The sequence below is a fragment of the Morchella sextelata genome, assembly GCF_020137385.1.
Source record: "Morchella sextelata strain SCLS chromosome Unknown scls_2, whole genome shotgun sequence".
Taxonomy (NCBI): Eukaryota; Fungi; Ascomycota; class Pezizomycetes; order Pezizales; family Morchellaceae; genus Morchella; species Morchella sextelata.
Genome location: NW_025408617.1, coordinates 1,962,871 through 2,238,279, shown reverse-complemented (window position 1 = coordinate 2,238,279; position 275,409 = coordinate 1,962,871). Strand labels below are relative to the sequence as shown.

Here is a 275,409-nt window from a genome sequence, read left to right as displayed (position 1 = left end):
CATTTCTAGGGATAACCTCATCCTAACTGGTTTTCCCATGACCAGTGTATCATAAGGCCTTTAACTTCAACCAGAATATATTTGACAACCCTAAAATGAAAGTAAAGCAAAACAAAAAGAGAAAAACGCCGTGTCTAGCCTGCTTATCATACAGAGGAGATAGGAAGGCGAAAATCCAAACACCTGTAAATGCCTCTCTCCCCACGCTCTGCCACGAATAGTCTTCTTATTTTTTTTTCTCCCACATCACCTTAACAGATGGTTTAGAAGATAGGAAAAGTAGGAAACAGAAAAACCATGAACTAATCGCCTTGCCTGAACCGAAACCTTGTACCGATACGAAAGAAATGATGATGATAATGACGATGATGGTGACGATGATGATGATGATGATGATGATGATGATGATGATGATGATGATGATGATGAAATGACCCGATAAATAAGGAAAACAGACCCTGTTACCACACGTATTCTTATTTTTCGAAGGAAATAAAATGAGGAGCGGTATTGAATATATCGTCCATCCAGAGGAACATTGTTGCCGGAACTCGAAAGAAAGAAAAAAAGGCCTGGGTATTTTGGTGCAGCCTCTGAAATCGTACATAAGACATTCGACCGCAAAAGAAATCCTTCAAGCGTCAAGGGCATGCGAATTTTTTTGATGAGCGTATTATCTCTGCGACATCGAGACAGGTGCCGTACCCTGAAGTGGGGAGGGATAGTACGGAGACCCCCCATCTACACCGATATATGGCTCCTCATCCGCGAATGACGCTTGATCAAATGTATCTGAATCCAACCGCATGCCTTCCATATCACACCCATTACCAACTGCCCCATGCTCTGGCCATTGAGTCGAATAAAATTGATGATCTCCATAGTGCGAAGATTCAGAGACCGACGCGGTAAGAGAGGCTGTAGATGCACTGGCTGAATACATTTCAGGTGGTATACCCAGATCGACATCTGACGAATAAGCGGATTGATAACTGAATGGTAGGTTCATGCCCTGGTCAATTGAGCCCATCCGGGAGGGGGCCTGAGAAGTCCAAATGCCTTCCTCAAAATTTTCTATCGAATCAGTAGGGAGCGGTGTGTTACTGATATTTTGTTGAGAAAAGTTATTTCCAGTCATTGGGCCTGAAGTTGCCCTCCAAATTACTGAGGACAAAGAGGGATCCTCTAGCGGAGCTCGAGAGGAAAAGTCGGCAGAGGATTCGGGTTGAGAAGGTAGTTCCCATCGTGGCACCAAATCCGAATATCCTGGCTCTACCTTTACAGTTGCCGGTGTGTGCATTTGAGCCATGCTGGGTCTGCGGGAAACTGAAGCTGATTGAGAAAGCCCCATAATCCGTCCTGGTCTAGAAATGCCGTTTTGTAAAAATTGGTGTTCAAAAGCACCGGGTCCAAATTCGTATTCCGCTCCCCAGGTTGGAGTGACAGGAACGGAGACTGGATAACCGTTGGCATTTTCAGATAATTGGCCTGGTCCAAACCCAGGGGAAGGGGATGATCCGGATGAGCCTGAATCTTGACTATTAATGTCCGGCTTTGACATTGATCGTGGTCGTCGATCTGTGTTCTCCACTGGATAAAAGTTACACTCTTTCTTCAAACGAATGCAGTTGGAGCAGCGTCCATGCAGGTCATCCTTTGCCAGTAAACAGCGAATTTTCCGACGCCTACAGTGACCTGAACCACCCAGATGCACAATCGTTAGCAATTGAGTTGTTGAGTAGCAGTATTTGGATGGCCGGCGAGGCAGAGCTTTTTTTTTTTTCTCTCTTTGCAGAACATACCACATGCAACGGAGGTTCGATGGTAACCGAGTTTATTTCGACCTTTGCCTGTCGAATAGGGCAAGCCAGAAGTAGAAGAAGGGCCCTCAGCGGCCATGGCAGCAGCCTGCTGCACGTTAGGGGTGGAAAGCGAGCGTTTTACTGAAGCAGTCATTGTCGTAAGAGAGCGTGTTTTGGACAGACGACGGCGCCAGGCAGCAGATCCAGTAAACCCAGGATTGGGAGGTTGGGGAGTTGAAGTACTTAAAGATGGATGTGGGATATGCGGGATGCTCTCAGTAGCCTGCTGGGATGAGCAATGGTGTGGAGACAAAGGAGTGGATGATGGTGCTGAGCCAAGAGACGAACGGTGAGACTCGATCTTCACCTTACACTCTTCTGGTTTGTGGTTGGGTGAGGGGGGCTCTTCTAGGTCTACAAATGTTGCTACTATTCCCGGTTCCCTTGCTAGTCCGGAAGAGGGATATACAGAATGAAGAAAAGAATGTGGTGGACCTGGGGGAGCTTCTTTTTTTGAGAGTGATACTGGTTTTGGCTTTGGTACTGGTACTGGTACCTGTAGTATTGGTGGTAGTAATAGTGGTGCAGCAGATGGCAGTGAGGCTATCTGATAACGAATTTCTTGTGTGCCCAATGGTGAATGGCTAGCCTTTGACGGACTTTGCCCCGGCTCTTGGTGGTGTTCCTCAGTAGTAGCACGTTGAACGTGGTCGTTGTGGTAGTGTTGCTGGGGGTGGTTGATAATTCGAGCAAGTTGATCCTCTTGATCGTGCAACTCAAACTTAGCCTGCATAATAATACAGGTACAGTTTGAGCTTTCGTATTATTCGAGGGGGGTTTTTTTTTTGACGCACTGAAGTTTGTTAAGCAACTAGAACACTGCAGAACAAATGAGAGAGAAAGAGGGCTAGGGATTTCTAACACCAAAGAACTAGAATGAAAAGTATTGAAAGGCAAAAAAATATATATATAAAAAATAAAGGGTAAAAAACGCAATGTAACGTAAAAAGTATCAGGAGAATATCACAACTCTGTAAACAGAGTGGGGAAGCCTGTTGAAAAAAAAGCCCCAGCTGCAGTTACAGATGGGGAAAAAACAAAGAAGATGAGTTGCTGTTGAAGTGCAAAACAACACCATACCAAGACGAGAAAAGTAACCAGCATTAACAAAAGTCCGTGAACATACGTACCTGGCCTGGGGTAGTGTGATCAATTGTGATCAATCGAACGAAGTGGGACCAGCCAGCGCTCGGTGTCTTTGCTCCTGTCTCTGTTACGTTTCTGTTTCGGTGCTGACTTCGAAAGCTGGTGCCTCGATCTCTCATCAATAACTACCAGAGAGCACGCAAGCCAAATTGCAAAGCAATACAATACCTGTTCTCCCCTGCGTCCTACATGATCGTTCACCGCAGCAAGCAAGCAAGCAAGCAAGCAAGCAGCACCTCAGCAAACAAGTGCGGGCGTTTCTATCTCCGTTTGAGGCCATCGTCTCCTGATTCACGCTCGTTGGGGGGATGTAATTGAGCAAATAATAATAAAATCAAAAATAAAACAAAACAAGGTGAACAAATACAAATACAAAAATAAAATATAAGAAAATAAAAAATAAAATATAGAGAGAATGTCATAGCTAACAATGAAAACCTCGCCAACAGGATGCATCGCGAGACCAACGATGTTCCAGCTGCAAGCGCTATTCCGAAAGTGGCACGGTTGTGCGAGGGCAACATTTGAATGCGAACACCTGCCAATTGAAGCCAATCGCAACCGGGGATTTGGTAGGGTGGCCCCGCCTGCAGCCAGGCAGTTTCACGGCAAATTCTGTCCTGAGAGCTGGGCAAATTACGAGGGCATTTCCCCTTCCTCATCCCACTCCATCGTTCACGTTATATCATAAGGGCTCACTAAAGAACCCAAGTTAAACTAACGACACCGGCAGTCTGGTCCCTCTCTGTTTCCGGGTGAGTTTGAGAGTGTGGGATATCTACTTGGCTCTTGTTGTTCCCGCATAGGTAGTTGGTGGTGGACCTGGTGGTTGTGGTGGTTGTGGTTGAGGTGATAGATATCCGCGGCGTAATTTTTATCATGTATGTACCTACATATGCTTGTTCGAGTCTATGTATGTAGAGTATACATATGTGTGTTCGTGTGTCGAGGATATATGTACTCTACATGTAGGTTAACATGTATGTACACGCGACACCTATCACGTTGGGAGTTGTACCTGTCTTCTGAAATCTCTGCTGGGAGCCTCCAGCGTTGAAGGCATCTCCTTTCGTGCACCCCGAACGTCCCCAAATATTTCCTTCCACCTCAAACATAACCGCAGCTCAGTCATGTTCCGATGAATCGGTTGGCGGGGTTCCTCAGCGTGTCAAGAGTGTGGCGGATGCAGTCTCATCTTTTTTTCTTTCCTTTTGATGAAGGCCCCGAGCGGTCGTCCCTTGTTAGCGGAGTGAAGAAAACCGAACAGGATCGAGACCTCGCCCAGTAATCGACTCGCCACAGGTCCATTTTTGAACTAACAGCCCTCACAAATCCTGCGAACCAACGATCTCCGGCACTATCACAACTTTCACCTAAAAAAGTCTCCTCAAAACTTGACACCGTATGACGCCTGTCTGCATGGTCTTAGTAAACATCGCATCACAGGGACAAACACTAAACCTTCACTGGACGGTGGGCTTTAACATCAAGGCTCCAACAAAAATAAAGCCTCAGCATCATCTGGGACAGGGTTGTAGATCATCATCTTAAACACTCGTTTCTGTATGCTGATGAGCCTAAAAGCACCTCAAGAAGGGTCCAATGAGAGGCTCCTTGACATCAGGAACCATAAACGAGCTTTTCTTTGAGAAAATCGGGGTGTGTTGGTCTGTCCCTGGAATAATTACTAACGCAAGTCCATCGATCTTGGGAAATCTAACTATTTTAGCAGGCCTTTGCAACCTTGGTTGGAATATTCCAAGGTCCAGGCACGTGCAGCTGGCAGTAAAGAAGCTTACTAACTTCCTTCCTTTTCCCCGGTGCTCATTTGACCGGGGAATACGACGGACAGGGTATTTACTAGTGAGTCGCTACCAAATTCAACCAGATTCTCTAGAAGTGCTAATGATCAAGCTATTCCATTTCCGTGTGTGAGTATTTTAAGGTGTTTAGAATTGATTTTCAACTGGATAAAACCCTGTGAATCGACAGAATAAGTTTCGCCGTGAACACCTTATATGGAAAGAAACATTTGTTTCCAAGCGTTATGTTTATTGCTGTGCTTGCCATATTATATCGATTACATCCTTTCCGACCGACCCATCACGCCGTTATTGATGCGCAGCAATTGATAGGCCATTCCCAATGAGGTTGCTCAAAGGGCAGAATTATTAATGGAGAATGAGAATAGCTACATACGTGTTCACTTAGTGGGTAATGATGTTTCTAAGGCGTCTTACATATCTTGGCTTGAGAATTGAAACATTTGTCTGGGCCTCGGCCTAACGGTGAGATTTCGGAATAATGAAGCATACAGTTCAGAGGAAAGAATTGTTTCTGGCGGGGAGAGCCGAATGGTTGAAATTTTCATTGTGATACCGCATGGGTCTGGCAAAACTTTTAGAGCTCTCCCAATCCCCCACGTCGTCTCCTATTGTCCATTCGATGATCACTGCCGAGATGTCGAACGAGGACAGGAAAAGCAATAAAAAAGACATTTTTGTTGCATACTCATGCAAGTAGGTAGCCTCCTGAAGCACGTTTCTTGTCGCAAGCGACAAAAAGAAGATATGCTAGAGTAAGACTATGAAATACGATTTACCGGCGTAAAGCCAAACCCTCGGAAATTTGCCGACAGTGAAGTCTTCTGCATGGCAACAGGACCGAAGATCGCCACGAGCACGGGAAACGCCTTATAGCGATGTTTCTTCGTTGAAGCATGATAGGGTTTACCCTCTCCATTTCAGCCTATCTTTATGATTTAACTTGATTATTCCCATGTTTTATAGATCCTAGACGTTTACTGAACTCGAGTCCTCCTGACCACAGTAAGACTTCCTAAAGCTCGCCTTCATCCGAGCTTCCAATGATATTCTGGATGTAGGATCTCACCCGAATTAGTGTAAAAGCCTGTTCAGTGATCCATCAATAAAGCACCAGATTCGGCAATCTATCGGCACTATTCAATCATATCGATCCGTCCTGATATCATACGCCCATTCGGGAGGAGAGGCATTTGGCCAATCGTGATAAAGGACCTTTGGAAATTGAAGCACTGAAACATAGTACTTAATTGAAGGCCACGTGCTCTTAATTCCAAATTATTGATACTTAATTATTTCTGAGTTTCTCAAGAACCCAAGTTTAATAAATATCATACGACCTGCCCCAGAGCCCGAGGGTCCAATTTCCAGAAAAAAACTATATTTAATTTAAATACCAAATATATATAAATGGTGGGACGAAACGGGTAGATGCTTCTTTGTTCGATGATGAATCCGGCATATCCGGTAAAGTGCCGGGGATCGGGATTGGGAATTTTGCCATTTTGGAGCTGAAGAAGATGGGTTTTGAAATATAGATTTTTGAGGCTGTCCTTGAAATCTTTTTTTTTTCCGGATGGATGATCAGGTTGTGCATGTTAATACTCAAGGAATTAAATGTGCAGGGACCGCTGTGATGGCTACATGTAGGTACAAGTATGTATGTATTTACGCACATACAAGCTGGCGTGAGGGCTACCCTTTGGTTTGCCACCAATAATCGGCATTTACGCCTGCTGGCTGAACTGTCTGGCTTGTCAGTGGGCCTGTTTTGTTCCGGCCGACATCACGGATCACCCGGTGTCACTCACAGGACAGAAGTCTCAGATTCCGCTGCTACATACATAAGCTCTGTGCCCGCAAGCTTTCGGTTATCCGATGTCTCCCTCCTAGTAGCATCAGTAGCAGCTCAGGGAGCTCGCGAGATTGTTGTGATAGATGCCGGACCGGCGAACCAACTCCTTCTCCTAAGGGAACAGATTAGCGAGTTCGCTGAAATTTCAAACAATTAGTCAAATGAATTATGACAATATGGTTACACCATGCCTGCCCATACCGTATATGACCATGTCTGTTCTTTGCTCGGCCCGACATGTCACCGCCCGGTGCAGGTTGTGCCGACACGGAGTTATCCTGGCCAGCTATGGAGAGGCGTTGTTGTTGTTGTTGTTGTTGTTGTTGTCGTCGAGGGGCTGAGCTCTCGGAACACTCTGGCGCTCAGGAACCCGTTGTCAGCCCTAACCCCCAAACCCTCAGGAGCCCTACTGACAGGCGAAACACGTTTTCCGACTCTCTTTTACACCAAACAAAGAGAACACTGGTTGCCAACTTTATTTAATAGCGATTGTGCCCCTTACACACCGGATCTTATTTTCCGCAGGATCTTAGTGACGTCAGATCTACACAGTAGAGATTTTTTGAGGCTCTAGGAGACGCTTGGCGTCAATCATTTCTGGGAATAGCGCACTTGACGTCACTCAGTTATCTGTTAAAGAAGCCTCCACATCTGGGAAAGAAGAAGGTGAACGAGGTACAGCCAAAGACTACGTAACTATCACGTCGTTGCCCATACTCAACCCAACCACCAAGGCACCCAGCTTCGTGAGGGTTCACTCGAGTGCGGGCCGTAGGAGGTGAACAAATACTGACGTATTCACTGAATCCACTGTATATGACTTCTGAAAATGGATATAAAGAGAGGTCTTCGGGTCGTGAGATTATCCATCAACTCAAAGCATTCGAATAATCACATCCTCACATCACTTAAACATCCATTTTAAATCAAATCACTTTAACACACCACATCAATTAACATGTCTGATCTTGGTTGGTCATCTCTCTCTTTATTCTTTCTTCGATAGGCCTACGGTATCTAATAGAAATCCCCCATTAGGAAGGAAATCCCTCGGCGACCAGGTTGGCGACAAGCTCAAGCCTGACTCTCAGAAGAGCACCACAGAGAAGGTCGGAGACACCATGAGCGGTATGGGAGACCGTGTTGCAGGAGCTGTCCAGCCTGAGTAAGCGCTCTCTACTGCTAACCATGACAATAGAGCTATACAACTAACAGTTTTAAAGCTCCCAGAAATCCACTACCCAGAAGATGGGCGATAGCATGCGCTCCGGCTCTGACGATGCATCAAACAAGAGCAAGGGAATGGTGGAGACCGTCTCTGACGCCATGGGAAATGCTGCTCAGACTGTATCAGACACCGTGAACCAAGCTATGGGAGGAAAGAAGGACACTACCAGCAGGGACTTGTGATTTGGCAATTGAATCAGAACCGGTGTTTGGGTTGCTTATTATGTATTGAATGAATAATTTTATATGAACATTATTATCGAATAAATGTTGAACAAGAAAACCCTTTATTGATCGAATTTGAGGCGCTTTGGGGCTTCAGGGCCTGATGCTTCGCTGTCCATTCTTGCTCTTTTATTCCCAGTCCTAAACTCTTGAGGGGCAAGTTTCCCCTCTAGTCGCTCGGGTTTCCCTTTTCCTTTCTTTCCCTTAATCCAGAGCACTTTTCCCCAATAAATTCGTTCTTCCTCTCCCGATAAGATCTTCCCTGAGACCCAGTTTTCTTCGCGGAGTGCCTTTTCCCCCTTTTTCCCTTTTGTATCCTCGCCACTCCTCATGCTTCTCTTCCGTTTTTTCAATGCACGGACAATCAATGTAGAGTCTTCTGGGTTTCCCAGCCTTAAGTATGCCTCGTCCAACCCCTTCTCATAATCGATATAGCTTATGCGCAGAAGAGGAGGATCTTCACTGCTCAAGCTATTGCCCGATTTTTCCTGCTTTTCCCTTTTCTTCCGAAGGTATCTATCTACTGACCGGGTGATAAACGAATCGATAATGATTTTAGTTGTGGAAGGATGCAAATTGGAAAGGCGAATTATTAACCCCTTTTCGAAGCTTGATTCATTAGAAAAGATACGCTTTGGAGCCTTTTCTTCTCGGGAAGTGGTGTTATCTGAATTCATAATCTTGTGTTTCTCTGAATTGACTGTCTCAGGTCGTAAATGGTTATTACTCTCATTTGACGTGAACCTGTTCGAAATATTCTCACGACTTAAGGTGACCGCTCGCACTTGTGCTCTCAATAGGGCTTGATATTCCGAGTCGCGTTTTTGCCATTCTGATCTAGGATTTTCAAAGTATGTCAATGTTTGTACCTAAAAGGGCCGTCGGCTAATAGGGTAAGCTTACTTGGTTAAAACAATCCAGTCTCTGGGCCATAGTTTCTTGTTTGTCATATCATCTTCTGTTATTACTGAAGATAGCGTCACAAAAGTCCATGGTTTTTGCGTATTTTCCACAAATTGAACAGGAAAATATCTTCGGGGCAAAAACGATTCATGTAAGATCCTTGCTGCCCTCCCCGGATTTGATATTATAGTGGGGACATCTGGTTCCTGGGAGTTTGGTGGGGTTAGTAAAGCGACCGAAGTATTGCGATACGGGAACGTGATAAACTCACAATGTATACGGTAAAGAGATCTTGATTCTCGTTTTGTGAGAACAAAGTACCTTTTGCTTTACGGCGGACATTATAGCCATCGGAGCTTAGCTATTGGCTGGTTAGTGTCTGGGAGATATGTAGACGAACGGAGTCCAAGAAAACCTCAAGCACGTCTGATTTGCACGCAATAAGCGCCTTCTTAAGGCTGACCTGTGACAGGGCCGGCTTTATTGTTGAAAAGTATTGACAGTCTATAAAAGCTGAAAGGTGGAAATCTGTCATGAAACGCATTAGTCTAATTACAAAGAAGCTTCCTTATTTAGGCTCACAATCATCTTTTCCTTCAAACTCTCGCATCTTCCCCTTCAGCCAATTTCCATGCGCTTTCTCCAACGAATAATCAGAAAGCAAGATTTCGAGTGACATGACTGCCTCCTTAGCTGCCACGATATCGACATTATCCACTCCACTTAGCCCCAGATCTGCTTCAGTTCTTTTGGCTGGAGCCAGCAGTGGTGGTGGGTGTACATTTGATTTCGAAGCCGTGGTTGAAGAGGTCGGTTTGTGTGGTACGGACTTTTTCTGGAATTGCCTAGGGACAAACATAACATGGTGTGGGGAGGGGCGAGCGATGTAGGTTCTCTACTGAAGGAATGTGTGTAGCGTGTTGAGGTCAGGGATGCAGGTGTAGATTGTAAAATGCCGGAAAGAGTGTAAGTCACGTGTAGTTTAATATGTGGGATGATGTGTATTTCAGAATGTTTCCGGACTAGACTGCATAACAACCAGACGCAGTCCAGTCCGGAAGAATAATTATTCTACGTATCAGCGGGGACAAAATCTATTTTGTTAATACATTGAATGGAAAATACACTTAGTTAAATAAGAGATTTAGATGAATTGCCTAACATAGAGCGATTTATCCTAGAAAAAATGATCTAGTCTAGGTAAGGAAACTGTCTAACTGCATTCCATAAAGAAAGTAGAGCGGAAAGTACAGATTAGTCATACTCATATCGTAAGACACCATGGTCGTTGGCTGGAGTTGCTATAACGAACGAGACTGCAGGGTGAATACTGCTTTCTGATTTGCCAAATTGGCGTTGAGCCTCAATTACAACCCTCAAAGGATGGTCTTGACCAGTTCTTGAGGTACCTATATACGTACGCTTAGCAAAGCCCATTATGATAATTTAATCATGTGCGGATAATCTATTACGACTACCGTGCCTGTACTTGACGCTGTCACGTTTTCGTAAAGTATTTGAGTGGCACCTTTTAAGGGATACAACATTAGGGTTAGGGGTTTGCCTCAAGTCACTCTTCATGGGATCTGACTCGGGACTAAGGTTAGGGATGATATTAGTGCCCAGCGGGATAATGACTAAGCGATAGCTGGAGTTTTCATCCCTGCTTTTAATTAACCCTCTAGTGAAACTTTTTTTTCTTTTTTCTTATCAGATCATATCGAGATTTCGGTTCTGAGCTGCGCTAGAGTAAGGACCCAGGGGCCAGTCCCAAACCAATTCAATACTCAGCCGAGATAGCGTGAATCGGAGTTTTCTTTCAGCCGGTAAATCCTATTATTTATTTTTATTTCCACAACCTAGCTACAATTCACTTTGACAGGGTAAAGAAGTTAGTGATTTGGAGCTAGATATTGTTCTCGGGGGTCGTGCGCTGATTACGGTCTTGCAAATCAATCCAGTTTGATTTACAATGGCGGAAACATTCAATTCCAAGCTTTAGATCAACTGCACGAGTATTCAGGAATCTCCATGCATGCAAGCTAGATGCTACTCTACTCTATCCCGGGTAAATACACACCGTCATTAAACAACACCTGCACGGGTGTTTTACCCGCACGCATACGCAGTTGGATTGCAAATTCCGTGGACGCATTGTTCACCGCGCATGTACGATGTAAAGTATGAGTACTCTGGAGTAGGTACATATTATTCTCGAGCATTTTTGATCTAGTGTTAAGCAAAGTGCATCTGTATATAACGAGTCGAGATAACGGTTGCCCCTTAATAAAGCAAAAATAGAAACAAAAAGGCGGTAAAGAGAAGCTTTCGGAGAAAGGGCCCACTGGCGTGGGGTTATTACTGGTATGTACTCGTAATTTCATAGTGTTTCCGAACACGACCAATATTGCATGACATACAAAAAGGTGGATTTGGCGCTTTTTTGTATGGTATGCAATAGCAGTCGTGTTCAGAAACGTCATGAGACGTTTTCACATGTGCGTGTGGTATTTCGGATCTACAATTGCAAATCGTTTGAGAATAAATCTAGGACAGAATCATTTCACATGCTTCCTGCAAGAATCGTTAAAGTTTGGGAAATTGTAATCGTCAAGATTTGTGATTAGCAAGTTTATACATACTCTAGATCTACATGTATGCATGACATATGAGTGGTTGAGAAAAACTCTAACCTCCGCGTACATATATTTTAAAATGCCATTACTCAAAGTGTAGAAGGATACAAGTATTTCTGATGCAAAAGTAAGTCTTTTGATCCTATCCCTTGGACGGATGAAACTCTCAAATTCGCAGCCTGGACCGTGCACGCACTTAGTCAGGTAACCTTCTTGCTTTTTGTGTGCGGTAATTATAATACAGCCAATCAAAAATCAGCACGAGTTACTGGATAGGGCTAGTATTAGCTGAAAGAGGGAAGCTACGAATTTGAGAGTTTCATCCGTCCAAGGGATAGAGTAGACCTGCTAAAAGCGTTGTCATGGTAGGGTACCCAGTAGACTTCCACCCACCCCTTAAATCCATATAGGTACATGTAGTCTCTCACAAACGTTTGGTGCAATTTGGTCGCATTTTGCAGAGAGTGACAAGGGCTGTTCAGTATCCATATACATGCACCTACTTACATGTAGGTATGTGGGTATATAGATGTATCTACTTAGTTCGTTGATTTGACTACATGTAGTGAATCGACTCAGTGAAATGTTAGATCATTATTCAAATAATTGTGCTCCGCAACGATCGTACGAACCGGTATCATCTTAAGATACGCCATTATCATGAATGCGGGAGTGATGCGTATCTATGAAACCTTTTTTGAATTTTTCCACTTTTTCAATATATCAAATGATTGGAGGTACTTATTTGTAGGTACATGTAGGTGGGATCTTCGGCTGACAGATGCAAAGCAACAGGGCCATAAATTTATGTACATGTATGTAGGTAAATGTACCTACATGAGTCTCAGCGTTTTCAGCACAAGATAAAACCCAAATTTATGTATGGACGTGGTTATGTCACAGCGAGGGTTAGGGTTAGGGTTGTGCTGGACTTCTTGAGTACAGAGGGATATATCGCGGTTTGGCCTAGTATGCTTATACTTTCCGACGTTGACAAACCAGTTAACTGGTATTATGTAAGTTTAGATGTTTTATGATAATGGGAATTAAATCTTTCGTACGTAGGTACGTACCCGCCCAAGTACGCTAGTCAAAAGCTACGATGCAGGGCCAATGATATCACTACATGTAATTAACTGCATGCAGTACAAGTAATAATATGATATTTATTCGTAACTGTGATTTTTATACTGTAATGTAAATACATGCTAATGTGTACTCTTAGTGTATGCCGTTGAATGGAGTTTTAGATCCAGTCTGGTTGATTGTTTGCGGAAATACACACTGCAAGTATACACTCTTGATCATGGTACTCAAGTACGAGTACATATGTAAGTAGGTACATTCATAAGTATTTAAGTATTATACTTATATAGAGCTAGAGAGGTAGTTGGCTTGATGGTATGTTAGACACTCTTATAATTCAGCTGTACGAACATGGTCAGAAAGTTCTACACATGCTAATATCCCTAACCCTGCGACTGGAGGGCTATTTGTTAAAGTGAAATCATTTTTGCAGCTTCTGGGGATACACGTAGACTTGAACACGGCATACGCCTATCCTGAAGGAACATTTTGACAGATGAGTTTACTATGACCTCGTAGTTAGAGGATTTTTGACTTGGGGTATTTTATCATGTGATTCTATTAACCTCCAAGACAGAGTGCTTACTATGCGTTTGGAGCAAGAAATAATATCAACAGAGAAGTCTATAGATTCGGAAACCATATAGTTCGAGAGGCTATGAGTCAATGATGTCTTCATTTTACAAAACCTGATCTTGATAGTAAATCCACAAATAAGGTCAGGATAGGAAGCTAATAAAGGTAGATCAAGTCACTGGTTTCTGCAGATAAAGAATTGATAAAAATGCTATACATAGATAAAAGCATAAATGGTTTCATTCGTAAACCAACCAATCAGGTTGCATTCTCGTAACAAACGTTGAAAAACTACTCATCCTCTTCCTCCTCCTCATCATCACTGCCATCCTCGTCTGCCTCCTCGAGCCACTTCAAGAAAGGTTCTGCAGCTTTGCGAACCTTTTTGCTTGTCTGAACGTCAACATATTTTTTACTCGCCCTGCTACCCCATTTCGTGATAGTCTCTTCGGTGGCAAGATCATTTTCGTAGTAAGCCATAAGAATCGTGGGTATTGAGTTTATGAGTTTGGGAAACTCTTTGCCAACAAAGCGTTCGGTTCCACCAAGGAATGCTTTCTCATGGCGATCAGAAGTAATCATCTACAAAATGTTAGAAAATAGACGGGGAAGAGGTAGACAGAGTAACGCACCTTCTTGAGAAGGCCAACATGCTTTTTGACCTGATTATCCTTGATGATATTCTCATCAAAAAGTGTCTGGGCCAGAACCTGCAATGTCTTATGCTTCTTCTCAATTCCAAGCTCCTGGGTCTTCTTGTAAACTTCAATATCATCGATTTTCCCGTCCTGCTCCTTCTTTTGGGCGACGATCCAAGATCCAAGTTGATCATATGGGTTATCTGCACCCTCAGCGTCCTCATCATCTTCACCCTCGATGACGAGGGCTCGCTTCAAGTCGTCCGGGAGATTCTTGGCACGAGCCTTGATAGCTTCTTCAGACATATCGACGGCCCACTCATCATCCTTGATATCAGGAGTGTTCCCGTTGGCCGCAAGCTCCCTTGCTTCGGCGTTGATGCGTTTGGTAAGCTCATCATCCGATCCACCATCTGCATCGACATCTCCTTGATCCTCGGAACCGCTGTCCTTTGGTGAACCACCATTCTCGCCATCCTTCAACCCCTTGGTGCTCTTTCTAGAAGAGGTAGTCCTGACCTTCTTCTTTGGGGGATTTTTCACGATGTATGAAGAGAGCTTGTGACGCATTTCAACATCAGTGCGTTGACCACAGGCTTTGCAGTCACGAATGATGGATTCGTCCTTCTGAATAATCAGATCTGTTTCGGGATTCTTGCACTGTTTGCACAAAACAAACTTGCTGATGAAAGTGTCAAGGTATTCTTGGAGCTTTGAAGAATCATGTGCACCATTGATGATGTAACGGTCATCAGAGGGATTTGCAGTGACCTGGGCACCCAGTTCAAAACCGAAGAATTTGACCACATCTGTACTATCAATTAGAGAGTGTTCCCAAGAATTTGAGCCCAGGAAACTAGCAGGTCAAACTTACAGGCAGGATCACGGCTCAAAGAATGAGCAACACTGCTTAGGTTCACGATGACGGACTTGATGCCATTTCCCTTCCCTTCAATCTTAGATTGAAGACGTTCCATTTTGTAACGGTAGAAGGGGTCAGTGACATCGCGGCGGATATTGATGGTAGCCATGATTGTGGTTTAGTGTTCGAAAGAGCTGAAGTGAGCGGACGATGATATAAGAGCAATATCGGCGAGGTTAAACAGCATGAACTACTTTTCTGTCAAGAATCCAAGAGGATTGGGTTTCGTTTCGTGTGGCGAAAAAGATGAGTGTCGAAGTTTTATCCTCACTTTCAATGGTTGGAAGCGAATATTTAGGTGGGAGAAGGATTACTAAAAGTCCTTCTAGTCTTTTTCAAAGGCCGTATAAGGCGAGAACAGTTCGATGGTGAGTTTGCGGTGGGGGGAAGATTCATGAACAACGACGACTGCGGGAGAACTGTCCAGATGTTCGTCTGAAAAAGGTACTCTTGAAGAGTGAAAGGTGGGGGGGTTGAGGTGTTTGTTGCAGAAACGAGACGAGATTTCCTCAAGCTCGAGCGTTTGCGTGAAAGATGAAGACGATGTTGGGGGGAAATATGTTTTGTTTCAATGCTGTTTGCAAACGGGTGGGGAGACAAGAGTGCGGAGAAAAGGAAGAAAGGAAAGAGGGCAGCGGTTGTGGAGTATAAAAAATCTTTTCCTAACACAGGCCACCTGTATTCCCGATGAGTCATCCACTTTGTGATTTTTACTGGTTAGTTGTGGTGCGCACGCACATGCAAGATTGCGGGGCAATCCAGTGATCCCAGAAGTTACCCGGCCTTTCTCGGTATCGCATACACCAGTGTTCAAACGTCGTTCTACATGTAACATGTGTCGATGCAAAATACATCGTTGGGTAATTTATATATACATATATTTACCGTTACCCATTTACGATTTATATCAGCGAACAAGTATCGGAGGTACCAACAGGAAGAAAGAAAGAAAAATCCTCCTCACAGAACACCCGTTAAGCCAAAGTCTTCGCTGGAGTGATCTCTCCACTCAACGAGAACCCAGGCCCATGAGTAGAACTCAAAACTACTTCTGCAATACTCTTAGAGACTTGCGTGACTCCTGCTATGTCCTTCTTAAGCTGTACCATGAATGCCTTGATGTTTTCTTGTAGCTGTTGTTCTGTGAATGCGAGTTGGCCGATCGGCATGCGCACAACTCCAAGGCGCTCACGATAGCTAGCTTTACCGACAAGTTCACTAATTGCTGCGGTGGGGCTTTTGACAACGGTGCCCATCTTAGCGGAAGGCATAAGACCTCTAGGGCCGAGGATGCGGGCTACTTTTGACTTGACGAGCGCTTGGAAGGCTTTGTCGTGGCAGAGACATAAATCAAAATCGAAGGTCCCATTTCGAATCTAAGATATTTTTGAACATGTGAGCCCGTGTTTTAATTGTATTAAATGAATTGACTCCCCACCACAAAAAAAAAAAAAAAACAGGGTGTGTGCATACAAGATCAAAAACTTCATCGGTTCCAGCCATTGTCGCACCAGCTTTCAGCGCATCTTGAGCAACCTTTCCCTCAGCAATAACACAAATTCTGGTGTCCGTCTTCACAGGTGTCGGTAGCCGTACTCTGTCTCTCAACTGAGGACCATTTTTAGGAGTCTTGAGCTTGACAGCAAGTTCGTACTTTGTCCGTACTAGATCATGGCCAACTTCCGCCGCTCGAATGTATCGAACAGCTTCGACAAGGGAAAACTGTTGAGCGTCTTTTAGATCCCATTGTATGAACTCTGTGCGTTGTTTCCTTTTATCTTTCTTGTCTTTTTTATCTTTGGTTTTTCTCGGGGGGGTCTTTGTGTTTTTGGAAGCTTTAGAAGCGTATTCCCGGCATAGTGAAACAACCGCTGCCCTAGGAGTGAGTGCTGAAGATGAAATGAGGGAGGTTAACGAGTAAGTTGGGAGACGTAGTCGAGGAGGCATTGTTGGGGTTCGCGGGAGATCCGCAAGATCAACAATCTAGCGGTTCAAGATGGAGCAATTCGTCGATGTGTAGCGCACAGTTGAACCAATTGGGGTCGTGGTGAGTGGGCCAACTGCATGGAATCGTGAAGTTCAAAAATTTCATTGGGAGGAGCTGAGTCAGCTGCATGGGATGCTAAAACCACCAGCTGAGTCAGCTAATACCACACTTAGGATGCTGAGCAACGCACTACAGTTGAAGTACTTGTATGTATCTTTTCTATCAAACGATAGATCGCGATCGACTATTAACATCATGAACCGCTACTTTTTTCATTTGTACTTGTAATACTTTATACCGGGGCTGCACTGCGCTTAGAAAAGCCCTGACCATGAAGTAATATTAGGGTGGGTTAAAGCACATATATATACACATACAGACTAATCTCACGAACTCTGACTCGAGACTATGGTTAGGGGGTGATATTTTTCTGTGCCGTGAAGTTTGGCTCGATTGGGACTACTCCAGGGAATCTGACTATATTATTATTGTCATTATTGCTACATGTATTAAGCAACCTTTTGTTGTTGTACTTGATATTCCACTAGGCTTATGACTTCATTATAGGAGCTGGAGAGAGCCACTTGATAAAGTGATTACACATACTGTCTACATCAAAAATCACTCGATCGAGCTCGTGATCGAGACGTCTAACATAATTTAAGATTATCATCACACGTTCATTCATGAGCTAGTCAACATCTTAAAGTGGTATCATTTACATTATACAAGTACTCAGACGTTTATTAAATGGTCGGATATCGTTGCAACCAAATCCCTACTAAGGATTCCGAACGCATGAGTACAGTGGTATACAAATAAATATACACTGGAGCTGCGCTGCGCTTAGCAACGCCCTGAAACCCACGGTTCATAGGTACTCCTACTCTGCGGGGGCTCCTTTCACGCACTTGTAGCCTAGTTTAACTTCAGTTTCGCCATAACTTCTGCAAAGTAAATTAACGCTTTCCTTTCCTTAATTTCGAAAGGCAATCGATGAAATTAAAAAAGTCAAGACAGCAGAATTCTTTATTTGATACAGGGAAATATATATATATGCTTTGTTAGGTCGTATTCTTCATGTGATTAAGTTGTCTAGACTCCCGAATTGGGAACGTATAACTGCTTGACAGTCAAGTCTCTACATTCAGGCTTGAGCTACACGATGATGACTCAAGGATAACTAAGCAAATGCTAAACGACTATGCCCACTTAACCCTAAAGTAAACTTCGGGGCATTAAATGTATGTACTTCATGCAAATGGGTAATAAACATTTTTTTAACTCCATGTAATGTTCTCTAATTCACAGTACCATTGAAGCGTATTGAAGTTCACGTTTTGAGTCTAGCAGGAGAATGACTCAATAATGACTAATAACATGATGATCCCTGTTCAACTTTAGGCACACGTATCATCCACAACTCCCGTAGTTCAGGGTCCTCCTATCTATATAGTCAGGGTCCAGATCCAGTACTACGCACCCTAATCTACCTAGTTAGTACATGTACATATTCTACTCCACATACACAATCTACCGGCACCCAATAGATCGAAAACGGAGCACCGTGTCTTCATTCCATAGGTCGCCTTGGATCCGATTAGTAGCTACATAGGCTACTAAATATTCCTTGAGTTCCAACCAGTTCATGCCCTCTCCACGGCGAGTGAAATATCTTTTGCTCAACATGACTCTTCTCCTCTTTACCGCATCAGCTATGATATGTTTATTGGCCTCTATCGTGTTCCTGCTTAACCCGCAGGCCTCATATTCGTTACCAAACTCTTTACAGGGTTTACAGGCAGCGCTTCCTTCGTATCTACAAATTCACCACGGGGGTTGGTGGTCTAGTGAGCCGGATTACCAGGCTGCTTCCGGGCACACCGTTGACAAAGATGAATGGAATTTACTTTATCACTTGGGCGGGAATGGTCCTTGGGTAGAGAAGGTTGATGGTGTCGTGGAAGAGGGAATACAGGTACCGGATGGATGTGAGGTTGATATGGTGCACATGGTAAGTTACTTCTTCGCTCACCTGACGGGGGGCACCCGTATGTATGGTTGTTAATTTCTACGCTAGATGTCACGGCATGGAGAACGTTTCCCTACACAGAAGGCTGGCAACAGTATGTATCATATCCCCAGGAAACGAATAACTCTGACTAGTCAAATTAACGGAATAAATCCTACAGGAATGATAAGTCTACTTGAGAGAATCTCAGAAGTCAAATCTACTGGAAAGGAACTCAAAGGCGCGCTTGAATTCTTAAACGACTGGGAATATTTTACGAACTGTGAGTCGATAGTAATGTGGTTTTCAATATATATATCTTACTTACTAACCGAACCCTGCAGCTCCCGGCGAGCATTTTGAACAACTTACTACTACCGGCCCTTATGCTGGTGTCCTAGAGGCCTTTACAACTGGAGTCAAGCTTCACACCCGTTATGGGCATCTATGGAACGAAACTCTCCACGGCCGGACAACAGTTTGGGCTAGTGAATGTGATCGAGTAATCGATACTGCTAGATACTTTTCCGCTGGGTTTTTTGGACTGGATCCTAAAGCTTCAAAGCTTGAAATCGTTAGTGAAGCCGCCAATAAAGGAGGGGACACGTTGACACCTGGGTATTTATCCCACCTTCTTTCTTTTTTACAGGCCCCAGCCAATCACAGAAACGCAACCTCCCGGGAATTGGGTGCTGATGAAATATAAATTTCCTGGAATTGACACTGACTTGCACAGCGACACTTGCATAAAATACGCCCAGGATGAGGAAGAAGGCCATGATTATGGTTATGAAATGCTTTATAAATATCGTGCGACATACCTCAGCGATATCTCGAAAAGACTAGCAAATGACAATGAAGGATTTGATTTTACAGACTCCGAAATTTACAGCATGCAGGAAATGTGTGGATTTGAAACTACAGTGAGAGGATCTAGTAAATGGTGCGATGTCTTTACGAAAGAAGAGTGGTTCTCATTCGAGTATGCGAGAGATGTGTTACACTACTACAGGGCTGGTCCAGGTAATAAATATGCCAAGTCGATGGGTTGGCTTTGGTTAAATGCTACTGCAAATCTCATTGCCGAAGGACCAGGCACCGCAGGATCGCTTTATTTCAGCTTGTAAGTTACTTTGCAATTCCCACTCCACCTCATAATTTACATTTTAACGGTAATTTTAGTGTTCATGACGGGGATATAGTTCCTATGCTCGCAGCTCTCGGTCTCTTTGAAGATGCTGAGGATCTACCTGTTGACAGAATTTCCAAAGACAGAAAGTGGAAAACCTCTCAGATAACGCCCATGGGCGGCCGTATTATCTTTGAACGCATGAACTGTGCTGTTAAAGGTTCTGAAGAGAGGGATATTTATATTCGTCTGAATGTCAACGATGGTATTGTAGCACTTGAGGGTTGTAGCGACGGTCCCGGTAAAAGCTGCCCATTGAACAGCTTCTTGAAGCATGTCAAGACCAGAGGGGAGATCGGCGGTGATTTTAGGAAAACTTGCGGGCTGGCTGAAGATGCAGCTGACCGTCTAACATTTTTACGACAACCGATGGGAAAGATGGAAGAGGTTGAGGTAGTTGCTGTGGAGGCGGTAAAGGAAAAGGAGAAGGAGAAGAAAAAGAGATTTTGGGGAATGTAACGCAATTTCTTTTTATTTCGCAAAATACGGTTATTTGTAGGTTATCATTGAGAAACGGTCCTGACTTGTAAAAGAAATGATTTTGAAATGAGGTATCTTTTGGAGACATTCTTTGCGTACCTCATTCGAATTTTACAAAATAATTGACTAGTTTTTCACTCGTTTTCTCTGTGTCATGAAATGTCACTCGTATGTATGCAACTCTCTAACCGAAGCATCCCTTTTAGTATAATAGCTCCGCATGAAGCTACATATACATGTACTACATGTAGTATCTTCCTGACGTTTTTGAACTGGGCCATTATTGCATACACCCAAAATCATGAGCTTGGCGTATTTTTGTATGGCATGCAATATCAGTCGCGTCCACAAACGTCAGGAAAATACGAGTATGTTATGTGTTTCTGCGAGATGTGGAAATGCATCCTATTGCCGTTTACCATGCAGCAGTTTATGATGAAGGCATTTTAATTTCCGATGCCTTTCCTGACGATCGCGATCCTACCTGCAATAGCTTTACAAACGGCTTTAGTCTTTAGTGAGGAGCGGCCTCCGGCCGCATATAAAATTAAACATCAGTTCGAGGAACCGCCGATATCAAAAGAAAAGGCTGTAAAGATCTAGAAAACTCATAGCTCTATTTAGTGTTTCGAATTGAACATACAGCTCTATACAATGGTTCGAAATAAAGATCGATTCCTCACACGCAGTCGGGGCCGCCTGCCGCTGCGCGGCATGCTGGCTCCCCCCTTGCTCGCATGAAGTGTTAGTTTCGGAAGAGCTCAAGAAGAACCATTGATGGAAAGTATAAAGGTTATAATATAACATTGGTCAGAGGGGCTATTATATATCATGACAGAACTCGTGGTTTGGTGACTTAGGAAAACATGCATGAAGACATGCATGTCGTCTCCCTTAATGCACCTAATTCTTTGTCTATCGACAGCTGTAGCTCCCCGGACTATACTCTAGAAATGGGAGGTAACTAGCTAATAGAAACCTTTCGTGATGATAGAGATACCTGACTATTCTATTTAGATATATATATATATTTAATTTATTAATTGTATGTAAACCGTAGTTTATGGTAATATCGTACTATCCCAGAACTACCCTACATCCACCATCATCTTCAAAATAAAGAAATAAAGAAAAGTAACTAATGCTAACAAACAATTTATCTCGCTCTAACAAATTTGACTCTGTCTCTCCTTCCATCTTCCATCCTGGGACCGTATATAAACCCTTCGTATCCTGAATAACCGTCCAAGTAGTACCTATGTATCCAGTGGGGGAGACCGATTATGCTTGTCTTGTCGCTGATACAAACGGCTTTATATGCACTAGTACCAATTTGAAAATTGCCACCGATTAAATTTTCCCGACGGTATTTCCCCTATATCAAGTAAGTGAGTTTTAAGGATGGCCTGAAGTTAAGTTAGCTATCCCATCGTCCGTCAGTGAAATGCTGACCCCCCAGAAAAAAACAAGTTTTGTGTGGCTTTACTAACAGATCTTGTTATCTCTCTTATCAAATAATAGATCTCCCATACAAATTTAATTCCTCTATTATAGGGGGGTCAGCATTGACGAACCATGGGATAGCTAAAATAAAGCAAAATAGTAGCCTAATGAGCAAGAAAAGAGTAAGAGGGAATAAGTTTGAAAATGTTGTACGTCAATGCCATATATGATAGTCTACGTACAACAAAGAAGTTACCGGATAAAGGAGTATCGTGTAATACCACATACCTATTTGTTCCATGATGCTGGATCAATAGAGGTTTAAGAGACTCGTCCAATGATCCGATTTTGACCGATTTGATCAACAAAAGCAATCAGATAATTTTAATCATTACCTAGGTAATGATTACAGCTGGGCTTTTACTGAGAGCCGTGTTTTAATTGACTTCACTCTTTAAATACTGCTTGTAATAGTCAAGTAAAATTTAACGACGAAAGCATCATTCCTAACCTTAATCTCGAGTGAGAATTCGTGAGACTATAATTATTTGGCAGGGCTTGCCTTAAGGCTATTATATATAGCGAGTAGGGTTGAAGTTAAATACTTGTATAGAATCATTAGCTAGCTCGTTGGCCGAGCCCAACGAGCACGTAGTTTAGTCTCGGCAAAGATTAAAGATGCAATCTGTACGATATATATGTTCCCCATATATATAATAACACTTGCCCTTATGTGTTTCTCAACATTGTCCCTCGCATACACTGTAACTTTCATTATGACGAGCATAATTTCGGAGTGTTAATTGCCTTTTAGATATGGAGATGAAGGTCTTCTCCAAATCGCTAGGAAAGAGGGGGAACTCAAAGGTACGTTCAGTGCCAACGTGATTTCCACGTAAAAAGTATGGAAACTCTGGTTAGTACGAGTCTAATATGTGCATGCACATGTATGCGTGCAAAGCTCTTCATATTAGTTTAAACGTTCCCGCATCTAGGCTTCAACTAAGATGTAGCTAGTAATACGCTAAACTCCTTACTCACGCCGCTACCAAATTTTTGCCTGACTTCTCCATGTAGCAATAGTGCTTCAGGGTTCTGTTGTTTTCTTTCTTTCACTCGACTTTCTATTAACATTATTCCGCAGTACTATAGTAAGAATTAGACCTTTTATAACTCAAGGAGAGTAACGGTTCCGGTACTTACTACATGTAGTTTATTCCGCCAACGACAATTTGTCCTGCACCATTCCATTGCTCTCATTTCCTACCAGATCCTTCACTATTCACGACATCCTGGACCGGTCCGCTCCACATACTCTATATTTATCTCGAACCCGAATAATAGAAATCACATTGTATCACGATGTGTGAAAACATCAAGTATAAGGCAGATAAGGTTAACAATATGGGGAGAACATATCGTACCCAGGGGTAGTAGTATCTTAGGCCTTTGTCCCTGATCGTTTAGATTCACTCACTCATGATTGGTTAATCATGCGAGATCTTAATTTCTCATTATTAAATGACCGATTAGGTTTCAACCTAAGGATCCTTTGCAATCTAGTGTCAGGTCACAATAACACCCTCCAAAAACCGACCCAAACGAAACCAAATAACGGCACACACTATTACCATCGCTATCCGTCTTTAGACCCTAATTGTAACATTTTGTAAGTCCTTCAATAAGAAATACAAATCTCCTAACTGTATATTGCGAATCCACGTTTTGATGGTAAACTCCAACATCTTTTAGTCAACATATCTAGCAATTATAAGCATATAGCTTTCAATGAACTCGGTATTTGAAATATAGACAAGTATCAATTATAGGGAAAGGTATATATACCCAACCTTGGAGCATTCATAGTGTGTATCAGTTCGCAGTACTCTATACATCGATATCTCGATGTATCTCTAGACATATAGCCGGAGAAATACACATGGGCCCAGATCTTCGGTTCTGATAAACGTACTTCTTTCCACCTTAATCTCGATCTATGACCTGGAAGCTTTAGATCACCGAGATTCGTAAGATTCGAGCGCCATATATAGCAGAGAGTTAAACAATCATGTGCCCCCCTTGGAACTAAAATTTGACTCCTCACATAAATCAAGGAAAATGTTTCTCGATCACCAAGCATAATAGGCTAGTGAAGCTGAATGCTATAATGCATAACTTAGAGTAATAGGGTGTCGAGTTTTATTTCCGAAGAGCTGAGAGGCTATGCATAGTTGAGCATCTCGGGCATGACGATGCAAAGCTGTAATAGTTATTCAGAACTCCTTAAATCTCCACATAATCAGCTTCATCGGTTAGTAATTGAAATGATATGATAGGATATTTTCACGTGCTCTAAGCACAGGGTCTCAAATTGAAGGGACAGGCTGTCTCACGTTTATCATATATCAGCACGTACGTACTCCGACGCACGATGTAAATGATGATTGGCCAATCCTCAACACAGAGCGGTGAGGGCTCGGGAAAGGGTGACGAAAGGCCAAGTCCATTCTGTAGCAGATATGGGCTATATGGATTCCGGTAATGCAACAAATGCCCTACGTGTACTTTGGATTTTTGACATCGATGATTACGTCTGCAGCGGATGGTTTGTGTATGGACAAGTCAGCCAAAGATTAGGGCCGAGTATCAGATCGTTAATGGGTGACTATAGACAAACCTGCTCATTGGTAGCAAGCCTCTCCCGTAGATGGCCCGCTGGCATTTCTTGCCGACGGATCGGAGAGAGCCGACATTATGCAGCTTCGGCGACCTCTCCAGGTGGACAACGGCCCGAGCCGATAAGCCATTGTTTCGAAACATCACCGTTGCTCTGTTTGCTTTTGATGATCATATGAAGATTGAAATACCGGAAAGAATACGCGGGTGCCAATTTCTTGTTCTCAGTAGCTGAGGGTTCATAAGTAACTTCATATCGAGGAGATGTTGGAATATAGCCAAGAGAGCAAGTGTCTTAATTAAAACAAAAACAGGCACTGAGAAAAATTCCTCTTGGGATCTGGGCCAGCGATGATTCCTGAATCCTCTGCAGGCAGTCTCCAATGGGTCTTGACGGACATGATGCCTCCACGTAGCAACATCCAATTATACTGTCGGCATCACCCCGCTATCCCAACCCCCAACATAAGAAACGATCGAGGATTACTTCACGGTTCGTGTCTTCTAATATGATAGGTCCTGTAACACGATAGGTCATTGAGAGTTTCCTAAGGACCCTGACCTGACCCTGTTCTGTTTCGTTAGACGAGAACCTTGAGGACCAATGGATCTAGGAGATCTCCTATTTATATCAGGTTCTTGGAAATTACCATGGTGCCGGAGAAGTAGGGTCAAAAGTGAGGCCCAATAAACTTACAGTGCGTCGTGCCCTCCAAAGTAAAAGTTTTCCCTGCGAACAGAGAGAGATTTAATGGAATGTCTGCCTGTTTTGTTTTTACAGTAAACCTTGCTTTTTCTAAACTTATTCCAATTAGAGCATGGGTAAGTGATTTTTTCTTTCGGAATTACACCTTTAGGGTTATACTATAGGACCCCGAACACTCGGAGAGCGTCAATCACATCTAGGATACTACCAGATATATACCCAATGAGTCGGAGATGTTTTCTATCGATAAAAACAACCCCCCTGGAACAAGAACGTCGATTCTGTCAGCAGCACTGGGGACCGCTCAGTAGCGAGTAGGCAATGTATGAATAGAATCGAAGCACATATAGCTATCTTCAGGAAATGATTATTTAAGGGTTATCATTTATAAGCAAGTGTATACTCAATAGTATTGCAGCGATATCAAATGCGCTGTGATAAGTACTACGCTCTTCCAATGTTAGTTAGACCAGTACGGTGATAGTTATGGATAGGTTCCTCCGACCTGCGCATCGAGTGATAATCCATGAAGATCCATCACGGCGACCTAAGCACTTAACGGGCTTAATTGGAATAGTCGTCTATTGCAAGTTGATACTAGACACAAGGACATCGCGCGATCGACCGGGAGCAATACATGAGCTGGGACCGATAAGCTCCCCGAGACATTACGGTAAATCCCGCAAAAGACTAGCCACGTTCCACCCACCGAGCCTTATCAATACCGGGATTTCCCAACGGCATGTGTGTGATCGTGGCTTGGGCTCAGTGACATGGCAAGTCAAAACGGCGATGTATGTGTAAAGCGCACTACATGTAGGTCCTCTGGCTATGTAACTCCATCAGCATCTGCAACATCAATAACCATTGTTGACTCTTTACCCAGCACAATGACCTCATCTACCTTTGCAGATTGTACAGCAGAACAGATGCTGTCTCATTGCTGATGCCGCGCAAGCCAGCTGCAACACGGTGACTCTGCAGTGCCCATTCCCAGCCATAAGCCCGCCACCCGAGCTCTCGGAACCAGTCCCACAAATGATATAGCAGCAGTGCAGGCGTTCCCGAAGGACTTCGCACATCGCAATGACTGTCCGAGGGGAGTTAGGTAGGATTGACTGAAGGGTGCACTCGAGGTATATATGTGGGAGCAGTCATGAAATTTTGATTCACCACATTCGCGGAGCCTCTTGGAGCCAGGCACTTAGAGTATGTAGTTTATCCTGGATGCGCGTGCGTACATACATGGATGATGAAGGATGCGAGCACCTCGTAGATCATCCCCAACGTCTGTGCACGTGTTCGGGAAAAGGATCGTCAGATGTGAGATTGGCGGAGGTGCATGTAGGTACATCTCACCCCTGATTTGCGGGTTTCTGGGCGCGTCTGATTCTACCTACTATATGTAGATGACTAGCAAACCAATTCACCACACATGGCATACGATAGTTATCGAGTACATCCATAGATCCGGGAAGACTCGAACCGGATTATGCCCTCCGGGGTAGGCTCTGTAGACAAGTGCGTGCTGGTCTGTTTGATCCTTCACTCGCTTTTACTGGCATAACATGCGTACTCTAATATACTACTCTGGGGCAGGGCATTGTTTTGAGTGTGTTCCTACATCTCCAGGAACATGGAAATAAGGTTCCAAAATCAAGCCCCTTGGCGTTGACAGAAACCGCCCAGTTGAATTTCAAATCCAATTGCCAAGACGGAATCCTAGGACAAACGATAACCATAGAGCCTGTGCGATGTCTAACTTTCGATATGATGTATGTAGAGCACATACGAGTACAGCATAACCAGGCCAGCACTGGCTGGCCACCGCCATTCACAAGCATCGGATGTGTTCCAGACTCTTTCAAATTTTTTCTGCTTGCACATAGGTACTTCTGCAGAGTAAACAAGTGCACCACCCCATGAAGTCAAAGGCTTGCCATGGGTTCAGCAGTAATTCAAAGCCCACAAAGTGAAGGGCATAGGCTGTATATGTATGATAGGGGCAATATTGCCCCTCATATCTGAAATTGTTGTCTTGGTCAACGGCCAAACTTCCAGCCAATCTATCAAATCCAAGGGTAGATTTGTAATTGTTGCACATATTGTTGCACATACGTACTGCTTCTCGTCACCACTGCAGGCATCCCCCCTAGAAGGTGGGAAACCGCAATCAACTTTATTTGGTGGCCTACCAAACAGCGCATAGCCTCTGATGTGCGGGTAATAAAGTACCAGATACCCCAAAATTCCGGGCTGGCCCCTAATGCCGGGTATCATGAGATCTATTGCAACAAACCTCCAGATCATCTTCCGATATATCGAAAAACACACCGGCTGTAATACACACCCGTGAGAAAGAGTAGGGTTTGAACTCGAGTGTACTTTCCGCGTTATTCGGCGGCTTTACACCAGGCTCTGAACTACCCGGAGTCAATATCTGCACCAACTCCTAAATCGAGTGAACGATTCCGATTCAGATGTCTATCGGCGCCTGGATTTTGATTTTGGCTCTATCGTTTGCTCAGTGGCCGACCGTCATAGCACAGGGAGATGGATCGAATCTGGCTGATGATCGAAGGCCTGCGCTATACACCGGAGACTTTGGGAACTGTATGGAGAACTCCACCATCACAATATCCCGCTTCGATGCCGCTTACTATGCCGATAATATGACTGTTCTCTTCCACATCGATGGAAAGACCTCCTTGGTCAATGATAACCTGATGAGTAAGTATACACATGTATATATAGAACTTTTAAGGTTTTCTCCACGGGCCTAAGCTAACCTTACTGCTTACAATACATTAGTTTATCTGACCGTGGATGCATGTTCGTGGCTATAATAATCCTCAAGCACTATGGTATATGTACTGATCAACAGGGCCATAATACATCTAGATGGAGAAAGCCGATTTAGTATATTATTCAACCCGTGCAATGCAAATCTTCCTTCACTTTGTCCGGCTAGATCGGGTGTAAATATAACAGCAGCACACATAATCCCAGTATCTCAAGCTGATGTTTCTGAGATTCCAGGTTCATAATCTGATGTTTATAATATATATCATTAATAGATAGATTTCTAACTTATTTTTATTAGCCATTGCTTTTGCCATACCAGACTTTGAGGGACGGGCAGATTTACGAATATTTTCAAATTCCACAAACCGCCAGGTTGCATGTGTAACTGCTATCATTACAAACGGAAAAACCTTCTCGCATCCAAAGATCATTTCATCCATATTAGGAGGATTTGCCTTTATCGTTTTCATTTCGTCGTTTATCGCAGCTTGCAGCACGTTTGTCACCGGCGATGGAATTATCGGTTCACGATCACTATATGCTCACTCCCTCTCTGTATATATGGTATTTTCATGTTTCCATTCCATATTCTTTACTGGAGCGTTGTCGATCGATTTTCCCAGTGTCCTCATTTCCTTCTGGTCGAACTTTGCTTGGTCTGCTGGCTTGATCAAGGCGGAGTCTATGCAGGACTCGCTGGACCGAATCACCAGAAAATCCGCTCCATCCATAGATGCGACGGACCCCAGCGGGCAGGCACTGGATCTCGAAAGAGAGCTATATTCGCTCTCGAAACGGGACTTCCAGTTTGGAGTGCATCAGAAAGAGGGACTCCCGGTTCCTGGAAGTTACATAGGCTTTCCCGCGACTCTTGCGCAATTAGATTTAACCGCTACTAATGCGTTCATGACAGCATTTCTCTGGTTTCTAGTTCTCCTCGTAAGTCTGGTTGTCGTCGTCGGGGGTTTGAAATTGATACTGGGCGCATGTACTGCCGCTGGGCTGGGGAAAGATCGAGTTAAAGTGTTTCGAGACAACTGGTTAGCTTTTCTCAAATCAATTTTGTGTAGAACGGTTTGGATTCTCATTCTTTTTCTTTTAACCTCTCTACGGGATGTATGGTATGATGTAAAAAACGAATAGATACTTACGATCTTCTAGGTGCTCATTGCTTTCTTCCCCATGATGCTACTTGCAACTTTTCAGTTTACATTGAAGGTGCCTGGGCCTCAAGCAATTGCCGCAATTGTATTCATGACCCTGCTCGTTGGGGTATCTGCGGGCATAGCGCATGCATACGTTATTATCTTGCGTGGGGGAAGACTCAAAAGCGAAAAGGAAAGCCGAGTGATATCTCTTGAACGTAAGTTTGGTTTCGTGCCGTGGTGTAAGATCTCGCGCCAAGGCAGTAACGCCGCTGATCAAAAGCCATCCCCGACCCTCATACCTTGGTGGAAGCTGTCAATTGAAAAAAACCAAGAACGTGATATTCATGACGAGGAAACGCTCGTCCATCAGTTCGGGTGGCTATCTGCCCGGTTCCGAAGGCGCAGATGGTGGTTCTTCGGACCGTGGTTCCTTTACGAGTTCATCAGAGCATTGTTCTATGGCGGAGGTCAAAGCAATCCACGAGCACAGATTCTCGGGTTACTGGCCCTAGAGATCATTGCCCTCGGTGTTTCAGCTTCTGCGAGCCCCTTCCAAAGTGTGAGGTTAGTAGAAGAGGGATCTGATTATTACATCATAGTTACTATACCGCAATATCACTAACTACTTATTATCATTCAGATTAAACGCATTAATATATGTTTTCGGTATCATGAAGATTTCAACCTTAGCAATAATCGCCGCCTTGATGCTTAATACCGGTACAAATGTAAGCATTCAATATTTTACCACTTGCCAAATAGGGTAATCGACAAGCAAATCTGACATGGTGATCATAGAGGATCGTCGTAACGGTACTTGGGATTGTCATCGTTGTGTTCCAAGGGGTCACAGTGTTGGTGGTGATCATATTTGGCGCAGTCAACGTTTACACTACGTATTTCGCGCTTGCCCCTCTAGAATCCAGGATCAAACCCGAATCTTGCATACCGGTCAGGGAAAAGTACCTCAAACACATCCAAACAAGATCTGTCGACATCGATCCACCGCCAAAGGTCGAGACTGAACCTGTTGTGCCCTCATTTTCCGTCACGGATGTGCGAAGATATCCCAAAATTGACGATGAATATGATGACCAAAGGGGACCCCTGTTTTCAGGATCTTCGCGAAGGGCAAACGCCCCTTCAGGAGTAAGATTGCCACGCCGAACCTGGTCACCGAGTCAAAGCTGGACCAATGAAGGCATGCCCTCAATTCCCCATCTGGTCAGTTCACGAACCGATTGGCCTATCCTCAATCCACTACCAGCCTCTATAAATAATAGTTTTCGTAAAGAGACCCCACTCGGACAAGCACAAAACTTGCAGTCGTTAGAAACCGATGTACATACCTTCCCACAAAAATTCTAGTTTTTTTCTTTCCTTTTTCCTTTACGGTAGAGAAAACTCTTCGAATATTGGCATGCTTACTCATTTTATTGTACTCTTTTTCAGTTGAGTAACCACAAATACGATGTTTGGTGGTAACGGCTGATGTCTGATGTCTTTCCTTTGTGGTGTATATAATAGTAATAATTTATATATTTATATATATATATATATACTGGTTGGGGGCGCTCTGTCGTTACGCTTGCGGAAATAGAAATCACAACAACAGTAATTTATGTTGATCAGATGTCGGCAGCCTGACCGCAGTAGATCATTTCCTTTTTGTGGTGTTGAGTTCTTTTTTCTGGAAAAGCAACATTACCCGAACGTTTGAGTACTTCGTCACCTTTGACGGTCTGTGCGGTTCTGACAGCGGTCAACGACAGGATGGTTTTCGTTCAACACGGACCTTTCTCGGAGGTGTGAGGATACTCTAAGGAGAGTAAGTAGCTTCCCCACTGGGGTGGCACGGCTCCTAGTCTAGAGGGGGTGGTGACCGAGGGAGAGAGAGGAGCCCTGCAGCACTTTATGTACCGTCCTGGTCCCAATGTCCCAGTGTTCCAATCATCAATTTGCAATCGCTTTAGGCTTTTATCCTATCCTATTCTGTGAATCATCCGATATCGAGATGTATCTTAAATTATGATTCCGAGTGATCGACCACGTTAGATCCTTTGGGAATGGAGAGACAGGCTTTGGGTGGATGGATGGATGGATTGGGAGGAGTGGAGGAGTGCTGGAGGAGGAGGAGGATTGATAGGGTAGTTGGGATGTAGTTCTAGCCGATGCCCAGGGAAAGGGCCTACCATGTGAGCTCATCGGTCAAAAACAAATAACAGCAGGCAGCTATGATACCCTAAATGTACCTAAATGTACCTACACGGCTTCCCCAGCCGTTTTCTCCCTTGCGTGTTGTGGTTGTGTCCCAGGTCTCCTCCCTTTTCTCCGCTCTTCACTTTCACATCCCACGCACGGAGGCCCTGAGAAAGGAAGAAGGAAAGAAAATAAAATACTTACGCCATGAAACTCACCAACTGTGCAAGCGAGCCGGTTAAATTCAGGTGTGATTCCTGTAAAAGGGCGATGATTGCCACCTTTCTCGGGGAAGTCACCACGCTTCAACGCTTAATTACATCGTGGAGCGGCCAGCTGGTACAATCTGATACAGCGGCGATCAAAGATTATTAAATAAACCGCGGTAACTTCGCCATCTTAGCTTTTCGCCCCTTTTCAAAAGCCGTTTAGTAGCCTCCTCCCTCAATTAACACACCTCACACATATCACTTACTCTACACGCACGCACACACATACATCCACATACGCTCACACACCAAGGACCTTGTCAGTTCAGTCTAATATGTTGGATGTCAATTGATACCAGGAAGATTCAAGGAGTGGTGGGGAGGGGGGGCAGTTGGGTCGCCGATCAGCTGTAGCAATTGTTTATTTGTGGGCTGCATGTAGGGCGTGTAGTAGTAATAATTGTTTCCCAATCTTCTGTGCGTTCTCTTCTTCAGTAATCCTTGGACGAACCCTTTCCTCCACGCGAGGTGCGTTACCGGAGAATTTGGGAAGGGGGAGAAGTACGTCTTTGACAGGTTGACAGCCGCCCGTTTCATATATGGAAAGGGCGTTAGTTGGACTGTTCGCGACGCGACGGCCAAGCGCCTCTTCATGCGGGGACCAACGCGGTACGGTGATCTTGTACCAGGGCCCCTGATTGGTATCTTGATAAATTTCTCTGTTTGATTCACACTGGGCTGCATGATGTGGATGACGCTTCGGCACAGCTTGCGAGGGAATTCCGACTTGTGGAACGGTAAGATTTGCGGTCCCACCGGACAGGGTACGTTCATTTTCGGACCAGGATGCATGCTTGTTGTTGGTTCTTCCACCAGCGTTCCATGCAGATTCTTATAGAAGGTCATGATTCAGGTCACGAAATAGTAAGAATCCATGGGTGGATGGATGGATATAGTGGTGGTGGGTGATGGTTGATGAATATGGGTAAGTACTCTGTACTTCCCAGCATGCGTATCCGTAATCTAGAGCACTTTAGGAGGGAGTCCCATCTCTAGGGGGAGATCTACCATATTATGCCAGATTCCCGTCGATAAATGACGCCGGCAAGACAGCGAAGGCACCCAATTATCGTTCGGATATGTGCAAATACCCCTCCGCCTTTACCCAAGATAGAACGCCGTGCCGACCCCATAGGTGCGGTCGATATGGGTCGCGGGGGGGGAGTGAAGGGAAGGGAAGGGAAGAAGGGAAGGAGGGAAGGAGGGAAGGAGTCGAAGCATAGCATACGCTGCTCGTGCTCGTGCAACACCACCAAGGGCCAAAATATCATCGCCGAATGGCAAGTGTGGACTGTGTGGTGAGCCTCTTCTCATCGGCCACCATTTTATCAGTGGGGGTTTCCCTGACTTCGGGATCCACCATCTGTGATAGGCAACTCTCACCCGAGGATCCACCTTACTACCCGTCCATCCCTTGCAAATCATACAATCTTTTGCATGATGATAGCCCACACCCTGAACAACTTCTGCTTTTTTTCGATTCCCTTGTAGACTAATAACTATTTTTCTCTTGCCCTTTTTCGCGATGCTTCATGTGTTTTTTTCCCCAGAAGAAATATACTGAGCAGAGCACGAGTGCCGTATCCAAACTCCCGTTTTTACAAACTCTACTCTAACCTCTTCCCCCCTCCCCCCCCGTCCTCCATACATCTCCGTCCCCCCGTCTATCATCATCATAATCCTCAACCCCCATCAAACTGTCGTTTCGTCTGATCAAGGGTTCTAAAACCCCACATACTCCCCTTATTTCAACGAGACTCACACATACATACACACATCACATACACATCTACACCTCGGTTCCCGGCAAGAACCCATATGGCATATCGTACGATTAAGATTGATTGATTGATTACACTCACGGTTCACTTGCACACCGCTGATTCACCACTCACACCGAACACAACTGCCGCGCCAGCGCCATCTCGCTTAACGTACTTTGTAACAACCAAAATTGACCTTGACCTCACCTCACAGCAGCTCTCCCAGGCAAATTGATGCGCGCTTAGGCGAAAATTGATGGTGGGCAGGTAGGGTTGGCTGTGTCTGATTCGCTTCCGGCCACGTTGCTGCAAACTGTGACGGGCCGTATGGTTGTAGATCAGCGGAGGGGGGCGTGGGTGTGTCGCAAAGCAGCATGATCGATACGGGTCTCTCAATCATACTCGCTCACTCACCCACCTCTCGCTCTCGCTCTGGTCTACTCTGTGTATACAGACAGTGGTTAAGGCTTCGTGAATCGTAAGGTTGGGGAAATCCATGGGCGCTGCTGCAAAGATGATCTATCATAAAGAGGCGGGCAGCTATGACGGATGATAGGGCATGTGTGCGTTGGAAACTCAATTGAGAGAGAAAGAAGCAAAGCAGTAAAGCAGAGGGAAGGGTAAAAAAAAAAAAAAGTGGAGTAAACTTGGAATCTGCAGGTTTACCTCTTCTCACCGCCGCTGCACATATCTTTCCTGCTCTCGGCCAGCGCAGCGGTGCTGTTTAGGTCACTTGACTGCCTTCTGGAAGCCAGATAGAAAAAAAATTGATGGGCCCTCTTTTTAATGCGGTGAATGGGAATATCGCACTGGCTGCGTTAGGTAGGAGGGTGGGTCGTATTTGGGTTAGGAGAAGGGAAAATCCAACAAGATACCTCCTCTACCTAGGTACTCTCGACTTTACCAACCTCCAACCCCTCCCCACGAATTGCGTTCCCGACCTGTGGGACAGCGTCGTCACATTTGGTCTGCATTTTTCCCATTTTTTTCCTTTTTTCTGGCAGACGTTCGTCCCTCCCGGGCAGGCAGGCTTCTCTGGGAAAACGATCTGCGCGATGATTGTTTCGCCCCCATCTCACCCTTGGAATCGTGCGTGGATGATTATCGGGGAATCCCTGTAAATCAAGACACAATCCCGACCCTCTGTTTAGACGGTCAATCACGGTAAAATGCAGCGCGATTGATTGGTGTAATCTACCACATTTGAAACACTGACGGCTCAAAAGCGGTAAGGTCGACGCCCTCCAGGGATCCGTTGAAGGCCCCTGACCACATCCCCTGCTGCTCATCATCGTCAGCAATGATCGTTCGCGCAGCAAGCAGCAGCAGCAGCAGCAGCAGGCAGCGTCGCTCCCTCCCTCCCTTCCTTACCAGGTCCAGCCAACCAGAGTGAAGAGGACGGCGAAGCCCACTGCTCTTCCGCGCTATCAATGCTTGCTTGCACCTGTTCTTGCTGTTCTTTACTTTTTCTCTGCGGCTGGCTCGATTTGAGCGATCAGTCATGGTATGGTGCAACCGGTATGTACGAGCGCCCCAACTTCAACTCATCCAAAGTTGTGTTGCTGTAGGTAGGTGGAGCAGAATTTGTCTTGCCTTGTATTGAAGCTTTTGCCTACATACATACTGACGATGATTTCATTTCCACACACGTAAAAAAAAAAACCCCAAAAAGAAAAAAACTGACCGCCGGTACTTTGGGAATGAGGGGGAATCGTGAAAGTCCGGATGGATGAGGGTGTACATGCCAACTAAGATCTACCCAGCGATAAAGTACAGACGGACAACGCTGCCTACCAACAATTGATCCCCTATACTCTAATCGAATATATAGTTATATGTATGCGCTGCGTCATGTCACAGCACCCGTCGCATAGACCTATATTCGAGACGAAGTACGAAAGAGCATCTTGAGGGGAGGGGGGTGGTAATTCCTAATATCGTTCTGTTATGGCAGAAATATATATTACTGACGATCTTATGATGTTTGACACCATCCATCCAGGCGGTTGGTTTGAGGGTTCGAACATTGATAGTAACAGAGAATAGAGTACAATAATAGCCACTACCTGCCCTGTGTATTTCAAGGGCAATAGAGATGTGTGTATGTATATACCGTACATACTTCAGCGCCGCCATGCTTCTGCGCATTGAGCATCTTGTGTACAGTACAGGGCCCCCTGCTGGAGAACGAAATCCCGAATTTTCTACACACCCTCTCTACATGGCGAGCAGAACAATTCAGGATGAAGAAAAAGAAAAGAAACAACAAAAACAAGAGCATGAAGGGGTCCAGGAAGGGCCCGTTTTGCCGAGACCCGCCTGTACTGGAAAGTGCTGTTTCGGGTTCAAAGGGTCGTCGTTTCCACCTACGTCAAGTCAAATATGTGCCATTCGACCACAACAATCCGTGCCTCATCTACCCCGGAGCCATAAACTGCCATCTCTGAGGCATTGATTACCTCTTCTATCGAGATCGTCCTTGGAAACCAGGCTGTTGGTGTAAAAGGCACCTGAAGCGGTGGGTAATATGGCGTAGGTGGGCGGATGATACTGCTACTCAGGTCTTCCTCTGCCCAGTGAGTTCCTCCCATAGCCATTTCTCATCCCATCTTTTGCACCTGCCCCCATGCTTTTCCGGTGAATCTCAACCAGTAAAAGGATTGTGGCAATCACCGATGATTTCCCCACTTTGACTCCACGGGGCGACTCGTTCTTGTCTTTTGACGATAGTGAGCTGCTGCTGCTGCGTGAGCTTGTTCCTTTGGTTTGTGACCTTGATGAATGAACTATGTCCATGACTCTAGATTACCATTTCCATATTCTTACCCTTGATGCGAATGCTCCAGAGTACTCATAACCTTGTCTTTCCTCCTGACTGTCTCTCCCCCGCTATCAGGCCGTTACCCATGACCTTAGGTAGCTGTTGTATAAACGTTCATACCACTGTTTCCTGTCACCCCTTTTTTTTTTGGCTTCCCCCTTGTCGTGGGGGATTTCATAGATGACAGTAACAGTTACCTACAGGCAGTCGATCTTATCACGTTTACTTGCATCTCGGTATCTTTTTGTTATTTCCTTTTTCTGACTTACTTCTTCGTCTTCGTCGTCTTAATCTTCTCCTAAAACGCCATATCACAAATATTGGGGGATCCATGATCCATCCCATCCAATCGACGCATCCCTTCTTCCGACTCTCTCTCTCACTCACTTGCTCGCTCCTTGCGTCCCCTCCGTACGGTGCGCGGTGTGGAGTACTGCCGTCCTAGACCCATTGTGACTACCCTGCGTACAGGGGGAGACTTGATATACTTTCTCGCTCCACCCGTCATCCCATCATCCATCATCCTGTTGATGATCTTTCGATTTCGGCCTCTACATTCGTAGTAGCCTCTTCCCATTGCAGACGTACCGGGCATTCCCCATTTTCCCTGTAAAATCAGCACGGTCAATCAATCGGGACGTCAATCAACCCCGTTTTTCCTTTCCCTACATACATACTCTTTACCTGGGGTGGAGGGGGGGGGAGGACCTTGTCTGCCTGCCTGCGCATCCTTTACCGTTACCTTACATTTGTGTCCGAAGGAAGGAGGAGAGGAAGGAAGGAGGAATTTGAAAAGAACCAGGGGTTTTTCCTTCTACCTACTAGCTCTCGCTCTCTTTGTGTTCGCTTCGAGGATATTAGGGATTATTATTATTTATTTTTTTCATTCTCTGCGGTTACTTTTTACTTACTAAACCGCTGTTGCCTCTGGGGACCTTTTTTACTTTTGGGGCCTGGCTTCCAGTTGCTATTTTTTTTTTTTTTCTCCGTTCCCTGGCAAATATCCGACGTTAACGGTTGGGGTGCTTTTTTGGAACCTGGCCCACCACCATTACCAGCAGCAGCAGTACCACCAGCTAAGCTACCACCACCAGCACCACCACCACTACCCAGTTGCACGCTACTTACTACCATTACCACTTACTATACCCCCCTCGGCCTCGCATCACCATCCCGAACTAAATAATCCTCACCCGTCGCCTGGATTTCCTTTCCCAGGAACACAGAGAAAGAGAGGCGGTCCCATAAATACCCCCACGACGCCCTCTCCCATTAATTCAAGGTCACCCGTTGGATTAATACTTGTGTCCCCAAGCGGCTGCTACTGCTACTACTACTGGTGTATTATTATTTGACTGTCGTCCGTTCCTCGAGTCGAAAGTGTTTAATAGTCTCCAACATTCCCACGTGCTCCCTCCCTCCCACCACCCCCCCACTACCACTACCACTACCACTACCACTACCACTACCACTACCACTACCACTACCACTACCACTACCACTACCACTGCCACTGTTGCTACTACTGCCACTTGCCATTGATATAGTGGTATATCAGAAAGAAAAGAGACTGTATTTTCATCCCATCTCTTCTCACGCGCGCACAGAGGGAAAAAAATAAATATATTCCACATTACATCCACTACAACTACAACTATCCTACCAGCATACATACATACCCCATCATCCATCCATACCCCATCATCCATCCATCCATCCATCCATCCATCCATCCATCCATACATCAATCCATACAATACTCACTCCAATACTCATATCCACCAACAGCAACACCACAATACAAACCATCACAATGAATCTACCAAGCCTCGTCCACCCTTCGCATTCACAGCACCAGACCCACTTCTCACCAATGCCAGGCCACGGACACCGCCCAGAGCACTCGATGCTGAGCTCACAACACGGCCACCACCACAACCACCAGCAGCACTACTCGCATCACGAATACCACTCGCACCCCCCAGCGCCGCCTCCATCACCGCCAGTGGAGGACAACTCAAAGTGCTCACTACCATCAATTTCAACATTGCTTGTATATGCCGACTGCGGGCCTGCGAATAGCAATGGAACTGGTAAGCTTTTCTTTTTTCCTTCCTCTTCCCTTCGAGATGCATTATACATTACATATACCGTATATGGTTTCTTTCCAATATGCGAACTCTATTTTTTATTTTTTTATTTTTTTTGTACTAACAACCTGTTACAGGACAACAACCCAGCCAGTCGCACTCGCCATCCCAATACCACAGCCAGCCCTCACCGCATTCCATCTCGCGCGTAACCCTTCCACCCACGCCTCCAATGCGCCCCGACTCTGTCTTTGAGGGCAGCACAAACTCGCCCACTCTGCCCGCCCAAACCCCGTCATATTTCTACTCGCCCAGCTCCAGCCACCGCAACAGCTACCCTCCCGTGCAGCAAAAATCACCCGTCTACTCGTCGCCCGAGTCGCCGTACCCCCCGCCACACCAGTCCTCATACTACCCGCCTCCTCCACCACCGCCGCCATCACAGCAGCAGCAGCAGCAGCAGCAGCAGCAGCAGCAGCAGCAGCAGCAGCAGCAGCAGCAGTCGGCGTCGTCGCCGTCAATGGGGTATGGCAAGAGCCTGCCGCCGCACCCGCACATGATCCCCGTCTCGGTGGCACCGCCATCAGCGTCTAATCCGTGGCACCACCACCACCACTCGTCGCCGGCGTCGCATGCCGCTTTCCCCCAGAGCCAAGACCGATACATCTGCCAGACATGCAACAAGGCCTTCTCAAGACCGAGTAGTCTGAGGATACACAGCCACAGCCACACGGGCGAGAAGCCGTTCAAGTGTCCGCATCATGGGTGCGGCAAGGCGTTCAGTGTACGGAGTAATATGAAGCGTCATGAAAGGGGTTGCCACCAATAGGGGTGAAGCAATTGTATGTGCGAACAGGAACAAAAAAAAGAAAAAAGGAAACATAAAAAAAAGTATGGAACTATGGTATCATATGTGGGACATGATAATTTTTTTTTTCGGCCTGGAAGGTCCTTCAAAAGAAACGACCTGAGGTCCTGGGTAATTTATTTGTTTTACGGGTTTTTTTATTGTCTCTTTTTCTTTTGTGTATGGGTATGCGGTTTTTTGGTCGTTTATTTGTTCTATACCTGGGGGGTTTTGTCTTTTGTTTTCAAATGCTCATTAATCATCTGTCTTTTATTAACCTTTTTTTATACTATTATCATTCATGGCGGGTTAACTTTGAACTTTTTTTTGTAGCTAAAAGGGTACTACTAAAATGGGTATAGCAGCTGGAGCCATGCATCTTATCATATCCCGCTGCTGGCCGGGGAGAGCGTTGTGTATAATTCTTTTCTATTTTTTTCTGTTTACTATTTTCCTTTTCTCTATCATCATCATACTGGCCGGCGGGGTTCATTTATCATACTTATCATACTAGGTACTACTACTACTATACTACTACTACTACATTACTACTACTGTCGTTTTATATAATCATTTCTCCTCATTATTTTTATGTTTCCTTTAAATCTTTATTGTTACGGGGCCGGGATGGCATGGGCGTCAAAAACTTGCGGAATTCGAATTCGAATATAAAGTATATATATATGATCAGGTTTTACAAGGAACTAGCTGGGCGGTGTTATATTATTCATTACGATTTTTATTTTTTTCGGTAGAGAGAACTCGGACTTCTTGGGTGGTTCAACTCTAGAACTTTGTTAGTCATGTTCTTCTTATTATGACTGGAACTAAGCCAGGGGACGGACCGGCCGGGGTGAGGCGGGGGGGGTAGGTAGGGTACATGTAGGTTTAAGGTCATATCTAAAAGCAAATAAAAAGCAAAGCCAAAAAACCAAACCAAACCGAAAAAAAAAATAAAATGTATTATAGAAATACCCGCTCCTGGCGGCAGATATATATATATATATACCTATATATTATATCCTCTATATACGCAGGGTCTTAAACTCTTGGTAATTGGTACCACCTCCCGGGAAATTTCGTTCGAGAAGGAAAAGGAAAAATTCTCTGTCAAGCTTGTTTTTTTTCTTTCGTTTTGTTTCTCCGGAGTGCTGCTATTATCATATCATAGAAGCATCGTGATATGAGAGGGGAGGGGATCCGGAGGGGAATGAAATCATCATTACTCTATTGCACCACCCACCTCCTTCCTGGTAGGTAGGGAGGCAGAACAGACAGCCATGATCACCCACACGTGGTAGGGATCGATGGAATGTTCCGTTTGCTTGAGCTTTCGGTGCCGGTGCGGTGCGGTGCGGTGCGCATCAGACATTGGGGCTACTTGCTGCTGGGTAACTCATGGCAGTTGTGGTGTTTCGGAGAACTCCCTTTTGCCTGCCTGCCTCCCTGCCTGCCCTGTACCTGCCTGTAGGTAGCCTGTGGGTACGGTGCGGGTTACGGTGCGGTACGGTAGGATATGAGGTAGCGCAGGGCAGCGAGCTGCTGCAAGTCAAGTAACGAGATCGTCGTCATCATCATCTTCAGGCTGGCACCGTTGTGTTGCTTGTTGCGTGGTGTTTGTTGCAGACAGATTATATTATTAAATCCCATTATCATCTACGCTTCCTATATGTGGTGGCCATATAATAAATCCTAACTAACTACTCACTCCCGAGATCATGTAGCTATAGTAGAGAATAGGTATCCACAACATCATATAAGTAATTATAATTATAATTATAACAAGCACCACCCCCCCCCAGGGCAAGGCCAATTTCTAAATATCAAGCATTAGGGTCCAACAATCCAGTGCCAATCCAATCCGATCCAATCCGATCCAATCCAATCCAATCCACAGCCCCCAAACCCCAACCCCAAAAAGAAGCCTCGGAACCCACCCACGGCCCGGTCAGGAATATAAAATTCATGTGCAAGTCACAGAGCTCGCCAGCCAACCAGCAAGGCCAGCCCGCCGCATCGGAAACGAAACGAGGGCATGCGATTCCCGTAAGCGAGGTTGGTTGATAGATATGATGCTCACCGCGCAGGACAGGCCCCAGGGCAGGGGAAGCACGTGGGGCACCATCCCTCCCCTTCTTCTCTCTACTACTCTACCCAACCTTGCCCTGGGGGGGGAAAAAAGCTAGAAGTTACCCATTTGGCTCTACTGAAACCCCACCAGGCCCCCCAGCTGGATCGTCCGGGGAATCGTGTGCTGTTCCGAAATCTAGGGGAGTGGTTCACTTTTTCCTTTTCTTTTCTTTTCCTTTTCCGGGATCTGGCTTCTCGCTGTCTCTCTTTTCCCTCGTGGAACGGGACTGGGGATGGAGTCGGGGTCGGGGTCGGGGTCGGGGGTTGACTTCAAGGTCCATCCTGAAATGTGCGGATATCGTGGCTTGGTTGAATGTTGGGGACGATCAGGATGGGATTGGGTCGGCGGCGGTGGTGGAAGTATGTACCGTCGGTTGACTACAACATATGGCGCGGCATATAGGGAAGAGGCATGTATGTCGTAGATTTAACTGACTAGGCTAAGTATATGGGGTCTGGACTGGGTTTGGTAATGTCGTTAATTGATGATATGGATGATGATGATGTGTATCAGAGTGTCACGTCAGTCAGGCGTAGAGTACATGGAGGTTTGAGCAGTTGGAGTAGGAAGGTCGATATGGATATGGATATGTGTATATTAGCACATCGGTATATGAAGTGCGTGCTAATTGCGACTACTCTACTGCGGTACTGTGCTTGCTCCCCTGTCCTGTCCTGTCCCGTCCTGTCCTGCTCAATTCCTATTCTACTCTATTCTACTCATAACTCTGCTCATACTCTACTCCTACTCCTTGAATGTATCCACAAACGTTGGGTCAAGTATCAAACCGAACCGCACACTCGAGCTGATACAGCTGATACAGTTTCCCGTTTTGGAGGGGACCGGGCAAGCAGGGCTCGATTCTCACCGATGTTTAGAGTTGACACGCCCCGGCAGCCCGTACTGTAGGCAGGCTACATACCTACATGTAGGGTACATGTAGGCACTCGCTGCAGAGTAGGCAGACGACGACGACGACAACAACACTTGTCTGTAGGCTGTAGCTAGCATCTCTACAGTTAGTGTGTCAGATCTGATCATACCACAATTCCAGCTCTGCTCTGCCCAAATAAAATAAATAGGCAGATATACAAAAATTTCCGGCGCATTCCCAATCCCAACTCCCCAATTCTACCGGTATACCGGGGTACCGGGGTACCCGTGGATGATCCGATTTGGGCACAAAGCCGAAAACACACTCACTTCACTCAGTGTTTTTGCACTCCCCCCATTCTCCCTGGGCACTCTACCAGTTGGTTAGTTTAGTGGCCGTTTGATTATCGTGGAGGGATCAACCCTCTCCTCGTAGGTGTCAATTTGTGTTTTCTGGGTCTGCCGTCCGCATCTGGATCGAGGAGGGAAGCTTCTTTTCTTTCTACAAAATTCCCCTACGCCACGCTACGAATACGGGGGATACGGGGGGTTACAGGGAAGCTCCCTCCCTTCTCCCCTCACTCTCCCCGTACCGAGATGGTTTTCAACCCCTCCGGGCAGAGAAAACACCGAAGCACCGAACAATTTCGTATCCATCGGGACCGGCTAGTTAGGTAGTAGGCAGAGTAGGCAGAGTAGAGCAGTAGCGACGTTTTGCCAGTTCAGTCATGTACAACCATACATACAACCAGAACACGCGCGCGCAACTGCAATCCATGCATACTCTAGAACGCCGTCACTGTAGGTTATTCCTCCTATTCTCCCCTAGGCCCAAATCTCGGGATTGGAAATCATGATCATGATCATCTCAGATCACCGTTTCCACCGTTCCCATTAGGCAGAAAAGCTCCTGCCTTTCCTCGTAATCCTGATCACCACACCCACTCACTCACACACACACAGCACACACCCAAATGCAGTAAGGAAGAGTAAGTCGATCTGTCTGTACCACACTCCCACACACACTTCTTTCCAACCTAAGCTTCCCAGGGCTCAGATCCGGGTTTTCAACGGCAATCACTCGTCTGCCTATTTTTGCTGCTTTTTCTTTTTCTCTTGCTTTTTTCTTTTTTTTCTTTTTTTTTTTTTTTTTTGCCTTGTCTTGTGTTTCGTACTCTCTTCTCTGCTTTCCCCTCACTTTGGCGCTTTGCTTGATTGCTTGCTTGCAGAGAGGGCAGGCATGTGATGTGCTGCCGATGACGATATCGATACCGGCTGATTGGCCGGCGCTGCGGTTGCTTATCGTCGCGTGGGTTGGGTTGGGTGGTGGTTTGCGTCATGGACGATCACTCGGATGTGAGAGGTGCATACCAGACCGACCTGGGATGGATGGTGGATGTGGGACGCACACTGGGAAATCGGGAATGCACGATGGAGGGAAGGGATGTGTGTGATGTGATGGGAGGGAGGGTGGGTGGGTGTTGAGATTTGAGCTGCATACCCTTCTGGAGGGAAGGGAGGGAGGGAGGGCGCTTATCGATATCCGGAGGGATGAGGGTGCTTGGATGTAGGTACTCTACTTTTCTAGCTGGACGAGGTACTTGGATGCGTAGAGTACTTGGAGAGAGATGAATGCAACCCTACTTTGGGTAGCGGTTTTTTTTATCCTCACGTTCGTTTCCCGGGTGCGGGCGAGAGGTGCAGCCCTACATACATGTGTCCTGCTGCGTGTCCTGCTGTGCGGAGATACATGTGCATACATATATGTAGATGGTACATGTGCGCTGGGGCAGATAGAGTACATAGCTGAAGTTACTGGACTTTAGGAGCTGAGTACATAGAAGAGCAGGCGAGTGGTTAGAGCAAGTAGAGGAGGTAGAGCGGTACTTGCCCTAAGTACCTCTCTCTGTATCTACAGAACAGCCATTGACATCAAGACTCGTTCGTCCGGAAGATCTAATTGGGCACCACACACACACCATGGCCATACGACGTGCACGACAACGATAGACAGCGATACCCGGATCGTCGAGCTCAATTGCAACATTGGCCTCTTTTTTTTTTTTTTCTTCTTCATTTGTTTGTCTATATCTGTTCATCATTTCAACGTACGATCTTAATTGTCTCCGAGGAGGAGAACCAATCTGCGGGGGAGGAATCATCGTCATTCTGCATTATTCTTATTTCGTTTTTTTAAGGATGGCAGGCAGGCAGGTAGGCAGTGTTCAGATGAAACATTGTAAACAGGTTTTTCTCTTTCTCGATGGAGAGAGATTGATATGTGTTTGAGATATGAGAGCAAACAGAGGAGAGACTCGGCAACCGAGACGACGGTATCCAATACCGCACTCTCTCAATGTAATACCACGGTTTGTGTGTGTCTGTTTGTTTCTGGATAGCCAGCTAGCGCGCGGGTAATACAATTGCAATGCACTCCTCCAGTACAATCTCTCCATTATCTCCCATGATCCCCATTTGTTTCAATCGGCACATCCACACCCTCCCTCGCTCCCTGCCAAACACAAAAACTATACAAGAGACAGCAGAAAAACAGCCAGCCGCGGCTACCGTTAAACCTAAGACCCCAAACCAAACCAGGGAGCTGGGTGTGGTTGCGGTGCGGCTTTATCACTTTTCACCAGCGCAGCAATAAGAAGTGGCCCGTGCGGCTACATACAAACCATGTGGTGCTGCTGTGCGTCGTGAAGAGAAAAGAAATGTCTCACGTTTTTTTCTCGTTTTATTTCTGGGTGTATGTAGCTGCGCGATGATGAAATACTTCCCTATTAATTTCCTCTCTCCCCGCCTTTGAGGAGAAGGGGGAAGAAGGACAGCACATGATGTTTCTCAGATCTGAGCGCGCGGGGCGGGGCCGGGGACTATCGCACGGCCGGAGGAAAAGTGTACATTTGTGATTTTATGGATTCTCTTCTTTTTTAGGGATTGACTTTTCTTCTTTTTGTCGTTGCTTTTTTTTTTTTTTTTTTTTGCTGTTCGACTTATTCTTATTTTCTGTTCTGCTGTTCTGGAAGGCCCGCCGGCCGGCTCGTGGGCTCCCCGTATTATTCACAACGATTATGCAACCGGGGAACCTTTCAAAAGAAAAGAAGTGACTATACGGCCCGGCTAGATACGATACTTTACCTCTCTTTCCCCCAAAATAATCATAATCTCGGCAGACAGAGACACAGAGACACAGATAGATAAAACCCGTGATTCCTCCCCCTGCAGTACGCATGAACCTACGTCGCTGGTGGAGGGAAAAAAAAAAAGTGTTTCGGGTTGGATAATCGTTACCGAGTGACATTCTGTGCCGCGCCCAATGGACGCTGCGGGATGGTGTGTTTTGCTCGTCTGCCTGCCTCTCTGAGGAGTGGTGGAGATGGAAGAAGTACCGGCGTGCAGTGGAAAAGAAAATATACCATTTACAACTGCCCAGCTGGAGGAGAGGTTGCAGAGGAGACTCTCGATACTCTTGCCTGCCTGCTCTTACCGTCCGTCATTCCCTCTCCTACGTATCGTATCTCCCTCTCCATCTCTACCAATGACCCAGCCACGTGCACCACCTGCCCCGCCGTGCGCCCTGCAGCAAGAAGCTCTCCTCTCTCCTCCTCGGCCTCTCCTCTCTCTCCCCTCACCTCTCTCCTCCTCCATCACCACACATACCTACATCATCTACCCGTCCCCGTCCCCGTCCCCTTTTCCTTTTTCCAACACTCACACTCCGTCGTCATCGTCATCGCCCCCAACGCGTTTCTCACCGCAATCACTAATCTCCCCTCCCTCAGCCCATGCCACAAGGCAGCAGCTGCACTGTACTGGCTCAGGGTGCGGTCCGGCCCCCGTGGAGAGGAGAGGGGATCTGCAGATATGTGACAGCGGATGGATGGATGGATGGATGGGGATGGGTGGATGGAAGAGAGGGAGGGGTGGACCCTTACTTGCGCACCTGGACTTAATGATAGCTCACTGTCACTGTCACTGTCACTGGCTGGTGTAGTGTGGTGTAGTGCGAGGAGAGAAGAAGAAGATTAGATCTACATAGGCAGGTGAGAACTCTAGGTAGAACCCCACGCGAGCAGCTCGGCGGTGGGGGAGGTAGAGTATGTACCTCCTCTACTACATGTACCTCCTACAATATGTAGGGGCCATAATCAACATGCTGCCTGACTGCCTCCTCGCGATCAGCACTTTGGTTAGAGTAGTGTGCCTCTAGGTACTAGTTACCCGCCAGCCAGATAAGTAAAGCAAAATGATAAATGGATGGCATCATGAGATATCACTGATCCACATGTAATGTGCTCCTACATACACCACCTCCACCAACCACACCAACCACCACTACGCAACAGACAACAGCAATCGAGCGGTGAAGGAAACAGCTGCCGCAAACCCCCAGGGATAACGCGATCGCACGCACAGCCCGTGAATCGCAAAAAAAAATCCGTGATCTACTGTTTCTGCCCCCATCAGCCATTAATTGTTTTCCGCCCTGGCCCGTGGCCGGTAGGTAGAGTAGAGGAGAGTAGAGTAGGTACGGTGGAAATAGGCTATGTACGAATGCAATTGCTGTTCTGTTTTGTTTCCCGGTGTAGGGTATGCAATGTAGAGTAAGGCACGTTGGTACTGCTAGGAAGAATATGTAGTCTCTCGCATCGGCGATCTCCCGCACCACAGCTGGCGAGCTAGCTACCTAGCTAGCTCGCTCGCTGGGTGGATGGAATTGCTAGCCGCATCGTGGGAGCGTTGGTCTTTATCCCGGTCCTGGCTGGCTCTAGACCCAGCAGCTGGTCCCGGTCGGAATTGGCGGTTCTATTCGTGGAGTGTGTTGAGATGTAGATAGCGGTAGTGAGGTGCTCTATTTGGTGAGATAGCGGTAGCGGTGAGGCAGCGGTGAGGTCAGCCAGGGAGGAGACATCGATCTGACTTATCGATCATTGCGGTTGTGGAGCGGGAGAGATCTTTGTAGTAATAACTGTAATAATAAGGATGATATAACAATAACTATAATAATGAGGATGATATAGCAATAATGAAAATGATAACGATAAATTCGTCAATTGAATGAAGGGATATATAAAAATCAGAAAGTAAAAAAAAAAAAAAAAAAAAAAAAAGACATTGAAAAATCAATAAACTCCATCATTATCCTAACACAATAAAGGGGAAAAACACATCTAATTAATTACACAAAAGAAAAAAAAAACCGCGCTCTCAACAAGCAGCCCCGGCCAGCTCAGAGTCTCTTCATGCCCACAAGATCATCCATGATATACCGATACGCGCTCACCACGCCCCACCCATTACCCCCTCCTCCACCCGCCGCTCCTCCACTGCCACTGTTCCCCACCACATTCCTCGGCGCGCTCACCAGCGAGTTCACCAACCCACTCAGCCACCCATCGGCCTTTGCAAACTCCACCGGCTTCGGCACAATGAGCCTCGCGCCGGGCATAAACTCCGAATAGAGGACGCCATCCCCGCCATTACTCGAGCCCGACCCAAACTCCTCCATCCCGCCGCTCGGCGTCTTCCTCACCAGCCTCGGCGACGGCGGCGTCGGGATGCTATTCCTGCGCAGCGGCGGCGCGGGCGGCATATCGATGTCCATCTGGGTTGCGGTGAATGGCAGCGGGACATCACTCGCCGCCTCGTCCTTCCACGGCGTGATGATGATAGTGCGGCCACCAATGATGAGCTCTCCGCGGTCCGAGCCCGCGATGGCGCGCTCGGCGGCCTCGCGGTCGCGGAACGTGATGCGGACCCAGTTGCCGGGGCCGCCCTCGGCGCCGGCGAGCGGCTGGATCATCTTGAGCGTCTTGAGGTCGAGCTGCTCGCGCGGGACGATCTCGGGGTCGTGGAACTTGTTTTCGGTCGGGGGCAGGCCCGAGTAGGGCTCAAGGATGACGCCGTAGTAGCGGCGCAGGCAGCGGATGAGCTCGGGGAAGCGCCCCTCGGCGAAGTTGGCGACGCGCACTTGCGTGGGCGTGAAGGTGCACTCGGAGGGCTTCTCCGAGGGCGCGCTGTCGTATGTGAGGGTGTCGTAGATGGAGAGGAGCGGCGGCGCGTTTGTGTCGGTGCTGTGGAGGGGCGCTTCGTCCGACGTGGAGGAGGTCCGGTTACGGGTGCGACTTGGTCTAAGCTGTGAGTATTTGGCTGCTGCAAATTGGAGCAAATGAAAAAAAAAAAAAGATACATAGAAGGGAAACACTCACGGCCGGGAGCCAAACATGGACTTGGGCCAGTTTCCGCCGGGCGAGGTGGGCGGCGAGTTTGCGAGGTTCTTTTTTAGCCTGGCCGGAATGTCAGTATATCGGTATATATGTAGAAACTCTGAATCGCGGGATAACATACGCCGCCTTTCTTCGGCCTTCGAGAGGTTCATCCGCATCCTACATATTGCCATACGTTAGAAACATTGAACTACGATATATAAAACTAAGAGCGCGCGCAAGTATCGCAGGCATTCGGACAGGCGGGCGAGCGGGCAGGCAGCATGGTCTAGCACGCATTCCGTCGAAACACCACTCCCGCACTTATTTATATTCCTATAAACAACCCCCGCGCGCAAGAAGTTTCCGTCCCCGGAACCAATAGCACACCGCCCCATACCCTATTGCCCCCCCCAACCCCCCCACCGCCCCACCAAACCCCCCAAAAACAAAACCAAAAAACAAAAAACCAAAAACCAAAAGATAGTACTACTCACCATCAAACTCCTCGCCTCCCCCGGCTGCTGCGTCATAATCTTCTGGATATACGGCGTGGCGGCCGTCTGGACCTGCGGGTTCGCGGGGATGGACGAGAAGGGCACGGGCTGGTTCGCAAACAGCGGGTAGTCCTGCGGCGTGGTGATGTTCTGGCGCGTGTGCCAATTGTTGAAGCGCTTGGACTTGTTGAGGTCCTCGTCGTTTGTGGCGGTCGAGGCGCCGAACATGGTGTTGTTTCCGAAGCCGAAGGCGGCGCTGGAATTGGCGAAGGGGTTCGCGGTGTTTGTGTAGTCCATCGTGATGGTCCTTTACCGGGGGGGGGGGGGGAGGGAGGGAGAGGGATGAGTGTATGCGTGGGTGTGTATGGTTTGTTCTGGCGGCAGAGGTGAGGCCTGGCTGACTGCGAGAGAAGGCCGTGATGGGTGATTGATGGTGGTTGGGTGGTCGCGTTGTTGGCTGGGGCCGTGTTTTGGTGATGTCTCTTTGTTGGCCTTGGCGGCAACTGAAAACACTGCGGCAACAACAGGGCAGGGTAACATCACGGGGCGTCACTCGGCCATCCAATGTCAATGATAGCAGGATGAGAATCCCGCAACACAAGGTTTTTTTTATTTTTATTACCTGTCTCACGGTTGTAATTACGGATTGAGCTTGCGGACAGAAAATAGTACTCATAAACACTAATAGACTTTTTTTTTATTGGTAACTGGGCCCATCAACTACTCATCAATATAATTCATGACCCCCACTCTCTAAAGACATCAAAGACATATATATGGCCCTCCCTCTATGCTGCAATGTTTTCAAACTCAAACTTCGGGTTGCCCGGCTCCGCGTTCTCTGCAATCTGCGACAGGCTCGCCTTGTTCTCCTCGCTCACAACCGCGATGATGACCTCCTTGCACCCCGTGTTCTTCTTCAGCGTTGGCAGCACCTGCTCCAGCGTGTTGACCTCGTCGAATACCAGCTTGCGATCAAACACCGTTGCGTACGGCTCGCTCTGCAGACGCCTCTTGAGGGTCTGTACGAAGGGCATGGCCTTCTTCATCTCTCCGAGCTTCTGGATCTTGGGGTTGAGCTCCTTGTCGTTGACGCTGAGCTTGACCTCGTCAAAGGCCTCGCGCACGAGGTCAATGTACTTGTCTTGCCAGGTGGGGTAGGTGAGGGCGACAAAGATGGTGAGTTTCTTGGGCTGCTGCGGGTCGTAGGCTGTGCCCTTGCCCTTGGCTTTCTTCTTCATCTGGGCGGCTTCGGTGGAGGTAATGTTTGTGGAGATTGCGTGCACATAGTTACGCGCAGCGGTGAGTTCTAGGGAAATGGGTGCGGAAAGCTTGGGGAAGAGCTCGTTTTGGATGGTGGTGGGCTATTTAGAGCGGATGATATTAGCAAAGTGACTTGTTTGTGCCTACAAGTAAATAGTTGGATTTAGCTCACCTGCTTCAACAGATCCTGCCAGATGTATTCAGCCCAATGGGGAGCAATTGGGTTGATCATCAGAGCCTGGCGCTTGATGAAGTCGAGAACCAAGTCTTTGTGCATCCCGATAGCAACAGTGGCCTCACGGTAAGTGTCACGCGCAGACTGGAAGTCGTAGAACCCAGTCTTGAGCGCAAGCTTATAAGACGTCCTAAGTACAGGTCAGAACCCGCAAAAAATGGACGACGGCTCGCAAAGAATAATCAAACTTACGACTCGTAGTTTTCCCTTGTAGCTTGGGTAAGCTCGTTCATCTCGTTCTCAAACACCTTATCCCAAAAGTTGTCCTTAGGTCCGCTTCTCAGCTTTCCAGCCTCGGCGGCCTTCACCATATCCTCACACCATTCCTTCAAAGTGTACCTGAATATATATGAGCACAAGTCCAGGAAAAAATCAAATCTTAGCAACTTACAGTCTAAGAACCGATGTTGACGCAACCTTCTCTTCAAAGTTTGCGTCCTCAACACCATCACCAGCGTCGGAGAGGGCAATTCTCGCCGCGTCGGCACCAAATTTCTTTACCGTCTCTTCCAGCGTCAAGAAGTTTCCAGTGTGCTTGCTCATCTTTTCTCCATTAAGCATAAGATGTCCGTTCGCCCTGACACCCTGTGGCCAGTGCTGTGGCGGGAAAAGTGCAATATGGATGTACAGGAAGAACGTGAGATGGTTCTGGATGAGATCCTTTCCAGAGACACGAACATCAAGAGGGTAAAAGTACTCAAACTCTCGGCGCATCTTCTTGAGCCATTCCTCCTTGATTCCGGTGGATGCGAGGGCCTCCGCGCCGAGTTCACGGCGAGTAAAGATGTAGTCAAACACCTCGTCGGTCATCTGCTCAGCCGTGATTCCGGCAAGACCAGGGGTCTTTCCGTCAATAGAGCTATGAAGATAGTGCGCAATCGTGTAGTAGGCCATGTAGATGGTTGAATCAGACAAACTCTCGACAAGGAACTGAGGGTCCCACGGCAGCTTGCTTCCAAGTCCGTAAGATCTGGCACAAGCCCACTGGTTCAACCAAGCAAGATTTGCTTGGAAACCGTGCTTAGTCTCCTCGTGATAGGTCTTGAGCTTCTCTCCGACCAAACCCTCGGCTTGCTTCCTCCAGGTCGCCTCTCCATAATCGAGGTACCACTGATCGCACAAAGCAACAACACAAGTGTCTCCTGAACGGGACAGGACATGGCCCTCAGGCTCGCTGTAAACAAAGGCTTCCCTTTTCTTCAAGAGGATCTCCCGAACCTTGGGTTTCGCAGCCTCTACTTTCTCACCCTTGAATTCACCAATGAGCATGGTTCCCTGGTAGAAACCCTCCTTGTACGCCAGCTCCTTAGCCTCTGCCAATGGTTTAGCATCCTTTGGAGAGTTGATCTTCAATTTCTTCACTAAAAACTCAGCAGTCAAGTTCCCGTATGATGGGGTGTTGATGATAGGGACGATTTCAAGTTCAGCCCACTCCTTCTTGATTCCATAGTAGTCAGCCTTTTTGGCAAGGTCTGTGACAGTTGCATAGTCGTCTGGCGAATCTGATGGTACAGAAGTAACAACACCAGTTCCCTTGGTGGCAAGAACTGTCTCCATAGGAAGAACGCGGACACCAGCTGTGTGCACAGAAAGAGGGGCATACACAAGGGACCCAACAAGGGCTGACCCAAGGACTGTGGCAACGGACTTGTAGACACCACGCTCGGGGAAGATGCCTTGGAAAGCCATGTTCCTAGCAGAGCGCTCGGTGCAGACGTAGAACTCAGTGGGTGAAACCTGGTAAACTCCGTAAGATATCTTGGGGCCGACAAAACAGCATGTCTGGCCGTACCTGCCATATTGTTAGAGGGAGCACAATTTGTAGTTAATAGCGGCAAAAAATAGGACCTACATCGTCTCCGGTCTCAGTGTAGCGGCCACCAGGTGAACTTCTGCGCCCTCTGGCAATTTCCCCTCCAAAGCCTTCTTGCCCTCCTCTGTCCACTCCAAGACCTTAATCTTGATAGCTGTGTATTCCTGAGGGCCAACGCCCTCCCCATCGCTTCTGTCGTGGTCCATACAAGGCTGTCCATCTTTTGGTGAGTAGATTGTGTAGCGCTCTCCGAACTTGATCTTTCCAAGCTCCTTCAAACGGTTCATCTGCCAGCGGACAAAGGCGTCATAGTAGGGATTGGCATCTGTTGTGACAAAGGAGCGGCGCCAGTCAATACGGAGACCAAGAGCTGTACAGTCGCGACGGCAGATGGGAGGGAAGTAGGTGAGCCAGTGGGAGGAGTCGGCAAACTTGTGGATCTCTTCTCGGGGAATGCCCAGCGCAAGCATGATCTGGAATTGATACCGGAGCTTGACAGCCTTTGCTGCAGCCTTTCCCTTTTTCGCCGCAAATTTCGTCACATCGTCCTTAGGCGCAGCAGCACTTGTCGGAGGAGCCGGCTCGTCGTCATCCTCCGCCGGTACGTTCTCAAAGTTCTCGCCAAACAGTTCGACTTCACTAGCCAATAAATCTCGTCAGCTTACCCTTTGCGAACCTACAGAAAATGTTATAGTTTTTATGGAACGAACCGCGTGAGCTTGTCAGCACAAGCCTTGATCGGCATTCCAGTGCAGTGGAAACCCAGAGGGAATAAGGCCCTTTTCCCTGTCATTCTTGCGTATCCAGTCTGGAACTCAATTTTACTCAACGAAAATGAGTGTCCTGCATGGAGATTTCCGTTCATGTACGGGTATGCCATGCACCCAAAGAACTTTGGGTGGTTCTTACGGAGGGTTTCTCCATCATACGCAGGGTCCTCCTCCAACGTTGGTGGGTCGGTTTCGAAGATGCGTTGTTCGGCCCACTGAGCTTGGTACTTCTTCTCGATAGCGATGAGGGTATCTCTTTTCTCTGTCTGCGAGTGGACAACTGGTTTAGCTGGAAGAATCGGGAATAGTGAGTCAGCACTGTCAGGAAACACTCACGTTCTCAAGCTTCAGAGTGGCCTTTGAGGCGTTCGAGGGGTCTGTAGCATCTACGGACGCCATGATTGGAGCAATTTCACCGCAACTAAGCTTAAGGGTATGCAGATGAATTTGAGGCCTGGTGTAGCCGTGGAAAGGTGTCTTTTAGCGGGGATGATTTTAAAAAAACTGCCCCTCAATTCATGCAAGAACCAACCCCACTATTTGCCAAGACCCTGCATAATCTAATGGGCCACTATTACCCGGCCTTTTCTTTGTCCTAGCTATGTACTCACGCGCTGCAACTAAGAATTCCGAACGCACGAGTAGGGATGATCAAAAACATCGTGATACTGCCGGGTCTATGTATATTTGCTCGTTGGAATGGGTTTGAGTTCTATTTGGGTGATATGTGATGATAGAGGGAAGATCCCTTGATACACCAGCTATGCTTAGGGGATACAGTAGCTTCTGTTAATGTGGAACTTTGCAACCGCTGGGAAATGACTGGAGAGCAGGTATACACCAAGGTTCACTACAAGCCAACAAGAACCCCAGCACCTGCGGTAATTATAATTAATACGTGTTCTGGAATGGAACGTAAGCCTCTTAAAAATTTAACGATACGCAACCCAGGGAGAAGACAATAAAACCTTGTATCTTGGCCCATAAATTCTCAGTGGGAGCCTGGGGTTACCGCAAAATCTGGGTTCGTTCGGACGGTTGCCAAGAGCGGTGTTGGCTTTAATCCTGTAAAAGGCTCTGATCTCTTCCTTTAAGGGGGATATTTTTCAGCTCCTCTGCAAAGCTGTCCTCTTGGCAACCGTCCGAACGAACCCAGATTTTGCGGTAGTCAATAGTTGTAACGATACGAGCTGCTCGGGGGTTCCGGGGTTTTGAATTTGTGAATCTGCTGCTCCGAAGATGCGGAACTCCGAAACCCACGCATGGCGCCTTGGCGTAACCCGACAGTACTACTCCGTGTTGGTAGACCGTAGAGAGAGTTCTATCTATCCACCAAGGTTCTGTCATCCATACTACATGTATGTTCTTACATCAGATATCGGACATTTGTGTATGCACACCCCTTGCCCGTGTAGGTCTATTGGTAAAAACCTGCGCAAGTATTGAAATTGGTTCGTCATTAATACGGCTAGTAGATTACAGGGCAACCAATACTACAGGGGCACCGCATTTTTAAATAATTATTTCGGACACGTGAAACTTTGTAACTACTAAGTATCTTGAAGCTACTTTGGTATAAAAGAGACAATTCCCACTGCTGAAGCTTAAGGCCCAACAACATTCAGAACCATTCATTAGTACAACGCTTGAATAATACCCCGCAATCACCAGACCATAACAATATTCCCCACTTCAAACTTCATCTACCACCACAATGGCATCTGCTAGCACCGCCCCAGTCGTCGAGGACATTACTGAAGTGAACAGAAAGTTCTTCAAGTATTTATATCCTATTCCAAATAAAATCCCACAGCTTGTAGCTAACCAGTCTATACGAATCTCTAGCGAACAGGCGGAGAACTACAACAGTGTCTCGCATCAGGAGGTAATCCAGATTGTCGGAGACGAACTCCTTAAACGTAAGGAATGGTCTGGAGTGGCTTGGGATGAGGATAATACTCGTTTGCTGGACTACGCTTGCGGGACTGGACTGATCTCGAAGGTATGTTTCCCGAATTTGCAATAGAAAAACGAACCTCATAGCTAACAACACTGGCGGCCTATAAAGATTCTGGCTCCGTACACAAAGCAGCTCATTGGTATGGACCTCTCTGAGGGTATGGTGGACTTGTTCAACAAATCGGTAACACACCTCTTGTATAAGTTTTATTACTTGGATGAATTTTAGACGTGGGACTGATATTTTCCAGGTCCAAGACCAAGGAATACCAAGTGAAGAGATGCGCGCTATTGTAGCCAACCTATGCGCCGATGAGCTCGACCCAGTGTTGTCCGACCCTGATTATCATGATTTCGACGCTGCTATCAGCACCTTTGCATTACACCATTTTAGCGATGTTCCACTTGCCATCAACCGTTTAGTCGAGCGCCTTAAAAAAGGAACTGGTGTATTGTTGACTATCGACTTCAGGACGCATGATCCAGTGTCCCCTCATGGAACTCTCTCTCACAGTCAACACCAACATAGCGATCAACATGAACATCATACACATGAAAACCACCCGGATAACCAGCATCAAGGTCTCGAGGAGTCCGAGGGGAGTGAAAATACTGTGAAATTGCGTTCGGGACATCACACCGTGACCCATAACGGATTTTCTGAGGAAGACATCAAACGTTGGTATGGGGAAGCCGGTCTTGTAGACATTGATATTGTTGATGTCGGGCCTGGAAAGGGTGTAACCATGGTTGTCAAAGGCCCTACAGGGGAGGTAATTAAGATGCAGAAAAGCTTATTTCTGGCAAAGGGAAGGCGTGCTTGATGGCACATATAAATACAAGGTCGCCATACCATATATACTTGCTTTATATATCGGGGCCATGGAAACTTATAGCTATGATTTCCTTTGTAAACATTATTTTCTCTGAACACACACTATATGTATTCACCAATCTATTTTGATTTGTTCCAAACCTTTGAGCTGAGCTGCTTGTCATTTTTGAAATTGAAACATTTTTAGTGAGCTCCTTAACTAATTAATTGAGAATATCTGTTCTCGTACTTTAATTCTTTATCAGGCTCGCCGCTAGAGCGCTCCTCCGTATTGTGTTTGCAATCATCGTAGAAATGGACCAATCAACGCAAAAATCTCAAAGACAGAGCAACTATGTAGTTAAGTTGAAAAAACTTAAAAAACGAAAAAGAGAAAGAAGAAAAAATCCCCGGGAAATATCCTCAAAAGTTGGTCTTTTTTTTTTTTCGGATTGACGCTTTGTATATCTGCAGTGATCAATAGCCATCACGCAAAAACTCGGTTCTAGTCCCAGATATATTCTTAGCGAACGGGGGTTTTGACGGTAAAACAGTTCTAGCGGCCCTTTCAATGATGGACCATTCATGAACTGCTGCCTCGAGCATTGTCAGTTTGGACTTATCACCATCGCCATCCCCTTGCTTAACGTTCTTGGCGAGAGTGAAGAGGGCTGCCGGAGATGGAGAACTTTCTGTCAGAAAAGGAGAGACAGATAGCCGGAGAAGAAGAGCGTATAACTAAAAGCACAAAGTGTTGATATTAGCATCTAAATCCTATTGCTTTACGTAAGAATTTCATATAAACCTCAAGAACTCCAACATCGACCCCTGGCCTTCTACCAATTGCTTCAAATCCTTCAAGGCCCGGTATGATTCTCTCAAGCCGAATCCCTTCGGCTCCGAACTCAGCTGCTTTAATTAGTTCATATTTTTGAATATCAGTAAATCCTGCACAATTAACGCCAACTCTGACTAAACTTTTCAGCAAGTCAGAATCCAGGTTTGGCATAGATTTTCCATGTTTGATATGACGTTTAAGTATATCAGTTGCTTGAAGTAGGGCATTGAAAATATAGTCCCGTTGTTCAAGGGTGTAGATATCGACTGAAAACCAGGGAAACTTGGAGACAATCGAAAGAAGTGACTGAAATGGTCTCTGAAGACATTTCCTACTAAATGGACTCTTTAAACCCATTAGTTGAAATGTTTACTTTGAATGAATTTGAGGGTGTTAGACAAACTCTATGCGGGGTTTTTGCGTGAGCAACGATCAAGACTAGCTCTTCACGGCCTAAAATCACTGGATCCATTCCACTGAGTCCTGACTGATCCTGTAGAACAGCTGGGATAACACCATCCCAGACAATTCCTTTTGCTCTTGGAAATATCTCCTTCATAAGATCTGACGGGTCTACAACATCCAAGGTGAGATGTCTATTACCCAATACACGACTCTTGCGGCGCGCGACGCACTTCCAAGCGTCTTTTGCGTTGAGAAACTCGACAAACGCATCCATAGTTTTACCCTAGATACCCAATGAATGAGCGGATGTAACTAAGAACGAAAGGGCACACTAACAGTAGATCTATCCATGATAACATGGACCCCTAAACTGCCTATAGAATCTGGGACAATATTCGAATTTTTGCCCAAAAAGTCGGTGAGCTCTGTAGTCGTCACATTGTACGGTATCTGTTTTAATCCCAAAGACAATATATAGTCAGTATTTGAGGTTGATAATAGAGGTAAACTCCGGTACATACGTTGCCCACTCTAACACAGCTCCAGTTTTGAGCTAAAGCGTGCCTCCCCAACTCGATAAATGGCGCATTCTGTATCGCAGTCTCGGCATCTCTGAATAAGAAATGGTTGATGTTGGGGTCAGCAGGGGCGATAGCTGGAGGCACAGGAGTGATATTTGGTGTCGGATATGCGACGGGTGAAATTGGGAGAGATTTTTGAGGGAACTGCTCAGGTTGCCATTTTGGAAAGAGGTTGTAAGGCGTTGTAGATATCGATGGTAAGTTAATTGCCGGCTCAGGAAGGTAAGCAAGAATATGAGGGGCCGCAATTTGCGAAACCATATCATAATGTCTGGGAGCGTTATTATTCTTCATGGCATCGAAATTTATCATGCATGAAACTGCCTAATGGATGTAAGTCTCAACGATCGAACAATCGTCCATCAAGATAAAATAGGCGTAACTAACCTCACCACAACCACAATAAACAGAACTCCCGGATTGCCCTGCTCCCCAATACCTCCCGCCACAGTTTAAGCAAATCAGGCATCCACACGGGCTAACCTTCAACTTTGGTTGTGTGAGGCACTGCGAACAACCTAGAACAGTTTTACGCTCAAGCTCAAGCTTAGGCTTAGGCTCAGGCTCAAACTTAGGCTCAGGCTCAGGTACGACATCGTTCAAATTTGAAACCAAAGGTATATCATCCTTAGAAGACGGAGCATACCCGGTTCTGTCCCCAGAAGACCGTGGTTTCAAGGAGGAGTATTCAATCACCGGAGCCGAGTCTCTCCTCCAAGGTTTATCGATAGGCCTTGTGCTCTTATACAGCCATGAGGGGTTTCCATTGGTATCTCCAGCAGAAGTTTTAGCAATCCTTGGTCTCCAGGTTTTGTTTGGAGGCGTAATAGGATTGGAAGATTCCGTAACAGAAGTGGAATTGCAATCAGGGCTATCTCCTTGAATTTGGTCTTTATTATTTCCTGTGTGGCTCAAGTTTTCATTTGTAAGAGGTGCCTCAGAAGGAGTAGGGCTACTAGACCTGGAGATACCACCATCTTTATTGAAGAAACCGGACTCAAGATATTCAGAGCTCCTGGTCTTTCCTGAGGCCTCGTTGATCTTCCGAGAATCTGATACGGCATCCTTGATCCCAGAATTCTGAGCATCCGAAGAAGGAGCTCCATCTTGGGTGTCGAAATTAGGTTTCATCATTGTGAATGGTGTGGTTTGGCTAAGCTGTGGGCTAGGTGGGAGGAACTCGGTTGCATGGGAGTTACACTGATGCCAAAAACTCTGCTCATGAGAATGTGCTTGATCAAAACCCATTCCGAGAAAATTACAGGAGCAGTTCGGGGGAGGGGAAGGAGCAGAAATAGGGACGGTGCTGGGAGCGAAGAATGCTGAAAATGGCCAACGGCTCCTAGGATTGAAGTCGATGGAAGGCATATCAAGCAGATAAGAAATGTATTGTTTTGACTTTGAAGTAGAACTCGAACGGGTAAACGAGAGATTCAGAGTCGAGAAGGAAGATTCCCTGCCAATGTTTTCAAGAAACGAAGATCAAGATGAGGATGAATTAAGTGAGATTAAATAAAGAAGAAAGAAGAAAAAGAAGTGAGAAAGGTGGCCAAGAAAATATAGGTATATGAGGAAGGGTAGTGGTTCAAGACACCTCGCCAAAAAAAAAAAAAAGACCTACATGTACGTGTAATAACAGATGGAGAGGTGTCAATAAATAAATGACGCATGCTCGGTATATATTACTGCATGTAGTGAGAGCAGCTTCCGGTGCCGGACATCAGTAAACCTAATAATATAAACAAGGCCATGACCACGGTGTGTTTAGGTGCTCAATTGGCTTGATAGATCTATAGGCGCGTTAGATATCGTGACTCTAACCGGCCCAGCCTTATTCACTTCTACAAACCTCGCGCATTCAGAGGGTAGTGCGGAACTCTGATCCTTTATAATCCAAAGTGCTGATAAGTTGAGTGATAGTTTATGATACAGATCTCTCATGGTGTTGCAACCCGAAAGTTATGACAATATATCTAGAACTTTCCTCCATCCACCACATCTCAACATAAGGAGAAAACAATTTTGACATGTCTCTCTACCCATTTTCTCTTCTCTTGCCATATAAAAGGGCCACTATGTGCCAACTATTTGAATGCCCAATTTTCCACTGGGATAGTGCACGTTTTCTCTTTGACGTATCCTCTATTTGTACACTATTTTCTCGAGTTATTCAGGAGGAGTATCGCTTGTCGCTAGTCATGGCGGCACCGTGCCCATTCTTCACATGTGTATTATTCCCTGTTGCTCTTATTTCACTTTTCGACTTTCTCCTCTATTCCTGCTACCCATATGTTATCTTTCCACAGAAAGACAATTGATATATCTGGTTCGGGTTCAGGTGTTGGGGTGCGAACAGGGGGAGAGTAGACCGGATTCTCACTAAATGTACTTGCCAGTGGAGTGTGGTCTGGACTATCTTCGATTTTGACTTGTGATGGGCAGATCTCTCATGATATAATCTCTCGTAGATATGTATTATCTTCTGGCACTACTACATATTTGGCCGGTACTCTAATACCCCTCCGTATTCTAACTTGGCTCCCCTAACCTGGTTCCCAAAATTCCTCAAGCATCATCATTAATTGATTCCTAAGCTATTTTGTACGCAGCTCAGTACTCGTATACGTAAGAAAAAAAAAAGAAAAGAAAAAAATAAGGCTTGAGCCAGTCCACAGAAAAAGTTGCAGATCATAGGTCTACATGTTATACTAATTAGGGGATTACGTGGTCAGCATTACGGGATTGTGGGAATATGATGAATTAGCGACGCGAGATGTTCTGGGGTGTATTCGATACCGGAGTGTTACCGCAGTCTGTGTTACAATGCCGCATTGCTAGCAATACGGAGATAATTCGGCATAGTTTTCAATGCAGCATTGTTCATTGGGGTTGGGGTATTTGGAAAAATGCCGTAGAACTGCTGCAGCACTACCATAGGAATACTAGGCGTATAACTGGCTGGTAGGTTACGGTTAAATGGTTAACTGCCCGCCATACTACATGTAATGTTGTGCCCGCCGCCCCCTACTAGTACTATGTCCACCCCCACCAGCTAGGGAGCAGTTCAACACCATGTAGGTACATGTATTCGAGCATCACCACCACCACCACCACCACCATCATCATCATAATGATTATGATCTGACTATCTCCAGCTGCACGAGCCACTGACAGAACTATGATAGATCGAGATCCAGGAATGAAAGAAAAATTTATTTTAAAAAAGTATTCCCTAAATCTTTATCACCCGATGATAAAAATCAGAACTGAGTAAACTATTGATGAAAAGAATTGTGGTGATAAATTCCGTGATGCTTCATGATACATTAAACCCTGGGAAACTTTTTCTAGGTGTACATCCAAATCTTGCATGTACATCGAAAAATTAAAGGAATACTATAGCAATACCAACCTGCCACCAGAAATACCACACCAATGCTACTGCTTATCCCGAAATACCCCGCCAATGCTATTACTTATAACAATACTACAACAATGCGGTATTCAATTAAATGCGGCAGTGCTACGGTACTTACATCACACCCATTTCTAGTACTATATGTACATGTAATCTACAGTCTCATTCACGCCACCCAGTCTTATGAGCAAGAAACGAAAAGAAAAGGAAAGGAAAGAAACTATATTACCCCAATCGGGACTTGTTTTTGGGTGTGCGGGGCTACATGTACAAGTACATGTATGTAGTTTGATGTAGTTGGGTCTAGTCTCGTGCGAGCCCCCAGTCGGAGAGGACGGGCCGGAGAACTGGGGAAGACTAGAGTAGAATATGGACGAACAAGTCGAGAACATGGGCTATAAATGTAGTCATGTATGTACCAGCGGCCTGTTTTTCTGTGGTAGATACATATACTTCTTACAAGTACTTACATGTACTTAATGATGGATTTCCATCCTTTCTCCCTCCTCTGTCAACATACCTTGGAATGCACAATGCAGAGCCTAGGATAAGCGGTCATATCCATATTCAGATCAATACTATCATTTATTTACACTTGCATTTTGCATTCATATAGAAATGAGGCTTGCTCGTTACCATTTGGATACATACATTTATCCATGGTGCAATGTAAATCAAGCTGATGTCTCAAAGAATTCCATCCCAATCTGTCAACAGTTTGATGACTTAACTAAACCATAAATTCTTTAGCATAGCTGGCCTCGTGAAAGGATGCTGAATTTATTGCCTCGTCTACAGCTATATCCCGCCTTCTAGAGTTATGATTTCAAAATGAACCATAGTCGATAATGTTGATATATAATATATTCCTGTTCTTCGGCTTGCACTATAAGGATCGTTATGGAAGATCCTTTACCATCCATATTTGGAGCCAGCCTCTTTCTTGTTCCTCTTCCCTTGGGCAAAAGCGTCTTCCAAAGCACCCCTTTGCGATTGTGCGGCTACACATAAGGTCGATTAGCAAATCAATAAAACCCAGAGATTCTTCATTTATAAAGGAATAAGATTATACCATTGAGTAATGAGGAAAGTTGGTGTTTCCCTGGAGCAATGCTTCTGACAGGTTTTACTTCTTCTAGCAACCCCATTGACCTGCTAAGTTCATTATTATTATATTCCTGATCCACACTGTAATTGGTGATATTGATGGGGGCATTTCCGCGGCCTCGTCGGCCATAGAGCTGGCGCATCTACTCTTACGTTAGTGTTGAGGTTTGTTTGAATATCTAGTACACATACTGCAGCGTCATCTAGGCCAGCTTCTCGTGCAACTGTCTCTAGGTCTTGTGGTGCATTTTCGACACTGGTGCCGACTGAATTTGGTTCAGGATCTATGGCCCCATTTGTCTCTTCAAAGTAGGGGTTTTCATCTTGAGCACCAGATGTTCCCTTTGGTTTATTCGCGGGTGTTGCGGCCGTGAGCATTATTGGCTGATATTCCCCTGGGGCTATAGATTTTGTTATTGATTTCGTGGAAGACGACAGGCTTGGACCTTTTTTCTTTGTTAATTATATTTGGTCATTACGTGCAGAGAATTTCAATCATACCTGCCCCAAATAAAGAAATCTTTTGTTTTGTAGATGTCGATTTGGATGCGGCACCTTTAATAGCTCCCGAGTGCTTAAACGAGCTCGTAGGTTGAATAGGTTTCCTAGCTACTGATTGTGGAACAAATCTAGTTGATCTATTCACACCCTCATTTTCACGTAGAGATTGTTTTTTATCCTCTTCAACCCTTTCGGTTGCTCCCTCATCTACGTTTTGTGTTTCTTGAGCTACTGAAGGAGCGGATGGAGGAGGAGTTGGAGGTGGTGGTGGTGGGGGCGCATTCTTCATTACTGCTCCAGACCTTTTCGGCGCTGGTAGCATAGAACTCAAACCTGAACCCCCTCCAATCTTGGTTTTTTTCGTCGGAGGTCCATCATCGACCTCATTGTCTTTGAGTTTTGGAAGGTTGACGATTATTTTTTTAGGGCCATTATCCTCGCCACCACCCCCGGCAGCTTTTCGTGCACCCTTGGGTTTTGGAAGTAATGCGGAAAGTCCGGGTCTTTGTGGCTGCGATTGTGGTGGGGGAGGTGGTGTGGACCGTTTTTGTTCTGATTCAGAATCGCTGTCAGAGGTGTAATCGACGAGCGCGAGCATTGTTCACGAATATGGCGTGGAGCTCGGAAGCTTGTTTGTCAATAATGTCTAAGTGACGTTGGTTGTCAGGGGTTTCGGATCATCCGGGTAACTCATGTTACTCTACACCTCTAAAGCCAGTCATTCAAATGATCGACGCTATCCTTTTACCCCTGCCAGTTGGTGAATGCGTCACAAAATGTCACTCGATGACTTCGCTGGAGAGCATTATAGGACAACTGTGTCTTAGTATAAACTAACTATGGTTGTAATTATTCTATATGTTGTGTTTAGTAAAGAATTATGTAGGTTCCTTAAAATTATTGACGTAGAGTGATTGCACATGACCTTAGGAAGTTATGCCAAGACATAGGGCTTAGCCCTCACACAGTCCGAGTCTCACCCACAATCGTTCTCACACATCGAATCTTGGTCCTGCGAAACTTCAGCGAAAAACAATCCAACGACAACCAACGCCAACCGACCACCCCCCCCCCTCTTATCGTGCCCTTCGATATCGACCGTCACAAGGTATATACACGAATTTCAACCATGGCTGATAACACCGAATACGTGAGCTTCCCAGCTATCCGTCGTTTTGGGCGAAAGGAGGACGGATCTTCTTTGGGTGGTGGTGGAATTGTTAGCTAATGATTATATGATAGGACCCCGTTGAGGCTGCCGGTACGACTCCCTAGGATTTTGAAGGAGTGGTGGGGTGGTGGATTTGTACTGACCGGAACACTTTGGTCAACAACAGAGAAGAAGAAGAACAGAACCTTCCGCAAGTTCTCATACCGCGGTGTCGACCTCGACCAGTTCCGTCTCCCCATATCTATTCGCTATATACGACCTCGGCTCTAATGAACTAAATATAGGCTCCTTGATCTCTCCTCAGAAGAGCTCCGCGATCTCGTCCATGCCCGCGCCCGTAGACGGTTCAACCGTGGCTTGAAGCGCAAGCCGATGGGACTTATCAAGAAGCTTCGCAAAGCTAAGAAGGAGGCCAAGCCCAACGAAAAGCCTGACCTCGTCAAGACCCACCTCCGTGACATGATCATTGTCCCTGAGATGATTGGATCAGTCATTGGCATTTACTCCGGAAAGGAGTTCAACCAGGTTGAGATCAAGCCTGAAATGGTTGGATTCTACTTGGGAGAGTTCTCTATCACATAGTACGTGCATTCCTTAGGTGTATATGGGGTATTAGGGGGAGGGGGTGGAGAGTACAGAGACAATTAGGAAAAGTCGGAATACTGACGCGTTTACGGATTTTTAGCAAACCCGTTAAGCACGGTCGTCCCGGTATCGGTGCCACCCACTCTTCAAGGTTCATCCCGCTCAAATAAACGGCTTTTCTTTTCTTTGGGGGTTTGGGGTTGGGGTACATCATAACATGATTTCACACGTGTTGTGCTTGTATTAAATAAATAAAATTTACTTGTGGTCCCAAAATTCTTCTACTGGGTAGAGGAGGCCATGGCGACAATAGGATGTGAATATTCGGAGTCGGTCCGCTTACTTTTGGTTTTGGGGGTTTCGGTTATATAAATTTACAGTATCCAATACGCAGAGTATCCATATTATTTATTTGGTTCTTCACTGCTGAAACCTAACAAAACAACGAGCAAATTATTTGGTTTATATGAGGCCAATTTGATGTTTAATATGTGGCATCCCATATATTTCGTACTGGTAGATAGAGCACTCCCTACTAAATTATGCTATTTGATTAAAATTGGTAAGTATCGGTTTCGGAATGGTGTATGAATGACAATCAAGGTGCAGCATAATAAAGTTACTTTAGAGCATCTATATCCCCACATCTTTAGAATTTTGTTTAGAGAACATGGTCCTCGAATTCCAGGTACCGTAATGCCTGAATACAAGATACCAGTCGCTCTGGATTAAACATATTTTGAGTTAGTATTACTGGCTGTATTCGATATAACATTTGCCGTTCGATAAGTAAATGTAGGTACAGGTACCGGGGGTTAACCATAAATACCGAGAATCTAAGATCAGCAAGATTCTCTTCGTATTTACCCTCAATACCCGGTACTAGTAGGTAGCTCGCCTTCCATACTACATAACGCCACACAACCATTAGCCTCTTGTGGCGACCTTAGTGGCTCAATAAACGTCACCCCGCCAATACTCCATCTTCATTCCACTCCTTGCCAGCACCTCCGATCCTCCCTATCCATCTTCATCATTCCCCTTTCTCCATCTCTCTCTCGGCTTCGTATCTACCCCACCGAGTTATCCGAAAGAATAAGGATTTGCTATAATTCAAAATACCGAAATGAGTTCTATACCAGGTAAAACACCTCCCTTTGCTTCTTCCAACTGTCACCCCGCACTGACATTTTATCTTTTAGTTGTTGTTACCCATGCCGGAAAACGCCACGAGCTTGAAGTAGATATCTCTCAACCCGGAGAAGTTTTTAAATTCCAGCTATATTCCATCACTGGCGTCGAACCCGAACGACAGAAGGTCCTGATTAAAGGCGGACAACTAAAAGATGATACGGATCTCTCTTCACTGGGTCTGAAACCAGGGCATAAGTTCATGATGATGGGAACCCCAGCTGGTAAACATGTTCAAGCGCCCAAAGAAAAGATGAAGTTTCTCGAAGACTTGACAGACGCCCAGCTCGCTGCGTTTGGAGGCTCTACTCCATCTGGACTGCAAAATCTGGGCAATACCTGCTACATGAACTCAACTCTTCAAACCCTTCGATTTGTACCAGAGCTTCAGGAGGAGCTGCAGAAGTATCAGAGTAGTGGCCCGTCCGCAGGAGCTTTTGGAGGAGCTGGTGGATCAAGCTCTTTATTGTCTGGTTTGGGTGGAATTGCAGGTTCTGATTTGACATCAGCGTTGAGGGACTTGTATAAACAGATGGGCCAAACTACTGAGGGATTCCCACCAATGATGTTTCTTGGTGCTCTTCGGACGGCGTTTCCGCAATTCGCACAAAAGGCAAAGAACGGACAATACTCTCAACAAGATGCAGAGGAGTGCTATTCTCAAATACTCTCACAGCTTCGCCAAAAGCTAAAGATTCAATCAACAGACGGATCTTCGGGCGACGTCTCATTTGTCGACAAGTACTTGTCCGGGCAGATGGTTTCCACTCTGAAATGCAACGAAGATACCCCAGATGAACCGCCCGTTGAGACTACCGAGTCATTCGTGAACTTGAAATGTCACATTAATCAATCCATCAATCACTTGCGCGACGGCCTGATTGCTGGCTTGACTGAGGAAATTGAAAAGAATAGTCCTACCCTAGGGAGAGATGCCATTTACACTAAAACCAGTAAAATCACACGTCTACCTAAGTATTTAACTGTAGGTGGACCTATCTAGTCTCTGAAGTACTCGGTTTGTTAATATTGCTGCAGTGTCATTTTGTCCGTTTCTACTGGAAACGTGAAATAAACAAGAAGGCCAAGATCATGCGTAAAGTAACATTCCCTTTCGAGCTTGATGCCTCGGAATATTGCACCGACGAACTCCGTGCCAAATTGATCCCTGTTCGCGACCGCCTCCGCGACCTTCGGAAGGACGCAGAAGATCGTGAACGGGCTCGTAAAAGACTCAAGCGCAGTGCAGCAAGCCCCGATGATGTTGCCGGCGGAAATGCTGGCATGGGCGGCTTTGGGTCTGCCCAAAGTAAAGCTGCAGAAGCGAAAGAGGAGGCCGAGAAGACCGCTGCTGCGATAAAGGTGGCAGCAGACGATGCGAATGCCCCGAATTGGGAACAAGAATTAAAGAACAAATTGGACCCCGGTCTCGCCGCGGACGATGGGTGCAACCCCAGCGGGCTTTATGAACTTATGGGTGTTATCACACATCAAGGGGCTAGTGCAGACTCGGGGCATTATTGCAGTTACGTTAAGAAAGAGGGCGGGGACGGAAAGACCTGGTACTTTTTCAACGACGATAAGGTTTCCGAGGTTGAACAGGACAAGATCGAATCTTTAGCTGGTGGTGGTAGGTTTACGTCCCTAAAATCAAATTAGTCTGATCTCGTGAATTCAAACTAATGAGGTTTGTGTTTTGTAGGAGAAAGTCACTCCGCTCTTATCCTATTATACCGTTCCGCCCCTCTTACTGCGCCTGACTCGGAAAAGAAATAGAGTTAAATGTTCAGCTGGATAAATTATCTCATTTCCAACAGGCTCTGCCATAGCTATTACTTACAGGTTCTGCTAGAAATCAAAATTAAAACATTTGTGGGATGGTCAGTGGTGTGGAGTTTCGTTTCCTGGGTATATATGAGGGCAAGAGACTGCGATACCTTTATAGGGAAATCTTTTAAAGAATCATGTGATTTGGGGAAAAAGGCCCTATTAACTTCACCAGATATTCAGTGATTGTTGAAGCAATACCTTTGATTGATTTTTACTGCCAAGATTTATACCCATGTGAAGGCTGAGATGACGTAAATGCTTTAAAGGCGGATGTTAGGAAGTAAATATGTGTGATGCCATAGTAGAAAAGTCTTGCTAGTAGTGGAAATTATCCCCTGGCTTATATGATCTCTTTGAGTGAGTGGGTACATTTTCATATTAGAAGTGTCAACAATTAAGCTTTTACCTTATTCACTGGTCCAAATCAAACCCCACAAATTCAATACGTACAACCTAGTGCCCATGGCGAATTTCTGGTGTTATCCATAACAGAGGGCCAACTCTAATTTGATTATCGCTCTTCTTTATTTGTATGTATTATTATATCTATGTAGAGTAATGTGAACCCGTTGCTCATGTGCTAATATAAGAACGCCCGATCACGACTATATTCGTGTATGCTATTGGGCTGTGCGTGTTCCGATTCTAGTCAAAGAGGCATGAGGTTCTGTTTTGTAAAAAAAAAAAGCGTGATGCACCCGCGGCCGGTACAATTTTAGTGCAGTATCTAGGAATGATTCCATTATTCCGAAATAATTCGGTTCTGCTGCGTCTGAGTGACATCGCGGATAATTAATTTAATTCAAGTACGAAGTACGTCAAGGTACATGTAGTTACATGTAGTTACATGTAGTTGCTGTAATCCGCTGACTCGGTTATGACAGTCTGCAACAACTCATTCAAGGGATGCCATGGCATCTCATTTATGTAATGTCCGACGCATCAATGCTCCATAAATTGCAGGCCTTGCCCGTTTCACCTAGTATACTTTGATCCGCTGCGCTGCTAGCTCCGATCCTAGCCTAAACCTAATCTTAACGTTACAATGATGACTTCCTTCCGCATGCACAGCCATTCTGGTTGTGTTTGGAGAGGCCAACCAGGCTGTATATATATTCAGAATCTGATGGTGATTTGAATGATAACTTTACTCCCTAGAATTTAGATAAAAGAATCTGGGAAGGCCTCCCTAAATAACCCGAAGCCTCGAAACCTGTCATATCCATGATTGGTACCACAACACATCGTGCCCATCTAAATTTCAAAGCTTGAAACTGATAAAAAAAAGTGCATCTGACATATTCAGGAACTAAGGGCCGGCTGCACCTGGGACGATGATGAGAAGTCTTGTTTTCATTACATGTATGGATCATGATTACCAGGTCTGAAGAGGGCACTTGACTTTTAATATACGGTAGCGCTATAGCCCAAAAAAGGCAAGCGGCATATATTTTCGAGGGTCTCCCTGATGTTTGCAATTATGACACATGCATAAAGCTGGCTCTAGTATTATGAAAGCGCCTATGGCGGTTCGTCATGACGAAATAATCCTCACTACGTGTGTTCAAAATATACAAATCATCGTGTGCTGTGGGAGCCTAGGATTCAAATTGCGCTAAATGCCATGCAATTTGGCCGAGTGATGATTGATGATGACGCAGCGTCGACATCAGAGAAGAAAAAAATGTGAAAATTGCACGTATGTACATGAATCAAAATAGAACTAATTTAATCGAAATAAAGAAGAAAAACGATCTAATCATGTTTTTTTTTTTCAGGAAACCAGAAGCCCCAGCAAGCAAACAAAGAAAATAATGTCACCAAGTCCAGTATCCTAGCGCCGCCGCCTACGGGGTGCTTTGGGGAACCAGCCGCTTCCATTCTTATCAGAGAAATGGACAGGGCAAGAGTCATCGTAACAGGCTGTCCAACTCATTAAACCATGCTGCGGGTCGCGCGGTATATTTTGTATGTTCTGTGGGGGGACCGGAAGATGCGATCTTGGATCGTCTGGGTCCATAGCCTCGATACGGATATCTTCAGCGCGGACAATGGTAGGTTGTTTGGGTTTGATGTGTCTCCTCTTGCCATGTTTGGTATTATCGCTTCTGGCCCAGGGATTTATCCAAGGGCCAGGCACCTGTACCTTCGGCTGCCCTTCATTGACTTCGTTGTTGACATTGAGATTTTTCTCATCTGCCTCTCTTGCACCCGTATCTATAACAGCTACAGCGCATTAGCCTTCGCTCTCTATCCTGTAGATCTCTATACAAAACCAGGGGAGCGCTATTTCAGCCTCACAACAAACCTTTAAGATCGATGGGGCGGCTTTCCACGGTCTTAGGGACAGGAGGTGCACGACTCATCGTGTGTTCAGCGCAGAAGCCGAATTTTTGCTGACTCTTGGGTGTAAGAAGTGCTTGAGACATTGTTTTTTGCTGAATGCCGATGTTGATGTGGGATCGAAGAAAGTGGAGGGGAGCGAGTGGCTATTTGTACTCAAAACACCTGCTGGTTACGGCAATAGTATATCCAATTTCGGCGGCTTCTGAAATAAGACATCTAAGTAGGATTAGGATCTTACTTCATAACTTCGTATTCCCCACTCCGTGTTTATTATGATGAGTACTGAAAATAGCGGGCAGTGAGGTTGTAACGTCAGAGTCCAAAGCGGTTAGTGTATGTAATAAAATAAATCTGTGATGTTAATATTACTGTCATCTTGCCCTGTGTACCTTGCACTCAAACTCCGTCAGTGTGTATAGTTTTCAAATTCGGTAGAGTATCGGTCGGAGTCAGAGGGGAATTCATATCATGAAGGAGAGGGTGCGCAATATTTCGCTTCATTTGGTGGTACCAGGCATAGAGGATCTGGAAGACTAGTGGGTAGATACATATGCATGTATTGGTGGGATGGAACAGTTTACTTAACCACTTCCACCCTTTTAAAAAGGTTTCCCCCCAAACCCACTTTTGGGATCTATTTGGGTGTATCAATGTCCTGGTCATTGAATAGATACATTGTGCCGAGAAAAACTAGGTTTGAAAATCGCTGTACCAAACTCACTACCCGGTAGAGCAAATTCAATCAATCATGAAACAACTTGTTCAATTTTCATAGAAAGCCTGTAAATTACAGACATCGTTTCAGCTCAAAGAATCAATAAAGGAAATCGGAACACCCAAAGGAATAAAGTAAAAACGCGTTCTATCCTGATCAACTTCTTCAACTCCTCTCCGAAAAATAATAATAGAAGAGAGAGATCATGAGGTTTTTCCACAAGGAAACTGCCGGCGATAATTTGTGCACAACTTCCTCGAATTGCCGTATCAAATTCTCCAACTTTCGTGCAAGTGGCTAATGGGTAGTCATGTTTGTCGAATGATATATAAAGCACACAGATTATTTGTGGTAAATTCAATAGTGATATCAGACCATCGCATGTGTTTTGGTCCAATCCCTTGCTGTTCGTGTGAAGATTCGGTATTACTACAAATTCCGTTGAAGTTTGGGAGGTTTTTTGAGAAATAATCAACATACCAGTCTGTATGGCCGCCTTTTCATCCTCTTTCCATCTTTGAGCAACATCATTTGCCAAAGGATCGTCCGGGTTTGGAGCACCAAGGAGAGCCTGGATACTCAACAGGATCGTCCTGATTTGGAGAGCTGGAGACCAGTTTCCTAAAAAAAAAAAAAAACATTAGCATTCCTGTTTATATATCGTTTTCTCTCTCTATTTGTTTGGTTTGCAAGGCCTAGCCTGATCCGACTCTGACTCCGACTCCAAATCGTAGTGTCCGTTTTGGGTTGCTGGCGCTTTAGAGACACACCTTTAAGCACATCAAGGCAGATCCTCCCGAGCTTGTCAATATTTGGATGGTAGATCTTGGTCAAGAAACGGATTTTGGGAGGTGTCATCGGGTAATCTTCAGGGAGAAAAAGCTCGAGACGGAAGATCCCTCCCTCATATGGGCTCTGTGCGGGTCCGTGAATCTATGAAGAGCTATTAGCAAGGGACCAGAGAATAAGGAACGCCAGAGAGCCAACGAACAGTGACATCGAAATACCGGAGGTTGTCTTCGTGTGGAACAGCGTTGATTCCTGGAACTCTGTATGTATAGTATTATTGTCAGTTTCTCAGGCTTAGTAAACAGGGAGCCCCATGCAATCACGTGGAACACAACATGAAAAACGGATACAGTTTTGGGGAAATGGGAGTGTTGCTAAGAGCGAAAGAGACAAGCACTTACGGTTCAGCTACAAGACGTTCTGTCTCCTTGATGATGCGTTTTGGAAGAGCCATCTCGAGTGTTTTAGCGGCGGAACGAGATGATGGACGAGGGAGTGCGGGGTTGTATGGGAATGAAGATAAAGGTGGGGTGGCGGTTGACGGTTAGTGTTCAGTGAGGTGGAGTACTTTAAGCCTGCTTCTGGGTAACCTTTGTGAAACAAGTTTATCAGAGCAGCAAGGAATAATGGGGGAAATGGTCAAAGTATTTAGAGGATATCCCTAAATGAGAGAGAGTCGAGAAGTGGGCGAGTGGGCGAGTGGGCGAGTAAAGGTTAGTAGGATGTAGGTACAATTGTATCATAAAGAGAAGCTACACTAATAATGTGATCTGGAGGAGTAGAGATGATCCTAGAAGGCTACAAGTGGCATGGATGAGAAAGGGCTGCAGCGAAGAGAAATCTCTCCCACTCTAGAGCTTTGTCATAAGTGTAGGTACTCAGTCTCATGCCAATAGAGTACATGTAGTACTATCCCAACTTTTCCATCGCCTTAGAATTGACCCAGAGCTTGCCAGCCTTTGAAACATGTGCCCAAGGAAGGGTATTGTTGACGGATCGTAGATCGAAGGGTTTCTTTGGCATGTACCTACATGCCTACTGGAAGAACAGAACACATGATTACCGCTGCGGATACCACATACAAGAGCCTTTTCTAATAAAACGTAGAGGGTTTGACGGGAATTTACTTGTTATCTCTTCACTTCTTAAACCTTTATTTTTTTTGTCTGCACCCTAATTTACAGCTCGCAAGGGACCCGCGATCGGGAGATTCGGGAGTCCGTCAATCGGCTTTTCCCCCCAAATTAACTAACAGAGGTTAAAGGTACAGTGCCTACTACATACATGTACCTATCCTAAGAACGCTGGTTAAGGACCCTGAATACATCATATTCAAGTCCCCGCCACTACCGCAGTCCTCTCCTCTCTTTTCTCCCCACATGCACCATCTCGTTCGCCCATTTGCTCATCGATCACCTCACCGCCTTCTTGCGAAGATCCTTTACAGTTGCTGGTTTTCTTGCGTCTCACCTTCTTTTTTCGCTCTGACAGAAGCTTCTTCTGTTGACTCTAAGACAATTAAAAACCATCATCGGTTCTGCGGCTGCTAACGCGGTAACAACGATATCTATTACGTACTTTTACCTTTTTTCTCGGGCTCTTTTATACAAGGCCTTTTGTGTGTGTGTGTGTGTGTGTGTGTGTGTGTGTGTGTGTGTGTCTGCTTCAGCAGGTTGGATGGGCTGCTTCGACCACGGCGCGAATAGTGGCGATTTCTTGAACGATTACTTGCTTACCTCTATCCCGACGACAAGTGCTTTCACAGCTAAGAGGATTCTGCAACTCCTGTCAAGTCTACATACGGAGGGGAAGGGGGGCGAGAATCTTGCTAAGTCGTAAAGTCCGCATTCTTCCTTTTGGTACCTACTACCCTTATAATTGAATTGAGTACACTCTTTTTGAGCGCATCTATAATAAGTGCGTTCTGAACTCCCAAACAGCCTGAGACCAAGGCTCTGGTGACTGCGCAGCGCTAATCCACTGGAATGTAAATAGATACATGAGGCCCCTTTTCCCTATATTATAGATTCGAGAAGCACGATACCTCAGACCGGATCTATTGAGCGACAATCATCATGAATTCCCCGAAAGCTTCCCTGTCGAAGGGGGATACCTCCTCGGCATACGGCTCACCCACATTCAATTTGAACATGTCGATCAAAGTTGATGCGCCGGTTGGCTCTATGTGGGTTCTTGCCAATTTTTATTTATTTGTTTGGGAAAGCGTAAGTACATGTAGTGACTGGTCTAATATTTGTGAGCAGGTCCATATCACCCAGTAGCCGAGACGTCGTCTTAGCTTCGTAAGTTGCATTTTGAGCCCCAGACTCTCAATCCCACGGACTCTGGAAATTGACCTCTCCATAGTCAATTAGGGCTCCACATCGTGGACCTCGATAATCCCTACGACCCCCCTCGTTTTCTTCCACATTTAACAGCTTGGTCTGTCGCAGACGTTCAATGGTCTCCACATGCATCTCATTCGCATTGGGTAGTTTCGACCTCGAACCAAAAGGCCATAGTTTGGAACCTCGCCCTTCCATCCCGCAAGGCTATCGAATTGGTCCTACACTCCCACACTCGCGCAATCACGGACATTAATTTCTCTGCGCACCAGCCGAACGTTCTTGCAACATGCTCCATCGACTCTTTCGTGCACTGCTGGGACCTCCGAACTCCCCGTAGACCCGTCATGAGCTTTTGTGATTGGTTCGCCGGTGCAACGCAAGTCAAATATAATAGACAAAACGAGCACATTCTCGCCAGCTCGCACGACCGGTATCTATACATATGGGATGACCGCATGGGTATGCGTGCGGTTCGCAAAATCAGCGCTCATTCAACAAAGATTTACGGGGTGGATTGGAATAGGACTCGACCATCGGGGATTGTGACATGTGCACTCGATCGAACCGTCAAGTTCTGGGATTATGATCAGTGTCCAGACGACACACCTGAACGCATCATCCATACTTCTTTCCCAGTGTGGCGAGCCCGACATACACCGTTCGGGAGAGGGCTATTGACCATGCCCCAGCGCGACGATACATCCCTGTATCTTTGGGACCGCAGGGCAAAGGCAGACGAACCAGCTACGCCCGTACATAAATTCTCAGATCACACCGACTACGTCAAAGAATTTCTTTGGAGATGGAGAGGGGGCGAACGGGACGATACGGGCGACGACAGAGAGTTTCAGTTGGTGACCTGGTCACTAGACAAGGACATCCGACTTTGGACTATTGATCAAGAGATAACTGAGAAGATTGGCCATGACCCAAAGAAGAAGATGAGATTCAGGGTCACTCGCCGGGGAGCAGAATACAAGACCTTTCGTGATGAAGCTGTGATTGTTAAGGTCGTTGGTGGAAAAAAAGGGCCGGCACCAATGCCAATGGGAATGAGACATCTTCCCAGATTAAGCATAGGTGGAATGGATATCGAGAAGGAAGCATTGAAAGGCGGTTGGAGAGATAGTTTGTTCCCAGGTCAGAATCAAGGAATCCGGAGTGGACTCGTCAGCCCACAATCTGGAGGATCATTGGGGAAACAACTAAGTATGGGAAGCTTGAGTGGCGATGGTCTTGGATTGACTAGGGGAAACATGAAACAAGGAGGCTTCATGAGAGCTGGTAAAAGAAGAAGGAAAGAGGTCAATCCTATAACCTGGATGCGAGGGGTCAAAATCGCCAGAAAGATCCCAGTGAACGGTAGCGAAAGCGATGGGATTAGGAGTAGTACTGGCCGGAGTGGATTGTTTGGAATTGGTTGGGAAATCCCGGAAACCCTAGGCGATGAGATATCCCTTGTTGGAAGCAAATTTCCCAAAATCAATTTCGAGAAAGTCAATATTTCCGCAAGGTCCTGTACCGTCTCTTTGACAGGACCTTGGGGCACAGATAATAAATGGGTTTTTCTCAGAGCGGATATTTCATTTCCACATGAGTATCCTGGAGATGGGTCTAGTTTACCGAGTTTCATTCTGGAAAAAACTAACATGATTCCAGAAAAGATCTTCGATGAAATATGCATGCAATTGAAGAGGATCTCACAGGCTCACGTAGGAAAGAAGAGAGTCTGCCTGGAGCCGTGCTTATGCTACCTACTCGGCGAGAGGGCGGAGGACGCTGCGTGGGTGGGTGATAGCGACGATGCTGGTGAAAGCAGCAGTGATGACGGTGAAGGAATTGCCACACTTGGTGCTAGGGATGGCGAAGAAGAAGAAAACGTTGGCGTGGTCAATACCAACAACCAAGCCAACGTACCATTACCAAAAGCCTGCGGAGCCACCTGGTCGAATGATGGAAGATTGATTTGTTTTTTCCCACCAAAGGAGGAGAGATTTGGCACGAGAAGTCTTTTGAGCTCGCTCGCTGTCAGGGATGACGAAAGATCGATAAGATATGGAAGCAGCGGGAGACCTTGGGAGACATTTGGAAGACTGTATACTGCATCCCCTATCGGAAGGAGGGCAACTGTGGCGAGTGAGGCGGGTGAAGATACAACAGATAGTACGTACAGCACTACCAGCAGTTCATCAAGCGATGACGACAGCGATTCAATTGCGGACGGCCCGTTGAGACCAAGCCTTGGATGGAGGCTACACCGAAACATTGAAAGGCGTTTCAGAGGAGGTAGCACAGATAGGAGTACGCAAAGAAGTACCGGGACAGGGGCCAAAACGATAACAGGAAATTTTGCGAAACCGAAAAATATAGTATCCATACACGATATGCAAACTTGGCTGCCGGCAAAGAAAGAGCTTGCTCAGGACTATCAAGTTTACGGGGATAGTGCCGAAGTATGCCAATTCAACGCCGGAGTTGCTGAAAAACATGGAAACAGCGAACTTGCAGACGTTTGGAGGTTGGTTGAAATGGTTCTTCGTAATGAAGTCCCACTGGAGGTATATCAGCACCCTGGACTCAGTTCGGGGACAGGTGTCTATGAAGACAGGATATTAGTTGTAGCCAAGCGGGCAAGTCTTGTTAGAGGAAGACGTGATAGCGGACTTGGACTAGATATGAGTGATGATGAAGCAGACGATTTGATAGAATCAGAGTTTTGGGGGAGGGTAAAGTGGGGAAGCCACCCACTAGGCGGAAGATGGCTGGTAGAGGAGCTTTTTGCATATTTCGAGAAGATGGCGGATGTTCAAATGCTAGCCATGTTGAGCTGTGCGTTCTGTGAAACAGAGGAACCGTCGGGTTCGGATGATGGCGGACTGAGAGCTCCATTTGATGTATATTCTTCCTCTATTTTCTTCGTTATTCTTATTGCCTGTTTTCAAGCTGCTAATTTATCGCTTTTTGTTGACTTGACAGGAACTCTCCTTGTCTACGAGAACCTCAGCTTACGCTCGGGACTATTTCCCAAGCATTGACATGGCGCTTATGGCACATTCCTCAAACAACTCTATTTCTCCAAACTACGCCTCAGCAACGCTGACGCCAATTGGTACACATGGATCATACTCATCGACCGGCACTGTTCATTTTGGAAGCGATCCCGCATACCCATATTCAACAGGAACTACCCCACCTCTTCAGGGGTTCAGACTAGGCACTGGTGATGACGCCTTCCACAGTCTTTCATCGTCCCCGGAACTACACCACCACTCCAGAAAATCCAACTCCGGTATGGCAGCCAACCTACGCATGGCGTTCGGCTCAGGGCATTCTGGTAGTCCTCCCGGAACCAGAAGAAAGATGCCTAGTCCTGCGGAAAGTATGCTAGGTCCACCCACAGCAATATCTGGTGTAACATGGGGCCCCATTACGACTTTTGGGAGTGGCTCTAAGGAAGATGTTAATTCGGACCTTACCGAGACATCATCGGATTTTGGAGAACCATCCCCAATCCGAATTACAATGATGAACCAAGACAAATTTGACGATGAGGGTAATGTTCATGTGCCTTTCTTGGACCCCAAAAAGTTTCGTCTCTACCAGTCCTACCGCGAAAATTATGCCGACCTTCTGTTCAACTGGGGTCTTCAAATCCCACGCCTCGAAGTACTCAAGTATAACGGCTTGAAGAATGCTGCCTTCGAAGCTCTCGAAGACGAACCAGTTGGATTCTCCCGCAAACCGACTAAAGTAACAGAACCCAGTGGTCAATATTTCAAAGGATTGGAACTTGGTGGACATTGTTTCAAATGCGGTGCAATGCTCATATCAACGAAAGGCGCAAGAGGAGAATGCAAACCATGCAAGCGACGGCAGGTAACGATGAATTGTTGTGTTTGTGACGTCATCATCAAAGGACTCTATGTACCATGTCTGCAGTGTGGGCATGTTGGACACGCGGACTGTCAGGAGGCGTGGTTCTCGGAAGATGGAGTAGTTGAATGTCCTACAGGATGCGGGTGCCAATGCGCAAGCTTTGTGGAGGGCGGGTTTAGATTCACAAATCTTCCTGCCGTAAAGCCATTAAGAGAGGACAGGGTACACGTGAGGAGAGATATTAGATATGATGACTATTATGATAGTTATACATTTTGATTTGGTACGATGGGGTTTGGTGGGAATTTAAAAATACTACATCTCTTTTTAACTGTATATACCATAGCGGCCATGGATAGGAGGAGGATAAGATAAACCTCTTGTTTGAGGGGCCTATACAGCGGCTCATAATCTGCTTGGGATGCTTTTGATACTCAAGTTGATTATTATTATGTTTTTATATCCTGTTTTATTTTTTTTCCTCATGTATAAATAATACGAGCAGAAACCTTTCCTTTAGGTGTTTTTCATGGGATGGCGGGACAGGGGAGCAAGGTATCTTGGGGTCTATTTGTCGGTGGGATATTGAACACATTCTACGATGGTCAATGATATAATTTCATAAAAGTGTGCCCAGCATCACTAATCAGTTACCTTTTTCCCACATCATCAGATGACCATGAAAGTTTTCAGTTGCCTGAAAGAGTACATGTATCTATGCTTTATGTGTATAACTTACTAGTACACTACTACCGAATGAAGAGCATTGCTTGGCCTAAATCCCCTTTGGCATCTCAGCCAGGCTCCAGCCCCTTGGAACAACAAAAATACCCTCGGCCTCCATAAGGATATTGCCAAACTCATCTTCGATTGTCGCCTTCGCCACTCCTTTGCGATCGGTATGCTTTTAAAGGGAGCATTGGGTAAGGTTGTGTTACTTTAGTTTAAATATCAGAAGGGAAAATCATACCTCGATGACCCAGGTTCGTAAGATGACGAAACCGCTAGACTTTGGGTATAGATGTGCGTGTGCTGGTCGTCTATAATTGATCGATAGCCGTGCGGTCACAGCATTCCGGGTGGGTAGCACATGCATTGCCTATACAAATCGGTTTGAATTATTACCCGCAGAGATTTACATCTAGGGGCCACCGAAGGGCTTACAGTTCTTCCAAGTGCTTCATCTACTATCTTGCTTGTGGATAACATTGGTCAATTCCGTATTCAAACCGCCCCAGAAGAAGAGGTGTTAGATACCGTAGCCAAAACACCGCCATGCTACAAGCATATCCAGAGAGAGAAATTAACCTTGAACTTCTATTCCTTATTTCAAGCCCAAATTCGGGGAAGCGGAAGGGAAGGGAAGCAGAAGGGAGCTCATACAACAACGCCTGGGAATCCGCAAATTCCCCTGCCTAGACTCAGCACACCAACGGTGCTTCCATCTCTTTTAACCCAAACCTTATTGTATCCTATCTTCTCAGCACCTTGCAGCACCCCGGGGGTATATCTATGCTGCCGCTCCTCCTCAGGGATTCCTGTCCATGGTCTATGCTCCTTGTACTCTGGATCTGCCCGTAGAGCTTTGACAATCGGTAACTTAGAAGCTGATGCTTCAAGCTCCTCAATCGTTTTCTTTTCTTCTGGGGAGCCACGGATTGGTAGAGGATCCTTTAACAATGGTCCAGAGATCGGTAGAAAGTAATTTGTTAAAACCACGCCCGCCGTGCCCCAGAGGAGGACATGCGCAGCTATTGCAAACGTGAGTCGGAGAGCAAAAAACGGCTTTCGGGCTTTCGAGGCAGCTGTTGAGAACCTGCGAAAAGGTACCTGGTGGGCACGGAGCCGGGCAGATAAGCGGAGGCCACAGACGTTCATTTTCGAAACTACAGATAAAGACTAGAGTGGAAGAGTTGGTGTTGTGGCCGTCCGTCAAACCGAGGCTGTTGCTGTGCACCAGAACCTGCATAAATCTCAGGGCTACCCCGACAAGGGTAACGAGATCTGGGGAAGAAAAATGCTTCTTCAAAAGGCGCCGCCGAGAAACCCCACACTTTAGTTTGAATTTCAATACTCCGCGAGCTTGTTCTGCCATTTTTTCTTTTTTTGTCAAAATAGTCAACCAATAGTTCAAAGCAGCCGGAAAAAGCATTTGGGGGCACGATGCTGAAAATTCTGCTGAACGTCGGAGCCTTGTAGGTAATGTAAATTCTTGTACAGGAGCAAATGTATGTAGGCAACATGCATCCGACATCCCATTGAACGGATTGTCTGTTTAATCGATTATTTCAGTATATACGTAGCGTGGGGGTTTGAGCTCTGTAAAAACAATTGGCACATTGGAGATCGTAAATAAGGGTTGAAATAAAGTGCACATGAGTGTCATGGCCATGGTATTGATGCTAATGCTTAATGACCGTCCGGTATTCTCTCTCTCCCCTTTTCCCCCCTTTTTTGATGGGGGAATTGGAGAGGTGAAAATCCGATGACGGTGGTTAGTGTTTCCTGTAATTAAGTTAAGACTGACATAAACCCTTAATTACCATTCGAATCCGAACTCCGAGGCACGTCTAACTATAAAACGTATAAGGATATATGCTACATTTTCTAATTGAGAAGATCTATCCGCACCATGTCACATATGAGCTTTTATGCTTTGATTTCTGTTTACAGTCATACCATCGTTTTATATTCTGTTTATAGCCAACTGAAGGTAACTACATTAAGTAAAATACAAATAAAAGCTATTCCCTAACTGAAAGAAAAACGGATGAAAGCATTATAAAAATCCAACTACATATTCCTTCCCCAGTAAATGTCCCAAACCCCATGATTAGCCATCCAAATCCTGAGCTTGTTCTTCTTGGGGGTCATCCAAAGTTGGCTGATGAATCTCTCGCCGTTGACCGTTACCGATAGGTCCGTGATAGGGGTACATTATATGAGCATTCTGTATATTATGGATATTGGTAACATGAGGGCTATATAACATATGGGCCGCACTGACTCCCTCGGATGTAGTAGGATGTAGCGCTGGTATCTGGGTATTTGTGGGAGGGAGATCGAGACCATTTGATTCCGTTACTCCTGCAGTAGCAGAACTATCTTTATTCTAGTGATTCCAGTAGAATTGATGGGTTAGTTAAGAAGTAAAGGGAACAGATCTTTTTATCACACTGCGAATTATATTTTCAAGGGAACTTACACTATTTTTTCGTTTCCCCCAACACTTCCACCCCTTAAAGAGAGCCAAAATTCCAGCAATTGCTGTTATTACAGCAACAACAATTCCAGCAATGCCCAAGGCATCAGTTGAATTGTAACTACTCGGGGAGTTTAGATCCCGTGGGATAATCTGGACGTGTTTTAGGATCATTATGATTTCGACTGAGAAAGCGGATTCGGATGTTGATATATATGCAAGGAAGTTTTATTGAGATGATTTCCGTGTTTATGGATATGAGTGTAGAGATTTGAAAGGAAACTAGTCTCTCTTATCTTGTCCCAGGAAAAAGAAAATAAAAGGGTTAGAAAGACATCGTTACCACTCCGAGAATTATCGTTTCTAGGTCATCATAGTAGGCAGTGAATTATGCTTATTGCTGCGGATTGTCTACGTGGGGGAGTTGAAGTTCTATGTATCGGGGGCGCCCGGCCAGGCTGCTTTCGATGTGTTAACATTCTCTCGCCCTCACTTTCACCCCCACAGCGATCGAGTTTCTTCCGCTCAACGGTGTTAAAAAGTCTTTTTTTTGATTTCTAATGCACACCTCACAGCGCCGCGGAGTAAATATGTCCATTGTATGCACTTTTGACGCACGCAAGGCGCTTCTTATGTCCTTCGTCTTTGATCAATGGAACATGTCGCCATATTGAGCTGGATTGTTGTTCTCCTGGAGCGTGGGCAGCACCTTCTTCAATGAGCGCTTTTTTGACCTTACTGGCCAATGAAGTCTAGTATTCCTTGATGTGGATGGGAATTTTCTGCTCTTCGTGGTTTCCAGCCGAGGAAACATCAAGAAGGTCCACACCTTGAAACCCCAACGCCTTGTGCAATTAAGCTACAGTAGGTAGCCCAACAAGTTGCTGATATACGTCAGACCACCACCTCTTTATTGCTTTTTCTAACTAAGTGTGCTGTCTGGATTCGTTGAAAGGTGATCGGACCTTTCTTCTGACCATGGTGCCGGAGGGCGAGGTACCCGGTTTCATCGATCATCCCCCCCCCCCCCACGCACACACATACACATGTTCACCGCCGAATTGAAGTCTTTGGTACTTATTCCTGCAATGATGTATGGTTCCCCCAGTCTTAAAGGTAACATGAGAAAAACGCCAAGTCTCGAATAACTTTTCAACCACGATTGATATTAAAAATATGGAAAGACAAACTCTTCTTCATCATGGTATCCAGCTTTTCTCTTTCCATATTTTTAATATCAATCGTGGTTGAAAAGTTATTCGAGACTTGGCGTTTTTCTCATGTTACCTTTAAGACTGGGGGCACCATATAGAAATATGGCGGTTCTCACATAGGCCTACGTAGGATACGGCAAGGCTGTGAATAACACCATTCTCCACACTGCAAAATCATCGTGAGATGGGTACTGGCAGCTGACTATGACGATGACAAGATAGTTACTCGGACAAGTACGTATACGTATGAAGTCTAAGTTGGTAGTAAATAAAAGATTTCCCAGGCCGTACCTTGCGGGGGAAACAACAATTAACAGTATAACAGATTAATCGACTAAACATACGTTAACATCAATTTAGATTTCAACTGGCCCTGCCACTATTCTGCACGAGCCGCATAATTATATATGTATCTGGGGTAACACATTGGTGTGAATAGAGCCACATGATATACAAACTATCTATATCCGTTGTATCTTTTCAGTATTTTATACTTGTGAAGGGGGGAGAAATTGTACCTCCAATGAAACACGGAGGATGACCGGCCTCAACTTACCCCACGCGTATGAATTCCCGTGGATTTGTAATATGACATTTCATGAACGGGGAGACTCGTTTAGGGGTGAGGTTGGCTGGTGAGGATTATCCGTGTCTTTGAAATAGCCCCGAAGCTAGCTCCTGTTCTCTTGGCAAGGAACCTGTGGGTGTGTTTGGATCATATGCCGTCACTCGCGCTTTGAAACGAAGTATTGTGGAGCTCATGGTAGCTTGATATGGATCAAACCCACCATTGGAGGTTGAAATAAGGTTTAAGACATGTGATTTGCGTGCAGGATCGAGTTTAGCCGAGTTATTCTTATGATGTGGTAGCGGAGGAGCTCCTTCGATTCCTAGGCTGGTTACCAACACGCCTTAACCAGAGCGATGGGATCCCACCAACATTATCCACGCGACAATCTAATCTAGATCAACTCAGCAGGGGATGGTTCCTAGTTCTACTTCGCTGAAAGACGTGCTGATCTGGGTGCCGAAGCCACAAAGTTCGCATGGGGTGCTGGGAACTGTACCTTACAGAGTCCTTACCAATCGATATCGATGTAATCAAAATTTAAACTAGCTATAGGAGATGTTCTGGGAGTTTAAATAATCGACGCAATCTCATAAAGGCGGGTTTCTCAAGCGCACCACACCACTTATTCTAACTGCAGGACACGCTAGTCTCGACAATTAAGAATTGGAATTTTTCATGACCGGCTTATACGGTTTCTGTAAGCAACTGAGCTAAATTAAATTAAGGGTGAATGACAAATCAGTTACGGAACTGGTGGTACTGGAAGGAGCTTAAACGAGAGAACAGAACTACTTGTAGCTGTAGGAGAGCATGGGGCATGACCGGGCTACTACTTTATAACACATTGATATATTCGAATTTGTACACATATTGTAAAAACTTTGGACCTACATACTCCGGAATACTATAATTAATTCCATACAAAGAAGACAACGCTTTATATCTATAGAACTCTCGAATTTTAGAAATGCAATTACCTATTTAATTATGTATCTTAGATGGTTGTGAAGTTATATCTTGTTAAGAATCCGCGTAGCAACCATAGAAAATTGCCCAACTTTGAGAGTTCATAACTTCACAACCATCTAAGATCTTAAAAAGATGATTAGATTTCTAGAATTCTCACGCTCTAACGTAAAAATAGTTATCGTCGACCTCTCATCATGGCTTTAGGTGTTATTTCCAGCGTTGGTATAGCAATTGTACCTACCCGGCATTAATACACTCAGAGGAAATTGCATCACGAATGATCATTTAGTATCTGAGTAACAATATCGGTTTTATTATTTGCTTTGCCCAATGGTAATACTAGTAATTTGTAGCATTAAAAATAGTTCTAGATACCCTATCCTTCTCTACCAGGCTCTATTCCTTCGTCTCCCCCATCACCAAGCCGATCGCCCCTTACCTCACCTCTATTCTTTTTCCCACCACTACCACCACCACCACCACCACCCCTTCCATGGCCACCTTTACTACCCCTACCAACTTTACCACCTCTGCCACCATTTGCTCCGGCATAATCAATCCTAATTAAAGGGTTTTGTACACTAATTTTCCCATCCTCACTAAAATCCACGACTTTATCCCTTTCAGACATAGTCAGCCTCGAGGATTGAAAAATACCGTCAATATTTTGAATTCCCCGCAACTCGTGGACCCAATATTTAATATAGTCTCCACTGGGGTCGTAGTCATGCGCTTGCTTAACCTGGTTGAATACGCGGCTTTCTCCTCTTGGGTCATTTCCAACGCCAGCAGTATATCTACATATGATCCATTAGTTATAGGTACTCAGAGGTTTTTGAGTTACGGAGAAAAGAAGGGAGGAATAGTGGGGGTGGCGAGGTAAATCTTACTGCCAGTTCCCCCAATTACTGCTGGTATCATAATCCACCAGCATACACTCATACCACTCTGCCCCTAATCTCCAATCCATTTTCATTCTCTTAGCCAAATAACTCGCTACATTCTGTCTAGCCCGATTACTTGTCCATCCTGTAAGGTATAGTTCCCTCATGCTCGCATCGACTAAGCCCATACCAGTATTTCCTCTCTGCCATCGCCCAAAATCCTCTTTTGCAGCAGGATCTGATAACGTCTTCCAGTAGTAACTTGTGTCACCCCGATATCCGGCCTGCGAGAAGATTTTGGGTCCAAATTTAAGCATACAGAGACGGAAATAATCTCGCCACAGTAATTCAAAGCGAATCGATGCAGTGCCTTTATTTTCTCCCTTTCCATATCCTTGGGGATGTGGTTTGTTTTCACTCTTGTCATTCGGGAGCGATAGTATGGGTTTCCAAGGGCGTCCCTCTTCGAATTCAAACATGGCTTTATTAATTATCCTTGAGGAAACGCAACCCTGCGCAAGCCAGGCAGCAAACTTGCACGAGAAATCTTCGCCTAATAAGCCGTTACGGGTGTCCTTATAAGTTGTCATTGCTCCAGTGGCTAACATATGGTCAATTCGTTTCAAACCAGATGTTTCGCCGCCTTTGAAGGGGTGTGCTGTCTTTGCACCGGGTGGTGTCTGCAATGATGACCCAGGAAGATCGAGGTTCTGAAGCGGTTTAAGAAGTGAAGAAATAAGACCATCAAGAGAGTCAGGGATTGTGAAGGGCGGTTTTTGGGCTGGGATATAATGTGGAATTGGAGCGATTGAAATTGGCCGAGGGTGTGGGTCTCGAACATTATCGCGGAGAGGTTCGACAGTCTTTCGAAACTGTGTAAAAACATCCGAAACCTCGTTAGGCTTCATAGGAAGGTCATCTCTATTGTTTATATAATCAGCGCTTATTCACCCAACTCATATATCACCAGATCCAATCCAATCAACTCTAACCCACTAGGAATATAAAGGAAAAGAGGTACCGGTCAATAAGATAACTCTCATCCTCAAAAACTCTGAATTCAATCATACCCTTCCCAATTTTCTCCACGAGCTTCCTGATCCCGTTTTCTTCGCTCATCTCCTCACTACCATGATCTCTCGTCATCCAGACACTCACAATCTTTCCAGCCTCTGTGTTCTCCTTGCCATCTATATCCTCCATTATTCCACCTATAACCTCGCCGCCCCACCCAACCCTAATCACGAGACTACTCCCAAGTTTCTCCAAGCTCTCTTTTAAATCCCACACACACTCTGCAACGAATTTTGCTCTATGAGGCCCGCACCTCCAAAACCCGGCTACACGGCTACGGGCTTCGGTGTATGGTGATTTTGTATCTGGTAATAGAAATCCAGAGGTTTCGATTTGCTGAGGATTAAAAATGTAAACTGGAAGGACATGTGTGTGATCTTTTGTTTTGGAGAGAGTATGGAAAAGAGGATTATCCACGAGTCTAAGATCACGTCGAAGAAGAAGCAAACGAATTCGAGGTGCCCCGGTCATTGTTGTCTTTTCAGAAGAAAAGATTTTATTCTAATAAAACGGGGAAATGAGATGGCCTCGGCAGATGGGACTAGTTGAGATTTTATCTATTGGTGTGGTTGAGCCAGATATCTATGACGCCATGACAGACCACTTCAGGAACGCCACCGGTGCGTAATTGCTACATCCATTATTAGACAAACCGCCAAGGTCTCATGTTGACCCCTATCATAGACTATCACTCGTTTTATAGCGTGCTTTATGAAACGCCTAGTGTATGTTTGGGTGATCTGGAAAAACTTGCCTACGAGACAACGGATGTCGTTATCAAAACCCCAACAGCAACAATAGGAATCTCAAAATGATACCCATAAGCTGAACATTTGATTCTAAGGTCTTTGCAAAAACATATTCCCGAATAGTAAAAAAGTCAAACAATTTTCTGAAGCCTTGGGATGATTAAGAGTTGAAAATAGGTACTACGAACCTGTAAGCAAAGTATTCCCGAACCAACCGCCACCCATTTATTGAAAGTGTCCCTTTTAACATTAAGCACGCATGTATTCTAAAGTTATTGTTACAATGAAGAAATAAAATAAAAAGGGATATAATACGCGGTATTCGTCACAAATAACAGTAGCCCTCCAACAATACCTTTTAAAAGAGAAAGAAGCGCCTGCCTCCATCCACCTGCCCAGACAAAGAAAGAAAATAAAGTCCCATTTAGCTAGCCATAAACCCTGCCCATACCCATTCCTACTAGGCATATATGCCTTGTTGGATGATCACACTCACCGGGCGCTCTCATCTAAGAAAGAAAAATGTAACAAAAACAAAAACTAAGTCAAGGCATTGCAGGTATACTCAATCCCTAGGGAAACATAGGGGATACCTGACGAATGTGCAAACATGAATATATAGATTGAAACAAGTCCGGCTGTTGTTGCACATGTCGATTTCGTTTTCCGGCGATATGATTAATGAAAGTAGCCTCCGCTTGGTAAGGCAACGAAAATTCCGGCGATGATTGCTGAGACGATCGCAGCAATAATAATACTTTGGACAAAAATGGCATCTTGGATTTGTTTAAGGGCAGGTTCCTCGATCCAAACTTCTTTGTCAAAAATCTTTTGGATGATATTGCGGTTGGCATATTGAGCAACCCAGGGCTCGTCTTCGTAGCTATTGCTGCTGTTCTTACTATCGAATGAGGATTTGGATTCAAGGTTCATTTCGAGGACATTTTCATCATTCCATAGTTCCCAAGGATGAACATGACGATGGTGAAGGCCATGAAGTACCTGAGAAAGGAAATCATAGTTAGCTTATGAATCGGATTCATAATGAGCCGGCACCAAGAACTTACCACACACATCCCCTTTGTAGCCGCAAACAGCGTAGAAATCCCAATAAGCCATGCTATTGCCGCAAATGCCCTGTATCCTCTTGGCCTATTGCTAAGGGTCAACAGAATGGCGACTATGAATCCAGCCGCGATCACTACTGTTCCCAACCACAATGCAAACACAACTCTGCACTCGTTTCCATTTCTAACACTCCATCTGATGAAATTTGGATGAGCCTGGTGGCGGAGCGCGCTTTCAACGGCTTTCTTGAGAGGATCAAGGGCCGAAGGATGTGTTGTCTGAGCCAATGCACGTAGGGCTGCAACACGATCACGGGCCGAGACGTTAAGTTCCCGAGGGGAACCCTCAGCAACATAAATGGCAATCACACGAGTGATTTCTTCACGGAACGGTTGGATTGTGACTGTATATGGTTGGTAAAAAATGAACGAATTAAGGGCCGAAAAGTAACCAAGAAGTAAAAGCATGTTTGGGGACTAAGACAAGGAGACAAAGAACTTACAAGGTTGCCACTTTAAATCCACAGCCTGAAATGCGTCAGCAGTAACGGTTGCATGGTCAATGCCCGTAATACTCCCCGAATCCGTCTCAGAGCCCCAAAGGTTATTTGAAGAACCCTGACTGCCAGGCGGTGTGGTGAATGGGTTACCCTTTGTTTGGGGTGGCACTTTTAGATGTGCATTTGGAATTGAGAATGCATCAGCAAAAAACTTCGTTGCAAGTCTAGTGGGCCTGTTGGCAGGGTTGGTGTTGTTCGTATTGGGTCCATTTACGTCCAAAAATTGAGAGTATGGGGCTATCTCTGGAGAAAGAGCTTTCTCGTTATCGGGAAGTGCCTCAAAACGTGCGGAATAGTCGCGAAGCCAGAGATAAAATTGAAGATTCTCGGCAGAGTGTTCGACATATGTAAGATATCTCATAAAATCACGACATGTCATGGGCTATGAATTTCGAGAACATGTTAGCCCTCTTTGATACTGTATGCACGGCCTCATTTCTGACTACACAGGGTGGCAAATTAAAAGGTTGAAGCATCGAAAAGACCAGCAGGGTATATCATAATCCAAGTGCATGAATATTTCACAGGAAAATATACAGGGGAGGGTTGGTGCTACATTCGATTTCACTGCTTCATTCTCAAACAATATAGATGAATACACATACCGGACATGTTCCTCCAGCAATGATTTTGTCAAATGACAGAGAATCGGGAATACTATTGAACTTTGGTAAAGGTGAGGTCGAACGAGATGAACTTGGAGTCAATTCGTCCATGTTTTTGGTTGACAGTTTTGTTGTCGCTGGAAGACTTCCGACATACGATGGTCGAGAGTTGAAAAGGAATGTATGCACCATGTTATAGTCCGAGGGACTTTATACTGTGTGTGGCGGACAAGTGGGTATTGGAAGACGAGAATCCGAGTTCCTGGGTTGAAGGCTAGCTGTCAATTAAGCTAGTAACTAGACAAATACTCCGAAAACGATTTCAAGACACAAAAGAATTAGACCCAAGACCCCACCAGTGACGGTTGTGGCTTTTTCCCTTGTACCGGTACTGGTAGGTGTTGATTTTGTAAAAGATTCACTGGAACTCATGGAATCGACGCGGAACTTAGTATCCTTTAAACCACCACTAAATCCTCGCTCGGCCGGTGCTGAAAGTAACAGAAATAGTTTTCTTCTTCACCCTTTTGCGCTGCCCTTACTCTACAGCGGTGTGGGGGCTCAAGACTCAAGATTGACTTTGCGCAACGAACAGCACGCTGGGGAGAGGATCTAGTACAATGTAGCATAGACGGCTTCCCGTCCCTGCAACCCATATGTCGTGACACAGAAAAGGGTTAGACTAGCATGTTCATTTCGCTTCTCCAGGCCTCGCTGGGATCGAGAAGCACCAAACGACTCCTTGCAAGATCCACTGGATTGTATTAGGCCCTTGTTATCTGCCGCCCTTATCCGGAGCAGTTATATCCAAACGGACTGGTTTATGGGGCCTAGACCATTATACTTTCCATGATGTATCACCCTGGACACCACCATCGCAGTACATGTACGTAATCATTTAATCGTGGACTGGGGAAAGCAACTTCACATGTTGATTTTACTAAAAGTTCTATGCCGCTGTAAGTACATGCAATTGCATTACTGTGCACACAAAACTGTGCGTCTTCTCGACTGTTTTGCTTTTCGCTGAAATCAAGGCGTTAAAGAAGGCGCCGTTCTCGTTTTCTGTCAGACATCCACTCTAGCTTCTATTGTATGATACTAACGTGCGCCTCAGACCTTTAGTGCTGGTAGACGCATTCATGTACTCGTATTTTCCTGACGTTTGTAAAAGGAACCGCTATTGCATACCATACTAAATTGTGGACTTGGCGCGTATTTGTATGGTATGCAATAGTGGTTCCTTTTACAAACGTCAGGAAGATACGAGTATGTGTGTGTATGTAGGTAGAGTACATACCTCTAGTACCTGCTCTACTCATGTGGGTTTAAGGTACACCCGGTTGAATTGGGCCGCCGTATTGAACGATCGATATACTCGCTCGTTATATAGTTAAAGGGTCGGAAGTCGTTGCAACCAAATCACCACACAAAATTCCGACCTCTTAATTAACGCGCGGGCTACGGACAGAATGCTTGAAAACGACCTTTAAGGTTTCTGAATATAGGCACAGACTCTCTATATCTAAAGAGTACACAACTTAGAGTGTAGCTGTAGTACGTGTAGGTACTGCCTGCAAATATCCCAGCGGTAACAGATCCGAGCCATTCGGCGACGTCTGTGACTCTGTGTGTACCGAAATACTCTAAATCTTGGCCAGGAAAGAAATCTATCGCTTAAGTACAATGCAGGGTGATCCCCGCTCCTCACCGAGATCGGAATATTTTGGTTGGCTCTGGATTCTGGGGGTTAGATCCGTATTAATTACTCTAGTAGATTAAACCAGATCTGGCTAGAAAGGTTGGCAAAGGACTTGGAATGCATCATCATGCAGCCTCATCTCTGTGGTCCCTGAACCTCACGATTCAGGCTGAAATTAACAAATTTCTCAGCTTAGCCCTTAGAGATTTCATCAACACCAGCATCTGTCAAGCAGGCAATATCTGGAAAGGAGAGGCGGAAATTAGGACCCGATGTCAAAAGGCAAACATCGGCTAATCATGTAGTTTGTGTTGAGATTGAACATGTCGTACGCATCTCTCGTATCTCTGCAATGCTCCTGGTGACGGCCGCGGCTCGGTGTTAAGTTTGATCGTGTTCCGTTTATCGTGTGCCTATTGCCCACGATCAAGGGGCCATATTAATGGCGGCTGCCCCGGGAAAACTAGTACATAGGCCGCCCTCTGCCGATCTGGGGAAGGGGTTGCGAGAAGAAAAGCTAGAGTACCTGCGGTGTTCGCCGGTGTAGCTCTAAATTTAACGTAGGATCTAGGATCAAAGATTCACAACCTTTCTTTTCTACTACATATCTATGGCTAAAGGAAGGGACGAACCCACCACAACATGGCACAACAATTCTGCCTACATGCACCTAGCCCTATGATTGCCCACGACGGGCGAGGCGGCTACAACATTGGGAGACTTTATTTTCTACGCGTCTTCCGTGAACGGAGGTGCACAAGAATGCGCTGCATGGTGAAGCCCACAACCAGGATGCCGATAGATTCCGGTGTAAGTGAGAAGTGCATAAATTCCCTGGAAATGAGGCTCTTATCGCGTCACTTGAGATCAAAGTCATTCGCTCGGAAGTGTGATCCACAACTGACAGGTTGGTCAATCCTAGTCTACAACGAAGCTGCCATAAACATAAAACGACGAATAATTTTCTCCTCTCCCAAAAAGATCTCGGCATTCTAGAGTAGTAAGTAGTACGAAATAATTTTTATTCGTCTATTTAACTCTACCTACATTTAGCTGATAGGTACTACTAGTAAGAGTAATGTTGATAAATATTATTACTTACAATGTGTAATTGAGACATGCCGTTTTGATTCAGTACGTACAAGTATTTATGCAAGCCAAATACGAACGTACATGTACTTTACTTACATACAGGTCGTAATGAGATGTACAGTAGCCCTTGCTTCCTTCACGGATAATAATATTAATAGCACAAAGCGGCGCCGCTATTTGTGATAACTACATATTGCCTAGATCTAGTTGTTTAAGTGCCATGCAGTACAGATGTCTCTGTGAACAAAAGATAAATTTAACACAAACAATCAACTTCGCCACTACCTTCTTTAAATGCGCGCAATGGGCAAGGTGTAACGAGTATGTTATCTGAAACCTTATGTCAGGTTTAGAATACCGCCAGCAAGTGCTCCGCACAGGAGGGCACACCACATTCTCGGTGCATGCATGTTTTGGTCTCAGTAAACATTGAGCACCTATTGCCCCTACGTTACATTGGCAAAGGAAAAGGCTAGAAGGGTTCAGTTCAAGAATAATTACCCCACGTCTTCTACTGGCGAAGAAATGTTTTGGAACACATCCAATCGGATCAAAAGCTTGTACTGTAAATCAATGCGCGATTGTCATATTTCTGCGCTCTTTCTATCTAGGATTCACAACTTCGCCAGAACGGCTTCAGCGGCAGAGACCTGTTTTTTCCATGCAGATGCACGTTAGTCAAAGACGAGGGGTAAAAAAAAAGCAGAAAACTTGATGACCCAGATGTTGAGGAAAGGTTCCATCGACCTTTTCCTTTCTTTTTCCTCTTCTTGCATTCGGCGACTTGAAAAGACCGGAAATAGAAGTGAAATGGGGCTTACATCAACCTCCCCTTTGTTATCCTTCGCAGCATAGGTAACAATTCCCTTGTCAATGACGAGGGCATATCTGGCCAATCTGGGCCCATTTGTCCATCCGATACTCTCAGAGAACTTATTTCCGGTATCGGAGAGGAATAGAATATCATCCCCCTTCACGTTATTGGCTTTTCCCCAAGCGGCCATCACATGGGCATCGTTGTAGGCTATCACTGCAATGACATCTATGCCTTTGTTCTTCAATTCGTTATAATTCCTGATATAGCTGGGGAGGTGCTTCTCGGAACATCCGGGAGTGAAGGCCCCTTTCAATGCGATTGTGAGTCAATCTATCTTTCTAGAAAACTATACGCATATAGTTCAAGCAAGCCTACCTGGGACAGCAAAGAGAACGACTTTCTTATCCGCCCATTCGTCAGAGGCGTTGAGCTCTACCTGACGTCCACAGGTAGCAATGTCGGATTTCTCTTCGGTATAAGGAACCCAACTATTATATTATCGTAGTACTAGGTTAATGTCCAAAGCGGGGAGAAAATGGGTGGTGAGAACGAACCTGAAAGTGACGCCAGCGGGGAATTTATCACCAGGTTTTATAACAGACATTTTGGTGTTTATCGAGGTATCTGTAACAAAAGATTGTCCTGATACGTATATACGTTACGAGGAGAGGGGTTGAGGTTCAAATGCTATTGAGCTATGCATATTATGCATACCATAAAGAACCCTGCCTGTTTAATAACCCCGCTCCAGGTAAAGCCGTAACGCAACAAAGCCTCCCCAGTTCGCAATCACACTCTACAGCCTCTACTTGATCAATTGATGGAATGAAAGACTAGAAAATGATTAATTCCCAGCCCTCCCCAACGCTCTCCAAAGTCCAGGGAAATTTACAGTTGATTAGCGACTCGGGGAATAAGTATTTATTTAGCCATTGACGGTTTTAACAGATTGCCTTCCAAATGTGATGTATACTAGAAGTGCTCTCGAGCAAAGAATTTACGATCATGAAGTAGTTAAAAAAAGCTAGTTCTCAGCTTATGAACTCCCGATGTATTTAATCGTACCAAAATCTAGGGATGGTAGCTTGCATCAGCATTCAAAATTCAAGTGTTTTGGGCCAGTGCCGAACTTTGCAATTTGAGGAATAATCAATATATATTATATTATACCATGGGATGATGCATGGTTCGACTCCAACTCCAAATCTGATTCCAGCTCCGACTCTGGCTCTGGCTCTAGCTCTGGCTCCGACTCCGAATCCGACTCCGAGTGGTGTGGTCTATGAGACAGGCCGACTCAGCTTCAAGCCTGATACTCGGCGCGGTTTAAGCTAGCTCGTCTTAATATTGAGAGTAATCACGAGGAAAACTCAACCGCCCGCTTTTCAGGATAGAGATCACAAGCAGTATGCGTTGATGTTCTTCGGTTATATTTTAATGTCCTCTGGGTAGGCTCGAGCCATACTCGAATTTCAGTCGTGGACCACGGTAGCACTGGTGATACATGTAAATCTGAATCCATTGATATATTACCGTAGCACCTTAAGCCATGAAGGTTGACTCCTCGTGCGCTAAAAAAAAACCGCAGCAAATCCCGAGTTAGATCGCAAATATTGTCTCACAAAGGAGTCCGTGTCACGACAGCTCAAATATAAAATTAAGTAATTGCCTATTCCAATGCAATTGAATAGAAGTTCATTGATCGTAACTAATTTGGTTATACAGCAATAAGCTGACTTATATATATACAAAAGAAAATGCCCTTTCAAGATGTAGGCCGGCAGGATAGGAACCCACGGTTACTCGATCACGGTACTTCATCCTTCTCTTTTTATCCTCGACGCCTCGTTTTCTACTCTGGGTCTTTTGATTGGCCTTTGGGGTGAAGAATAACTTGTGCTTCCGCCAAGAGAAGATTCGTTCCAGGCTTCGTTCGCAATTCCATTATGTGTCTTTGTGATAGCCCTATATCGATCGCCCGGGCGCTCTGCTGCAGGCTGCCTAAGCGGCGCCGTGGGAGCTTGGGTTTGACCAGTTGACGGCCGAGGCGGTAGCGACGCTACAGCATATCGTTGTGATGCTAATGCTTCCTGGTATTGATCAAACTCACCCCCAGGCCCCACATGCGTATGTGGTCTCTGCAACGATGAAGTAGCTGGACTGAAAGAATCTGTCGAGGGGGCAGCTCTTTTGGACAACCTTCGCGCTTGCGGCCCTGATTTTCCTGGCTCTACACTCTGCTGGACATTATTAGAACCATCTGGGGTTCTTGTATTGAGATTCTGAACCCCTCGAACTCCATCTCGTGGTGTTACATTCTGCTGGACATTACGAGTACCCTCCAGTGTTCTTGTATTAAGATTTTGATCCCCTCGAGCTCCATCTCCTGATGTCACATTCATTCCTCCTCGGTGTATTTCGAGATCCGTGATATACTTCATAAGAGAACTCCAGGTCGAGCTGTTGCTGCGGAGATCTTGTCTTTCCTCTCTAACCACTTGACGCATCTTCAGGATATCCCCACTGAGAAGAGTAGGGTTGGTCCGATTAGGATGTTGATGGATCAAAAGCGCAGAGGCAACAAATTCTATAGGTGAATATTTCGTTGCGTGGGTGTAATTATGATTCTGGAATGTTTCTGGATGTCTCTTCAGTATCTCATTGTACTTATAAAAGACGTTTTTTACGGTAGCCCTGAAAGGTTCGTCAAGAAGCTTTGTACGTTCACAGAAAGCCTTAAGGGAAATAGCGCCAGCGCTGTATTTAGAGTTTTGATCCTCTGAATTGAGAATCTGCTTAAAAATTTGTAAAATAAGCTGAAAGCTCCGACCACGCCTATTATCCACAGCTAGTAGATTGAAAAAGTAAGTATGAATATTAATGGGGGGGGGGGGGGGGGGGGGGTAGATAATGCGCACTTTGCATGAGATCTGGATACTTCTGTTCTATTTCAAGAGCGAATGCCTGCCAAGCACCTGAGCTCGCTCGGAGTTTTTCGGCGGGTGTAAGTGGCACCCCTAATTGAACGCGCGAAAACAGATCTTCTTCCTGTTTTCTTTCCAAGGCCGCATATTCTGCACAAAGCAGTTCTTGTCCCAAGAAATGTTGTTTGAATTTCTCATTGAGTAATCGTTTGTTTTTGCCGGACGGACTGCCATTATCTTTGAAAAACCTATATAAAATGTTTTTTATGATGAGACGCCAAGATTTCAGTTGTGTGTGGAGGAAATAGCTCACCATTTACGACCGTGCTTATCTGTACAAGGAATATTTCCATTGACAAATTCTCGGATAGACGAAAGACGCTGCTTCCCGTCGATTGAGATCCGGAGAAACCTCTCCCCGCCTTCTTCTGTCTTTATCGTTTGAACATTAAATATAAGAGGGGGGATATAGTAATTGCCTAAATCGAATGTTAGCATTCAGTATTTGTCACATCCATCAGCAGTGGGAGTACGAACATATCAAGGAATTTATGAGTTTTGTCATTCTATCACTATTCCAAACAACATCTCTTTGATAGTCTGGATTTAAGTCTAAAAAGGGACTCGACATCATATCTGTGTGCACATAATCATTAGCGCGACAAATCACGTGAGGTGGAGTCATCGCGAAGAATACCATAAAGATCTGTTATTGAGCGCCGCTGCCAATGACATTCCTCAAGCTTTTCAGGAAGCTCAAAAACTCCGTCGGAATTTTCTGCCCCCATCTCTTCATCATCCTCATCGTCATCAATATCGTCATCTGATTCCTGCACGGCTACGGGCTTTTCTTTGTTGCGAAGTCTCGACATTTTGATAAGAGGTTTTTGCGAAGAGAAGCACTCTTCAAAAGAGAGTGTTGCTTTTCGGTTCTAAGGAGGGTCTGCTCAAAAAAAATGTTGAGATATCACACAAGATGTCAAAGTGGGTGCTGTAATAGGGAGCGAAAGCGTATTTTGGGAGGAGATGGGAAGGGGTTGACAGTCTGAGACAGGAAAGTTCTCAATTTGGCTGACTAACTGAGTGGACAGAGCCCCTCAGCTCCCACATTCCAACAACAAAACTACTAATAGGACACTCCTACACCAGCAACAACTACATTCGCCTCAGCCCTACAACTTAAAATGTCAACCCCACTTTTCGATCCTACCCTAATCTCCCCCGAGGTTGCTTCTTCACTACCAGATGGGTACTCTATCCGTCCAGTCCATAAATCCGATTACAGCCAGTTTCTAGATGTCCTCCGCGTTCTGACGACCGTGGGGGATATATCCGAGGCGGATTGGGCTGAAAGGTATGACTGGATGGCAGCTAGAAAGGACGAATATTTCATCATTTGTATCACGGATGATAAGGAGAAAGTTGTTGGCGTAGGAAGCTTAATTATAGAAAAGAAATTGTAGTATCCCCTTCTCGCTGCTTGGTATTAATGTCAAATCAAAAAAAAGTTCTAATAATTTACGAATAGCTTGAGAAATCTAGGAATAGTCGGTCACATCGAAGACATTGCTGTTTCAAAAGATCAACAAGGAAAGAAGTTGGGATTAAAAATAATTCACGCTCTTGATCATATCGCAGGGAAGGTTGGCTGCTACAAGGCCATCCTCGACTGTTCAGAGAAGAACCAGGGCTTCTATGAAAAGTGTGGATATAAGCATGCTGGCGTACAAATGGTGAGTTGGTTGCTACATTGATAATGGCCAATGATCACGTCGGCTTACGTGTGAATAGGCACACTATTATGAGAAGAAATAGCCAGCTGTAGGCGTAATGTGGGCTCGGAACTTCAGACGGCTGAGTGTCCATAGATTAACGGGGAAACGACTTATTTGATTGATATGGGTTTACATTGCATTGTACTACTGTCTTAGAAATACCCTGGTCTAGCTAAAACCTACAATGACTGTTTGCTGAGATTGCGATTTAAGTCCTGAAGCATTGACCAACTACAAGACCAGAGTAAAAGGAGACTCTTGCTTCCTTCCGACCCACCCGTAAGACAGCTTCAGTGGCCACATACCGGGTATTGAATTCACAAATTCTAAGCCAACAAGCCTTAGAATCTTCCAAAGCTTGCGAGCTCCAACCAAGATCACGGCGATTAGATACAAGGTCCTTATCACATTTCCAGCAGCAATTTCGGACCTCTTTATTTGACCGACCAAACCAGGCTGTAATTGGAAGTAAAAAAAAACCAGAACTATACACCAACACCACTATCCCTCTCCCTTTTAACGGGATTTGGCCTGGACTTTGGGTGCAGCACCCTTCGCACCCTGCTTTGATACCTTTCCACCGCGAGCAGCAACACTGGCGCTCTTGGCCTTCTCGGCCTTCTTCTTGCTCTCGGCCTCAGCCTTCTTGGCCTTTCCATCCTTGATAGCCTGGGCGCGGGCGGCCTGACGGGCTTCTGGGCGGAGGGAACGCTTCTCTTTAAGAACATCGAGAGAAAGACCGACAATAGCACGCTGGGACTTGACGGTACGGCGGGTACGCTTCTTGGCGACTTCCTGTATGGGTGTAAGCAGCTTGAATGTAGCGCAGTCGACGATGTGATTGCGAAAATACAAACCTCAGAGATACCCTTCTTGTGCATACGCCTGAACAAGATAGTCCAGGCAATTCTGCGAGGGTTCTTCCTCTGGAGGAAGAGTGACTCGGACTTGCCGTTCACGAATCTAAAAACCTTGGAGTCACCGCGGACATAGATCTTACCCTGTAATGGAGATATTGTGTTAGATTGTATTTCATAAGCTATTCCCGGGAATAGTAAGAGTTATCGAAGAGCATATTCGAACCTTTGAAGGGTAGATTTTGGCACCGCTGAAAGCATCAAGTTCGACCTATCGTTAAATTCCCTATTAGTACATGACCCAAGCAGTAATTCTAACGATCCTTATCCCAGAAGCGGTATCTGGACAGCTCCCACCCCACATAATTTCCCTTCATCTTTGCCCTTGCGTATTCCCTGTCCGGCTGACTATCCCATCTACTTCCACTCCATCCCTTAACCAGTCCTCCCTGCTGTCCAGACACCGCTGCCGTCGCTATCTCTCATTTTTTTCATAGGGACCGGGAACCGTAACACACCTTCATTTTTGCTGTGGTTGATCTTTAATATGTCGTCGTTTTGGGTGGGTTCGGGTGTCGTCGTTGTCGTTTGTGGTTGGCGTTGGCGTGATGAATTCGTTGGTGTTTAGCGGAAATTGTGGGGGATTTGTGTGGGTGGTAGAAAAGGAAGTCACAAAAGTTGATAGCCCTTGCACGTGATAAGACTCGCTTAGTCATTAGATCCTACCCACCACGGGGTTCCTGCCCTTTGGGGGTGAATACACAATAAATCTAGAGCCTTATACATCATACATAATAGTATAATTTCGCTATAAGGATATAAAAACGCGAAAATTTCACAATTATACAGATTCCGATAGAATTATTGCGAAAGTGGGTTCTCCGTGACCCGATAGTCCTATTGGCCCTTAAAAGATTTTTGCTACGAGCACAGCCCAACAAAATCCACTCTTTTAGCTCTGACTTTCGCAATAATTCTACCGGAAACTGTAAATACAATATATGTTCTTATAATGAGATTGCGCTGCATGCGCAAATCACAATATCTCACTCGCCGCAGCTAGACGAAGATACATGTAGGATCGACCCGCTCGCTCGTCAAAGCTGGAGCCTCTCAAATCTGGTTCGAGCATACTCGGAGAACAATAAAGCTTACATGTAAGCATTGTATGGACGTGTTACCTCAAATTAATCGTTTCCCTTTTGGCCCATGAAAAAAGGGTAGGCATGTCTTGATGGACCTTTTTCATGTTAGGTATTATATTATCCGATTGATGATCACGAGGAGAATGAAGGTGCAGGCATGGAATATATTTCACTGGGTCATCCTGAATTATTAATATGATATGTGTTATAGTAATTAGAGTGTTTTGGTCCATCCCCGTAATCCAGTATTCGGCCATATCTCTTCCACGTAAATTAGTATATATGGCGCAGTACATAGCTTCTACAGCAGAGATATAGGGACCAAAACACTCAACATCAGTATCCGTGATGCTACGCATTAATAGAACAAGGGCTGTTTCGTTAAATGGCAAAGCCCAGCCTTATATTATGCTTCACCTGATTGGCGCCACCATGATACAGCTAGTAATTGGGCCAGATATATGTAGTTGGTATATCTTCAACCTTGGGCGGATTCAACATTATTGATAAACTATGATTTGTGCTGGTTTAGAGATTTAAAAATGTGGCCAGGTACGGTTTAAATAATTTGTTTACTAACAATACTTGACAACGATTGCAAAGAGACTATGCGCTATGTCATTCTTTTGCCTTGTCTTATGAGAACCTCAAGTCACTTTAGCAAGTTGTTTTCAAAGTTCCAGAAAAGTCCTGTTCCTGCCTTCCATGTTTGCCCATGCTTTGAACCTGTTTCTCGATTCTAGCAGATCTGGGTGCAGCTAGACTCTCTAAATCCACAGCATCGCAGCTCATTAAGGTTTCAGTTGTCTCCAAAATATCGGCAATTAACCTGCATATTGACTATATTAGAACAGAAGGGTAGTTATTAGTGGAAAGGGACGACCGACCGGTCCAGTAGATCAGCAGACATGCTTTCTCGCACTACGACCCTCAAAATTTCGATTTCTTCTACACTTGGTGGCAAGTTGTAGTCTATCACGCAAAAATTTATTAGCATTTCGATATTAATGCGCTTAATTATGGGATGTTGTAGAGGCATACTTGGAATGATATATCCTTTCGTTCTCAGGAGTGTTGAAACACTCTGCTGCTTGATGTGGGGGAATGTTTTACGGAACTCATCATTAAACCTGAATGCAACAACTGGTAAACCCGAATTATAAAGACTTGGGTCGGACTCTTGTAATGTAAGATCCTTCACACCCTCAATAATCTTCGTTCCAGTACCTCCATCTCCCCATGAACCTCTCTTTCGATGAATGTCGCTCAAGCAGACATACCAACCGCTAGCTTCAAGTGCCTTTGAGAGAACTCGTGCGTTTTGTAGTGCGTTCTGCATAACTGATGTAAATCCCTCACGACCAAGGTGGATAAAATTGAAATATTGTGCAATAACCTGGTTACCAGGTCTCGAAAAATTGAGTGTGTATGATTGCTCAGTTCCACCTAAATAATGAAGTTCAAAGATGAGATCTTTCGGGAGATATTCTTCATTCCTCCATACAATCCAACCAAGTCCAGCATATACCAGTCCAAACTTATGACCAGACGTGTTAATGGAGTGCACTCTATGGAGTTCAAACCCCCACTTCCCTTGGGCACCTGTAAAGGGGGCAACCATAGCTCCGGAAGCACCATCGACATGGATGGGGATAGAGATGCCTGTGTCCTTTTCATACTCGTCGAGAACTTTAGAAATCTCCTCGACGGGCTCGAAATGGCCAGTGTATGTTGACCCAAGGATCACGAAGACACCAATGGTATTCTCGTCGACGTTTTGACGAACCAATTTAGGATCAAGACACCAGTGTGACTCTTCGCTGACTGGAAGGATTCGGGCTTCAACCTCGAAATAGCGGGCAAACCTATTTTGGAGACATTTGGTTAACCTTCTGATGAGGGATATATGGCATGGATACTAACTTCTCAAGAGCAACTTGTGCATTGGCCCCCATCAAAATATTAGGCTTTTCCGTTGATTTGCCTTCTTTCCTACGTCTATCCTGCCACCTCCTCTTCATGGCCAATCCGCCAAGATGAATAGCCTCGCTACTTCCGATCGTTGCAGTCCCAATTGCAGTCTCGCCCTTAGGAATACCCCACAAGTGCGAAATCATAGAAATACACCTTGCGTGGATAGCCATAAGAGCAGGATATTCATCCGCATCTGCCAAATTCTTTGCGATATTTTCTAGGATCAACTTATCGCATTCCGGCTCCATATACGTATTCACGAAAGAAGCTAGATTGAGGTTGGGACGCCCATCAAGGTCTAATTCATCTTTGATAATTTGGTGAACCACACTGGCATCGGCGCCTGTCTTGGGGATCCGGAATTTCGGGATTTCTTGGCTTGCAGAGTACCGAGAGCCGTATATGTAGTGATGGGTAGCTGTCTTGTGCTGGTGTTGATTTAGACGGTGTTTTGGCGCATGCTCGCGGAGAGACGCGATGAGTTCATCTGGGTCAACCTAAACCAATTCACTATGATTAGCATTAGAAATATGAATGCTGATGGGGCAGCGTCACATACGTGCTTTGAGAGCGACATTGTGATACGTTATTACTCGAAATTGAAGTACTAGAAAAACCGGGGATGTGATATATATTATAGTACACAGCCGGAGTGTTATAGCCTTATGAAGACTCAATGTGAAAGTACGAGTATTTCGACAAGATAAACAATCTCTGGGGAATAATTGCTGGTGTTAATATGTGAGGCAATCATGGCTGTCTTGGACAGTATTTGTACTCTCCTAGAAGTATTTTGGCACCTCGAAAACCGAATACTCATGACGCGCATAGTACCTGTATGATGCAGCCATCTTTCGCAGACAAATGAAAGTGAATTGTGAGATAAATGACGTGATGTTTACACATTTCCGTTAAACAGATGCGGAAATGGTCTGAGCTTCGTTTCTTGCTTGGCCTAGCCAGGGGTCTGAATGCTTGTTTTATGTGCAGGACCTTGGCAACACCATTGCGTGGAATTCTGTTCCGGGAAAAACATGACGACGCGGGGTAAAAACCCCTGACGCGATTGGATTACGCATGTAGGGTGCCTACATATGTACATGGACGCCTTCATCACTCTCAAGAAAACCTCCGTCGCAACCGGCTTCTGTGCCCCTTCTCAACCAATTACCATCAACTGACCGATTGAGGGGGATGTCCGAGTGAGTGGTTAAGGCATCTATATCACTATTCTACATATTGACATAAGGTTTGCGGGTTTAAATATCAGGTCAAGTTAATTTATACTTGGATATCAAAACCATTGGGGCGCGATTGGCTTGATAAATTCCCATGCCATGGAATTGGTGGTTCGTATAGTTATGTAGTAGGTATACGTACTAAGGCTTCGAAAGTGAGGCATTTCATTATGGAACAGGAACCAATTCTACGTGCCGTGGCTTCCGTATAAGACGTTGAATATGCGGTTACCCTAATACTCTGCGTCTTCACTTGGTCAATAGATACATGTGGCCAGGTATCATACTCTGCCAACTTATACAAGGTACTTTTGCTACGAATTCGCACTACCTATAATTCAAATTGGATGTATCAAACAAACGGCCATACCTAGAACACAGTGCTCTAGCTCATGCATCTACTATTATTTACGAAAAGAGACTGGTCAGACACCACTGGTTGGCTTGGCAACCAAACCTGTCATCAATTTCTATTTTTAATTTTATTATTGCCGTGACGATGGTACCTACATGTTCCAAAAGGTAGGCCACCAAAACGACGTAGGGAAAAGAATTTAGAGACCTTACGCTCTCTCTAATACGAATGGAAATACATCAGGAAATGCATCAAATTTCATGCGGGGAATGTCGCCGGGAAACGCATCAAGTCTTGTGCGGCGATACTAGTGCGCCTATGGCCTGGGGGAAAAAAGGCTTTAAGTGCAATGGGACGAATTTACATCCATTTTCCACCCACTAATTATCCCCATTTCCTCAACCGAATTTTGTCCAAAAAAAAAACCGAAAAATATATGGATGCCTACTGACATCATTACCTACGTGTAGATAAGGGCTATATCAACTATACTAGCTGAATTGATATTGATAATCGGTACAGAACACTTATAAAGCCAAGAATATGTGTGGTAATTTTGTAAATGGAGGATAAAGGAGGATAGAGGGATGGTAAAGGGATCGAAAAGGGAGTGAAAATGGAGGGAAAGGGAAGAGAAAATGGAAGAAGGGAAGCGGGACAGAAAAAGGACCCGAGAGATGGGAAGTTCGAAAAGGCACAGGAAAAGGCATATAATGGGACGTAAATGGGGTCCGTGGGATCGACATGGGAAAAGACACAGGGAAAGCCACAGTAAAAGGGAGATAAAAGGAAAAAAGTACATATTTCCAACAGACGTACCCCTGTAAGTACATTTATATGTGCCTTTTCCCGAAACTTTGTGTGGGAAATGTGCTAATTGATGCATTTCTACTCGTAGTATAGTCTCAGGATTTAGCAATCACTGCTCTGGACGGGTCGCTAATAATCGCCAGGAGAGGATAAAAGGATTTCTTATAGTTGAATAAAGTTGACCATATAGCGTGACAGGACAATTATACGGTATGCCATTAAGGTAGAAACGCGCCGAGGCAAATAAATAACGGGGGTAAATATAATAGGGGGGCGGAGAAAGCGGCGGGAGAACAAGATAGGATTAGCTCAAAAGCTTCCCATATCTCCAGTTTATCATGATGATAATCGTTTCGCACCCACCTACCATCCATGGATTCATCTGCATATGCCTTAGAGGGGAGAGACCATTTATCGGAATTTAGCTGTATGACCTACTCTAGTGAGCCTAGTGATGAAGACAACTTGAAGGTACTATTGATGAAGAGTTGGTAGAAATCAACTAATAAAGTGAACAGAAAAATTAACAAGTGGCGATAAACAAATTATCATGAGATGCTTCATTATAGCCCTAACCATTCAGTTAATGGATTTTGCTCACAATTGGCATACTATACTGTTTTTAAGGCCTATCCGGAACATAGGTACATAAATACATGGAGTCTCGATCAACTCAGGGTCCCTGTGTGGTTCACGAGGGCGCTCAAGGCGAGGTTTGAGAATATCCTTGAGGCGCCTCGTTCTCGTTGACCTCTGCCCTCTCCTGTCCTCGAAGTCGGGCACTCCTGTCCTCGAGGACAATAAAATGTTATTCCGGGTGAACAAAAATCTGCATTTCTTAATACAAAAAGCATTGTACACCACAGGAAAAAAGTGATGAAACAACGAGTGAACACAAACGCGGTTAAACAACAACCATGACTTTTGAAGGGAGGCCGTACAAGGCGTCAAATATGTGAATTGGAGTGTGGGAGAATAGACGACTTGAGGAGGGTTTGAACACGTGACCTTTGTGAGGAATATGTTTATAGTGCAAAGAAGATACTATTGCGCCGCTGAGTTCCAGCGACAACTATGGGAGTTTGTTGCTCCTTATATACAGATAGTTCTTAGTACCACGTGATCCCCTGATTACATAATCCTAGCACTAAGCCTCCTTGTTCCAACTATGAGTCATCCCTTATACATGAGTAATTACCATACATAACCGATGTCGCAATGCCATATTTTTACACTTCCCCTCACTTGCCACATCGTATCAATTCTGACAATTTTTGGTGAGCTGGTTTTGGTAGTCCTTTGGTCATTATGTCTGCGACATTGTCTTCGGTAGGGACGTAGAGGATTTCGAAAGTTCCGGCCTCGAGTTGTTCACGTGTGTAGTGGTAGTGAACGTCGATATGCTTGGACCGGTCGTGGATACGTGGGTTCCGACAGAGTTCAATAGAACCTGTGTTGTCGGCGTGTATGAAGTACTGGTATTGTTGTTGGAGTTCGTGCAAGGCATTACGAATCCATACCAGTTGTCGAGCTGCGAGGGACAGGGCCATGTATTCGGCTTCTGTTGTTGAGACTGCGACTGATTTCTGCTTCCGGCTTCTCCAGCTGATGGCTGACTTCCCTAGTCTGAACACGTATCCTGAGAACGATTTTCTGTCATCTAGGTCTGAAGCATAGGAACTGTCTGAGAATCCGTCGAGTGTTCTAGTATTCCCCTTCGGGTAGAACAGGTTCCAGTCTTTGGTTCCGTTGAGGTATCGGAGAGTTCGCTTGGCTGCTCGTAGGTGGTCCTCGGTTGGACATGAGGAGTACTGGGAGAGAGCGGTAACGGCATGGGTGATATCAGGTCTGGTAGCTATACTCGCGTACATCAGTGATCCTATTATGGATTGGTACTCAGTTGGTTTCTCGATTTGGTCTTCCGGTTCGCCTTTGTGAAGGTTAAGGTTCGGTTCGAGTGGTGTACCAACTGGTTTGCAGTTACTCATTCCAAATTTATCCAGGATCTTATTGATGTATGCGCGTTGTGATAGTGTGATACCGTTGTTGGTTACCGTTATTTCTATTCCCAATATGAACTTCGAGTTACCGAGATCCGTACATTCGAAATCTGCCTTGAGTAGTTGTCTGATTTCTTTTCTGAATGGGGAGTCGGGTCCGAATATCATGATGTCATCTACATACACCGATATGTATAGATGGTGGTTCTTATGTATGAAGACACATGGGTCGAATTTGGCTGGGACGAATCCTTTCCGTTGAAGGGAGTCTGCTAGGCAAGCATACCATTCACGGGGTGATTGCTTTAGTCCGTATATGCATTTTCGAAGTTTACAAACCTTGTTGTCCTGCCTGTAGCCTTCAGGCAGTTCCATGTAGATTTCCTCCTTGAGTACACCATACAGGAAGGCTGACTTGACGTCCATTTGTTGTGGTATCCAACCGTTGTGTGCAGCTAGTGCCAGTAGGAGCCGTAGAGAATCATATCGTGCAACGGGGGCGAAGGTCTCATCGTAGTCTTGGTACTGTACTTGGGTGAAGCCTTTAGCAACGTACCTTGCTTTGTACCGCTCGATTGTTCCGTCCGCGTTGTGTTTCACTTTGAATACCCATTTTCCTTTGACTACTGCTCGGTTGGATGGTCTGTTGACAATATCCCAGGTATGGGCTTTGTCAAGGGCGTCTTTCTCAGTCTGTATCGCCCTTTTCCATAGGTGTTGATCGTCGCTCTGCATAGCTTGATTGAAGGTAGAAGGTTCTGTTACGAGGTGTATATGGTAGTTCGGGGGGAGTTTGGATACGTCTTGATATTCCGTGTCTAACTCAGCCCTATAACGTCTGAAGTCTTCTTTGTATTGATCGATTAATTCTTGTTCAGTGGCTTTGTTTCCTGGGCCATTTTCTTTCACATCTTCGATATAACTTGTAAGTAACTTCTGTTGTTCTACTACCTTCTCGTCATACTCCTTCCTTCGTACTTCTATTTCAATTTCTCTATTTTTTCGCTGGCGTATTCGATCTGATCGTTTTGGAGGTTGTGGTGGTGTACCTTTGGGTGTCGTTGACACAAGTGGTTTTCCTTTGAAGCCTTTGAATGGTACGACTGGTGCTGGAATTTTCTCCCAGTTGTCTCTTGGGTCTCGCGGTTGTCCCATAGGTACGGCAGGTTGTTTTCCCTTGTCTGGTGTAGCCGGTGGTGGTTTTCTAACCAGTTCCGGTGATTCCGGGAACAATCCTGGCATTTCTGTACGGTCCTCTTCGATTGCATTTGACTCGGGTTCTGGATCAGACCTGTCTTCTGATTCGTATCCGTCGTCTGATGGTGCATTTGCCGTTTCTGGTTTCAGGCTGGGGATGAAGTCGAGTTCCACTGAGACTTCCCCTGATTCAGGAGGGGGGAATGTGACGTCCCGACTTTCAATTACCCTATGTTGTGTTCCTATCCAGATACGGTATATTTTATCACTGTCTGAGTATCCAACTATGATTCCTTCATACGCTCGGGGTGCTAGTTTGCTTCCTGCTGGCCTAGAGTTTTCTGGGATGTGGACGTAGCATTTTTTGCCGAATGGTTGAAGGTGTTGTATACTTGGCTTGGTTCCTTTCAGGGCTTCAAAGGGGGTCTTTGTAACGGGGGTCCTTTCTAAAAGAAATAGATTTGTATAGAATAGAGACGGCCGTGCAAGATAGACAATCAGGTTGCAGATTATTCAAAGATTCTATCGCTAGAACTCAATAATCTTTAAGGGCTCTGCTACCGATAAGAACTTGATTTTTCTTTCTGATGAAGACTGAGGAGAACCGGACTGAAGGGCGAGAATGAACCTGAGTACTTATACTCCGAAGGCCTCTATTCTCTGCTCCTAACTCCTTACTAAGTTCCGGTGGGCCTTTTCTTAGTACCGGAAACAACTCCACCGCTACCCCGCTTTTCTCTAAGCGTCAGCAGGTGTTTCCGATACTCAAGGCAACCAACCTTAGTCAAAGCCTTTGTAACACCTGCAGCCTTGGTTGCCACACAACCGAGGACCTGCATGAATGAGCTGCCGCTCAGGTGTAAGCTTAATCATTGCTGTAGAGCTTTCGCTTATTGTAGACTTCCCTAGCATAGTCCCTGCCCTTCGGCGGACTTACGATGCTCAGAGGATACAGGAGATCACCGGGCAATCAGAGCTTCACTCTGGCCGGTCTTCTAGTCACTGGCGAGGCATAGACTCGTCAGTCTTTGCTCCCATGAATAGATCCCCTTCCTAGCGCCCGGAATGTAGTTACTCTAACAGCTGGTAGCTAACCACACTGCTGGTACTTGCATATCACCGTGCAACTGGCTTCTAACAATAACTCTCAGCATGTAACCGGGCCCTGTGTGTACTCATACACCAGACAGTTGAAATGGCTCCGTTACACCACTCCCCTCTTCCAGGATCTTGGTCTCCGAGATCTATAACCATTCTATTACCATCCATTCTATATGACAAGAAACTCCGTGATATGCAAGAAAATGAAAACCAAAGGGAGAAAATCTACACCCCAACAATCCGCTTGTCCTTGGGTTTCTTAGGATACCTCATATGGAAACCCCGAAGGGCTTCTTCAGCACTCTTCTTGAGATGCTCCCAAGGTTCCCATGTAGCATCCTCGTTTTCATAACCTTCCCACAGCACTAGGTATTCCACTCGTCTCCTTTTCTTATTGACCCGGCTATCAGCTACCTCTCGGACAACCCAGTTCTGTTCCCCTTCAATCTCTTCAGGTTCCGGAGGTGGAACTCTTCTCTCAGGATCTAACGGTGCTCTGTAAGGTTCTAGAAGAGAGACATGAAAGACCGGGTGGATTCCCATTTGAGAGGGAAGAGAGAGCTTGTAGGCACGGGTACCAATAGCTTCTAAGACCTTGAAGGGTCCCATCTTCTTCTGATCCAATTTCCCCAAAGGCCGCTTTGTTTGCACATTGCGCCGGTCCAACATAACTTCATCTCCGGGCTTGATTTCAGGTGGTGCCAGGGCATGAGCATCATACCATCGGGCCATCCTTAATCTAGCTTTACCCAAGCTGGCGTTCATAGCCTGCCAGATAGATTCCCATTGAGATATCATGACCTCGCTCGCTGGATTGTTCCATTCTACTCCTTCCTTTGGGGCCGGCCAGTTGGTCCTGGGTTCATATCCATAGTTGGCATAGAATGCCGATACTTTGGTAGACTCAGAGACCGCCGAGTTATAAGCATACTCTGCCAAAGGCAAGAGCTCTGCCCAGTCATCCTGTTGATATGAACAATAACTCCGCAAGTAATGTTCCAGGGTCTGATTAACTCTTTCTGTTTGACCGTCCGTTTGGGGGTGGAAAGATGTGGACATCTTCAGCTTCACATTGAGGAGGTTCATGAGAGATTGCCAAAAGTGAGAGATGAACCTACTATCTCTGTCCGAGACTATGTCATCAGGTAAACCATGGAGTCTCCAAACTTCCTTCAAGAACAACTTAGCCAAATCTTCCGTTTTATTGAGGGTAGGAAGAGGGATGTAGTGTGCCATTTTCGAAAAGCGGTCCACTATTACCCAGATCTTTGTAAACCCACTAGATTCCGGTAATCCCACAATGAAGTCCATAGAGATGGAAGTCCATGGCCGATAGGGTATCTCCAACGGTTGGAGCATACCAAACTTCTTGTGTCTTGAGGTCTTATTCCTCTGGCAGCTGTCACAGCTCCGGACATATTCCTCAACATCCTTATCCATGTTGGGCCAAAAGAAGTTATTTTTCACCCGCTCTAGTGTCTTAAATTGGCCAAAATGACCAGCCACCTTAGAGTCATGGGTATCGGAGAGTATTTCCATCTGAAGCTTCTTGTCTTTGGGTATATACCACCTATTCTTGTAGAAGATGAGACCGTTCTTGACCGACAAGTTCTGGTCCAAATTTGGTTTCCTTTCAACCAGGGAGCGGTGCAATTCCTGCCAGAAACTATCCTCTTTAGCAGCCGTGTATAGGCGCTCTAAGAATGTATTCTGCAATTGATTCACCCTGACAGCCGCTAGCTTTGCAGGATCCAAAACCAATTGACCTGGCCTAAAAAAGATCTGTGGTTCTGGCTGCAGAGTTTCACCTCCCTCTCCAAGGCGGTGATCCCAGCGCCTAGATAGCACATCAGTCTTGCCATTCTTTTCTCCCGGTCTGTAGACAACTTTAAAATTGTAGCCTGCGAGGTCTTCAGACCATCTAGCTTGCCGCCTAGTGAGAACCTTGGTAGAATTAAAGTACTCCAAGTTCTTGTGGTCTGTAAAAACCGTGATCTCTTGCTCACAAGATTTGAGCATGTGTTCCCATTCCCGGAAAGAGGCTACAATAGCTCCCATTTCCTTATCATGAATGTCATAGTTGATCTCAGCAGGGGAGAACTTCTTAGAATAGAATGCCACCGGATGTAGCTTCCCATCATCCCCATACTGAGAGAGCACCGCTCCCTTGGCAAAATCACTGGCATCTGTCTCGACCACCGTTCTCCTACTAGGGTCAAAATGAAGGAGGATTGGAGCGCTTGTGAACAGCCTCTTGAGTTCTTCAAAGGCCTGCTCATGTGCTGCTGTCCAATACCATTTCTTGTCTTTTTGCAGGAGGTCAGTTAGTGGTTTGCAAACCTTACTGAAGCCTTCAATAAAGCGGCGATAGAAGTTTGCAAATCCGAGGAATGCCTGTACTGCCTTGATATTCTCAGGGACCGGCCATTCCTTAACTGCCTCCACCTTGTCTTCTGACATAGATACTCCTTGTTCCGAGATATGATAGCCTAGGTATTCTACTTCTCGGACATGGAAGGATGTCTTATTGATCGAGGCACAGAGCTTAGCTTCCCTAAGCTTCTGTAGTACCTTCTTGACCAATAGCTCATGCTCTTTCTCAGTCTCCGAGTAGATGAGGATGTCATCAATATAGACAACTACTCCTTCATCCAGTAGTTCCTTTAGCACATCATTGATCATTGCCTGGAAAGCGGAGGGAGCATTGCATAGACCAAATGGCATCACATTATACTGATACAGTCCATAGCGGGTTCTGAAAGCGGTTTTCCACTCATCACCTTCGGCTATCCTGATCAAATTGAAGCCGTTCTTCAGGTCTATCTTTGTGAAGATCTTGGCCTTGAACAACCTGTCTCTGAGCTCACTCATGATAGGCAGCGGGTACTTGTCCTTGACAGTGACCTTGTTCAAACCTCTGTAATCCACACAAATCCGCAATGTACCATCCTTCTTAGGAATGAACAATATGGGTGCCGCAGCAGGGCTGTTAGATCTAGAGATCTTTCCTGAAGACAATTCTTTGTCCAGGTACTCTCGGAGGGCCTTCAATTCTGGAGCGGAACATGGGTACAGCGGGCCAAATGGGGGAGCGGTGCCAGGCAAGAGTTTGATCTTCAAATCATTATGGGAAGGCGGTGGCATTTCCTCAATCTTCTCTTGACTGAACACATCAGCCCAATCCCGGTATAGGTGGTGTATTTTCTCAGCAATATCACCTCCGTCCTCATCATGCCATACTGAACCAACCAATTGATAGACAGTCTCTTCTTCTTCCAACATTTGGTATGGAGAGATCAGTTCAATCTTGGTGGCCGCTGGGAGACAATTCTGCTTGCAGTAGTCACTCCTCCAGCTCATGGTGTTGAGTTCCCAGTTGATGTCCGGGTTATGCTTCCTAGCCCAACTAATTGGCAGGTAACCGGTCATTCCTTCTTCCAGTGTAGCCACCTCCCATCGGAGTGTCTCTTTATGATCTCCCATAGTCATGCGGACCGGGTGAGTGTAATACTCCCCTCCTCCCATCATGACATCTCCTTGAGCATCAAACATTGTCAGAGGTTGATCCCGCCGCACTAAGGGAATTCCATGTTTCCTGACAAAACTCTGGTTGAGGATAGCTCCTGTACAACCGGTGTCAAACAGGAAAGACCCTTGGGCGCCTTCATCTTTTCCTTTGACCGTCCATGACAGTCCTGCCTTCAGTATAGGTCTTTTTCCATGTACTGGTAAGGAGGGAAGCCTCTGTTCCAGCCTTCTTTGCTTAACAGCGGGTTCTGAACTTGTTTCTCTTTGTCTTTTCAACATAGCTAATAGCTTCGGGCACTACTAAGATCAGAGATCCTTTGGTTCTATTCCCAAGCGGTAATATAGCAGATATATTGTGTAGTAGTCTTTTTAGCAGCGGTTTTGGAAGTGTCTTGGTAGCAAATGTAACTTTGGTAGAGCACTGACAGACCAGCTGTTTCGGGTCTTAAACCCATCCTCAGAGTGCTTGGAGCAATCAAATAGGCGGAAACACAATCATAATTTTTATTCAAGAGAAACATAGAAACCGAAAAACCCATATAAAAGAAAACTAGTAAACATAGACTAAAAACAGACACCTTTCTACCAGATGATTTCATTGTCCGAGTCTTGCTCAGGCTGAAAAACAAAATCTTCTGTAACCTCCGGGAGTACAACAAGTGGATCCTCTGCTATTACAGCAGCCACTTTAGCCTTCTTCTGAGAGTTGGACTTGCCATTCCCTCTTTTCCGCTTTTGTACTCTCACTGCTGCCACTCGGACAACAGTAGGTTCCCTAGACCAACAATCGGTCCATTTGTGTCTGGACTTGCCGCACTATTGCACAAGTCAGTCTATGCACTCTACCAATAGGGAGTACCGGAAGGTCATACCTTCAAGCATACTTCTGCTTTCCTTCTTTCTTCTAGAATATCCCCCGGGATACCCTTCAGTTCCACCGCTTTATCCTTAGGTCCGGGAGTCTTCTGAGGGCCGGAGGAGCTCACAGCTTCTCTTTTCCTCTTAGGCTGCTGGTCCTTCTGAGCGGGAGGATCTTTCTTGGTCCGAGGGTGCGCTTTCTCAGCTGCCATCCCTTGGTACCTCTCATGGGTGTGCCCTAACTCTCTTAGAGCAGCTATCCGCTCCATCAAGGACTTTGGCTTGGGATTAAAAAGAGCCCAACTCATGCCTAGGTCCGGGAGGAGGGAATTATGAATCTTATCATCCACCAACTGACCCTCATAGCCAGTCTTCCACATCAGCTGAATAATAGTATTCAGGAACAGGTCTATTCCTCCTCGAGCTGTGTGGGTGAGGGTATTCCATTGGGCTACAGCATCATCTCTAGAGATGGCTTCACCGAAGGCAGCTCTAAAAGCATCCACAAAGGAATCCCAGCGCTTCCATCTCTGATCCAACTGCACCGGTATTCCAGCAAGGCGGTTGGCGGAGGCTTGATCAATTGAATTGTGGTATGCCTCATACCATCGGATCGCTGCCTCGCCTTCCATCAGATTGCCTGCATATCGGATCTTAACCTCCTCAGAGGTAAAGGACAGGCTCTCAATGGAGAACACATTCTCACATTGCCGGATAAAGGTTTCCACTTGCTCCGCCTTGCCCTGAAACTTAGACGGTGGTGGCGCCTTTGGTTCTCGAGCTCTGGTGGAAGTAGAAGGGTGGGAGGTGGTCGGAGGTTGATACTGCTGGGACATCATTGCCAACAGATTCTTCTGTTGCCTCTCCAACTTCTTCTTAAGGTATTTCCGCCAATCTCTTCTGTTACCACCTTCTGGTTCCGAGTCTGGGCTGTCAGAATTATCCGAATCTCCTGGAGCGGGAGCGCGGGCTGCTGGAGGTGGAGGGTTCTGATTTCCGCCACTTCCTCCTTGTGCCTGGGCTGGAGGGGGAGCGGTGGCCGCAGCAGGAGGGGCCACAGGTGCTACTGGTACCGGGTTGCTGGCCAGTGGTGAGGTTGCTGCTGGTTGAGCAGCCCCAGACATGGTAAACCTTCCTGGGTTCCTGGCTAGCGGACTAGGAGGTCCTCGGCCTGCACCTGAGAAGAACTCTCCTTCATAGTCAAAGGATCGGTCGGCTCCTCCAAGGAGTGGATGTGTTCCACCGAAGCGGCTAGGTGGTAAGGGTGAAGCCCCCACCGCTGGCTGCACAATAGGGATAACTCTCCTAGTGGATCGGACCGGAAATGCTGCAAAGGGGCTGGTCTTCCGCTGCATTGTCCTGGTAGCTGCTCTGGAAGAGGACCTGGAGACTGAAAATGGTGCCGGAGTTGCTGGTCTACCCACCACCAACCTTCCTTCATCAAGAGCTCTCTGTATCTCGGCAACAAAGTCTGGTGGAGTGGCCAGATTTGTCCACTCAATCTCCATGGCATCAACATCGGCATTCAGTTCATCTCTTTCTGCATACTTCCGAAGCTCTTCCTGAACAGAGTTGACTTCCGACCTCATGTATTCTAGAGCTTCTGCCATCAGAGCATTCTGTGCTGCCTGGCGCTCTTGTACAATGAGCAGTGCCTGACTGCCTCGGTTCAACTGACTCTGCAGGCTATGCTGGAGGTAGGTCTGAAGCTCCGTGAAGAACTGTTGTAAGGAAACCTCATCGGTATCCTGCCAGGCAGGCTCACAGCCGGGAATATAGGCCTGTAGAGCGGTCCTGGGTTTCTTAACAAGCTGTGTCTGCCCGGTGGCATCAAGCTGGAGGGGCACCGGCTGCCATTCAATCTGAAGGGGTGCATCTGGAGCCGAGAGGGCGGACATTTTGTATAGAGGAAGAATAATCTGAAGGTGATTTGAGCCTTAAAGATTATCTGTAACGGGGGTCCTTTCTAAAAGAAATAGATTTGTATAGAATAGAGACGGCCGTGCAAGATAGACAATCAGGTTGCAGATTATTCAAAGATTCTATCGCTAGAACTCAATAATCTTTAAGGGCTCTGCTACCGATAAGAACTTGATTTTTCTTTCTGATGAAGACTGAGGAGAACCGGACTGAAGGGCGAGAATGAACCTGAGTACTTATACTCCGAAGGCCTCTATTCTCTGCTCCTAACTCCTTACTAAGTTCCGGTGGGCCTTTTCTTAGTACCGGAAACAACTCCACCGCTACCCCGCTTTTCTCTAAGCGTCAGCAGGTGTTTCCGATACTCAAGGCAACCAACCTTAGTCAAAGCCTTTGTAACACCTGCAGCCTTGGTTGCCACACAACCGAGGACCTGCATGAATGAGCTGCCGCTCAGGTGTAAGCTTAATCATTGCTGTAGAGCTTTCGCTTATTGTAGACTTCCCTAGCATAGTCCCTGCCCTTCGGCGGACTTACGATGCTCAGAGGATACAGGAGATCACCGGGCAATCAGAGCTTCACTCTGGCCGGTCTTCTAGTCACTGGCGAGGCATAGACTCGTCAGTCTTTGCTCCCATGAATAGATCCCCTTCCTAGCGCCCGGAATGTAGTTACTCTAACAGCTGGTAGCTAACCACACTGCTGGTACTTGCATATCACCGTGCAACTGGCTTCTAACAATAACTCTCAGCATGTAACCGGGCCCTGTGTGTACTCATACACCAGACAGTTGAAATGGCTCCGTTACAGTCTTTCCCTTAAGCGTACTGTGAGGTAGCCTGTTTTTGAGGTAGACAGCTGTTGCGTATGCTTCTCCCCATAACGACTTAGGATGGTCCATGATCATGCACCTGACCATTGTGGTTACCGTCCTGTTGAATCGTTCTGCAACTCCATTAGATTCAGGAGTGTATGGGGGAGTCTGTTCATGAACTATTCCTTGTGAATCGAAGTAGTTCGTTATGTCCTTGTTGATGTATTCACCACCACCATCCGTTCTGAATCTCAGTATTGTTGTGCTATACTGTTTTTCGATCCTTGTAACGTAGTCCTTGATGGCCTTCTTTGCGTCTTCTTTCTGTTTCAGGAGATATATCCATGCGAAGCGGGTGTAATCATCGATGAAGGACATATAGTACTGAGCTTTCCCTTGTGACTGTATACTGAACTTTCCAGATAGATCTGAGTGGATTAGTTCGAATGGTCGTTTGGATCTAGTACTAATTGGTGCAGGTTTCTTATGTACGCTTTTTGATAGTGCACATTGACTGCAGTGGAAACTTTCTGGTTTAGGAGGCAGCCTTTGAATGTCGTGATACAAGTTTTCTAGTGTCGCAGGGTGGCCTAACGCTTGATGCCATTCATCGTAAGAGGTCAAACGAACTGTATTGCTAACTACTTGTACATTCCAAAGTCCCTTTTCCAATTTTGCCCAAATTATTCCTTTCTTTTCTTTTGTAACCAACTTGCTTCCTCCTCCTGACTCCGTTCTAAATCCCTTTTTGTCGAGCACGGTTTCGGAGACCAATCCCACATTTCCCAAGGTTGGGACCAACAGCACATCGGTGAGGAGTATGGAAGATCTACTTCCATCGGGAAGGTGGCAGCTGAAACTAGCGCTTCCCATTCCGGTGACAGCGTGGTTGGTTCCATCAGCTGTTCGGACGTTGCCGGTGTGAGGTCGGATGTCGATGAGTTGGTCTTGGAAGGGTGTGACGTGAGAGGTCGCTCCAGAATCAAGGATCCAAGTAAGGGGTTGGGAGTTGTTGTGGCGTACCATACAGATAGTGGTTGTAGAGTCATTTACTACAACCGATGCCGAGTTGTCCTTTCTCCTTCCCTTTCTGTTCTTGTTCTGTTCTTTGAGCTTTCTGCATTCCGTGTACTCGTGGCCTTTGTAAGGCTGTCCCCTTTTCTTGCACCAGGTGCATTCCTTGTCGCTTGTGGTACTCCTGGTATGGAGTACCTTGTTCCCTGTTTGAGGGGCTACCTCATCCAGGTTCTGTAGTCGTTGGCGTACGTCTTCGTAGGTAACATCCTGTTTGGTTTGGATGTTGTCGACGACGTTGCTCATCGATTTGGGTAGCGAACTTAGGAGGAATGCCGCCATGGCTTCGTTGGATTTGGTGAGGGGTAGGAGAGCCTGAGCGAGTTTGTGGTCTGCGCTTTGGCATCTGGACTTGAGAGTATTCCAGTTCGCATCGAAGGTCGCGAGATGCTCGGTCAGTGATCCGCCTTCTTGCATCTTCGTGTCTAGGACGCGGCTGAGGAGGGTGATCGTGGTGTTGGGTGAGACACGATCGTAGAGGTCTTTGAGCGCCTTCCATGCGTAGAATGCATTTTCGGCGGAGACGACTGTTGGTTGTATTTCTTCGCATACAGCAGAGATGAGAAGGCTGTGCATTTGTTTACGAGCCTTCTTTATCTCGGTTTTGCTGAGTTCGGTGTCATTCTCGTCAGGGTTCTCGATGCTCAACGCTTCCCACCAGTCTACAGCGTCGAACGTTATCCTCCAGGCACTCGCCCAAGTTTGGTAGTTGGATTGCCCTTGTAGTTTAGGGAGTCCATCAAACTTGAGACGAATGTTACTGGTAGCTGTTGTCTCTGAGGGTTTAATCTCAGCAGCCTTGGATGACGATTCTCCTTCTGAAGGCATGATGTTGTTGGAAGTGTTGTTGAGTTAAGCGAGGTGGCGATGGTGTAGTGCGGATTCTATTTGGCAGAACCCGGGCTCATAACCTGTGAATTGGAGTGTGGGAGAATAGACGACTTGAGGAGGGTTTGAACACGTGACCTTTGTGAGGAATATGTTTATAGTGCAAAGAAGATACTATTGCGCCGCTGAGTTCCAGCGACAACTATGGGAGTTTGTTGCTCCTTATATACAGATAGTTCTTAGTACCACGTGATCCCCTGATTACATAATCCTAGCACTAAGCCTCCTTGTTCCAACTATGAGTCATCCCTTATACATGAGTAATTACCATACATAACCGATGTCGCAATGCCATATTTTTACAAAATATACTTCAGAGGCCGCACTATATACTCTCTTTTCATTTTATAGTTCAAGTTCTTCTCATCATTGGGGTTGGTGTTAAGTGCAGGCGTTGTTTCCTCACTTTTCCCCGTGGGTGTACCATCCATGGCCTCATCTCCATCCGGAGGAAGTATATGTTATAGCCAAGAGTTGTCCTGAGGTCCTCGCGCGAGGCAAGGACACATAGCTAGAGCCCTCGATCGAGGCTCCTTATTCTTTTGGACCACTGTCCTTGTATGTTATTGAGTACATGTTCTCGAGGCAGGACACAAGAGCGCCCGTCCTCGTGGACCACACTACCTCAGACGTTGAGCGGACTCCCCATTAATTAATCAATTGTCGAGCAATCCTGTTCAATGTCTTTAACTCAGTACTAATAGTATATATTGCGTCTAGGAGTTGTATAAGTCTTAGCTTATGCATATGCGACATATTATGGCAACTGGGTGGTGGTCGACTTTATACCATCCGCACAATTGGTGGGACCCATTGCGCATTTTATAGAATCCAATTGAGCGGGTTGCGCAGTTGAATCTTCGCAGGAGGGCGCAGGGGGTGCAGGATGCGCAGCCGAGTCGATCAGGGCCACCCCCCCGAGCCTAACAACTCGCGGAGTTTTTACTCCAGACTACAGAGGGGAAATTGGTTAAATTCCCAATTACGGTACTACAGCCCCTTGATAACCCTGCCCATCCCGTATCACTCTATATAATTCTGGACTAGGGCATATGCTAATAATTTTAAACAACCTTTTAAGAACATAAAGGGTTATTACAGCCTTATTTATGACTTACAAAATACCTACACATACATGGCTTATCGGAGGCTTATATAGGACACAGGGTCATTATATGGCCGTGGATACACTAATACACCTGATATCACTCGACCAAACCACTTACAGATACCTAGAGATCCTTTTTGTGGAAAAAGTCCCCAGGATATCCCCGGGGGCGTATAAGGGCCCGTTTGGCTGTTTTGGAGGTATCGAAACCCCCTTTAGTAACTGCTCCGCTAGGCAAGGGATAACAGAGATTTTTCAAAACGGAGTTTAGGTTTATTTGGCCTGCCAAACACCTGTTGAGATTTTGACTGTTAAGGTTGATTTTTTGGTGGGGTTTGGGGTTGTGATGGCTGGAACAGCGAAACGGAGCTGTTTCAACACCCTGATAGAGTTACAAAATTGGTTGTCCAAACACAAAATCTTTTGGCAAAACGGAGTTTCGAAGAAAATCAAACGGAGTTATGTGGTTGCCATATAAACCCATCTCCTATAACTCCGTTTCGACTGGCGGCCAAACGGGCCCTAAGGTCCCAGTTATCTTTACCTACCCTCGCAGGCAGGATTATTATTCTATCTACTCTAAAGTCGCTGTGCCATGGGTATATATATATATATATATCAATGCTCAATTCATGAGATCATGCATGATCAAAGTCACCGGAACTCAAGACGGTCTATACTTTTCCAAGTGGGCATTTATAGTAAGCAGTTAAACTCCCTGACCGCGCGGGAGACGATTTGCTGATTTATATTGAGTAAAGCTATTTGATATGGTATATTTGATGGTACTAAGGTCTCCAGAACTAGTAAGATCTAGAAGCAGGTGGGTGGTTGTGCTAGCTAGGCATCCCCGCTAGTTATATACCTATATGTAATAATGAATGCTACCTACGTTTACTTCTCATTATAGAATACATCAATGGGACGGATATATGTATATGTTCGAGAATAATTTAAACCCTTTTTCCAAGTTGGGCGTTGACAATCAACTACCGAGTGATATACTGTGACGGAGATTCCTCGTAACAATAAAACCTTGAGTTCGCATCAGTCTAGAGAAAACCCGTTCAACACAGTTATCTGTTATATGAGAACTTTGCAACTATCTTCGATCAGCTGGTTCTGATAATTTTATAGGGCCTTTGTCGTACGGTCTAATAATAACACATATGGAGACGTCAGGGAGGTTTTTTTTTTTTTTTTGTTTAATTCATTAATTGCATGAGACGTCAGGGAGTGACAATAATATAAAATACAGAATTCACATATACAGTTTAATTTGGCTCACGAGGCGAGTTGCCTCATGATCAATACCTTGTGGTCCCTGGTTCTGTTTAATTCAAGGGAAAGGATTCACGATAACTTCGACGTTCGAGGAGTTTCGAGGCTTAGAAATCAGAGGGAAGAACATCTCCCAGAATTGTTCTTGAGAGTACGGAGCTTGGTTCTATTCACCTCCCCTTCTGTTTTTAAAGTTTTCTAGAGTTCCCGCCACAAAGCAAAAGTCTGGGCGTCCTAGAAAATCCTGAGTGGCTATAGGAGTGTGGCATATATGATGAGTTGAGCCGGATTAATGAGTAAGGGCTGCAATATGTAGAGGTTAACACTGATCAACCACTAGATCTATAGATATAGAGTTTTGTACTGATTGTGGTGGAGCATAGTGACAAGCATAATTCAAGTACCGTTTCATCGGTACTGATGTTGGTTGCCCATAACTTCTCTTAAGCTTTTACAGAATTTGGCAGGAGAATATTAATATGAGTATTGTACATTCCTAAACTAATATATTACTAACTGCTAGCCTAAACTATACCACGAGCTACCTATGTCAAAACTTGAGCTCTGCGAACCTCAATTCTCACTATAGTTCTAATTGAGAAGGTCTACAAATCTTGCGGTCTAGTCTAACTTGAGGTAGCTCACAACCCAAATACGTGGCTGGGACTTGAAAACATGCTCGAGAATTTTATGCCGATCTTGCATTAAGAGGCCGCTGTATACGATCATGACCAGGAGACAGATTAGTCCACAGATTCTGTTTTCACATATGGAGTCTTGTCGAGACCGTCTATCCTGTGGTTACAAGTTACAAAATAACTTTGTCAGATGTAATGTTTGTAATTGCTCAACCGCTTCCAGCGGACAAATGTTTGAGAACTGCATGACTGTAATGATCAATCTAGGGTCACAATAACATGGTTACGTGGCCTAATGGTTAAGGCGCTGGTTTTCGGCATAGCTATTCACCAGAGATTGGGGGTTCGAGTCCTCCCGTGATCGATAAATACAATGTTTCTTTTATTTGATATTCTACCGCTATGTCTACAGCTATCGGGGTTCCAGGTACTACTATTATTGCATAAGAGCTATGTTTTTTACTAAGGGAACACAGTAACATGTTAGAGCGCGTTTGGGGGAAGTGTGGTTTAGAAACTACGTTAAGCGGAAGTCTTGTTAGCACATTGCTAATTGAGAAATATTAAAATAGAGTTTTAGTCTGCCAAACACGAGCTCAGTTAGGTGAATTTTGTTATAGGTTTTGGTGGGGGATGCGCATTGCAATGAGAAAAAATAGGTCTGGCCCAGTTTTTCAGAACTCAGTTATGGTAACGAGATTTCCTTAACAAAGTGGCTTGCCAAACAGGCTGATTTTGAGATAACAGAGTTTTGGTGAAAGTGTGTTGCATAACGGCATTTGGGGGTCTTAACCTCCGTTTAGGTGGTTGCCAAACGCGCCCTTAACAGTTAGAATTACAATTATGTATCTATGAATTTTCCAAACCAAATTCAAACAATCCTTGTCACAATTACTAGAATACTCGCTAATACACATGTGGATACATATACCTGTATTAGTAAACCTAATTTACGCTTACAATTTCCATCGAGTGACTAACCATGAACAAGGTGTCAATGATAGGAAATAAATCTCACAACAACCATTCATTACTAAGGTGATATTTAGCTAGTAAGAAAATTTAATTAATGCAGAATATTTATAAGGGACCCCATGATATTACAGCGAAAGCTTGCTAAAGGGTACCTTCTATAAGGGTAATCGCTCTATAGGGGTAGCACTTCTCGGCCCTTTTTGCCCGGCTTTCAGCACTGACTCCCTTTATATAAGGGTAATCTCTCTATAACGGTACCAAATTCCGGTCCCGAGCGTACCCTTATAGAAACCTTTCGCTGTACTAGGTACCGTCCGTGTGTAAGTAAATATTTTAGGTCTTCTCGTGTTGCAATTAATATAAGAACATGTGGGGGATAACGTAATAGCGAGTTTATATCCACTCTACCAGACATGTAAATGCATCTTTTAATGCATCTTTTTTTTCGGTGGGGTAATGCATCTTTTTTTAGTATGGGTAAACTCGTCCAAAAGTCGTACTTTAAATGTGTTACTTTTAATATGCGTGGAAATGCATCAATAATAGATCAAACAATGAATTATTTAATGCATCATTTAATGCATCAATTGATGCATTAAATTGATGCATTAAAGTACGCATTAAATTGATACATTAAAGTACGCATTTACCTGTTGCCCATAGCGGTAATAAAAACAAAAAGTGAGCGTTGGGGGATTTGAACTGGAGCCAATCTCTCAACTACTCAATGTCCTATCTACTATGCCATAGGTGAGGATGCTATCTTATCATTTGTAGAATTAATGGATGGAGGTTGATGGGGAAAGTACATTACAATGTCGTTGATTGATCGTCTAAAATGAATACTAAAGTCGTATGTGGTCCAAAAGTGTAAAATAAGGACCCATAAATCGTTCATTAATCGTTTTAAAATAATTTCTAAATTATCTCGTGTGTAAATGTATCAAATAATATATCAGGTGATGCATTTACAACTAATATCAATAATCTACTCAACTCAACTTGTGGTTCTCACTCGCTTCAATCTTCGATTACCAATCATTGGCCATCACTCGGTGATTCGACAGTATAATTCCGATCCGTTTAGGATCAACAGGGTCTTGGATACGATCAAAGTTACATGTCACTTTGGAATGTTTCTATTCAGCTAAAGTTACGCGAATTTGGGGTTAGCTCAGTATACATTAATACTAATTCGTCTCGTTAGCTGCAATTGGAAGGGCGAGTGATTTAATGTGATTATTAGTGACAAACCAATTTTCTTCCGAATCGTACCATTTTAACCATCATAAAAAACAAAAAGAGAAAAAAAGAAAAACAAATTATTGAGTTTCTATAAAAGTCTCTCCGAGCATCATGATTCAGAATTGATGATCATCTGCTAAAACCCGGGTATTGAAGCGATGATCATGAATGACCTTTGCGGCTACAGCGCATAAATCTGGTTAATTTGCGAATATGTATCTTGGTAATGTTGCGGGGTGCTCACTACACGTGAACGACATACCTACATACATTATTTATAAGGCTGTAAGTAAGGGAGCCTTACATATACATAGAGTAGAAGACCCAGTGAAGATTAAGGTCATGTAGGCAACATGGATGGTATTTTGTCTCATGCATCCCTAAAAGGGGGCTAGGATCCTGGATCCCGGCAATGTGATCCGCAGGGGCTATCCACTGCATTGGTGGGGGCATTTTACTCGAGGACGGGCCGTCCCGTAGCCGCCGCCGGCACCTCGGCCCCAGTTTCTATGTATTGCGATTTGAGGGGAACTGTAAGCTAACAAGGAAGGTGGGTTTATCTACAGCATGTACAGTGCATGTTCCAGCATCGATTATCAATAAAATCTTCATGTCGCATAGGTGCCAACAAGATTTGAAGGCTTTCCCGAGAGCCTGAAATCATTTTACCTGTTCAAGCCCCCACAATTAATTAATGCAAGGGTGCTACAGATCGATGTTTAAAGGCTCGGGTCGAAGCAAAGGCGTTAATTACTTTAGGTACGTAGAGTACGTACTTAGCTACATGAAGTATGTAGAGTACATGTACCCTATTGTCACAAGTACATGTACGGTACATGGTGCTCTACTTCAGGGGTGGAGAAAAGTCTGTCTCCAAGACGGCATTCTTGGCACCTTTCTAGCTAGGAATAGAGTTGCTTACCCCTACAAAGTACCCCGTACGTAACTGCTGCACCCTGGATCATCTTTGCACTAGCACTCCATGTACTAATTCTAATTGCCAAAGAAACGCTCGAGGCCTAGACACGAGTACCTAATAGAAACTCACATACTCGCTCGGTCCGATATCCCTGGACAATACTCTAGAGAGCTATACTCATGGGTGTAAATACCCGCGAGTTCGAAGGGATTCGACTACATATAAGACTTCGGCTGCAAAAGGACCTACAAAGTGGGAAGGAACATCACCAGCCAATTCAACTGACCATGACCAAGTCGCCTCCCCGCTTCCGATATTGGCCATTGCCGCGTATACGTATCTTGCTCAAGGTGAAAGGTTCAGAGGCAAGAAGACCCACGGAACCACTAGAATGTATACATCTCTAGGCAATGCTATGTGCATGTATACTGGCTATATTCAAGACGGAAAATCAATTCTCTATTGGAAGCCAATAAGCTTATTGCATGAATCGAGCGGCGCGTGACCTAAATAGCAATCGATACTCTTTTGATCTCTGCGCTTTGCTAGCCAATGCCGGCTATCAGGAGTAATGGGAAGACAATCGAATGCTTCGATGCATGATCACATAGTTATGCTTACAGGGTGTACTACGCCAGCCTCAGGATCGATGTTATCGTCCCATATCTGTGCGCCTGTCTTTGCCTTGATGGGGGCCCATCGATATGGTTTAAGCGACGGTAGGTAATATTTATAGGCTTAGATTGCTTCCTCCACTACCCGCATGTCTTTGTTCAGCTCATCTTTGATTGAAATCTGCGGGTATCACAAGTTGTCAAAAGCTTCCGAGATATGCAAAAACAGTGGGGTTGTTATCAATATCCTCCCAGAAAGGTGAGTTTAATGGGCTCGACCATTGGATCCGACTACTTGTACAGTTCTTGTCAACGAGACTTTCTTTCTATGTTCGTGATAACGGCGTACAGATGACGTGGATGAGACAAGAGAGAAGTGATAACGTGTTACCAGTATTGTTAGGCAAGGGTTGCCTGAGTCATGTACCTCCAACTAATTTTGATACAGGTTTCTCAATGGTAAGCTAGGTCCAGCCAATACTCTGTTTTTTTATAAATTCCCATGGAACGGGTAATAAACAGCAAGAACGATGCCTGTTCTGTGCCCCCTAAAAATTCCAGATAAGAGCTCCATCATTTTGCAATACGTTGACACACAACTCAACTAGTCCTAGTCTTGATGAAGTCAATATGCACCCGTGAGAAGATCCGGTCATTAGAACCTCCTTTGAATAATTCCTATATTGGAGGCTCGCAGCATTTCTAAGGCAAAGTATATGCTCAATCAAAATTGCCAGCCATCCCTACTGCTTCTCTTACATTGCCTTCACCGTTCCAGCCTTGCTCCCTGGATCTTAACTCTCTCTGTTTTCTTAGCCCCTCTTCTCGCTTCCTTGCTTTCCTTATCTCTTTATCTTCGTAGCCTTCGCTCTTTCCGGTGCCACTACTAAATAATGTTTCCCCAATTTTTGTAGTGAATGCATCAATTCTTCGCTGGTTCTCTTTGAACCTGAGGTTGCAAACCTTGAGCAAGGTTTTTAAGTATATGTCGTCAACTAGCTTTCTTATCTGTCCATTGGAACTTTCAATTACGCCGATGATCGAATCCATAATGAGGCCATTGCAGCGTATCGCAACCATGGGGAATGAGGATGCCTTAAGACCGGGATTCATTATTCCTGACTCACGAAAGCCCACTGACAGGGCCGCCGTGAGAATTTCATTGGCTGTTTTAAGGTCGGCAGTCTGGATGTGAAGGATCTTTTGAAAGCTTGATTAGTGTATTGCTTTGACAATGCGAAATTCCCCTCCACATACCATTGGCTCAAACTTCAGATGCACAAAACGGGTGGTAGATGAGATATCGAAATCTACTACATCACCCATTCCTAGCTCTACAGGCTCGCATAGCCCTCCCTCATCGCTAGCAGTGTCTGTAACTGCTTTATCCTTTTCACCTCTGAAAAGCATTTCGGCAATTTCTCGATTACTTCTCTTTTCCACGTCGCTCACGGGATCATGAGAGACGAATAACCATTTCCCGCCCTCTCCCTTTCCCCCCATTCCGGCCTGGCCGGCTCTATTTCCTCGATCATCCCCTTGTAATTCCTGAGAGTCAATTGGTTCTGTGCTCTTCTTCACACCCTCAAAAAAGACGCTGATTCTGCCGCTACAGCTACTTGTTGTAAACACCCGATCATGTTGATTTAATTGGTTAATTAGTGAGAGAATTTGAACATCGATTGATCCCTTGGGGGATGCATCAGGAGCTGTAGAGGCAATCTCAACTAGTATTCGAGATTTGTTGACCGCGAAGCGGGCTTCTGGCGATGACATTTTTTCGAGTATATTTCTGAAGGAAAGCGGGGACAAGGGTGGTGGAAGTTAGTTTTGATTCGGATTATAGCATCTGATAAGATAAGATCATGGCAGAAAATTGTGATGACATCATTTCAGGGGTAACCTCGTCTACCAGATGAAGCAGACCTTTTCCCCAGGTCACAACCACAAACCAGCTCTCAAGCATACATACACCCACAACATCAAGTCACAACATTCGAAAATGCCACCACGCAAGACCAAATCTGACGCCAAATCTGTTTATTCGGATGAAATGATAGATAAATCTACACGACGGCGCCAGCCAGCCCGCAGGGCCACGGGAAAAAAGAGTCCCTACTTCGAAAGCTCATCGCCTGAGCCGCAGGAGTCCGCGAACGCGAAACCGAAAAAGAGAGATAGAAGCCCAATTGATACGGCTTCCTCACCAGGTTCTACCAAAAAAATGAAAAGGCCAGAAGAGGTTTTTATACCTATGAGACAAGCTAGCCCTGGGGACATCGAGTACCATGCACATAAGATTCATCCCAATACTTTGGATTTTTTGAAGGGTTTGTTTCATCTTCCTACCATGTCCTTGACAGCTCTTTGAGGATCTACTTGCCTTCTGGGTTGTGGGAAGAACTTAAGTAGTCTACTCATGTCTCCAGATTTATAGTGCCGACATGCTGGTGCACTGTACTCCAATCATTATAAATCCGAGCATGAGTGGGAGTGCCATCGTCAGCTGCTGATTTGGAGACTGGTAACTGTAGCTCTAGCAAAGAACAATGATCGCGCATGGTTTAACGGTATGGCTCTACATCTTCTCATAATGTAATGGCAATTATTTTATTATCAATTTCTTCTCTTGGGCTGTATTCATCTTGGTCTATTCACTCTTGATACATCCCACATAATATACGCTTCAATAGGAGAATAAGAAACTCAAGTATTACCGTTACAGAAAATAGCGGCCTGTTCAAGGGCGCCAAATCCGATTTCGAATCGTTTATTGAAATTTTGAGCAAGTCAATTATTGCTGAAGTGGATGATACAATTCCGGAACTACCACTAAAAGATTTGGTAGGCCTCCTTGATCCTGATATATTAATCGAAGTTCTACTTTTACTTCTTTTCAGCCTCAATTACTTGCTTTCCCCAGTCGATTGATCGACCTACCCCAAATCACTAGGCTTCTTACCAGGCCTGGGACTTCCCTTCTGACGGTATCGACTTTCCTAATTCCGTATCTACGTACGCTGTATCTCACATGATATTGTGGTATCAGTATTGAGAAACACCCCAAAATAGTTCTGTCGATTTGGCGCCCGAATACCAAACCCTGTGCAGTATCCTTTATTTATGTTGAGCTGACGAAAATCGGCGTGATGGAACAGATCTTTCGGATCCATAGAGATATCCGATTCAGTAACGATCGAACGCCTTACAAGGTACGTGTCTACCAGTTAGGTTTTATAAAAGACATTTCTTAACATGTAGTGTTTGCCTTGCTCCGTTTATCAATGCTCTGTGCACATGTTACCATTGGCAACCTTGAATTGCCAGAAATGCATTTGCTAACCGTCCGATTGTTAAAAAAAAAGACCCATTTCTCTGCTGCATGGTAATGATACCATTCAATCGTTACTTTTTGTCCCCCAATGCGTTCGAATACGACGTGGCTCGCTCGATCCACTCAATTACGGCTATTGATGAATCCGGAAGAGCTCACTGGGTGTTGGAAAGATGGAGATGAGGATGGAATATTTCTAATATATCGCCCTAATGCAGGTCGCGGACGGGCAAAAAGGGCCCTTACGCATGCTATTTCTTGTCATTACAGCCCGGAAACTCATTCGTAGGTATGTGGCGATCGTTTGTTGTCAAACTCTATTGAGCGATTTTTCCGTTTTTTTTTTTTTTTTTTCGTGCGCTTCAGCGCTTGCGCCCAAGTCAATTGTCCACGATCCTTGATCTCACCGATTCTTGCCTCGACCAGGATCGTAGACTGGTCTGAAGCAAGTAACACGACTTTCTTTGTTTTTTCCTCTTTGCATGTTCGTGTGCCATGGCTCTTCGAAGGTATACTGGCCAGGCCATATCAGTGTTTCCTTCGACGACCATGTGGTAAAATGGGCCATTGATTGTCCACGTCGCCTTTTTGAAATTTTTATTCCAGGCACGATTTAAGTGAACTGGTGTTTTTTCTTTTTTTATTTTCCCCAAAATTCTTGACACCTTTAACATTGGCTTCCTTGTCGACGGCTTCTCTTCGGTTAGATTAGCGATTATCGGCAAGGAAATTCAAAGCTAACTGGAATGCACAATTACGCAGGAGGTGGTCTCTATCACACTGAAGCCCAACCGCTCAACTTACTACGACGTAACGTTGATAAAAATCCTCGACAGATTAAGAGCATACTTGCTGGGGGGGAGTTGGCCAAAGAGTTTTTTGGTGTCCAAGCGGGTGGTAACAAGCAAAAAGCCGTCCAAGCGTTTGTGGAGCGAAATAAGGAGGACGCCTTGAAAACCGCACCAAAGGTAAGATTTTTTTCTTATGAACTCAGTCACCCGTTGGTTGTCTTTCAAACCTTTCCTTCTGCTGTGCCCTCTTTTCCTTTTCTTTCTTTTCCTTTTCCCTCCGGCTCTCTGGATTTAGATCCATAAGAGATCTACGGTGCATTCGGTTCGTCATTTCTCTTTTGACGACGAAATTTTCCCGAAAATAACAGAGATACTATTGGTTCTTGGTCCCGGAGAAAATTTTGCATCTGGTCTTCCTGACCATATCTTCGGATCAGCTTGTCTAGTCTGGAAAGGGTATCCTGTACCCTGCTATTCCCTTGATACCCCACAAGCCATTGCATCTCATAGTAGTTCCCATTGCAATGTTTATCGTGTCTTGCTCCTTGGGCGGTTTATTCCTTGATATTCTGCGGTGTGAATACTACCATGTATGCGTGTCGCCTTTTTGCCCATATTACCCGCTTCTCGTATTTTCGTAAGCCGCTCAAGATGTTTTGTCCCTTCAGCTTTATTTTTCCAGTCGATATTTCTCCTCTTGTGGTCTGCATAACAGTAGGTGGTACATTATTGATAAAGACTTTGCTGAATCGGACTCGTCTTCCAGAATTACCCGAAGGATCATAAAGAGATTGAATTGCTGAGACTTAGGAGCTATACGCTTGGGAAACGGTTAAGCGACGAAGAAGTTACTGGAGATGATGTTGTTCAGAGAATAACCAGAATTTTCAAAAACATGGAGCCCTTCGTAAGTCATTTTTTTTTTCTTCTTTCTCATAAGGGGTCTCGAGCTTCTCGCCTTGTCGTTTTATTTTTTGCCGTTCTTTTTTCTAATGTTCCATGGTGGTCTTGTGCATCATCATCCCCGTGGTACATAAGAACTCTTTACTTTTTATTTTGTTTCGGCAGGCAACTAAATGACAGCTGTCTGTGTACCCCTGTGTAGATCAGTTATCTCAACAGCGTCGTCATGCCGGACATTAATGCGGAATCTTCGAATGGGGAAGATGCTGTTGCTAGCGGGGAAGAGGATAGTGGTGGTAACTAGAGTAGTAGACGTGGGTACGATTGCGGTTATCGGACAAGGTTGCATCGGGTACTGCCGGACGCGAAAGCCAGTCGGGATACGCACGGACATCGACCGGATTTTCTGGAGGCTCGGACCAAGATGCTGCTGTCACGGAAATCTGACGTTCCTCGGTCATCCCGGTCTTTTGCCATATGATTTTCTTTTCATGTTTACTTTGTCTCGACAAATATTCTTTTTTGGAACTAGGCCCAAGAGCCCTTTCGATTATTTCGAGGGTGTAGGAAAACCTGCTTGCAGCCAGGATATATCGTTAAGCAATGATATCGGCTTTTGTAACTTTTATTTTTATTTGTTCTGGACATTCGAGATTCCCTACCTGTTTCGCCCTCCAGTGCTGGCGACAAAACTGAGTAATGGAGCAGGATATATATGGACGGCATCGCCCGTTTTTCATTATTCTTTGTCGTATGATCCAGTGACTTATTCGGCATGCAGTGGTGTGCTATGCAGCACAGAGCTTGAGTAGATTGAAATCTCATCTGCATTGGTTCTCCGATGTGATAGGTATTGAGGACTCATGTCCTTAACCCAAGTAGGTTGTCGGTAGAGTACGGCACTGTATGTAGAGTAATTTGCACGGGGCGGCCCGTCACCGAATACAGCGATGGGGAAAATTATTGTAGAAGTATGGTAAGAGTCCTATTGGCCAGGGCAGCCACCTAAACCCTGTTTTTAGACCCCTGTTTCTACAATAATTTTCCCCATCGCTGTAGGAAGTTTTGTGGCACAAGCCGCTGACGGGGTCGAGCATTTTGAGAGTTTCTGTCATGATTGGCTAGATGAGGATCTCAAATTGAATACCGAGGAAGCCGCGGCAATACCCAGTTATTGGATGAAAGTTGCAGCGCAACATTCGCTCGCTTGAAGTGGGGTTGGGCTACTAAGCCGGCCCAACACCCGTACGGTCGCCTAGCACGTTTAGAGGCTGAGGTCACTTGCCTGATTTGATGGGTTTCGTTTCTGCAGATGATTGAAACGCGGGGAGCCTGCAGGTGGAAGGTTTTGCCAGAATGTTCGATAGCTCAGCTGGGAACGGGAATCGGTTGCTCACCCGTTCGCCTTCCTTGGACCTAGGCTGACAATTGGTTACTCGTTATTCAGGGTCCTGATCCTCTCTGACTTAGCAACAACCAGACGCACAAGAGCCAGAGACTGAATTTCAGGCAAAGAAAGATGCATGTATGTCTTTTCACACCTATCGATTGACCGAATTCTTACCAAGCAGGTGTGCAATTCCTACATGACACACATATGGGTCGGGATTTGAGGAGATATCGACTATGTTGGTACGCGCGTGTAAGCAGCACTACATGTCCCTATATGTACTTAAGTACATATTCCTCTACATGTACATGTAGTCATATAACTACTGTAGATCTGTAGAGTAACGTTAGCAATGAATCTACATGTAGCTTTTGGTGTTTAGGAGCTCGATATAATGGCGCAAGACACAAGGAAGGCTAATGGGCCATGACGACGTCTCATGAGCAGGTAGGTGCTCCATATACGTGCGTTCATTACCTACAAGTACTCAGTTACTACATTGCTGTATTGCCCTTATTCGACTTGTATTACTATTCTTTGCCTTTCCCGTGATATATTGTAGACCTGTATGTACTTCGAGTGCGTAGTAGTAGTACTCTCTTTACATGAGCAGAGTCCATTGAGTTAAAAGTATGTGCATATGTCCACATGACTGGTGACATCAATGGCTCAAACCTTTTGCCCTTAGTTTCGGAAGTGCAAGATCGTTATGATCGCACAAAGCCCGGGAGCATGTGCATTCCGTCTGCACGTTGATGAACAACGCACATCACGACCTCCAACCTCCAACCACCGTGGTTAAGGACCGCGGTAAGCCTAACGATATGTACCTACCTACATACCTACAGTACACACTCACTCTACAAGCGGCTGCTCAATAGAGTTAATCATTCGAATCATCGACAGTGACGTCGGTATACCCCCGTGCAATTTTCTTATGTTTGTATTCTCGTGCTGGATCCATGAACCCCCTCCCAAACACGTTCGACCCGCATCTCCGGGTGTAATTGCCTGGCCAACCGTGTACCTTGCCCTGAGTACTACTACTATACTACATACATCTCCCCATGCCAACCCCTCCCAACAACCGGATTGCCTACCTGAGTTGCGATAAGCAGGCCCAATGGTTATATATCTTAGGAAATCTATGACGCCTGCACTCCCCTGTGCCTCCGTCTCGGGAGTGTAAGGGTCTCAACCATTGTTTTTGAACCATCGACTCGTAACCTTTTCTTCTCTTTACTCCTTTAGAAAGAAGAAATAGTTGTCTGCATGTTTCACGACTTGCAATTGCTATTTTACTTACTTACGTCCTACAAGTCAGCTACATGATGTACTTACTTGCGGATATATCCACCACCACCATCACCAGCCCTGGCACCTGCTTTTATCTGGATGCAAGCTCTCCTTTCCGCGCTCAATCATGTCGCCTCAATATATATGCAGGTCTTTGAGAGCAGAGCAATGGCAATCACGTATGTAGGCTGTGAGCTGTGGTCGAACTCTGATTCCTCAATTGTAGTTTCCCATTCTACGGGAGAAGACTGGTGTGCAGTTGTCCCCAAAGATCAGTCATGGTGCTTGCTTTCGTGTCCGGCCGGCCCTAGTCCTTTCTTTTTCCTTCTCGAGTATGCCTGGGGATGAACTGTCTCACTTCCCTGAACTTGACTTTGATCCACAAACCCACCAACTTGGAGCCTGTATCAGGCACGTAGCTTGCCATCTCCCCCCTCACCTTCCTTTCCCTCTGCCCCGACGTCTTCACTCCATCCTCACCCCTTTCTCTTTCTTGGTGGGTGCGTCGAGCTTCTCTTTATCGTCCCTCACTCTCGCATCAGCTGGTTCCCCCCGCGCTTTAATCAATAGAATTTTTTTCATTTTTACATTCACCTTCTACTTCCGATCTGATCGTGAGTTGCCAATAGGCCAGGCCAGGGAGGACCTTCTGTCCAGCCAGCCGGCAAGGATTGATCGAGCCTTCACTCGGCGCGCTGTACATGCACCAGTGTTTACACAGCTATCAACCCACCCCCGTTGGTCGGTCCGCAGCATGTATGTTGACCATCTACCCGCCCGCCGAGTGCCATCATAGCCTCGTCTTAAGCGACTAAGGGTTCAGAAAGTACAGCCAATTCCTAGGTCCAAAACATCATACATCTTTTTGCCTACATACGTACATCCATCCATCCATACAGGCACAATCCGCTCGTACGGGGTTTTTGTGTCCGGTCAACATATTTTTTCTTCTTCTTTCTTGACTGTTGTTTACTCTACCAGTCGACAATTTATTGTAGCCATAGGTAGGAGGGGATTTTCTGTCTAACATAGCAGAATCAGACGAAAGTCATCCCGGCACCAGCCAAGTACTACGGGGGGAAGGTCGGATTCCATTGGCGTGCATTGTGTTGTGTTAGTGGTGTCGTCCCTTTATTTGCAATCCCGTTTCTGCAACACTGCATAGTATCACTATTGCCCCCATAGGATATCTATCATTTGTTTTATCGTTTTATTGTTATTCCGTTTTTACTGTTCCGTTTATTCTATTACTTTATTGTTCTTGCTGGCCGGCCGTTGACGTTTCCAGAACAGAAGAGTGCCATACGTTGTTCGGTTTTCTCCTGTTGCTGCTGCTGCTGCTGCTACTGGTTTTGCTGGCTGTGATTATTGCTGTGGTTGTGGTTGTGGTTGTTTTTGTTACCTTGGTAGTCTTCTGGAGTGAAGTGCATATCATAGAGAGTGGGAGAGTGGGAGAGAGTGAGAGAGGTCACCCCCGTCATCTGTCGTGCCGTGATCAGGTCACATATCACCTACCTCCATCGCTGGGAAAAGTCATTGCGAGGATCCTTAAACGGACAAGCCAACCAATACTCACACAGTGGTGGGGGCAAGGATTGGTTTAGCGCTATTAATGCTTGGGGAGGACAAGACAGCTGCAGTGTTAGGAACGTAAGTAGTGAAGCCTCAAGATTACGCCAGCGAAGGACAACACCGGTACCTGGCCATTCCTGAATTTTTACAGTGCTGTTCCTGTCCACTCACCTCCGAGAGTGGTTCCAATTTTCCTTTTTTCATCACCCTTAAACCTCTTCTACTCCCGTCGTCGTGGTGATCTCAGTCAGTTAGGAGAACACCGGCAGGTTTTGGAAGGATAATCCAAGCGCGGTGGGGAGAGGCTCTTTGGTCCCTGCAACTGCACATCTACCGGGTCTACCTATTTTGTTACGCCGGCGGACTCCAAACTTCCCCACCACTACTACCATTACTACCATACCACTACTCTGCTCTACTAACAGTTGTTACTATTATACTACTACCTCCCCTTGTCCTTCCCCCCTCTTGCGCGCCGCTACCCGCCCCAAAAGTCGCACCCCTCCCCATCTTACTCTTACTTACGTCTGTACCGCTATCAACAACCCAAAATCCACTCCCCCCCCCTTCTTCCCCTCCCCCTCCATTTCCCCACCACCTGCCTAACAGGCAATTGTTGATTGATTTTTTTTATATATATATTTTTTTACACATTCAGCTAAATAGAAGAGGAGGAGGAGGAGGACGAGAGACAATTCGAAACAAGTCTCGAATCACCATTGACCGCTTTCTTACCCCCGATTCGAGTCGAGTCTCACATAATTATAACGGAAGCCGCTGGAGTTGATCCGTCCCATCTGCACGCGGCTGTCTCTCCTGCAATCCACCCGCTGCACCCTGACAGCCCGCTCTTCCCGCTCTCCAGGGAAAAAAAAAAAAAAAAAAAAAAAAAAAAGGTGATTGATTTGATACTTAAGGCTTCTCGTCTGTCCCGGGACTCCGGTTCCAGCGTCATCCCATCATCGTCTCCGGGATTCTCTGACCCGCCAGCCAGCCAACAGTAGGAGGAGCGTCAGCCAGACCAAGAACCAGAACCAGAAGAGAGGAACAGGAAGAAGAAGAAGCCTACACCACCATCACGGGTTCAATACTGTGGTTTCTCCTCTTCCCTTCCCCTTCTCCGATAGATAGTACATACGCCCCCATCACCTATATACATTGCCTTATTTTTACCTTGTTGATTGACATTTGCCTTGTTGATTAACATTAAGCACCCGCCCTTCCCTCCTTCCCTCCTTCCATCTACCCATACGCCCATTACCCTATCCACCCACACCCACAACCACCCACACCATAGATACTCACTCACTCACTCACTCATTCACTCACTCACCACACTTACCGGTGCATATCATCATTACCACCGCCACTACTACCAACGCCTAGCACCCGTGCCCCACCCTCCAATCCAGCCTCCACCACCACCACCATCACCACACCCCCTCCTCCCTCCTTTTTTTTCTTCTGACGGGAACCAACGGGCCCTTACATTCCCGCACCGAGATCAGCTGCCTCTCCCACCCCCCCACCCCCGCTCCCCTCCACGCGGCTCCTCTGGTTCGTCAGGTTTCACAGACATTCTATAGCGTCCTGCATGCCATGCTCCCGCAAAACAGGGCTTGACCTTCCTTTAAACTCGCTGCATCCCATCTTCGCTCAGCCACCTCCCCTCAGAGCTTCAAATGTCCTGGAATCCCCCGCCCAGCGGCAACAATCCCCATCCAAACGAGTGGTCGCCAGAAGAAGACCGTGAAAATCTCGGTGGACAATCGTCTGAAGAAGAAGACACCCCCGAGAACTACCACCGAAGACAGCAACGATACTCGGAACAATCAGCATCAGTATCAGGATCACCTGTAAGTCCATTCCAGTTACAATCTCACTCAACCTCAACCTCAATTCAATTCACATCTGCACAGCACCCACCCCCCTCCCCCCCCCCCCCCCCCCCCAAAATCTCCATTCGCCTACTAATAACGTACAGAGTGTCCACCACCCTCATCTCCAGCAACATCCTCTCCACCCCCAGCAACACCATCCCCAACACCAACACCAACAACACCATCCTCATCATCCTCGACAGTCTCCCCCGCCTCCCCCTCCCCCGCCTCAATCACACCAAGTGGGCGACCACAACCCAGATCAAAACATGTCATACGCCGAGATGTATCCGTACAGGATACCCCCACATCAATTGGCGGGATTTCAGCAACCAGCCCCCCGTCAAAGGACGGCAATTGCATGCAGATATTGCCGAAGACGCAAGGTAAATGCTCACCTTCCATTTCAGTTTTAAATGCTAACATGTTTAAGATTCGCTGTTCTGGCTTCGAATCCTCCCCAGATGGTAGATGCGCCAACTGCCTGCGATTCAACCAGGAGTGCGTTTTTACGCCAGTCTCCTCACAGGCTCAGGCGTTTGTACCTGCCCATGCAGCGTTCGGTCGCGGTGCGCCTGGTAGGTCAACTCAACAGATGTTATACGGGGCACACGGCCAGCCACTCCCCGCAAGTTACCTACCGCCTCCCCCTCCTCCACCTCCAATGGATTTTCACCCGCCGCAACAGTACCCGCGCCCATCCAGCCCTACTGGATCTAACCGTCATCCCCCTCCGCCGGTGTACAATCATCCGTACGATGAGCGAATGCCTATACATGATGCAGCACCAACAGAGCGCAACAGGACTCTGGAATTACACCCACCGCTTCTACCGCCTCCTGTATCTGGTAATCCAGGCCAATCGCATTCCCACCCGAGGCGTGGATCCGCAGGTGATTATCCAAATCGCTACGGCCGGAATGACCCGCCCTCCCCTTCGTCCCATCTTGTATCGCCTCATCCCGCGTATTCCCCACCACCAGCGACTGGACCGCCGTCAACCTATCAAGGTCAAAATTACGGCCAGGGCCCACCGCCATCAATCCCGGGGAACTACTATCCGCAGGCGCAAAGCTCTGGCTCAAACCCGAGCCAGCAGCGACCTAGGTCACCTGTAGGATACCATTCCCCGGGTGATCGCTCAAGCGGCTCGCCGCATCCGTTCCACCCACCGATGCAGTACCCGCCGAGACCCACGTCCTCAGGTCCTAACCCAAGCAACCCGAGCAACCATCCCATTCCTTCAATGCAGATGTCCAATCTGATCGACCCAGGACCCCAGTCGCAAATCACGAATCGGAACAATCAACGGTCTGCCGCGGATGGGGACATGTTGGATAAACTCAGGCCGAGGTCAGGGCTTTGATCCATGTGCATAAATCCTGGGCTGGGGTTGATTTGATCTCTAGGGCTCATACGTAAAACCGTCGACACAAATCTGCCAAACGAACAGCACATGTTGGATTATGTCTCGAGCGTCGGCAAATCAAATCGTTGTTTATTAATTATGCATAATCTCATTTTCTTTTCCTTTTTGAATTTTTCACGTTTTGTAACGAATCTTTCAAAAAAAAAAAAAAAGCAGGCCGCACTTGTGTAGGAACCCACCGACTTCGGCACTCCTAATCAACATGTGAATTGAAAGACTACTTCGTTTTTTGCTTATAGTTTGTTTCAGTTTTATCTTTTTTACACGGGCTGTTGATTTCTGGTGGCTTTTTTTCGTCGTCTCTTCTCATGTTTTCAATTGGCTTTCCCGATTTGCATTTCCCTTCGCGATAATGCCAGTATTTACATAGAACGAGATTTGGAATCCTTTTATCGAAGGGTAGCATCAGTTTTACGTTGGTGGTTTTTTTTATACGTGTTTTCCTTTTATCCTTGCTCATTTAGCCCGTAGTTGATTCCGAACTTTCTTTACCCTCATTACTCAGATGTTTATATATTCTCTCTGTACAGTCTTTTATTCTGTCTTTTCCGTCCTTTGATAGCTTGATATCACCACATTCTTTTATTTTGGGGGCTTCGCAAAAATTTCGTGATAATTACTGCATAATGGTTTCCCCTCTATCATGGGATCTCTGGATAGCCCACTTTGAAAGGCAAAGGGTGTTTATCGTTATTTACTTTTGTTTACGATCAAACGTAGCTAGTTTTGTTAGCGCTTCGCGGAATCGGTCAATGTCCAAAAGACCTTTTTTTTTCTTCTTTTTTTTTACATTTGGTACGGTAGTATCGTCTGATGAGAGGGCATGACGAATTTGATTTGAATAAAAGTGAGAAACATGCACGTACGGCAGTAACGTGGTACGAATGTAGTTGGACTGGTCAAAACCTTTCGGCAGCTAGGTTCATTGGTTGTTTGGCACTTGAGTAAGGCAAAGATCAGACGAAAAAAAATATATATAAAACATAAAATCATAAAATAAAGGGATGGGCGTTGCAATGTTAAAGGGAGAAATAGCCCTATTAGGGTTTCGATTGACGTGACATGAAGCTAGTTACCATTGAGTCAAAAAAAAAAAAAAAAAAAAAAGGAAAAGGAAAAGGGAAAAGGAAAAGGAAACAGCAGGAAACAGCAGGAAACAGGAAATTCACGGAAGGGACAAACAGAAAAGGAAAATCCGCATGAAATGCATGCAACAGACCAAGCCTGCGGTAGGCTGTATGTTTATTTCAACAAATAATTAAGAGCAATCGCTAAGCTAAATTCCCAAAGTGCGCTCTCTTTCGTCCGTAACTTGGGCAGAGGAGAGAGGGGGATGCAGAAAGAGGAGACGAAAGAAAGAAATGTTTCGCAAACCTGCATCATGACCAATCAAATTTCGGATGCGCGCTCTCACTACACAAAGCAGAGCAGTACCTGAAGTACAAGTACATATCTACATAAGGTACACAGACATCACTCCATGTAACTGACGTCTTCTCGGTCAGACCAGCCCTCCCTCCCATCCCAGAACGCACCCCACTGGGCGTACATATGGGTTACGTTGCAGCTGTTCCATTTCGTCTTCCCGCCGCTAGTTAAAGAAAAAACCCATGCTCGTTCGTTCGTCTGTCTATCTGTCTATCTGTCTGCCTGCCTCTCCTGCATCCCGCCTCCTCTCCACCGCCCCCGCTTGCCTTATGATGGCCGGTGTGTAGCACTCACATGGCCCTCTCTAATCTTCCCAGGCTGGTGGAAACGTCGAATTGCAAACACGGGTACGCTCGACATCACCGTACGACACGATAGTCCCAAGGGAGGTCTTGTGATGACGATCATTATCGTTGTCACAATTGCCGCTTCTGGGGTTCTTGAGGGGGAGACTCCATTCACCCTGTCAAAGTTGTACGGGTCCAGATCTTGGATTGTAATGCAATCATCCAGAGTTGGCCGGCGCTGACGGAATAGGAGTACAATTCGTATGATTGCAAAGACATAGAGCGGGGTTAGCGCAACGGTTATGATTAAAGGTGTGCTACATAACCGAGCAAGGCATTAATTATTGGTATCAAAAAAAAATTCCTGGAGAAATAGAGGGGGTCCGATAACACAATAATCACAGGAAAGCGGGCAAAGGAGATCTCCCCCCTTGATGTAGCACCAGCCGAATATTGATGATCGCATGATCGGAGCCACCCGGCAGTCATGTTAGAGCCATCATCGAGTGACTTTGGACTAGGCTGAGGAATATGGCCACAACCCAAGTCTACTGCACACGCCATCACTCGGACAGGTTATGTTTCGATAACAACCGCATATTGATTGATTGATTACTTCATTAATTATATACATAACAACCGCATAGACAGCTACCAGAGCCAAGAAAATTGACAGGTTTCGAGAGAATTGAAACACCCTCGGAACGAAGAAGAATTACTATGACCCAACAGAAGAGGCTGTCTGCGTTGGAAAGGCGAGTATGGTCGTGGGTCAATTTACTCACCAGGAGCTCTGAGAGTTAAGAGGTTGGTGAACCAAGAGATAAAAGTGTTGAGAAAAAGGTGAGAAAGGGTTCAGAATATTTCCCCTTCTTGATTTAAGATATCCCAAATAAAAGACCCCTCTACAATTCATCTTATTGATTTTATCGAGCCTTTGCAGTAGAGTACGTTTTCTCAATAGAAATATTTCGAATTTCTCAATATGTTTCCTCAATAAAGTTTGAACACTCTTAACGGAAAACAACAAACTTCTCAATTAGCATAAGCTAAACAAGAGGGGGAGCTCTTTCCCCCACTAACCGGCCAGGGATTGACCAGAGGAAAATTTTCGGTGAACAATTTTCTGACGATGCGGAGTTCAGAGAGCCAAAGAATGTTTCAAAATTTCTTCGATCGATGCCAAACAGAAACCACAGAACAAACCCCTAGTGCAAACAAGTTGCACCGATATATAGATTAGCGTTAATCGGTCCTTTCCGTCCCATTCCCGTCCTCGTCCAGCCATTTGACCAGAGGAATAGACGGTAGTTATAGCTAGTCTCGACTAGGCAGCCCAAACCTCGCCCCAAGATTTTCAAGAAGCTATTCACTTCTCATTCCCGGTTTTTGACCCAACCGCTTATCGTCGCGTTCGGGATGAACCCTCTTCATAAAGTCACGAGGCTAAAAATGAGGGGGCGGAATTTCCGTCGCTACTAGAACTAAAAATGTCATCTATTTGCCGCGGAGGTACGCCCAACGCCACAGAAGCCACACAGCCTCACTTATTTAAAATCTCAAATATGCAAATCTAAGTTTTGTAGCAGCAGTAAAATGCTTATATCCAGCTGAATATTTAGAGATGACATTGGTGGCTCAAACTAAATGCACACTCAATCTCTTCACGCTGTCACAATAGGTCACGATAACTCATGTCTAAGCACTATACTTTCCCTAGCCTCTGGCACTACATTAATAATTCACTAATTTTCACTAGTTGGCAGTTAACATCTGGTTTTGAGCTAAACTTGCTAAATACACCGCTATGGAACCGGGCGACGGAAACGTGTGTGGCCGGGTCTAGAGACCGGTCCGTGACAGGTTTGTTTTCTTCTAGATCAATGGAGTCCCTAGCTTTACTGACAGTTCGATTAGATGTTTCCCTTTAGCGAGTCCACTGCAAAACAAAGCTATAAAGCAGTAAGCCGAAATTTCATGGCCGTACGTTGTTTTAGTTATGTCCATCCTATAGCTCTATTTTTTGCTCCGAGCGCAAAAAAAGGATTCACTTAAGACTCCGCCTACGTTACTAGCCCCGCGGAGAACCCGCCGGAAGGCCCTTCTAACTATGGTGCGAACATGATCTTCCTGATATCGTAGAAGCATAGGAGAAACATCTGTAAGTCTTCACCCCTTGTTTACCGTACTACCAAGGAACTAGAGACCACACATATGCACCTGTGTAATCTAACTGATAATAATATACCCCAATGCGAGCAGTGAATATCTTCACAGGTGTTTCTACAGCGGGGTGCGTACACGCATTCTCCCCAATGAGGGCCATAGCTGAACCGCTCGGGACAAACGCTGCAGTCGAAAATTCGTATCCCAAGCAATGACATAGGAAGTCAGCTGAAATTTGTCACCTTACTGAACGTCACTTTAGCAACGTCAATTCATTGGCTGCAAGCCCAATTGCTTGTGCAGGTATCCAGATATACCAATTACAAATGAGCGGCATGCCTTCAAGTCAACAGGTGGACAGCACATACTGGCATCCCCGCACAGTCCTGAACACAACTAACCCCTAGCTTTCCTCCCCATTATTATGCAATTGCAATAGAGTACCCGCCCCTCCTTCAGAATTCTTCCACCCCTCTTCTCAACAACATTCAATACCCTGTCGTCCATGTACCATCCTGGTCGACGTACCTCCGTGCTTCACATGCATGCCATACCCATACCACAAAGATCAAAAGCTTCTTTAGCTTCCGGTATGGTAGCAATCCGTGATTTCCGGCGGTGTCTGCGGTTGACACCGCCAGACTGCCAGCGCACATATAACACACATATGTGTAGGTATATAGATTCGAGATAAATCAACCGATATTCGTTGCATACATACATATATGTCCAGGCTAGAACAAGGTCTGACAAACGCACGGCCCCTCCTGATCTGATTGCGCCATGGGGATCAATCTACCACTATCGTCACTCTAGGCAGAAAAGTAGGCATCAAAGTCGCACAATGCGTGGACTTACCTGAGTTAGTCTTAGTTTCTTACGCCATGGTAAGAACCCTCGCTCTACGAAATGCACCACAGTGAAGGCGATATGATTCGTGGAGGGAAATATCAACTAGAGACTGGTCATATGCCAAGGTCCTATGAGGCTGTATAGAGACACTTTGGAAAAGCTCGAGCCCACTTGTAGGCAGTGCACGCAACTATTTGTACCTAGATAGTAGAGGCCATTTATCTGCATAAAACGAGACACGAGGGGCTTCGCGGGATATCCCATGAGACGATGATGACAACGACAAAGTGAGGTGGAGGCGGTGTGTACGAATTTTGGCGCTAATATTGATAGACCTTCACTGACAGTGAAGTAGAAACATTTACTAAAACAAAAAAAGAAATTCGCTCAGACCTCATAAAAGAGGCCTTGCTTGTTAGTAGGATTATCACTGGCCTAGTATCAGGGGATCTATCCCTCGCTATAGCATGGTTCGAGCCCGCAAACCCGGTTTTCAAAATTTTCAAGCCCAAATCCCACGAGCCGAGCCGAGTCAAGCTATTTCTTCGGCTCGTGATTCGTATGTAAAACTAGTCAGAGGCCTGGAACTTTGTGCCGGGGATTGGGTAACGAACTAATGGATAGGGGGTTTACTGATCAAGCAGTGGGTACAGCATTGTTAAAGAATTTCCGGAGAAGGGGTCTGAGTTCATGGGTCCTCGATACCCAAGAAAAGGACTCCGTTGATGACTCTTCTATACAGAGTGCGAGTTCCCTTCGGTCCACTTACGAAGGACACACTATGAAAAACTTTACTTACGTGTTAGCAAAAGACAATCGAGTCACAAGTTGGATCGATCCACATACTCACTCGTAAAGCATTCTGCTCCAACGTGTTCCTTGCTCACACGTCAACACAAGCGTATCCTTGGCTTTTGCTTCTTTCTTGCAAGGTGTTGGACTTTTCCGGATGAAGAGGAAATAAGGCTCGAGCTAGATGGAGCTGTTATGTATGTACAATCTCTTTCAACGCACGGTCACAATTGATTCAACAACTCAGCCTATGTTGAGATCAGCAACAAAGATCAATTGTAATGTTACACGTAGTATACAAACGAAACGAATCAATGCCACAAAAAACTGCAGTGTATGAGCAGATAATGGAGATTTGTGAGTGAAACGAGACGCTCGAGAAAAAAAATAGAGGAACAAACCCTCCTCTCCACTAGAACAGATAGCAATCAGTGATAACGCACACCTCCCTAAGTTCTTATGGAAAGACAATTAAGATAACCACCGGATATGCGTAAGACCTAGGAAATTGATACCGTAAAGATATACGCGCGTAGTAAACAAGATAGAGAAAAAGTGGGAAACGAAAATGACCACAAGGGGAACCACTGTACACTAAAGATGTCAACAAATACTGGGTTAAAGATGAGCGTAAAAGAGCACTTAAACCACCTTATTAGGGTTTTATTTCGACCGTTGGCTAGACTGATCTGGGTATGATCAGAACAAAGGGCAGTGAGATAAGTTGTTTTGGTGATATCGTTCCGTTAATACCGAAGTAGTGGGAGTAGCAATCCCGAAATACCGCCCGTAGTTTCAGAGAAAGCAGGGTCCCAAGAGGCCACAACAACAACAAACTCAACACACTGGTATTCATGTTCTCTAGTTCTACTCGCGAAGGTTCTCCACGAGGAAGCCCTTCGTACCACAGGCGAGGATGATTGCTTCCATGACACGGTTAAAGGAAGATGCAGCCCCCTTCTCTTGAGTGAAGTGGATAACGCTTGTTCCAGTCTTTTTGCTACCGCTGTAAGTTCGAATTTCACCAACGAAAGTTACCTCCTTAATGTTAAGGCCTAGAAAGTTGAAGATTGCGATTAGAGTGAGTTCTCAGAGAATATAGGATAGCAGAAGGATACAGACTATTTGAGCTCAGTACTCTGGCCCTAAGGATAAGACCTCTGCGATCATCTTCCACGATCTCCAGTCCATGCGTCAGCCAATCCTTGTAGAGCTTGAGAATTTCTTTACGACACTGAAAGGCCGAGATGTTGAACTGGATAGTACGATTCGCAGGCTTGACTTTAAGGATTCTCCAGAGCCAGCTACGTTGGCCCATAACTTTCGAAAATTCGTCCTGATTCCCTGAAACATCGTTATGCTCTTCCTCGCTTCTGCCAATTGAAGGAGAGGGACAACGGCCCAAACCATCTCCTTCACCTATTCAGGTCAGCAGAGTAATATCTAAAGCGGGGTGATGGAGTAATAGTTGGTAGACTCACCAAGCATCGGATTTAATGTTTCGGTGATTCCATTGACCAACTCCTGTTCCTTCTTTGTATCACGGCTAACGAAACGACGCAGCGCATTTCCTGAACGCTTCCCAAAAGTTATCTTCTCTGTGTTTGTGGCTCCACTCGAATGATCCTCATGGGTGCTCGTAGTGCCTGTGGCTTCCGAATAATTATCGCCGGGTTTGATCATATTCTTGACATCTTTGGCGGTTTTCTTTCCAGTAAAAATACCTAGGAAAGATCGTTTCTTCTTGATATCTTTGTCAATTGTCCTGTCGACAGGCAAACTCGCCTCCTTCGATATCGAATTGCGGTCGCTGCTGCTTGCATTTTTATACCCATAATGTGGGTCGCCTTTTTGCGCAAGGCCCTCAAACTGTACAGCGATGGTATTATCAGGCTTGAGTGCCTCATCCACGATACGGACGGCTTTCTCACTCTCTAGCATTTCCGACTGCAGCTTCCTAGTGGTTCTCCTAGGGTGGATTTTAAGTGGCGCTACATTCATGCTTGTGGACGCAAATTCAATCTCATGGCCTATCAAATGCGAGGTTCTTTGAGGATTAGGTGCAGACACATTTCGTATGTTTGCGCGGGTGAGAAGATGCTTCTGATGGTCTATCTCCTCTTGATCCAGATACTTTCTCATCAGATTTGGATGGTCCCTCGAGTTTAGTGGGAGCCCCCCCATATTTAACGGCTTACCGCCCTGCGACACGGCACGAAGCTTTTCAGAACCGTTCATATTCGCCGATGAATCCATGAGTCGATCAAGATGTTCAATGACGGCATCAAGACAACCCTTCTTTGGGACATCGCCGTCATCCTCAGGGGTCTGTAAGGTATTCTTGCCATCATCATATTTTACACTTGAAGGCTCGGAAGGCAGGTTTGGTGGCTTCCGTTTGGTCGTACCAAAGAAACTCCCAGAATAGTCGGTTTGTGTAGATACGGTTGCACGCCCAATAGTTTCTGGAGCATTATCGTCGGAATTGGTGGCATCAGTAGCATTGCTGATATGATCGACAGTAACATCCCCGAGACTCTTGATAGTCCCAAGACTGGTGAATGAAGATCTAATGACAGAGCTATTAAAGGCTCTCTCGCAGGCCTCTTCTAGTTCTTTGCTAACCTTACGCCTCCGTTCGGCCTCCTCGTTCTCCCTCATAAACGACATACGCTTCCTTGAGGCTATCACGCCCCCAGTATTAGTATTGCGAAAATTGGGAACTTTGGAACAGGATAACACAAAGCCTTCAGTGGCATATTCTCCTCTAGATTTCGATAGCAACGCTGCAGATGGCTCTCGGAACTTTGGAGTGTCCTCTCGATCGAAACGGCTCTCCTCATCGACCCAAACCTCTTGGTTGTTATCACGGGCGACGACGAGCTTTGACCTTGATCTTCCTTTGCTACATGAACGATGATGATTGAAGCTCACATGTCGTTTGCTATGTGAATGCTTCACAGATCTATATGCCGAAGGGCTACTGCTCATATAACTCACCAAGGAAGCTTTAGAATGATGGCCTCTTCTTCCACTGCTTCTACTAGCATGTCGCATTGGGTTGATGAGTGATGATCTAGAAGCAATGACCTTTGAATGAGAGGCTGATTTCTGGCATTTTAAATCCTCGTTATCGGCATATCGCTCGTGGGATGAATGATGTGTTGGACTCGGGCTATGATTATTGTCTTCGATGCGATCATCAAACTCGGTTGTGCGACCTTTCCCTCTTGAATGTGAGCGATAATCGCCGGTATCAACTGTGTCGTTTTGATATTGTTGGTTGTGACGATACCGTGCAGCGTTACCAGAACTGTGTCGCTGGGCACGACCGATGATGGACTTTGCGGGTTGAAGAGAAGATCCCGACTGTTGATTGGGGTCAGAATTGCCAGGGGCATGTTCGGTTCCGGGATAGTTCTCAAGGTGCTGTTTCCGGTACTCGAGCAATAAAAAATAGAAAACCTTTTCCTGGTTGAACCTGTTGTACCAAAACAAATATCAGAGTTAGTTTTACTCTTATCGCGAGACGCATAATATATTATCGCAACGGTAAGGAAACTAAATTTCGATCCTCCCGTTTGCTGTCGCACGAGATATACCACGCGCACGGCCCAACACAAACCCAGTCACCGGGTGCCGGCACAGGGAGCAGAAAGAACACAACATGGAGTTATATGCAGATGTGGACTGCCTTGAAATACTGAAATGAAAACGGTAATATGACCGAGGGCAAGGCAACAACGATAATAGGGCAAATACGCATTGTAGGGGTGAAAGAAAAGGGCAGAAGTACTCACACGTTGTTTAATAGCCTTTCAACCAAATCCCTCTCTCGAACACCTTGCCACAACGTCCCCAAGTTTTTCAGAAGCTCACGATCAATATCTCTGCGGTTTTTCACGGGTCTTCCAATATCCTGTGGACTCGGCGGCTTAGGGCCCCTATCCATCTCGAGACCAGTTCGTGGGTCGATGGGCGCGTGCTTCCTGACGAGTGGGTGTTTCCAAATCTGTGCCATTGCAATACGTGCTTTTGGGTCAACAGTCAACATACGCCAGATGAGATCTTGCGCTTCGATCGAGAACTCCCGAGGCATAGTGAATCGACCACGAATGACTTTATTCAACAGGTCACGAATGTTATCATCGTCAAACGGGAGAAATCCGGCCAGTAAAACAAACAAAACAATTCCACAGGACCAGATATCAGATTTTACTCCATCATACTCTTTCCCGGAGATGATCTCAGGGGACGCATAATGTGGAGACCCACATGGAGTATTTAAGAGAGACCCTTGGGGCTGTAAGGCAGCCATTCCAAAGTCTGCGATCTTGATGTTCCCATGCGCGTCGAGGAGAAGATTCTCTGGCTTAAGATCACGATGGCAGATATTAAAATTTTGGCAGTAATCTAGACCAGAAAGGATCTGGCGAAAGAATTTCATTGCCTCCGCCTCAGGAAGGCGCCCACGACGGGTCAGATATTCAAAGAGTTCGCCCCCTTCGATGTATTCTAGAACAAGGTAACTATACAGCCTATTAGGAATATTCTGCATAAGTTATCACTCGAATATTGGGATACTCACAGTTCACCCCGATTTTCCCAGACATCCCATAGTCCCATTACATTATCATGGGAAATCAGTTTCATGATGATTACCTCACGTTCTAGCCCCTGTGGCAAAGAGTTGATCTGTCCATGGGCGTCCGGATTGCCTCCATTACTGCCCTTGCCGACGATTTTGATAGCAACAAGCTGGCCAGTATCGCAGTGCTTAGCAAGCCTAACTCTTCCAGTACTGCCTTTTCCCAAAGTGCGTCCAAGGATCCATGGTCCAACTTGTGCCTTGCGCTTTCGAGGCTGTTGGGACTTTGGAGTTGAAGAAGCTGCATTAACCTTAGTGGCCGCAGGACGATTGAGGTGGTATCCCTCTGATGGGCCGCTTTCGGACTCTGGATTCCCATAATAGGAATTTTCGTCTCCTTGGTTATACTGAGGATTTGGCCTTGTATTCCTTGAAGACTGTGGCTTCGAAATGTAACGCGCGGGCGTTGGTGAGGAATAATTATTCGTAGTGGCTGTGGTATCCTGCAATGGATGACGCATTGCCCGGCCAGGGCTGTTCAGATTTCTTCGATTCTCGGAATGAGGGTCCATTGCAAAACGGTACTCCAGATTGATATTCTGCTATTATCAAAAGGTAAACGATAGTGCGTCAGTAAAGGTTAAAAATAGTCACGGGAAGATTGTAAAGCTCTGGAAATACTGACATACCAGTCAAGGATCAGCCTTTTCTCGCAAAATGATCCCGAGAGCTAGGCAGGCAACGAATGGCGAACTACAGATGCCCGATTTCTGATAATCAAGGCAGCCTCCTAAAACCAGATGATCAAGTGGTTCTAGGATGATAAAGGAAGTAAATGCTTGGATAGAGAGACAGAACGCTACTCCAGACACAGAGCCAGCAACGAATTCAGATCGAGAGATGAAGGATAAAACGAGCGAACTAGAGCTGACACACTTTCTTACTCTCAGAAGGAATGTGGTGAAAAGAGAGTGTAAAGAGGGAAAATAAAGGCAAATGCTAAAGAAAAGAGTCGTGGAAGATTTAATTTCTCATCACAGACTGAAGATATGCAAAGAAGGGAAGGAAGGAACTGTGGGGACAAAATGTCGTGATGAAGGGAGATGAAGAGAGCGTGGGGAGGGTGAAGAAGGAAAGACAGAGGGGGGGGTGAGGTGTAGAGGAAAGGGAGATAAAGGTGCAGAGGAAACATAGAAGGTGTAACAGAAAAATCACCAAATCTACACTGGAGCCAAAGGAAAGGCATGTACAATGAAAGTACTAAACCAAACCTAGGCCTTGGATTCTTCTCCAAGGGGGCTTCCAATTGGACTTGTGGAATGGACGGTTACATATTTCCCAGCAGATGCCCATCAACGCCTCCTCGTTTATCGCCTAGCAGGGAAGCTGTCGATCACCCGTTATCACCACGTGCGGAAAGGTACTGTTAAACCAAACTTGGTAAGGCGTCCATTCGTCAAATGCAGATCCCAGATCCCCTTAATAGAGCCGCATGCCTAACCTGACGACTTAGAGAATGGTTGCTGCACCTGTACAGTACCTTGCTGCCATTGTGGGGAAAGAAAAAAAAACATCACAATCAAAACCTCTCCATGTCGGCATCGTCACGTTCTGGGGTTGACATCCATAACGAATCACTGCATGCGCTGAAAATACAGTCAAAGCTACCGCCATGTACTACAAGGCATCGTGCCTTGGCCCTTCCCTCTACCTTCAACCACAAAAATACCCTTCTCAGTGGACAGTATTTTGGAACAAGCGAGGTTTTGACAAGGCACAATAAGTACCCTAGGCCTCTCACTTGGAAACTCCAGTGCCAATGCAACCCAAACAGGACGCAAATGTTGCGAGTCAAGATCATGTGCAAATGGTTTAATGCCGATTTCTAATATTTATTTTGATTTGGTATCCATTGTGTAATCTTACAGTACATCTCATCGTCGATAAGACCCGGCTTCCGGTTGACATCCCACACCAATAAACGAGAAGAAGGGTAGAAAAACAGTACCTGTGAATGAAAAGGAAAAGAAAGAAAAAAATGAGAGAAAATCAGTCCCAACCAATCCCGATATAAAGCACAGCAACACCACTAAGTCACTTCCTCCACATTGCCTTGCTGGTCGTAAGAACGTAGCCCCCTTCCCCACACGACCGGCTCAATAGAAGCCCCTAAAAATATCCCCAGAGCCAGATTATGAGACCCTTAATAGTAGCACACCCAAAAAGATAAAGATGCAAGGAAAAATGAACCAAAAAAGAAACCCCGCCCAAGAAAACACCTATATCAAAACAAATGCCGAGCAAATAACTTCAGCTGCCTTAAGTTTTCAGTTAAAAAAAAAAAGGAACCAACAAAGGAAACAAACACCGATTCGCTGCAGAAAATGCCATCAAATAACAAATACACTAAAAAATCATAGTGCACCACGTCCCCTCTCCAATGAACAAAAGAAAAAAAAAGTAGATGTGCAATGAATATATCTCAGTATAAAACATGAATGGTATAGTAGATAAAAGAGATAGTTTACAGTCCCCATTGGTTGAGGATTATGAAGTACTACCGCTCGAGTTTGATCGAGGCAGCACTGGAATTTGACTGTTGTACGTGGTTGCTGCTCAAAACTCTTGAACTGCTTGGGGAACTTGAAGGCGATTGCTTTGAGTCCTGATCCCGCGCATTTGTGTTGTTCTGGGCATCTGCCTTTCCGCAGCCTTTCACCAGACGATGTCTCTATAATGCCAATTAGTATTCTAATACCTTATATATTGTTAAAGAGTTCTATTCTTACCTTAAGAGCATCTTTTCTACTAAAGCTTTTCTCGCAGTTACTACAAGGGAAAGGCTTTACTGCTAGATGTATCCTCTTGTGTCTTTTTAGATCATGGTTTCTATTGAAGCTCTGTGGGCACTGATCACACTTGTAAGGTCTCTCGGCCTGCTGTTGCTGTTGATGATGATGATGTGACATCATTGCGTGTGGATGACCAGCCAGCATACCTCCAGGACCCATAACCTGACCACCCATTCCCGGTAGAGGGGGATAGCTTGATTTAAAGTTGGGCTGAAGTGGAATGAGCGGGGGATAGTGAGGAGTTTGGAATGGTCGGCCAGCCGAGGGGGGGCCCGACATTTGAATTGGCGGAGATGTCGTATACGAAGGGCTATGTTGGCCGTAGTATGATTGAGAGGGTGTGGGAGGCGGTAGCGAACCCTGTGGGGAATAAGGGTCTTGGGGCTGAGACTGACTATTTATTGGCGGGTGTGATGTAGAGCCAGCCGATGCATAAGCAGCGGGATAACTATGAACGCCCGGGCCTTGACCTATCGATGGCAGGCCTGATCCCGCTGAGGCAGAAATTGGGTGCACACCAGCTCCCGTTGTCATAGGCATGCCGCCCGAGAAAGACGAGGCTGTACCTTCGTAGTGCGTTGACTGGGGAACTAGTTCACCAGTTGCGGGGCTGGAAGGTCTGCTGTTTCCTCTGTTGATGGAAAGAGGCCCACCATTGCCGGAAAATCCTCTCATACCACCAAAGCTAGAATTTGGTGCATTTGAAGAGTAAGATGGATTCGCAGGCGCTGAGTTGTATCCATAAGATGCAGGGTTCGAAGGCGAAGTCCAATACCCGCCAACTGACCCGACAGGCGAAAATGAAGCCATGGTTGATACCGTGCCAACACTGCTTGCCCCACTACTCATTGGGCTTGTCATCTCATTTGGTCCAACCGGAGGTGGTGTCAAGACACTTGTAAAGGATGAGAAGGGCGGTCGAGTTGTGCTCAAATGGAACTGGGGGAGTGGGTGCTGTTGTCTTCGCGCAGCAAGCCCAGATGTGGACAAGATGTTCGACCCACTCTCATGGGTACTCATTAATGAGGAAGCTTGTGCTAGTGTTACCGCCACGTTGGAGTATTCTTCACGAGAGCCTTGTTGTGAAAAGGGTCTTGCGTCTGCGTCACTGGTGTTTGGTGGAGTAGGAAGGGTCCTAGCTGTCGAAGATGTAAGGGTATAAGGCGTTGACTGAGGAAGGTATGAGATGGAGTTTGGAGGAGATGTATTAGATATTACTGAAGGAGCCAAGACCGAGTGAGATGAACCCGCAGTTGAAGAAGCCCCTGTAGAACCTCCCCAATAATGGGCTTGTTGGCCCTGGGAGGGATCCAGGGAGGGCAACGAGTACTTGTCTGCCGTGCTAAGGGTCGGCGATGGATAGGATGACTGAGGAGTGGGTGGTATAAAGAGTTGAGGAGGGTAAAAGTTGTCCCGTGGGAACGGGGGAAAGCTGAGGGTCGCCGTGGTGAAGGTTGTTTAGTGTAAGCCCTTAGAAGGGATTTTGTAGGTTGAGTATACTGAGGCGAATGCTCTCAAAGTATACTGTGTAATGTGCAAATGCTGTTATTCCAGGTAGGCGCGGGGGGAGTTGGTGTTGTATATGTGCTAGCGAAATATAATGAGACACTTTTTTAAATCGTGCAACAGCCTGTCAGGTCAAGTCAGTTATATGTTATGTTGCACATTGAGGGGGAGAATATTGAAAGACAGCGGTACAACCCGCCAGATTGGTGCGTCAAGCAAGGGAGGTGCTGGATGGTAAACTACCTAATGATAACGGGCGGCTGTATGTACTGAATAGATTTGACTGTTTAGCAATCGAAGTTGGATAGCGTTGTTGAATTATTTGGAATAGTTGGGATGGGATAGTTGGGATGTGATAAATAGTAGGTGAAATAGTAGCAGTTGAAATGGTTGAAGAAGTAAAATGAGGAAAGGTAGAATTGGTATATAGTAATTGTTGATGATTGACCCGAAGAGAGCAAGAGGCCGACGATCACCACGTTTCTTCCCTGCCGTGCGGGCAGCAAGCCTTTTGGTGAGTGATCTACAAGAAAGAAAGCAACGGGCCCGAAGGTATGGTATCGAGACAGGAACCACTCCTCTTTTTTTTTTTGTTAAACGAGAAACCTCTGCAAACTTGGGGTAACGCAGGAGGGTTTATTCAGCCAAGGTTCTTTGCAGAAGTAATTGAAAGGGCTGAATTGAAGGCTTTATGATGGCTGTCGGGAATGGCTGGAGAAAAACGTGTCCAAGAGCGCCTCTGAGGAGATATATACGTCAAGTGAACAAAACTTGATGTGGGCGAAGAGATACAAAGTAGGGGCAAGAAACAGAGGGTGGGAAATATGGAACGTAAAAAGCAAAATAAGCAAAATAATGGTAAAGCTGACAGGCCGCGCGCGACGGTAGTATTTTTTTTTCCCCACGAAGCGCAATTATTCTTGCAAATCGTCCCTCTGCCCTTCTCCCTCACACTTTCTTCGCTCGAAAGATATGCGTAGAAAGCTACCCCCTCCCCAGGTAATGCACCTCCTTCTATCAAGACAGAAAAAGTCTTAGCTTAAAGCGGGCTGGAGGGAAAGGCTGCAGAGACAGGGGGATTGCAACTGGATCTCAAAATCGAGAGACCAGGGTTGGGGGGCAAAAAAAAAAAAAAAAAAAAAGAGGAGGAGGAGACGGCTTGGTCTTCCCCCTGGCCTTTGCCGTAGCGTCTCGGCTTGAATTGACTTGTGAAGTGAGACAACAGCCCGAATGGAGCGGTATTGGGTTCACGGGTCGCACTGGCGCGTCTTTGAACACACCGCTGCAAAAGCACCAGGTCCTGGACAGGCAGCAAAGCAGATGATTGATGTTGATGCTTGATGGGAACAGCCGAGTCGCGTGGATCCCAATCAATACCTATCTGGATATAACTATCCCAGTAGTTGATCAATGATCCAATTGAGGGTCAGACTGCTCTTGAAGATGGCATGGACCTCAGAGATCTATATGATCTAAACGAAAGGATGTATGGATTGGATATTATAATAGATAGAGATATAAGATGATGAAGGATACATATATATGTTATTAGATCGAAGATGCACATGAAAATAAAACAAAAATTTAATAAGGGCTGAGCGGAAACAAAAAGTAAAATCTCACGAAGCGTAAAAGACAAATGGCCAACTACTATGCCCATCCACACCACGTCTGATAATCAAAGGCAGGAGCATGATGGTTAACAGAACAGGATGGGACGAAAGACAGAAACACTTGTCTGTATCCATCGCACAGTGACGTTAACTGTTGTTAGTACCCCAGTTAGTATTTGAGTTTCTCACCCCCATAAAACAAACAATATGCCGATATCAGAAGAATTAAACTCTTCTAGAGTCCTTGACGGATAGGAAAGGGGCACCCCACCAACTTGTTCAAATCTAGGCCCCTCATTCCCAGTCCATTCACCTGCGTGCGATGCGCAGATGCGAAGGCAAGGTGGCCGAGAGGAGCAAATCCTTTGCAGGGACGTACCGCTTGCGGAGTCCCTGGCTATGCGAGATTGGGCATGGCGGCGTGAATTAGGTTACTGGGATGGGCAGTGATTGGTGGTCAACAGTCGGAGGGGGGGTGGCCACTGCTCGATGGCTGTGAGACTGCATGTCTCAGAAAGGCCTCACGCTCTAGACGAAGGTAACTAAGGCAAAGTACTCTACACAACGTGGACGTGGTGTGCCTCTTTCTCCAGAGTTTGTGCTTGTGGAACGTCCATATGCTGTGCGATTTCTTTCTTCGGACTGTCATCTTAAGAACACACAATCATAACCCGTCATTGACCTCTTCAGTCTTCGAGGGAGAAGATTTTATTTTTCTCAGCATGCACAACTCGTCCAACTAAACAAACATTGGCCATCATATCTCAGGTGCAGAGACTAAATCGAGACGACAGTCCAGAGACCACGATGGGTCTTACCTTTGTTCTTTGTTTCCGTGCATATCGACTTGTAGGTACAAACCTTTTCGTGACCGCGAATTGGATAAATCTTTTCCCAATTGGAAGCTCGCTTATACGCATGCAAAATTTCTGTCTTAGAAAAAGCTGAGACATTCATCGATGAAAATTATGTCTCTGTTTGCTTTTTTTCGTTACTTCCCCGCTTTGATTGGACAAATAACCGAAAAAGGTGGTTCCTTTTGCCTGGGTACCTCCCGGCCTCCCCGACGGCCAAATCACGGATGCGCGCTGAACTGCTGGGGTCACTCATCAAATAGATCCATATCCAGATCCGCCGTAACGCACCCGCTGCTGCTGCTGCCCCACTTCTTCTTCCCCCAGGTCGCTTTTCCGCAAACGGGTTTGGGTGCCACGCATAAACCACGCGAATGACAGTGTCAAAAAAATCCAGTGGACGCTGTGCCCGGAGGGAAAAAGAAATAACCGGCCTGTAATGGTTGATCTTACAGATGGGACGATAGACAACACAGGAAGCTGACTAGAGATATCGTTTGATAATGTTTAGCTACTATTTCGAGTTCCAGATCTCTCAAGACCGGACCTACTGAATTCCCGTCCAGTAGAACTCTGTTTGCAGAGCTGCTTCCCTCTTTGGGGTTTTTGTAAAGAACAGTAAATTACTTACTTTATGTCTGATGGGAACATCTAGACCAATGTTTGTTCTAGGCGCGATAGGATAAACGGTTGATTCACATGGACTCGTGTGCAACTATTGGAACAAAGGCTATAAAACGTCGCCTGAAAACAGATCGTCTCGATTAGGCGAATTAATTCAAGACAAGGGTCTAATTGTGAATTCAACGTTGGGAAAGGGGGTTAAGGACGACTAGCAAAAGTAAAACACCAGTGTCTGATAGATACCGTCCCAGAAATGCTATGGAAAGCGAGTTCTTGGGCCCATCAAGGACGAAAGTAGAAATGTTGTACGGCATCTTCGACCCGGCAGGCAGGTTCACCGGTGGGTATCTACCCGGAACATGTTGATACCGTGTGGTTGCCAGCCTACATAACTGTTCTCGGGACAGCTGGCGGCTGTACGAGGGGCTGTGAGATTTCTGGGGTCAAGTATATCCAATTAGGGTTGATACGTACTCTTAGACACCGTATGCAGCAGGGCAACCAGATTCTACGGATAGCCCACGATCACTTGTCTTTTCGACCATGGTGTTCTCTTCTGCTAACAAAACCCCCCTATGATGAACTTTGAAGGCGCCATGTCCTCCCAAGCCGCCCGGAAGCCGACCATGTAGCGACATCTGAGACAATGTCTCACAGATTCAATGGTGGCTATAAATGTTCCAAATGGGATTAGTAACTTTGATTATTGGTGAACATCATCCCAACTACCTGGTGCAAGGGAAAAGCCGAACGCCCCCGAAAGCTTCGATACTGCCCCCTCCCATTTCTATTCCCCGGCCTCCGACATGCACAAATCAAAATTGTTCGGCAATTTAGAAAGTGGTGTAGCATCTCTCGACCCGATACGTTTTGAAGGCGGTTCAAATCGAGGGATTGCGACAGACCGCTCCAAGCCACCAATCCCATCACTGCGGCTCACATCCTTGTCCAACAATGTCTTCCCGCGTAGAGCATATTGTTAATACTTTTGTCATTGTAGGAATACGACATATCTTTCGCCACAGACAAAATGGGCGTCTAAAAACGACGAACTGTATCAATTGTTGCTTGTAATTGTTGCACTTCGGCCCCACGAACAAAAAACACTGATAGCATCGATAACACCGATGTTTTTTTTTTTTGTTTAATTCATGATAACATCGATGTCCTCAAAGGGGCCAAGTATAATAATATGAGTATAATATTATATTAGCAGTATTATAATGAAGACTTGTGTCATCAGCTTCTGGCAGGATAATCATTCCAAATACAGATATCCTCAACGCTTTCGTCAGTTAGTTTGGAACGTTGAAAAGGCCAGGGCCCAATGCTTCGTTACCATCATAGCTCTAATGTCTTCAAAGCTCAAGTACATACATATACTCGCGACAAGCATGAAGTACCCGAATATGCAGCTGCAAGTTTTTGGTGTATTTTTGACTTCTACTCCAATGGAAATTGCAGATTAGGACGTGCATTTTCGAGTACTTTTTACCTGCTGCGAGTACGCGTGGACCCCACCATCACTTGCGCCATAACCCCCACATACATAAAGCGATATGGTGGCACTTGGGCGCGAGGGTAAGGACGTCAAAGTTAGTTTTTTTTCCAGTGGAGTAGACTTTGGCCGCTTAAATTGACTGCAACTCCTGTTTCAACCGAGTCTCTAGCCCTCTTTCATACCCAAGGGGGCTGAATTAAACTACCCAAAACCTTTGGCACTGACAGTACTCTATTAATCCCACGTGGCTCTCGACGGGTGCCCTCCGTAAGGTGTGTATCCAGTCTGTAGGTAACTAATGTCTGGGATCCCATTCTTACGGTTACCATCGTCCTGAACCCAGTGGTAAGAATGCACATGTACAAGATGATGTGATGCTAGATCAATGATCTTGATCACCTGGCACAGACCGCAATTACCTTAAGCCAACTGTTCAGACTCCTATCGATTCCATTAGGCAATTACATCAGAATAGTAGGTGGATAAGTACTCTCCATTCAAGATGGGTTAGTCCTATATTAATTTCTGCAATTATCATTTGCATAATTGAATCTATAGGCTATAGCGCTCTTGAAAATCGTGAACATCGGGCCCTGTGTGTGCGGAACCTTCAAAAGAGGGGGCATTATCAAGTTGGATGGTCTTAGTTCGTGGTATGACATTTGTCTTCCTCTTCGGCTAGCGGTTACAGAAAGTACACGATGCAGTTTAATTCTCTCATGACGAGCTTTGCATGGGGTGCCCGGACTAGAAAATTTTCTATCATGATAGTTTTGGGTAGATCTAAGCGTGTGGCAAATTTTCCGAGATTTCTGATATCTCTTTCCTGCACCAGCGACGGAAGACATCGGCGGTGTCAACCCCGACAATTACGAAACCTATAGCAGGCGTTTGATTCTGGCCTCGAACGTGCAATACCTACGCCATCGTGAGTCCCTGCAGTCTTTCCAGTGTGATTTCTAAGTGTCAGTTGTTAATAAGATAGGTGTGAGGATATGTATGATCGATCATTCACTGATGCTAGGTTTCTAGAGTACCCATCAGTACCACCTACGTGACCTGGTGGTGCCAACCGTAAGGAACTGTCAGGGATTGGCCGATCCATGAGACCACTCAATCTCTGATTCGCTCTTCTGTCTCCTCGTAAGGGCCCAACAGCACAGCCGAGGGTCTAGATCAACACCGCATTAACTGTGGGGCCGATGGTCCCAAGGCTACGGTTAAATTAAGCATTGACAATTCTATGTCTCGCTGATAAATAATTCATCTTCCCCAATGGGTCCAATAAGGACGATACCTAGTTAACGACCTGACGATATTGGCTCCTGAAGAAATTCCCCCTTCATTGGGGAATCTGATTTCTTGTTTGAAAAAAAGCGAGTATATATCTTAGGAAAATCCCAATGTGCCAATTGCGATTGTTTCTTCGCAGAATTTGGGTTTTCGGGCCTTTCTCGACAAGAATGCAGACTGCAGACTGCACTGCCCGACCGTTTGCTGTTCTTTTTCTCAAGTATTTAGGCGGTAAAACAACGTGGCCTAGAATCCAGATCTCCGCGCGGAGAGGACTGGAAGCCGGAGAGGCAGTGGAGAAAGGTGGGAAGCGAAGACAAAAGGTCCTACTCTAGAAGGCCACGCGGAAGGGTTGACTTGCAGATGCCACATATGCGCCTCGGCATTTTCTGCTCCCTGAAGTTGTGAACCCTTGCCTAGCTTCCCCGGTCTAAGTCATATGTGGTTAGCATTCAAGCGGGAAGCCGCTGGTTCAGATGTGCGCCAACGTCGCATCTTCAACGACTGAGCGTGAGAATGGGGGAATTCTCGACTTTCTCGACGGGGGATAGACACCACACATCATGCAGGCCTCGGCCAGAATACCGCGATACCGCTGAAAGTAGGGTTTATTCGGAAAAATAATTTTGCGCATTGGTACATACTCTGCTCTTATGTGGTACAATCGCGATTTCTACCTATCTGGCCGCATTGAAAAGAAATCTAATTGAATCATAATGTCAACAAAACTAGAAAAACAGTCTGTGTACGTGTGGTTTCTTCTCGTCTCTGAGCGGGCATGAAACTAAACTTGCCTTCTGAAATTTCAGGTCAAGTTCCAAAGTAAATAACCAGGCAACTCGAGTCGAAAAGGCCCCACTCTGTCCTGTCCACCGTTTTGTCGCAATTCATGGGGGCTGGGACCCATAAAAGACATGTAGTACCTACCGCCAAAACTCGAAAAATTGGCTATCTCCGTCCAGGGATTACCACTTGAGTGATTGGTTGAATGGCATCGATCTGCACCATAAGTTTCCCGTACAAGTAATTTTGATCTAGCCAATTTTTCGAGTTATGGCGGTACTCAAGATTGAAAGCTTGGTGCCAGGTTTCTGGCGATCTTGTTTAGATTTGTAAAAAGAATCCCGGTAGCGATCTTCCTGGGATTATTCCTCCCCCTTCAACCTCTGGGATTTGATTGACATTTCAATTTGTAACCTCATTTGAGGTTTCGTTGCCCTATTTTTTTTCTTTTTGTCTTGTCGGCAGACAATTAACAGACTGCTAACTACTGCAGGTACTGTTATGTACTTTTTCAGAGAGAAAAACAGGTAGTGCCATGAGGGAAGGATAGCCGGGTGGTCATGCTGAATTGATTCCGGGCAGTACCTAAATGTTCTCCAAGTAAGTAACGTGGTACAAGTCAAGGTCAGAAGTTTGTTATTCTACGGAGGAGAACATACCAGTATCCATTATTCCCTCCCCGGTTGATCAAGATCAAACCGGTACGTAGATAGAGTGCATACATACTCGAGATATCTCCTCTACTCTACTGGTGAGTGCAGTTTCCCCCAGAAATCAAGGTCCCAGTAATTAAGATCAGCCTTTTAAATCCTTACCAAAAATATACTATTTTAGGCAACCTAACCCAACTAACCTTCGGTAGATAAAGCTTTTAGAGCAGGCCCAACACGCGGTTCCTGTTGGCTGGTGTTGAGACTTAAGCGATGGTTCAAACGGTAACTTCCGCGAGCCTCTGATGTGTAACGTAATTTGTGACACCAGCTGAGAGTGCTGTTTACAAGATAACACCAGTGAGAGAGAGGGTGGAGCATAGAGGATGCCCCCACTAGGCAAATGGTTTATCTCTCTCCTCTCTCTCCATTTGAAGCAACCATAAACTGGGCCGTAATCTTGCATGAGGCAGCAAGTATGTATGGCGAATCAGGAATACGCTAGGGCAGATTCACAGGGCCCATTGGAATGGATCCAGATTGAGATTCGAGCGCGAGCAGTCTCTAAATCCATGTAGTTATCCACTCTCCAACTGCATACCTCCTCATGTATTGCGGTATCTCGCTGTGGTCTGAGTGCGAAGCTAGAGTCGCTTTGAGGTAGTCTCTGTTGCTGTTCAACGGTCCTGTAACTCCGCCATAGCCACTTGAGTTCCACCTACGGGGCAGAGATCAAAGTCTCAGGCTCAAGAACTCCCATAAATAAAACCAACACAGCCTGTAAACCATTTTGATAAAATATACATAGGCAGGTACATACCTACATGTACTGTAACAAACAAATATACATACATACATACATACATACATACACACATACATACATACATACATAGTAGAAATAGCAATAATTTAGAATGATTCTCTGACTTGAGTTGTTTGCGCAGTTGATCAATCTATTTCCCTAAATGACTCACTTGGTCATTCGACGAATGTCTTTCTTTACAGCTACAGTTACCATTTATGTAAACATCTGAGATATCTTACAGTCCACACGGCATGTGCAACGTGTGACTAAAAAAGCCCTTGGCCTTCTGGGGGGTGCTATTAAAGGGATTATTATGGGCTCACATGACCTGCGCTGATGCGCTAGGAGGCTGTCCCGCAAAACCTAAAAGATAAGCTTGAACCTCTGGCAACACAATCTACACTGAAATGAGCATAACCTACATGACATGAGCAACAACCAGTGTCAACCACAGCCGGTGAAATGGGGGAGGCGACTCGAAAACACAGATCGAGATAGAAAGAAAGAAAAAAACTGGGGAAGAGGGAGAGAAAGTTTTAGCCCTGCCCCCCCCCCCCCCCAGTGCATCGAGATAGTCTAAGACAGTGCAGTGCAGCCATTAGGATGTAGGGCAAGCTTTATTGCTCTACCGCAGTTAGCACTAAAAATAGATGTCATATTAAACTCCACTGCTAAGGTTAACTGCGATCATAGTTAATCACTCGGGTAGACTTTCTGTCTGTTCAAGCGCAGCGTAAAGATCTAGGTGCAAATTGAGCACTACATGTATTAGCTCGAAACTTGTGCTGCCCTGCCCGCTCCCTTCCTAACCGCTCTCAGTCCGGGTCATCGAATTTCCGTCCCGCAGTATGTCAGCCTCTTTGTCGCTTCCCACGGGGTTCCTTAGTGGAGTGGGAAGAAGGGGGGGGGGGGGGGTGCTTTGATAGTTTTTGCTTTCTTTTTGGTTGGTTAATTGTTACTGTTTCGAAACATCAATTGGGAGTAGAGTAGTCCTGGCTCAATGACTGTACAGTGACAGCATATATGTCAAACTGTACTGTGCTAGCTCAGCTCTGCGGAGTTCAGTCCGCACGTATGTAACTACATGTATGTATCGAGTTGCTACTGCTTCCATGATAGTGACCACACAGGGATGTCGGTTGAGCACAATTGAATATCTACATGTAGACATATGTACGAATTGTAGTAATAAGTAGAGTATAAAGACACGCTAAGAGGTTAAGATAGAGTATGTTCATACATACGCGATATTGTTCGCGTGATAGAGTGGCAGCGAGTGCACAGACACCTCCCCCCCCCCCCCCCCCCCCAATCTCTCGTCTTGGCCTTTCCCATCCATCGAACTCCCTTCTGATTCTCAAGAAGAAGTCACCCCATCACACCCAACCGGGCATAGCTGTCGACATGTTCCAGCCAAGCAGGCTCAGTTGATCAGTTCAGTTCACTTCAGTTCACCTCAATCTCAGCCCTGCGAACAGGACAAGCCCAAAGCTGTATCGTACAGCATACCTACTCTACCTCCCACAGCTACATTTAGTACCTTAGCAGACTTAGTCTACATCAGCGTACATAGTACATACATCATAAACGGTTTGGACACTGGACAGACAAGTATCTTACCGTCCCCCTTCGCATCACAATAACCCTAGCGTTACATTTGTAACACCCATCACTCCCTAGCCGGAAATCGCCTGAACCTGAATGCGGGGCAGGCAGGACAGGGCAAGACATGGTACACTAATTTAGTCACCAGAAGGCAAATCACAGGCCCGGAGGAATTTCAACCCGACTCCCTATTCCTCTACTATCTCCTACCTTCTTGCCCTCTCGCCCTCTTGCCCTCTTACTCTAGCAGCTAGCTCTACGGGCATGGATGGGTGGGTGGATGGATGGATGGATGGATGGATGGATGGGGGATGGGGGATGGGATGCGGGTCTTTTAGGAATTCCTGTGAATTTCGTGATTGATCCGTCAATCGATTCTGTGCATCACGTCACGTCGCACTCGGAATTCCCTTTCATCCTCGAAAATCTGTCTGATCAAACAAGAAAAATAAAACAATAAAAAACTAGACAGAGGAGGAAAAAATAAATAAAAAACTCGGTTTCTTCCTCCACCGCCAACCACCACCAATTTTAATGCGGGTTTCCTCTTACAGATGCCATTTCTTTCTCTCCCGGTGGGTGATATACTCGCGACAGGCATGAAGTACCCGAATATGCAGCTGCAAGTTTTTGGTGTATTTTTGACTTCTAATCCAATGGAAATTGCAGATTAGGACGTGCATTTTCGGGTACTTGTTACCTGCTGCGAGTACAGTCAGTAGCAAAAGCAACTTGGTTTTTCTGGGCATGATCAGATGGGCGATACCGGATAAGGGCTGGCTACCATAACTGAAAGAGCGAACAATACATCCTATTGGCAAAAAAAAAAACCTATAAGACGGAATTAGGAACTTACCTTACTCATACCCATTCATTCAATTATGGTACTACATATGCTGTTTCTAAGACATCCAAAATCAGGATTAGAATAAACAACAGCAATAGTATCATGCCATGCCATGCCATGCACATGTAAATGTATATCTACACTACATATGCGCATTCCGGTATATTTTTCAACTACATATCATCAAAGAAGCGCTTAGCCGTGGAAAAAGAGGAATCAGTGACTCAAGTCCACAATATCATTGGCTGAACCGTCTCTTAGGAATTCCCAAAGATCAACCCTCCGTTTTAATCAATCGTGTTGAACAAAATTCCCGCTCCTCCTGCGTAATGTCTCACTTCGATATATGAGACGGAAAGAAAAGCATCAAAAGGAAAGGGGAAACAACAATATCCCTAGTTGTCAATTTCCAACAGCATAGCTAGCTACAGTGCTGTACCTAGCCGTTCAACCTCTGCCCCTGGCGGGTAAACAGACACCTAACCCTAGTTGCTCTACTCTGCAAACACGGCATCTACTCATTGCTTTCTCCTGAAATATATCGTGAAATAGGGGCGAGAGCTTGGAACTCGTCATAGGGCTACATTTGCAACCACCACTGAGGTGTGGGTAACCGCTCTGATCCGTATCGAGTATGAGCTATGTATGTAAATATGGTATAATGAATCGCACGTCCCCTCATGATTGACTGTAGGACCCACCCCTTGGCACGAGCCCAGTAGTTACAACTGCTGAACAGATGTCATTATGACTTGAGTAAAGTTGTTCTCTCTCTCTCCTGTGCCCTAATCGACAAATATAACAATATCTAGGTAATTTACATGTATACATGTATGTATGTAATGTAGGTACATGTAGTTAGCACATCTTGTACTCAAACTGTCACATCATAATGATAATAATACTTACCACACACGCCTTCCCGCGGTGCTGCAATTGCAATGATAGGAGAGTCCGGCACCGTCGAGTGTTATCGTAATTTGCATACCACCTCTCCCCCCGTTTAAAGTGTCCGTGCACCATCATCTTTGAAGGATATTTAAACGGTATGATCATCTTAGGATCGTTGGTCTTAAGATTCTCATTTAGGAGATTTTCAATCATGGGTCATTTGTCTCGGCCAGACTCGGTAAAACTGGGTTTTTTTGGAGCTAGTACGCTTTTAGTCAGCAATACATCAATCAGGCTCAACTCAAAGCTGCAGGCTTAAGCAAGGCCCGGGAGTTGCCTGCTGCTTTACCCCGGATTTCAAAGAACTGGTGCTGCTTGCTGCATACAGTGCGCAAAATTGGGGTGTCGCTCTGATTGACGAAGGAAATACACCAGGGTAAAAGGAGGAGGGAAAGAGAGGGAGAAGGTGGGGGAAGACTATCACTGTTTCAATCGTGGCCACTGTTCCAGAATAGTGCGAGATCTGAATCCTTGACTAATCTTCTAACGGGCCATTTAAGCCTAAAAACAAAATCCTTTGCTTGGCTAGTCAACTAATCGAAGCTGCATGAATTAAACATCAAAAAAAAATAATCGAAGCTGCAGATCCCATTCTTGTGACTAGAGTAGGAAATTATTATCGAGTGCTTTGCAGTGATCAATGATACAAATGATGTTCAGCAGCATCGGTGAGACTCGAGGATAACCGACCAATGCTGACAGCAGCGCGGGCCGAAAAGCCCCGCTAGGACTTACACCCCCACCTGAAATTCAGGCCGATACCATGAGTCCAGGAAATAAACACGACAATAAATCACGAATACGGTGTAGATGTTGGTTTTTGCATGTTTTTACACATTTATACACAAGTGATTAGTGGAAGAGGCGTTGCCATGGATAATCATAGATTATCACTCGGTACCAAATTATCATCAACTATTTTACATAGGCACGAGACCCGCAGGTTGAATCATCTGATACTTTTAGTATCAATTTTGGTCATATAATATTTCATGATATGACTCACGTTGCTTACCTCAACCGTTTTGCACAGTCAGGATTAGATGACTGTGTTGAATCACAAATCCTCACTCGACATCTTTGTACCGACCAACCATGAAAGTGAGAATCCATGACTAACTAACTGGGCATCTTAAAGGATTGGTGCAGTGCACATACCAGAAATAACCAAACCCCTTCTCCATAAGGTATGTAGATCCAAGGTCATTTTCGATAATAGTGGTCGTCTGATTATGCGATGGCAGGTACGGTAGATCATGCATCTAGAAAATGTCATTTATTTCTCAACTTGACCGGAAAAGAAGATACAGCAGTTCACAACTGAATGTGGGTATGAATATCGCGCGATAGGCACCGAATCTAAATGCAATCAGAAAAGCACGTCCTCTTAAACGCGCGATGTAACTATACCATGACCTTTCTTCACCCGCTTTCTTTGAAATTGCACCCGACGCACAAAGCATCACTCGGTATCGGCCAATCTATCGTTCTTGTGTACATCTCAATCATTCGTCCGCTCGTTCGACCAATCGATTGGATTGGACCAATGATATTTTGAGACCTGAGATTCGCCATTCTCGTATCTGATGTGATGTGACGGGATGTGTCTGTGTCTGCGGGAAGATACAAGATGGATCTTCGGGGGGATCTTGAAGCATCCATTCGTCCAATCAGACGGAAACATAAAACAGACTAAAGATGGACCAGTACATAACAGGAGATATAGAGACGTATCAAGAATAGTAAAAAGCCAAACACCTTACAGAATAAACGAGAAGAAAAAAACCAAAATCACAAACAGCCCCCAAACATTGACTCCACTAGCCAAAAAAACTTTCCTCCACTTTGATACCAAAGTTTTGCGAAAAAACCATTCCATATGATGGATCTCCATGAGACTTTCGTGTTCCAAAAGCTTCGAGATCTCCTATCGAACGTTTTGGGAAACTGGAATTCCCTCCATAATTCCCAACTTTCCTCCAGCGACTGCGCACCTCAATCTTTTGCTTCTGTCCATGTTTGGACTAGCTACCACCATGCCAGTTGCAGGTGAGGCGAATCCAGATAGAGAGCTAAATTTCGGGGTAACACTAGTATGTCCCTCAGAAGCAGCGGAGGAGACCAGTGAGCTTGCCACATAACTGCGCTTCCGGCTTGTTGGTGTAGTACTGCCAGTAGAACAAGGCGAGGAACCTTCCTTTAGCATGTTCAAGCTCAGAGCCGCGTCACGAGAGCTTGGAGAAGCACATGGCGTAAAGTGTCTATATTCATTCAATCGAGGGCTGCCAGTTTTAAATTCACTGTTCTGCCTCTTGGAACCAAACATAGGTGACTTGCGAGATGAAAGAGGACAAATTGAAGTTGATCTCAAGAACTGTCCATTGGGAGATCCCGGAGCTGGTGATGAAGCCTTAATCATGTGCGAGAGAGAAGATCTCCGGCGTGGAGATGGACATGCACCCACAATGGGTGGTGCCCCAGGTCCTCTCCGGGCGATAAATGACCAATTCTCCTGAGAACCAGATATCATGTTACTATGTGCAACATTGGCAACAGATGCCATAGCAGCCATAGCTCCACCGGCCGCAGCAGCAGGTATCGGCGGCGCCATTCCATTTCCAGAAACAAGACCCGCTGCAGGGGTATCGAGACTAGAGGATTGCGCCAACGACGATGACCGATGTGACTGAGGTGGAAGAATTGTCAGAGCAGTTTTTGGAAGCGGCTGGCGGAGAGCGTTGAATGTATCACAGCTCTTGAGCGAACGCTCAAAAGTCCGAGGAAGGGAAGAAGAAGAAGGGGCCAGGGGAGCTACCGGTTGAACTGATGACTGCGGTGCTGCCATTGCCCTATCAAAAGATTCCATAGCAACTTCATCCCCCGAGCAATGCTTTAGTCCTCCAGAAGGAGACTCGACTTCAGTCAAGTCCGGGGTAAGTGTTAAAATTAATCCACACCATTCCTTTTTTCTTTCCTCTTCATCAACCCATGGGGATGCATTCAAAAGAGACATCGATGTCGGTGTATGGTCTGACGTATACTTTAGTACAAGATCCGTCCATTTTTGGAAAACCGTTTCAGATATATGAAGTTTCCAATTGACTGCATCCAAAAAGGCCATTTCGTTGATGTTTATCTCTAGCGTATTCAATCCAGATATTTTACTCCATGCACGGGCCGAGTAATTCCGATCTTGAAGATATTTCGATGCTAGAATCAAGGCAGCCAGGAACATTCTTCTTCCACATTGCTTTGCGCGTATCAACTGTGCCTCGTCGAGGGGCATACTATTGATATCGCAGTCGCGTGGAGGAAGATGAGGCCGGATAACAATGAGATAATATAATGCAACCTGTAAAGTTGAATAACTAGTCCTAGACCTCCGAAGCGTCTCTTGTATAAAGGTCCGCAACGGCAATACTTTGTCTTTTGGAGCAGTCGCGCAAGCTCCAAGTCTTGGAGGCGGCCATATTGTCTCAACTATCTGGGCAGCAGAGTCTTGAAAAATGCCGTTAATCTAACTTAGCTTCTGCATTTATCTGTTTAATGAAATTTTTTGTTGACCCAGATTTTGTACGTACCAACAAGATTATCGACAAAATTAACCTTTCGATCAGCTTGGCGCTGGAGACTCGGAACAGGTGGAAGAGGACATGTACCATCCACGGGACACCCCGTTGCATTCACGCTCTCTACTAGGCGATTGGTCCTGCGTGGGTTTTGCCTCTGTTCAATTGGTACAATCTCTGCAGGAGTGGGAACCGGGGGCGGGTGGGGATGACGCTGTGAACCATCACTTGTCTTGATACTTGTTTGGTTCCGGGCGACAGGATGAGAACTCTTGGGCCAAGTACTTCGTGTAGGAAGAGGTGTAATGATAGCAGTGTTTGGTGCAGTAAGTCCATCCGTGGTAGTGCTAGATGCGATAGATGTGGCATTCGAGGAAGCGGTTGCCACAGACCAAACGGACGAATTAGATGAAGAGGCGGTGGATGCGATAGACGCTGCCGGTGAGTATGGATAATGAGGGTGTTTCGTAAAGGTAGTAGTGGGTGGGGTGGGGTCCAGGGTCATATTGTTGGATAGAAACACAAAAATTGAGAGGAGATGTTGCAGGGAAGAAACAAATAAAACTAAAGAAAAGCCGAGATAAATATCAGAATCCTTATTCCGTCTTCAAGGTCAGATTGTGAGTAACAATCTTGGGACAATCTCAGGAAAGTAGGTCGATCTCAGTTGTGTGAATGAGTGGAAGGGTGATGTGTTTTGTGACTTAGATGGCGAAGCAAATGACTAGTAAATGGCTGAGCAGATGGCGGAGTTGAGTTGTGAACCTCAAATAGATCTAGGGTGGCGTAGGGCTGAGTGGCGATCAGAGAATCTTTCTCATAAGAACGTGGCTATTGATGACTCTAGGTGGCGGTGTCGCTTGTCGTGTACTGTCCAGCGGAGAAATTCCAAAGCCTTTTTTTTCCCTTTCCTTTTCCGTTTGTTGATATGATGCCCAGTTGTTGTTAAATACCAGATGTTCCTTCCACGTTTTGCCAAGCAAATTTTGAAATATGACTGTATTCGAGATCGAACACTGTCAAGTTGGCCTCTGACTGTCGAAAGTATGAAATATGCTGAAAAGATTCACCCGCAAGGTTCGAAGAGAAATTGCGATCCCAACCCAGAAAATAGAAAATCCGTTACCTCCTTCAGATAGAAACTCCAGTAGGAAAAAAGAAATAAAAAAATTCAAAATTTTCGGCAAAATTTCCCAACCCGCCGTCTGTACAACCAAAGGCGATTCCTCAAAATGTATTCGATTAGGCGAAGATGTATTTATTCAGAAAGATATATAAAAAAAAAACTGTTGATGGTAGCTAGAAGTTATGACAATGCAATAGCATCGATAGCAATAGAATATGTAGTAGTAGCGGTGGCGAGGTAGAGTGGTGAGGTGGTGGCTGGAGATCCTTCGGCGATGCTAGTATTACCCACAGGACACATTGTGATACTTCCCAGAACTAGGGAAGGAAGTTTTCGACGGTGATGGTGGTAATGTGTGTTTTTGTAAATGGTGAAGGTTGAAGTTGTGAGACAGGTAAAATGAGAGCCTCGTCACGAATCGCGAAGTGAGTCTTGACTAAGTGACGGAGAGATCAGGGGGGGGGGGGAGTATATGGGGGGAGGCGTTGGTTGGGAAAGACCGGCTGGGTTGGCTGTACTGATTGTGGCACAGGCTAACTCAGCTAATAGGTAATGTGGGCCCTAGTTCAGGGACGACAAACGCGCTACTGACTGGACTTCTGCTTTGAGAGCCTGAGGTACGGTATGATGATGGTGGTTCTGATGATGATAATGCGGCGGCAAATGAAGAGGACGGTGACTTGGACGATTGGATGCAGGTCCCAGCTGAGTGTAGCAGGTTGATGCGGCGGCTGAGGTAGGGGAATTATATAAAACACCAGCGGAACAATGAAGAGGGAGTGAGTAAGTGTATGGAAGAGTGAGTAACCAAAGGCAGCGAGGGAATGAGCAACAGCGACTGTGAGCGCGCCGAGTGATCTGGAGGGGAAGGGAGGGGTGTGTGAGTGTGAGTGTGTGTGGAGGGGGGCTGGTGGCAAAATTAAAAGTGCCCGATGACAGATTTTATCGGGGCAGGGGGAGGAGGTATGAGTCCGAATGTATGTTGTCTCGGACGTCGGCGAAGAAAACTGACTTCTTCTTCTTCTCCTTCCTGCTTATTTCTCCCTCCGTTTCTTTAAGGCGCCCGGTGAAATGCTGGAAACAATAAAGTGGGGAGATTAAGGACAATGTGGGGAGAGCGAGCAGCTGGACGAAATGGTATTCAGACTGAATGGAGAGTGGAGTGACAGAATCGGAACCGTATCTATTCTTTCGGGAGATCTGTAAAGCTGTTCATTATTGCGTGATGACTGACTGACGAGAAAGATCAAAAGGTATCTTTCGCGGGAGGGGGGAAGCTTTTAGTTTTGTTCAGAGCCAGGCGGAGGCGGGGATTGATCGATGAGTAACCCTTCACTCGTCTCGTTCCTAAAAAGTCTACCGATGATGAATAGGCTCTCCACACACACCACACTTCACCCAAACTCTCCCTCTCTTTCTATCCTCTATACTGCATCTTTGTGTACTTCTTACACCCTTCCCACACTACCGCTTTATCTCGTATATCACCAGGCAGCCCAGCACAGGCAGAAATTGGGTTAGATGGTTCTCTATAGAGAAACCCGAATGGATTTTATAAATGTTGTAACAAAAATCCTTTCCCTCTCCTTGGGAATGTTCTATCACATAGGTTATCTCGCATTCCTGTACCGAGAGCTGAGAGGTAAGAAACCATCTTGGTATTCTAACTGTGAGCTCATATCGTGCTGCATATTTGCCATTTGCTGCCTGGTCTGGTTGAACTTTGCCGGTCGGTAGGTATGTAGGTCTTGGGGCTGGCAGCACAGAGTGGTCGTTCCAGTACCCTTGCCAAATCAGCGATCCGTAACACACACAGCAATGCATAAGATATGGAACCAATCGTTTCCCTGCACTTTCCACTGATGACTCTTTCTTCCCACGATGGAAAAGGCTGTTTTCTGGCCTCTCTTCCTTGGTCGGAAAGTGTGAAAATGGGCTGTGTCTGGCGCTGTGGGTTGCGTCAATCCAGTGCTCCCGCCCATCTAGCCGTTTTCGGGTGCTAGGCCCCGAGCCTCTCTCTCGCTGTCTCCCTGTCTCTTGCCTATCTTGACATTGTTTACGTGCAACAATATAAATAAAAACATAAAGTCCCTGATCCCTTTCGAAATCTAAATCTAACTCCTTGGATACCGTGCAAGACCTGGGAGAGGAGGTCTCAAAAAGGAGCCTCAAACGAGTCACTGATTCCTCGTTTTAGCACTTTGAAGATTCGTTAAGGAACCCAGCTGCGGCGCCGCCGGTGCAGGACACGTTCGGTGGTTGTTCCTGTGAAACGTATTACTGACCGCTACCACCCAATCATAATCTAGACTGACTAACCGAAACTTATCTAGACCCAAACACGTCGATGACTCTGGCTGCCCAATAAGGCGCAATTTAAGTGCGTTGACTCATTTATTGGTCCAATGAGAGCTAAAAACTAACGTCATTGTACTGCGCTGACAGCCACATCTGTGGCTTCGAAGGGTCATCCACTCCCTCGGATAAACCGTATTTTAATAAAGGCTTGGACCCTTAAGCTAGGCGGCTTAGCTAGAAACATCTACTTTTGAGTGTAAACATCAACACGCCTGGCGTTTCTCAGATACTTACTCACCCATTAATTAAGTCCTGAGAATTCTTGGTAGCAACGACCTCACAAAATTTCTCAGGACTTAATTAACGCGCGAGTAATACAGCCGAAAAAGATCGCAAGAGGTACATATCATGTACATTCGCAATAACGAGAGTTAAGAACTCGATTGGTAGCCAATGTTCTGCGAAATTCGCGTCGCTCACATCGCCGGCCGACAGGATGTGAAGTTGCCTAATATAATATCGATGAACGATTGACCTAGCGAGTCATAGCTTGTCACAATCAACCCAGAGACAATATATTTCCGTCCAAGCAATTGTTTTGTTTCGCCACAATCTCCACTGGCAAATTTCTCATCTTTTCCTACAATGGCAGCAAAAGCGTCTACTGAGGAGAAATAAGACAGAATACAGAATTGGACTTTCCTCGTTCAGCAAGTTAATGTCATTTTCAGCTCAGGGTTGGGCAGGAGTACATACATACATACTTCTCCTTGGTTACACCTGGATGGACACGCGGTCATGTCTAGCAGGTTGCTGGTATCTTCAAAAAAATCAATATTGCGTGACTGTGCCCGTAACCAGCCTAATATCATCTATACTTACCAACTGTGTTGGATAGAAATATATACATTAACATCTGAGAGTACCCAGGGTCGTATTCCAGTACATACTAGGGTTCCGTTTCTAGATCCTATCGCCACTATATATCGTGTTGTAAATAATTGTTTACCACAGTTATATCTTTGGTTCTTGTCACGAACGATGTGGTGCGGGCCCGGCGGTGACCCTCAAAGCTAATTACCTATGTACTGGCTTTCCGTGGCGTCCCTTCTCGTCCTGCAACGAACTTCCCCGCTGCACGTGGACGACATGTTGTAAGGTGCGCACGAAGCAAGGCGAAGCAAGAGGAATTAGCAGAAAACACCATGCAATCTTTGCATCTCCAAATGATCTTATATCCTCCGGGGTGACTATTCCGCGGGCAAGAGCTTCAGCAAAAGATTGCGCCTTGCTGTAGAGTAACGTACTCCGCATGACTGCCCTAGATGTGTATGTACATACTTAGCTACATGGTACCCTAATGCCTGATGAGCGGGCAGCATGTAAGGGCATATTGCTGCCCATCTGAACCTAAATTTGTATCATCAAGTGGTTTTGATTTGTTTTTGCTTTGAATTTCTCCGGTTTGTTCGGTTAATGACATATACATGTAATTGATGGTAGTGGCGCGAATGGGAGATCCAAAAGGCTGCTCACTTGAACCTCACCATGAGCAACTATTTGATTCCAGATTCCAATACGCTATTCCCGAGATCGCCATGATCATGTAGCACATATAATAGGTAACAGTCGGGAGGCAGCTTATAAGGCTCAGATTGCTGATAATTATGACAGACGAAACGAGGCTTCCTCGGTGGTATATCATAATTCGAAGCTGTGGATGGAACATCATCTCAACTGGCAGTGATGCCTGGTGTATCAGTAGAGTACATGGCCAGTGCAGTTCGAGCCGCAATTTTGCTTTTTTAGTTCTCAGCCCCCATCTTTACATGCTTCCATCTTTGAACTTGCGCATGTCAACCCCTGCCGCCCTACCCTGCACGTACTCACCATAGGTGGCTACATAAGTATGTAGTTATCTCCCCGTGACTCTCCGTATCGATACGGTGAGGTGAGCATGGATACCTAGCACCAACACCAACTGAACTATGCGTCACAAATTAACCTCATTTCTCTCGTTCCTCTGGATCTCTCTCTCCTTCCTCTCCTCAGCCGCATCTTCGGCGAAAAGATAAACATTCACTTCGTGTCAGCAAATAGGGCATATAGACTAATCAGATTGAATGACTATCAACTCTACTCCCGCTAGGTAAGACTCCCGCTAGGTAAGGAATCTGCATAGGTGCCTTTGCTTTTGTTGATGGTCGTATTCGGGATACAGAGCCGGATGTGTGAATATAAGTGGGCAAGGGGAGTGAAAAAAAAAAAGAGAGTCACAATCACGTCAGTCGAGAAGGCTACTCTAATTCTATCAAGAGGAGCTTCTGAGCTTAAACTAATATTACTATGTTGATATTTTTAGTGCTGATAGGTCCAAAAGCATCGTGAGATTCTCAAGGCTAGGGTTTCTAGCTTTTTTTTCCCCTGGATTCCCCTCTCTATCTCGTCTCGTGAGGGCCTCATGGGAGAAGGATTGCTTCTTGTCCCCTAATCTCGCTGTTTTTGTACTGCACGAGTAGATCTCGTGCAGTGTCTACTCTGCTCCACATACTGGTCTACGAGCACAAAGACTGGCTCTGGATTCTCATTTCTCACCGCAAATGGCTCCATGTATGTACTTCTAGAGTACGTTAGTTTACCCCGCTCATCTGATGTACCCGAGTGTCCAAGGGTTGCTTGCATTAATTCAACCTACTCCATAGTAGGAAACGAAACGGCCAACCTGCATAGTCTTGGATTGGGCAAAATCACAGGCCTGGGCTCCTGTTTTAGTAAGGGAGTGCGGGTTTTACCGGCTCCTTGCACTTCCGATATTGTACTACGTGTGGGTCTATGCCTAGAGGTACTGTACTATCTTTTCTTCATATTTGTGAAATGGAGGGTTGGTGTGGGTTGGTTTAAAGTATCATGGTTTGTACACTGAGCTTGATCCAGGGTTGAGAATTCAAACGAACTTTTGCCTGACGGAAGTATCGAAAGCTGGGCCCAGGATGAACACTGAGTGCTGTGCATGTACGTGCGCTTATGCTAATCGAAAATTACAAGCAGACAGAAGGTAGATAATTACATAAACTGCGGGGTGGCTGGTTAGAAGAGTAAGCATTTGAAACCCAGAAATTTCAGGGATTAGGGCCGATCAGATAATTTTCTGTCGATTTTATCATTGGAGCCTTTTTTTTTTTTTTTTTGGTTTTTGGGTGTTTTGAAATACAAAGTTACCCTGATTACAGGTAGCGGTTAGATGGGAGTACTGGTACGGTGTGGGGTGCCTGAGTACTAGCTATCGGATTTCATATCTAACGATTTCATGGATCCAACCTCCGGCCTTAAAGGTTGGATCTGCAACTGCAGCGTATATCACGACTGCCCGCCTTACGGCTTTAAGGCCACCAATGATCAATTGATATCAACGAAGCAAAGCAAAAAGTGCATCGCTGTACACAGAAATAATTGTCTTTGTAAATTCAATAGACGAAGAGGTACGTAGGCCTTGCGACTTATGATTACTGCGCGACGCACACGGGTTGTTGTCCGAGTTGTAGAGATTTCATCGCTGACGAGTTTTTGTTGCAAGGCCGGCCGTATTCTGCAACACAGCCTCAGTGGTTACATGCCCAAAAACCTCGCGATACGAAACCATCGATTTTGAGAGGCTATAATCACAGTCAAAAAGGAACAAGGAAAAGTTTGGCCGTTGGTTGTCGGGCGGAGAGTGCACACTTGGCAGCAGCGAATATGATAGTAGCGGCTACCAAGCCGAGTGATTTTAAATGATCGACAGTGGAGGTTCAGTGGTCAGCAATTGTTATACATTCTGCGCTGGAAAGGGGGCAGAAGTCTCTTCAAGTGGGGCTCCTAAAGCTATCATATCTTTGTAGCGAGGAGAAAAACGGCCGCGTAAGCTACGCCACCCTGGCCATTTATCCGAAACGAGATGGTACTGACGATACGCGTCCGTCGGAGATATCTATTTTCAAAGGCTATGTCAGCTATTGATTACAGCGAGAGGTAGAATTATTGTAGAAACAGGGGTCTAAAAACAGGGTTTCTATGGCTGGACAAGCCAATAGAACTCCTCCCATACTTCTACAATAATCTTACCGCAAGCTGTAAGGGGAGAAACTCTGTGAAGGCTCCTCGTCAGTCGTTGTGGACTGAGCGTGAGTGTGGACCGAGGACAGCAAGGGGGTCATGAGTGGTCACTCGAATCTTCTAGCATATGTTAGTACTGTCGAGCACGTGCGATACTCCTCGGCTTGAATGCTTCTAGAAAGAGCTATAGTTAATTGCCCTTAATTACCGGGATATCAACAACGGAACACGCAGATTGTAGACTGGATAGGATCGTATGGCTATTGAAAATATCGAAAATGGTCCCAAGGCTGGTTCATCGGCTCCTGAAATTGTGGTTGTGATATCTCTATAGAGAACTCGTTTGTTTTTTGCTCAGTACGTATTTGACCCTGGCCGCGCTGGTGTTATCAGATCGTCGGCTATGACATTGTAGGGGTATTAGTCATTATTTGGCTACGGATGTTCGTTTTGGGCGTTCCAACAAGATCCGATGGTATGCAATTATTTGCTTATATAAGAATTTGCAAGCCTTTAACTATAAATGGATTCCAGAAGCACTAGTAATAATACTCGTCTTAAGAAGGCCGTACCTCAGGCACCGCAAAATGCAAGGGCGCATTTAGTTCCGCACCCTACGACGTCATTCATACTCGGGACCAAACTCTGCGCCAACTTCAAACAGAAACTACAGTTTCCGGTAGAATTATTGCGAAAGTGTGTTTTCCGTGACCCGATAGTCCCATTGGCCCTTAAAGAAGTTTTTGCAGCGAGCACGGGCCAAGAAACCCACTCATTTAGCTCTGAATTTCGCAATAATTCTACCGGAAACTGTATAATGATAGGTGCAATACTGCATGCATCCAAATCAATCAAATCAAATCAGGTCAACATCAACCTACTTTGTGTAGAGTGAGTAATAATGAGGGGAGGGGTGTGCACATATAGTTTTGCCTGCATTACATGGTCAACTCTGTGGTTAACCGCAAGTCTAAAAGTCTATGTAGAGCTAGAATTTAGGTTGGCATGATAAGAAGGTTCGATCACTCCGGGTATCACGCAATAGTGCGGGGGGAGAGGGGAGGATTGATCCGGTAAATAGCGGCAACAGACCGCAAATCTAACTCTAGGGCTTTTGAACATGATATACTAACATCGTTGGCAGCAATCATACACATTCCTCCCGATATATCTACATACATGTACCCCAACTCGGCGTACAGTACATGAAGGGGGGTGGTACCATGTGCATGTATCCGCACTATTACATGCGACCTATAAGTACGGCGCTGGCCACCGTCATCAACATCACAGGTGTAGTACTTGCAATTTATGGTATACCACTGGCGTTGAGTGTCAATGACAATTATCGGAGAGAGGGGTGGGTGGCAGCGTCTCGTGCCCAGGTTCATATCGGACGCTAACTCCACGGTGAAGGGTTCACGATGTTTAGTGTTTTTCTTTGTTTCGAGGGTGTTTCACCCAGCATAGAAAAAAAATCACAACAAACTCCTTCTCTCCTCCAGGGCCCTCATTAATATTCTCTAGCTCTCCCCATAAAGGATTCCCGCCACCCCCACCCAACCACGCAACACCTTATTCTAGATAGAAGAGGAGGAAGAAGACAGGGCCGCTAGTGTACGAGTGACTCACTCATCCACTCGCCCTCTCACACGCATACACTCTCTCTTTCACCGTAACATACATTGGGGATGTAGGAGGGGGGTTTATAGTTTAGTACCTTCAGGCCACACAAGAACCTTGTTTTACCCAGCGAGTGACTCACACCCCACCACACCCCACCCCCAGTCTCAGACATGATCCACGGCCAGAGATTAACCTGACCCGGGACAGCAACAGAAACAGTAGCGTACCATCGCTACATCCCGGCGTGTCACTGCGCGTGTACATGCTATGGTATGCTTTGTTGGGCGGGGGGAGTCATCGATCATGTATATCTCTGCTGGCAATCAATAGATGAGATTAGAACCACAGTGTAGCTACATATAGCTAGAGGGTGGTTGGGGCAGAGAGTAAAATCCTGTAGTGGCCGTGGCACAGAAAACTAATTCATTCTTTTCACTTCTTTCCTCTCTGACTCCTTCGGCATGTTCCGTGTGTGGAATGTGATTTGACGTGATGCGGGGAGGGCTGCCTGTCTGCGCATCGAGTGATAGCCTGTGAAGATGGTCACGGGGGGGTTTGTAGAAGTGCGTGAGTGAGTGAGTGAGTGTGGTGTTGCCGGGTTGGATGGCGGTGGTGTGGTTGGTGGTTGGTTGCAATTGGTAATTGGTGGTTAGGTGGTTGGCGCGGAAGGGCACTTTTCACCCGTGGGTGGGGAACACTTGCTCGGGTCGCACGCCGAGTTCTTCGGCTCAAGCGTTCGGGTCGGGCGGTGGATCGGAGTTTGCGAAGTGAGTGAGTGAGTGAGATCCGATCCGATTTGGTCGGCTGGGTCGGCTTCGATTCGGCCGGGAAGCCTTGGTTTTTTTTGGGTTTTTTTTTTTTTGTGCACGTTGCTGAGGTTGACTATGTGCCAGCCCTATTGCTATTACTGCGTTATGGCGTAGAGGAGGGAGGGAGGGCAGGGCTAGAAATAGAAATTAATAGAAATAGAGAATAGAAATAGAAATAGAAATAGACATGGACATGGAAACAGAAATAATAGAAGTTACGTAGAACAATCATTTCCACCCCCCCCCCCCCCCCCCAAAGCTCAGCTCTCTCTGTCAATGATCTGAAGAGCTACAAAAGCCAGACAGAGGCAGGGCCAATCAGTGCTGCTGGACTGACATCTCCGCAAAAAAAAAAAAAAAAAAAAAAAAAAAAAAGATATCAAAAAAAAAGATACAGAATTATAGAAAAACTACCCCACACGATAATCCCTCCCCCCGCGCAGGCCCGAAATCTTTGCCTCGATCTCAACCTTCCGCCTCTCGAGGCCCTGGCGGTACAGCTTCAACCTATCCTCTCTCTCTCTCGCCCCGCAATCAGCCCTACCCATCCCATGGATCCCGTCCTATATATCCATCCTATCCATCCTCTCCAATTGGCCGGCCCTACACAAATACTCGGGGGACCATGCAAGACCTACGTACCTCTCGATGCGCGAATCCAAGCTCTCCTCCACCACCGCGCGCTTCTCGGTGTCCGTCTTGAGCTGCGCGCCCGTGAGCGCGCCCACAGCGGTGATTGCGGCTGTCGCGCACGTGAGGATTATGGTCCGGCGCTTGAGCAGTGGGGTGGCCATCGTTTGGTTGTTTGGTCGGGGGGGTGCGGTGCGGTGCGGTGCGGTAGGGCAGCTTGGTGGGGGGTGGAGGGGTGCGCAGCGAAGGGCCGGTGGGTGGATGGGTGGGTGGGTAGGGTAAGTATGGGACTGGGGGGGGGGGGATAACGTAATCGAGAGCGGGCCGCCCGGTGGGTCGCTGTGTGAGTCGCGGTGTGAGCTGTGCGGGATGCAGCAGGGGGCGGGTGAGGGCGAGGGTTAGTGATCTTCTGTCTGGTTTCTTCTTCTTCAACTATGACTGTGAGTGTGAGTGCTAAACGTGTTGTTTCGGAACCCCGGGCCTAAGGTGTTCGATTCCATGGCGTACATGTAGAAACAGCATCCATCCATCCATCCATCCATCCATCCATCCATCCATCGCCCGCAGGCTGGGCTGGCCGGCTGGGGTTCGACGTTGTGTGATCCGTTCGGTAAGGCATGCGCAGTAATATTCTCGCTACCTACACACCTACTGTAAATTTACCGAAACATCTGAAACCACGCCTACAGCCCGGCCATCACTGACTGCAGCGTGAGGCGAACTGCTCTGCTCTCCCCTCGTACTCCACCTCGAGACTAACTACCAGGCAGTGTGGAGCAAGGAAAGGAAAACGGGGATTTCTTTTTTTTTCTTTCAATTTTGTGATAGGTCGCGCGCTTGGCTCTCGTTAATTCTGCTCGTGATATAGGTGATCTGCGAGCTGTTAGCAGAACAAAAAAAGAATGTGTGTGGAAAGTGGGGGGGATTTATTTGAGCAGCAGGCAGCACATGTAATACTTGTTTATTTATACAGATAGACACTAGAAAAGAAAGAAAAAAAGAGGGTCACGTCAGTACCACGCCTTCATTGGCTCTTATTTGTTTATTATTATCTCGAGATATGGTGGTGGTGGTGGGTACGTGCGGCGCACATGTCTTTACGTTCGCTTTCTGGGGTAACGGGATGGATTGCTATGACCGAATCTTTGGTTCTGGTTTTTGGCTGTTTGTGTGGTGGGATGCCTGGGATGGCGGTGGTCATGAGTTAACAGCAGTAATGGTGGTAACGGAGGTTTCAGTTAGAAACTGTCGAGTGATAATCCATGATGTCGTGGTCTTCCTCATGGGCGATCACTCATGAGCGATCACTCGCAAAACATGGCCCATCACCCGAGATTAATTTCCTCAGACCAACAAAAAATAGAATCGTTAAATACATCCGAGGCTTCCCTCCCAGCTGCAGCTCAGCTCCTTAGACTACATATTACCAAAAAATATTTCCGAAAAGAAATAGTATAGTCTGGAGAAAAAAACAAGACATGCAGCCATTTCCCAAGCGAAGCGATAATAAATACATATAAAAAGGTAAAAAAAAACCAAGCACCAAAAGATTAATAGTTAAGCTGTGCTCGTGTATGCTCTCGGCTCAGAAAAGGAAAAAGGAAAAGACACCATTACATGTAGTTGTGTACCTTAAAACAAAAATAAAAGCGAAAAAAAAAAAAAAAAAAAAAAAAGAAAAGAAGAAAAAAAAGCCTTTTATTTGAAAATAAGCTTCGGATATCACCCAACGCGAATCACAACATCAACACCCAACGCCTTGGCTTCTCTAATGCAACAACTAAGGCAAGTCCTCCCTCTACCGCCAATGATAGCATTAACTCCTCTTTCCGAGCACCAAGCCCTTGCAAGGACCCCTCGATCGTTCCCTTCTCCGCCCGCCTCGATAACAAGAATATGGCTCCTGTCTCTCGTTTCATCATCACCCTCTCGTACGAGTGATTCGATAGAAAGCATGGAGTACTCGAATTCCTTGTGCAATGGATGTGCCCTCTTTATCGCATGTTCCCCAGAGTCCTCCTTCCTCATTCCCTTGAAGCTCGACGGCGGATCAAGACAAGGGAATGAAGTGATGAAAAAGACCTCATGCTTTAGCCTTACCGCAAGCTCTTCCGCCTCGCCAAGCTGGAAATGCACCTCGGTACCGTACTTGATGGCAATATCCACGTCAACGTCCAAGTCGTCCTCCCGAGGTGGCTCTACAAGAACAAGTCTCTCCAATAAAACCTTCTCTCCAGGAATGACGTCATCAAGCGGCATAGACAAATCGCTAGACAGAATGCTTTTTGATTCCCTATACTTTGTTCCAAGAGGATTTGATTCCTCCTTCACCCGGCGCGGTTTCAAAACTCTAGCTTCTCCCTCATCCTCTGGCAGGAGCGAACAGATGTTTAGCCACCCGTTTGTGATAGATTTATAAACCAGTCCATTCTCGGTAGGCACTTTAGCATCCACGCACGGTCCAATCCATCCGCCCACTTCCTTGGATCCACCGTGACCCGCCAATACTCTCCCGATAATGCAGTTGCTGCTCCACCAGGTCGAGCCTTCATACTGGAATCCGGCATAGAGTATTGAGTTGTCGCCTAAGCTTTCCACAGCACCAGCGTCGTTCTCTAGTAGTGTAGAAATCAGGAAATGCGGCAATCCTTCACCGGGTAGTATCAACCCCGAAAAGAATGTTCTCGAAAGCCAACCACCAGATCCCATCGTCTTTGCCAGTACCGAGTTCCTTACTGAACTGCTACTGGTCATAACGGATGGAGTAGCAGAGGTTGATGCCAATTCCTGTATTCTTTTTGGGCGCCCGAATGCCTGGAAATAGCTGTTTGCGTTCGCAGACATCATTGAAAGCGGTGTTGCTAGAGGAGTTCCGCTGATAGACTGTGATGGGGTTGAGAAAGTCGAAGCGGAGCGAATTTTCTCCTGGAGCTGTAAAGATAAAGTATCAATCTGAGGCCATTGGAGTGATCTGGCAAAGTACATCAAGGCGGAGAATTGTCTGTTTAGGTTCCGGGGATATATCAAGGCTTCATAAGACTTGACGCCATTCTCATCCTCATCGTCGTTCACTTCTGGTGGTGGTGAAGGAGGGGTGGCTCTTGAGGAGAACCAACCCCTTCTCTCAGATGCTGGAGGTGCTAGGCTGGCGGGGTCCTTCTCTGCTGCGGATTCATCGTCTATTATCTGTACATTATCCAGCCACCTCCGTGCCAGAAGTATATCCCACTCGACCTTCTTCGTTCCAATCCTCTTGAACCTTTTACACATATCTTCCTTTGATTCCACAGATTGATTTTCTGGGGTTTCAACGATATCATCACTGAACAGAACATCCAGTCTGACTGCCAATTCGCACGAGAGGAGAATTTGAAGGAGGAGCCAGACTTTTTCTGCGTCTCTTTCGGAGGCAATGTCTTCTTCGTCTTCCTCGTCATCGCTATTTTCGTCTCGGTAGCTTGGTCTTCTCCCCCACAGAATCTGACCAATACGGATCCGCCAATGAGGGTCCTTAAAGTCGAGCCAAAACCGTTTCATTGCGAGCGTTTCCAACAATGCAATGGCTTGTACCTTTAAGCTATACGGGTCGTTGAAGTCTTCCGTTGAGATGCGAGTGGGTGGGTAGAGTAACCTAGTAAAGAGTTGGGTATATAGCTCAAGTGAGGAATATTTCCCTAGCACACCTTTGGCTTTTCCGGCATCATCAATCTCACTGATAAGGATATTGCTGCTTTCTTGTGACTGTCTCCGTCTCCGCTCGTTCCAGATCTCTCCAAGCTCTTTCAACCTCTCAACGATATAGTCCGTCTCCACACTTCGAACACCACCTTTCCCGTTACCCATACTTCCTCTCCTGCTTCTTTCTCGTCCACCCTCATCAATCTCGTCAATGTCATCGTCCTCATTGTCCTCTGTCTTGGCAAAGTCGCCCACGGGATACATCATGAAGTATTCCCATCCGCAAGTCCCAGATTCAAGTCCCATGAAGCTCAGCATGCTCGGTTCCTCCTCAACCATTCCTCCAAGCTCCTCCAAGTCCGAATCATCCTTGGCCCTACGGCCTCTAGCATCTGGATTTGAGGGCTTATGAGGCCTTGATGTGCAAAGGGAAAACGCCGGGTGTGCAATAGGCGGGCAGTCTGATAGTTCCTCCAGCTCTTCGTCGTCTTCATCGTCGAATGGAAAGAAAACCCTCGGTTCCGGGGTTTCGTTACCCTCTTTTATGATTGAAAAGACTGGTGCGCCCGAAAACAGGGAATTCAGGTCTTGAGAGGATAGCAACTCTGGTGGAGGGGGAGGGATGTCGAAGGAGATGTGGTTTTTGTTGACATCTTTTTGGGAATCCTCCTTCTTGAGCTCTCTTGAGGCTGTACTCGTCCTTAGAGGAGGACGCTGCTTGATCTGAGTTGTAGTCTTTACCGGTGGTGCACTGGGTGTTTCATCTTCGTCCAGACCTTCATCTGATGTGATTGAGTTTCTGGGTCCGGGTGACTGTGATAAAAGAGAGAATTAGATAAAGTCGAATTACTCCGGGCAATGCATGACTTACAGCAGGACGTGAGTTTACAGGAGAATGAGGACGACTAATGGTGTATTTTGCTATCGTTTTACGAATGGCAGAAACGATGCCCGACTTGGAGAACGCGGTGTTATGATTTGATTCGTCTTCGTCCATCTCTGAAGGTTTCTCTTTATCGTGCTCTTTCCCTTCGTCCTTTGTCCTAACAATGGTGCGTAATGGCATGGTATGTTTGTGTGATAGAGGCATCCAAGACGTTGATTTTATTACCTGTAGTATAGTAGCGCTAAAAGTGTCAGAAATAGATTCCGTCCAAAAGAGAGAGGTCGAATGGGGTTTAGATTAGGAGGGAGCTCTGGGGTTATCTGTCTGGATCACTGTGGAGGATAGAAAAAGGAAACTGACCTGCTGCTGCTGGTGTGACTCTTGCCTTCACTTACTTCTTCTAACCGTTCCCGTGGCCAGATATATCTACCGAACGCTGGTTGAGTTTTCAAACGGATACTCCTGTCGCGCGACAGCTCTCTATAATATGCCTTTTTGGGCCGACAGTTCTGTCCCGGGGTTATGAACTTAACATGCACACTTTACTGGTTACAACAGAGAGTTATAGATGAGTGGCTGAAGATCGTAATAGAAACCTTGGGTTGAAGGAGATCTAGGAGATGGAGATAAAGCCCGCAACCGCAAACCCAACTCCGGGCGAACAAGAATTGGTCCTGGTTGCATAAAAACAGGAGGCCCTTTCTTCTAACATCATCATGGGTTGGAAGATCAGCATGCTTGTCGTCATCCCATGGGGTGGGTGAACTGAAGCGCGAGTTGGCTTGATAGCGGATGACCCTGTACATATGTGGCTGGCAGGAACAACGTAGTTGTGGCGTAATGCCCAGAGCTGTAATTGGCGCCCGCACCACCGTAAATCATATTTTGTTGTTAATCATTCCTGTTCGACATGAAGGGATTAATATCACGATGATGTATGGGCTTTTTCTTTTCTGTCTGGTTGTCTGTATGTACGAGTATCCCCATGAAGCAGGTACTCAGCTCTGTTTCTCCTTTTCAAAATGGAGGTTACAATCGGTATCTATCTAATCCTGTGTTCCCTTTGACGGAGGTGCATGAGAGAGAGACTCAAGGCTGCCTGGCTGCTTGCTACATACGATAGAGATACCAGGCACACAGCCAGTCGATAGAGTGCGATAGGCAGCGCCCTCTCTATCTCAGCCGAAGCAGACGCAGACGCCACACAGGATTTATTCCCTTTCGGCCTGTGGAATAATCCAGAAATGCCTCTCACTGGCTGGTGACTTCCCAGAAACCCTGACGTCGCAAGATGCATCGCAGGAGTACCACAAATAGGATGAGGCTAAATGCATGTGGATCCCATCCAGTGGCCCTAGCTCTACTCGAGCTACTCTACCTACTCTAGGTAGGCCCCTCCTCGATCTTCCTCCACCTCCTCCACGAGGAGGGACCCTGGTTGTTTCCCAGATGAACATGGTCCATGCGCCCACCGCCGTCCACACGATGCAGTCTGCAGACCTGAGATATTTAGAAAACATCTAACAGTGCATGCTGACGTTTTTTTTTCTAATTTAGATTCATCGCCGTTTCTCTCGATTGCACCGAGGCCAAGATTCAAATCTCTCCCAAACAAAAAAACTTGCAACAATTCCTGGTCACTTCTAAAGTAGTGGGGATTAATCTTCCGAGGGCCCGTCTTGAATCCCAAAAACCAAATCTTGCCGCGGCCGTAGTTTACTAAACCTAATGCCCGTCAAGAAACAGCTGTTTAAAGCTTGTATCATACTTGTATGTATGTATATGTATGTATGGCTACTCCACGTGGATGGCATGTTGCACCGGTCGTGCTGTGCTGCTGCACAGGGATGCAAAAAACTACTTTGAATTCAGCACGCACAGGATATGTACGCAGGTTCCATGCATATGACTTTACAATAAGTAGGACCGCTCTCCGCCTCAAATTCTCAAGCCAGCCGGGCGGTGAAAAGCTTTGGGCACTGGTGATCTCGACAAAAAAGCATATCCACGGACATACATGTAGCTAGCGGTCGCGGCTTGATGCCGTGAGGCATTTTTTTGTTCAGGAGCAAGCAGCATGTCCACTGTACCTACATGAGTCCGCATTGGAAAGTTACACTGCCGAGAGCCATTTTGCAAATACTTCCTTTGGCTACAATAGCCCTTCAATACCCACATAATGTATAGGTGGTGTTTGAAAATCGGTGTAGAATCTAGTTTCAACGGTTCCGGGAGCAGGAATGGACCTGCATCCGGTCTGGGCGTTGACGGTGGATGATGCTTTAAAGTTTCATCTCGCTATCAAGGCTGGCCAGTTGCTAAAAAGGTCAATTTACTTGGATTTTTCTAATCTTGGACAACATTAGCATAGTGACTACATATGCGTTGGGAGTAGGTCTAAAACTTAACGCCTGGCAGATAGAAAGCAGCTGATTCTGTCGACCGCGGTCGAGTGTAGGCAGTAATATATTCAGTATCTCATGTGAATATATGTGATGCAAGTAGTATCGTACCCGCGCATAGCTAATTGCGTGATGCAGTGAATCCACATCTAGCATCTCCGATAAAGACGGCTTAAGAGTAAGATTAGAAGTCTAGGGATTTGAAAGTTACCGGAAGCTACTGAGCGCAAACTCTTGAACTCGGTCAAATATTTACAAGCCGGATTTGGGTTGGTCACCACAGACGGCACATAGACTTCATGGGAAGTTACATAAGGTGCTGGCGACTGTTAAATGCCTCACTAGAACCTTTTCTTCGATATTAGATTTACGAGACCGGTCAAAGGACCTGTCTGGAGGTACTCTGTCCTCGAGCCCGAGCTCATGACTACATGAACATCTCCTTAGAGAAGTCACTCGACTTCGCAGTAAGGATTGATGACGCATAAATGTAGAAAATCCGTGCAGAGCTGCCGTTATATATTGAACACTGCTTTAGTACTCAATAGCTATAGTAGTATAAATGGTATAATATTCCTCGCTGTGGCCAGGAAATCTTTTCGAATGGCCGGTTTTATATGTGGTATGGGTGGCCTAAGTATCCGTAGAAAACCAATCGATTCGTATCATAAGGAATCACTCAGTATTTCTAGGTATAGGCTAGCGCAGTGGCCACTCCTGCAGAAAACTCGGGTCGATAGACTCAGCTATAATACCGACTCTTTCGTACCCCTTGCCCTGCCATGAAGTAGTCGCACTCATTTGCAAGCAAGGATGTCCTCCTTGCTTGATCCTTCTAAAATGTACTTAGCAGATAAACAGTACAAACGCTATCTTGAAACAGTACTCTATTAAAGGCATCGTCGTTAGTATTCATTAATATTAGCAGGTGGCATGTGATGCCCATGCTCACAGGACACCGAACCCGCTTCACCCCCCACCCCCCCCCCCAAAAGCTCAAGCCCAGGCCTATATATTCATCTAAGCCAGATCATATCCTCGAGGCCTTTTTTTGGCGGCCAGTTTCTACGTAGAATCCACGTAAGAGTCTGTGCTGGGGAAGGAGAGGCGAGTGTTGCCTGTTCATTGGGTACGTTGGAGTGTAGTGTTAAAAACTTTAAACAGACCGGAACATTACGGGAGTAGAAAAAAGTTCGGTGATTGGCACAATACACCTAATCTTTTGGGATAATATATAAGGGGTAGTTGTTGGGCGGAATCAATAGTGCTTATCAGCGTTCTTTGGAGGAAGTATCGAAGGGGCTCACTGTGACTGTTTTATCCACAGCACTGTCATTTCTTTCTCTATCACCTTTTATCTCCCAGCCACGTTGCATCACTATACTTTAATCTTAACCGACTCTTTCATCACAAAACCTCTCAAAAACGGGTTGTCGCAAGGGCCAGGTAGGGAATTCCGGAAATATAGGTTAGAGTGAGGTCCCCAGTAGTGATATTACTCTATCGTTTTCCGCCCTTGATAATGGTGTCCAGCCGCATCTCTAGCCATTCTCGACCTTGATCCTCATAATTTCTCCCCGATAGAAACCATTCAACCCTCTCAGCTGCAGTACTTGAAGCTCTTCAGTATCCCCTACTCGGTTTGCCAACCGTAAGGCTTGCATGGTGTGACAGCCTTCACGGGGAGCTAAAAATACTACATTCGACTATTGATCGCCTTCTCATTGTAGAGTAAATAAATTAATATATAGGGGGAAAGCTTCGAAGGAATAATATTGACTCTCAGTATATTCACCAACAGTGTCTGATATCGTGCTAGTCTTCTGGGATCTGTATAGATATGTGAGAATTCGAAGCATTAATCAGCCAGCTTTCGGGGTTTGATATTGGTACTGAACGAATCAGAAGCTTAATGCATATAATGGATCATACCGGATACCCACGATATCGGAGCTGGAAGAATGATGACCGGTAGCACTCCGTATACATCATTTCATCATCTCTTCATTGTATTAAAATATGGCTATCATAAAGTACTTTCTTGGGCCATTCCCGCCTATGTCACTAAGGATATATACCGTTATTTATGGGAAATAACGGTAGCTTACCATGCTAGGATGAGTATTTATGATACGCTCAGGGGGTTATTACACCAGCAGCCACAGGAGTAGAGCCTACCCTCCACCAACGTCAACGTTGAAGCACATCTTCAACTTAAGATACTCCAATATGTACTGGCATGCTTCATTGTTGTAGCAAACGTCTTGTTCTGCCTCGAGATGACAACTTCGCCATGCAACTCGTGGTCAGCCCACTTCATGAGATATCACTCGGCGAATATGCGTTCCCTAGTCTCATGTCTATGCAGGCCTAAGCAGCCTTCATAGGTCGTTAAGGTAGAGCTGTTCGTCCTAGGGGTTAGATATGACTATCTATAGAAGAGTTGAGGTGGTGGAGGGCGGCTCAGTGAGTTGAAGGGTCGATGTCATGTGGCGGCTTGGCAGTCTTTTGCTAGTGCCGTCTCATTTGGAGCTACTCATCGCTGGACTCCCGTGTAACTTTGAGATTCGCAAAGTTGGTTAAAGAGTTCAAGAGGCTTAAGGCCGATGTCATACTCTAAACACCAATGTTTACAGACCACATAATTATTCTAGGCCATAAAGGAAAGGATGGTCACATTGGAAGCTCCGCAAACAGGGAGAGAGGTTTCAGATCACGGCGGAGCTATCTGATATGCCGGGGCGCACGGATGATCTACAAGCAAATACATATGCTACACTTAGACACCTCTACTAAACTATGCTCGTCCCCAATCCCCACTACCTTTGGTTGTTCCAGTGGTGCACAGCAACGGCGTGAGATGGACTGGGAACGAACCTGCTATTAGACGCGCCCTACGTCCACACAGATATTCATTTGTTGTCGATTGGCTAACAGATATGTTTGAGACATATATACATGTACTTTACCTGGAAGTTTTCTGGTACCTGTAAGGATGGCTGAAGAGGGAGGCTAGCCCCGCCATGCATCAAGGGTTCTTCTGGACATGGTAATGTTTTTCCATATGGAAAACTTCTAGTATGTCCTAGAATAGTGCTGCACAGATTTCTTGGAGACATTTTGCATAGCCCTTTATTGGGTGTTATACCTGGACTACAACCGGCCAAGGATCACCTGGGTGCCAAAGGTTTCTACCCACAAGCAGGCTCCTCTCCAACAGTCCCTCTCTCGGCCCTCTCTCCTCCATAAATGCCTCCGTCCAGGATAACATCCTCGTTATTCTTCAACTCGTCCTGTACCCTTCTCCAAGTCTTTGGAATGCCGCCGCCTATTTCCTTCCCTTTTCCCTTCCCGTCAGCGGCCGCCCTGTCATAGACAGGTTTGATCATTCCTTTCAGGAGTGGATTTCGCGCGTATTGGCCTGCCCTTTCCGTGCCTTTCCCTTTCCCTTTCCCCTTTGCCTCAAGTGCTTGCGCACCACCTCTCTCGAGTCTCTCATCGTATTCGCTCACTTCCTCCTCCTCTTCGCTACTCATCTCTGGAGGTGCGATATCTCGCATCTCCTTAACTATTTTTCTTCCCTTCAAGTCAATAGCGACCACTACTCGCCGTTTCTCATAGTCCTCCTTGGCATTCCAGTCCATCATCCGCATAATCTTCTGCTGCTTTTTCAGCTGCAATGCACGCTCCTGTGGATTCGCCCATGGGTTCAGCCCTGTCGATATTGGTGTTTCAAAGTCTGCTGCCTGATCAATGATCTTAGTTCTCTGGGCGTTGTTTGCCTGGAAACCTAACAGTCGGTCTCTATGCGCCATCGCCTTTTTGAGCCCATCTCCTTCATCGCCACTCGGTATTGGGCTTGAGTTTGTGGAGAATGGTTTTGGAGTTTTGGCAACTTCAGGACGCTTATTCCGTGCCGCATCTACCGCCATTCTCTCTTTTCCACGCTCGTCGCGGAGCGCGCGGACCATGGACTGGATGTCCTCGGAGCTTATGAGCGGAGTGTTACAGAATGTACATGGGCCAAGGCCCTCTTTGATGCAGATGACCTTTCCGCAGGAAAGACAATTGGGTGCGGCGGCAAAGACTTCGTGTTTTAGACCCATGCAGGAGCATTTTCGACGTTCTGTGGCAATTGTAGGGTTGGTTGACATCTCGAGGGTACGGAGGGCCGACTCGAGGTCATCAAGTTCTTTTGAAACACCACGCATAGATGTTCCACCTGTTACTACAACCTTTTGCTGCTGTGGCTTTGCCTTCTTTGTTTTTACGTTTTTGAGGTCGGATGTGAGTGTTCCGAGCGATTTAGATGAGCTCGGTGCATGCTGTGGCGCAGAGGGAGTAGGGTCCTGAGATTGGGCTCGTGAATTCTTATTGGAGCCAGTAAAATACTCCTCAAGGTCCTTCTTGATATAAACGCTGCTTGGATTCGTGAATTGGTCCTCCACCTGGCGGGGCGCCTGGGCAAACTTCCCAATTGGCGGTTTGCCCTTCTTTCCTTTCTTCTTTGATGTAGAGGAGCCATCGCCGCCCCATGGTTGTGAAGGGCCTGGTGCGGGTTGTGGTGCTTGGGGAAACAGGCGGGAGTTGAATTCGGAGATAAAGGATAATGATTCTGGGGCTTCGCCGAGGAGGTCCTGGTTTCGTTAGCTGTTGGCTTTCTAGTCGAGAAGAAGCGAGTATGAATGGTACTTTGAAGTGAGAGCCGACTCGTTCTGCAGATGGGAGAGACGCGGCATAGGTTATCACTTGAAGAAGGTCTTCTTCGGGGAGTGGTAGGAGAGGTTGAAGGCGGGGGAGCGCCCATGACTGGAGAGAGCTGGACATGATAAGACGGTGTAGGGTATGTATTGATTCGATTATTATTATCGCTATGAGAGAACCGAAACAATAGTGATAGCGGTATGAGGCTAGGCCTGGACCGATTGTTACTGAGGTAAGACGTTCGATATGTATGCCAAGACTTTGGAGTTGGCCTAATTGAAAGTGATGATATTGTTGATCTCTGGATAACAATCTTATTTTATTATAAAACAGAGATCTAGAGACCCAGTGAATAAGCTTGAAACTTATGCCAAACAGGGTAAAAAGAAAAATCTAGGGAAAATCGGGGAAAATATATAAGATGATTGTTAGGCATAAATCGAACAAGGGAAGGCATAATAATAGAAGCAAGATAATAAAAGTCTACCTGCATCTATACAGCTGTACAGAGCAGAAAGTAAATGAGTACATGTATTCGAATCAAAACATTCAAGGTTATAGGGTTATCTAGTGGCATGATAATGTATGTTGAGGCTCTGTGCCGAAGGCTTGGCTGCTGCAATCATAATCACACAGTGTCACTCGTTGGCTGCGGTCCTATCGAATCACTCGTACTTGATGAAAAATGGTATTTTGTGCACATAATACTATCGCTACGGTACGAAATACTACAGTATCGGAGCGGTACTGTAGCTCTAATTCCAACCCCGGAAACCGATGCGTACGTATACGCGTATGTGTACTACGCCAGTACATGCGTTCTTCTAGAAACCTTATGTTACTTCCCATGTTGGTTGAATCTCTGTACCCTGCTCCTTTTATGTAATGTGGTGTCCCCGGGCTACATGTAGCAAGAAGCTGATATTTTGAGTCTCCTCTGCATAACACTGCACATCCTCACCGTTATTAGGGAATACTACACTAAATGGTGTTCATCTCTTATCTCTATGGCAATCCACATTCGTCAAGGCAACTACCCACCCGCCCCTCCTCGTGTGATCTACAGGAGGGACAGATTGATTATTATTTCACCCCTTTTACTCTACACGAGAGGCTGAAAGGGATCGATAAACTGAGAATCGATCGGAGAAATTGTCAAACGGCCTTTAGAATCACGAAAATCACCGGGAAAATATAAGCCAAAAGAAGTCAATCATTTTCGTGTTTCCGCTAAATGGCATGCAGGAATACATGAAGTAACCCGGAAAGTCTCGAATATTTACAAGAGAAGAATACATCACGAACCCCAATAAAATCAAAACAGCCCCGGTATTCGAATATGAAGAATAAAAAAAAAGCCCAATGAGATCGTTATAACGAATCCCTCAAAGATACACCATCCAACAAAGGGAAAGAAAAATAAATCATAAATTAATCAGACCCGCCTACGCAATGTTGTTCATCATCTTGTAAGCAACAAGCGCAATCAATGCAGCACCGACACCAGACCCATCCTTAGCAACTCCGATCCTAATCTTCCTCTCACCTTCCTCTCCAACCTCTGGGATGTCTCGGAGAGCTTGTCGGAAGTGAACCTCGAAATCGGGGTAAAATTCGACTACACTGCCGTCGACACCGATATCAATAATATCGTCCTCCGAGATGGCCTTGTCAGCCTTCACAGGTGATTCGCCAATGGAAGCTGGGGGTGGCTCATCAACCAATGGTGCAACATCCGGTTTGCCGAGGACAGCTGTTACGATGGCGTTGATACCCTGCTCGATGAAAGAGAGATCTTTCGTAGACGAACTTTCGGCACTCTGGGTGTTTGGTTTAGGAGCGTTTCCAAGTTTGCCGGTTGCCAATACAATAGCAGCGATAGGAACAGCCGAAAGACGAGCAGAACGCTTTCCAATGGCATGTACTATTGTCTTGATTGCTTCAGCTTCCTCGACGGTGGTACCGTAAACACCCATCTCCTTCTGGATAGTCTCGCGAGTAACCAAATAATTTGGAGTTTCATCGGCCTCAATGTATGACAGGATCGAGGTATCAAGAGACCAGGGGGTGTAAAGAGCAGAATCTGTCTTGATAGTGGCCGTGGAGAATATATTGTGGCTCTCCTTCAAGGCCAAGACTGCGTTTCTGAGAATCTCACCCAAGAACATACCGGAAACACGCTTCTCAAACATCTGGATACCAGGGTTGACGCTGTTCTTATCAAGAGCACGGTCATAGGGGGTATCTGGGAGAACCTTCATGGCATTGTCGAAGCTACCCCACTCGGTGTTGACGACCATTTCACCGGTCGATTTATCATACTCTCCTACATTGGCGCCAGGCTTGGTCATCTTTGTTATCCGACTCAGCTTCTCGACGTAGGCCCCATTGGTACCAGTGCCGAAGATAGCACCCAATAATGTTCCAGTCTTTCCGGGGGAGGTGTATGAGCGCGCCATCAAAGTTCCTACGGTATCATTGACCAAAGCAGCAACGACAACAGGCAGACCGAGAATGTCGATTTCTGCCTGGAGAAGACCACAAACATCCTTTCCAATAGCATCAGGAATATCAAAGCCCTTGGTCCAACGGATCAGGTATCCTTTGTTGACAGCTTTCTGATCAACGGGGAATGAGAATGTGAACCCGAGATGGAGATGGTGGGTAGCATCCTCAGCGAAGTGGTCCGAATGATGCTCTTGAACAAACTCGGCAATGTTCTTTGCGAGGAAAGAGAAGAGCGATTTGGAGTCAGAGACCATCAAAGCCTTAGGAATGGCAACCTTCGATTGCTGGATGCTGAAAGTTGTGTCACCCTTCAAAGTGATAGAACAAACACGGAAATTGGTACCGCCAAGGTCAACAGCAAGGTACACACCCTAGAGAAATAGTTAGAAACGGCGATAAAGAGATTGTGTTTGCTAAAAATATGGAATTGTTACCTCTTCTGTGCCATTTGGAACTTTAGTAACGTACGTCGGGATCATTGTCATAGCTTCGCCATCGTTGCTCAATCCAACGTCTTTTCCAAAACAATTGAGTTAGTTTAACACTGTCATAGATCATTTTGGAGCTTACCCATCAACCGGAGAAACTCCTTGACACCCGCCCTAGCTTGCTCTGGAGTATACTCAAACTCCGCGGCAATAGACTTTGCCTTCTCAATCAACGTCATATTTCCTCCCATGTGGCTGTTTTCTACAGAAGAAGTTTCAAGCTCGTGGACAAATGTCTGGCGGGGGATGTCTGGATATATCTCAGGATCCAGATCGTTCTGATAATTCTTCTGAGGTCCGCAAATTGCAAATCCCGATATGTTCTCTGGGGCGGTTTCTGGAGTTGAGGAGGCTGCCGAGGTACTTTTACTTCCAAATATCTCTTGGGGAACAAGTCGTGTGGGGGTAGGTTTGAGCCCCGAGGTGGGACGGGGAAGAACGTCTATAAAAGGTTTGTGGAAGAACTGGAGCCCTAAAGCGATAAGAAGAAGGGCTAATGATAGCAGTCGCAGGCTGGGGAGAGATGTGGGGAAATATATGGAAGGTGAGACGGTGGCTGGGAAGGGTGTCACTCTTAAATTGTCCTTGATTTTAGGATTTGAACTTGGCGAACAATGAGGGGTAGAGACAGAGTTAATCGCGTTGCTTGTGATTTTGTGCGAGGAGGTATGAGGTAAGTGAGGGGCGCTACGGAGCCGGGCTGGGGATCCAGCAGCGTTGGGCGTGGGAAGACCCGTCATCGGCGGGGTCCCTAACGCTTGCTCCTAGAACCTGGCTCTACGAGGGATTTTCAGACAAGCCGGGAATAGGTACTGTGGGCAAAGATTAAAACAAGGTCGTGCCGGAAGATTTGCGAGTGGGCCGGAAGAACAACAATTGAAGCCGGGAAGTATTGTACTAGGGGGCAACGGCCGTTGGGACGCGCGCGACGGGGGTATCAGTTTCGATCTGAAGATTTAATTGACCGGGGGCGAACTTTGCTTTTGGATATTTCGATTTTACCTACTGTTCGCTACTGTGCAGAGGTTGTTGAGATGTGATGGGATGAGGGAGGACTAGATTGAGGTGTGGTACACCGTACCGATAGGAGAGGATTCGGTGCCATGCCATGCAAGGGCAGGGATCTAATATCACGGTTTTCTCTTTGATATGTTTTACTACGGAACAGGCGCGGAAACTCGGAAAATCTCTATGGTTTGGGGAAGTTTACTAGCTTTGCCATTATTTATTGTTCCTGCAGAAAAATGACCTGGGTATTTGCTTTATCTCTAATACCCCTCATCTGTGTGATCTTTAACGACATTCCGGCTATGCAGGGCAAATAATTGATTTTTTTTCACTGCTATTATGGTGTTTTGCTTTTCGAAGCAGCAGCGCCTTTTCACTGAATGTTTACCCATAACAAAGGTGCCAAGGGCTCGACAGGGACAGGTCTAGAGTTGGATTTTCCGGATTTCCCGGATCATCCGGTAGGGATTCACTTGTACAAAGTCGGAACTTCACGGGGGATAGTTTCGCGGAGAATTTATTTATTACGACATCACGAGGGACATGACACGGATTAACTTTTATGGAGTTAAAAGGCGAGCGCGGCGCTCATTTTCTCCAGGTTTACCTTGATAGAGACTAACACAAGATGAGGTTCATCTCCTGACACAACCCCGGGGAAGACAACGCTACTACTGTGCTGGGTATGGTTGCAATGTTTTCACGGTATTAGTGGGGATATTAGTGGGGTTGGTGATGGTTAGACCGGTGTTCTTTCCTAGTGGACACGTATTTCAACCGCAATGGAACAATTGACCCAGGCCCTCACTTGTTAGAAAACAGTGTGGTTTTTGGCGTTCGACGACATGTAACATGATTGCAATCGCGGCATCCTCACTGACATGTCTCATGATAGTCCGTTTACTATTCAGAGATGGATTACCCTCTGTACCTTCTGGCGGCGAAATACTAAAAATGTCACGCAATCATTGAAGTCACAGACTCCTCTCTTTCGCCGCCGCCTTCGACTGAATGCCTAACACCCTTTCCAGATGCGCAGCTGACGGCTTTTAGCTACCAGTAATGTCATACGAGGTCTTATATTCAAGTCGATATATTATACTTTCTTCTAGACTCCGTTCATAGCTGACGTCAATGTCACCGATTACCAGTTCTTATAGCAATATAGCATTCCCAGGAACACACCACGAGCAGGGGGATAGCAGTTTGGCGGGAAAGGCGTCTCGAAAGCCTCGTCAAACCACATGGCAGTGCATAAATACAACTTTCTAACTGAAGCTGGAGCTCAAGTCTTTACGCTAAGGTCGGAAGCATGTTGTAAGTCGATGAAGGCTCGAGGAGCAGGTGCTTGTCTGGTGATGGACAAGGGTTTATGTCCATTAGGGGTATTCAGATGTCGTGGGCTTGGAACTTTTGTGCACAAGTGCATACACGAGTGACGAGTTGAGCGACTCTTTATGAGTGTCACTCGTATTATCAATTCGGATCACCACGTATCAGGTGATCAAGTCTATTACAGAGGTGTAACTTGTCACGCAATATTTTTGAGCTCGGGAAACCTCAGGAAGCAATGAAGCTCTCCCACGACTGAATCTCACAGATAAATAACAGCCTGTTTGGGGGTAGGAGCAAAAGAAAAAGTGCTGAGGGTTTGAGAGAATGGCACTATCGGCTTTTCTAGCAATATTTCTTTGGATTGCTCCCCCTGTTTGAAGCTAAGCTAAGCCTAGAAATGAAGAATAAGAGAGGCATTGAGAACTTCTTTCAGGTAGAAAATTTTACTTCAAGCTTGCCTCAAGCTTGTAAATGCATTAATGACTGATAGAAACAAAGAAAGGACAGCCCCCGTGACCTTAATTTGAAATCAACAAAAAAACTAGGCGTAGAGAGTATGTTATACCAAGCTTTGAACTCAACCATAGAGGCTTTCTCTGTGGACATTGGGACTCACGATTAGTTTGGTCGACTGGTGTAACTGTAATTGGGAGTCGTAAAAACGTCTGCATAGCCAGATTATTGTTCCGCCGAGCTGCATAATTAATTAGGTCAAGATCTCCCTGGACTTTAGGGAACTTTGGTTAGAGCCTAGACTAATCTTCGGACCCTCTATTTAATCAATTGGAAGCTGTAGAGTAGTTGTGTACTGGAGAGGCTTTGGTGTGTTGCACGTAAATCCCCAATAGATAGAGAGTTAGTAGATTAGATAAGATGCTTCCTCTGCTTCTGGATTGATTATCATGCGATTAACCAGTCGCCAGGGAAGCAGCACGTGCACCAGATCTTGGGTTCCAAACCCTAACCCTGGGAATTTGGGTGGATGAATGAATAGGCAGTCACGAGCTCAGGGAGAGCTGTGTGGCATTGTATCATCGAGCATGAAGGTGCCCTACTCTCCCAATATATAGACGGAGCTGTTCAGTTGGTGCTTGGTGTATTGCGCGAAGCTCTGGGGCTGCTGCCTGTGCTACCAACGGAGGACAGGGGACGTCAAAAGCACCCAGAGTCCCAGATCAGAGCAGGCCCTGAAGATCACAGCTGGGCGGGCTGCTCGGTTGTTTGGCTTCCGTAACATGTCGCCATTTTCGGATGCAAGCGGTCCCTGATACGCATACTGTATGGCTGGACGGGGGAGGGGAAACGGGGGACGGGGAATTTAAAGGCGGGGCGCAGATCGGCGCACGGGAGAGAGAGAGAGAAGCTATGGGTGCTAAATAAAGCACAGGCACAGAAGCTTTGGATAAAGGGCACAGGGGGATCCGGAGCTAGAACTCTCGAGCAGATATTCGGATGAAGGCACAGGTAAAATGCGATAATGATGATGATGAGAGAGAGAGCTCTCTCCAAGCAAATGCCATGAATAGCCTTCAGATAATTTCAATGCACTCAGCCCCGCATCTTTAAAGCTCTTTTTGCTGGAAGAACCCTAAACCTGGATTTCCATAAAGCCCATCCCTTCGCGTGTCCTTTTCCGAGCTCCCTCTTCTCGACAACGACGTCTGCTTGACCCGACACACAAAAACATACGTCAAACATCCAAGAACAAACATCGTCACAACCACAACCACAACCACAACCACCATCACAACGACTATTGTATAAATTGTTTAAAAATAATGGATAATCCCCCCGCTGCTCAAGAGAGCGACACCTCACTTGTGGCTCGAGTCATCGCAGCTATCTTGTTTAACGGCCCTACAGTCATCCCGTTCATCCCAACCTATCTTCATCTCATCGTTGCCGCCGTGCTGCCCATCTGCACCGGTGCCCATGCTTCCCTCAAACGCCCCGCAAACACACTCTCTCCTGCTCAGGTTCGCAAGTCTCGTAACGGACAGGAAACCGATGACGACCTTCTCGAAGACGATGAGGACGAGGATGACGAGGCCTCGGCATCGCCCATCGAAAACCTGACTGCCACGGATGCTTTGATGTTTCCGGTCACCGCTGGTGTTGTTCTCGGGGGTCTCTTCCTTATCATCAAGTTTTTGAACGACCCCAGTATCCTCTCGCGTATCATGACATGGTACTTTTCGGTCATGGGTGTATTTGCTGTTGGGAAGACTACTTCGGATCTCTTGAGCATTTCCATCTCATACGTCTTTCCCGGGCGCTTCCGCTCGGCTGATGGCAAGATTTATGTTGCGGGATACAGCTCGTACAAGGCCAAGGATAGTGACTCCAAGAAGGAGAATCCGTGCGGAAGACTGTGCTTTTTGCCCAAGAGCCTCTGGGGACCAACCTGGGCACTGAGGCGCACACTTGGAATGAGATGGTGTCTGGTTATTAAGTCAAAAGGCTGGAGCCAAAATATCAAGAAAAGATTTTGGGTTGGCGATCTGGTTGGCTTGGTGTCAGGCTTGATGGTCGTCGGGGCTTATGCTCTTGGAGGAAAGCATTGGACCTTATCTAATATTATGGGAGTTTCATTTTCTTATGGAGCTGTGCAGGTACGTTTTGAACCAAGCTTTTCATGAATAGTTCGCCCCAAACTTTACTAATATCCTTTGTCGCAGTTGATTTCACCTACTACCTTCCAGACAGCCAGTATCCTCCTCGGAGCCCTTTTCTTCTACGATATTTTCTTCGTTTTCTACACGCCACTCATGGTTACAGTCGCTACAAACTTGGATGTCCCCATCAAGCTACTGTTCCCGCGCCCCGGAGTAACCAAGGATGGAAAAGCAGCGTTGGCCATGCTTGGCCTTGGTGATATCGTAATTCCAGGGCTTGTAGTTGCTATGGCTCTTCGTTGGGATCTTTGGAGGTTCTATGAATCTAAGCGTAGAGCAAACTTGGAACGGATGGAGAAGTCGGCCGTGGATGAGATTGCAGACAGTGACGGACACGACATCAAGCGTAGAAAAACCATGAGCGAGGAGGAACTTGTTCTTTTGACGAAGCCACGATACGTTAAAGTTACTGGTATCTTCGGGGAGCGTTCCTGGGGCGGTGTTGAGGGCACTGCATTTGGCAAAGAGTACTTCTGGTCCAGCATCTATGGATATATTGCGGGCATGATTGCAACGTTGATGGTAATGCACGTTTTCAAGCATGCGCAGCCAGCATTGCTATACCTCGTACCTGGTGTGTTGGGTTCTATCTGGGGAACCGCCGCATATAGAGGAGAACTCGGTCTCATGTGGCACTACACTGAAGAGGGCGATCCATTGCCCGAAACCACAGTACCAGAGAAGAAGAAAGCGGACGAGAATCCATTCGAAGAGAAGAAACCTTTTGAAGCCAAAGAGGAAACGACTGACGATAATGAGCATGATGATGATAAATCCACCAAATCCACCAAGTCCTCCAGGTCCTCTCAGTCTACCAAGTGTGAAGACGCGCCAAAACAGGAGAAGGAGGAGGAGGAGGATGAAGAGGAGGAGTGGATCAGTGTCTCGGTGACCAAGAAGCCTGCTGTCGGCGCTAGACGTAGAAAGGTGAAAGGAAAGGGCATGGAAGTCCCAGCTTCAATAGCTGACGAGTTGGAATTGTTGAGCTCGTCAAGTACCACTTCCTCGGCCGAGGCCGAGGCTGAAGCTTAGTGCATATAATATGCACTTTGGACTCAGCTATTTGGCCGAGATTGAGCCTGGAAAGTTCATTGGCCATTAGTTGCTCCTTTGTTGCCTCTTTTCTTATCGTCTCTTTGCTTTTAAATGTATCTTATTAGGGTGGTCTTGTCATTGCTTCTCAGAGATGGATGGGACAGGCGTTTGAACTGGTAAATTGAATTTCACTACTTGCTTGAGAGGGTATCCTCCGGAATGTCCTTGCATATATCGAATGAACATATGACTTTGGCTGTAATCCTTGTGCCTTCTGTGAGCATATCTCTCACCTGCGCAGCTGCAGCTGCAGGGAGGGGTATAGCAGTTCTCGATCTCCATTGTATTCTCCATGTCCCCTATCGTTGGCATTTGGTTTTCCCAGTCACCTCACGCCGCCCATACAGTGCAGACCACGCACCCACGTGTGTGTGCATGGTGTTGATGTACCCAATATCCAGACTCCAGAGCCCACAGGATAAAATCACCCCAGGGCCCAAGACCGCCCTGGATACATTGAACCATTGTAAGCAGCCCGGGCAGCCCCCTCCCGCATTCTGACTTCTCAGCCTCAATTGTACCCCGCTTGACAACAACGACCCCGCAATTTAACAAACAAATATGGATTCCCCAGGAAACAATGTCGAGTTTATATGTGTCTGTACTTACCCGCTGATATCTGGTTATTAACAGCCGCTCTCTCTAGCTCCAGGTCAATGCCAGACGGGCTGAACTGATTCTACGTGTGGACGAGCACGGGCATAGTAGTTACATACCTTTTCTACGCCGTCTACCTCCACAACCTCCGTGATATCAGATATACCCTCCCACACGGCCTCTAGTCACTCTCTCTACCCAATTACACGAATAACTACACACCACACTCTCACCTACGTACCCCTCAAACTACCTAGGAAAATGGCCCAGCAGGCCAGCACCTCCCACACCCCCAACGAACACATCGTCCTCCGGCCCCCCACATCCCAAAACATCGCCTCCCTCCGCCGCCTCAACAGCCTGCTCCTGCCCATAAACTACCCAAAGTCCTTCTACAACGACATCCTCGCCTCCCCGACCACAACACGCCTCACCCGCCTCGCCGTCTGGCTGCACAGCGTCCCCCCCGCTGACCCCCCGCCCACAGACGGCGGCGGCGGCGGCGACGGCGACCCGGAGGCCCAGCAGCAGCAGCAGGAAGACCCGGGCGTCACTGTCGGCGGTGTGCGCTGCCGTCTTGAGCTTCCTCCTCCTCCTCCGCCGCCGCCGCCGCAAGAGGTGGTGGAGGGGGAGGCGGACGGGGAGGGGGCAGGCGGCGAGGAGCAGATACAGACGGGGGGTGCGATATATATCATGACGCTGTGCACGCTGTCGCCGTACCGGCATCTGGGCGTGGGCACGCGGCTGGTGGCGAGTGTGCTGCGGGCGGCGGTGGAGCTGGGGTGTAAGGAGGTGTATGCGCATGTGTGGGAGGCGAACACGGAGGCGCTGGAGTGGTATCGCAGGAGGGGCTTTGATGTGGACACGGGGGAGGTGGTGAAGGGGTATTATAGTAAGTTGAGGCCGGCGGGGGCGAGGGTTGTGAGGAGGCGGATTGGGGTGGGGGATGCGATTGCGTTTGCGGCGAAGGTGGACGGGGACGGGGAGGGGGAGGGGGAGGGGGAGGGGGAGGGGGAGGGGCTGGGAGGGTTGGAGGGGTTGGAGGGGTGAGTATTGGGGGTGAGATAGAGTTTTCGGTTTTTTTTTTTTCTTTTGTCCCTCTCTTTCTAGATATCGCCTTTTTGATGCGGTTTTATAGGGTTTTATAGGGTTACTTTACTTTTTGCTGTAGTAGCTGGCTGGCTGGGTTTGGATACATATAGCAAGCTGCGTTTAGCGGAGGCGTGGATACCTCTCACTTTCTTGTACAATAGTTTCAATTCAATAATGAAATCATCATGCCTCTGAATTGCAATTAATTAATTGAAGATGCTATTACCACGCCAGCTGCAGAGGGAGCACAGAGAACCACAAAGCACACACCCCAGGCCGTGTGACCGCAACATGTAACATACAGGTAGCCTTGTGCCTGCACGGCGAGCACGCACACCCGCCCACGGCCACTGCCTACGCAGGCAGCCATCGTCATCATTGGCCCACGGTCAATCATCATACGTCCGATCACACCGGCCGAGTGATGGCCCATGACGCCACTCCTGCCCAATGAGCACCCGATGTTTCCACGGGCTGCAGAATCGCACGGTCATCAATTGCCCCGCGCGCGCCCTCCCCCCCCAAAACACCGGGGGGGCTGCACCACGGAGGGGACTTTAGCCAGAGCACATACTCTACGTTCTCTCCCGCCCACACGCCCTGATCCTACAGATAGTTACAGAGACTCTGCAATTAGATATATCATACTAACCACCAGAACTCACACTAGACGCAGCTTTCCCTTATCAAGATCGCCGGCGCCGATCTTACATAAGCATAATTTCGTCGGAGGCTCGTTCATTTCCAGGAGTCTTTCTGTCTTCTCGTCTCCATCTCCATCGATATCTCGAACGCTCACTCGGTCTCTCTCTCTCTCTGCTCTCGCTCGTCTTAATTCCCCTTCCCCCCCTCTCCCCCCCTCTCTCTCTCTCCAGCTTCCCCCCGACCGCTGCAGCTGGGCCCCCTCTGCTCCAGCTCCACACGCACACACACGCGCCCGGCCATCGCTCCCGTAATACATGCACTCGGCATCGCACCCCGGGGGCTCTCAGTGAGCAGCTATCGGCGCACGCAGAACCGTTCCGGCTGAAGACCCGCGTTGTCACGTGCGCGCGAGCTCTGGCATCTGTGCTCAGCGCCACGGAGCAGGACGAACAGGACAGCACAGGCATTAAGAAACAACACCAACTTCTCGACATCTCGACATCGTGAAGAGAAAGACACAGAAGAAGAAGAAGAAGAAGAAGAAGAAGAAGAAGAAGAACATCATCGACAGCTTCGACACACGCAGGCAGACGCCCTCTCGCCGTAATGGCTTCCTCAAGCCCGTCTGGCTCCAGCGGCGATGACTCTGACATGAACAGCGTCTCCCCCAATTCCCTCGCCGGCCTGGTGGGAGCCCTCTCTCTCCTCCCCCTTCTCTGCCCCCACCCCCTCTCCCCTCTATCTCTCTGTCCGCCCCCTCCTCACCCCGTGCGCAGATACTAACGCTGCCCCCGCCTGATCCAGTCTCTCTCGATATTCTCCGACCTTCTCGCAAACATCACGCACGACATTGCCCTGCAATCCCACCGCTCCGAGAAGCTCCTCCGCACGAAGCAGCAGCACCTGCTCCCGCCCACCACCGACGGCTCCCCGCCGCCCGCCGCAACGGCAAACCCGCTCGCGGTCGTCCCGGCAGAGATCATCTGCTCGCGCTGCCACCTGCCGCAGCACACCGCGCACACGCTCGAGACCACCACCGCCGCCGCGCAAAAGAAAAAGTTCTGCCCGCGCCTCCCCTTCCAGGACGCGCCCTTCCACGACATCTACGGGAACCCCTTCCCCACCGTCAAGGAGACCGCCGCCAACAAGAAGGGCGACAGCAACAAGTCGGCCGACTCGCCCGCCGAGGATGGCGCCGCTGCGATCGCCATCGCGCCCGGAAATGGAAAGAAGGGCGCTGCGGTCTACTTCAAGTGCCCCTGCTGCGACAAGGAGAAGGTGCCGCCGAGCCACTTTGCAAAGCATCTCGAAAAGTGCCTGGGCCTTGGCCGCAAGAGCTCCCGCGCGGCAATGGCGAAGATGAATAACAGCAACTCGGGAAGCGGCGCCGGGAGCCCCATGCTTAGCGCCGCGGACGCCACCGCTCAGGGCAGCAAGACGGCGAGTCGCAAGGCTAGCCCAGAGAAGAAGAGTAAGAGCCCCGTCCCGCTCGAGGAGGTGGCGGTCCCACCACCGGCGACGCCGGTGCTCCCGCCGAAACCGATCTTTGCGACGTCGGTGACGGAGATGGCCAGCGGCGGCGGCGTGCCCACGCCAAAGAAGAAAAAGAAGAAGGTTACTGCTGCTGCTGCTGCTGCCGCGGCGGCGGCAGCTTTAAAGGCGGGATCGGTGCCGCCGGAAGAGGATAAGGGGTTGTTGGCGATGCCGGAGACGCCCACGAAGCCGATTGATGTGCCATCATTGACGCCGCTACCACCACCAATACTGGCGAAGGAGCCGACGACGCAGAAGAAGCGGAAGCGGAAGGCGGAGACTTTAGCCGCGGCGGCAGAGGCGGCGGCTGCAGCGACGGCGGCTGCGGGCGGGGAGGAGAGTAGGGATGCTATCACGGTGTCGCTGCCCGTGTCCGTGCCGAAGGCGCCGCCGCTGAAGAAGCAGAAGCTGGCGCTGGGAGGGGAGAAGCCGACGGGATTGGACAGCCCGAAGAAGAGCCAGCTGAGCAAGTTCAAGAACCGCGCGAATAGTCCGAGTCCTGGTGGGGCGAGCAGTAAGAAGGGAGAGACAATTAGGGTATGCTATATAGCTTTTTTCTTTCTGGTTGTTGTATCGTACTAACAGCTACATAGAAATCCTCACCCGCACCCCACGCATCGCCGCCAACAACACACAAGTCGCTCCCTCCAAAACCGCCCACACCACTCACAGGCCCGCTCTCCGCACCCCCCATGGTCACCTCCTCGTCGAGCCAGGGCGCAACACCAAAGCAGCGGAAACCAAAACTCGGAATGGGCGGATCGGGTAAGAAAGCCGCCGCGGCCGCAGCAGCAGCAGCAGCAGCAGCCGCAAACTCAACCGCTCCCACAACAGCTACCGGTGACGGTGGTGGCAGCGTGGTGAAAAAGGTCACAAAGCCCAAGATTAAGAAGGTGGTGGGCGTGGCGGGGAAGACGGTGCCGGTGCCTAGGGTTGCGGGGAAGACGGTGCCTGTGCCGGGTGTTGCGAGGAAGGGGCCGAAGGAGTAGAGGATGTAGTTGGTAAAAGAATGCCGATGGGGCTTTTGTTTTTTGTTTTGCACTTTTGTGTTTTGGTTATCATCCGTCTAGTTTTCCCTTTTCTTTTCTTTTCTTCGTTTTCTCTTCTGGCATGGGTATTATCATTGTTGTGTGCGTTTTTTTGACCGGTTTTCTTTTCTCTCTTTTCTTTGGGGCCTATTCGTTTTTTTATTAACCTTTTTTTCTCTCTTCTGTCATTCGCCATTTTTATCTCTTTTTTGTACAAAACCAAACTGGCGGCGGAGTCATCATCATCTTGTATTGGACTGTATTCGGATTTTTCTTCCTCTTCTTTTGTGCGCGTGCGTCTTTTTACCTTTTGCATCTTATGCGTTTTTTTTTTTTTTTTTTTTTTTTTGCGGTTTGTGTTCCATGACCCTTTTTCGGTTTTTGGTTCGTTTGGTTTTGAAAAAACTTTCAGTAGCGGTTCTTTTTTTTTTCTCTTATTCTTTTTTTTTTCTGTCGTGTTATTATTCTTAGGACTAGAAGAGAGTGATATTGTCACGTATGGACACCCCTACCCCCCTACCCCCTACACACACACACACACACACACACACACGCACGCCCTTTTTTTATTTTTATGTAAAGTAAAGAAATTACTACATACAACGGGTACTGGTGTTCGTTGGCGTGAAGTTGACTGTCAGTTGGCACTATACGAGTGATATACTATGATCCGGGTTAATTGAGCTTGGATGCCCCCGGCGCCCTGCGGGCATCTTGCATGGCCGTGGAAGAGGCTTGGGGGAGTGGGGAGTGGTGGAGGGGTGGAAGAGAGTGGTAGCTATAGCTTGTAGTGGGAGGGGGATAAAAATACTGCTTTTACTGGGAGGACCACCGGCTGGGTACCGTATGAAATTTATCAAATGGTATGATCTATAAAGAATTGAATGGGGGGGGGTTTGCTGCAGACGCGAAGGATGACTGGCAAGAGGCCTACTAAACTCAATTAGGGTTGCTGTTCTTGCACTACCACGCGGAGAAAAGACACAGACGGGCGCGTCTTCTTCGCCAGTCCGAACAAAACCCTCAGTTAAAAAAAAAAAGAAAAAAAAGAAAAGAAAAAAAAGGGAACGTGAGTATTACCAGAAATGATTCACTTGGTATGATGTAGATAAAAAGAACAAAAGGTTGCATTGATGGTCGCCGCCATATCTACAACCCCCACCCCTGGATTGAACCATGGACCTTCTACAGGACCTGGCACAACCTCTCGGTGTATCCGGAAGGCGAGTGTTAACCGGTTGGCCACTCGCCCATGTGTGTTGTGGGTGGGAAATGGTATTTGAACGCAACGGCTGATTGCAGGTAACTAATACTATTCCTATTAGGTGAGCTGTGATGCCGGCCATTGGGTTTAGACTTTTTATTGCGGGTAGAAAATAGGCAAGTAATAAAAATGAAAAAGTTCTCTACGTTACAAAAGAGCAGGGCATAAATAAACTTAACCATAGTAGTTTTATCACACCTAACCCTGGATTTCACCCACCTAAACGTTCAAAGGCAGGACTGGGCTGAGTGATGGCGGGCTCAAGGATAGAAGTGACTCCAATATAACTCTTTAGTTACTGGATGGGGTAGCTGCTTCATTTTTTCGATTCTCTCCATGGCCTCGATTTTGCGTCTTTCTCGATTTTACGGAACGAATTTGCACGAGTTTCGAATGGACGAGGAGTATAGCGGTGGCAGATACAGAACGTGGGTCGTATTCGTGTGCTTTCTCCTACCAAGACGTCCCGCTAGATTGAGCAAAGGTGTGGAATACCCTGTGGAGAAAGCTGAGGGGGCAAGCCTATAGCAATGTTGGTCACAAAGGGTACTAAGCTGTTGAACTACCCCCAAATCTACGAGCTAGCTGATGAAGAAGATTGCAGTACATTGATAGGGTAGCGTACTGGATTCATCGAGTCAATTGGATCATCAGGGCCACAATCATAAACAATCACTCGAGAATGATAGGGTTAGGGTTCTTCAACTCGCAATTCAAGAAAACCAAAATGATTCCATTGACAGCTTCTACTTCCCAGAGACCTTTACCAGACTATATGTGAGCTTTGAAATTCCACCATTTGAGCCCATTAATATCCTGAAAGAGCTCCAGCATTCGTGGGTCGTGTTAAGCTCCCTGTATCCTATCTCGCGCTTGGTTGGGACTTTCGCGGATGGAGCAGCGCAAACCTACATCTATAATGTGATTATTACTTTTGTTTCTTTCCCTAGATATCTACATGTGCCCTACCTGACCCTTACCCTAGTATCTGTCTTGGCAGGTAGTCACTATAAATTTAAAAGATCCCTTTCCCCCGCCGCACTTTCTTTCCTGTCGAAGCTACGCCCCGCCTTCTCCACCACCATAGGCGTCCTTTTCTCCTCTCCCTTGCCTCTCGCCCATTGAAAGCTCCATAACCACCACAGTTCACGGCCGCCCGGACCCAGGATTGAGGGACGAGGCCCCAGTTTCCTTTTTGTTTTTCCTGCTGCTGGGCGGGGGGCATGCTCCGGTCTTGCTTTGGTGGAGTAAAGACTCTACCATCAATATCCCAGCAGCCTTCCACCCTCCTCCAAGCCCTCTGTTCCTATTCCAAGAGATATTTGGAATGGGAACATGGCTTTCCAAGCTACGGTTGGGCGGGTTTTCGTAGGGTTAGGGTTTCTTAACCTTAATCAATTTTTCCTTATATGTATAACAAATTTATTTCAAGATAATTAACTTTTTTTATATGTATATAATAAATCTTTATTAGTGATAAAAATCAATAAGCTATTTTTGGATTGTTTTTCTTGTTAGTTAATCATTGGCGTTACCCTGAACAGCGGGGATACCCAATGACCTCTCTTTCTCCGAGCCCCATTACGACATTATCACTCGTTACGAAAAAAACAGCTTCAATGTCTACTCACCGCCTTCCAGAGTCTTCCGACTTCCCCTCAGGCCTCGCCTACACGCTTAAAACTCCTGCCAGAGCTGCGCAGAACATCCTCATCCTCTTCCACGGCCTCGGCGATACCCATGAGCCCTTTGCAGCTCTAGGCACGAACCTGAATCTCCCCGAGACAGCATGTCTTGCGATCAAGGGCCCCACACCACTGCCTTTCGATATCAATGGGTTCCATTGGGGCGACGATATCATCTTTGACCAGTCGACTGGCGGGCTCGACGGCGACAGTGGGTTTAAGAGAACAAGGAAGCTCCTGAGGGAGGTTGTGGACGAGTCACTGGTGAAGAAGTGTGGTTGGAATCCCAGGAGCATCTTCTTCCTTGGCTTTGGGCAAGGCGGGATGGTGGCGGTTGATATTCCGGCGGGGAATAAGAGCATCGAGTATGGTGGTGCGATCTCGATCGGAGGTGCGCTGCCGTCCGATTTGGAGAAGCTCGAGGCTGGAGGACTCAAGAGTGCAACGCCGGTATTGTTACTGGGTGCCGAGAAGAACTCGGCTATCGATAAAGCTGCAGAGGAGAAGATGAAGGAGAGATTTGACTTTGTAAAGGTTGTCAAGTGGGGCGGCAGGGATGGTGATGGGATGATGAAGAATAGGGAAGAGGCAAGACCAATCATGGAGTTTTTCGCAAAGAGGTTGAGGAGTAAGCAGGGAGTTCCGGAGGGAGCTGTGGAGTTGTAGCAAGCACGTGATTAAGTATTTAATACTAGTTAGTTGATTGGAGCTTCTCAAGTTTGAGCGGAATCCGGTACTGCAAGTTGGAAGAATTCTAAGGAAACGATCACGAGTGATCAACTATGACAGTTCATGTATGCCGGTCTGTAGAGTCCAATTTTCTCTTTAGTTGGTGCGCATGGAATCTGCGCAAGGTTTGCGCAGCCCGATAGATAGCTCCTTGTCATCATTGCATTGGTAGGAACTTAGCTCCCATATAACAGCAGGATCCAATACAAATGATTCGATCATATGATCAACACCTTTAGGAGTTTCTTGCCGATTGTGAGCTTGTGAGGCTGAGAAGGAAGTGCAGTTTCCTGCGCGCCAGAGTTTGTTCAAACCAGGATGCGGTGTCAGGCTGCAGAAGTCGCAAAAATAGGGAGGGTACGTAGTAGTGATTCATTATGCCGCAATCGTGCATTCTCATATCCTAGAGTTCAAGAATAGATAGGTATTCCCCATCCCATATTTACGGGCTTTGATAGTCGTTCATATAAATACGAGTTTGCACAGAATAGAGATTTTTCTGGGACATAAAGTCATCGGTATTGCCAAGTCAATAATTCAGAGCACATATGAATGTAATTGCAGGGGGAGCTTCGCCGACGCACGCTATGGGAGTGTTTTGCGGAATGAATTTTCATTACTTGTGTTGAAAAACCACTTCAGCTTGAGCGCATGATAACACTTTTGTGAATATGACACTCATACAAAGTTTCCAATTCATAAATAATCATTATCATAAGAACATTTCCCGTAGAAGAACGGCGTATGGAGTACACATCCAACTAGTTATCAAAAGTTAAAAAGTTATTCAGAATCATAGCAGAACCTGTAAATTATCTGAGCCATTACCTCAACCCGAGTGCTTGCTTTCTACACTCAAAAAGACAGATCCACGAGTTCGCTGTACGCCATACTGTTCGTGAGTGTTGCGAAGCCTGTGTATTCCAAAGCCCTCACACCCGCTGAGAACCCGCGTTCTTTTGCAATGTCGATCGGCATCTGAAATAACAAGTTTTGGAAGAAAGGAAACGCGCCACCCTCAAGTAGCAATATTGTCATGGTATCATCGTCGAGAAACGCCGCCCGGTGCAGGACAGAATTTCGCATGTTGTCCATTGTGTTGATGTTTGCCCCTCGCAACAAAAGCGATTTGACTACGTCCTGCTCGTTTGCAGTCACCGCCACGAGAAGCGGTGTCTCTTCAAGGTTGTTTTGAACATCGATAGCGGCTCCATTATCTAGAAAGAGCTTAACGAGCTCTTCGTGGCCCTCGGCGGCGGCTATGTGAATAGCTCCAAGAGAACTGCCATCATTGATATCAACACCATGCTCGAACAGTAAGCGAACTATCGTACTGCTTCCTCCGTAAGCTGCCCAACTAAGAACAGATCCACCCTCCAGGTCACGTATCTCAGTGCTCGCTCCCTTCTTAAGCAGACTTTCGAATATAGCTTTATGGCCCAACTCCGCGGCCCAATGGAGTGCCGTGCCCCCGCGAAGAAGGTCTTGGATAATGCTATTGGCCCCATTCTCTATCAAATACTCAACCGCCTTGTGCGAGCGACAGCCCAGGCAGATACTTGAGTAAAGAGTTGGGGCCTTTCCGATCACGATGCTAACTTCGCATTCCTCGAGTAGTAGGCGGATCATCTTTTCGTTTTTGTTGGCTGTCGCAAAGAAGAGAGCGGTAACAAAGTGCCTATCCGTTTGAATTGCATGCTTAAGTAGGCTTGGAGATAGCAATACTGATAGATAGCGATTGGCCCTGAGGAGCGAATAGAGATCCTTTGTTTCGAGGTCCTTTGAAATCTCGAGGATAAGCTCTGTTGGAAGGTTGAGGAGAGGCATTGAGAAGTTTGGTATGGGTACACGCTGTGAAAGCTATGTAAGAGGCAAAAGGTCGTTGTTATATTTACAAGCTTATGGATTGCCAGGTCATCCCGACGATAATCGAGCTATCAATCGAGCTATCGAGCTATGAAGCTCTCGACCTATCGCCTCTCGAGCTTAGCATGGATGCACATTCGCACGTGAGGCCAACGGTGCGTGGCGTGTAATTCTACGCTATGTAGTAATCATTAAGCGCTGTGCCAAGGCCTGAGCGCGCATAATTTCTATCTCGGTTTGGTCACTTGATCGGCCATGTCCTATCTATCAGAGTTCCCGTCTCAAGTGCCCTTAAAGAGTTGAAACTGCCTTTTCCTTTGCAAACAGCAGGTACATACAGACCGAAGGGGTTGACCTGGGCGAAGAGCATCGCATTTGAAGATGGACCTTCATAGGGTAGGCGCCTGGTGGGGTAACACTGAGCTTCCCCGCACCTTCAAACTTTGTAAACAAGGCTGCCGGGCAAGGCTGAGAAAAATATACAACTGCATAAGTGAATATATCCCTGGGCTCTGAGACTCATTTGTTTTTCACAGGTATCCCGGTTAATAACCTTTTTGAATCTCTTTATAAGCGTTCCAATTCCCACGCTCGTTGAAACAAGCCTGTTCTCCCACGTATCCCATCCCGTTTTTAACAAATATTGTCGGTATCTTCGTCAGCTTTCTAGCAGGACTTCCATCAGCATGCCTGACATGCCTAAGTATAGCATTGCTGTGACTATTGTCGGGGTCATCCAGCTTTCGGGAAAGGTTACCTCCCTGGGCTATGGCTATATTGGTGGGGTAGATCGTGCTCCCAAGTATCTTCGGGAGCTTGTTGATGAGCTTGCCGCTCTCAGTAAAGTACTTATCGCCATACAAGATCACACTGATAAGGAACCAACTTCTGAAGTCATACATTCATTAAACGAGGAAAGAGGGCCCCTTCAAGGATGTGCACGGGAGTTGGAGATACTACAGACGAAATTAGAACCCAAGAATGGAGAGGGACTTCAATCAGTCATGGAAAATAATCTCGAGTGGCCTCTTGAAGAAGAGCCGACGAAAGAATACATTGAGCGTGTCAAAAGACTGAAGGAAATCTTTGAGCTTTCTTTGCAACCTGAACCCGAGTGAGTAAATCAACTAGTCTTTAAAGATTGTTCTAACTGTGCCTAAGACGTACTGCAGAGGATTTGGTTGGACTGGTGAAGAAGTATACTGAGGACGAAGATCTTGAAGTTCACAAGCTCCCCCTAGATCACCCGGTTGTGGTAAATTGGTATAAGAGGGAGGAGGCTCTCCGAATGGGTGAGTTATAAAAACGCGAATTATAAGATCTCATATTCACTTATTTGAGCTAATTTGCTCAATTACTAGAGGAAAAGCGAGAGAATGTGCTCAATTGGCTATACCCGGAAGACCCCGAGGCCAGGCATAATGAAATCAGTAATCGGAGGCAAAGGGAAACTGGCTCATGGCTTACAGAGAGACCAGAATTTCGGGAATGGCTTCTGGGCAATGATCCTGCTTCTCTATTCCTATGGGGCTATGGAATCCGTATGTCTTCCCACCGGTCAAGAAATTCCAGTACTGACAAAAAGTCATCTCTGAAGCTGGTGCCGGAAAGACATATTTGAGGTATGCAGCGCCGTCCCATGTACATGCCACGCCTATCAAAAGTTCTTCGCTGAACTAGCTTGCTCTCTAGTTCTGTCGTTGTCGACTATTTTCCATCTGGACCATTGGCGGAAACGGTTAACTATGGGCTAGCTTATATCTATTTCGATTACAGAGAGCAAAACAGGCAAGAACCCGAACATATCATTGCAAGCCTCACCAAGCAACTTGGTAGCCAAACTCTTGGTTTACCAATTGAAATCCAAGAACTGCACGACAGATTGACTCCTACCCGTGAGAGGCCTACATATGAAGAACTCTTTACTGCATTGCTATCTACCTTTGAGTCATTCGATCGGGTATATTTCGTGATGGATGGGTTGGATGAAATTAAGGATTTAGGAAAGCGAAAGAAGTTCCTTGACCTATGTCATCGGATTTCCAAATATGGCGTCCGTTTTTGGTTTGCAAGCCGAAAGGACGAGCACTCGGCCGATATCGAAGCCTCTATGGACGAAGCGGGGGCAGCGAGAATTGAGCTCCGAGTGGATCAGGGTGATATCAAAAAATACATCTCGGAGAGGATTGATGACACCCCGCGAGCCAAACGCCTTGTCCAGCAGGGCAAGTCTAAGGATAAAATTATCGACGCTCTTGCCATGTGCGCCGGGGACATGTGAGTTGGAAAGAACCCGGGCCCTGGTTTTAACCCATTTCCTGATTTCTTTAGGATTCTACTTGTCCGTTTCCACCTAGAGTATATCTGTCAACAGACTACGGCGAAACAAATCCTACAGGCCCTCACAAAACTAAAAGGGATTATCGATAAAGAAGGCCCATTGGAACCAACTTTTATAAGGGCCATAGAAAATCTGCGACGACAACCCAAGAACTGCTCTGACTTGGCCGTGAAGGTCCTTGTTTGGCTCGCTAAAACAAGGCGGACACTTACAGTTGACGAAATCCAAGTAGCCGTTTCTATTGAGGCAAGACGAGAAAGACTTGACGAGCTAGACTTACCAGACAGGACCACGTTGTTCGATGTCTGCGGTAGTCTTGTTTCAATTGATGAGCAAAGTGGGACTATTCGCCTCTCTCATGAGAGCGTAAACCATTTCTTAGCCAATTCGCCGTCTACTATTCCAGAGCTTTTAGACGAGACTGTTACTGTGGCTTTGATGACTTACCTTGGGTTCGAATCTCTCTCGGTCAGAATTACAAATGATGGACTGCCGGCTCGTCTCAAAGAGCAACCTTTCTTGAGTTATGTGGTGACTCAAATACAATATCATCTTAAACTCTGCCCAGAAAAGGCCACCCTTAGTTTAGTTCTCAGATTCCTTAGTATGCCGGTAAATATCTATTCATATTTGCAGGCAGCCTCATTTTGCAATGCGAAAATGCGAGGTGATATTCTCATTCCGGAGTTCCCTTCGGAGCCCCTCGAATATCCCGACTTTCCAACGAAACCTGCACTACACGTCGCAATTATTTTGGGACACTTTTTGGCGATTGAGCACTTGATAGAAAATGGAGCAGATCTCTGTGAGCCCGATTCATGGGGCCAGACTGTAATCCACGAAGCGGTTTTAGCGGGAGATGAGAACGTGTTCTGCTATTTGTTGGAGAAAGGTGTTGATGTTCTGGGGGCTGATCACAAAGGCCAAACGGCACTGCAAAAAGCCTGCGATATAGGCAACGAAAGAATGGTCAACCTATTACTAGAGAAAGGGGCTGAAGTAAAAACTGTCGATATCACTGGTAAAAATTGCCTTCACAAGGCAGCTTTGGGGGGTCACGAGGGAATAGTAAAAATATTACTCGAACGCGACATTGATTTTACGGTCATTGACGAACGTGGACATAACCCGTTAATGGAGGCGGCTTCCGGAGGACATGAGGGAATAGTAAAAATTCTACTCGAGAAAGGCGCTGACACCAGTCTCCTTGATGTCAATGGTCGATCTATCATTCACTTGGCGGCACATGATGGACACCACAATGTGGTCCGGGTTCTCCTTGAAAATGGAGTTTACGATCTTTCACTCTTTGACAAGGACGGGCAAACGGCACTTCACATCGCGGCGGCTCGAGGACATAAGTCTACTTTGGAGGTATTAGTTGAACACGGTGCCGATATCCACGGCAAGACCAGTGCTGGAGATTCTGCACTTCATCGAGCAGCAATTTACGGGCAACGAACGATAGCCATGTATCTCATTGGAGAGGGACATGTAGATATCTCAGTTTTGGATGCGAATGGAAAGACAGCGCTAGAGGTTGCCGAGATCGCTAGGCGCGACCAGTTGGCAATGGTCCTCAAAGGTAATGGTGCTGAGGAAGAGATTAAGGAAGCCATAAATCGTGAAAGGCTGGTCCAGGTATTAAGAGGAAATTTAAATCCTGAAAATCCTGGTAATCCCAAAAATCCCGGTAATCCTGCGATTACTGGCAATCCTGAAAATGTGGATGTGGAGATGAAAGAAGCTTGAGGACAATTTTGGTATGTACTTGACTCCCAATGGAATATTACCAATCTCGAAATTTTTATGTTCATATGTCTTGATAGAATTTTCTTTTGGCCTAGATACCATGTACGCATACAGAATTGGAGGTCGTAAAATAATGAATCTCACTTTATTTTTGGCATTTCCAGTCTTCAATTCCTCCTAATTTATATGAAATATATATATTTACTATTAGATCGTTTGAAGCCTATCCATGTCTTGTATGAATACTCACTCGTTATTAATTAAAGGTCGGAAGTCGTTACAAAAAGATCCCCACGCAAAATTTCGGCCTTTTAATTAACGCGTGAGTATGTCTACGGTAAAGAGCACTCCAAGGCTTGGCCTCAGTTTGAAGTGGCGGGGCATTCACACTTCTATCGTTTTTGAATTCTGTCATTTCTAGACCTCAGTACCTCTGGTTTAGACAAGCGGCATAGAATTTAAATTGTAGTTGCAATTGCGCATGGGGTAATAGGCTGTTAACCATATCGGGTTAGATCACATGATCCACTTTATTGTGTCCGAGTGAGATTATGTGAAGCTTGGCGAACCACACATGGGGATGTGGTTGTTCCATTCTAATAATATGGGTTTGAAGAGCATAATTATAAATAAGCCGGTTTTTATATCATTGGGTAGGCATTAAGATTCTCGTGCACTGTCAATAGATTTCTTGGTTTATATATTTGCAATCCAACAGCCAACAAAAATTACATGAATTTACCCCTTTCCACCGCGCACCATCCACGGCCATACCACCTAATACAGCATACATACATGTACATATGTACCTCTGTTATTATAGATTTACATGTGAATAACCGCCCCCCCCCCCCCCCCCCCCTTCTCCCCACATACACTCACACAACACAAAACAGCGATGTAATCATTGCCATTAATTACTAGGAACATATATTTCTCATTTTTTGATACATCGAGAATGCGAAGTCCATCAAGTAACTCATATCTGATCGAAGGAAGAGCTCGGGTTTACGAGGAAGCAGTGCGGACGTTGCAGGACCCAAAGAGACAAACAAGCTCCTCAACCGCATCTCCAGTAGCAGTTGCAGCCGCAGAAGAACTCTCGCTCGCCGCAACAGACGATGCCTCCGCGGTAGCAGTAGCGGTGCTAGAAGCAGAAGCAGGCGCAGAAGCAGAGACTGCGGCGGAAGCGGTAGTAGAAGTGGTAGCAGAGGCCGAGGCAGAGGCGGAGACAGAAGCCTCAGCCGTGGCGGTGGTGGTGCCTGAGGTAGCGGCAGATGCAGCAGCTGAAGTTGTCATAGCGGTATCTTCAGTGACAGCAACGGCTTTCGAGGTGTTAGTACCGAGATATTACCTATGGGGGGTATTTTTAGATAACTCACATTCAGCTGGAGCACTTCCAACTGGAGCAGCGACACCACTGAGAAGGGTGGATCCAACAGCGACCAAGTTCTCCTGCCCGAGGGTGTTTTGGGTATAACGAGCGTTGAACTTAACAACGCTCTTGATAGCATTGAATGTCTTGACGTCCAATGGTAGGGCTTGCTCAGTGACCAAGAATGTCAACCCTTCAGCACATGGGGGAGTGGTGAGGGAACCAGTGTATTGGAACAAAGGTGTGGTTTGGAGGTGGTCAATGAGAGGTGCGAAGTCGAGGGGTCCAGTTTCTGTAATGCTACCAGGAACAGCAATTTCGGCAATCTTCTCGGTGACGGCTGTTAGAAGCTCAGTCGTTGTGCCATCTTCTGTGAGCTGGAAGGTTACTGCCAGTACTGCAATTCCGCCAGAGCCATCTATAGTGATATTAGAACATATCCACCTGTGCCTATATAGATATTAGGAGAAAGGAAGGGTTGAACTTACCAGCTGCTTCATGCACCATGTGAATCTCCAATGGGAAGTACTCCTCAGCGATTCTGTGCTCGCTTGGTGTATGGAAATGGAACTGTTTAAGAGAAAATTCCTTCCCAGCAAAGGTTGTAGTGCCATTAACAACTACCTCAATCGTGGTCCCTAAGTTTTCAAACTCTGCCGCCTCGACTGAAGCAATTGTAATCACAGGGGCCTCTGTCGCCAATGATATTGTATCGTCAATGTTGATTGGAGATTGCACGGTCGAAGTCACGCAAGCCGAATTCTCAGCTGCAATCCCCGCCCAGCCCAAGGGGCCTACGAGCCCGGTATATCCAAAATTGGAAACTGCAACTTTTCCGCCTGGAAGTTCCTCGCGTTTGTGGAACGATGTACCGTGGATACAATTTGCAGAGACGAGTTGCGAGCTCAACGCCGAGGCGATCAGAAAAATCTGTTTGACGTACATTTTGACGATTTTGTAGGTGTTTTGGTTTTTTTTTTTTTTTTTTTTTGGTTGTGAAACTTGCTACCGGAGCGAGTGATGGCAGAACTTGAGTTTTGAGGGTGAAAAATTGGAAATCAAAAGACTAGCGCTGCTGTCTAACGAGAGATATTACTCCTATCTCCTGCGATAACGAACAAACTGGTCGAGTATAAAATATCGGCTCAGCCGGTTTGAAGAATGAAATAGGACTAAAAGAGAGAGAGAAAAAAAAGGAAAACTGAAAAAAAGGAATACCACCAGTATACGGTAAGTTGCAGAGTTGCAGAGTATTGTGTACAGAAGAAAGATCGTGAAGAGTGCCGCATTTGGGGGTGGAATATATCAGAACCGTAGCCAAGAGGCCAAGCAAGCCAAGCAAAACAAACATAGCAATATGAGGTTGTGAAGCAGCTGCAGAAGCAGAGCTTTGAAAATTTAGTGGACGAGTTTTAGAAAAGCAAGGTGGATGTTTGGGTTGTGAAGGTAAAATACTTGGCAAGACGGAGGTGATATGTAAATACAACTGCACAGTGGCAATTAAAGAGGCAAAGAGGGCGGATAAGTTATAACAGGCGCGATATAATATTATGGTACTTGCGACAACAGCCTGTGTATGTTTGGGTTGCGGCGGAGTTTGAGAATACTCACGATGAAGCAGTGGCTTTACATCTGACCAATACGAATGTCCCATAGACTTGCCACTTCGAGATAATTAAAGTAGGAAGAGCCGCAGTCTGCCTAGACTTATCATAAAAGAAATTTTGCAGGAAGCCCCAGGCGGCAAGCAATCCCAGGGCTGCCATCCGAGTAGCGAGGTTGATATCACAGAGACATGTGGGGAGTTGTTTGAACTCTGAATGGATCTGCAGAGCGATGATCCGACCCGAACTCCGTTAGAAGTTGTGTTCTCCACTGTCTCAAAGACTCTGAGTGGGGGTAGGGGTTAAGGGTGACTTTCAAGCGCTCTCACGGTTATTGTTTCGAAGCGCCCGGTTAAGCTCCTGCCAAAATGCCAAAATGCTTGTTATGCTAGCCAAGTCTTGTCTCAACTCATAATATCAAACATCACTTCCACGAGGAGTGCTTTATTGACACCATAAGATTCGGTAATGTTAGTTTAAACGTACATGTAATTGATTGCCGACCAACATCCTACTCCTTTAAATTAACGTTACGGCGTCTGAGATTGCTTCCTTTTTCGGTTGTGTCCCGGAGTACCCTATGTTGGATTTCAGGGCCATAATGACGATAAGCCATGCATTAGTTGACCCCATATTATTTGGTGAGTATTCTAAATTGGTTCATCTTCGAAGAGCCCGGATAGGCAAGTCTATTGAATCCCTTCCACAAAAGAAGCGAGGATTACTAGTATTTCCGTGTGTGTTGAAAAGGTTTCAATCCTGTTATGTTTACCAAAGAGCCAGAAAGGAACGACTATAATAATTTGACTGGATTCGGAGGTCGGCCTATTTTTATCGGGATGCTCCGATGCTTTTTATGCATGGTTCATCTTGTTTAATTAGTATGGTCGGTTTCTATCTTGTTCTAAAGTAGAATTATGCGCACATGTGCCTGTGTCATTCTCAAGAGCGAATATGATAATTCGACTTGATTGTGGCGTGTGGAGCTTCTGATGATTGAATAAGATATTGGTTGTTGCAATGAGGCGTGCCCCAGCCCCGCGGGACTGTTTCTCGGACATCTACAGTTTCCGGTAGAATTATTGCGAAAGTCAGAGCTAAAAGAGTGGATTTTGTTGGTCTGTGCTCGTAGCAAAAATCTTTGAAGGGCCAATAGGACTATCGGGTCACGGGGAACCCACTTTCGCAATAATTCTACCGGAAACTGTATGTCCGCAATCGAAGTGTGAAGCTACGGGATGGGGTGTAAATGCATGGCTTAGCAATTGAGCTAGTGTCTTAATGGAAGATGCTTCCTTCGATTTAGGGATAAGGAAATGCACTAACAGAGAAATCATGTGATTTCACGATTAGTAACTACATGTAGTTAGTAGCCTATCAATCCCAGCGACACGGTTAGTGTGGGGCATTATACGCGCAGTGACGCGACTCCCTCCACAAATTTCAGATTCTCGTCTACAGCTCTGCTTAAACATCGCCCGCATCCTGGATAACAAAATCGCCTGTACTTGACATGCCTATTGCCACATCGAAGCGCTCGGCCCATGAGTTCCTGTCGGACGAAGACGATAAGGATGACATCTCTATCGCTTCTAGCATCGTAGGCCGAAAACGCGCCCGCCGGGGAACTATAACGGATGACAACCGCCACCATAATGATAACGGAGAGAACGAGGACGTCCAGGGTGATGAAGAAGAGAACGGTGATGATGACGATGAGGAAGAGGATGACTTGGAACTGGATGAGAATGGGACAGTGAAGGTGGAACCTGGCAGCATTCTTCCACCAGCCGATCCGGAGGTTGAGGATGAGGAAGAGGTTCTAGGGAGAGAGGGTTTAGAGCTAGGCCCCAATGAACAGCCTTTCCAGCCTGGGAGTATCGTACGGATTAAGGTCAACAATTTTGTTACTTATTCACAAGTAGAAGTATTTCCAGGCCCGAATCTTAACATGGTCATTGGTCCAAATGGAACAGGAAAGAGTACGATTGTTTGTGCTGTTTGCCTTGGTCTTGGATGGGGTCCAGGGGTGAGTTTCAGACATCTTATCCTCATGAATATCATCTGACGCATAACCGGTTGAACCAGCACCTAGGCAGAGCAAAAGATATCTCAGAATTTGTCAAACATGGAGCCCAAGAAGCAAGAATTGAGATTGAACTTCAAGGTCAACGAGGTTCCAGAAACCCAATAATAGTAAGAAGAATTATTCGAGAAGGCAACGCCTCAAACTTTACTCTAGATGGTACGATTCACACAAAACCATGCCTTCTTCGTCTATTTGACATCAACTAATCCGGTTTTCTTTCACCATAGGCAAATCAATAAGCAATGGGAAATTGCTCAAATTCACAAGATCTTACAGTATACAAATTGACAACCTTTGTCAATTCCTTCCACAAGACAGAGTCGTTGAGTTCGCTGGGCTTAACCCAATAGATCTCATGAGAGAGACACAGCGTGCTGCAGCTCCTCCAAAGGTTCTCGAGAACCACGAGAACTTGAAAAAGTTGGGGAAAAAGTTGAAGGAGATCTCAAATGATTTTGAATCAGATCGTGCGACGCTCAAATCAATGGAGGACCGCCAAGCTGCGCTTCAGCAGGATGTTGAGAGACTCCGAGAACGGCAGGAAGTAATGCAAAAAATAGAACTCCTGGAAAAGGCGAGACCCTTCATTGCCTATACTGCAGCTCGTAAAAAGTCCAACGAGGCGAAGGAAGCATTCAAAAAGTCTCAGAGAGAATTGGAAGAGCTGAAAAATCAGGTGCAGCCGATGACAGATGCGCCAAAGATTAAAAAACGTTACAGAGATTTGCTGGACAAATGTGTTAGGGAGAGAAAGACCCTCGTTGAAAAAAAAGAGGAAGAGATGACCAGATTCAAGGATAGAGTTCTTGCCAAATATGACGACGAGAAGAAAAAAGTTGAGAATAAGAGAGAAGCCGAGCGGGATGCTGAAAAGGGCCGGAGAGAAGCCGTAGGTAAATTGAGGGGGAAGATAGAAAAACTAAAGAAATCGCTTGAGAACGAGCCTCCCGAAATCAATCTGCATGAGTTCAATCAACGACTGGTATGTCTTCTCTTAATCCTCGGTTTTGTATGTAGTTTTTGACGTCTAGATAACTGTAGGCCGGGAAACGACGAGATATACGAGAGTGCTGGACGAAGGCCGAGGAGAAGAAGTCCGAAATCATGCCAAAAATCGATCAAGCTAATCGTATCAAAACTCAAATTACTCGCGCACAGACAGAGTAAGTTTCCCGATTTTTCCTTTTTCCCTTTTCCCTTTTCCTTTTTCCCTTTCCCTTTTCCTTTTTTCCTTTTTTTTTTTTTTTGGTCGGACATTAGTTAACCTTGAATCTACAGACTCGAAGATCTTGAGACTGCAACTGGTCAACGCGAGAGAATGCTGAGAAATATGAGCCCTGACACTTTTCGAGCTTGGGATTATTACAAATCTCATAAGGATGAATTTGAGGCTGAGATTTTCGGACCTCCAGTATTGACATGTAGTATCAAGGATCCCAAATATGCCGATGTTGTGGAGGCCTTGATAGGTAATAACGACAAGAAATCCTTTGTTTGTCAAACGAGGGCCGACTACTTAAAATTCGTAAATGCTTGCTTTGACAAAGGGATGGGGCTTGCCGATGTGACTATTAGAGACTATTCAACAAGCAGGGCACCAACATTAGCTCACCAGCCAGAAGGACCGATTAAGGCGGAGGAGGTGAGATTATGTTCCAACTTCTATGTTTGGTGCAGATGCTGACGAATTTATAGCTGGCTAGATATGGGTTTGACGGGTACGCGCTGGATTATATGGAGGGACCAGACCCAGTGCTTAATATGCTCTGTAATGAGACTGGTATTCATCGCACGGTAGGAATATCCCACGTGGCCTCCTTGATAGCTCAAAGTCGCTTTATTGGGCCTTTTTCTGATTGGATATAAGCCCATTTCCCTCAAGGATTTCACTCCCGCCCAAAATAAACAAATGGAAGATACAAACATCGTACAATGGATAGCTGGCCGGACAAGCTACAGAATCATTCGCAGGAGAGAATACAATGCCAGTTCAACACGTTTAGGAAATGTCAGACCCGCCACAGTATTCAAAACGCAACAAGTAGACCAATCCTTGAAAATCGAGATAGGGCGCAAAATATCTGAGCTTGAGGAGGAACTTGCAAGTGTCGAGGAGGAAAAAATTGCAAAAGAGAGAGAGCATCGTGAGATCAAGGCGATGCACGAAACGCTCAAAAAGGAAGCGATAGATATCGATGCGGAAAAGACTGCGAAACAGCAGGATGTGTTAAAGTTCAACAAAATGAAAGCAACACTAGGGCCATTGGAGGAGGACTTGAAGCTAAAGTCTGTTGGGAGTGAGGAATACAAAGAGAGAATCAAGGAGCTGTCAAACAAGCTAGTTGAACTAGCTGTCAAGAAAGCAAAAGATACTTTACAATATGGGGTAATAAGTTTTCCCCTTCTAGTCGGGGTCTTGACTAATTGATAACAGCGTATAATCAAAGAACTGGTGGATTTGCATCAGGATTTGATGGAAGCCCAACTTCGATTGGCTGAAGCACAGTCGGATGTAGATATATTGGAGAAAAGAATTGAGGAAACCAAGACAAGGTTGGAGAACAAGAAGCAGGAGGTTTCTGAGCGTAAGACTCGCCATATTCTACACCCGATTCACATTGCTAACTATAAGTAAAGTCGAAAGAACATCGAAGGCTCTCCTTGCAGAGGCCAAGTCTATGCAAGCCAAGTGCAGGAGATTGTTTCTCGAGTTCACTGAGGCGGAGAAGGAAATAATTATGGCATTCCCTGATACTAAGTCTGGCGAAGACATTGACCATGACATCGAGATCGAGACGGCCAGGCTCTCCCTCCTTCACGAAGGGAACCCGAATGCTATCAAACAGTATGAGGATCGGCAGGCTAAGATCACAGCTCTGACAGCAAAGATCGCAGCAACAGAAAGGAAATTACAAGAACTACAGGATGCGATCCAGGAGCTACGGGAAGCTTGGGAGCCGAAAATTGATAGACTGGTTGCTAAGATCAGCACAGCGTTCACGAAGAGCTTTGAGAAGATCGGGTGTGCCGGAGAGGTAAAGGTGCATAAAGAGGAGGACTTTGACAAGTGGGCGGTTCATATTCTCGTTAAGTTCAGAGCGAACGAGAGACTTCAAATTTTGAATAACCAACGGCAATCTGGAGGCGAGAGGGCCGTATCTACTGTATTTTATCTTATGGCTTTGCAGTCGCTTGCGAGGTCTCCATTCCGCGTAGTTGATGAAATCAACCAAGGGATGGATCCAAGAAACGAGAGGCTTGTGCATCACCGAATGGTCAACATCGCATGCCAAGAGTACACATCACAGTAAGTCGCTTTATGCTTGTCTCTTTTTAGTAGGATAAACTACTGACAGACATATAGGTATTTCTTAATTACGCCCAAGTTACTACCAGATCTGATGTATCATCCACGCATGAAAATCCACTGTATCAACTCTGGAGACTGGATCGATGCAGGGTCTGTTCTTGATAACACCAAATATCTAAAGATAGGCCAGGCACTCAAAGCGCGTGGTACAGTGTTTTAAAAGTGTTATGCGTGACGAGATACGTTTATCGGTATCAGCTATGTTCTATGTAATTCCTTTTCTTTTTTCTCTTTTTTTTTGGCGTAGTGAAGTGTTTTTTTCTCGCTTTCTCTCTGCTTCATATATCTACATATGTAGTTATACGTAGAAGAGTTTTGGGTTGGGTCTAGGTTTTGTCATATCTCTTAAATAATACCTTGTTTGATGAATTTTTTTGTTTTTATTACTCGCTATCTCATGTCCTTAGGTATTTTTAACTTCAACCAAGAGTTACAAGTACGTTTAGACTAGTCGCTTCCATCGGCGGCAGCAGCAGCAGCCCATTGCGGTCCATGAGCTAGCCCAACTCGTTAAAACCCAAGACTCACCGAAGGCTCAGATATGGCTCGAGCTTGTAGGCCAATGATCAGGGATGAAAGATATCTTCCTATGAAATGAGGTAAATATAAAGATTGAGAGAGTGCACCTACATCGATGAAAAAGTAGGTAACCCGAATTAGTTGAGTCCATCCCACCTTCCCAGGAGATGTAGAGAGAGAGAGAGCTCTAATGACCCGTCTATAAACCCCTTTCCTGAACCTATCTTGTCTAGAACATTAGTAACAGCTTTGGCTCAAAATATTCGGCTCGCAGAAAGTAACTACATAGTATCACACACACCCATGAGTTGAGAAACGAGAGGGCGTCGCATCAACGTTGCACCCTCCCCATCTCACGCTTGCGCTATCGCTTCTAGTTACCAATCCTCCTTCACACCGTGTCACTCGCCGCCGCTCCACGCACGCTGTAGCATCAGGTGTTTCCCCTCCAATGGCAGCTATTTTAAGGGCACCAATGACAACTTAAGCTTAATTGCTCTTTGTCGCACAATGTTCTATGAGTCATGTAAGTACGCACGCGCGTGCTTATGCGATGGAATACGAAATGTGCACAACCCTCTCTGTTGGAGAAACTTTCGACTGTTTTGAGTTGGAGGGTGAACTAGGAGAGGTTATGAAAATGAAACCTCGTGAGACTGCCAAGTGCAAAGAAGCCTTCATGTCAGTCCTTAGTCAGGGGGAAAAAATTCACATTTGGTGGGGTAAGATTCGAGACGTTTCACTACTGATTAAGAAGGTCCGTGCTCTTGTTTGATGTGATCTACAGCTTTAAGACACGAAGATACGATAACGTTTAGATATTCAAGAGATGTTTTATAAATTTTGAATTTATAATATGAAACTTCGACTCCCCTATTCCATCCGAACGAGAAGAAAGAAGGAAAGAAAAAGGATAGAAAAGGGATAGAAAACCAGGAAACCAGGGACCAAAGGTAAAGAAGATTAGCAACCAAGAGAAGAGTGGTAAAAAAATATATCTATATATCGAATGGGAGAGAGGGATCTAGGCCCTCTCGTCCCCCAAGAGCCTCTCGGCTTCCTCTGTTTCACCATCCTCGACGTCTCTTCTCACTGGAGCCTCCTCCAGCCCCTCCCCCATTGCCACGACCTGCTCCCATCTCCTCACCTCTCTGTCCTCCTGTGCCAGCGAGCAGCAGGTACAGAAGAAGTGCCTCAAGACGTCGTCCATGAACCCGCCCGCAGATTCTAGTGTCTCAAACACCTTCACCTGTGGGGCGTCATCCTGGAACTCGCTGCTAGGGAGCCTAATTCCCTGCCCAGTGGGCGTGGGGGTAGCCGCCATGGCTCCGATAGGGAGCGTGTGGTCGATCGCGAGGCGGTTACGGATATCACCACGCTGAAGGAAGCCGAAGATGAACTCAGCACCGGGGATAGCAGAGGCAACTAAACAGTAGCCGAGGCAAGGAGCGGAGAACACTGGAGCGGGAGTGTTGGGGGAGTGGAGACGGTGGCGGGTTTGGGCGTAGGAGACACAGGGGCAGAACACGGCTTTGGCGGCTGTTTATAAATGATTAGTAATTTGAACGCAGGTACTGAGAACTTTGGGGAGCTTATAGGAGCTATCTAGGGAGTAAACGTACTGGAGGCAGGGTCACGGAGACAGTCAAAGAAGCCGTAGCTCCAGCCCTTCCTGCGGGGCTGGTAAGGCTCACGGCGAGCTGCCGAGTAGGTCATTGTCGGGCGAGGGAGGTCTGTAAAGACGTTTCCATCACCGTACGGGGTTGACGATGAGGTTGCACTAGTGGCATCTGTGTATGATGGTGGTTCCGTAACCATCGGGTCGACCTTGGTATCGCGAGGTGTTGCTTTAGTGTCGGCCATTTTGAAGATTTATTCTTGTGGTGGTTTGTCTAGTGGGAAACGAAGGTGATTGTAGTGAGAGAAAGATGGAGAGGAAGAGAAGGGAAAGGTGAATAATAGAGTAAGAAACGCCAGCTATGTAGGTAGTTGAAACATGAGTGAGGCTGTGCATTGACGGAACTCGGCTGGGCCGGCTCGCCAAGGGTGTTATATTTAGAGATCATGAGCTATCACTCGGAGGATCCTATCGTGGCGTTTTTGTTGGTGATCATTACCAATTAGATTGCACATAGATTAGATGGGCGATCTTGAAGGGTCACTCCGAAGTTTTCATATGGGTCAGGCATATAGCAAGTGCAATAAATATCAACATGGTGGGCGAAAATACTGCCCGAAATCAGAACATCTGGGGCAAATTACTGATTAGAATAACGGAATAAACCATCCTACAAAAGCTTTATTTTATACTATAGACTGCTACTACTTAATTATCGCGCTCAAACGGATTAGTCTATTACCTAGTCCTACAGACACCTAAAAGCCCTCGAAATAGACGAAGAACTACACATATGGATGTAAAGATGTACAGCTAGCTATCCTTTGAACGGAGAAGAAGTCAATATATCTAGCCCAACCCCTTTAAATATGGTTTGTGATTTATGAATCGTTTTTGGTGGCTGTTTGGGGATTAAATGGTGATCGCAAATCCTTACTAGCTTATCATGTCCACAAGTTGCCGAGGCTTGTAATATGTACTGTAGCCCTATTTCCATCACTTATGTGTCGAGTAAAATAAACTTTGAGAGCTAAGCGAAAAAGAAGTGTTTCCGCAGCTCTAGCTAGAAAACTATTATGCTATGCATGTGCACAGCCTCTTATATATCCAAATCAGTAAATACTACATGTACATAGCAGTTACTGGATTTGGAAGAGGTTTACAAATCACGTACGTCTCATAACGAGAAATAAGCTTAAGGGCGATAACAATGCAAGGCTGAACTTGATGGTCTGATAGATAAGAGTATGATCAATACTACTCTTAAGCTTGAAGATCCTCCTCCGCCGGCTAGTATTACTGCCTGCTGAGTGAGGGGTAAAAGGAAATAAAAGCATACTACGTAAGTTTGCTTCCTGATCATTACTGTCAAACCATGACATGTACATGTCTGTTCAAAGATTCTGGATTCCTTCTGATCGAACGGGGACTTTTCTATCTGTGAATGTAAATATCCCAAGATGGCGGCGTGACATACGTATACTATACTGTTAATTTAGACAAGCGTCCTACTCTCTCTGTGGTTGGTATAAAATTAGGAGTACCTGGTATTCATTTATTCTTACACTCTCTTGACATCCGCCCCGACTTTCTTCCCTCGTTACCTGAATGCATGCAGATTTGCCTTTGTCTCTGGCCGCATCACAGATCTACGCGGAAATACGCCCCCCCCCCCTTTCCCCCCTTTCCCCTCCCCTTCCAAACCCCACCCATACAACCAACAGCCCAAAGACCATGGCCATTCAACAACATTTATCGTACGCCAATCACCTTATCCTCGGATGCGTCATCATTCCTGCCCTCAGTCCGTTTCGTAGCTACAAGTCTAGCCAGATATAGTTAGATAGGATTAGGTTTGAGGATTAGGTTTAAGATTTAAGGTTTAAGCTCATCCGTTCTACATAGCACATATTCCCCCAAGCTCCGTTACTATGGTGACAATGCGCCTGCAATATTACGTACTTGTAGGACGTTGGGTTATGGAGGAGATCCAGGTATGTAAGTACGTACTAAAGTTTGGGTTTCTTTTTTATTCTTTCACGCAGACGCCTCTATCTTTTGTATATATGATACTTTACCGGCGCCGCGGGGGGGGGGGGGGGGGGGGAGAGAAAACAAGGTTTAAATAAGGCGAAAAATCGAAGTTTTAGGGAATATTACCTTTCCACGACTTGTAGGCTTGTAGTAAGACTATGGTGAAGAAGAGTACAAGTATTCTCCAAGCCGTTATTATAATTTAGCTAGATATTAGGGGTGCTTCCATGGATTATCATCCAGGGCCACAGCTTTACCCCGCAAGAAAGACAAGCGGACTGAAGTGCAAGAAACTCTGAGGCCTTCAATTGATCCTGACGTATCTTCTAGGGTCCATCTTCTTTACAGTTCAAGTAGAGCGTGCCCGGGCCCTTGGACAAGGAAATCACTTCGTGATCCTCAGAACCTATCTCTTCTTGGTTCTCCCCTTGACCAGCCTTACACCATTTATTCCCATTCAACGCCCGTGAGGGTGTCGGGTAAGGGTGTAGGTGCAGTGCCAAGGTTAGAGTTTGCCTTTTACATGCGTACAAGATTGAAATGAGATTGAAAAGCCATGTCCTCTACTAACATCATAGCTCCGGTAGTGTAGTGGTAACATACCTGTCTGTAGATAAACCCGCTTTTCAGCTGAGAAATCCCGATTAAGGTATCGGAGGTTCAATTCCTCCCCGGAGCATTCACTCTTTTTTTTTCCTTTTAGTTTTCCTCCAGAGAGAGGCCGTTAGAGGCGAGTCACCCCTCCCCTCCCACAAATCTGGTGCGTATAGAGTCTTTATAGATTTGAGGAAGAAATGAAAACACTCCTCGAATTAGATAACCAAACCTCCCCCAAAGCACCCCACCAAGCCCATATTCTCAAGCGGGGCTATGTATGTACATTAAATTATACCAGCACTCACGGTATGCCTATGACACTCATTTTCGCTGCATGAGTTCCAGTCAAGGCCCATTACGTGCACGAACATCTTTGCAAAGTGATTGTAACGCCAGCACCACTCTCTATCCGGACCACTCGCCGTCACTACGATGCCCCATATCCTAAAACGTATCTGGCAGTCTCAGAACTGTTCTTCGGTGAGAAAGGCCAAAAGCGCTCTCAATGCCATGCATGCAAGAGTGGCCACGTGGATATAGAGCCACGAAAGCACCATATGCCAGAGGACATAGCCAACGAGCTTAAGGGAAACAAAAAGTATCGACACATCCGATCCATGAGGCTAAGTCTGATCGAAGAGAGCGAGCACATTACCACAGCAACAGCAATTTTATAACTAGGCTTCAAGATACCTCCCCAGGGCACGCATAGGTTATACAGGTAGTGTGGTCCATGAGCCGGCTCGAGTCGAGCCGGCATATAAGCTCGAGCTGGCTCGGCTCGTGGGAGGCAGAGGCTCGCAAGGCTCGAGCTTTGGTGACAGGCTCGTAAACTGGCTCGAGCCTGTGATCAATGATATAAAAAACAGGTTATCCGTACAGCAAGTATAGTAAAATGGCAGATATAAGCTTCATTTCATGGGTTAATACCGTGAAAAAGATTAATTATTTAAGTGAACACTCTAGTGGGTAGAAATCCCCTTTTTGCTTCCTTTATGGCTTCTAGAGCCTAGTTCAGAGTGAGCAAACTGAGCTTGAGGTAAGGCTCGAGCCAAAGCTCGAGCCTTAGAGAAAACGGCTCAAGCCGGCTCAGGCTCGCTGGAGGGTGAGGCTCACTGGGCTCGAGCCGAAAGTTCGAGCCTAAAGCTCGAGCCGGGCCGGCTCATGGACCACACTATATACAGGTAGAAGAGTCACAATAAGGAAAACAGCAACGTCAAAACTGAGAGATTGAAACAAGACGTAACCCACCTACTTTTTTTTCATAAGAACTCTACCTCAACCCAAGCGGTCAAACAGCAAAGCAATACCTTCCAGTGAGAATAAGCAAATGATCACGTAAAAAGATGTTAAGTATCCCTTTTGGGTGAATGTGGGGCGAATGGAGCCTGCTATCGATATCGACGGTCGTTGGTTCCTGTAGATAGGGTAACTGTCAGGCCCAGGCTCATTCCTGGCCTTTATATTAGGCCTCCCAACTACATGTACATGTAGCTATAGCTATGCCCCACTAGCTAAGACTATGGTGAGTAGCTCGTTACTCCTTGTAGGCCGGGGCTGAGCACAAGAATAGCTAACTGCTAATCACCCAGCAGCGCCGGACTCCTAGGCCTAGTCCTGTCGAACCACTGACCGAGCCCAGATGTCGATGAACAGCGCGCGAGAAGTGCTCCTCTTCTTGATCCCCTTCTGAATTCACTGTATGACTAGTCCTGGTGGGGAGCTGGAAGTTTTAGATGGAATGGGTATTTTCACAAAAGAATAATAAGAACAGGACGACAATCAGGCCTATAACTATCCCTTCGGCGGTCAGACCCAGTTAGTATCTGTCAGATTGATTATCCGTATGAATTGCAAAGCAGATGTGGTTGAAGAAACACTCAAATTAACCAGTGACATTGTCAAGGTTGTATATTATTAACATCTTGCCTGATGTGGCGAAATTGTGCGGATTTATTCATTTCTGAAGTTCTTAATATCGTAACTTCTTTGAGTGGTTAACCTAATAGATAATATTTGGGCCTGGCTACCGGGATACTTTTCTCAGGCTGTAGTAACGGCATATTCATTGTGGGTCTGGCTAGAAGGCAGAGATATCTGTGCTCTTAAGACAAACAGCTGGTTTATCAGTGATATATACATGTATATATCTAACTTCAAATATTGCTATGGTAGATATAAGCTCTCACCTCTCCCACGCCTAAATACATAGACTAACGGATCCGTGGATAAAGTATCCGATATTTTTCATCTCTGGTGCCTCGGGCAATTCGTATAGAACAGATAAATACATGCTATTTGAGGTATTAGTTGGAGCTTGGATCGAAAGTCTACGATTTGAAATCTACAATTACTGCCATTTTACGTTCTCCACCTCACTTGACCAAAATAGACAGCGAGTGATACTTCATGACTCACTCGCTCAACACACCACTTACAAAATCTATGAAGATACCAGATGAAATAAAAAGCAATTCTCTTAAGTATTTAAGATCAATTTGAACTGCTCAAAAGCATCCTTATATACAGAAAGATCAAATCGCAGGCTCAGGTCACGTGCGCTTCCAGAAACACAGCAGCTGTACCTCCACATCATTGGCCAACCTCAACCTCAGCTTCTGTTTCTAGATAATACCCGTATATCAATATACTCGTCAAGAATGCACGAACCCGCCTCACCCACCACTTCAAAACTCCAATATTTTAACGTAGACCAGAGCTGGATCCAAGTCCACGAACGGCCATGCTCCTTCCACTCCCAAACCTTCCTGGAGACAATGCAAGAAATGGTTCTAAACCCAAACTACAACACTTCCTGGATACTGCGGGCAGATATTCTCCTTGATAATCGCCCTGATGATATTTCTGAGGAGCTCTCATCCTGCTCCTCGCTCAAGGAAGAACACACCTATGTCTTGGCGCCAGAGTTCGAGATGCGGGGATTTGCGCATACTCGGACCGTGGTGCGGCGATTCATTCCGCGGAATCCACAGCGGGACAAGACAGCCAACCAGACCTGTCTGTTTTTTGAGGAGAAAGTAGAGGATAGAGTTTTGGGGAAGGTCAAGACCCTAGTGGTCTACATTGCCCATGCAGCATCCACAGAAGAACTGCCGTACTATCTCCCCGCCGTTAAAGGCGTCGCATTCCTCTACGAAGAGACCCCAGGCCCAATTGAGGGACTGGAAAGTATCCAGAAGATCTCAATTCACTATCTTCTCTTCACACCCTCAACAATTGAGGGCCCAGGGATGACAACCCGCCTCGAAAGAACCGCTCTGCGACTAATGGACCGCATCATCAAAGTTGGCAACGGCAGCATCCGCGGGTATGAAAAGAAGGTGCATCACGACCTCGTGGTCCCCAGAGAACGATCTCAGGATACGTATCTGAAGCTGCGGGTGCGGCATGCTAAAAGATTGATGGATGCGTGGGTTGAGAAGACGGATCCTAAGAAGCACGTCTTTGAGGATATACTAATTGCAGCATTTCTTATCGAGCTCTGGGAGGACATGTACGGATCCGGCAAGGGAGAATTTCCAGGATTTGTAGATATTGGGTGTGGGAATGGAGTCCTGGTAGATATATTACTGAGAGAGGGTTATAAAGGGTATGGGTTTGATGCGAGGAGGAGGATGACATGGAAGATTTTTGAGAGGGAGACGCAGGAGTGTCTTTCTGAAAAGGTCCTGATCCCATGGGTACTGGGCGATGAGATGATAAAGGCGGCAGCCCTGGCAGAGGCCGAGGCGGAGGGTGTCAAGCAGTTAAGGATTGCTGCGGAAGAGAACCTTCAGTTGGAAGGAGGGATTATGGCAGGAATTCATGATGGACGCTTCCAGGAGGGGACATTCATCATTTCTAACCATGCCGACGAGCTAACTGGATGGACGCCTCTTCTCGCAAAAGCATCAAACTCTCCATTTTTAATCATTCCTTGCTGCTCCCATGATCTTTCAGGGGACAAACACCGCCACAAGTCCACCATGATCAAGACTGGAACAGTAGAAAACCTTGATAAACCTGGCACAAGAATAGGGACAATCAGCAGCGAGTATGCATCACTAGTAGAGTGGACTACAACCATTGCAGAAGATGTCGGCTACGTTGTTGAAAGGGAAGTCATGAGAATTCCCAGCACCCGAAATATAGGTCTCATTAGTCGAAAATGTGGCGATGGAGAGATGAGTGTGGGCGAAGTTTTAGAACGAGAAGGTGGCGGTGTTGGGTGGGCGGACAAGGCTTTTGCATTGAGGAGGATACAACTACAGAAAGGACACGGTTAGTAGCTGCCCTTTTACTAGACCCTTCTTTCTTAATTACAGCGTGATATTGTGATATACCCCAAAACCAGACTGTCAACCTACCATTGGCTTCAGTGATTGTTCTCAAAGAGCTGAATCTACGCAGGTACGGCATCAAAAGCTCGGTCACCATTATGCATTGAAATTATGACAAAAGCCCACCAGAAAATAAAGGCAGAAGGCCTAGGGCTGTGCAAAATAGTGGAGTAAGGTAAGTACTTTTTGGATATTTGGGAGGAACGGTGTAACAGCTGGTTTTCTGGTTTATTTTGATGGTAGATAAGGTTGGTAGTTATGTGGCAATATCTAACAAAAGAAACCTTTTGCCTCCAAAAATCCTAACCAAGACCAATGAGATAAATATATTGCTCGAGAAGTCATGAAATTTCTACCACGATAAACAGTTTTATACCAAATCAAGAAATCAGAAATCAAGAGGTCCAGCTAAGCAAGTAAACCGGAAAACAAAGTAAGAAAAAACCATATAAGGAAGTCATTGTAATTCCTCCTCCAGTAATTATCCTTGGTCAAGTTTCATGGTTCGACTTCTCGCGGTAGCAGTAAGGGATTGTGTTATGCCTTATCAGTTCGTATTTTGGATTCGCATCGAAAAGCTCTCGAGGCCCGGCTATGACCGACTCATCTAGATCGAAGCCGACAGCTGCGTGCCATGGTGTGAGAGTTGAGCTACGATCGGGGAACAGACTGATTGAGAACTTGTTGCTTCCTGAGCTTGCATGGATCGAGAGGCGAATGCAGTCCGAAAAGATGCTTCCTATAGCCGTAGCGTATGCCTAAGTCTGTGGTTAATATTATATATGTAGTATGTTAGTCTCGTTCCCAGCCTATGTTGAGGAAGCGCAACAAAACAGCCCGAGAACGAGACTATGTGTGAGCATAGGATTCGATATCTTCATGTACCCACCTTTCCACGCAGAATCATTCCGTCAGCTACAGCCACCTTCTGGTTTGACTGGCTGCTGTGTACATTTACAAGGTCATACTCAAGAATGTTATTGAGGTACACATCATACGTAGTCCTCGCGTCCTCGTTACTGGCCAGATATCGCACAACGTCCTCCCCCGCGTCGTCTGGAGCTGGAACCATGGCATCAAGCTCTTTACGCAACCGGACTGCATTTGCAAGATAGGCCTCCTCTGTGATCTCCTCCTCCTCAAACCACGCATCAAGCATGGTATGCAGTCGTGCGAATTTGAGCAGATCACCAAAGCCCTTATCCCGAACGATCTTTCTCACAGCCTGTCCATAAGCCCATACAGTACTGTCCGGAACATCAAGAATATCTAGACACGGTTAATATACTCAGTCCACTCTCTCGGATGATAACATATGGAACGGTCTTGATTACCACTATACACAAGCCCATCCGACACAATGATCAGCTCTACGCCTCCTTTATAGCAATCCCTGATTTTCTCACACATCCCATGCAGGTACGTCAACGCAACCTCCTCTGCCATGTCCGGTAGCACTCCTAGCACCTTTGTCTTCACATTTGGAGACTTGAATGGGAATCCGGGGAAAACCATGGTGATGGGACCGCCTAAATCTACTTTTTGTTGAATCAGTGGTGCAAATTTGGTGTGTGTTTCACAGCCGCAGTCGGGAGTCCCGTCGGGCAGGTGGAGGCGGTAACTTTCCAGAATGTTAAGGATTGCAGAAGTCTCGGGGCTCATTTCTGGTTCTTTTTATTCTAGGTGCTGATTGGGAAAGACAAGGGGTAGTGAATAAAACGAAGAGCTGTGCCATCTAGCGGCTATTCAGGATATATAGGTTCACCGGCGAAGATATCTCGGAATTATATGTGACACAGAGAGAGGATAGCAGCATATTCACGGCTACTTATCTATATACCGTAGCTGTTCTATTAGGATTACGGAATACAGCAATCAACTTCACTGCTCTCTAGGACTATGTATAATAGTAGTCAAATAATGACCCTTAATCCCCACTTCCCCCAACTCATACGATCGAGTGAGAAATCATGATTGCATTCGATATGCCACACAACCCTAAATATTTATCAACAGAAGGCTTTGCTACTACGGGCAAGTTTCATCAAATCACTTGAAATTGGCAGAATTCGATTGATATTGCTGTTCCTTTTCGCGCATGTGGAAATGCAATCGGGCATGTATCTTTACTCCCTCTAGGGTCGATCATGCTTCGTGTGTGTGTAAGCGTGGCCCTGCCAGCCTGGTGTCATAAAAAAGTCCTAAATCCAGGGGGTGTTGATAAAAATGCATGCCTCTTTCTAAATAAGCCATCATCCTCCTGAATGGCTGGTATACTAAATAAGCGAGAGAGCTCATTATATCGAGAGTACATATAATTCTCGTTCCTAGGCCAGAGGTTTTTGAGGAATGTTCCTGGCTGGATGAATCTCCTGAATGAACTAGATAAGACCGTTTCTGGAATCTGTGTTCAACTCTCTGTACTACTAGTGAAAGAGATTCTGATCCTTCCTATACTTTCGCGAGACTTGTGGAGGTGGTTTGATGGCCCTGAATGGTTTTCCACGAGAACTGGCGTTGCGTGTCCCTCAAGGGCAGATATTGAAGGGCTCGAAGTACCATGAATTAGTGAGTCCGGGATTTGTATGTAGATAAAGGCGTTCATCTATCTGGTCTGATGTAAAATGTCATCCGGAACCGTTTCTATAGGTTCAAGTTTACTCCAGAAAAGAGAATATGGATAATTATTATAAAGACGAGCTTGGAAACGACTTAGCATCATTAAACGAACGTGTAAATCGGTAGGTCGTGGTCGAAGAACAAACTTTGCACGGCTATGGTCTGATATCTTAGAGTAGAGAATGCACGATGGTTTACATCTGCAGTTGGTACACACTTAGCCCTATACACCCAATTGTCAAGATCAAAATATACAGTTACCAGTCATAGACCTGATTCCCGCCTTTGAATTTAACAAGGTCCTCGTGTCCATCGATCTTCCTTTGAGTAAATGCGTATATAGATTACTCCTGCAGGCATGCAGTATCTTAGTGTAGGTAAATGGAAGAAGAAAGGCCATGCATTACTGTAATCTACACATATCCATACGTCGTAACGCATCATATTAGGGCATTCTACCCCCAAAATGACCACCTACCCGGGTATTCAACAGCTTTACTCTTTTCTTTTACCTTAACCAAATATTGATTTGTATGGGCTGAATTGCACTTGTAAAACGTAGACTTCTTCACGGAAGACGATCTGAAAAATTCGAGTGATCATGCACTCGAGTCAATCATTTGCGAATCTCTCTTTCCGCCTCGTGGTTGGTTGGACGAGGGTGGGCAGTTCATATGGTTGAAGGAGGCGTGGCCTTCCCGGAAAGCTGCATCCCACTTGATTGCGTGGCATATCGATTTCTCCAGTGAAATTCTCCCCAGGTCATACAGGTGCTCCTGGTTCTACAACCAATGCCTCCCAACAATTTCTGATTTCATTATCACTTCCGGTCTCTCGGTCGAAAGCCAACTAGTAGCCACTCAAAAGCTGGCTCCATGTAGCAGGTGGGGTTAAATACCTGGAGTTAAATACTCACTCGTTAATTAAAGGGTCGGAAGTCGTTGCAACCAAATCCTCTCACAGAATTCCGGCCTTTTAATTAATGCGTGAGTACCTGGAGTTAAATACCCGGAGTTAAATGCCTGGAGTTAAGCCTGGTCAGTTCGTGGGGGCAGAGTTCAGTGCAAAAGCCAACAGCTGGAGGTTTCTCCTCGATATAACCGCACACACTATCCAGATCACGATAGATAAACGGGGGACTAGAATTATCTGGACATGGATACGGGGTTCAGCAACTTTATGTCTGGTCTGCGTCCAGCCATCGGCCACACACCTCTGGCGCAGAATAATTCAAGATCCAAAATTTATCCTAGTAAATTCACCAATGTCATATGCATTCATTTCTCACGATAGTTACATGTAATTACATGTAGTTCAGTAGTAGAATGTCAACTGTATTCGGCAATGAAGGAACTGCTAAATGTAGGTATGCCTTCGAATTCGTCTGGCGATGCTGTCGGATTCACCCAATATCAGCAATCAAATTTTTTGTAGCTTTACTATATAACTGATCTCACATACAAATTTTGACCCTCTCATAGGCTGTATAACCAAGGGGTGTTTGAGAAAAAATTCCCGCTTAAAGCCTTAATAGGGTCTAATGTCCAATATATTATCACCAGACATGCCAGACGTGCCCAAGGGAGCCGGACTGTGTCCGGATTATTAAATCCGGCGGCTTTCAATGCCAAGTCCTTTCTTGGCAACCTAAACACTGGATCAGCGTCCAGATAATTCTGTAGCCCGTAGATAAACCCTACGAGTCTTAATTCCGTCAAAGAGAAACTGGGGTTGGCATCTACAGGGTTATCAAAACCCTTGTCAGCAGCTATCGTTATCTTATCAGATCTCCACATACGATCATTAACGCAGGCCATCTTTAACTCCGAAAATTCCGCGTCTAACGCCTTGCGCCGTAGGCCGGCCGCATCAGAGCGAGGGCTAACATGATGTCCGCTGGATGTCTAGTCGACGGAGGAATCGTAAACTCCTGAACCCGTTAAGGCAGCTTTCCAAGGATCTCGCCGGGTCTTCTGGAAGTGACAGATGCTTAAAGAAATCATGCTATAGACTGAGGGAAGGGTATAAGAGTCCTGAAATTCCTCCTGCTGTCTAGATATTTCAATTTCATCATCAGTTAGCATCGCCAGCCAGCTTGCAATTCATTCTTGAGCTTTATAACAGTCACAATTGCAGTCCTATATTAAAACCATATCAAAAATGCCTTCAATTCTTGGTAAAGAAATTGGCGATACCGCCTATGGCCTCATGGGGTTCACCTGGCGCCCCTACCAGACCCCCGACGAAGATGCTTTCCCCGCCATGAAGGTAATTCCCATTTCCTCAAACCAATTACTTTATTGCCTTTGACCCAAAGATACTAATCCACTCTACGCAGGCCGCTCTCGCCCACGGCGCAAACTTCTGGAACACCGCTGAATTCTACGGCGAGAGCACTGCCCCCCTCAAGCCCACCGACAACCTCTCCCTCCTTGCCCGGTACTTCACGCAGTACCCCGAAGACGCCGACAAGGTCCTCCTCTCGGTAAAGGGCGGCTTCGATCTCGTAACTTGGAAACCTAATGGCTCCCCAGCCTGTATAAAACGTAGTGTCGAGGCATCTGTCGCCGCCCTTGACGGAAAGAAGAAGATTGATATCTTCACATTAGCCCGTATCGACAAAGACACACCCATTGAGACCACCATCGCCGCGCTCGCAGAGTACGTCAAGGACGGGACCATTGGCGGAATTGGACTCTCAGAGTCAAGTGCGGCCACCATCCGTCGTGCTCATGCGGTTCATCCCATTGCGGCTGTTGAAGTAGAATTTTCTCTGTGGTCTACTGAGATCTTATACAACGGCATTGCAGAGGCTTGTGCTGAGCTGGGAATCCCAATCGTTGGCTACTCGCCCCTTGGGGGCGGGTTCTTGACAGGGCAGATCAGGAGCAATGCCGACATCCCAGACGGCGAGCACAGGAAATACTTTGACCGTTTCCAGCCGGGGAACTTTGAGAAGAACCTACAGCTTGTTGATGCTGTGAAGGAGGTCGCGGACAAGAAGGGTGTGACGGCAAGTCAGTTGGCCCTGGCATGGATCAAGCACCAGAGTGGTCGTGGGGGCAAACCAGTGATTATTCCGCTGTTTGGAGCGGTGAAGGATACGAGAGTTGAAGAGAATATGAAGAAGGTTGGGGTGACGGATGAAGAGGTCGCGGAGATTGATAAAATATTGAAGAGTATCGAGATTGCAGGTGGGAGATATAACAAGGAGTTGCGATATATGTTGCTTGTTTAGAGGTGGGCTCTAGGTTTTTATGTATACAATACATGTAGGGTTTAGTACGATTGATATGATAAGATAAATGATTTAACAAAACTCCACACACTATCACTCGCTATCAAGGATTAACAAGTGGAATTTTGGCCTTTGCACGGAAATGATTTGCCAAGGGTGATAACGGAGGGGTAGTGCAAACTTGTTTGGGTCAAGTGAAGTGTGGTATCAGCGGTCTTAAGAAATTCACGCCTCGGCCAGCCGTCTGGCATTTCTTGTCCCGGCTAAAGCCAACCACCTAGATGGCGCTGAGAAAGGTATTTACATTATCTATCCTCTCTGACCCTAGCGCACCAAGCACCAGCAACAAGGAACCTCGAAGGAGAATCCAATAGTCAAAAAAATAAAAACCAGAACCGAAGAAATATATTTTAAACTCCAAACTTTCTAGTCCTACTCCTTCTTCCCCGTCTCCCCGTTCAGGTTCAGCTTGTCCAGCGCATCCTTAGCATCAGTTCCCAATGCCTCTGGGACCGCATTCTGCGCCTTAACCACGCCATCGGCAACCTGCTCTGCTACAGCGGCGTTCTTCTTGTCCTTGGCAACGTATCCTGTACCGATCTTCTTCTCCTTCTTCTTGCCCTTCTTGGGGCCCTCAGAGGGGTAGGCAAGATCCGCAATCTTCTGCCATTCTGCGTCGGCTTGGTACGCAGCTTGGATAGGCGCCAGGATAGCGTTCAACGCTTCCTGAACTCCGTTTTTCAGATCCATTGGAGAGAGCTATTTTGTCAGAAACATGCATCATACTTTATTAGTTTAAAAGGAGTAAGTACCTTGTCTTCAAGATAGTCCGCCTTCAGCTCCTCAATGTTGTTGTAGGTGACAGGACCACCCCATTTCTCGTCACGATTGACGACAAAGCTGCCCTTACCCTCTGGGTGGGCGAGCTCTGAGATGGGGAAGAGGACGTACTCAACGAAGCTGTAAACTCCGTTACCTTCAACCTCGCGGGGCGCGCACTGGGCCTTCTTCAGCTTGGACTTGACGACATCTGGCGGGTCGAGAAGGTCGATCTTTGAGTTTGCGTCTGACGCTGACATCTTTCTACGGTCCAATTAACACACGCTCCTGCGCGCGCACAAAACAAAGTTTTTCACTTACCCTCCAGCCAACCCTGGAACCATAGGGTTCATCAAATGCGCTCGCACCTTGAACCCAACACCAGGTAGCTGCTCTGCTGCCAACGTAAAGATCTTCCTCTGATCCACACCACCAAACTGCGCATCCACATCCAAATGCTCCTCATCCAGCGCCTGCATTAATGGGTAGATCAACCCACTGAGCAGCGGGCTCTCCACCTGCTTCACGACCTCCGCGCCAGCCTTCTTGGCATCGTGCTCGGAGACGACGGTCGTCATGCGCAATAGGTCCATGTTGTACTTTGGCGTCACCTGGTAGGATGAGCCGAGGACGAAGACGAGCTTGTCGATGGGAACACCGATCGCCGTCAGAAGCGCTTTGATGATGTACTCGTAGTACTTTGCGCGGTGGGCGACGAGGTCCAGCGGCGCTTTGAGGTTGTCGAGGAAGGCATGAATGTCGGCGAGGAGCACTTTGACTTCGCAGCCGGCTTGTAGGAAGTGGGCGAGTTTGACCATGGGAACAAAGTAGCCGCAGTGGGGGCGCCCGGTGGGTGCGGTTCCTATGAGATATAAGGTCTTAGTATTTTGGTGGAGGGGTGAAGGGTGGGCGTAGAACTAGTATACTAACCCCAGTAGATCTTGAGAGGTCTGTTTTCTTTTATAATTACATCCTCAATGATGTTGAGTTTGAGGACTTCTTGGAGGCCTCGAGTGATCAGTTCGATCTTTTCTGCTGCGGTACTTGCTGCCATTGTTGGTGTTTTTTCCTTGGGTTTGTTGCGGGAGAAGAGTCAAATGAGTGAACGGGGGAGAGAGAGCTGATAGTGAGTGAAGTTCCTGGGTCGAGTGTAGTGGGGTCAGTCAGAGATGCCTATTTGAGGGGTGGTGGGAGAGTCCCTGCAACGCAGACTAGAACCCCGCATGACTCATCCGCATCACCGTCCGTCACTCGGTCACAAGGGCACATCCACTTTCCTTTTATTCTCTATCTTACAAAATAATATATACTCCTCGATCCAGGAGAAATAGAACAAACAATCTGTTATGTATAGCGATAACAACTATTATCCTCGATCATGTATGCGCTAATTCCCGGTAGTCAATGCAAACGCGCAGTATTAGAAAGGATCAAGAAAAATTAGTATCAAAAGTAAAGTAGTTAGCAAGGGGATAAAAGGAATAAAAAGAATAAAAAGAATAAAACAGCCAGCCAGTAACCCTCTAAACCCAAGCCCAAGACCTATGAATTAAAACCCTATAGCTATGTAATGCCGAAACGCGCCTTTTTGTGTACCTGTCATCCATTACTCCCGTCACCCGTTATATCATAAGCTTTAGAAGATGGTTCCGAACTGTCCATCTCCCTCGTCTGCATAATCCACAAAGCTGTTGAGGTTCGGTTTTTTGTGTCTACGTCTGTCAGCAACCAGGGTTGATTGAAGAAAGAGAAGAACACATACTTGAAGGTAAACCCAACAAACGCAACTTTGCTCATCGCATCTTTTCTCTCTTCCATATTTTCAAGCGCTGTCTGCTTATCATGCACTTCCTTGTACTTGGCCATATCGGCCTCATTGCTAAAGTCGTCAAAGTAGCCTGCATCGGTCTCACTATCTAGTTCCGGCACAAATGGTGGCTCTTTCCCACGAAGATCGGCCCAGTTCACTTCCGAGAAATATGCATGTGCCTGGACGGATTTGAAATCCTGGAAACGGGATTCTCGTGCTGCAACAAGATGGATTATCAGATCCCAAGTGCGTTTCGAAAGATAGTAGTTCGGATTCTCATATTCCGGCTTGTGCAGAACTTTCTTCCAGTGTTTGAGATTATGCCACGTTTCTTCGACCGTCGCTCCGGCGAATGGTGGGTATCCGGCCAGTGCTTCATAGAGCATACAACCGAGTGACCAATAGTCGACAGTGAAATCATATTCCTCCGTGCCCCGAAGCACTTCTGGTGCCATATAATCTGGGGACCCGACTACAGATTTTGCCTATGAGACCCGTAATTAGTTTCACGCCGCGAGAAACGAAAAGAGGTTACTAACATAATTCTTGTCGCTATCTCTGAGAGTCCTATACGCCCTCCGTCTCTCTAGCGTTGACCTCGCAGGGATGTCCATATCCTTCACCTGATCTAGCCTCATCTTCATACTCTCCATCCTGTGAGGGCTCAGCTTTCCCGCACTCAGACCAAAATCGGTGAGTTTGATATGCCCGGATGAATCGATAAGGAAATTCTCGGGTTTGAGATCACGGTGAATGTACCCCAAATCATGTAGGGCGTTGACGGAAGCAAACATCTCCGCAATGTAAAACCTGGCATGGTTAAAATGCAAAACCCCTGTGTTGTTGAGTAAAGTTCTAAAATCACCACCAGGTACGTACTCCTGTTAATTCGTCAGAATCCAATGCCTTCTCCTCATGTGATAAGGCAGGTAGTGGTTACCATTGCAAGATATATGCTCTGATCGTCCTGGAATGCATACAACAACTTTACAAGCCAGTCGCTTTTTGCCGCAGTCAAGATATCTCTTTCTGTCAAGACATGTCTGATCTCATCCAGCTTAAACAACAGTTTCTTGCTCATAACCTTCAGTGCGCACACTTCCTTAGTTTCCTTATGCTCAGCCAGGAATACCTGGCCATATCCGCCCTGGCCGACCTGCGTCAAAACTTGGAAATCTCCCTTCCGCAATCTAGTGCGGCGCTTCCTTAGTGCAACGCGCTCTCGGCCAGCAAACCGAGTCCATGAAGTCTTGTGTTCCTCAGGGGTGAGACTCTTATGAGCTTCCTTCCAATCCTCTGTACGACTTCGTCGGGTATGAACGTAGGTTACGAGGTTGTAGTAGTAGTCGTAAAAATCTAAAACGAATAATCAGAACGAAGCGGTGTGAGCTGGAAGAGCTACAGGGCAACACACATAGATGCGCAACATCTTTCAATCTCTTTACCTGCGGCTTCGATAGTTTTTCAATCTCATCGAGAGTCATGTCCCTAAATGGATCATAGGATCTTCCGCTCCTCTGCGCATAACTCCTATGTAATCCACCAGTATTCCCTCCAGTGCGCTGCGGCTGTAGGGGAGCAGCATCCTTCGGCGGAGCGTTCTCCTTGTTATGCCTCCTCTGGGCACCTGGATCCTCCAGCTTTATGATACTATTATCGCCGGCATTATTGGTGTTGTTTGCATTATTGTCTTCGCGGATAGCCTGCAGCTGCCTTTTCGATGGGGTAGCTTGGGGTTTACTGGATGGTGTGGGGCTGAGCTGCAGCGATCTATCGAATATCTCGCTCAGTGAATTTCCACCAACTGGAGTTCCGGGGGTGAACTCTTGATTAGTTGGTTGAGGGTCCCAGTTCTCATTGTGAGACGAGCGGATGTGTAAAGGGGCTGGCTGCGTAGGTGGGAAGATATCCGCGATGTGTTTGGGCGCGGATGGGGAGTTTTGTTGTGGTGGATTTCTGGGGGGAAGACGTCGCGGGGTAGAGGAGGGGACGTCCATCGTGAATTGAGCAGCCTATGGAAAGGAGCTCTGGTGGGCAATCGTGGGGTATTTGATGATAGGTATTCGGAAGAAGGGATGGCAGGGGAGAGACGACGAGAGGGTGTTATTAGAGGACGATGATGATGTGTACGTGTGGATGATGAAGGCCAGTAGTAGATGCATACACACATGTAGCTACACACACACGCAGGCTCTCCAGTTACTCTCCCTCGCTCACACTCTCTCACTCACTTCCACTCTATACAGTTGGAGCTGAGCGGGGAATGAAACGGGCCGGGTTCTGTCGTGTTTCCAACTGGTTGCTGCAGCAACCAACGCGGCGACCTAGGGAAAGCAGCTGCAGAGGAAGCTTCTGAAGATGAGAAATTCCATCACTGCAAACGGCGAAGGGAAACTAAAAAACTAATATATGTAGATAAGAATTGAAGATGGGTTCCTTACTTCTCTAGAGTAAGATTACTTGCATTTGATAAGGGGCTATTGCCTCATCGATGCCGCCCTGCAGGCCGATCCACAAAACCCAAGAATATAGAACCTTTCATAAACAGCGCGCCATCAGCCCTAAGAATAAGCAAAAGCAAGATCTACCGAAGTCATATCGCCTTTACTCATCATCCAATAACCATTCCTTAGTAGAGACATGCTCCATTCTCATACTTCTTCATCGGATTATGTCTTTATCCGTACGCCTATGCATAGATCACACAATGTCTAGGCCCATGTGGTTGTGTGCGTGACAGATTCTAGGGATCTTCATAGATGAACCGTTGTCTAATTCCTGATCCTACTGCAGAGAGCCATGCGACACCCCTTATGTGATATTCTCACGAGGTCTAGCACCAAACTCGTAGAGTACCTTGAAGCAAGTAATGTTTTTACAATATTATCGATTTTTACCACTCGATCTTCTTTCCCTCCCAGTCCCAAAACAAACCCCTCTGATCTAGCTTTAGTCCTGACACAACACCCACTAGCCTCTCCGCTGCTCTCTCCGGAGAAAACAACTTATCATTATTCACACTCCCCCAGAATTCTCTGCTCAGTTCTGTCTTCACCGTTCCTGGATGCAAACTGACACAGAATGCCTTGTCCCCTGACACACGCGAAAGGTGTATGTCAAAAGTCTTTGTGATTGAATTCACACCCGCCTTGGTAGCGCGGTAAGAATACCAACCGCCCAAACGATTGTCGGCTGTAGATCCAACCCGTGCGGCCATGTTTGACCAAACCGAAGGAGCATCTGAATCAGAGGACGTTTTCTTTGTAGGAAGGAAAGGGGAGAAATGCTTGAGGACTAGTAGTGGTCCTAGGATGTTCGTATGTAGTGTTTCCGTAATAAGTTCTTTCTTCAAATCGGCTGGGGAGCGTTCTGGGTGGAGTATTCCACATGTTGAGAAGGCGTATTGAATGTGATCTTCGGGGAACCTTTTTGAAATTTCGGATGCAGCATCGGATAGTAATGATTCGTCTTGATGCTGCGTGTTAGCAAGGTGTTTCCTTTGGTTCAAGAGATTCAACAACAAACCAGTGATATCGACTTTCAATACAGTGACACGACTGTCGTCAACATTCAATCCTTCTAGAATGCTTGATTTAACGGCATCGGTATCTTTCCTTGCAGTAGCAACCAGAGGATAAGGGGAGGTCTGAAGGAGACGACGGCTCAGTGCCAGGGAGAGACCGCGGGAGGAAGGACAGACAAGATTGAAAGGCATATTATGTTTAATTATTAAAGTAATTTGTATGAACGGTATGTAATGTATGATAAGAGAAAAGCCCCGGTACTTTGATATTTTAAGGGTTGGTCAATTGAGCTGAACGATTTCTGTGATGCTCTGTAATAGTGTTGACGTCATGTAAGGAATTAAGCTTATTTGATCCTAGACGTAGATCGGTCGTGATCGAGATGAGACCAAGATGAAACATCTACAAATATGAAATAGGTATCGACTTCTATTGGTTCCTGGATATACTGTTACTATTATTTGGATCTACAGCTTATAGGACTCGAATATACCCTGCAACACGCTAATCGAGTGATATTCTATGAAGCACACATGAAGTTGGTGTTAGCCAATAGGAACGAAAGGCGGGGATAAAGAAGGCTGGGTCAAACAGCCTATGAACTGTTTGATTCATCAATTGTTTACATCATCGAACCGAGTAAAATATTCACCCCAAATTCTAGAGCAATATCATATAGAAAGCTTAGAATTCAAGTCACTGAAAACTACCCGAACATGAGAAATAACTTCTTTTTTAAACCTATTCAAACAAACTTTCGGGCTAGATCATTTAATTTCCAGATTGCAAATGGGCACTTGATAGCTTAGGTCTTCCATGGTAAATCGTAACCTTCGGGACGTCTAAGGAGCTCTTTGAATGACATATTTGCAACAAGAACTTTGGTCATGCATAGGCCCTACGATGTATAGCATTAGGTACTCGGTCAACCGTTACTCGCTGTTTGCTGCCCCCACCAGTGGACTCGCGTGTCTTTGCCAAGGATTTTCACCTGACCCCCATTGTGAGGCCTTTATAGGTGAAGCTTCGGGGAACGGGACCACGTGAAAATCCTTGGCGAAGAAATGCGAGTAGATGGATACTTGTTTAGTAACCAAACGCCAATCTTTGAAAGGGCATGATCCTCTTATCTTACCGGGACTTTCCAGGCAAAAACTTGCACGTGGTGGTTAAAGTAAACCCTCGGGGTTATATTCCCCGATATATGCATTACAGCCGTTTTCTTTTTCTGGGGAATTAGGTAAGTTATCTAGTAGGTGGACGTGGATTCCCCGCATCGTACCAGTCCACGATGCTGCTGGCTCGACCATGGCCAAGGACACGGGAATGTAGCAGCAAGAAGTCATAATCATTCCATTTCCACAACATGGCCTGTCCGTATGCCCATAGTCTAGGATTATGCTCTCCTGTTTTTCTTATTCCAAATTAGAAAGGTGCTTCCGAATGTTCTGGTTTGACTGAAGCGGCGAAAAGCTAGGATCCCTGATACCTTGTCATTATAGTTGTGCTCTTAGAGATTCAAGATCTCTCCTTCGTAGATTTTGCCCGCAGTGAAGTCCGGCCGAGGTTATGAGGAGAAATATTAGCATCATCGCGCAGTTGTAGTCGCCCGTAACTTTAACCTCCATTCCCAAAGTGAACTAATTCAATTGTGGGGTAGATGCTCGAGTCGAGAATCAAGCACTGCATGGAGTCCCCCGCAACTTCTTGTCAAGACAGGGCCCCGCGTATATGTATATGTATGTAGCCCATCTACCCGAAAATAAGATCAATCCTGGACAAGTCTAGGTCGAAGATCGAAGATGGCACAGCACTCATTCTGTTAATCGCAAGAGATTTCTCTCTCTGACAAGCTGCCTTTGCCTTCCCTCCTTCACAAACCCTCCAACAACAGAAGTCACCGTTCCTTGCAATCTTGAAATAAGCGCGTAGCACTGAAGTAAGCGTCTATTCCATTTAGCCATTTATCCAGCAACCGCGGATGGGGACGCAGTTTATTTCGTCATAAGGCTGCAGATCCCCGAGTGGCGAACATCCAATGACAAATGTGGAATTCGGAGGCAGCCGAAAAAACTTGGTGAATCCGGTTTACCTGATCAGGCTCTCCGCCGGCAAAGCTATTCCTTATTTTGAAGCTTTTCCCCGCAAACCTTATGCAGGTACATACCCTGCAACAACGGGCCGCCATGGAGTCTCTTGTATGCGCCTCCGTGGATAAAACATTCAAAGTAATCACTTCTCCACAAAAGCGTATCTTATGTGCGTTTCTATAAGATTTCGCTGTTTTATGACGCCTCTCCCAGGTCAGGATTGCGGGGGAATCTCGGGCTAAGCATGGTTTGGCATTTAGTCTTCCATAAGGCCGCAGAATTCATGGCCACCTAAAGCACATGATAGCTTATATAAATAGGTGGGACTGGAAGGGAGTCCTATTTAAACAAATCCTCATCGGCCGAGGAACACTAAAACCTTGTCTTCGAGAAAGGTAGCTCTATCTAGATCTTAAGATGTTTGGAAAGAGGTTTCTTGGCCTAAGAGGGCCTAAACTCAGCTATGCAATTAGTATTATCGCTGGAATAGGTCCGTATATTGCATGAAATTTTCCCGAACACAGTATTGATACTAATTACCCCAAAGATTTCCTCTTGTTTGGATATGATCAAGGAGTCATGGGTGGACTCTTGACCCTCAAGAGCTTTACCAAAGTATTCCCCGAGATGGACACCTCTGACAGTCTTCCTGCACACGTAAGATCGCGAAATGCAGAGATTCAAGGTACTCTATCCATAACCTGAGTTCATAAACTGGATAGCACTAATGGCTTGGGCGTATACTCTAGGTGTTGCGATCTCCATGTACAACATCGGGTGTTTCTGCGGCGCATTGGCTTGTCTCTATCTTGGAGACAAACTTGGTCGAAGGAAGACGCTTTTCACTGGGGCGATGATCATGGTCATTGGAGCTATCCTTCAAACTACCGCGTATTCTTTGGGCCACTTTATTGCTGGACGACTTGTGACAGGATTTGGAAATGGCCTCAACACTGCTACCGTCCCTGTATGGCAATCAGAATGCTCGAAATCTCACGACCGTGGAAGGCTTCTTATGATTGAAGGTATGCTGAGAATCTGAGTGTTTCTTCAGATTATTGTAGTAACATGCGTGAGAATAGGTGCTCTGGTAACTGGTGGAATCATGATATCGTATTGGATCGACTTTGGTTTCTCGTTTTTAGAGCCCTCGGAGATCTCCTGGCGATTTCCAATCGCGTTCCAAATTGTTTTTGCATTGGTTATCGTCATATTCATCCTACCTCTCCCCGAGTCACCGCGTTGGCTATTGTTGAAAGGACGTGAGACCGAAGCTTTAGAGGTCTTGACAGCCCTTGACGACGTCCCGGCCGATGACCCCCAAGTCATGGGCGAGATGGCAGAGATCAAAACATCTCTTGAAGAAACTGCTGCCGCTACGTTTAAGGATCTATTCACCATGGACGAGAACCGTAATTTCCACCGCACGATTCTAGGATATATGATCCAGGTGTTCCAGCAGATCTCAGGTATCAATTTGATCACATACTATGCAGCAACGTAAGCACCCAACTCCTGAAACTCATAAATGAATCGTATTACTGACAAAAGCAATCTTAAGTATATACGAACAATACATCCATCTTGACCCACTACTCGCAAGAATCCTAGCGGCCTGCAATGGGACTGAATACTTCTTGGCATCATGGATTTCTGTCTTTATCATTGAGAAAGTTGGGCGAAGAAAGCTATTACTATGGAGTACAGCGGGTATGAGCGCCTCCATGGCAATTCTTGCCATCATGACCAGTATCGGAGGAGGCGCCAATGGAATTGTTGCTGCGATCTTCTTGGTGCGTTGGTTCCTTCCCCTCGTCGGGTACCTAGAAATGAGTGCTGACGTATATTGCATAGTTCGTCTTCAATACCTTTTTTGCCGTTGGCTGGCTTGGAATGGCATGGCTATATCCAGCTGAGATCACGCCTCTACGTATCCGTGCCAGGGCCAATTCACTCTCCACTAGCGCCAACTGGATCTTCAATTTCATGGGTATGTTCCTGCCTCCCCACTAAATGCGCATATAGATATGACCTAACATTCACTCAAGTGGTAATGATTACTCCTGTTGCCTTCGCAAACATCCAGTACCGCACCTATATAATCTTCGCTGTGATCAACGCCGCTATTATCCCCTGTATCTACTGGTTCTACCCCGAGACCGCATACCGCTCCCTCGAAGAGATGGACAACATCTTCAAGAAGAGCAAGAGCATCTGGGACACCGTCCGCATTGCAGCGCAAGAGCCACTACGCCACGGAAAGCATGGTGAACTATTGGTCGTTCCTGATGCTGAGAGGAGAGCGAGCGATTTGACCAAGACCGAGTCAAAGGCAGAGCATCGCGAGTATGTGGATGGCTCTTCTGAGGAGACGATCTAGACATTGTTTTTTTTGGTGCCATGATTTATGAAATTTCCCTGCTCTTGTAATGTCTGTTTCATTTAGACGCTTGGGTCTCTTTGAGTCTGTTCGTTTATGTCGATTGGGCGCTTCTACTATCATAGAATAGAATACTAGAATTGTTCCCGGTTTTGTCGATTTCAGATGCTAGGATGCACTCATGCGGCCTTTGATATCATAAAAGCCCAACTGGCCCATCATATTAAATATCCCACTCTAATAAGACTCCAGATTATAGGAAGAGTACTTTCACGATAATTCCAAACTGTTAATAAGCTCAATCCCCAAAATAAATACAACCAATCAAGTTGTTCCCAGTCACAATACGCACTCTAAAATCCCAACCTAGACATCTAAAAAAGAGCAAACCAAATCAATTCCCGGTATCGACAATTTCATGCAAAGATCTGACTACATATATCGCCATTTACCGCAGGAGAGCACAACCTCGAAAAAAAGCTATACATACAACTCCACACAACTCAGCGTATGTGGGGATCATTTCTTAGCCTCCTCAAGCTTGCTCAGGATCGGGCTGTTCTTCTTCAATCTCTGGTTGTGCCTATATACCCCATAATCAATCAGCATCCATCCAAACACAAAACAAGGCAAAGAAAAAGAAAAGACGAAAACTTACACAAAGATCCTCCCCAACTGAACCGACCCCACACCCGCCAAAAAGAAGTTCACCGCCGCCAACCTACAACCACCCACCTAAGATCAGCATTCTATCTCACTACCGCCGTCGCAGCAGCCCCACGTGACCAGAGGATGGATGACACATACGGGATGTTCCTGGGGGAAATGATCAAGCACCACCTAGTCCAGATAGTGCCGGTCGCAAAGAGGGCCGCGTTCTGCGTGACAGACAGAGTCTCAACGGGTCTGTAGAAGTCACCAATTCCAGCGATAACGAGCCCCCACTGCGTTTTTTTTTACGCTGGTTAGTATTGTGAAGCTTGGCGGCGGGGGAGAGATGTGGTTTTTTTATACCTTGAGGATGGGAGCCTGTAGAAAAACGCACGCAAGGTTAGTCGCTCTGTTGCGAGATAATTGATAGCCAAAGGGTATGTAGTAGTGAGTGAGTGAGTTAGTGAATACATACCCAGAAGTGAACAGTCCTGGGGTTGAACGCAGGATTCATGGCCTTTGTAGCCGTCTGAGCAGCTGCTTGCGACATATTGTGTTGATTTCTTCACGAAGCTCCGGGGATGTGGTTTGTTCAGAGAAGGTAGAGAAAAATTCAAGAGTGGAGATGGAAAGAAAGCAAAGCAGCTACTCAGTTGTCGTATCCTGGGGGCTTTCGGAATTCGGGCTAACCACACACACGACCCAACTCAATGTCGAATCGCGGGGTGGCTGATGAGAAAAAACGCCACGGGCTAAGGTTTTTACTCAGTATCGGCGCTGGCTGACAAACGTCCCCAAACACCCCCACCAAACACCACACCAGCCACAGCAGTAGTAACTCGGGCATCCGGGCGCGGAACCACTCTCCTCAGCACCATATCTAATCTCCCGCCGCACAGCACATCTCAAATGGCCGCCCGCTACGCTTTCACAAATCAGCTCAAGGAGCTCCGGTTTCTGTTCTGCCAGACTGGCGAGCACAGTGCCGCTGTCCGGTTCGTCTTTTCTCCCCTACGCTTCCCCTCCTCATCCTCCTCAACCATGAATTGGTGATGCTGACTGGAATTGCTGTATGACAGGACTTTCCTCCAGAGGTCGTACCCGGTCATGAAGAAGCACAATCCAAACACGCCCATCCTAATCAGGGAAGCTATGGGTATTGAGCCGAAAGTGTTTGCGAGATATGGTGTGTTAGATCATTTATCCTGTGGGGTGAGTGGGTGGATTGCTAATATATGTGGGGAGTTTTGTAGAGTTTGGTGTTGAGAAGCAGGAATCGCTCACTGGTTTGTTACTCCCTTTCGCAATTACCTATTTTAAGTTTCAAGTGTTTGCAATTGGGCATATGCTGATGTTATGGCGGGGGTTTAGGATTGACCGATAAGCAAATCGAGGAGAAGGTCACAAACTTGGCCAAGTCATCATAGAACATTCAACACGGACTTCGGCAAAATTGGTTGCTCTTTTGTGTGTGGTTTTGTGGAGGGTATTCTGTATGAGAAATAAGGATATCAAAGTACATATTTTACAGAGCGGAATAATCACATCTCGATTCGAGATATCTAGAACAACAGAGCCAATATGCACGAAAACACCAAAATGCAAGAAGTCAAGGATGTGGACTATGTAAAACTTGGAATTTACTGAATACTGCCTGCTTACAGTCCAGCACACAAAGAAAGCAATTGCTAATAACTACAAACCCCAACTCCCCCAACTCTAAACCTAAGCCACCAACGACACCTCCCCAAAGCGATACTGCGCCCAACTCATACTCCCCTCGGGCATGGTCCACAGCTGCGTCGCCTTATCATCGCCGGCCGCGCCCGAGGCAATATGTATCGGCAGCAGATGCTCAAAAGTCGGATGCGCCTTCCTCGCATCACTCCTCTTCATCACCTCCGCCAGCTTCGTCTTGCGCTCCTCGCCCGAGCCCACATTCACCACAGTGTCCTTGAGCGCCGCATCGAATGTCTTGGAGTACTCGAGCGGGCCCGGGGACATCATTGCGAGTCTGAAGTCGCGGAGGTTGTGGACGGCCATGCCGGAGCCGATGACAACGACGCCCTCGGAGCGCAGTTTGGACACGGCTTTGCCGAGCTCGTAGTGCTTGTTGGGGTCTTCGTTCCCGAAGAGGGAGACTTGGACTAGGGGGACGCCCAGTGGGTTGTCTTCGGGGTGGAACACTGGCAGTTGTATTAGTATTGTCGAATTTGTAGATGGTAGGGTTAGTGGTACTCACTGCAAGTGAAAGGTGCGAAAACACCATGATCAAGGCCACGCTTTGTGGGCTCCGCAGAGATTCCAGCGTCCTTCAGCAGGCCGATAATCTTCTCCCCGAGCTCCTTGGACCCGACATTGGGGTACTTTACTTTGTAGTAGTGGCTTGGGAAGCCGTAGTAGCTATATGTGCAGAACCATTATATTAGTAAATACTCATATAGGTATCTTGGTATCTAGGTTGTACGAACTCATAGATCAGCTCTGTAAACTCCGCAGTATTCACCTCGACCGAGCTGCGTCCCGCCTGCCAATGCGCCGAAAACACAACGACGGCCTTTGGCTTCACCTTCTGCGTGATCTCCCTTCCAATTGCCTGGAGCTTCCCAAACGCGGGGTGTTCGGTCTCGAACATTACATTTGGCTGTTGTCGTTTTCCACAATCAGCCCTCATTCACTCATTCACTCATATCATTCCAGTTATCACAACTACTCACCCCACCATGCGACACAAAATACACCGGCGTCAACTTCTTCGCCGACGCATCCGCCGCCGTTGAAGCCTCAGCACTCATCGTACCCGTCGTAGACACAGAAACCGCTGGCAAAAGCGAATCAGCACCCTTAGTAGCACCTGCGAATCCCGCTAGTCCTCCAACAAGTCCACCAATCCTCCTAAACAGCTGCGAAGCCACTTCTGCCGTCGTCAAATTGTTATCTGCAGAGAGAGTCACGCCGAGATACACAGGCACGATCAGGAGCAGTAGTATGACAGCTACGGTGCGGACAGAATAGGAACCCTTCTGCGGGCGGTGTTGCGGCGGTGCGGGGGCGAGTCGTGGAATCTTGAGGGACTGGATCTCTTGGCTTTGAAGAGATATCTGGCTGGGAGAAGGTCTACATTCGACGGGAATATATACTTATATACTTACTTTACGCCAGTTGCAATTGAAGTTCTGAGGGACACGCGATTCGCAGTTCTCGTGGTGCGCGGGTCACGTGCGGCGGGGGGCGGTTACGAAAGCTTATGAAGCAGCTGCCGGAGGTTACTAATTCAATTGCAAACCTCAAAGTCAACCCCAGCACCGGCTACAGAGCGTGCGCGGGCCAATGAGACCAATGGGAGCGAATTCAGCGCCTTTCTAGAGGGTATCGGCCGAGAAAGCCAAATCTCGGAAACCGCTGGAATTTAATATGCCCGCTTGATCGGTATGTGGGCGCAGCAGACAGAAAGATAATGCAGCGTAACACTACATGATACTGATAGAGGTCACTGGGCTTGACTCTGCTGAATACCAGCTACAGATAACTTGAAAAAAAGGATATCGATATTTTAATAGACTGACTTTTTTTAGAAATACAGGTATTTACATTAACAGACAAAATATTGGCCGAGTCCACATTCCATTCCTCTACTGATCTACTGATCACGAGTAGATTCGACTCGAAACACTCAAAACACTAGCATACAGACAACACCTTTTTCCCGCCAATAACCCCCCCCAAAATCAAAATAATACAAACAGACAAAGGAAATAAACAATATAGCATCTATCTACTTATTGATAGATAGTAGTAGTGATCACCACACCCGCACTGGTGACATATCTCTCCCCAATCGGAATCGCCGTCACGACCGGCGCCTGGTTGTTCGGCGGAGCAGTCGTCGAAGTCGGTGTCGGCGCAGGCGCAGGAGACGAAGTAGTCACCGGCGCCTGCGTAGTAGTGGGAGTCGAGCTCGTACTGCTCGAAGATGAAGAAGAGGCAGCAGCCGTAGTAGTCGGCACCGCAGCGCTCGAGCTCGCCGTCGTCGGCACCGCAGCACTAGCACTCGACGTCGGCGCCACAACAGCACTACTAGTAGCCGGCGCCGACGCCGACGAAGTCACCGCCGCAGCCGTACTAGTCGCTGTCCTCATCGACGTGGACGTCACCGTCACCGTGCTCCTGACCGTACTCGGTGCCACCGAGCTACTCGCACTCCCACCACCGCCGAGCATCTCCTCAAGCTCACTCCCGCTCTTCAATCCCATCCTAAAGGCGGCGTCATCAGCGCTGGTACAAGCAACACTGATGCCAGGCCCGTTCTCGAGTGGGAGCGCAAAGCACCCAAGGGGCTTGCCGCACTGCGTGTACATCACGTAGCTCCCGGCGGCGTTGCACTGCGCGTAGGCACCGTTGATGCATGCGTTGAGCACGCTGGGGTCCTTGGGGTCGCAGCTGGAGGAGGCGGTGAGCGTGGCGTAGAACTTGTTCTGCGCGAGAGCGAGGGCCTTGTTGTCTGTTGACGCTGCGGCGGTTGATGATCCTGCAGCAGCAGTAGCGGTGGCCGAGCTTGTCACTTCTGCCGCATCAGCAGCAGCAGTCGAAGACGCAGGCGCGCCAACCACCTCAATAACACCTTCCTCCTCCGCCGCAGCAGTCGGGGCATATTCCCTCGCGGGCGCGGTGGTGGTGGTGGCAGATGTGTCTACGTCCCTGGGCCCTACGGAGGCTGCGGCGGGTACTGCGGTCTGGAAACCGTCCTCGATGAATCCGAATGTGCGAGGCTTTGTGACGGTTGCGATTGTCCTGGCGCCATCGGTGGAGAAAGCTTTTGTTGGCGGTGGGATGAAGAAGGCCCCGGTGACGGACACTGGAGTTGGTGTTGAAGCTGTTGGGCTTGGGACTGGGTCGTCGTGGCCTTCGTGACGCTTGCTGTGGGGGGTGGGTGTTAGTGGATGTTTTGATTGGAGTGGGGAGGTTATACTGGGGGAGGATGGAGCTTACTGGACGGGGTATCTGCCGATGGGGCCGGCGAGGGCTGTTGATGAGAGCAAGAGCATGAAGAAGATGAAGGACCGCATATTGGAAGCTGGATGTTTTTCTCTTTTTTCTTTGGTTTTGTTGATTATGGCAAGAATTAAGAAGCCGAAGGTAAACCGGTACCCAAGAATTATCACAGAAAGGAAATGGAAAAAAAAGGGAAAGGAAAAAATAAAATAGAAATAAAAAAAAAAGGACGTGAAGGAATCGAAATTATCACAGCACAGCTGGAAAGAGAAAAGAAAGAAAGAAAGGAAAAAGGAAAAAAAAGAAATACTAAAGGGAAAGTATTCCCAGCGAACTAGCAATGGATGTAGAATGAAGATGTAGAAAGAATTGAATTTATCTGGGGGGAGGAAAGTAACTAATATATATCCATCTCATGATCGTCTGCAAGCACTCTATGATCTGCACAGTTAATCCGGGCTGTTGAGAGTGCAATTCTACAAGCTAGGCCCCACGTGTATTTAGAAACATGCAGGAAACATCATTCCCCAATCGGTACAGCTGAAGCGACCTTCAGCTGCGCGGTCTGGGTGACAAACATCATGTTGGGTTAGAAGCAGATAGCTGTGAGTATCCTCCTAGGACGCGAGTGGAGATGAGGACGATGGGTGGGCGGCAAATGTTACGCGTTGTACACACATAGCTTAGGGGATCCAAGACGAAAGATCAGTCGGGCCCTTAGGAAACGGCTGTCATTGACGTTGGAGTGGTCGAATCAGGGCACATGGTGGTTGTAGAGACATCGGGTCTGAAACAGTGAGACTGGAGGGGGTGAACCGTGGAGCCTCATTCGTCACCGCGCATAGCGAAACACAGGCGTCGCGAGCTTAAAGTGTGTCCACAAATAGTAACATCTCAAGGGACTGGTAAATCTGGAGCCATGGCCAGAGGAGAGATGGGAAATTGTTCAGAATGCGAATTTAAACGCAGCTAGATAACCCTGATTGCGGTGGGGCCAATGATCACGCTTTGGTTCCTGCATGATGCAGCTTAGATCTTAGCGACATGTATGTAGCCGATATTCCATTTAAAGAGTCAACACAAACACCACTACATGTAGTAGTAGCACTCCCCTTTTCTTTTCACTCTCACCAAAAGCCCTACAAACGGACGCAGAAAAGTGGCAAATTCAGGCTGCAGCAAAGTGAACTTTACGGAAAAAAATTGTTCCAGAGGTACTTCTGACAGAATAGGAAAGGATTCAGGGACAGAAAAGAAAAGAAAGTCCCTGCAGGCCTGCCAAGCACCACAACACTTGCTACCAAATCTAAAGCCCAGCTCTAGAGTCCAAGGTAGCGACAGAAGAATCGTTAGCGTTAACAATAATATTCATTATTATCATCAGCGAATGAAAACTTTGTCACTAGATTGAGACTCCTATTAGTTTCCATGCGCACGCAAATCACCTATCAAGGGGAAAACCTACACTTCAAAACACTGGATATCCGCCTTAGAATCACCATTAACACCGCCCTGCGCCTCCATAGCGCCGCAGACCAATCCAGAACCTCTACAATCCGTATAAGTTTCCCAAATCAAACTTTTCTCCCCACAGATAGCGACCGCACCCCCGACACAGATCTTAGAATCAATCCTCTCCTCCCCCGCAACTAGAGTGCAAGGGTCTCCAAGGGCAAGTGCATGCATCCTAAAGGACCGATTTAGCTCTGCAACAGCATCGCCCTCCAATAGAGACACTCCACTATCCAAACTCAGGATCTCCCCCCGCTTGGCAAAATTTGTGGCGGTAGGAATAACGGTTATAGTAACGGTAACAGTAGTAGTCGTAGTGTACGTACTACTCCAGGTAGTAGGAGACCCTTCGTTGGAAGATGATTCAGGTATCTCAGTTGTAATTGTAGACGCGGAAGAAATATTAGTGATTGTTCTGGACGCGGCTGGCAAAAGTACAATTGATTTTTCTAGTTCCAATGCCTCCTGTTTCGATATTTCACTAACGGTGCCGCCGTAGTGTCCAATGCCCCATTCTGATAGGCCGCGCGCAACGCATTTGAATAATACAGTTGGAGATGCCGAGATGTAAGTTGCGAGTACGCAAGCTATAATGCTGATTATAAGTAGAGGATTCGATAGCTTCATTGGAAAAAGACAACAAAGAGAGTGTCAAGCCGAATAGCCAAGGTAAGTGTATTGAACGGTGAAGAAAGGGTTCAAGTCAAGAGTCCATTTTTAGGCATAAGTAGCAAGATAAAATAGCATTGAATGTGTAAATTTCGGGGTCATGTTTATTAAAAGGGTTCCATACTATTTTCAATGTCAATTCCGGTCAGACGATATATAGAATTGATGAATATGGCCGGACCTTTGATCCAGTTTCAATGGCTGACACAAAATACATAACATCGCCAGGGGGCTCGAAAGCAAGAAGCCTTGACGTGTCAAAGTGGGTCGAGAAAGAAACTTTTGGTTGACGCCGTACACGCAGGACAGAAACTATGGAAGCTTTTGTTTCCCTCTCAGTACTATAACACGGATAGCTGCATCGTGAGGTTTGAAGGGCGCGCGCCTCTGTCACAGATTGACAAAACACGGAAGCCCAACGCCTTGAGTTGGTGTTATAAAACAAACCAACAAATTATGAGCTGGCGGGACGATAGCTGTCATTATTTCAGAATTTTTTGGAGCTAATCTATTCAGTGTATGGATTGTATTGGTCGAGTATAGGGTTCTGGCACTCTTGTCTGATCCATTTGTATCCTATGAGGATAATAGAATAAAGAGAGGTAAGTACGTTTTCGAATTGCCTGAAATACCCGAATTTCCTATTCTTTAGCCGAAAGTTCGAGTACACGCCCACCTCAGCGCCCTCGAATACACATGCTGTACGTGTGCCAAGTGGTTAAATTCCCACGCTGTATAATATAGTAGCTATAGGTCAAGATTACGACCATTATATCGTTTAGGCTAACCTTTCAATCCAGCCAAACAAGAGGATCTGTCGCCTAAGTTCACACCGCTAGCGCTATATCAACAAATACATGTAGTACATGTAGCATTGGTACATGCAACTCCCGTACAAAACCCACTTGCTGAGACTTACACACCAACCCTTCTTCACTCCTCACACCGTATACTGATCACAGCAGTAGCATATATAAATACTCGCTGTGGAGCCTCTACAACTCGAACCCCGTTCATTTCTGGGCAGTATTTGTGTGGGCGTTGAGGAGATGGCGTGGCGAGTGATATCCCATGAAGTTTGCTATGTTCTACACTCAGACAAATGTGGACGGTATGAAGGTAAGGGAAGAAAGTGGTTATTGATAAGAAGTTCTCTAGGTATGAGGGCGTAAGTCTGTGTTCAGATTGACTGCCAAGAATGCCGTCACAGTAAAGATAAACTTTCCTCCACCGAATTAAGCACATGTGTTCTTATGCACATTTTATGCGTCCTCTTGGTACGTACCCTTCCAGTTGTGACGTAATGCAGGTACATGAATGTGTTTATAATCTAGCACTCAACTCATCCAAATACATTTCTTAATGATGGGCACGAGGGAATACTTAAGGAATACAACATTACAGTATTACCTTAAAATATACGGGCTAATTACCATCAATCTTACCTTTAAACCCTAGTCTCACACAAATAACCACGGCCTTAGGCCTTCCAATATATGTACGGTTATCTACTTGTCTTTGTAGAATATTTGAGGTTTTCGTTTCCCAAACCTCCCCGAAAAGGAAAATGCTTTGGCCCATCGAGGTAGCCGGCCCATCTGTGAAGTCTTGGTGACTACATGTATGTATGGACCATCTATCGCCTAAGACCGCAGAACTTTAAATGCTTCTCTACTTTTGAGCCGTTGTGAGACCCTGGTTGACTACAATCCTTTTAAGCGTGGCAGAGAAGGTAATGTACCACGTACTTACCCACAACCGGAGAAACGAACTAAGAAGGCATTGAGAACGGCCAGTATTCTTGCCCTCATCCACATTCCAGAATACCACCAACTCCCGGACCAAAGAAAGATCCCTATATTCTTCTAGCACTGACCTTTTCCCCGTGTTGGGGGACTTGTAGATCTACAGAAACCGCCTCGTAGCAGGTCGCAATGCGAGTGATAGCACATGATGCTCCGGTATTAAGGACATCATTACGGTGGCTAGGCTCACAGGACAGTACAGCTTCGTAGGTGTATGTGAGATGGTGTTGATGAGCTTCAGCTCTCACTTTCTGGCAGCACATGTACAAGTATCAATTCGGGCTTGATCAATTGAGTTGCAGGCACCTTCATCTGATTGTCAAGGTCTATAGTCACTGGCTCTACGGGCTCAGTCAGACATGGAACCCAGAAACTGTTAATTGTTTCTATCAATCTGAGCCATATTTCTCATTCAACATGTTTCTATATATAATAATTTGCAGCCTTGGATACACCATACCCTACCGGAAAGAAGCATGACAATAAACCAGTTATACTTAAATCTACTCACCACAACAAGGCTCAAAGATATCGATAGCTATACCTCAACCTTACGGAATAACCATAATCTACCAAGATATATAAAAAAGGACATCATAATCACATATCAAACCTGAGTAAGAAGCCAAACCACTCAGAACCGCAAAAGGAAAAGCTCCACGCCCTAAAAGAAACCACGCTTCAAGTACTAGTACCCATGCTTCGCCACCTCCGTCTCAGACCACTCCCACAGCTTCTCCGCCAGCTCGTCATCGCTCGCCGCCACACTCGGTTTATGCATCTTTCCTGCACCCTTGACTCCCACCGGGACATAATAATCCCCAGTATCCTCCATCGTTACCTTTGGCGACGCTGAACAGAAAATATTGGTATACGCTCCGACCTCCGGCGTTGTGAAACAGTACTTTGCAATCTCCCACATTGGTGATGTGATCCCTGACATATTCTCCCACAGTCCTGAGTGGATGATCCCTGGATTGAGTGACATCGTGATGATGCCATGCTCCTTTACTCTCTTTGAGAGTGCTTTAGCGTGCAGTATGTTTGCAAGTTTAGACTAGTGTAGGGTTAATTTTGCGTGAGTGATAGAGTGTGATAGATATGACTTAAACAGCGTAGTGGCGCCAGGTACCCCATTCTCGTCGTGCATGTCATCAAAGGTGATAGTTTCAGTTCGGTTGTGCGCGAGGGAGGAGACATTGACGATACGCACTGTGCCGGGGTCGCAGGCCTTTGCGGTCGAGATAAGCGTGGGGAGGAGCAACTTTGTGAGGAGGAAGTGACCCATGTGGTTTGTGCCGAATTGAATCTCAAAACCTTCAGCGGTCTTGGAGTAGGGGAGACAAAAGACGCCAGCGTTGTTGAGCAGGACGTGGAGTTTTGTTTCCTTGCTATTGTGATGTTAGGTCTAGATCTGCGTAGCTATTTTACTAGTGTAAACATGGGATATATGTGTACCCAAAGGAAGTCGTCGACGCCCTTCTTGACAGAAGAGAAAGAGCTGAGGTCCATCTCAATGAACTCGACTTTTGCGTTGGGGACTTTGGATTTGATATCTTGAATTGCGGCAAGCTATTTTTTGTCAGTGCTGTTGTCACCAACTTGGGAAATAGAAGTAACATACTGCTTTTGGCTCTGACCTGGCAGCCATGTAGACCTTTGCGCCCTTATCACAGAAGGCCAGGATATTCTCTTTCCCAAGACCATTATTTCCACCTGTGACGAGGATCACCAGATCTGACAATACTGGCAATTCCCTGGGAGTAAAGCTTGACTCTCGTCCGAAAAACACATCGTTGGATTAGGGTATAAGTAGTTTAGTGCGTAGTTGGTAAGTATTTCAAGTAAGGGACGATCAATGATCCGCCGTATAGCGCTATATGCACAAGCTGTCAAAGCGAAGAATTCAATAATCTCCGTAGAGCAGAGCACTCATAGAAACATTATATACTTGGCCAGAAAAAAAACCCTCGGCCGACCTATTATCTCCTTTTCCCAAAAGCCGTCGATCAATCTAAATTGATCCGGCCGCCGTTAGGCTGTACGTTGCGGTCCTCCCTAATCAGTCGTAGTTGGGCGTTCTCTGCCACATGCAACATGCGCCTATTTAACCCTTGTTTGGCATTCTTGAAAAGTGGATATCCATGCCGGGACCCCACGATGCTTCTTTGTAGCTCCGAGAGCAAATGTTTCTGAGAGGTATTTTCATAAGTGATCCATCGGCCAGTATACTATCCAGCTAGCTAAACTTTTATTTGACTGGCCGAGGCAATTTCGGTGTTATGTCAGGCCATAGTGAGTGATCCAGTACCCACCAGCTAGAATACCGAAAACCACCCCGGCCAAACGACACCACGAGCACAAAGAGTCCCACATGCACAGTACATATGTGTACTGGGGGTGCACCAATCGCAGCAAGAAAAGCTGCGCATGAAGCTTATATTATGGCAAAGAGCGGTGAATAATTCCTCCATAGCAACAATTGCACTGTAGCCTAGTAGTAAACATGCCTATGCCAGTCCAGCTAGTCGTACTTTACGTGCGCATCAAGATACCCGCCCTGATCCCTAACCCTGGATAACAAAACAACCAGCTGTCGGCTATTAAGCCTAGTTTGATTTGTAACTAGCCGCCAAAACCGGGATCCTTCATTCCTCAGTCAATCCTTCATTCCTCATGACTCGGGCCACTACGTGATCCGCCATGATTCAGCAACCATAAAAAAAAAGAAATAGCTCACGCGAGATTGTGTCTGTATTAGAGTCTTTAATAAATGGAAGAACACATATTAGTAATAATACCCCCAAAGGACAGCATATTCTTGTGCTCCTGATCACATCCCCCATCAGCATTGTAGCGAGAAACGCCTGTTGCCAACAGCCAACTCACATGGGGTACCAAAATCGATAGTTCGACACCGCCGGAAGGGATGAGACCGATAGCCGTTTAGAGGGACGAAGACACAACGAGACTTATGTGGTTTATTAGTGGGCCCGAGTATTGAGTAAGATACCTAGCTAGCTGTTTAGCAGTAATAAATCCTATATATGATAAACAGGGCCCAACAACCGAGTGATAAACCATGAAAGACTGTCTCCAGCCACACTCCCGAACACTGCTTTTTGCAACTGCACACTTCTGGTTGGTCATGCATGACGTCAAACCCCATTCAGCCGCAACATTTATTCCCGGTTTTCGCCGTTGTGCATCCTGATGCTCGAGGAAATGAATCGTAAAACAGATTGATCAATCTAGAGTACTGTAATTTGCCTGCAGGTACCTCGTACCCAAGAGCGCAGACGACACCGTATAAACCCACTGTCCAGGGCGCTGCTAGCCAAGCTCGTCAAGAAGAGGCTCTGCAGCTAGCTTGCCCACTCAAGCCACCCCCACCAGCCACAACCTCAAAAGTTTTCCGTAGACCAAAAGCTACTTGCCGCAGAGCCTCTTCCGATATCATACGTTTTGGAAAGGAAAAGATCCAATTCACCCAAGACATTCCGCTCGTCCATTGATTGCTCCTTCCTCAACCTTCCACCCAATACTCCAGCTCAATTCCCACCACCACTACATCCACAGAGGGAGAACAATTCCCCCCACCTCGCCACTAGAAAGCCTTGATACCCGTAACCCATACTCACAGTACAAACAACCTCTTCACGGCCCACATGCGCGCTCACCTTGCGCCCTCCACCTGTCCCCGAACGCTGGCACTGCGCCTAACCCGTACCCCCCACCACTGCTGCGCCCTGCCCATTACTGCGCCCACCCGTCCCGGCTTCGGCGGGAGAGAAGCCAGTGCGACAATGAACCCAGCACAGCAGCATCAGCGCCGGGCATTCACAACATCGAAAATGCAATCCCGGTTGACGCCACTGTCGCGGTATGCAGATGCAAACCCAGGTTTCCTGCAGCAATATGGTGGGCCTGAGGCGGGCTCGATAGTCGCGGGGAGGCGCAAGTCGAGTGGGTTCCTAGAAACGCTATTTAGGCGGCGGTCAAAGAAGTATGCGCAGCGGCCAGAGAAGGGGAGTTCGAGGTACCTGGACTCGGGACCGGAGGATGCGATTCTGGGGAGGAGTCTGTTGCACAAGAATAACGGGGATGAGTTTTTGAGGTGTACGGAGTTTGATCGGGAAGGTTCGTTTTTTCTTGTTTCCGGTTTTTGGTTTTCATGCATTGTTTGTCATTGGTACCTGCAGGTTTTCTGACTGGTTGTAGGAAACGTTACTGTTGTGTTTGGAGAGTTCAAGAAGACGGAGCTGTGTACAAAGGTTTGTATATACTTGCCATATCTTTCAATTTGAGAATTGGTTACTAAAAGGTCAATGATCACAGCACGGCCTCATGCCCCGCGATCTCCGTAAACTCTGGGTTCCCAGCATCATCGTCCCCCACATCCTCGTCCGCAAAAACTCCATCCTCGTAAACCTTCTGCACATCCGCGCACTCATTAAAGCCGACATGGTCCTCCTCTTCGACGTCTACGGGTCCACCGACTCCTACACACAATCCATCTTCATGTACGATCTCGGCGGAAAGCTGAGACAGGGCTCAAAGGCTATGGGTGGTCTTCCATATGAGATGCGCGCCCTCGAAGCAATCCTCATTTCCGTTACTGCGGCGCTGGAAGCAGAAATGAAGGTGCTGCAGGAGCTGGTGATTACGCTACTGGGAGACTTGGAGGAGGATATCGATAGGGATAAGCTGAGACAGCTCTTGATTTACTCAAAGAAGCTGTCGACGTTTGAGCAGAAGGCGAAGCTGATTAGGGACGCCATTGAGGAGATCCTGGAGGCTGATGATGATTTGGCGGACATGTATCTGTCGGAGAAGCTGCACGGGAAGGTTAGGCCGATGGAGGAGCACACTGAAGTAGAGATGCTGCTGGAGTCATATCATAAGATATGTGACGAGATTGTCCAGATCTCCAGCAATTTGGTCTCTAGCATCCGGAATACCGAGGAAATGTAAAGGCACCCTTCCCTCAAATCTACCACAAGAACCGAGCTAATACCATTGCTCCAGTGTCAATATCATTCTCGACGCCAACCGCAACTCTCTCATGCTCCTCGACCTCAAGTTCTCTATCGGCACGCTCGGTATCGGTTCCGGAACCTTCATCGCCGGTCTCTACGGCATGAATCTTAAAAACTTCATGGAAGAGTCCGACTTTGCCTTCTGGGGCGTCTCCGGATGGGCGTTCGTCTTTTCCGCCATCATCTGCGCCTACGGCCTACATAAGCTCCGCCGCACGCAACGCCTAACAATGTGGGGCGAGAGCGGCGCAAAGGAGGGCAAGCGCGGCTGGATGTCTGTCGGTAAGCAGCAGCAAGCGGGCGCAAAAAAGGCAGCCTCAAAGTTGATGGATCAGAGGTTCAACCAGAGCGTGCAGCACCAGCAGGAGGTGGGCGCGAAGGAGCGGGAGGTGTATTTGGACTATCAGCTGGATTTGATGCCAGTGAAGAAGGCGAAGAAATAAAGTGCGTGAGTGTATGATGCGATATGATGATTGATGGGTTTCCATTTCTCTTCTCTTCTGTGTTTTTCTCAGCGGTGAGGATTCTTGTTTTTGGGTGGTCGGGTGTATAGATTGGCTTTTGATCCCCCATTCCGTTTTGACATGTTTCTTGATTCTTGTTTTTTTATATATGCTGGCTATTGCATACCATACTCTCCTCTTCTTCCTCTCTTACTCTCTCTCTCTCCCTACCACTCTACCTCTATCTACCCCATAACTACTTATCTCTAGCCTTTCCAACCGAAGGCCTCGGTTTTTTGTTATCTTTATCAAACTTTTCCAGCTTATATATGTTTATATCGATCGATGGTCTCTGGCGTTCTTCCTTTCTTATTTTTATATACTGTTTATATCTCTTTATTCCCCACCGTTTCTCCACTAAAAACAATCACAATCTGAGAACTCCCCTCATCATCTCCTATTTTCTTCTTTTATATCAAATGTTTGTACTGTACACTATCGGCGTCTTCGGAAGGGACTTTGTTAGCAAGGAGTGGAGGCGGGAGTATAGAAAAAGAAGGACTGTATGTCAGATCGGGGGAGGGAAAATGCTAGTTGGTATATATAGAAACAAAAACACTTCACAGCCCATCACTCGCCCTATCCCAACCATCGTCATCGCAATCGTAATCTCCGCAAGCTCACCATCTAGACCCCTCATTCCCCTGAGATGTGGGGAATAACTTATCGTAGCTAAAATTGTTTTTTTTGTTTTTTCCCTTCTCGCCAAAAAAACCAAAAAGCAAAATCCGGGCAGTTGGCGATGGTAGCCATGTCTTAGATCGGACATCTGGTAGTTTGTGGGCTGCCTGCATGAGATGAGGAGTGTAGATCCCCCTTAGTTAAGCTTGAAAACTCCCGTTCCAGAGCAATCCGTCCATCCCGTCCGTCTAGAGTAACTAACTACTCTAGCGCCTACATAATAACAAACCCAACACCAACTGCACACCATCCAGAAGCCAAAACCACAAATACCACAAAAAACCGAGTGACCCCCCATGACCCAAAATTCCCCGAAACCCGTGCTCACGCTAGCCAAGCACACTAGTCTAGCACCGGAATCCGGTCACCGGAAGCCGGAAGCTCCCTGCCCTTTGCTCCTCCCCCTCTCTCCCTAATGCTCCCCTGTCCCCGTCTATCCATCCGCCTAAGTTTAGTGGCCGACCCGACCGGATCCCAGCTGAGCCGCCCGCTGCCACCAACCCACCACCTTTCTTCTCCGGTTGTGCCGCCGCGCGCGGATTCCAGAAGAGTTGGCTAAAGCAGGGCAGAAGTGATGGTGTGGCTAACTAAATATTTTGCCTTTTTTTCTTTTTTCTTTTTTGCACTTGTGGCATCTCAGCCGCATGTTTACTCGAGTCTATTTCAACGTGCGCGACCGGGCGAGTTCGCATATTTCTACACGTGCGTGCAGAGTTTCCGTTCGACTGGGATGGACAGACATGCGGGGTGTGGATGACATACAGAAAGAGAGACTAGAGTAGAGAGTCTAGAGTAGAATGTGTGCTGTAGCTGTCTATATATATCGGGATCTCTGTGTGGGTTCTATTTGCAGTGGGAGACTTACCGTGCGTCTGGTGGTGCCGGTAACTTGTGGATGTAGTCGAGAGGGCTGCTGACCGGTAAGCCGAACGACATCGCGACATGTGGTGAAGAGCTAAATTCTCTTACTTCTTTCTTTCTTTCGCTCTAACTCTCTCACTCTCTCTCTGGACAAAAATACATTTACCCTCAGCATGACCAATCCGTCTGTGAATTAACCCGGACCAAGAGAAATATTGCATGTCCAAATAAGTACATTAGTTTAACCATACATGACTTCTTCACTCGTGATACTATCTGGCTGGCTAGGAATGAGAGAGAGAGAAAGAAAGAAAGAGAGCTTTTCGTCTCACACCCCCCACCACCCCCCACCACCCCCCCGGCTAGGCTAACCAGGTCCTGTCTATCTGCCACTATCTACCACCAGCACTGCCTCCTCCTTCCCCTCCTTCCTCTCCTCCTGCCCATGGCAGCCTCGTCTGCACCTTTCCATCTCTGCCCACCCACTCAGGGCCCGTATCTGTGTCCACCACCAGCTGCGTCTTGACCTTCGTCCTGACAGCAAAGCGTAGCCTAAAGTTGAGTCTCTCGATCGTGTCCTTTGCCTCAGTCCTAGTCAGGTTCTGGGCATTCGTGTCATTTATGCGGCCAAACAGGTTTCGAAGGCGCTCCACAAGTATGTCTATTTCCGCGTCGCTGTCCCCGTGGTCCTCGCGCGCGGTGGGGCCGTCGTCAATTGCAATGTCGAGCATGGAGACGTGCGCTTTGAGGTCATGGTAGTCGGTCTCTTTGGTGATCTTGTACTGCGGCTTGACTAGCAGCTTGTCAAGGTCGGAGATGCGGACTAGGTCAGCATAGGGTTTGGTGAGGTATGAAGGGTCATCCCAGAGATACGAGAGCGCAAGGCGGCGGCGGAAGAGATGCGTGCGGGGTGTATGCACTGGGAGGGCGTTGATAGCACGTAGGCGGTATGGCGTATCAACTATTGTCGTGATAAGATTAAGGGCAATTTCCTTAGATACTTCTGCCCAGTCATCGTCCGGTATTGACTCGAATATCTCAGCTAGAGCATCCTCTATCGAAGCCCGTAATTGAGCCTGCCTTGCTACACGCACGTCCAATGCGAGCCGTACTAAGAGTACGCAAGTCTTTTTAATAACCGCAGTATTAGAGCAAATGCTAATTATAATAGTTAGTACTTCTATGTCTGACATGTACTTTAAAAAAAAGGGCGATTGGGTTTCCGTACTACGGGCCTATTCTCCCAAAGAGTGTGGTGACGAGTGTAGCGTTGTAGAAATTACCATCCTGGTCGTCTTCAAACAGTCAACTTTATGAACTGCCCAAGGACTATGATTATAATTATATATATATGCACGGAATCCGGCCATACCTATTCTCCCCGAATCTGCCAAGGCTACTTGTTTTTCCGTGTCAAGGGCATCACTTTTACCCCCGAGCAAATGAAAGAGGCGAGATACCCTATCTTCCGTGAATTGCTGCTCTACTACCGGGATGGGCAGGGCCCCGAGAACCCTAAAGTATGCAAATGCAAGCTCGTCCTTAGTTTCCAGGCACACTGTAAATCACGTAAGTTACCGCTCACAGACAGCGAAAGACACCGGATCTGCACCTTCGTCAAACATCCAGCTCAAGACCTCGTCGGGCAGCACAGCATCGATTTTCGCCATATCCATCACAAAGCCAGACAGGAACATCTGTCTCCGGCCCCTAGCAGCTACACCACACGCATCATTAGCACACCTCCTGCCCGCCCCCACCCCAAGCAAGATTGTCCGCACGCACTCACAAGCCCAGCCTCCCAGCCCCCACCTTCCACAGCATGTCGAGGAAACTGGTTCCTCCGCTTGCCCCTCTCGAGATCGAAAAAGTGCCACGACTTGTCAACCCTCCAGGCGTCCTTCCTCTTCAAGGCGGCCATCAACTTGCGCGCCTCAACCTCGCCAAAAGCCTCGATCATCATCGCCTCATCAATCTCCTGCTCCCCGTTCCTAAAGTCCGTCGTGATCTCGCGGTTGGCCTCTTCGTGTAGAGCCTTGGAGGCTAACTTCTCTTTCTCAAGCGCGGTCTCCCGCTCCTTCTGCGCGACGAGGTTTCCGAGAGAGAACTTGTAGTTGCGCACCGGTGGATCTTCGGCGGCCGCGCTGGGGGTTCGTAGTGACGGCGGAGTGGTGGCTATACTGGGCGTCTTCTTGACCCCCGAGGCGGGCTCAATCTTTCGCCGCTGCCGGCGGAGAGTCTCGAATGGGTCTTCGAGGGAGTCGTCTGATTCCTCGCCATCGGAACTAGGCACTACTCTTGATTGCGCGGTGGCCTGCGAGCCTGGGAGTGACGAGGATGGTATTGACGGCTCTGTGAACGAGCTGTCTGTGGATAATGGGGTGGATTGGACAGTGATTGTATCTTGGATCCCAGCTTCGGCGTGTAGCTGTGCAGCTGCTGGTGATGTTTGTAGGGGGACGATGGTGCTGCTGGTAGCTTTGTGGTTCGTGTCAAGCCGCTGCGGCGGTGCGGGCTTGAAGAAGCTTCTGATTGAGCCGTTCCTGCCTGCAGCGCTGTTTCCTGACCTACGGTCTTTCCCCGACATTTCGAAAGGGCCTGGTGTTGATCAGGGTCGGGCTTGGTATTCGCTTTTCTGGGTGATGCTGGCCTGAACGAATGGTGGGGTCGACGCGTAAATTAGTTGCAATCGCGATGTCATGTAGATTGTGGAACGAGCCTAGGTAAGATGTGGTACATGCATGCACGCTTACATCAGCGGCAGGCTGGTTGGTTGTCAATGGTTGGTTGGCTCTGTCTGGTTCGGCTTGCCGCGTCCCCAAGCTCCACACAAAAAAGGCAAAAAAGAGATTTTTTACGGTTGGAAGAATATCCGCACTCCGCAACTCCACAGCTTCCAGAAGTTGATGGGATGACAGGGTTTAATTCTTTTTGGGGGCGTCTTGATTCTTGAAACGACGGGACGAGGTAACTACTTTATCGACGCCCTACACAAAACCAACTACCCGGAATCACTCCCGCAGCCCGTCTGTTTCCTTTTAACGCCTCTTCGCTCATGTGCGATGATGGTAATGACTCAATTTATCGACGTATGATGATCCGTGTTTCCGTGGTTTGGGGTTTTTATTTATTTTAACAAGCGGAGAGGAGTTTCGGTTGATTTGATCCCAATTATCAATTCTACCGCCGGAGGAATGTAACACTGTAAAAAAAGGTTTGCTTGTATTTTCTCCTCTCATGGCTATGCTATGTAATATGCAGCCAGTCATGTGGACTTTTATTTTTTCCCTCTCTCCACACACACCCATCCTCAATTAACGTGCATTTTTAGAATGCGGTTTGTAAGCATGTCATTATCAAGCTTTGTTTCTTGTCTTTTTTTTTTCTTTTCTGCGGTGGAGTTCCGAGTAGGACCCTGATGTGCCTTAGGTGCTCTCGTGTGTGATTGATGGCTGCACGCACGTTGTCGGATAGCGCAGTTCCGGGGTAACAGGAATCCATTTTCATAGGTGGTTTTGCTACTTCTACAGCGGGCGTGCTTGTTTTCGGCTCCCGATAAGTCCGAGATGCATGCCGCCAGCGCCGTTAATCCTTGGTAAGAGTTTATTCGTGTCGATTGTGGCCTTGATAGAGGGCATCATAGAGTTTGCACTCAGGCACGGCTTTGTAAGATACTAAAAGTTAGTCAAGGAAGGGATGCTACTGTCAAGAGAAAAAGAGTTCCACTGCAGCAGCAGTAGTCAAGGAGCAAAAGCAGGAGGTCAAGTGCGTTCAATTCCCCTCGACAATGAAGTTAGATCGAGGGAAGGGAGCAGAGTAAGCTCAATTCTTGATGATCGGAGCAATGTGAAGAAGCAACACCGACCGAAAGTGACTACGACGCCGATAACGACGACGGTGATAAGCTGTTTTGCTTTAATATATTCACACACTGTCAGCCCTTATGAGTGCCTCCTATACATAGGTGGACGACTAACAAACTTCACCCCGTTCAATAATAATAATAAGGGAATCTCCCTATAGTGTTCGGAGGTACTGTAATAACAGGGGCACAGCCGAGAGGGTTCGTCACCAGAGGAGGGAAGAGCCCGTGTTCAAGGCCCTGAGAGGTTTCAGACATCGTTGTCTACAAGAAGACAAGAGAGCCCGAACCGGACTAGCTTGCACCGGTTTAGGAGTTATGAGGGTGCCGAGGTGACCCAAGCCATCCATCGTCTCCCTAGCAAATGGAAATCAATTAGGTCCCACACGAATCAGCAAGCAGTAACAGTGTTGTTCAGGTTCTTCTTACCAACTAGCTCCGTCACCGCTGACAATTTGCTTTGGAAACCTGCTCATGGACCATCATCGTCGTGTAAGTCAGATTGCTCAATAGGAACTGAACCATAACTCATGTAGAGGAATAAATAATTATAATTTGTTTTGATGTTTTAGCTGGCGTCTTTTGTGGGTCGTAGGTGGGTATTAAGCTCTCGGAAGGGGGGGGGGGGAGAAGCTTCTTCATCTACAATTCTAGGTACTTCACCCCCATCGGCTCACGCTTGACCCAATTATACAAAGAGACCTTTCTTCACAGGCTTCTTCTGCATCCAACTTGCAGGTCTGCATTACATTAGATACCTAGGTACATAAGGTACCTACCCAACCTACAGCCTACTACCTACTCTAGAGAAGTAGGTGATCCGGGCAACGGTTGTGTCCAAGCGCATTATTATTATTCACCCTCTAATCCTGGCATAAACGCCCCCCTCTGAACTGTATCACGGTCCGGAAATCTCTCTCTCTCTCTCGCTCATTCTTTGAGAGCAAAGGAGGGAAACATTTTACTCCGAGCTGCTACCGTCTCTCTCTTCTCTCCTTCTCTCCCTTCCTTTTCAGCCCCTCCTCACTCTTATTCCCTTCCACCCCTCGTTTGCTCACGTTTCAAACCACCCCCCCTCCCCTCCCCCTCCCCTGAAGTGTGGTGTCCCGTACTATCACTCACAACTCTTCTTCCCACCGGCTCCCCGGACTCTCATCGCGACACGTCGCGTCGCCGGACCCGTTCCTCTTTTCACCGAAGTCTTACGAAGCACCAAAAATAGTTTCTGGTCCACAGCCTACCGACTCTAAGGCAAACACCAGACTTGACGAGGTAGCAGTAGGAGAAGGAAAAGAAGAAGAAAGGAAACATATTGCCCACAACTCATTCTCCGAAATTTGGAAACGATCTCTTTCCTCCCTTTCGCTCTTTCGCTCGTTCAACTCTATCACTATACTCCCCACCCTCCTCCATCAGACCACTAGGCTTGACGCTTTTTTTGAACATTTTCTCTTTCGTTTAATTTTATTAGCTACTCTATTGCGTCCGTTCCGACGCTTCCGGTTGCTCACTTCTTTTTTTCTTGACTTTGACTTGCATTCACTCATTCTTTCTTGAACATTTTTATCATTGATCCATTATTACCTATCAAGCTCATTTGAACCCACCCAAAACCTAAAATATCAACACATCACCCACTACTATTTCAAACCCATCCAGTCATTAACACTGGCCATACATACTATTCCTCCAGTTATTGAGCTCCTTTCTACACTTCGCCAACGATGACGGGCCGTGGCGGAGGAGGAGGACCTACTTCATCTGGTACAAAAAGATTGCGGTGGGCAACCCAGCGGGTTCCTGGGCCAGATGCAGGACGAAAACGGGATACGATTATGAGAGCACTGTCGATGAAGAAATACCCAGAGAAGGGTGAAGCAGATCTCGAAGGCACAGGCCAGAACTTTGGTGGAATGGGGCCTGGGCCAGAGGATGAGGACGAGGAGGACACCCAGAGGCGAATATTCGTAAATATGCCTCTACCGCCAGAATGTATCGACGAGGACGGTTCGCCGAAGCAGTGGTTTTCTCGAAATAAGATACGAACCGCAAAATATACGCCACTTATATTCGTACCCAAGAATCTGTGGCTGCAGTTTCACAACGTTGCGAATGTTTATTTCTTGTTTGTTACTATACTTGCTGTACGTCAAGTTCCGTGTGCCCTTTACTCGCAAAAGCGTCTAACATTGTTGCGACTAGATTTTCCCCATTTTTGGTGCCTCAAATCCAGCTTTAGGATCGGTGCCTTTGATTGTTATCTTGTTGATCACTGCTACTAAGGACGCCATCGAAGATTACCGAAGAACGGTGCTCGACAATGAGCTCAACAATACTCCTATTCATATCCTGGTAGATTGGCACAACCCCAATGTTACTGATGAAAACATCTCGCTATGGCGTCGGATTAAGAAGGCAACATCTAGAAACATCCGTGAAGGAGTTGCGTGGTACAAGGCACAGAAGCGGGACTACAAGATCAAAAAGAAGGGTGGTGTTCCGGAAAATCGATTGGAGCGATCCACGACAAGATCGTCTATTTACTCTGTCATGAGCGAACATTCGGAATCCATTCAAATGACCCCCGTGGGATCACCATCAGCCGACAAGCAGAGGTTTTCTTTCACCGACGATACGGAACAAGCTCCCCGCTCAACACATTTAGAGGTACCTAATCCCAAAAGGCAGAGCGTCAACAAACCCCCATCTCGCTTTTATGGAAATGTTATCGACCCCCATAAAACAACACCGGGCAAGGCAAAATTCAAAAAGGACTTTTGGAAGAATGTTAGGGTTGGAGATTTCATCCGAGTTTATAACGACGAGGAAATTCCCGCAGATGTCGTCATTCTTTCGACCGCCGACAGTGATGGGGCTTGTTATGTTGAGACGAAGAATTTGGACGGTGAAACAAACTTGAAGGTCCGACATGCGCTTCATGCTGGTAGACGGGTTCGCCATGCCAAAGACTGCGAGGCTGCAACTTTTACTCTCGAAAGCGAGAACCCTCATGCAAATCTTTATTCATACAGCGGAGTAGTAAAGTGGCAGCAAAAGGATCCCACCAAGCCGGAAGATGAGGGTGAGGAGATGGCGGAACCGGTATCAATCAACAATCTCCTGTTGAGAGGTTGCACCCTTAGGAATACCCAGTGGGTTATTGGACTTGTGGCTTTTACTGGTGATGAGACAAAGATTATGATGAATGCGGGAATTACTCCTTCAAAGCGGAGTCGGATTACAAGGGAATTGAACTGGAATGTGCGTTGGCAAGATACCCCAATAGTTTCCCCCATATATGCTTATTTTGAACTAGGTTATCATGAATTTCTGCCTCCTCTTGGTGATGTGCTTGGTTTCTGGTATTGTACAAGGTGTCACCTGGTCAAAAGGCAACGAATCGCTCAACTATTTCGAATTCGGGTCAATTGGTGGTTCCCCACCAGTTGACGGTCTCGTTACATTCTGGACAGCGGTCATTTTATTTCAGAATTTGGTGCCAATCTCACTTTATATCAGTATTGAGATCATCAAATTGGCACAGGCTTTCTTTATATTCAGCGACGTCCATATGTACTATGAAAAGATCGACTACCCTTGCACACCTAAGTCTTGGAATATTTCGGATGATCTTGGACAGATTGAGTATATCTTTTCTGACAAGACTGGGACATTGACTCAAAATGTTATGGAATTCAAAAAGTGTACTGTCAACGGCTTTGCTTATGGCGAGGCGTACACCGAGGCACAGGCAGGAATGCAAAAGAGGCAAGGAATTGATATCGAAGTTGAAGGTGCAAAGGCTAGGGAACAAATCGCAAGGGACCGTGTGGAAATGATTTCCGAGTTGCGACGAATTAATGATAACCCGTACCTGGATGATGAAGCCCTTACCTTTGTTGCGCCTGACTTCGTTCACGACATTAGTGGAGTTTCTGGCGAGGAGCAGGCCAAGGCCAATGCCCATTTCATGCTTGTTCTCGCGCTTTGCCATACTGTTTTACCCGACAAGTCTTCCGAAGATCCTTCGAAAATCGAATTTAAGGCACAGTCTCCCGATGAAGCTGCGCTGGTTGCCACTGCCCGTGACTGTGGATTTGCATTGGTTGAGAGGACAGGGAATAGCGTAGTTGTAAACGTTCAAGGAGAAAATAAGGAGTACGAGGTTCTCAACACCCTGGAATTCAATTCTTCTAGAAAGAGAATGAGCGCTATTATTCGTATGCCTGATACTGGAAAGATCTTCTTGTTTTGCAAGGGCGCCGACAGCATTATCTACTCAAGATTACGAGCAGGGGAACAGCAGGAACTTCGAAGGTCTACCGCCGAACACTTGGAAATGTTTGCCCGTGAGGGCCTCCGGACACTTTGCATTGCTCAGAGAGAGCTTTCGGAGGATGAATACAAGGACTGGAGCAGGAAATACGATATTGCCGCCGCAGCTGTCCATGGCCGTGAGGAAAAGATGGAGGAGGTATCCGACGCTATCGAGAGGGATCTATTTCTTCTTGGAGGGACTGCTATCGAGGATCGTCTTCAGGATGGTGTCCCGGAAACAATTGCTGTTCTTGCAGAGGCCGGTATTAAGCTCTGGGTTTTGACTGGTGACAAGGTAGAGACGGCAATCAACATTGGGTTCTCCTGCAATCTTCTGGATAACGACATGGATCTTATCATGTTCAAGCCTGATGAAGCGGACAACATCGAAGAGGCTGGAAAACTCCTGGACAAGTACTTGATGGACAACTTCAATTTGACTGGATCCGAAGAAGAACTCAATCGCGCAAGAAAGGACCACAACCCACCGGCGCCCACCCACGCTCTTGTTATTGATGGTGATGCATTGAAGATTGTTCTTGAAGAGGAGCTGAAGATGAGATTCCTGTTACTTTGCAAACAGTGCAAGGCTGTTCTTTGCTGTCGTGTCAGTCCGAGTCAGAAAGCTGCGGTGTGCCAAATGGTCAAGAAGGGACTGGATGTTATGACTTTGTCTATTGGTGATGGTAAGTCTTGACTCAAATGTTCGAGTGACGAGACATGAGCTAACAATTCTTCAGGTGCAAATGATGTAGCCATGATTCAAGAGGCTGATGTCGGTGTCGGTATCGCCGGTGTGGAAGGACGACAGGCTGTCATGTGTTCTGATTATGCCATTGGACAATTTCGCTACCTTAGCAGGCTTGTGCTCGTTCACGGTCGTTGGTCTTACCGCAGGGTGGGAGAAATGACTGCCAACTTCTTTTATAAGGTTTGATACACCCTTTCTAATTGCTTTAAAGTGCCTTCTAACAAAGCATAGAACATTGTGTGGACATTCGCGTTGTTCTGGTATCAGTTGTACAACAGCTTTGATGGATCTTATCTCTTCGAATACACCTACATTCTTCTCTACAATCTTGCTTTCACCTCTGTACCGGTCGTCCTTATGGGCATCCTGGACCAAGACGTCGATGATAAAGTCTCTTTGGCTGTCCCCCAACTGTACCGCCGTGGTATCTTGCGACAAGAATGGACACAACTGAAATTCTGGTATTTGCTCATATCATTTCATACTATAGCAACATGAACTGACTTTCCTTCATAGGGTTTATATGATCGATGGTATCTACCAGTCGGTAATTTGTTTCTTCATGACGTACTTGCTGTTCCATACTGGTGGCTTCGCTAGTGATTCTGGTCGTGATCTCAACAGTAGAGAGCTCATGGGTGTTTATGTTGGTTGTTCTACTATTGTTGTTGTCAACAGCTACGTCATGATGAACCAGTTCCGATGGGATTGGGTTTTCACTCTTGCTACGGTTATCAGTATGCTGATGATCTTTCTTTGGACTGGTGTCTACTCGGCTTTCACTGAAAGTGGTGCATTTTACAAGTCCGCAGAGCACGTCTACGGAGCACTATCTTTCTGGGCTACAATATTTCTTACAGTTATTGTCTGCCTCATTCCCCGCTTCTCGGCAAAGGTTATCCAAAAGCTATACTTCCCTCGCGATATCGATGTTATCCGTGAACAGGTCCGCCAAGGAAAATTTAAGCATCTCTACCACAATGCCGGAACTGGTTCGAAATCTGCAGTATCTTCAGCAGCCTCATCAGAGCTCATTATGAAGCCTGATCCTAATCAACAAATCTATGTTCAAGATGATGACAGAAGACCGATATACCCTCCTAGTGTTGCACCAACTGCTACGACGACAGGCAAGCGCGCTAGCGGGAATGGCAGCAACGGATCAGATGGATCAGGGTATACTGGGAACGGAACATTCACCCCTCACAGATATTCAATGGATACCGGGCGCCCAAGGCCTAGTATGGACCGTGCACGACCAAGCATGGACCGGGTTAGGATGTCGCTCGATCTCCATCGACCAACAAGAGCAAGTTTTGAGGTTACAAGTGACTTCACATCAGCAGCGATGTTGGCGAGACTGGAGTCTTCTCAATCCGGTATTCAGATAAGAAGGCAGTCGATGTTAGGAGACGAAATCCGATTTGATGATATGCGTCGATGAAGAGTGGAGTCGTAGGGTTGTGGGTAATAATGTATAGTGTAGGAAGGGAAAGGATCAAAAGGACATTTTATAGATAGAGATGGAACATAAGAAAGAAAGGCATAGTAGTTATGGGTCGGGTTGATCATTGTTATTTGTTGGGCTGGTTGGAGTGATTTTTATCACTTATCTTTTTCGTTTTACTTTCTTTCTTTTGCTGCTATTGCCTTGAGGGGAGAAGTTCTTGCTGGAAGTTCCGATCTTTCTTCTTTTCTCATTTTTTTTCAGCGGTTGGTTGGCGTTCTATTTTTTGGGGTTGTTTTTTCCTTCTTATTTTCAAGGGTCTATATTTCTCTCTCTCTGGTTTACGTTACTTTATAGTTCGAGAGCTTAGCTTTACGCTAAAATTCATTTTTGGGAACTTTACCAATTCACTTCTCAATCTCTGGTCGATCCTTTTATTGTATTTTTCTGGTCTCTTCTCGTTATACATATGTACCTACTTTCCTGTGTAGACATGTTTACCTATTCGTTACTAGTCCATAATCTTCTCTTCTTATTCTTTTTTCTGTAACCATTTCTATGATTCTAGTCGACTGTCTCGTTTTCTTGAAGTTTCTGGTTTTGTGAAAGGTTTTTTTCTTGCTTTTTCTATTTTTCTTTAATGCTTTTTCGTTTCGTTTTGCGTGTGAGAGATCAAGGGGATGCCTGGTAGCAAAGGGTCGGTAGGGTAGGTTACGTAGTGAACTTGATATGGCTTGAGCGAAGGAATGGATTGGAACGTAACTGAATGGGAATTGGAATTATGTATGTACTTTATCCAGGTAGTTTATCCCAGCTAGATATTTTATCTACCTCTGAGTTTCTATTCTGCGAGTTTGTCTGTATGTTGATTGTGTCTGATGCTGTGTCTGATGTACGTGAAGGGATGTCTTTAGTGGGTTGCTTTGTGTTTAATGCGTAGTGATTTGTGTACTAGATAGAGTCGAACATGGGGGAGTACTGCATGCAATAGAGTAATGATATCTACCCGACCGTTGCGCCCACTCGTTCCATACCCGACCCGAGCATCTGGAGGGCCGCCAGGAATACCCAGCTTGTGATACAAAACACAATTGGACAAACACAGAGACAAGAAAACAATCCCAGGGAGAAAGGTGTTTGAGTTGTCAATCTTATCTTCGTCCGAACTCAAGTAATTGCCACCCACGTGTACCGAATTCGATCCTGGTTTTAAATCGTGCTGGTGTCAGGATGTTGGTACTCTAGGTAGGGCGTATTTATGTCGCCGTATGGCTTCCGATGTCGATGGTGTAACTATACCGTAGGTACTCACTCTAGTAGGGATAGTTACTTTTTTTGTTACTTGTAATAGGAATAAGAGACGGGATGTAGGAGGCCAATGAGATTGAGGGATTTATTTTGCTTACTTGCATTAGCTTGGCCGGCATGCGCTGTTCGGCTGAAATGTGACCGTACCATACTCAGTAGGGATCCCAATAATAGTGGTCGAGTGACGTACCGTGACTATCGTGTGAAGTTGATGCATTTGAAGTCTCAGAGCTGAGGTTTGTGGCTCTGTAACGAACAGCTCGTATCCGTCTAAGAGAGCTGTAAGTTTGTGCCTACATGGATTGTACAGTTCAGTGATCAGTAGAAACTGATAAGTGACTAGATGCGGGAGTATTTAAAGGCACATTTGTGGTTGGATACTTAATGCTCTCGTGATCGGGTAAGAAGGAGCGAGATGCAGTTTATTTATCGAGAGAGAGAGCATATGATAGAGCAGAAGCAATGATTAGCGACAACCAATGATATGGAGGTCAGTTTTTTTGTTCTCCATGTGACGTCTCGAACAGCTCGACACCGGCTTGAAATCTGCCAAGATACTACATGTACCTACATGTAGTGACATATGTGTCGTACAGGAACAAAGTTTTTGGTAATATACCCTTTTTACAGCCAAAGTAGCCATGTTTGGCTACCCGAATCAACCACCTAACCACGTCCAAAAGATTCCACGCTTTGTAATAGCATAGGAAATTATCTCGAGACTTGATTCAAAGGTTTTTGGAATTTTAAATTAACATTTCGGGCGTTGGCGATGTGTTTTTTGAAGTGATGCTCGTTGCCACGCAGGAATTTGTCTGGGAGCTCATACAAAATCCGAGAAACACTTCACAGCTCCATCAAAATAGAGATTAAAATTCCGAGCTTCCTTGAGCATGTTTTCTAGGTAACATTTGATGTTTCCACCAGTTTGAGTGGTTGTTTCGTGTAGCTAAACATGGCTACATACTTTAGCTGTAAAAATGGTATATTACCAAAACTTTTGTACGATACTGCAGGTACAGTAGCAGAAACGTGGATAAAATTACTATGTACTGCTGTCTTTAGCAATGCCGTATGAGTTTTACCCCCATTTCTGTATTAGGGACAAAATGGTATAGGTAGTCAAGTGTTTATTACACGGTTGACTTGGGACACGTCGCTAAGCGAGTCAGGACACATCGGGGACAGGTAGTATATCGTTATATTAGATAAAAGGCAAGAAGCGAGCGGAGAAGAAAGACTCCTCCTCTCATCGAAAAACTTGACTTCTACCACCATTACGTTCACGTTCATCATCGGTTGGTACATGTATTTACGTATGTTTGTTTTGGACAAGACTCTAGGAAATACGAGAGAGCCTATAACGTTTAGGTCTTCTTGCTCACAACCACTCACTCGGTTTTCTCAAAGAAGACCCGGTCTCGATAAACCGACAATCCGCGCCAATAGCCCAGATGAAAAAAAGATTTATTAGGCACATATAATCTGGTTTTAGAAGCAACTAAATATATTCTAGCAGAATAACTGTTTCCAGGCGAATAAATTGTCAAAAACCCTGGTTTTGGGCAGGCGACAATAGAGAAT

General features: G+C 46.3%; 69 protein-coding genes across 69 annotated transcripts; 26 read left to right on the top strand and 43 right to left on the bottom strand.

Annotated features, from left to right (window-relative positions):
• Window positions 1–673: 673 nt before the first annotated feature.
• On the bottom strand, window positions 674–1,956 carry H6S33_005852 (uncharacterized protein; the record flags this gene model as incomplete). The annotated part of the gene is made up of 2 exons (XM_044837243.1): window positions 674–1,695; window positions 1,803–1,956. The coding sequence occupies 2 exons, from the start codon at window positions 1,954–1,956 to the stop codon at window positions 674–676; spliced, it is 1,176 nt and encodes a 391-aa protein (XP_044699161.1).
• A 4,259-nt stretch (window positions 1,957–6,215) lies between these two features.
• Window positions 6,216–6,925, bottom strand: H6S33_005851 (uncharacterized protein; the record flags this gene model as incomplete). The annotated part of the gene is made up of 5 exons (XM_044837242.1): window positions 6,216–6,392; window positions 6,531–6,576; window positions 6,643–6,720; window positions 6,787–6,798; window positions 6,888–6,925. 5 exons carry the CDS (start codon window positions 6,923–6,925, stop codon window positions 6,216–6,218), a joined length of 351 nt encoding a protein of 116 aa, XP_044699160.1.
• Window positions 6,926–7,644: 719 nt separating this feature from the next.
• Window positions 7,645–8,096, top strand: H6S33_005850 (uncharacterized protein; the record flags this gene model as incomplete). Its single annotated transcript, XM_044837241.1, has 3 exons — window positions 7,645–7,657; window positions 7,725–7,851; window positions 7,910–8,096. The coding sequence occupies 3 exons, from the start codon at window positions 7,645–7,647 to the stop codon at window positions 8,094–8,096; spliced, it is 327 nt and encodes a 108-aa protein (XP_044699159.1).
• A 104-nt stretch (window positions 8,097–8,200) lies between these two features.
• On the bottom strand, window positions 8,201–9,900 carry H6S33_005849 (uncharacterized protein; the record flags this gene model as incomplete). Its single annotated transcript, XM_044837240.1, has 5 exons — window positions 8,201–8,975; window positions 9,042–9,247; window positions 9,313–9,402; window positions 9,457–9,569; window positions 9,624–9,900. 5 exons carry the CDS (start codon window positions 9,898–9,900, stop codon window positions 8,201–8,203), a joined length of 1,461 nt encoding a protein of 486 aa, XP_044699158.1.
• Window positions 9,901–13,630: 3,730 nt separating this feature from the next.
• H6S33_005848 (uncharacterized protein) lies at window positions 13,631–15,008 on the bottom strand (the record flags this gene model as incomplete). The annotated part of the gene is made up of 3 exons (XM_044837239.1): window positions 13,631–13,921; window positions 13,972–14,786; window positions 14,852–15,008. The coding sequence occupies 3 exons, from the start codon at window positions 15,006–15,008 to the stop codon at window positions 13,631–13,633; spliced, it is 1,263 nt and encodes a 420-aa protein (XP_044699157.1).
• Window positions 15,009–15,873: 865 nt separating this feature from the next.
• On the bottom strand, window positions 15,874–16,846 carry H6S33_005847 (uncharacterized protein; the record flags this gene model as incomplete). Its single annotated transcript, XM_044837238.1, has 2 exons — window positions 15,874–16,275; window positions 16,373–16,846. 2 exons carry the CDS (start codon window positions 16,844–16,846, stop codon window positions 15,874–15,876), a joined length of 876 nt encoding a protein of 291 aa, XP_044699156.1.
• A 1,688-nt stretch (window positions 16,847–18,534) lies between these two features.
• Window positions 18,535–20,545, top strand: H6S33_005846 (uncharacterized protein; the record flags this gene model as incomplete). Its single annotated transcript, XM_044837237.1, has 6 exons — window positions 18,535–18,900; window positions 18,967–19,012; window positions 19,079–19,180; window positions 19,242–19,515; window positions 19,634–20,020; window positions 20,080–20,545. 6 exons carry the CDS (start codon window positions 18,535–18,537, stop codon window positions 20,543–20,545), a joined length of 1,641 nt encoding a protein of 546 aa, XP_044699155.1.
• Window positions 20,546–25,219: 4,674 nt separating this feature from the next.
• On the bottom strand, window positions 25,220–25,919 carry H6S33_005845 (uncharacterized protein; the record flags this gene model as incomplete). The annotated part of the gene is made up of 4 exons (XM_044837235.1): window positions 25,220–25,307; window positions 25,383–25,449; window positions 25,795–25,835; window positions 25,897–25,919. 4 exons carry the CDS (start codon window positions 25,917–25,919, stop codon window positions 25,220–25,222), a joined length of 219 nt encoding a protein of 72 aa, XP_044699154.1.
• Window positions 25,920–26,281: 362 nt separating this feature from the next.
• H6S33_005844 (uncharacterized protein) lies at window positions 26,282–26,808 on the top strand (the record flags this gene model as incomplete). The annotated part of the gene is made up of 5 exons (XM_044837234.1): window positions 26,282–26,306; window positions 26,376–26,499; window positions 26,592–26,600; window positions 26,650–26,735; window positions 26,801–26,808. 5 exons carry the CDS (start codon window positions 26,282–26,284, stop codon window positions 26,806–26,808), a joined length of 252 nt encoding a protein of 83 aa, XP_044699153.1.
• Window positions 26,809–27,871: 1,063 nt separating this feature from the next.
• H6S33_005843 (uncharacterized protein) lies at window positions 27,872–30,543 on the top strand (the record flags this gene model as incomplete). The annotated part of the gene is made up of 8 exons (XM_044837233.1): window positions 27,872–28,121; window positions 28,203–28,223; window positions 28,293–28,430; window positions 28,495–29,135; window positions 29,358–29,908; window positions 29,985–30,072; window positions 30,143–30,376; window positions 30,445–30,543. 8 exons carry the CDS (start codon window positions 27,872–27,874, stop codon window positions 30,541–30,543), a joined length of 2,022 nt encoding a protein of 673 aa, XP_044699152.1.
• A 4,226-nt stretch (window positions 30,544–34,769) lies between these two features.
• H6S33_005842 (uncharacterized protein) lies at window positions 34,770–35,078 on the bottom strand (the record flags this gene model as incomplete). The annotated part of the gene is made up of 1 exon (XM_044837232.1): window positions 34,770–35,078. The coding sequence occupies one exon, from the start codon at window positions 35,076–35,078 to the stop codon at window positions 34,770–34,772; it is 309 nt and encodes a 102-aa protein (XP_044699151.1).
• Window positions 35,079–36,128: 1,050 nt separating this feature from the next.
• On the bottom strand, window positions 36,129–37,530 carry H6S33_005841 (uncharacterized protein; the record flags this gene model as incomplete). Its single annotated transcript, XM_044837231.1, has 8 exons — window positions 36,129–36,312; window positions 36,385–36,450; window positions 36,598–36,682; window positions 36,784–36,920; window positions 36,985–37,003; window positions 37,074–37,117; window positions 37,215–37,242; window positions 37,308–37,530. 8 exons carry the CDS (start codon window positions 37,528–37,530, stop codon window positions 36,129–36,131), a joined length of 786 nt encoding a protein of 261 aa, XP_044699150.1.
• A 679-nt stretch (window positions 37,531–38,209) lies between these two features.
• Window positions 38,210–39,315, top strand: H6S33_005840 (uncharacterized protein; the record flags this gene model as incomplete). The annotated part of the gene is made up of 2 exons (XM_044837230.1): window positions 38,210–38,489; window positions 38,624–39,315. 2 exons carry the CDS (start codon window positions 38,210–38,212, stop codon window positions 39,313–39,315), a joined length of 972 nt encoding a protein of 323 aa, XP_044699149.1.
• An 8,258-nt stretch (window positions 39,316–47,573) lies between these two features.
• Window positions 47,574–49,343, bottom strand: H6S33_005839 (uncharacterized protein; the record flags this gene model as incomplete). Its single annotated transcript, XM_044837229.1, has 4 exons — window positions 47,574–48,474; window positions 48,553–48,630; window positions 48,692–48,729; window positions 49,047–49,343. 4 exons carry the CDS (start codon window positions 49,341–49,343, stop codon window positions 47,574–47,576), a joined length of 1,314 nt encoding a protein of 437 aa, XP_044699148.1.
• A 491-nt stretch (window positions 49,344–49,834) lies between these two features.
• On the bottom strand, window positions 49,835–53,526 carry H6S33_005838 (uncharacterized protein; the record flags this gene model as incomplete). The annotated part of the gene is made up of 7 exons (XM_044837228.1): window positions 49,835–50,410; window positions 50,482–50,674; window positions 50,737–50,883; window positions 50,936–52,336; window positions 52,397–52,996; window positions 53,068–53,393; window positions 53,464–53,526. 7 exons carry the CDS (start codon window positions 53,524–53,526, stop codon window positions 49,835–49,837), a joined length of 3,306 nt encoding a protein of 1,101 aa, XP_044699147.1.
• A 1,315-nt stretch (window positions 53,527–54,841) lies between these two features.
• On the top strand, window positions 54,842–55,910 carry H6S33_005837 (uncharacterized protein; the record flags this gene model as incomplete). Its single annotated transcript, XM_044837227.1, has 4 exons — window positions 54,842–54,906; window positions 54,973–55,129; window positions 55,196–55,270; window positions 55,338–55,910. The coding sequence occupies 4 exons, from the start codon at window positions 54,842–54,844 to the stop codon at window positions 55,908–55,910; spliced, it is 870 nt and encodes a 289-aa protein (XP_044699146.1).
• A 467-nt stretch (window positions 55,911–56,377) lies between these two features.
• On the bottom strand, window positions 56,378–58,858 carry H6S33_005836 (uncharacterized protein; the record flags this gene model as incomplete). The annotated part of the gene is made up of 6 exons (XM_044837226.1): window positions 56,378–56,638; window positions 56,706–57,083; window positions 57,142–57,426; window positions 57,480–57,593; window positions 57,665–58,048; window positions 58,208–58,858. 6 exons carry the CDS (start codon window positions 58,856–58,858, stop codon window positions 56,378–56,380), a joined length of 2,073 nt encoding a protein of 690 aa, XP_044699145.1.
• A 3,196-nt stretch (window positions 58,859–62,054) lies between these two features.
• On the bottom strand, window positions 62,055–63,348 carry H6S33_005835 (uncharacterized protein; the record flags this gene model as incomplete). The annotated part of the gene is made up of 4 exons (XM_044837224.1): window positions 62,055–62,143; window positions 62,215–62,392; window positions 62,442–62,695; window positions 62,751–63,348. The coding sequence occupies 4 exons, from the start codon at window positions 63,346–63,348 to the stop codon at window positions 62,055–62,057; spliced, it is 1,119 nt and encodes a 372-aa protein (XP_044699144.1).
• Window positions 63,349–63,879: 531 nt separating this feature from the next.
• Window positions 63,880–64,676, top strand: H6S33_005834 (uncharacterized protein; the record flags this gene model as incomplete). The annotated part of the gene is made up of 5 exons (XM_044837223.1): window positions 63,880–63,900; window positions 63,993–64,011; window positions 64,088–64,145; window positions 64,206–64,487; window positions 64,607–64,676. 5 exons carry the CDS (start codon window positions 63,880–63,882, stop codon window positions 64,674–64,676), a joined length of 450 nt encoding a protein of 149 aa, XP_044699143.1.
• A 956-nt stretch (window positions 64,677–65,632) lies between these two features.
• Window positions 65,633–67,356, top strand: H6S33_005833 (uncharacterized protein; the record flags this gene model as incomplete). Its single annotated transcript, XM_044837222.1, has 3 exons — window positions 65,633–65,648; window positions 65,709–66,682; window positions 66,736–67,356. 3 exons carry the CDS (start codon window positions 65,633–65,635, stop codon window positions 67,354–67,356), a joined length of 1,611 nt encoding a protein of 536 aa, XP_044699142.1.
• Window positions 67,357–69,361: 2,005 nt separating this feature from the next.
• Window positions 69,362–69,956, bottom strand: H6S33_005832 (uncharacterized protein; the record flags this gene model as incomplete). The annotated part of the gene is made up of 2 exons (XM_044837221.1): window positions 69,362–69,744; window positions 69,836–69,956. 2 exons carry the CDS (start codon window positions 69,954–69,956, stop codon window positions 69,362–69,364), a joined length of 504 nt encoding a protein of 167 aa, XP_044699141.1.
• Window positions 69,957–70,957: 1,001 nt separating this feature from the next.
• Window positions 70,958–71,831, bottom strand: H6S33_005831 (uncharacterized protein; the record flags this gene model as incomplete). Its single annotated transcript, XM_044837220.1, has 5 exons — window positions 70,958–70,992; window positions 71,069–71,209; window positions 71,359–71,521; window positions 71,580–71,637; window positions 71,779–71,831. The coding sequence occupies 5 exons, from the start codon at window positions 71,829–71,831 to the stop codon at window positions 70,958–70,960; spliced, it is 450 nt and encodes a 149-aa protein (XP_044699140.1).
• Window positions 71,832–73,452: 1,621 nt separating this feature from the next.
• H6S33_005830 (uncharacterized protein) lies at window positions 73,453–77,880 on the top strand (the record flags this gene model as incomplete). The annotated part of the gene is made up of 4 exons (XM_044837219.1): window positions 73,453–73,562; window positions 73,642–73,680; window positions 73,745–76,619; window positions 76,702–77,880. The coding sequence occupies 4 exons, from the start codon at window positions 73,453–73,455 to the stop codon at window positions 77,878–77,880; spliced, it is 4,203 nt and encodes a 1,400-aa protein (XP_044699139.1).
• Window positions 77,881–78,376: 496 nt separating this feature from the next.
• H6S33_005829 (uncharacterized protein) lies at window positions 78,377–79,479 on the bottom strand (the record flags this gene model as incomplete). The annotated part of the gene is made up of 5 exons (XM_044837218.1): window positions 78,377–78,505; window positions 78,572–78,700; window positions 78,766–78,792; window positions 78,859–78,879; window positions 78,985–79,479. The coding sequence occupies 5 exons, from the start codon at window positions 79,477–79,479 to the stop codon at window positions 78,377–78,379; spliced, it is 801 nt and encodes a 266-aa protein (XP_044699138.1).
• A 4,454-nt stretch (window positions 79,480–83,933) lies between these two features.
• Window positions 83,934–85,644, bottom strand: H6S33_005828 (uncharacterized protein; the record flags this gene model as incomplete). The annotated part of the gene is made up of 4 exons (XM_044837217.1): window positions 83,934–84,177; window positions 84,241–84,354; window positions 84,448–85,362; window positions 85,463–85,644. 4 exons carry the CDS (start codon window positions 85,642–85,644, stop codon window positions 83,934–83,936), a joined length of 1,455 nt encoding a protein of 484 aa, XP_044699137.1.
• Window positions 85,645–86,942: 1,298 nt separating this feature from the next.
• Window positions 86,943–88,607, bottom strand: H6S33_005827 (uncharacterized protein; the record flags this gene model as incomplete). Its single annotated transcript, XM_044837216.1, has 4 exons — window positions 86,943–87,266; window positions 87,332–87,735; window positions 87,835–88,273; window positions 88,497–88,607. 4 exons carry the CDS (start codon window positions 88,605–88,607, stop codon window positions 86,943–86,945), a joined length of 1,278 nt encoding a protein of 425 aa, XP_044699136.1.
• Window positions 88,608–91,904: 3,297 nt separating this feature from the next.
• Window positions 91,905–92,711, bottom strand: H6S33_005826 (uncharacterized protein; the record flags this gene model as incomplete). The annotated part of the gene is made up of 4 exons (XM_044837215.1): window positions 91,905–91,940; window positions 92,112–92,413; window positions 92,483–92,595; window positions 92,662–92,711. 4 exons carry the CDS (start codon window positions 92,709–92,711, stop codon window positions 91,905–91,907), a joined length of 501 nt encoding a protein of 166 aa, XP_044699135.1.
• A 1,213-nt stretch (window positions 92,712–93,924) lies between these two features.
• Window positions 93,925–95,903, bottom strand: H6S33_005825 (uncharacterized protein; the record flags this gene model as incomplete). The annotated part of the gene is made up of 7 exons (XM_044837213.1): window positions 93,925–94,425; window positions 94,504–94,745; window positions 94,830–94,955; window positions 95,026–95,279; window positions 95,345–95,510; window positions 95,569–95,667; window positions 95,729–95,903. The coding sequence occupies 7 exons, from the start codon at window positions 95,901–95,903 to the stop codon at window positions 93,925–93,927; spliced, it is 1,563 nt and encodes a 520-aa protein (XP_044699134.1).
• Window positions 95,904–96,215: 312 nt separating this feature from the next.
• Window positions 96,216–96,846, top strand: H6S33_005824 (uncharacterized protein; the record flags this gene model as incomplete). Its single annotated transcript, XM_044837212.1, has 3 exons — window positions 96,216–96,490; window positions 96,560–96,764; window positions 96,823–96,846. The coding sequence occupies 3 exons, from the start codon at window positions 96,216–96,218 to the stop codon at window positions 96,844–96,846; spliced, it is 504 nt and encodes a 167-aa protein (XP_044699133.1).
• Window positions 96,847–97,322: 476 nt separating this feature from the next.
• On the bottom strand, window positions 97,323–98,187 carry H6S33_005823 (uncharacterized protein; the record flags this gene model as incomplete). The annotated part of the gene is made up of 4 exons (XM_044837211.1): window positions 97,323–97,601; window positions 97,664–97,807; window positions 97,890–97,934; window positions 98,182–98,187. 4 exons carry the CDS (start codon window positions 98,185–98,187, stop codon window positions 97,323–97,325), a joined length of 474 nt encoding a protein of 157 aa, XP_044699132.1.
• A 1,278-nt stretch (window positions 98,188–99,465) lies between these two features.
• On the bottom strand, window positions 99,466–101,359 carry H6S33_005822 (uncharacterized protein; the record flags this gene model as incomplete). Its single annotated transcript, XM_044837210.1, has 5 exons — window positions 99,466–99,637; window positions 99,696–99,780; window positions 99,850–100,673; window positions 100,732–101,279; window positions 101,342–101,359. The coding sequence occupies 5 exons, from the start codon at window positions 101,357–101,359 to the stop codon at window positions 99,466–99,468; spliced, it is 1,647 nt and encodes a 548-aa protein (XP_044699131.1).
• A 10,234-nt stretch (window positions 101,360–111,593) lies between these two features.
• H6S33_005821 (uncharacterized protein) lies at window positions 111,594–113,767 on the bottom strand (the record flags this gene model as incomplete). Its single annotated transcript, XM_044837209.1, has 2 exons — window positions 111,594–111,827; window positions 111,884–113,767. 2 exons carry the CDS (start codon window positions 113,765–113,767, stop codon window positions 111,594–111,596), a joined length of 2,118 nt encoding a protein of 705 aa, XP_044699130.1.
• Window positions 113,768–114,564: 797 nt separating this feature from the next.
• H6S33_005820 (uncharacterized protein) lies at window positions 114,565–116,505 on the bottom strand (the record flags this gene model as incomplete). Its single annotated transcript, XM_044837208.1, has 1 exon — window positions 114,565–116,505. The coding sequence occupies one exon, from the start codon at window positions 116,503–116,505 to the stop codon at window positions 114,565–114,567; it is 1,941 nt and encodes a 646-aa protein (XP_044699129.1).
• Window positions 116,506–123,945: 7,440 nt separating this feature from the next.
• H6S33_005819 (uncharacterized protein) lies at window positions 123,946–125,121 on the bottom strand (the record flags this gene model as incomplete). Its single annotated transcript, XM_044837207.1, has 3 exons — window positions 123,946–124,023; window positions 124,105–124,545; window positions 124,603–125,121. 3 exons carry the CDS (start codon window positions 125,119–125,121, stop codon window positions 123,946–123,948), a joined length of 1,038 nt encoding a protein of 345 aa, XP_044699128.1.
• A 226-nt stretch (window positions 125,122–125,347) lies between these two features.
• On the top strand, window positions 125,348–128,677 carry H6S33_005818 (uncharacterized protein; the record flags this gene model as incomplete). Its single annotated transcript, XM_044837206.1, has 9 exons — window positions 125,348–125,675; window positions 125,880–125,915; window positions 126,071–126,189; window positions 126,504–126,557; window positions 126,711–126,730; window positions 126,898–126,968; window positions 127,442–127,647; window positions 128,237–128,377; window positions 128,576–128,677. The coding sequence occupies 9 exons, from the start codon at window positions 125,348–125,350 to the stop codon at window positions 128,675–128,677; spliced, it is 1,077 nt and encodes a 358-aa protein (XP_044699127.1).
• Window positions 128,678–134,313: 5,636 nt separating this feature from the next.
• On the top strand, window positions 134,314–135,877 carry H6S33_005817 (uncharacterized protein; the record flags this gene model as incomplete). The annotated part of the gene is made up of 3 exons (XM_044837205.1): window positions 134,314–134,487; window positions 134,616–134,897; window positions 134,945–135,877. The coding sequence occupies 3 exons, from the start codon at window positions 134,314–134,316 to the stop codon at window positions 135,875–135,877; spliced, it is 1,389 nt and encodes a 462-aa protein (XP_044699126.1).
• A 6,455-nt stretch (window positions 135,878–142,332) lies between these two features.
• Window positions 142,333–149,715, bottom strand: H6S33_005816 (uncharacterized protein; the record flags this gene model as incomplete). The annotated part of the gene is made up of 7 exons (XM_044837204.1): window positions 142,333–142,520; window positions 142,588–142,884; window positions 142,947–144,946; window positions 145,266–145,994; window positions 146,054–146,655; window positions 148,582–148,784; window positions 149,424–149,715. 7 exons carry the CDS (start codon window positions 149,713–149,715, stop codon window positions 142,333–142,335), a joined length of 4,311 nt encoding a protein of 1,436 aa, XP_044699125.1.
• Window positions 149,716–163,867: 14,152 nt separating this feature from the next.
• Window positions 163,868–166,014, bottom strand: H6S33_005815 (uncharacterized protein; the record flags this gene model as incomplete). Its single annotated transcript, XM_044837202.1, has 3 exons — window positions 163,868–164,626; window positions 164,756–165,438; window positions 165,522–166,014. 3 exons carry the CDS (start codon window positions 166,012–166,014, stop codon window positions 163,868–163,870), a joined length of 1,935 nt encoding a protein of 644 aa, XP_044699124.1.
• Window positions 166,015–168,516: 2,502 nt separating this feature from the next.
• H6S33_005814 (uncharacterized protein) lies at window positions 168,517–169,187 on the top strand (the record flags this gene model as incomplete). The annotated part of the gene is made up of 4 exons (XM_044837201.1): window positions 168,517–168,558; window positions 168,833–168,909; window positions 168,969–169,015; window positions 169,081–169,187. 4 exons carry the CDS (start codon window positions 168,517–168,519, stop codon window positions 169,185–169,187), a joined length of 273 nt encoding a protein of 90 aa, XP_044699123.1.
• A 3,053-nt stretch (window positions 169,188–172,240) lies between these two features.
• On the top strand, window positions 172,241–174,457 carry H6S33_005813 (uncharacterized protein; the record flags this gene model as incomplete). Its single annotated transcript, XM_044837200.1, has 10 exons — window positions 172,241–172,412; window positions 172,508–172,618; window positions 172,715–172,830; window positions 172,913–172,941; window positions 173,360–173,382; window positions 173,441–173,500; window positions 173,560–173,593; window positions 174,042–174,098; window positions 174,170–174,385; window positions 174,442–174,457. The coding sequence occupies 10 exons, from the start codon at window positions 172,241–172,243 to the stop codon at window positions 174,455–174,457; spliced, it is 834 nt and encodes a 277-aa protein (XP_044699122.1).
• Window positions 174,458–175,870: 1,413 nt separating this feature from the next.
• H6S33_005812 (uncharacterized protein) lies at window positions 175,871–176,254 on the bottom strand (the record flags this gene model as incomplete). Its single annotated transcript, XM_044837199.1, has 2 exons — window positions 175,871–175,967; window positions 176,103–176,254. 2 exons carry the CDS (start codon window positions 176,252–176,254, stop codon window positions 175,871–175,873), a joined length of 249 nt encoding a protein of 82 aa, XP_044699121.1.
• A 1,558-nt stretch (window positions 176,255–177,812) lies between these two features.
• H6S33_005811 (uncharacterized protein) lies at window positions 177,813–180,834 on the bottom strand (the record flags this gene model as incomplete). The annotated part of the gene is made up of 2 exons (XM_044837198.1): window positions 177,813–180,581; window positions 180,640–180,834. The coding sequence occupies 2 exons, from the start codon at window positions 180,832–180,834 to the stop codon at window positions 177,813–177,815; spliced, it is 2,964 nt and encodes a 987-aa protein (XP_044699120.1).
• Window positions 180,835–186,247: 5,413 nt separating this feature from the next.
• On the bottom strand, window positions 186,248–187,883 carry H6S33_005810 (uncharacterized protein; the record flags this gene model as incomplete). Its single annotated transcript, XM_044837197.1, has 2 exons — window positions 186,248–187,693; window positions 187,749–187,883. 2 exons carry the CDS (start codon window positions 187,881–187,883, stop codon window positions 186,248–186,250), a joined length of 1,581 nt encoding a protein of 526 aa, XP_044699119.1.
• Window positions 187,884–189,205: 1,322 nt separating this feature from the next.
• On the bottom strand, window positions 189,206–190,947 carry H6S33_005809 (uncharacterized protein; the record flags this gene model as incomplete). The annotated part of the gene is made up of 3 exons (XM_044837196.1): window positions 189,206–190,639; window positions 190,703–190,782; window positions 190,839–190,947. The coding sequence occupies 3 exons, from the start codon at window positions 190,945–190,947 to the stop codon at window positions 189,206–189,208; spliced, it is 1,623 nt and encodes a 540-aa protein (XP_044699118.1).
• Window positions 190,948–194,877: 3,930 nt separating this feature from the next.
• H6S33_005808 (uncharacterized protein) lies at window positions 194,878–196,806 on the top strand (the record flags this gene model as incomplete). Its single annotated transcript, XM_044837195.1, has 2 exons — window positions 194,878–195,711; window positions 195,778–196,806. The coding sequence occupies 2 exons, from the start codon at window positions 194,878–194,880 to the stop codon at window positions 196,804–196,806; spliced, it is 1,863 nt and encodes a 620-aa protein (XP_044699117.1).
• Window positions 196,807–197,727: 921 nt separating this feature from the next.
• Window positions 197,728–198,516, top strand: H6S33_005807 (uncharacterized protein; the record flags this gene model as incomplete). The annotated part of the gene is made up of 1 exon (XM_044837194.1): window positions 197,728–198,516. One exon carries the CDS (start codon window positions 197,728–197,730, stop codon window positions 198,514–198,516), a length of 789 nt encoding a protein of 262 aa, XP_044699116.1.
• A 1,293-nt stretch (window positions 198,517–199,809) lies between these two features.
• On the top strand, window positions 199,810–201,725 carry H6S33_005806 (uncharacterized protein; the record flags this gene model as incomplete). The annotated part of the gene is made up of 3 exons (XM_044837193.1): window positions 199,810–199,890; window positions 200,008–201,273; window positions 201,330–201,725. 3 exons carry the CDS (start codon window positions 199,810–199,812, stop codon window positions 201,723–201,725), a joined length of 1,743 nt encoding a protein of 580 aa, XP_044699115.1.
• Window positions 201,726–204,647: 2,922 nt separating this feature from the next.
• H6S33_005805 (uncharacterized protein) lies at window positions 204,648–205,379 on the top strand (the record flags this gene model as incomplete). The annotated part of the gene is made up of 1 exon (XM_044837191.1): window positions 204,648–205,379. One exon carries the CDS (start codon window positions 204,648–204,650, stop codon window positions 205,377–205,379), a length of 732 nt encoding a protein of 243 aa, XP_044699114.1.
• A 918-nt stretch (window positions 205,380–206,297) lies between these two features.
• On the bottom strand, window positions 206,298–207,269 carry H6S33_005804 (uncharacterized protein; the record flags this gene model as incomplete). Its single annotated transcript, XM_044837190.1, has 1 exon — window positions 206,298–207,269. One exon carries the CDS (start codon window positions 207,267–207,269, stop codon window positions 206,298–206,300), a length of 972 nt encoding a protein of 323 aa, XP_044699113.1.
• Window positions 207,270–207,994: 725 nt separating this feature from the next.
• H6S33_005803 (uncharacterized protein) lies at window positions 207,995–211,496 on the top strand (the record flags this gene model as incomplete). The annotated part of the gene is made up of 9 exons (XM_044837189.1): window positions 207,995–208,422; window positions 208,470–208,600; window positions 208,670–208,849; window positions 208,894–208,930; window positions 209,001–209,585; window positions 209,640–209,653; window positions 210,032–211,324; window positions 211,387–211,412; window positions 211,479–211,496. The coding sequence occupies 9 exons, from the start codon at window positions 207,995–207,997 to the stop codon at window positions 211,494–211,496; spliced, it is 2,712 nt and encodes a 903-aa protein (XP_044699112.1).
• Window positions 211,497–212,409: 913 nt separating this feature from the next.
• H6S33_005802 (uncharacterized protein) lies at window positions 212,410–213,721 on the bottom strand (the record flags this gene model as incomplete). Its single annotated transcript, XM_044837188.1, has 3 exons — window positions 212,410–212,726; window positions 212,784–213,194; window positions 213,265–213,721. The coding sequence occupies 3 exons, from the start codon at window positions 213,719–213,721 to the stop codon at window positions 212,410–212,412; spliced, it is 1,185 nt and encodes a 394-aa protein (XP_044699111.1).
• A 2,172-nt stretch (window positions 213,722–215,893) lies between these two features.
• On the top strand, window positions 215,894–219,999 carry H6S33_005801 (uncharacterized protein; the record flags this gene model as incomplete). The annotated part of the gene is made up of 10 exons (XM_044837187.1): window positions 215,894–216,370; window positions 216,469–216,625; window positions 216,697–217,451; window positions 217,511–217,632; window positions 217,748–218,111; window positions 218,165–218,263; window positions 218,337–218,855; window positions 218,904–219,054; window positions 219,107–219,776; window positions 219,834–219,999. 10 exons carry the CDS (start codon window positions 215,894–215,896, stop codon window positions 219,997–219,999), a joined length of 3,480 nt encoding a protein of 1,159 aa, XP_044699110.1.
• A 1,383-nt stretch (window positions 220,000–221,382) lies between these two features.
• H6S33_005800 (uncharacterized protein) lies at window positions 221,383–222,221 on the bottom strand (the record flags this gene model as incomplete). The annotated part of the gene is made up of 2 exons (XM_044837186.1): window positions 221,383–221,897; window positions 221,981–222,221. 2 exons carry the CDS (start codon window positions 222,219–222,221, stop codon window positions 221,383–221,385), a joined length of 756 nt encoding a protein of 251 aa, XP_044699109.1.
• Window positions 222,222–227,267: 5,046 nt separating this feature from the next.
• H6S33_005799 (uncharacterized protein) lies at window positions 227,268–228,893 on the top strand (the record flags this gene model as incomplete). The annotated part of the gene is made up of 1 exon (XM_044837185.1): window positions 227,268–228,893. One exon carries the CDS (start codon window positions 227,268–227,270, stop codon window positions 228,891–228,893), a length of 1,626 nt encoding a protein of 541 aa, XP_044699108.1.
• Window positions 228,894–229,438: 545 nt separating this feature from the next.
• H6S33_005798 (uncharacterized protein) lies at window positions 229,439–230,609 on the bottom strand (the record flags this gene model as incomplete). The annotated part of the gene is made up of 3 exons (XM_044837184.1): window positions 229,439–229,705; window positions 229,837–230,216; window positions 230,282–230,609. The coding sequence occupies 3 exons, from the start codon at window positions 230,607–230,609 to the stop codon at window positions 229,439–229,441; spliced, it is 975 nt and encodes a 324-aa protein (XP_044699107.1).
• Window positions 230,610–233,726: 3,117 nt separating this feature from the next.
• Window positions 233,727–234,804, top strand: H6S33_005797 (uncharacterized protein; the record flags this gene model as incomplete). The annotated part of the gene is made up of 2 exons (XM_044837183.1): window positions 233,727–233,834; window positions 233,905–234,804. The coding sequence occupies 2 exons, from the start codon at window positions 233,727–233,729 to the stop codon at window positions 234,802–234,804; spliced, it is 1,008 nt and encodes a 335-aa protein (XP_044699106.1).
• Window positions 234,805–235,236: 432 nt separating this feature from the next.
• On the bottom strand, window positions 235,237–236,677 carry H6S33_005796 (uncharacterized protein; the record flags this gene model as incomplete). The annotated part of the gene is made up of 4 exons (XM_044837182.1): window positions 235,237–235,563; window positions 235,617–235,887; window positions 235,945–236,485; window positions 236,554–236,677. The coding sequence occupies 4 exons, from the start codon at window positions 236,675–236,677 to the stop codon at window positions 235,237–235,239; spliced, it is 1,263 nt and encodes a 420-aa protein (XP_044699105.1).
• Window positions 236,678–237,259: 582 nt separating this feature from the next.
• H6S33_005795 (uncharacterized protein) lies at window positions 237,260–239,430 on the bottom strand (the record flags this gene model as incomplete). Its single annotated transcript, XM_044837180.1, has 5 exons — window positions 237,260–237,335; window positions 237,386–237,918; window positions 237,973–238,314; window positions 238,374–238,789; window positions 238,848–239,430. The coding sequence occupies 5 exons, from the start codon at window positions 239,428–239,430 to the stop codon at window positions 237,260–237,262; spliced, it is 1,950 nt and encodes a 649-aa protein (XP_044699104.1).
• Window positions 239,431–240,326: 896 nt separating this feature from the next.
• On the bottom strand, window positions 240,327–241,148 carry H6S33_005794 (uncharacterized protein; the record flags this gene model as incomplete). Its single annotated transcript, XM_044837179.1, has 2 exons — window positions 240,327–240,901; window positions 240,959–241,148. The coding sequence occupies 2 exons, from the start codon at window positions 241,146–241,148 to the stop codon at window positions 240,327–240,329; spliced, it is 765 nt and encodes a 254-aa protein (XP_044699103.1).
• Window positions 241,149–243,464: 2,316 nt separating this feature from the next.
• On the top strand, window positions 243,465–245,427 carry H6S33_005793 (uncharacterized protein; the record flags this gene model as incomplete). Its single annotated transcript, XM_044837178.1, has 7 exons — window positions 243,465–243,537; window positions 243,595–243,732; window positions 243,797–244,072; window positions 244,130–244,547; window positions 244,609–244,840; window positions 244,902–245,037; window positions 245,096–245,427. The coding sequence occupies 7 exons, from the start codon at window positions 243,465–243,467 to the stop codon at window positions 245,425–245,427; spliced, it is 1,605 nt and encodes a 534-aa protein (XP_044699102.1).
• A 519-nt stretch (window positions 245,428–245,946) lies between these two features.
• On the bottom strand, window positions 245,947–246,628 carry H6S33_005792 (uncharacterized protein; the record flags this gene model as incomplete). Its single annotated transcript, XM_044837177.1, has 5 exons — window positions 245,947–246,010; window positions 246,086–246,148; window positions 246,235–246,371; window positions 246,442–246,456; window positions 246,554–246,628. 5 exons carry the CDS (start codon window positions 246,626–246,628, stop codon window positions 245,947–245,949), a joined length of 354 nt encoding a protein of 117 aa, XP_044699101.1.
• Window positions 246,629–246,987: 359 nt separating this feature from the next.
• H6S33_005791 (uncharacterized protein) lies at window positions 246,988–247,505 on the top strand (the record flags this gene model as incomplete). Its single annotated transcript, XM_044837176.1, has 4 exons — window positions 246,988–247,073; window positions 247,158–247,264; window positions 247,332–247,364; window positions 247,450–247,505. 4 exons carry the CDS (start codon window positions 246,988–246,990, stop codon window positions 247,503–247,505), a joined length of 282 nt encoding a protein of 93 aa, XP_044699100.1.
• Window positions 247,506–247,803: 298 nt separating this feature from the next.
• H6S33_005790 (uncharacterized protein) lies at window positions 247,804–248,873 on the bottom strand (the record flags this gene model as incomplete). Its single annotated transcript, XM_044837175.1, has 4 exons — window positions 247,804–248,264; window positions 248,321–248,481; window positions 248,550–248,722; window positions 248,796–248,873. The coding sequence occupies 4 exons, from the start codon at window positions 248,871–248,873 to the stop codon at window positions 247,804–247,806; spliced, it is 873 nt and encodes a 290-aa protein (XP_044699099.1).
• A 984-nt stretch (window positions 248,874–249,857) lies between these two features.
• On the bottom strand, window positions 249,858–251,144 carry H6S33_005789 (uncharacterized protein; the record flags this gene model as incomplete). The annotated part of the gene is made up of 2 exons (XM_044837174.1): window positions 249,858–250,995; window positions 251,068–251,144. The coding sequence occupies 2 exons, from the start codon at window positions 251,142–251,144 to the stop codon at window positions 249,858–249,860; spliced, it is 1,215 nt and encodes a 404-aa protein (XP_044699098.1).
• Window positions 251,145–252,531: 1,387 nt separating this feature from the next.
• Window positions 252,532–253,209, bottom strand: H6S33_005788 (uncharacterized protein; the record flags this gene model as incomplete). Its single annotated transcript, XM_044837173.1, has 1 exon — window positions 252,532–253,209. One exon carries the CDS (start codon window positions 253,207–253,209, stop codon window positions 252,532–252,534), a length of 678 nt encoding a protein of 225 aa, XP_044699097.1.
• Window positions 253,210–255,744: 2,535 nt separating this feature from the next.
• Window positions 255,745–256,707, bottom strand: H6S33_005787 (uncharacterized protein; the record flags this gene model as incomplete). The annotated part of the gene is made up of 4 exons (XM_044837172.1): window positions 255,745–256,113; window positions 256,189–256,443; window positions 256,515–256,628; window positions 256,681–256,707. The coding sequence occupies 4 exons, from the start codon at window positions 256,705–256,707 to the stop codon at window positions 255,745–255,747; spliced, it is 765 nt and encodes a 254-aa protein (XP_044699096.1).
• A 2,017-nt stretch (window positions 256,708–258,724) lies between these two features.
• H6S33_005786 (uncharacterized protein) lies at window positions 258,725–260,538 on the top strand (the record flags this gene model as incomplete). Its single annotated transcript, XM_044837171.1, has 4 exons — window positions 258,725–259,196; window positions 259,278–259,330; window positions 259,395–260,026; window positions 260,085–260,538. 4 exons carry the CDS (start codon window positions 258,725–258,727, stop codon window positions 260,536–260,538), a joined length of 1,611 nt encoding a protein of 536 aa, XP_044699095.1.
• Window positions 260,539–262,532: 1,994 nt separating this feature from the next.
• H6S33_005785 (uncharacterized protein) lies at window positions 262,533–264,727 on the bottom strand (the record flags this gene model as incomplete). Its single annotated transcript, XM_044837168.1, has 5 exons — window positions 262,533–263,298; window positions 263,372–263,435; window positions 263,513–263,698; window positions 263,753–263,857; window positions 263,926–264,727. The coding sequence occupies 5 exons, from the start codon at window positions 264,725–264,727 to the stop codon at window positions 262,533–262,535; spliced, it is 1,923 nt and encodes a 640-aa protein (XP_044699094.1).
• A 2,999-nt stretch (window positions 264,728–267,726) lies between these two features.
• H6S33_005784 (uncharacterized protein) lies at window positions 267,727–272,514 on the top strand (the record flags this gene model as incomplete). The annotated part of the gene is made up of 6 exons (XM_044837167.1): window positions 267,727–268,146; window positions 268,205–269,263; window positions 269,319–271,005; window positions 271,060–271,250; window positions 271,302–271,531; window positions 271,587–272,514. The coding sequence occupies 6 exons, from the start codon at window positions 267,727–267,729 to the stop codon at window positions 272,512–272,514; spliced, it is 4,515 nt and encodes a 1,504-aa protein (XP_044699093.1).
• Between the last annotated feature and the right edge of the window lie 2,895 nt (window positions 272,515–275,409).